We start from the raw sequence: 269,801 nt of genomic DNA, 5'->3' as shown, positions 1-269,801 counted from the left end.
TTCTGAGAAGTAAGATCTCCAAAAACGTAGGGTTAGGACACTACTTGTCTGTCCAATAAACAGTGATGCATCACAGGGACAGGCTGCAGATACAGGCTGGCAAAACGAAGCATGGCAGACCTGAAAATGCAGTCCATGGAGAATTTAGGAGATCAACTCATCCATCCTCCCACCTCGGGCAGGGATTATCCATCTGTTCCTGAGAGAAGACTATTCGTTGGTCTCAATTAACAGCTGGACTTGATGGTCTTAGAGGTCTTTTCCAACATAAACAATTCTATAATTCTAAAAAGATGGATGATCTTAAAATCCTCCAGTGGCAGAATTTCTCCCTCTACCCCCAACAACTTATTGCATCTGTTAACTAGCCTTAGTCCTGGAAAAGGTGTCCTGATGCCAACATAAATACTCCCTGATGCAGTGCAGATCTAGGGCACTCTGCCCAGGTCTCAGTGGCCATAAATTCAACCATCATCTTAAGCTTGAAGGAACTTGTATCTGTCCATCCCATTATTAAAAAAGATGAGACCCAAACATCCATCTGAATGCAGTATGATCCCAAAATTCATCCCCACGCCCAGAGGCAAAGAAAGTAAGCTGAAAGTGTGCTGCAATTTTTCTTTTACAGTTTGAGAAGAATGTTTAATTTTCAAGAAATTGACCTGAAAAGCAAATTTTGAGCCTTTCAAGCAGTTCTATTCTTATCTAAATAGTCACAAACCTGAGGATCATCTTGCCACCACAAGCTCATTTCAGGTCTAAAACTCTTGCACCTCACCCATGAGGGAACACTGATCTCAGATTATGCTTCCTGGCATTGCAGTATTACAAATAATAACTAAATGTTCTACCAAAATGAGACCACTCAGGTGATCTAGAGCAGCCTCTGGGTATGTTTAGATGCTTGTACTTCAGTTAGACACCCCATTTGGCTTTCTCCTGTCATCTGTTGGGGCACAGATATAGAGGATACTTCTTTTTGGTGGCAAAGCTGATTTAAGAAACCCCTGCCTCTTGCCCCAGCACGACACTGTAAATTTATGAACCCTCATAAATTGTGCCAGCTTAAACTTTTTAGGAGTTGCCCTATACACAAGATCAGCAAAGGGATCTGAGTCAAAAGGGCACCAAATCCTGTTGGTAGTTGCAGAGCTTCCCTTCCAGGACAGCTCCAAGCTGCTGCAATACAGAAGAAAATCAGGCCAAGCAAACCATCTGCTCTGGTGGTTCAAGTAAACTCATCTCAGTTGCAACTCTGATGGGCTAAATGTGATTGATGGGCTACAAAGTGTCCTCAAAATGTGAATCATAGAACCATAGAATGGTTTGGGTTAGAAGAGACCTTAAAGATCATCTAGTTCCAACACCCCGGCCATGCAGAGTGAGTGGGATGTGTTCAAAGGGCTGGTTTGCACAGCTGAGATGTTCTGAATGAGAGGAGGGGAAAAGGGAAGCTGAAACCTGCCTCCTTCTGCCTTTCAACACAGCTGGGCACAGACCTGAAAGCCACTGTCACCTGCCCCTCTGGCTTACACAGTCAGGGTGAGAAGGGCAAGTGATGTTTGAGCCTCAGCTCCAAGCCAAGCACAGCCAGCCAACAGTGCCACAGGCCCTGTAAAGTGGGAAAATATTTCCACTCATTCAGAGTGAGACATTGAAAATCTCATAATAACATAGCTAAAGCACTTATTGAAAATAGAAAAGGATTACCTGGACAATTACTCCTTGGAGTATTCTGCAATACAAAGTCCTGACTGATACAAAAATTGGTGTTGACTTCTTACTTATGAATATAATCTGGAACTGATTGTCAAATGTGCCAGGCCTTGTAAAAATGGGTAATTCAGCAAGAATAAGGTCTAGCTACTATTCAATCAGCAGGGATCATTGCTGCTGGCAGCATGAATAAAGTCTGTTCCAAGTATCAGTTAAAGAAGTTTTCTCAAGAGATCTTGTTTTCAGGAGCAATTTCTTCATCACCAGATGAGAAATAAAACCAGATGAATAATTTACATGAGCATCACCCTGGAAAGGGCAGTTTCATGTTCCCCCCCTCCACCTTAGCACAATAACCACCTGCAGACCTGCCACTGCCCTCTCCTCATCCCCACCATCATGCTGGGGGCCGCAGGGGTACAAAACCCCTGAGTGTTTTTGAGGCATGTGAGTTGAAGAAAACAATGTTGTGTTGCTATAAAAAAAATATATATATATATTCATGTTTTTGTGACTTTCTTTTTTTTCTGACATGGGCTGTGTCTGAACTTCCTGCAGCTGGAACAGACTTACTTCATCTCAGAGCTGCCCGGGATGGGTCAGGGGAAGATGTCCTGAAAGAGGCTATTTCTCTACACGGGCTATGAAAGCACCCAAGAGATATCTCAAAAGAGGACACCTAGAGCCAGGTGAGGTGGATCCCACCCAAGATTACCTTCTACAGAGATTGGATTTTTCATCCTATGATTGTACCAGAACTGCACCAAGGGCATCCAAGGCCATGGCTGATCCCGAGCCAGCAGCTTTTCACAGCTAAGTGCCCTTGAAGTGAGGAAGCCTTGAAAAACATGTCCTCCCCCAGGTCTATTTTGAAATCAGAGCCCAGCCATAGCACAGGCTGCTCAGTGTAAGCAGGTACCTGTGTTGCATGTCACACATCCCAGCTGGATGCACATGGGAAAGGGTTGATGTGCAGACAGCTGTCATTGCAATGGGCTGGACAATTCCCAGTGCTCCAAAACACTTTTTTTTTTTTTTTTTTTTGGGACAAAACCTGATTTGTGTTTTCGAGGCAGAACAATTGTAATTACTTTAATAACTTTTTATAACTGTACTGGAACAGTTTTGCCACAAACCCTGTTCCTCCTGTGACACCTGCAGGTTTTTCTGGGGTAAAAAATATCCCATTTCCCTTGTAATTCCTGTTTTCTCAAATACATGTCATTCTTCTTGCCTTTCTCCAGATTCCAGCATTTATACATCTTTGGGCAATACCCAAACAGGGCTGAACCCAGCAACTACTCCAAATTCTCTGTAAAACACTCCAGATCACATCCCAGAACAAGATGTGCTTCATTGCAACACCATTTTCCCCATCAACTCACATTTTGCCAGCAGTCCTTTTACATCTTCTGATTCTCTTTCCAGCCAGATATGCAACTTTCTGCCTCCCTTCTTCCCTACCACTCATTGCATCTCCTTCTGTTGACTTTAGAAACCTTCAGTTTAATTAAATAACTTCTAATTCTCATGAATGTTTGCAGACTCCTTTATCTTGATATCCCTGATCATCTCCTAAGGGTTAATTTAACTCACCTAACTTCAGATGCCACTGAACTGCTCCTGATGCAGCAGCAAACAGCTTTTGGAACAGCTGGTGGGGGTTTGTCTGGAGGTGGTGCTCCTGCAGAACTCGTGGGAGCTGTATATTCCCTTGTTATTTACTGGGGCAGCAAGACAAACCTTCCCCAACTCATAATACATCCACTCATCCTCTCAGAGTAGAATATAAAATTCTCTTGACATGATTTATTCTTGTCAAATTCACATTGGCTGTGTTTTATTACCTTATTATCCTTTATGTGCTTATAAACTGATAGTTTGATAATTTTTAACAGTATCTTCCTGGTTACCAGAATACTGTTGGGTCTCTGATTCCCTGTACTCTCATTCCTCTCCTTCTCACACCCAGGCACAGTGTTTGCCCTTTTCCAGTCCTCTTGTGACAATTCCTGAGGTGGCAGGCTTTACCCTTCCCACTTCACAGCTACTCCTGCTTAGGTTTCTTAAGGCCCTTAAAATACATCAGTCTTGATTCCTCTCACCTTTTAACCTGTTCTTGCTCTGCACTATCTCTGCTCCTTTAAAGTTAATTTCACTTGTTAATCCTTTTCTGAAGGGTGAAAAAAAGAAAGAGTAGGTATTCTGTGGTTTCCATTATTTGGTTTTCCATTCTATTTTAGATGGTGGAATATTATATTAGTCATATTATATTATATTGTATAGTATTATTCTTATAGAAAATTCATGGACTTAAATCCATCCTTCATTTTCCTCTTGCTTTCATGAATAGCCTGGATTGGTTTTTATATCCGTTATTGCTTGAAATCAATTTCACATCTTGGCTTTTCTGATTTTGGGCTTATGCACATGGACTAATATTTAAACTAATTTTTCTTAGGAACTTTTTTCTTTAATGATTCCTTTATTAAATTCTACTTCTTCCATAAGTGCTTACTTGGGCTTGTTTTTCTTATTTTGCTGGGTGTTTTTCAAACCACAGAAATATAGAATGGTTTGGGTTGGGAGAGATCTTGGAGATCATCTAGTTCCAACTCCCCCTGCCATGGGCAGGGACACCTTCCACTAGACCAGGTTGCTCCAAGCCCTGTCCAACCTGGAGTTGAACACTTCCAGGGATGGGGCAGCCACAGCTTCTCTGGGCAACTTGTACCAGGGCCTCACCACCCTCACAGGAAAAAATTTTTACCTAATATTCAATTTAATCCTGCTCTCTGTCAATTTGAAGCCATTCCCCCTTGCCCTGTCACTCCAGGTCCTTTTCTCAAGTCCCTCTCCAGCTCTCTTGGAGCCCCTTTAGGCCCTGGAAGGGGCTCTCAGGTCTCCCCAGAGCCTTCTCTTCTCCAGGTTGAACAACGTGCCCTCGCAGAGCTTGGGGGGCCTTACCCTGAACACATGAGGGAGCACATTCACTCCCTGAACTTTTCCTGCTTGGAAAACAGCTTTGCATCAACACAGGCTAAAATCCACAGCCCCAAAGGAAAATTTTCCTGAGGAAAATAATTCGGTGAGCTGCGGCAGGTGGGGGTACTGATGAAGAATGTGGGTTCAGCTGCCTGTGTGGCTGCAGTTCACTCTGTTCACAAACACTTTGGGCAGATAGCCACTTTTGAATATTTTTTGTACTGGATATAAACTGGATCCAGTGCCTTTCTGTGCACCTGAGAAGAGATGGAAAACCCTGGGGAAAAAAACAAAACACAACAGGGAGCCAGTTGTGGGGCATCTTAATTGCCAAATTAATACAGAAGAATTAGTGGCCAGAGCTTCCAGACTCCATCTCGGATACAGCTGAGCCTTAAGGACTTTTTTCATGGGTTCAGAAAATCCAAATATTTTGAAATGCAAATGGTGCTTTTGATAAAGCAAAGCTGTGGTTTCACGGGGCAGTGTGGAGCAGGATATCTCCCTCTTCCTGCATGGAGGGGTGAAATCAAGTGGGTTCTGTTTACTGCCCTCTTACAGCCTGAGTGTTTTCACACATGTGAGGCTCTGTAAACCTATCAGCACCTGGAAATAAGGCTTCAGATAACTTTGTCCTGCTGATAAAACAGCTGGGAGGAGTCACCATTAATTGAGCTGGAAGAAAGGGAAGGGGGACCACTGGCTCAGAGGGAGCCTTTGGAAAACTGTTCTTTTGGGCAAGTCTCTAATGCATCATAGCATCTCTTACAGATAATTTGCTGGTTATTCATAGAAACTGAAATTTTGTTTAAAAACTATCAGTCTTGTTTAAATGTCCTTTTTTTTTCACCTTTATTTTCACCAATTGCTGTGCTGTTCCTGGGAAATAGAGTCCAAGGCAGTTCCCAAGAGAAAAATTATCATCCAGTAATTCTTGAAAATGGTTCTTTAGCAGCAGCCTAGGAAATCTGAGAAAATGCAAAAAGTTAGAGCCTGAGTAAATCTGTGTTAAGATGTGTATTTGCTTAATAGATACTTCCACATACAGTGTGTTCAACTGGCTTATATAAGAGTATCAACTTTAATATTTGATTTAGAGTTTAATATAAAGGCAACTGAGTGCAAAACACAATCAGATTTACTAACTCAGGGGAATGAACCTTTTTATGAAACTAACAATTACACATATAAAATCAGCTGAAAATGAGTTAGTGAGATGAAACTTCCACCTTCCTGACTGAACTCGTGATTAAACCATGATTAAAGTCAGTGAGCTAAATGAACATCTATCAACCCAAAATTCAATTCACACTTGAAAAAAAAAAAAAGGGAGGGACTGTTTTTCATGAAGGTTATTTCAGTGATGTGGAGTCGGCACATTGGTACCAGGGGATGTGGTGGCTCAGTTGAGGGGCTGGGGAAATTCAGTGCAGGCAGCTGGAGAAGGAACGAGCCTGGCACTAATGACCAACCCAGGACAGGAGATTCCTAAGCTCATGTATAGCACAATTCCCTCCTGTGTTGTAAACTGGACCTACTTGGGAAGCAGGCCAGCTCCCATGATTTTCTTGTCTCATTTACCACTGTTTTTAAGGCCATTGCTCAGAGTCATGTGCTATGATGAGATTTGCAGCCTCTTTAGTTTTGTAACTAAAGACAAGCTCCCACTCTTCAAAATCAGGGAAGAAAACTCCAGTGCATGACCTCAGTGCTCCCTAAAATGGCCTCAGGTACATTGTAAAGAGAGAAAAAATGAAACCTGTCCTCTGGGGAGGGAGCTGTAAAGAGGGGTGGGAGCCACAACACACAGAATAGTAAAAAAAACCCAGGTTTAAGGCTGCAGTTTGAGAACCTGACCCCATCAGCAGACCCAAAATCCCACTGGGACTCCCCCAAACTCAGCACTCAAAACCCTGCTGGGACCCTCTCCAGTCTGGTGACCCAAACCTCACCAGGACCTCTGTACCCCAAATCCACTGTGACTTCCCAAACTCAACACACTCATCCCTGCCAGAACTCCTCAACTTGACACCCCAATCTTGACCATGATCCTCATCAACCCTCCCCAGCCAAGCATTCCAAACCTTGCCAGGACCTCTCCAGCCAGGGCAACCCAAACCCTGCTGGGACTTGCCCATCTTGGCACCCAAAACACTTCTGGGACTCCCTCAGCCCAGAATCTCAAACCCCGTCAGGATCCCTATCCACCCTTCCCTGTCCAACACTCCTTTCCTCACCAGGACTTCTCTAACCCAGCACTCTAAACCTCAGCACAATTTCCCCAACCCAGCACCCTAGTCTCCAACAGAACCCTCATCCCCATTCTCATCTCCATGTACATCCCCACCTCTGTCTCCATCTTCATCCCCATCCCCATCTCTGTCCTCATCCTCATTCACATTCACAACTCTGTCCCCTTCAACATCTCTGTCTTTGCCTCTGTTTCCATCCTGATTCCCACCTTCACCTCCATCCCACCTCCAACCTCATCTACATCCACATCCCCATCGCTGTTTCCACCTCCATCTCTGTCCCCATCCTCATCCCTATCCCATCCCCATGCCTGTCTGTCTCCATCTCTGTTCCCCATGCAACCCCATCTCCAACTCCTTTCATGTCTGTATCCTTATCCCCATCTTCAACCCCATTTCTGTCTCCATCCCCATTTCTATTCCCATCCCCATCTCTTCATTCTCACTCCCATCCCTATCTCTGTCTACATCTGTCCCCACTGCATCCTCACCTCCAACCCCTCCACATATCCATCCTTATCCCCATCTTGATACCTGTTCCCGTCTCCATCCCCAACCCCATCTCCATCTGTCTTCTTCTCCATCCTCACGCCCGGAGGCATCCCCATCCCTAGCTCCATCTCCATCTCTGTCCCCATCGCATCCCCACCTCCAACCCCTTCAACATCCCCATCCTTATCCCTGTCTTCATGCCTGTTCCCATCTCCAACCTCATCCTCGTCCCCGTCCCCCTCTCCAACTCCGTTCCCGTTCCCAACTCGTTCCCAACTCGCTCCCAGCTCCGCTCCCATCCTATCCCATCCCCATTCCAGTTCCCCTCCCCGCCCCGCCCCGAGTGCTGCCGACGGGGCGGTCCAGGGGGCGGGGGCGGCTCGGGGCCGCCTTTGTGCGCGGCGGGGCCGGAGTCGGGACAGTTCCGCTCTGCTCCGCTCCGCTCCGTCCCATTCCATCCCGCCCCATCCCGCTCCATCCCACCCCACCGTACCATGGCCGCCCCCCGCCCGGCGCACGGCTGCGGCAGCGGGGCTCTGCTGGGGCGCTTCGGGGTGCTGCTGCAGGCGCTGCTGGCTCTCTGCGCCTTCAGCACCCTCATGTGTGAGTACCGGGGGGCTCGGGGGCACCCCCTGCCCGCGGGGGGACCGGGGAGGGGACCCGCGGTGCCTCGGCGATGCTCGGGGGGTGGGCGCCCGTTCGCTTAAAAACACCCAAGTTTTGTGTGTTAGCTCCCCGTGGGATTGCGGGTGGATGTTCCCGAGCCGGCAGTTGCAGCGCCAGATGCTCCGTCTTAAAAAAACTCCCGTCCCCAGCCCTAATCTGATGGTAATGAAGCACCGCGAGCGCGCGGCGATAATCTGCTAAAATTGGCCGCGCTTGTGCGAGCCAGTGCTCAGTCACTTAGAAAATTTTAATGAAGGGTAAAAAACTATTGGTGTAACCGCGGGAGTTGCTGGGGAGGGGCTGACAAAAACGGGGCGGGTGTCCCGTACGGCGCTGCTGGGTGACGGTGATTTAATTGCGTTGCGATGCTGTTCTGTTGAGTTTTGCTTCAGCTGCAAAGTTTCCGGGCTTGAGAGGCTGGGGAGGGAGTTTACGGAGAGAACGTGTTTTGCTGGTTACTGCGAGGCAGGGTAGTGAGAGAAAGCAGCTGAGGAGGGAGAAAAATGACGCGGGTTGTGATTTCCAGGAGCAGAGGGGACGGCCTCAAGTTTCACTAGAGAAGATTTAAGTTGGATGTTAGGAAAAACTTCTTCCCCGAAAGGGGAATTGGAACACTCTGCCCAGGGCAGTGGGGGAGTCACCGTCCCTGGTGAGATTTAAAAGGCATGTGGATGTGGCACTTAAGGATGTGGTTCACTGGTGGACTTAGCAGTGCTGGGTTAATGATTGGACTCGATGATCTTGGAGGTCTTTTCCAACATCAGTGATTCTGTGATCCTGTGAAAAGGGGGGGAACACTAGTGCTGAAAGAGCTGAGAAAATTTACTCTTGTTTTGTGCTGCAGCTGCGTTTTGCTCAGAGCGATGTGTGTGTTGCTACTTCTAAGGGTTAAGTGGTTTAACACAAGTTGAAAAACACGCCAGAACTCGATCTGTTTTTCTTGTTTGAAAGCCTGTGGTGACAGGGAACTGAAACTTTCAACTTTTCTGGCTAAGTAGCTGCAGATTTTGAGGTTCTCTTGCCCTTCTCTGCCTTCTGGAAACCACTTTCAAAGGCTCCAGCACTGCGGTTAACGCTGGGCTGCCAGAGAAAACTGCAACATGTTCTTCCCAGCGATAACTGATACCGTTCTCCAGCTGGAGAAGCCCAGTTGCAACATGTCAGTGCTTGTGTTTCACCAAATATTGACAGTAATAACAGATTGATCTCTTTTTCTGTTCCTTTTCCCCTTGGTGATACGTGCATATGGGTTAATTGTCCTGTAAACTCCATGGGGTGTTTCATAAAATCAAGGACACCGGTAAATCATGTCAAAATACCTCTGTGGGTGAGGCTACATAACCCCTTCTAGCAAATCATCAACCCTGGGCTAACTGCTGTCCTCCCCTTGGTGCAAGGGCTGATATTTCCTTGAACATTAACAACATCTTGGTTAATGAGGAGAAACCGAAAGCTGATTCTGCGGTTTTGTTGTGAATCAGCTCAGTGCCTAAAGCTGTGGAGGAACTACTGGCTGGGACCTCAAAAGCAGATGTGTTTACAACGCTGGGATCCCAACCACAGCACCTCCTCTGGCTGCAGCTGGGCTGGTGGTCCCTAATCCACCCCAGCTGGGTCTAATCTGTGCCCCTCCCAGCCGGAGGCTTGCTTGGGTCTGCTCTTGGGCTGTTTCTGTGCTGACTCCTAACCCATGATGGTTGTGCTGGGCTTCCCAATGGCTTTATGTTAGGCAACAACTTGCAGCTTTTGGGCTATTCCTGTGGCTCCTTCAGCTGGCAGCCTTCTGGGAAGGAGAAGGCTTCAGTCTTAGGGAGGTATAGAAGCATCTTGAGCCGAGTGAAAGGGTTCCTGGGAACTCGATTGCATCTGCACTGCATCCAGCCCAGCATCAAGTCAGGCAGTCCCAGCTGGATGACTGCATCATCCAGAACTTGGGATGCTGCTGTCACTGGGGTCAGCCCTTCTTTGGTACTGCTTCCTTCAGTACTGTGACATTCCTGGGTGTGTGTTTCTGTTGTGTTTATGACTGATTTCTGCTTTACTGGCATGTTACAGGCCTGTTTGCTCACACCTACAGGTCAGTGAGTGGAAACAAGGTCAATGAGGGTGGGAAGGCATTGGAACAGGTTGCCCAGAGAAGCTGTGGCTGCCCCCATCCCTGGAAGTGTTTAAGGCCAGGTAGGATGGGGCTTGGAGCAATCTGGACTAGTGGAAGGCTGGAATTAAATGGTCTTCAAAGTCCCTTCCCAGGCAAACCATGCTATGAAATTCCTGTCCAAACCCAAGCCAATGCCTTTTCCATTCCTTCTATGTTAAAGCAGCAGCTCAGCTATAGGAGGACCTGAATTTGAATAACTAAGACTTCCAAATTCTGTGGCTACTATTCAGAGCACTTGGAAACACCTAGAAAAACTCAGACTAAAAATAAATGTGGTACTCTGCAAAGTTTTGCAGGTGTTTGTGCAGGGAGTGTGCTCAGAGTACTCATGATGTGGGTCCCAAGCATGGCCACTGCAGGAAGGATAAATTTTTATGTTTTTTGCCAGAAGAGTTTGTGTCCTTGAATTTGTTTCTTGGAGCTGTGGACAGGGTTTTCTCCTGCCAACTTGATAGGAAAACCTAACAAAGGAGGAAGTTAGACTTGAGTGATTGAATGAGTGGGGTGGCTGCAATGGGGTATGTGAAATGGGTCCTTTATGTGGTGAAAACAGAACCCAGAAATAAATCCTAGGGAGTCAGGAAAGCTATTTAGTAGGTTTATATCAGTCTGTCAACTACCATGAGCAGTAGTGATGACAGAGTTCATTTCAACCTATAAACACACTCTTGCTTTTCCAGCAAGAAGATCTTTAAGGTTATAGTCAAGCCTAATTCCAGTGTGGTCCAAGGCTTGCTCTGGTTGCAGCTTTGCTGCATTTGGTAATCAAATGGCAATGAGGTGTTATCCTTCCCACCTGCCTGGGTTGGCTTTGGAGGCCCTTTGGCTGTAAGGACACTTGCTGGGAGGACTGAGACACCACCACTTGAAAGAAGAGGCAGCGAAGTTCAGCAGCTGCATAGCTGTGGCAATCTGGATTTCTGTGCAAGAGCTTCCCCTTGGGGAGGTCATGGCACTGAGGAGTGTGGATAGTTGTGCAATCCCATCTGAAGTAGTTTGTAATGCTTTGCCCTGAGCATCGCTCAGCTGAGTGGAGGAAGCAGCGTTGCAGTTACCTCAGCTGCAGAGGCTGGGTGTGATTTTTGAGGGCTGAGTTCCTACAGTTGCTGCTATTTGTTTAGAATTTTATTTAGGAAGGGGCTGTACACTAGCAAAAGTTGTCCAGGTTTGCACACTGGACAGCAAAATCCTTTGAAATGAGAGGAGATATTTTGCATGAATTATAACCTTTTTTGTGAATTAGTTGGAGTGCACAAGAAACAGATTTTGGGAATTCCAATTCACAATTCTATTGTGAATTGAAAAAGTTTTCTTTGGAGCTGGTATACTAACTTTCAACCCCACCACAAACAGTGTGCAGGACATGTAAGAACATTTATTTTTCTTCCAAATATCTGTCTTCCTGAAACTGTCTTGGCAACCCTCTGAGCTCCAGAATGAGGTATAGTAGAACTTGTGCTGCAGGTGTGAAAATAGACTTAGTTCTGGGAGAGTGTTTATGCTGCCAGGCGAGGAGAGCTGCAATGTACTGAGCTCCACAGTCCACTTCTCACAGCAAAATTTGATTTTCAGCATGTCCTTTGAAAATTTCTTGATCCTGCCTCATGTGACAGCAATGTCCCTCTATCTCCTCCTGCACATCATGGCTGGGTAAACTCTTAGTCTAAACAGTCAGAGCTGTTGGCAGTAGGGACCCTTGTGCTGAGCCCCCAGGCAGGACTTGGTGATGGAGATGCTCTGTTAATGCCTGGGATGGTGTTTTATCCAAGTACCTTGTCCTGAGACAGGACCACAGAATAGCAGTTTACCAGACTTCCTGTGAAAGGAGGAGTGGCTCTGTGGTAGAAAACAGAAGTATCCCCTTGCTCTGTGGTCTGTGTTTCCCTGGTCTCTGTGGACTGACCAACTAACCTTTCAGTGCATTTTCCTCCTGTATGATGGGGAATTGGTTAGTGAAAATGGAAGACAGCATCCTTGGGTATGGAAGTGTCTGAAATTTGAGTAGAAGCTGTGGTACTCATTTCCACCAGATTCTTAATTCACCTCTTGAGACTTTTAGTAGGCCCTGTAGTGATAAGATGAGGGGTAATGGTTTTAAACTAGAAGAAGATAGATTTAGAGTAAATATAGTAGGAATTTTTTTACAGTGGGAGCGTTGAAACAGAGGAACAGGTTGCCCAGTGAGGTGTTGGATGCCTCATCCCTGGAAACATTCACGTGGTCAGGTTGGAAGGGGCTCTTAGCAAGTTGATGTAGTGGAAAGTGTACCCGCCCATGGCAGGGGGGTTGGACTAGATGACCGTTAAAGGACCCTTCCAACCCAAACCGTTCTGTGATCCTGCCCCAGTGCTAAGTTCAGGCTTGTTGTTGCACATAGCTTGAATTGCTGCACTGTTTCTGTGCTACAAAAGTATCCTGAGTGCTTTCTGGTTTGTGTTTTGATTTTACACTGAAAATATAACTGTGAGTGGAAGTGTGAGCCCGTGTCAGAAAAGAGGAGAAACAAATGATAGAACACTTGATCTGTCCAGATTCCCATTCTGTTTTGAAATAAATCTGCTCAGGACACAAGAGCACTACAGGCTTGTTGTGCTCAAGACAGGCTCTGCTGACTTTGCTTCCTCTTAGACAAACATGTAATTGTGTGTGATTTTGGTTATTCTCACACATACGTATTTAAATTCCAGCTTCATTCCTGTAAGTGCTTTTCCCTCTTGGGAAGAGCAAAACCCCAGAGGTTAACTGTGTCTCTGGCAGAGCTTTGCTGCCTGTAGTAGCCAATTTACATGTAGGTTTATGGGTTAAGCACCAAGCTGCACATGGCAGGACTCTCAGTACGTTTTTCTTCTGCTTCAGTACATCTGAAAACTGGCTGAGCTTGAAAACACGTGTTGTGCTTTGTAGGCTGGAAGGTCTGTGCAGCCCTCCATGTGCTTCATTAAGCTGCACACAGCTTTCCACAGGGCTTTTGAATTTCAGCTGTTGATTACACTGACCCCTTCCTGGCCGTCACCTTTTGAACAGCTAAACCCTGGGGCTGAGCAGGGGCTGGGAGGTTCCTGGTTCCTGAAGGAACAAGTGGGTTGGGTGAGCTGAGAAATGAGCTGGCAGAGTGGAGCTGTGTGAGAAATTCTCTCTAATCCACGGGCAGTGGAGCACCTTGCTAAGTTGGTTCTGTGGTGAGCAGTTGATGTTTTTGGGTGACTTAACTCTACAAGGAACTTTACAGGGAAACTAGTCTTCTGTAGCTAAGAGATGTAGCAAGTAAAGCTTTAAGGAGTCTGTTAAATTTCCAGCTGTTTTTTTTTTAACAGCATTTGTTAGAAAACTGTATGGCAGGTAGATTTTAATGATTTAAGTTGGGGTTGGATAAAATGGTATCTTGAACATTAAAAAGGTGTTGAAACTAGGTCACTTCCAACCCAAACCATCCATGATTCTATGATAACTAACTGTCCAGTTGCATCACTTCATTCTTCAGGTGTTTTCTCGTAATGGTCTTGGATCTTCTGGTCTTAACTTTATTCTTTCCTTGTCTTAACTGCATTTTTCAAGGGACTGATTTGGAATGTAGTGATACTTTATAGGAGAGAGAGTCACTACTGCCTCCCCCAGGGCATTCTGCATTGAGTTGGACTCCATCCCCAGTCCAGGTCTCCTACAAGATCTACTGTGTCATCAAATAACATGCTCTGTTAGTAATAATAATTAGTCTGCAAAACATGACTAATGTTTGTTATCTCACAGCTTTGGTTTGTGACACCTGGCAACTGGTTGTAACGACAGCTCTAAAGATCTGCATAGAAATAAGGCACAAAGGGTAGAACTTAAAACTGAGAACCACACCAGAGTACTCTGTGGCCTTCATTTGGACAGTTGGACCCTCCAGAAGGATGAGTGTTTCAGCTGAGGCTTCTGAGCAACCTGGTCTAGTGGAAGGTGTCCCTGCCCATGGCAGGTGTGGTTGGAACTAGATGGTCTTTAAGGACCGTTCCAATCCCAACCATTCGATGATTCCATGAAACATAACCTCCATTTCTGTTCCTTCCCAAGAGTATCCCCTCTGCCAGTTTTGCTACAGGTTCTCATGTTCTTGTAGCACTGGTACAAGGGTATTTGGGAGGGAATGACTGAATGTAAGTCAGTAGCAGTCAATCTCCTTAAACCACTGTGAGGTGTTTTGAGGAGGAGAACCAGGACTTTTGCTACTGCCTGAATTGATGGGAGAGTGCCTGTTTCACACTTATCTGGGCAGCAGCACCTTGGCTGCTCTCAGCAAACAGTGGCTGCTGCTTCCTCCCATTGTGTCTCGGGTCGAGCTGTCTGAGGAGCTGCAGACTCAGCCTAAGAATAGTGCAGACCCCAGGGTTTTGGCTCTGCATCCTGCATGTTGGCTTCTTTCCTGCCTGGCGCTGGAAAAAGCCTGGGAAAGGGTGTGTCCCGCAAAATGGGTTAAAATGTGTTGTTGGAGACTGTACTGCCTATAAATAACACAGAGGTGGGGCAGGGGAAGAGCTTCTGTTTCCTCCCTGGTACAGTAGCTCCGAGTACTCTTCTGCACAGGCCACAAATAAAGTCCTGACCCTCTTGTTACTGGGATGTGGCCCTGGACATGGGCTTTACAACAGGCAATTTAGCTAATCCCTGTCTTAAAGCATCTTAAATGCCACTTCTGGGCATTTCAGCCTTTATTTTTGTTGGATCTTTCACAATTTAAGTCTCTTAACGCTTCTAACTACTTCTAGTATCAAGTTGACTTTTGGTATCCATCCCCTGGGGCCTGTTGCTGAGCTTTGTGGGGTCAGGCCTGCATCCCTGTAAATCAGATCCCAAAAGCTTGGTCTGTTGAGTCAACATCTCCCTTCCAAACCTCAGCTTTTGAATCCTGTGGTTGATTGTAGTAAGATTTACCAAGGAGGTGGTCTGACTCTCAGCCAAGCATGTCTAACCACCTCCTAAGGAAGTAAGTTTTCCCTTATAATTTTGTAGAAACCTGATTTGGTAGTCTGTTTTACTAATCCACAGCTGGTTGATTCTGCAGTTAACTGCCTAAATTAGGGTTTTTATTTCCAATAGGGATAAAAGGCACCTGTGCTGATGCACGAATCAGCAGCAGGTCTGCCTGAATGCATTGTGGGGTCAGTGGGAGATGCAGGGGTGATGCTCCACCATGAATGGGGTGAGGAACAGCACAAGGAAATTGGATGGTTGTTGCTGTCCTTGTCTTAGTTATAATTGGAGAATTTGTGTTTAAAACCAAAAGTAAACTGTGGGACATTGGTTGCTGCAAGCTCAGGCAATTTCAGGGTAGTTTTATGTGTCTAGGGCAGGCAAAGCTCTCTGTTCCCTTTCTACTACATCTAGAGAATACCATAATAAATGTTTACTTCTATATTACCCTGGAAAAGGAGTGAGAATAGCTGTCACTGAGCTTTTATCTTCTAGTTTTCTAACTGTTTACAGATCTATATTGAAGACTCCTCCCAAATTTTTTTGACATTTCACTGGTTCTTACTGAGTTGTCAGCTTCCACCCAGCCCGGTGGTTCTGAGGGGACTTCAAGCCTGTATGATCTTTATTGTCCTTGACTGAAGAGGAAGGGCTGGGGAGTATTTTGTTTCCTGCCCTACCCTTTCTCAGCTGTGGGCAGGGTATGTCTCTCAAATTGTCACTCATCTTCCTTCCCTTTTGGTTCAACTTCACAGCTTTTTGTCTGCAGTGACTGGAGCCAAGGAGGGGTGGAGTGGTAACTTGTGAGGACAGACCCTAAAGACAGCAGGTTTTCATCTCAGTGGTGATGGAAGCTGTTTAATGTCTGAGTGGCTCCTGTTCAATGGGATAGACCTGGGTCCTCTTCTCCTGACTCTTAGAGAATTTTGGAATCACAGAATGGTTGGAAGGGACCTTAAAAGTCATCCATTTCTAACCTTACTGCCATGGGAAGGGACACCTTCTGCTAGACCAGGTTGCTCAGTCCCATCCAACCTGGCTTTCAGCACCTCCAGGGATGGGGTCTCTGCAGCTTCTCTGGACAACCTGTTCCAGTGCCTCATCACCCTCATAATGAAGAATTTCTTCCCAAGATGTGCAGTAATGTTGCTTCCTTGCATGAGCCAGCTTGCTTTGCACATGGACAAAGCTGAGAAGGGAAGCAGAGTTAAAATAATCTGTGCAGTTGCTGGGAGCACTGTTGGAAAGACAAATTTCTCCTCTCTTCTGTAGTACACACTATTCTCATTTTCAGTTGAATTGCGTGGGGGTTCTCTCCCATCCTGTGCAGGTCTATGTGCACTAAACTCAATTTTTAATTGGTTTAAAGTGGTTTAAAAATTTTAGTTGGTTGTGGGTACTAAAATTTAAATATCACATATGTCTTGCTTGCTTGATGTGGGCACAATTTTTTTAGATCAATCCACCCTTAAGGTTTATTTTATCTGAGCCATGGTACCAAACCCATGCCTACAGCTGGTAGAAAACTGAGTTGACCCCAGTGAGTGGGTATGTGTTTTTGAAGAGCAAAGGAAACTTCAGCCTTTTTCCAGTGTCAGTCAGCTGAGCCTGTGTCTGTGCCTGCCACGGCTTGGCTCCCTGCAGGCCTTGGAAGAGGAGTGGGATGCCTTGCAGTCACTGCTCAGCTCCAGAACCTTTCTGTGCTCCCTCATCTCCTTGAGTTTTCTAAGACCTGGTGCTGCTTTAGTGTGGATTTAACATCATCCCTGACCACTGGGTCACAGCTACCAAATGACTCTGCTCCCTGTTAAGCTCTGGTAATCTTGGCTGGATTTCTGGTTTAATTTGGAGGCAGCCTGCTTCAGCTCTGCACAGTAAATGCCCTATTAAGCAGTTAATTATTTCCCTATAATACTAGCTTTTATCTTTAATACAACAGTTTTACTGTCTCTGATAATTACACAGTCTCAGATAACTCTCTTAAATCTAATGAGGCATGACAAGCTGTGTTCAACAAGGCACCACACCATTAACTTCTTACCTCTTACTTGTCATCTTATCACACTGAATTACTGTATTTTGAGCCTGAGTGGCTGTGGATACATAACATGTCACTTCTCATTAAGAAAATAATGAAAATCATCCCTGGTGCTCTCGTGGCCAGGTTAGTGGTCAGCTGGTGGTCTGAAGACCCTTCCAACACCTACTCTGCAGCATCATGGTCTTTGCCCGTGAACTGAGGGTTGGTTTAAGTACTTCAAACAGCTTGGTTGGTGCATGGGTCTCATGGTTGGGGTAGAAATTCAAGAGGCCCTTTGAAGGGCACTGGAGATGGTAGACCTTGTCTATGCTGATGGAAGTCATTGCTACAGGGATATCTTGTGGTAGGATTCAGCTGGATGAGGGAAAACAGGCTTTTTTTTCTGGACAGGAGTAGGACACAGATTGCTGCAGCAATGCCTGGTATAACTTAATTGGTGCCTTGTTACCCATTAATGGCAATAACTGATCATGTCATTGGAATGCTGGTTTTCTGTGGATTTGAGAGTGGCACCAAAACCCCTGCATGTGCTTGACTGAAATGCTGGGGTTAGGGAGATCACAGAATCATGGAATGGTTTGGTTTGGAAGGGACCTTAAAGATCATCTAGTTCCAAACCCCTGGCATGGGCAGGGACACCTTCAACTAGGCCAGTTTGTACCAAGCCCTGTCCAACCTGGCCTTGAACACTTCCAGGGATGGGGCAGATACAGCTTCCCTGGGCAACCTGTGCCAGTGCCTCACCACCCTCACAGTACAGAACTTTGTCCTAATATCTAGTCTAAATATCTCTTCTTTTAGTTTAAAACAGTTCCCCATTGTCCTATTACTATCATCTTTTTGTATATTACCCTACCACCTTGCCAGGAAAGGCAGTACAAAGCTGCCCTTTTGAAATGTCAAGGCTCCTGTCAGGGAAGTCCCTGCATCCTCCCAGATTGGACCAGGAAGCCATTTCTCAGGGGATTGAGCCCAGGCTGTCCCTTGGGGCAGGTAGTGGGGCTTCAGCCAGCAGCTTGAGTGCTCCAATACAGCTGGAGTCAACAGAGCGATAACCTGACCTTGTGTGTTTTCAAAGGAGGAAGAGTTACTTCAGATATCTCATTCAGAGCCTGTGGTTGGTGGTACTGGAGCCATGTGTCTCAGACTGCTGCTCCACAGTGGTAGCCAGTGGGCATGCAAAGTATTGTGTACTTGAAGTATTATTTTACTACTAGCTGGCACAAGCTTGGAGCTGTACAGGCTCACAGGTTTTGGGGGCTGGCACATCATGCTGGAGATGTGTGGGAGGTTGTGATTCCTCAGAGATCCTCTGGTCCTGTTAACTGCAAGGAAGAGATTGCTTTAGTGCACTGCTGAGACTCAAAAGCTTGCCAAATTTTTGGACTATGTCATTTCACCATCACTATCATGATTTTGAGTTGTCTGGAAAAATTATTAAGGCTGGTAGGTAGTGGTGAACCCTCTCTAGCTTCCCTTAGGTCGCTGCCCATGACATGGGAATGCTGTTGCTGAGGGATGCCAGAAGCACACACTGATCTTCAAACACCTCTGCTGTTCATCCTCCTGACCCGTGGGTGCATGTCTTGCCTCTGGTTGGTTTGCATCAAGCCACAGAATGTAATCATTAAGGTTGGAAGAGCCTTCCAAGGTTGAGTCCATCCATTAACCCAGCACTGCCAGGTCCACCACTGAACCATGTCTCTTAAGCACCACATCTGCTTTCGAGCACTTGCAGGGACAGTGATTCCTCCAATACCCTGGGAAGGTCCTTTGGCTTTTCTCAGCTTTAGACTGGCAAATGCTGAGGGTCCTTTAGGATTTTTTTGACTGCTATTGCAGTGAAGGTTGCACATGTGTATCAGCCCAGCTCTGCTGGTTAATGGAACCTCTCTAATTCTCTTTGCAGTAAAACGATTTAAGGAACCAAAGGCAGAGAGGCGACCCTGGAGGATATGGTGAGATTCTTCATTTGAAGCTTGAAAAGACCATATATATAATATTATTTTCTCTTACACTAACAATCTTCTAGGCCTCTTTTGTATCCTGCTTGACACTTAGTTGTAAAATTAAATGTTCTGCTGCTGCTTCCCAGGGAAATCTCCATAAAGTAGCTGGTGCTCCCTAGAAATAAAATTCCCTGCCCAGCTCTTTCAGAAAAGCTTGTTTTACTGTAGGTGACTGAACCAAGGGTTTTGGTCCCCTCCAGTCTGCTGGCACACCTGCACCTGGGCTGTCTCCCAGACTGGGTCAGATTTTGTTCTTAAATTCAGTTAATCCCTTTGGTGTCCCCTGCCCCAACTCAGACATGGACCAGCAGCAGGTTTGGCTGTGTGCTGATGTGGGGTAGCTGGGAATTGCTGTTGGCTTCAGACACCTCTACAAAGCACCTCTGTATCACAGGATTTAGGGGCTACTGAGAGGTGTGGGTGGGATCAGCACATGGTCAGGCTGGCTTGGCAGCAGGAGCTACCAGCCAATGTGATGAGAAACCTGCCAGTTGCCTCAGTTTGGTTCTGTATCTAAAATAATTTCAGAATTCAATCCAGTTCTCTGTGTACAGGTGCAAAACTTGTAAGTAGCTGAACACCTTCCTGCACCTACTGGTGGCTGGAAAAGCTGAGGCTGAGCTGGAGGGTGAACTCCCCTTTGCTGCAGGGTAAAGCTCAGCAGCAGATCTGCAAGGCTGAACTGCTGTGTGCTGATTTATTTTTTAAGTATTTGGAGTTGGCCAAACAGCTGCTTTTACAGCACATATAACCTCTTGGGCATCAGGAATGCATCTAGGAGGAAAGCAGATCCGTGTGGGCCCTTCACTGTGTGACTGCTCTGCTGCTGGTGCTTCAGATCTCTTTGCCTTTTTGTTTTCTCCAGGTTTTATGATACCTCCAAGCAAGCAATAGGTGCCCTCTTCATCCACTTTGCCAATGTTTTCCTGTCAGATCTCACTGAAGAGGACCCTTGCTCTCTGTAAGTACACAAGGCACTTGCATTCATGCCCTACATCTGTCAAAGGAAGAAGAAGCATGTTGGGAAGGATCATACACGGTGGAAACCTTGGGATAAACCCTGCTGAGCTTATTTTTGGGGTCTGGGTTGTCTGTTTTGCAGTCTGCTGGTCCTGCTTGGGGGATTTCTAAGCCAGACTTCAGACTTAAAGTAGAAGTGTCACCTTTACTTCAACCACTTTGCAGCTATAAATTTCATTTCAGATTTAACCTCATCTCATTTTGAGGAACTCCTCTAGGCTTCAAAATGCTGCTGAAAACCTTCTGGTCTGTCTCCTTTTTATGTATTAAAGTACTGCACCTTGATGTGTTTCTTTAAGCAGACACAAGTTTGGCTGGGGCTACATAAAAGCTCTAAAATGATGTATTGTTGTTTTTTTAAACAGACACTTTTAAAAGAAACCCTTTCATGCTTATGCTGTGCCCTTTGGGTGTGTTGTTTATTTTTAATGTGTGTTTTATGTTTCCCTGTGCTGCCTGACTTGTCATCCTGAACCAGGCAGCTTAAAAGCCTTCATTCCTGTCCCTGAGCTTTGAGGCTTATACACTACATGTCCTGCCCACTATAAACCACCAGAGCTTCATGTTTGTATTGAATACTCTGATTTCAGCAGCTGGAAACTGTAAAAAGCTAGTCTGAGCCTTTGGATGTAGAAAAACTTAATGTTATGTGCTCAAAGTGCATATCAAAAGCAGATTGTTGTTTTCAGTTTCTTGATTCAGAGGCAGTATTGAGTTCTGGAAAAGGAAATGTTCATTCCTGTAGCTCTGTGCTTGGCATTTTCTTCATGCTGCAGAAATATGGCAGAAAATATTGCAATAATGGAAAACTGCACAAAAAACATTAACCTCAGATTTATTTATTTTTTCCCTCTGGTGTTCATTAAAATACCAAGTGCTGGATTAGATCTTGAACCCTCCAAATCCCCAAAAGGTCCATATGGGTCTCCTGCCTCTGGTGCTCTGTCCAGTGTTGCTTAAACAACCAAAGCTGCCAAGCAAACCTGTCGAGCCCAAATACCCTGGTAGGAATGGGTTCAGCACCTGGATCTGCAGTGGGGACCCTGAATTCAAGGTTTTTGGGGACCTCAGGATGGCTGCTGCTGAGCCAGGGCTCATCACCTCTCCCAAAACCTGCCTCTGTCTGTGTCTCTGCTTGTAGGAGCCTCTTGCAGCTGCTCAGTAAAATGGACATTTTACCTCTTCTGCTGCTCGGTTTGTAGAACAGCTGTGGTATCCAAAAAGCTGCCATTTTCTTGTATGAAATTCCAGAACAGTTTTGTTTCCCCTGAACCTTGGGATTTTGTCCTAATAAGAAAAAAAAGATGCTGCAAATGGATAGTGTCCTATTTTGAGGGTAACTTTTAAACAGGTATAGCCCAGGAAGTAATTAATGCTATATGAATAAATGAGGAATGCCAGAGAGCTGGTGGAGCCTGCTCCCTTCTCTCCTAAACAGGTTTTTAAACTAAAAAATTGCTGGTAAGGCTGTAGGAGAAATTCAATAAAAGAGAAAGGAAGGAAGGTAGGACAGTTAAGTGCACTTATTGAAACTCTTGGGGGTTTTTATTGATTCCCATATTGAAATTAAATATTTTGAATAAGACTTGAGAACACAACTGAAACCTGAATTTCTTTCTGCTTTTAGCTACCTTATTAATTTCATCCTTGATGCCACGCTGGGGATGCTGCTGATCTGGCTGGGTGTGAAAGTTGTCTCCTGGATTGTGCAGAACAAGAAATACACCTACTTGGTCTTTGGAGAGTATGGTGGGTGTCAGCTGCTCCACACAAAGGTGACTGGGTTGTGTTCCCAGCTGGGAATGGGGAGAAGAAAATGGCAGGAACTACATTTTGGGGCTAAAACATGTGAGTCTTTTGTTACCCCTTCTCCAAGGAGCTCCTAGAGTGTGGTGTTAATTGCTGGGACATCACTAGGTCGTGAGTAACTCTTGCCTTGCCAAGCACACTTTTGAGTGTAGCAGGTTGGTGGTGAAAGGCTGAACGTTTCCTAGAGTGGATAATATATCCCAGGACATACATAGGATAAATTAAGATGTTTGGGGGTAGTAGTGGTGACTTCTGTGGGATTCTTTCATGATTTTTTCCCCTACCTCTCCTTTCAAAACATGGAGTTGTCCTTGCATTTCCCTTGAGCTGTAATAGGCATCAGCCAGGCACAGTGTGGCTCCAAAACTGAGTTCCCGAGTCTGGCCTCTCTCTTCTTAAATTCCTGCCTTGAGATGGAGAAGTATCAGAAAAGCTCCTCTCAGTCAGCCCCACTAGAGGGTAGCAGTTCCCTTCTGAAAGAGCAGAGCCAGCTTCCAGGAAAGCATATCTTCTCTGGCTTCAGGAAAGAAAAAAATTAACCCTTTGTAACTGTTTTACATTACGCCTAATATACAAATGAATTCAGTCTTGTATGAATAAGATGTATTTTCTCATGTAAATTGCATTCTCGTCTTAATAATTGAGTCTGTTCTGAAGTTAGTCTTGTTCCTTTGTATTTTTAGTAGCTGGTCTGATAACTGAGCTGGTGAAACTTGGATCAAACTAGGATTAGGTTGGAGGCCCCACTAACCTGTGAACTTGAGACTCACAGTCAGCACATGTAAATGGATCATGGCAGAGGGTGAAGGGAATGGTTGGGTTTGTGAGGTAGCAGAAGCAGTTACAGACTGGGAACGAGATGACAAGTGAGTTGAAATGATGGGATGTGGCAGGCCAGTTCTCCTCAAACCTGAGAGTGGCTTTAAATGCTTCATTGATCTCCAGAGCAGGTTCAACATCCTCACAACAGGCATTTCATGGGGACTATTTTTTTTTATTTTCCCTAATGGCTCCTCCTTTATAATAAGGTCACTCAGATGAGGCAGCAGAAGAGTCCAGATATTCTCAGTTCAGGGACTGGCATTTTCCCTCTTTTGAGCAACAAGGGCTGGAAACCCAACCACAGCCATCCCAGGGCACAGCTCGAGCTCCACGTGCCACGTCTGCAGTTGAGCAGCCACAAGGAAACACTAAAAGTGTATTGGCAGAGCAATGATGAACTTCTGTTGAGCTGCAGCTGGCCCCTCATTAGGGCTGGCTTAGACTACAGAAACTGCTCGTTCCTCTGAGAAAATCTTGCTTTCATTAGTAAAAAATAAGTTTCTGCTGTTGCTTGAATTTGGTTCTTGAAGTGGGGGATTAAATGTCTCATCCACCAAATGGAGTTTTTGGTGCAGGTCTCTGGCCAGAGTGACCACAATGGAAAAGTTAGGTAGGAGCCAAGTGGCATATCCAGGGCAGTCCTGTTGCAGGGCTGGGGAAGCAGAACACTGCTATTCTCATCTCGGGTGTTAAGTAACTTCCAAACCAGTTTGGAAGATCCTTGTAAACTTTGTACACTTTGATTCAGGCTCCAGGAACATGATTCATTTTCTGGCCTAATTGCTGTACCAGACTCGACGTTGCTTCCTCAGTTCCCCTGAGAAGCAAAAGTGTCTCTTGCAGTCCTGCAGAGGAGGAAGGGCAGAAAGCCAGGGAAGCACCAAATCCATGTTGCAAACACCAGTCAGTGCCATTGCTGTAAACATCAGGAGAGAAGGGTTGTGTCTTTGGCTGGTACAGCCAGGGCCCATCTTCCTGCATCAGCTTGGAGCCAGAAAAAGAATCTGTTGTAGCTGCGTCCTTCCAGCTTGTAGCTGCATCCCTGCAGCTGATGCAGACCACTGCAGATATCCTGAGGTTTGGGCTCCAGTAGCCCCTCCTGCTCTGTTTGGTTGGTACACCTGCCTCCACAGCCCCAGGAGGTTCTCCCTGTGTGACTGCAAGAGCTTAATGGAGAAGCAAAAAAAAATGGGGAGGGAAAGCACCCAAATCCACGCTGCTATTTTAAGCATCCAACTGCCCAGAATTGTTTAGAAAAATCAATTGCTTCCATATTTTCAAAAACCCAGAAACAGTCATTTTGAGATCAGCCTCTCTTGTGCTTGAACTTGTGGCCAAACACTGCTGCAACCAGGAATGACCTGTTTTATAGCTAGTGCAGTCAAAGGCTCCTGTATGTTTGTGTTCTTCCATCTTTGCCCAAAAGCTCTTCATTACTCTCTGAGCTGCTTCTAAGCACAGGAAATTGCATTTTAAAAGGTGCTGCGTCCTCTAAGGTTGCTTGGCTCCTAAGATTGGAGAGGTGTATTCTTGGTAGAAGTGAACTTTGGGAGATGGTGGTTGCCTTACATATACTCAAAGCTACAAAGTCCCATCCCTGGAAGCATTCAAGGCCAGGTTGGATGGGGCTCTGAGCAACCTGGTCTAGTGGAAGGTGTCCCTGCCTGTGGCAGGGGGATTGGAACTGGATGATATTTTTAAGGTTCTTTCCAACCCAGACAATTCTATGATGATTCTGTGGAACTCCACAAATACTCTGTGTACCATTGCTGTAGCAGGTCATGGCTGTAGGTGCTCTCCCTGTAGGGAACCTCTGCAGGGAGGAGAACAAAGCAGAGTTTAAGCTTCAGAGGACATGAGAAGTGGATACCAAAGGTCTTGGAGCTGCTACTGGGCCTATACAGACTGAGCAGGGGAGGTGCTGGCTGTAGTCAGTGTGCAGATCAAGCCTGATTCAGTTTTCTGCCTCGCCTCCGACCTGTTTCAGCCCTCTCCTTCCCCTATTCCCATGGCAGTGAGCAGCTTCCTAGAGGGAACCTCTGGATGGCTGCAGTGTCCTGGTGTTTTGGTTGTCTAATAACTCTCAAGCATTACTTTAAAAATACTCCAGTATTTTTTTTAAGTAAGTAAATGCTGTGAATTTGCATTGAGAGATAGTTTTTGCGATGTGCAAGTAAATTTTTCTAGAGGAACATTAAGAAATGAGGGGAATAAAAAGAGAATGTTCTCTCTGGATGCCCATCTGGATGTTGACTTGTGTGGGACTGTGGTTGTGGTCACTTAGCTGAACCTGATGCTTTGTGCTCATTCAGAGTCTGGAAATGGAAAGGCATGTTGCTTGGAGGCCTTTAAAGTCTGTTTAGTGGCTCGTTGAACTCTGCTGGTCAAACTTAGCTCTAGGAGAATATGCTCTGTGCCAGCTGCTGAGTTTAACTGAGGACCTGTGTAGGCCGCTTTTGGCCCTGTGGTGATGTTGTACAAAATTTCCATAACACATATTCCCACGTCCTGGAGCAGCCAAGGGAGCTGGCTGCTAATGCTTGAGGAAATACAGCTGAAAATAGCTCTAACCTGAGAGGCTGTCCTGTCCTCAGCCTGCTTGGCCTTTCCACCCCTAAGACCGGGAGTGGAAAAGTAAGGAAAGCCCTGAGGATCATCCTCAAATGGTAGAGTGTGTGGTCAGGTCCCTTTCTCTGAGCAGGGGTGCAAAGCTTTGGAACTCCTGGATTTTGATGGCAGCAGCAGTGTTTACCCTGCTGAAGCAACAGTATCTCTACAGACCAGTGATTCCACTGGTGTGACACTGCAAACTGGGAACAGATTCCAACTATTCACTTACTTTTTTCCAGTTCAGCGCTGCAGCAGGTTGCCCAGAGGAGTTGTGGATGCCCAGTCCCTGGAAGTGCTGAAAGCCAGGCTGGATGGGGCTCTGAGCAACCTGGTCTAGTGGAAGGTGTCCCTGCCCATGGGGTGCCTTCCAACCCACACCATTCTATGATTCAGTCGTTTTGGTTCAGATGCAAAACTTGCCAGAGAGGGTCTGCGGTGCCCACCAGACCTGTCTGGGTGTTCTGGTGCATCAGGTGCCCATCTCTGAAAGTCTGTTCTCGCCCTCCAAGTGGGCACTTCATGCAATTCAGATATTTCCTGCTATTTCTTACTTGCCTCTGTACTTGGCACTGAGAATTAGATCCCTTGGTTTTGGAGGTACTATTTGAGTATCTCTTTAAAAGTTTTTACTGACTTCTTCTGTCCCCACCTTGCCACCCAGTACAACTTTCAGTGCTTTTAAATGTTTGCCTTTCCTCAAAACCCCTGAACCCTCTGCTTTGGCTGTGGTTAAGCTTTTTGCTACCTGCTCCATGCACACACAGTCCCCAAAAGACTGTAAATAAAGCTGTCTGGCAGTAACATGTGGGCTGTGCTGACAGCTTGGTGCATTAGGCAGCTGGATTAAAACTAATCCTGTTGTGTGGTAACAGCTCAAATACCTCAAGCAGTGCTGCTTTTACTCTGCCAGCAGTTGGGCTCCCACGCACAAGTGGAATATATGAAACATGTCTGTGTGAGGTTCCTGCAGGCTCCAGTGGTCCTTGGGCTGCTCCAAGAAAGTCTTGCTGATGGTGGGGAGCACCAGCAAGGTTCTGGAGGAGGACAGTCAAAATTCAACGTGTACATCCTTTGGGATGAAGGTGAAGGAGGATATTAATTTCTCTCAGGGTGGGAGATGGTTGTAAGGAGGTTTTAGCAAAGGGTGTTCATTAAGCTAAAAGGAGAGGCTTGTGATAGACTCAGTGTCTATCCATGGTCCTACCTTCCAGCTAGGACCAGGGACAAGAAACTGAGAGGACTCAAAGAGAGTGTGATACATAAAATCTCCTAACAGGTATGATGTTGAGCCTGCAAAGATGCTTTGGACCAGTTCCCCACTCTAGTACAAGGAAAAGGAAACTCTGAACATAGCGAGAAGGAAGACATCTATTTTATTTTAATTTATTTTTTAGCCTCCAGGTAGCAGACTCGTTTTTGCTGGCTGGCAGCGTGGTTTGGCAGAAAGTCTTGTACAAAGAATCCTTTCCCATCCATGGAGCAGGGCGCTTCTGGACAACGCTTCATCCATTAAAGACGTCAAGTTGTATCTGAGGATGCCCCTGACTACCTTGCTGTAGGAAGCCAGCCCCTACATGAGGTGTGTGGTCAGCTGGGATCAGCTCAGCTCTTCCAGCCTTGCTTCTTCACTGTGGAAGGTGTGTCCGTGTGTCTTGTGGGCTTGTCCAGGGACCACACCAAAGGCTCCATTTTCCCTGAGGAGATGCCAGAAAATATTAACTTTCGTGTTCCTGGCATCGTTCAGAGTTAGATGCACTAGTGGTGAGTTAGGCCTGGATGATGGACTTTGAGGTGGATCAATGGTTCTGGGATGACTCCAAACCTGCTGTGGTAAGAAGGAGACATTTCATTCCAGGGTGAAAACAACCCACTGTCTCTTTATAGCTAAAATTCTTGCAGCACTTGGGCCGTGCTCCTGTTTCATTTTCATCTTTGCCTTGAGTTAGCTTGGTACAGAGCAGCCTCCTGTCCTTGGAAGACCAAGATGTAGTAAAAACTTTGGAGGCACTCTCTCATCTCCCTGTCAAGGGTGGAATTTAAGTCCTGTCTAAATCTGTTCTCCAGGATGAGTTGCTCTGTGGAAGTCTCTCATCCCATAGTCCAAAACCAAAGCTCAGAATTGAAAAGGAGAAGGAAGAGTTGGATTTGGTGATCTTAGAGGTCTTTTTCAACCTAAATGATTCTATGACTGTAGGACAAGGTTGCAAAACAGTGACAATTTTGAGCTGCTTAAGGTGATAGAGCAGGTGGCCAAATCTGGCCTCTGTGTGGCTCTGTGGTTCTCTTTCCATATCCTTCCACTGGACATGTAAGCAGTGCTGATGTCCAACTGTGGAGAAGATTCACAGCATCTTCTAGAGGTGATGCAGAAAAGGCCAGAGCGAGAAATATGAATACTTGAAGCTCTGGAAGGATGGATGTAGCTTTGACAGGGTGGGATGTGGTGGGTAAGGGGTGCAGACCTGTTCTGTTTGATAGTGCAGGCTCACTGTACCAGTTACACTTGGCCAGTAAAGCTGGCCTAACTGGGGCAGACCTTTGGTCCTGGAGAACTGGGGTTTGCATGGAGGGATCTTGCACAGTATAAACAGTTATTCAGCAAAGAAGATTTTCTGAAGGAAACCTCAAGAAAACTCACGAGCAATTTGGTGGCTTTCTTGTGAACTGAAAATGAAGGGAAAGGGAAAGTTTTTGGGGTGAGAGCCTGTTTAATCTTAACTACACAGGCAGGTCCATTCCTAGAGTGAGTTAAGGAGCAGGTTGTCTTTTGTAGTGCCTGTGTATCAACCTGCTTAGCCAAAACCTGCCTCAGGCTGTCTAGTGCACAGTATGCAAACCTAAGAACCACAGTCCACTGTTGGGATGATGGATGGTAGTGGCCTCCTATCCCCAAAAGGGTGTGAGGTGGGCAGGTATTTGGGGAGATCTCAAACTCACTGCTGCTTTTTAGGCAAACTCAGGTGACAGAGGGAGCTGTTCCACAAGTGCCAGTGCAGAAGAGCAGACTTGCAAAGGCTGCTGTGGCTGTTAGTCCTGTCCCCCCACAGGGGACAGAGCACAGCTGACAACACAGAGCAAAAGGGAAAGAGTTCAAATGCAGGAAGGACACAATGGATGTGCTTGTTTTCCTGATTTGTTTGTACTTGGAACTCTAGTGGGTGATGGCAGTGTGGGGGTTTGTGGGAGAATTGGTTGGCCTTGGGGTATGGGGCAAAAAGGTTCACTGTACCTGTGCCAAAGGCAGCCAGGCACCCAGGTCTGTCAGGAGAGGATTTCAGGAGGATCAGAGCCTCTCTCACATGAGCCCTTGGCTGCCAGCTGCCTGTAACACTGCTCCCATCTCCTCACAGACCACCCATTAAGCTGTTGTCGGCCAGGGAGCGGAGATGTGTGCTTTCCAAAATCCTCTGTGGGCTCTGCTGGTTGTCCTTGCACGTAACCTTCCTATCTCCCTCTTCCTGCCCTCCCTCTGTGCAGTTGCCTGCTGGTTTGGCTCTCTCTGCTTGCTGTCCTCATCTCTGCACCCTTGGTCTCCCAGTCCTTCCCTCTGCTCTCCTTTGCTTCCTTCTCAATCGTGGCTTGAGCAGTTAAAAAGTTGAGGTGTGAAGTGATCCTTTGGAGATCTCTGGCACAGAGGTGCTACCTGGAGGACTTTGCTTTCTGGCTGTAACTTTGCAACCAGGCAGATATTTTGGTACATTGCTAACAAATGACAAAATATACATGTAAACCTGTTTTGCACTTGCTGGGAAGCAGATCCCCATAGAGCTGGTACTTGGTTGGATGCCAGCTCTTACTAAATCCTGATATGTGCTGCTGGTTTTTATAGCCAGAGATTTGCATAGTGGTGTGGATAAATGCAACGTGCTGGTGTGGTCTTCCCCTGCCACATCTCAAAGAGAGTTGTGCTGTAGAAAAGTGGGGCAGAGCTCCCAGCCTGCTGCCATCTGACCACGTTGAGCGTTGGCATCTCGGTGCCAACTGCACGGGTTCCTTTGAGCAGATGGAATTCCAAATTCCGGCCTGATTATGCTGGAAACAAGTGTTGCCAGGGGTTATCTTTATTTTTAAGTGGTAAGAGGAAATGCTGCAGGTTTCCTAAGGCAGATACTGTGGCTCAGTTTTGCAGACCTGAGATATTCTGAGGAGCCTGGGAAGATGATAAGCTGCTGGCAGAGCTCTTACAGGGAGCTGAAGCAAGCACATGTAATAGATATGGTACCATTATTGTTGTTAACAATACAAATATGCTTTTCCTTATTACTTAGTGAGTACCCCATTGGAAACATTCATATTTAATTAGCATTGATTCTTTTTGAGTGAGTTGCTTTAAAACCTGGGGCGATGGAGCCCCTGTCTCTTGCTCAGACAGTATCACATAACCAGCCCTTCACTTCATCAGCAAAATAAAATAATTCTGTTCAGGACTGAAAAATTATGCTTCTTGTAGTGAAAATGGTGACCTGAAACTTTCAAGCTATTCCTGGTGACTCTGTGGGTAAGGCTTGGCTGGGAGCAAATTGCAGGTGATGTCTTTAATGATTTATTTCATTTTTACTTTATTTTATAGAGGAGTGTACGGATTACTGACTGGTCCTTGTAGAGGGGAGAGTCAGTCCACCAATGGCTTGTCTTGGGGATTTCTGTTGGGATTAGCTTTAATTCAGAAGGGTTTATCAATCTGCCATTCTGCTCAAAATGTTGCAGGATTTTGTGAGCTACTCCCATGTGGTTCTTATCCACTGGAAGGGTGAGGGAAGAGTCAGGGAGACCCAACTCTGTGGACTTTTCTAGACTTGTTGATATGAAGATAAAGGAAATCTTTGTTCCTTGTGAAAGGGAAGCAAGGAAAGGGGCAAAGCAAATTACTAATACCCCAAGGCAGCACATGCTTCTAAAGAACAATTTGAATAGGATGCTGATTTTTCTGAGCTTTCAGACTTTCCCTGTATAAAGGGTCTAGGTGGTCTGTGCTTTGAGGAGATGCAAAGCAGGCCTTCTGCCCCTCAGATCTCTGTATCCATCCAGATAAACACCATGGGGAGAATATTGGGAATGCCCATCAGTGGCTGAAGGAGAGGAAAAAACCATGCATCTCCAAGGCTGTGAAGGAGATAATATTTTTTTATCCAAATCAAGATACATAAAAGTTGATTCAGTTGTCTTAGAGTTACCAGGAATGGCTTTTCCATTAAGCACTTATGGAAAACCCACACTGTGGCCGTTGAGACCCAGGAGGGTCTGCAAGTAATGTAGTTTCTGGATAAACACAGAGAATTTCTGGTGTTCAGGCAGAGCCAGAGCTGCATTTCTCTCCTTTTACAGAAACTTCTCTTTTAGGATACATGTAGGGCTCTTGCTCCAGCAAAACCATTGATCTGGGAAGGACAGGGAATGGGAGAGGAGATGCAAGGCAAGGGTTTTTGGTGGTGGCTTTCTCCTCTTAGTGGATTTCGGAGGCATGTTGGTGGAAAGGAGAGCAGGACAGGAGACAGATAAATACATGTATTATTAGAATCTTCTGGGTATGTAGGTAGGACTTTTTGAGGCATGTCTGAAATTTGACACTTACTTGCCGTTCAGACTAACCAGAGGTCTGGTTAATTGTCATCTCCATTTCTGAATCAGCCCTAAAAGGGGTAGAAAAAGAGAATCAGCCTCTAGAGCAGAAGGCTGGTGGTGGTAGTGGTACATGTTGTGTCTTGTGATGGAGATCTCTCTTGCTTACAGTCAAGTTTGCTAAATTTTCTCTAATACAAATCAGATTTACCTTTTTTTTTTTTTTTCCCCAACAACTAGAAAGATTTGAACTTGTATCTTGGTATGTTTTGGTCTTCAGTGGAGTAGTGGCTTGTAGACCCATCAGTGACACCAAACCCTTCTACCCCAGGCATGTGCTTCTACAACTATGGGTAGAAATTCTCTCTGCTGATTTTAAATTTGATATTGACTATTTGTCTTCCTGCAGTATGGAAACACTTCCCTATCCCTAAAATCAGCTCAGGTGTCAAGGATGAGACAACTTTTCTGCAAGGCTGTCTCCTCCTGTCCTCTGATGCAGATTTAATGTGTTGTTTTTCCAGGTGACCCTCCACAGGCTGCTGCCTGGATTGGCCAGTGTATCCTCTACTTGCTGATAATGGTTTTTGAGAAGACTGTGATTAGCCTTGTCCTGCTTATCCCTGGTTGGACAAAGGTAAGCTGTATTTTTCTAGCCCCAGCTGTTGTGGTTTGCCTCTTGTCAGCTTTGCCTGATTCCCATTATCATAGGCCTTTAATCCTTAGGACTTGTTGACAACCCTCTGTAATAATTAGCTATTACTTAAGTTTTGGGAAACATGACTTTCATAATTGTTTGGCTTGTGGTACATTCTCTTGCTAGTCAAAAGCTTGTGGAATAAGATGATGCTTTAATTTTCTTTTCCCTTCTTGGAAGGATGGAGTGGGCTGGGCTGGCAGCTGAGCTACTTCAGTTCTGCCAGAGGATTTATACATTATCCTGTCAAGTCAGTCCATGTTGGTGTTTTGTGATCCTGTACCTAAACTAAGGGAACTCTTAGAGACTGATTTGTAAAGAAGTCTCCACGTAACATGTTGTGCTTCTGCCTTCAGCTACTCCCATGTGGTAGTTGATGCAATGGTAATTGTGTTGATCATGAGTTTCTCTTTTAAAAAAATGATAGGCTGTGGCAAGTAGGTGTGATGGATGTAAAACCCAATTCTGGGAGTCAGTGAGTAACTCCAGTTTGGAGTACACTTACACATAATGCCTGGTACCTCACAGGCTGATGTGACTTGACTGAAGAGTTACAGCAATCTGGGAACACTTATCTGTTCCAGTTCAGGGCTTGTCCTTCAAACCCAGTAGCCTACAGTGCTCACACTTGGATGTGAACATGTTCAGTAGCACACACTGCTGGATCCAGAGATGCTGCTGGAATCCTCTCCATGATTATCTTATGTGGCTGGTGTCCTTGTTCTGCTGCTAGGCTCCAAAGAGCCAAGGGAAGTCCCACCAGTTGTCCTGGATAGTTACACTGAAAGACTCACAGTACTTATTTCTGTACAAAATCATGTGTTTGGCAGCTGGGCTAAGGGAATATCCCATGGAGTCTTTCTAAGAGCAGCACTGGAGCTAAAGTTGCAGAACCCTGGCTGGGAGACTGCTGGTGGAAGAAAGCAGTCAATATAATGTTCAAATAATGCTTCTAAATTGTTTTCTCCTCTGCAGCTCCAGCAGATCCTCCTGGGTTACATCCCAAACCCCCAGCTGGAGCTCGTCCTGGTGATGCTTGTTGTGCCCTTCATAGTCAATGTAAGTGGTGCCCCTGCAAGCACTGGGTGGGCTGGTTTGGAAATCAGGGTCCCCCCCCAAGGGGAGTGTGCACAGGAACTGGCTTGGGGGCAGCCTTGAAGGGACTGGGACGGGGTGGATGGGAGTGGAAACAAGTATATCTGTCACTACTGCCCTACCATGGTCTCTGTTCCCAGTTTCTGTCCCTCTCTCTAACCTGCTGGGTGGCCGATTCTTCACCTCTTTGAATAAGACTGGAGCTTGTTAGCTGAAGGCTCATCTCATTAGCAAACTACAGGCACAGGGATGCCCCCAAACCCTTTAAGCTCCTTGTGACCTGGGTAACCTGCCAATCCATCCACTTGGCTGGACTTCAGCTTGTGTTACAGCAAGGCAAAGTGTTCGGGTTACACCGAACTTTTATTCTTCTCAGAACTAGTTTGGCAAAACCTCTTGAAAGCTCAACTGTTTCGTGGTTCCCCTGACTATGGGTAATCATTGATGTTAGACAGTTCCTGCTAAGATGGGAAATGAGAACAAGGTATTAACACTCAGATGCTCCCTGGACAGGTAGTGACTCAGACTCTGAGCTCATACAATGAACATTGCAATGTATGCACCATTGAAAAAGTTGGGACTTCCAGCCTCTCTCCAGCACTCCAGGCTTCATTTCCTGATTTGAAAGCAGATTGTGTTTTTCAAAGAACTGATGAGGGACTGGTACAGGCAGATGAACCTTGAATGAAACTTGGTTCAGTGGTTATTTTCTGGTGGAAACTTGGCCTATCGTGGTCCTTTTTCTTCTGGGTCTTCAACAACTATGGAATCAATAGGACTTGTATGAGAAGAGACCTTGGGAATTTGACTCATTCAACCCCCATGGACCCAATTGATGCAGTGTTGATTTAGATATGAGGTTGATCAAGGCTGGATATCTGGAGAAACCAAAAGGGGAAGAAATATCTGTGATTGAATGACTCTGTATTTTGGTCTTTGCAATCTATTCACGTAACTTCTTTCTCCCCAAGGCCATTATGTTCTGGGTTGTGGACAGCTTGATCATGAGGAAACATAAGCAGAAGGACACCCTAGACATCAATGGATCCATAGAAACTCCTCGGGTTAGGAGGACAGAGGAATCTCAGGTAAGAGCAAGGATGCAAACCTGTGTTTGAGACCAAACTGCAAACTTGTGGGATGGTCTGTGTGCTTTACAGAGATAGTACAATGTACCATCATGTTCTCCAGACCTGGGGTGGTGCTTCATGAATGAGGGTGATGACCCTGTGAAGTCAAATGAACTCTTATCTAACCATCAGCAATGTCACAGCCCATGAAGTTTTGCTGAAATATTGCCCTGAATGATGACAGTATCTTGGGGGGTGAATGAGCTGACTCTTACACTGACCTCTGTGGGCTGACTGAAACTGGTGTGTATCTCTGCACTGTCACTCTCAACTTCCCCATATTTAGTTGTAATCAATCTTGGCTGAGAAGGGCTTGCTTTCCTCACTGTAATTGATAGCATCCTTTTTTTTAGAGGACAAGGCCTAGCCAGGAATCCTGTTTTTGTCAGCATCTGGTATTTCTTCAGCCAGATGGTGGTCCATTAGCTGGAGGAAGCTGTATTTTGTGTAGTCTGAGCTTGATACTTCAAAGTTGTGGTGGGGGAGGAAATGCTGCAGTTCCAGCAGACTTTGCTCTTGTTGATGATGTGTGGTTTGGTGGGTAGGTGGTGTCTGCTTCTTACTGACTTTTGGACAGAGACCGCTGTGTTAGTCCCTGGCATGAATTCCCTTCCTTCCCCTGGCACCCAGACCTGGTTTCAGTCTGTTCTGTGCATGACTCCTGATATCCTGCAGCTCGCTGGCGAGACTTATGGAGATAAGATAATTCCTGGCAATCTCAGACTGGCTCCTGGAGTAGCTTCTGCAGAGGAATTTAGGATGAACAGAAATAGCTCTTGCTCTCTGAGAGCTCTTTCATAAAGAGTACCTCAGCTCTTGTGCTGATGGGTGGGTGGGACAGTTACTGGTGACAATGCAACACACACAGAGGTAATAATGTTTTCACAGTGTGCTTGACAGAGCCTGCACAACAGCAAAGGCTTCTCTGTCCCAAGGGTGTAGTGGGGAAGTGGCCACTGCTCATGAGGATGCAGTGTCAGAGGAATCCTCCCTCTGGCAGGGAGGGCAGGCAGATGTGAGCAGCTGTTGAGACAAGTGAGTCACTTCTCCTGGCCCTGCCTCCAGATAAACAGTTACAGCCTGGTGAGGTCACTGTTGGTAAAGACCTGCTGTGCTGCCTGGATGTGCTGGTGTGTTCCTGAAGGTTTAAGATCAGTTAAAATCACACCAGCTCAGAAGCAAAGGTAAGGAGGTGACATCTCTAGTTGAGACACCAACATCCTTTCCTGCCTTTCAAACCTAAACTTGCTGCATTTAGTCCCATTTAGTGGCTGCTGTGGATACACAGAGAGTGTTGCAATTACTAGTCCTTCATGGAAATTGAGCTGGATCTCTGCCTTGTTCCACGGGGGCGGGGGGAGAGTGTTTTGTGACCTCCAGCTCAGTTTTGGATAACCCAAAGGGGAGATCCTGTTTATTTCCAGAAGCTAGGAAAGACTCTTCTGACAGCTCAGCCGAGACAGGTTGTTTCAAGTTGACAGAAACAGTTCTGACTTTCTTTCAAAGGCTTTTACTATCTTCTGAGTACATGACTACTTTTGTCAGGCAAATTTTTGCTGAGATCTTCAATGTCCAGGTTATTTGTCCATCCTGAAACCCTCTGATCCGTCACTGCAGTGGAGCTGCCAAGGGGACCATTTTTTACCTGAGGCAGTCTGCAGGGATTGCTTCCTGTCTGCTCAGGCATGTTCCTATGCCTCTGGCCCGACAAATAGTTTGGGTAGAGGAGGAAGTTAATGAAGAAATACAGCAGTGGGTGACCTGTTTTCCAGCTCTTTCTTGGCACTGGGCCTTGAGGTATAGCCATAGACTCGTGCTTCATGTGTCAGCTTCTTAAGCTGTGAATTAAAGATCATGTTGGCTGGCTGAGCCCTGCACCTGGATCGACTGGAATTTAGGCTTGAAAGCAGAAAATGAGCATTTGCTGGCCTTGTTGCTGCTAATAACCTGTTTCAGTGGGGGAATTTCTCCTCTCCCTGCTACCCAGTGGAGGAGGAAGGGGGGCTGAGCGGTGTCTGTGTGTGGGGCAGGGCTGGCTGAGGGTCATGTGTCCCATGGTTTATCAGGGTTCATCAGAGCTGTCTCTCAGCAGGCGCCACCAGCTCCCCATCACGCTGCAGGCTTGAATTTCAGCCCTCTACCTGTCTCACCAATGGAGTGTCATTATTTTCACTCCAACCAGCAGTTTGTGTTTGCAAAAGGAGGGGTGGGGAGATAGGAAGGAGAATGGAAAGTGGGGGCTGAAGTTAACCTGTTAAAAACCCACACTGAGTATTTCCTGTAGGGAGAGCAGGAAAACTCAGCTTTGTCCTTGGCTTGGTTGACTAGCTGGGCAGCAGGAAGAAACCCACCAACCAGCAATCCTACCTCTGGTGTCACTTACTGACTCTGTGGCTGCAGAGCAGACCAGAGAAGTGGCAGCCTCTGCTGGGCTTTGAGGCTGCTCTGGTGAGCCAGAAAATGGGCTCTTGCTTATAATGGAGCAAATGCTGAGCTTTTTTTTTGCGCTGAAACCCTGAAAGGGACAAATTCCCTCCTATGGTTGGAAGAGTTTCATCTTCCTTTCCTTTCTTCCTTCCATGTCAGTCTTAAGCTTTGCGTTGTTTCAGACTTTTGCCCTGCCTTGTAAATGTTCATGTAGTCCTTCTTTTGCCTTCTTGTGGGATAGAAAAATATCTTTCTTGAGTGCCAGTCTGCATCCAGTGCTGTTCAGGCTGAGGAAATGCATTCATCTGCAAGGCCGTTGTTTCTGCTTTGTATGTGTCCTGCCCTTGACCTAAGTCTCTTTTCCCTTGCCCTTGCAAGTCCCAATAAACTTTAGATCTTATCAGTGATTTCTTTGTTTCCTCAACTCAGGAAAACAAGTCAGTTTTAATAATATTTCATTTGATCTCTTTTGAGTTTGTTTTTTTTTTTCCTTGTTGTTGGTTCTTTTTTTTTCCCCAAGGGAGGTGGATGAGTTTCTGTTCCTTTCCTGAAGGCTTACATTTTCAGAGAGCCTTAAAGCAAAAGTCTAATACTTTAAGTCTGGGAGGAAAGCTAATACTAATACATGGGGAGCTGCCTTTGGTCAGCATGGAGCTCAGCACCTGTCCTGATTGCCTTCATTGGAGCTGTGACTTCTGGTATTCACTAGACTGAAGATGCTGATAAATGCCAATACAATACTGCTTGCTTATAAGTATTGAAGAATATTCCAAGAGCAAGTTTGATTTGGCTGTTGCTCAGCTGAGCTGATTTTTAATTAGCTCAGACTCGTGGTGAACTGAGGTACCTGATCCTTACAGGGAAGATAAATAAAGGTGGGCATAGAGTTGCCTTTGGAAGGAAACCATCCCACCTGTCAGTCCTGCTGAGTTGTAGCAACTCACCTAAGCTCAGATCCTCTAAAGAGGATGGTGGGATGGATGGTCCCTACTCTGGGCATTGGAATAGACTGCCCAGGGAAGTGGTGGAGTCACCATCTCCGTAGGTGTTCAGAAGGCTGGTGGGTGTGGCACTTGGGGATATGGTTTAGTGGTAGACTTGGCAGTGCTGGGTTAATGGTTGGGTCTTTTCCAACTCTAATAGTTCTGTGATTCTACACCAGACTGGTAGAGCTTTGGGCAAACAGGTTTCCATGGTTAGTGGGGAAGTGGTCCCAGAGCTGCTTTGTTTTACTGCCTGTGCCACAGTTCCTCTCTTCTTCTACCACTGTGGTTTGGTTTTCCAAAAGGATGGAGAACTAAACCAGTAGCATACTGGTATGCAGTACTGAACCAGTGGGCAGCATCTTCTCCTGGCCAGGAGGGATTGGCAGCATGTGTGGGCAGCCCTGTTTCAGTAGTGTGACCCATGTTTTGGGAGCTGCTGGGTGCCTGGTGTGGGAAGAAATGTGGGAGGTATTTGGGGACTGCTGAGTGAGACAGCAGCACATTGTCCCGGGACTGGGACACCACAGCCCATTCCCAGCTGTGCCATGGACCCGCTGTGATCCTGACCTGGACACATCTGCAGGGGAAGAGCCTCATAAAAGTTGTGCTGAAGACTCCCAAATTGGATTTAGGCTTGAAAATTACATCTGAGGGGATGTCCTGTGACTGTCACAGCAATGAGGTGCCGTCTTGATGCTTTCCCAGGGAATTGTGGAAAGGTTACTGGAGACTGTTGGGTCGTGCAGCTTCCTGCAAGTGTACAGTGGGCAGGTGGCAGCCTGAAGGGGTCTGAATGCACAACGCTCCATCTCCATCCATGCTTGGCTGCAAGGGGATTTGAGTTTTCCACTGAAACCCACCCAAATCACCAGTTCACTAGGCCCCACAACCAGCCTGTTGCAGCCTGTCAGTTCAGTGAGCTTATGATGCTGTGTGTGACTAATTACCCACCCATTTTCTCAGGTTCAACAGCACCACAGTATTAATACGATAAACAGAGGAAGTCTTCACGTGAGAGAGATGGAAACTTTCCAGTGTGTGTGTCTTGAACTAAAAAACAATTCCTTGAGACCAGTGGAGGGGGACGTACAACAAGAGAGCTTAATCCTGTCTACTGCTGTCCTTTGAGTGCCTGACTGTGAGGATAACAACATGGGATGGAGGGGCTGGAGTGTGCGTGAGGGTGGGGAGGAGGAAACCTTCCCCTGCGGCTCTTCTGCTCCTTTGAAGTCACTGACTCATTGGAGTTTTGTGTTTCCTGTTTAGTGGTTTTGTTGCTGTGGTGACTGGTCCTGTGGTGCTGCCTGAGTGCTGAGGAGTGGAGGGCACGTGAATTCACAGCTGTGCATGGGGATAGACAGAGATAAGAGTAATTCCCCCGTGCTCCTGGTTTTGCCCCAGGAATACTGGGCTCTGGGAGTGGTTGAGCCGTTGGGGATGTTCTGTGTGTGTGCACTGGGCTGAAAGCCCATTTACCTTCCCTTGTGCCTTTGAGCTGGAAAGCTGTTCAGTCAGGCACAGGGAGACTTCATAGTGACAGTACAGCTTCTCTTGCCCAAACTTGAGTGTTTGAGGGAAGGAGAAAGGGGTAAGATAGGGTTGAGCAAACGGTCTGGTCTGGAGCATGAGTATGATGAGGAGAAGCTGAAGGAACTGGAGGTGGTGTAGCCTGGAGTAAAGGAGGCTCAGGGGTGCCCTTATTCCTCTCTATAACAACCCTAAAAGAGGTTGTATCCAGGTGAGGGTCAGTCTCTTATCCCATGAAACAAGTGATAGGACAAGAAGGAACAGCCTCAAATTGCACCAGAGGAGGTTTAGATTGGATATTAGGGAAAATTTCTTTACTGAAAGGATGGTCAGGCACTGGAACAGGCTGCCCAGGAAAGTGGTGGAGTCACCATCCCTGGAAGTGTTCAGAAAACGTGTAGATGTGATGCTCAGGGCCTGTATTCAGTGCTAGTGAGGCCACACCTCAAGTGCTGTGTCCAGTTCTGGGCCCTCAGTTCAGGAAGGACATTGAGGTCCTGGAGCAGGTCCAGAGAAGAGCAACGAGGCTGATGAAGGGACTCAAGCACAAGTCCTATGAGGAGAGGCTGAGGGAGCTGGAGCTGTTTAGCCTGGAGAAGAGGAGGCTCAGGGGAGACCTCATCACTCTCTACAACTCCCTGGCAGGAGGTTGTAGCCAGATGGGGGTTGGTCTCTTCTCCCAGGCAACGATCAACAAGACAAGACGGCTGGGTCTTAAACTGTGCCAGGGGAGGTTTAGGTTAAATATTAGGAAGAAATTCTTTACAGAGAGGGTTATCAGGCATTGGAATGGACTGCCCAGGGAAGTGGTGGATTCTCCGTCCCTGGAGGTTTTTAAGATGAGACTGGATGTGGCACTTAGTGCCATGGTTTAGTAACCATGGTGGTAGTGGATCAAGGGTTGGACTTGATGATCTCAGAGGTCCCTTCCAACACAACTGATTCTGTGGTTTAGTGGTGGACTCAGCAGTCCTGGGTTAAGGGTTGGACTCAGTCTTTGAGGTCTTTTTCAACCTTGGTGATTCAATGATTCTAAGCAGTCAAGCCATGAATGTTACCCTTGCAAACTGCTGGCTGGTGTTGGGTTTCAGCTCTTCTGCAGTCAGTGCAGCCACTGCCTGAGTAAAATCCAGCCTTTCTCCTCTCCCAGATGATGTGGCTGGAGGATACCTGCACATGGCTCCATCTGCATTGTGCAGACACTCTGGGCTGGTGGCAGTTCGCTCAAAACAGCCCGTGGTAGCTTCAAGTGTGGAATTGGCTCCTGAGAGTGAGGTGTCCCTGGGGGCAAAGGGCAGCCTTCTGGCCCTGCAGCAAACTGAGCTTTCTTACCTGGAGAGGTACCTGTGAGAGGTGTCAGTGCTCTGTTTTGGCTCTCACAGTCCAGGTTGGGCCAGGAGCCTCTGAGCCAGGTAGAAATAAGGTGCTACCAGGTTTAGGACATCACTTCTAAGCTTGCTGGCCATGGCTGAAGCTAACCCTGTAGCTCTGCTTGCTCTTCTGGCTGAGCTCTGGAGATGACAAGCAGCTGGGGGCCTGGGAAAAGGTCTACATATGGTACAGCTGTTCACAAAATATGTGGCCTTGGTTTTTTACATCTCCACTGAGGCTGTAGCCTGGCCTGAACATCCGGGTCTATGTGTGAGTCCTGTCCCATAGGGAACAGAGCCTTTAACTGCCTGTTCTGCTGTTCAGGAGGGGGTTGGGTCACCACATCATCATGGTGTCTGTGCCCAGATCTTTTTGTCTGTTGTTGGAAAGATGGTCTGGATGACCCTGAGACCTTACCCATCTGCCAGAGAGGAGTGGATCTGGCAGCAGACCCGTCCAGGGGTGCTTGATCCCTTCAGCAAGCAGCACTGAGAAGATCTGAGAACTTTTGCTCCATCAACATCTGTCTGTTCTCCTTTCTAGGTGTTGCTCTCTCCAGACATGGATTTTGATCAGTCTGAAAGCGACCAGGACACTTCAGGACTCCATGGAATCAACCAGAAGATGAAGCAGCCCAGCTATCAAGTGGTCATCTGACAACACCGGGACAAGGGAGGTGGAGGAAGGAGCAGCACTGTGATCCTTGGGCTGGCCAAGGAAGGGCAGGGTAGGGAATGCTAGTTGATCCCTATGGATCTGCAGAGATCCTTTTGCCTGCCTCATCTAGATCTGTCCTGCAGTTGTTTTTGGGATGTTATCCGTGCATCCTGTACAGGCTTGAGCAGTATCTGCTTTCCCTGTGTTCCCCTAATCTATACACACGCAGGCATGTTGAGGTTGGGGTATGAGTATGTACTTTTCCTGGCTGGCCAGCTGGGTGTGACTTTTTTTTGTCAAGGCTAGAGAAAGAAATCAAGATTGTTTGCTTTTTTTATAGAAAAAGAAAAAAAGACTATTCTCTGCTACCTGAACTGTGACACTTTTTATATGCACAATACTCAAAAAAATTGGTTTGCAATATGTATTTAAATGTCTTGAATTGGGAAGATTGTCTCAGTGGATCTGATTATTTTTTACTGTTTTATAAGGAATACAATAAATATTTGACCTAAAATTGCCTCATAAATGAAATTACTTCGTGTGCTCAATATTCTCTGCAAAACCCTAATGCTGTGAAGAGGAGGAAGTTGGGGCTGTTGAAATCTTTCCTGACCAGGGAGAATTGTCTTTCTGTAGCAGGGCTGTCCTAGTAAAGCTGCAGATGAAGAGCTGAGCCACAGTGCTTGGTTCCTGTAGATGAGTTGTGTGAGCTGCTTCAGTGGAAAGACCTGGTGCATCAACAGTCCCAGAGATGAATCCCAGTTGCCACCTTACAAGTGAGTGTTTACTGAAAGTTGACTCCTTTTTACCTGGTGTAAAATAAACATGTGAAGTCTCTGCAGGACCCTACTCAAAGTGGATGTGCACTGTTAGCTGAAGCCCCATTAACCAGCCCTGGTTTTCGGGGGGTAAGGGAATGGCCTTGGATAGGACTGCTGCAGGAGAAGACCCTGGGTCATCCCAGGTCTGGCACTTTTTGTTTCAAGTGTGAAGTGCAGGGCTTTGCCCTTCCTCTCCTGTTAACGTACTGTATTTGTCTGTAAAAACACAAAAATGCAAAACACTTTGCAGCTGTCCTGGGGAGGGAGTGAGCACAGAGCAGCTGCATAAGCCACCCCCAGGCTGGGTGCAGATACACAGCTGGGGTGAGACCCACTCAGAGTCTGAAGGGTGGATATTCCTCGGAGCAGGGCCTGACCCAGGATCCACTGAACTGAACTGGTATCCCTAGCTGAGCCATAGACAGCTTTGCTTATTGCAAGGCCGTCCCCATAAAGGATGGGTGGGATTGATCTTTTATTTTCTCTTCTTCCTTTGCATTTGTCCAAGAAAACACTCCTTATTAAGGAGTAGAAATGAAAGGATTTGGGTTTTCTAACTTAGATGGATTTAGACTTTTAAAGGCTGAACTCAAGCGTGTGAAGATATTTGGTGGGGATTTTTTGGGGTTTGGTTTGTTGGTTTTTTTTCCTTAACTTCAAAGTAATTTAGAAGCCTTAGATGCAAATCAAAGGCTTGCATGCCCTTCAGTGAACTGGACACGCTTGGCTACACTTGCAGCTGTGCAGCTTTATACTGTTTTTCTGGAAATTAAGTTCTTTTTGTTTTTCTTTCTTAATGAAGGGTCAAAATCCTACTTTTGCTGACACATCAAAAGGTTTTTGGAACACATGGCACACAGCCCTCTGAATAGATCATTTATATTGCTTAGTGAAATTGGTTTCACAGTGCAACTTCTGCTTGTCTGGGGAGTTCTGCACTGCTAAGGGCTGGAGTAAGTCCTGTGCTGTGTCAGGTCTTGACTGGAAATAGATTAAAACAGCTTCCCTATTTGAAAGTTACTCTGTTTTGAGGTGTACTGGTATTTGGGGATTTGTTCTTGCTATAGGGCTGCACAGTGCAATGCTGCAGCACAGGGGGAGTGCAGATTTGGCCACAGCCAAGTCCTTGTCCTAAAACAGAGGTGAGCGACACGATCTTCATTTTAGCCCTTAGTTCAGGCTGCCTGAGAAAGTTCACAGTAGGCAATAGCAGGGCAAGGAAGATGAGAAAGGTTGTCCCTCTCAAGCATTGTGTAGTCACTGCTGTTTCAGCTACCCTATGTTCAGGAGTCCTGTTCCCTTCTCTGAAATGATGGTGTGGAGTTGTTTCCATTGCACTGCAAAGTCGTTGCTCAGCCTCATTCCTGAGCTGTCTGAGCAATGTGCAATCTGTGGCTGTGTCACTGCAAAACCAAGTGCTCTGTGACACTGTTGGAGATGAGAACAAATGCATGTCTGTATGTGCAGCGGGAGCACAAACTGTTTTCCCATGTCCTAGGCTACTGTATTTAAAGGCTGGATCAGTCTATGTGGTTAAATTCTTATTTTACTTCACCCAACATACTTGTTGCTTTCTGCCAAGTATATGGAGGCTGAAAAACATCATTGACCTCTAATTTTCCATTGGAATTACTTTGACTCCCAACCTATTGTGAGTGATTCTTTCAGCCATCTGGAAACACGAGCTTGTCCAGCAGCATAAAACATACATAACCTCAGCTTCAGAGTTCTTTTATCTTTGCCAAATGAAAGCATCACTGCAGCATTCACTGTAAAATATTTATTGTGAAATGGATAACTGGAGCCTTAATTAGAACTTGAGTATATTGCTCCAGGTGCTTCAGATTGCTGAGAAGTTGGACTTGATCATTGTTATCTTCAGGCCCTGAAAGAAATATGTTTCCTTGGCAGGAGGAGGAGGAAGAGGAGTAAAGATGCACCTGAATCATTAGCAATAAGTGTGTGTGTGTGTGTATATATTATATACATATCTATATACAGGAAAGGAGAGCCCAAGCCAACTGCTCCCCTTAGCAATATGATTGAACAGCAAAATGTGGGAGGAGAGGAAAGATTTCAAAGAAATCTCTTTTCAGTAAGGACAGTATGAAGACACCTGCTGAACCCTGGACTGTAAAGAAATTCATTACCACTATCCTGTTCCCCCCTGCCAATGAAATGGGAGGTTGTTTGGATATGGATAGGTGATCTTCCTGCTGTCTTCTTGGGTGGAGAAGTCAACTTCACAGATGTTCTTTCTCATCTCATTTCTGGCCCGTGAGCGCACTGCAGAGCATTAAACATCTTTCATTATTCCACACTCAGGACTGTGCTGAAGGTCTTGCCTTTGGTTCTCCCTTACAGGAGAGCTATTTCTCAAGATAGCAGGGCCCAAAGCAGTAGTTTTTTTTCCTTTATGTTTTGTTCCAAAGTACGAGCCTTGGCATGAGTTTTGTACTATAAGGATCTTCCAGAGTGCAATTAAATCTTGCTGGTTGCTTTTGGCTGTTTCCCTCTTCCAGGCAGGACATGGTGTGAATAAGAAACCATACTTGCCACCTGCTCTGCTGCCACGGTCTAGTAGCACTAACTAGTTGCTCAAGCAACTGGAAAATCACCACCCCACCCCCAGCAGCTGGATCTCCTACAGCAACACTATGATTTAATTGTTAAATATGCAAAAAATCAGTCAAGATTGAATCTATTTCTGCAGGTCTCTGTCAACTCTGTTTTCTCCTAACACATGGATATAATTTAATTTCTGGAGATGCTTCTAACACACTCCCTCCTTCCTTTCAGTTCTGGAAAGGCAGACCATACATAAGCTCAGTTTGGCCTTGCCATGTAAATGTCTTTGTGGTTGTCAAGTCCTCTTTGGATGAGTTCTCTACTAGAACGCCCCTGTGACTGATCTCTAGCATTGCTCAGTGATGCCTCACTTTAAAATAGACCACAGCCTTGCAGTTTGGGTCTGGAAGTTTCTTTGCAGAGTAGCACCACCTGCAGTGGGGGTGGCTGGCAGACCCTTCTGTAACCTCCTGCTGCCAAATTCCCGCTGCGTGCAAATTCCTGCAGCGTAAGGGAGGAGAAAGGAGCCAGGGATGAATTTTTTTTTTTACAATTTGGAATAAATAAAGACTTCCTCCCTGATTAGAAAAGCGGATAGAAACATCTAGTCTAAATTGAAGAGGCTGCTTTGTAGGCTCATAAGCTGTGGTGGGTTCTGGTTCATCATCCCTTGGAGAATTTAAATCTTTGCTAAACAGAAGTGATGAGATGCTCAAGGACGTGGCAGGTCTGTTGGAAGCTCGTGGTGGAACTTTGTTTCTCTCTGAGGGAGTCAAGACTCAAGAAATCACTAATCCTGCAATGATACTTAAACTGAATTACGTTGAATTAGCTGCTCCATGGAATGGGAGCCTGCACCACTCCTGTTGCTGCTGAAGACTGGAGGTGCTTTTTAAGCACTCAGGCTGTGTCCTGAGACAGCAATAAGCCACATGAAGGTTTTCACCACTGTCTTAAGAGTCTGTAGTGGTTCAGGGAAACTTATGTTCAGTGATAAATCCAGACCTCATCCCAATAACCAGGAAAGCAATACCCTCCTGTGGCCTGTTGATTTAAGACCTTGGTTTTGTTACCTGTTTGATGCTAGGGAGTCACTGCAGATGGATATCCACCCACCTCTTCTCTCTTCTTTCCCCATGGACCAAGGTTGGAGCAGCTGCTCCAAGTCACTTCTGTGCAAAGCATATCACCTCAATAGGCACTGTGCTGTATGACCTCTGCCTCTCATGGGGTGACTCACCAGCCTCTTGGGTGAATTGCACAGATCCCTGCATGGGTTTACTCAAAGGTCAGCAGCTCTCTGCTCTGTCCAATATGAGTGCTGGCCCATTTCTCCCTCCCTTCCCACTGGGAGATCACCAGTCATGCCTGTAACCATGTCCTCAATCCTCCCCCCCAACCTCCTTGTTCTTCAGGAATTTGATGAACAGTGTTCATCTAGCATGAAAGAGAGACAGCTGATTTCCAAGGGCAAAGTCCTTAGTTTCTTTGGCACCAAAAAGTAAAGAAATATTCATTAAGTGGCCTAGTAGAGGCATCAGAGGGGACCTGCTGTCACACATCCTGCTGCAATGCATTGTTAGGACTGGTCTTAAAGGCTGTTAATTGTCCCAAAGCTGGTCCCTGTGTCGAAAGGGTGAGAAGCCAAATAGTCCTTATAGCTCCCATCAATCAGTTTGTCCGCATTGTTTTTGGCAAACCAGCATTCAACCTCCTGCTGGCCATTGTAGATCCTCCTCTGCTTCCACACCACAGGAATGAGCCGTCCCTTCACCTTCAGGGTATTTGTAAGATTTGGCTTTAACGCTTCAGTGTGATTCTGACCAACCTGCTGATGACTTGTGTTTAGAGATTCCTGAAGAAGTTTAACTTCGTGGTTCAAGAACTGACCTGCAAGGCAAGATAAAATAAGAATCCATGACTACCTGATTTGTGCCTGTTGTGGTTTGGTGATTTGTTTTTTCAGTAGGCTGTGTTTGAGGATTCTCAGCAAATGGGGTTCTAAAGGGCTTCTCCACAACAGCAGGATGAATCTAGTTCCTGTAATTCTTTTCTAAATCCCACAAACATAGAGGTTAGAATAAAACCCTGTCTTTTTTTTTTTTCACTGGTCAAGATATATTGCCTGAGCTAAAGAGCTTTTTTAGCTGCTAGTAGTAAGTTCCCTTCTGTGGGATGTGGTTACTAGAGGTTAATAACCCACGCAGTGCCCATCAGCAAACAGGAATATCTAGACCTGAAACTCCAACTTCTCTTCCCTTGCCTGCTTGGGGGCAAGTTCTTTTAGGCCAAACAAGAGTATGGATTTAGAGGTTTGTGCATGAAAGTGGCCCGAATCCAAAACCTCACTCCTGAGGGATCATCTCCAACTTAACCTGGGGGGATCTGAGAGGCACAGAAACTGTGGCATCAGTCGTGGAGTTCTGTGCCTATACATGACCATAAACATCAATACATCTTGTTGGCTGAAAGAATCCAACCATCTGGTCATTCTCTGAGCCTACCTAAAGCCTAGTTCCTTTAAAATGTGGGGATGGCTCTTGTTTCCCTTACGTTTGAAAGAAAGGGGCCACAAGAAGTTCTTCTGGAATATTTGGTTTCTGTCTCTGTATTGGGAGCATCAAGCATGTGTGTTCTAAGAGTAGCTGTATCAAACAATCATAAAAAGAGCAGAAAAGTAAAAAACAGGCACAACCATATAGCTGGGATAGTGGGAGATAGATCATGCAGGAAAAGATGGGAGAAGAGCTGAGGATACCAAAATAGAGAAGCTGTTTGAGAGTGGATGTAAAAGTCTCACCTGGGAACTTAATCCCCACCTTGTTCACCTTGTTCCTTACCCTCTGTCTCTCTTTGGAAGGACCATTTTTGTCTGGTTTACAGCTCTGAACCTGAGAACCTGTTACCTACCCAGTAGCCCGTGGGAGTCAGAAGAGAGGCCTTTGCTGTTGGAGATGTAGAACCCCAGGTGGTTCCTCTGATACGGGGCCGGCTTCTTGTAGCGGTGGATGAGGATGACGAAGCTGATGGTGTCTCGTATCGTCACGGTGACGTTGGAGTTGGCAGAGATGGACAGCTCGAGGCTCCTGCTTCTCACAACGGCACTTCGAGCACAGGACAGGACAAGCCTTTCCCCATCGTCCAGGATGATCCTTTTGGGTGTGATCTCCAGGTAGGACCTCTCTGGCTTGTTGCTGAGGATGGTGATGGTGCTGAAGTAAGTCCGATGCTTCTTGTGGCCATTGGGTGGTGCAGGAGCTCCAATCAGTTGCCCATTCACGGTGACACCTTGCAGGAAAATAATCAATAAATGAGAGCTGGAACCAAAATAGGTCTGATGTCTCAAAACAAAAGCCCTGAGACCAAGAACATGCAGATTCACCACCTCACGCTCAGTTATTTCACTTACCAGTATTCAGAAGAGCATAACCAGTCTGTTATAAAATTATTACCACATGCAGAGCACATAAATTTACCCAAGCTCAGAAATACTGGCCTTCCCTGGAGACAGGTGCCCCCAGGCCCATTAATCCTAGTGCTACCAGAAGAACCACTCTTGAGCGACCCAAGGTGCAGATGCCACCAAGTCAAATAAAGCCTTGATGTCCACAGGAAGATTCCCAACCATGATTTTTTTGATTTGCTGTCCATCAGATAGTGTCTCACTTCCCACAGGCCTCTGAACAGCTACTGGACAGTAACAATAAAGGAGGAGGCTTGTTGCTAACCCAAGCCAAACCCAACCCATCAACACTGAGATATCTCTCCATATCCCCTCATTCCTGGTGGGATCTCTCATTTCTGTCTTCAAAGATTCAACTTGCAAGTGCTACAGGGTCTGTTTTCCTCAAGCTCATTCTGCATTTGAGCCACAGAATCATTCAAGCAGTAGCATAAACAATCTGCAAAAGAAGATGAAGGGAAACATTGCCAAGAACTGGATCTTGCTCACTAAGGCAGGCATGGACACAGAAATATGGAGGTTAGACCACTGCCACACAGAATAGAATTCTTATAACTTTGTTGTGGTGTTTTGTAAAACAAGTCTGTGAATTGTCTCTGGTTTTGACACCCCTTTCTCCCACTGTTGCCCTGCTCAGGACATAATCTGATTATTAGCTGCCCTGCTTAGAATTCCAGATCGGATCAGACCACATTTTGGGCCCCTGAGGATCAGACTGGCTTGGGCAAAGCAGATCCTGAATCATGTGTGTTTTCTCAAGGCTGTCATGACTCAGTAACCAGTTTGGTCATTTCTTTACTGAAGCAGCCTCAGTGCTCGGTGAGCCTGTTTAGGTACTTTGCTCTGTCCTACACCAAGCAGTACCGTAAAGAGCAAACTTTCAATAACAGAGCAATTTTGGTGAATCCAAGTCTTTTATTTGCATGTTGTGACTTTGTAACTAGAGGACTGATGAAGCTGCACCAAAGAGACTTTTCCTGATTTCCTGTCCCTTTCTTGCCCGTGGAGCACCTTGGTGCTTAGTCTTACTGCTGGAGAGCTGGCCTTGCACTTCAGTTTTCCCCCCACAGGCAACTGCTGGACTTGGCTGCTCACCAGATTCCTTGTGATCAGAGACCAGCCGGAGAATGTCCCCTGGTTCTCCGTCAATATTGAAGCAGACAGAGAACTTGCTGGAGGGAAAGTCAATGACAAAGTGAGGGTCTCCATCCGCTGAGAAAGACATGGAAAAAATGTGAGAGGCTTACACAAAACTGCAACATCCAAGATCGTAACAAGACTGCTTTTTCAAGTGTGTTTGTCCCTGTTTTTTTCCAAGACCTCCTGGTTTGTTGTTTTTAGAGGGTCAGATGGAGTTTGCCAGGAAATGCCAAGTTTCGCTTTGTTGTTCCCAAAGATTGTTTTGTTTTGTTTCTCACAGAAGAGGTTAGTTTTTAAATGAAAAACCCCAAAACAATCTGGATGAAAATAAGGATACTTTCTTCCTGGAATATAATTTCAGTGATTTATGGGAGTTATCATGCAGGTGTTTTAAACTCCTCTTCTCTATATTTTCTTGGCAGGCTACATCCCCCACAGCATGAAAATTTTCTAGCCAAAGACTGATGGGTGCACCTCACACTGAACCCTTCCAGCCCTCAATATCAGATTAGAGCAGTCAACAGCAGATATTGATCCCACAGTCTTAATTTTTCAACAATCCTTCACCCCTCATCAACTACCATATGGGTGTCATTAATAAAGCAAGACAAAAAGCTTATTTTTTATACTAAATTTGACCTTTTCAAGTGAAATTCAAGTAAAAATTCTTGATCTGGACTTCTTCTTCAATGTTTAATGTATGAAAAGAATGTAAAGTAGAGGTGCAGAACCAAGAGGAAAATAGTAATTTACTATAGAATATTTTTTTTTCCCCTTCAGCAACATTTTTTATGTCTCAGCAACATTACTTTATAAAATGTTTTTGACTAGATCTAGTACAAAGGGAATGTGTTTCCTGTTCTCCCCTAATCTACAGAAGTCTCAGACATGAGGATCAATTGTTGCAGATCATCTGCCTTGCTATGTTTGCTCGGTCTCCTTCTCATTACTGATCCTCTCTGTATTTTGTTTTTTGTTTTCATTTTCCTCCCTGCCCTGTTGGTCTAGCAAACAGTATTTTGGCTGTTCCTTGGGATGGTTATACTACAGTGAAATGCATCTGAGGTTTCCATAAGTCAACCACTATTATTTTGCACTATTAAAGGCATGGAAACAAGCACTGACCTGAAGTTTTGGAAATTTTAATTCTTTGTTTATCTTGTACTTGTTTATCTTGCTCTCTGCGTATACCTAGAAGTGGGGGAAGGAAGGTTGTTATGATTATTTTTTCAGCAGCAGAAAGAGTCATAGTATAAAAGTGTTTTTAAAATATTAAATCAGGGACATTATGGGGCATTTAAGCTTCATTTAGGACACCAATTTTTCTTCAATAGTTTCTAGAGCAGCAAGTGCTTCAAGGGGGTGAGTCAGATGCCTAAAAGGTTTACTTGATATCAATTAGCAAAATTGATATGAAAATCTCAGCTTTACCCCTCAGTTCATTGGTGAGGATCATCCCTGTGCCAAAGTCAGCCATGAGACATCACCTATGCAAAAAGACTTCTTACCAGCAGAAGGGTGTTTTTCTCTCGTACCTGGTGGTGCTCTGTGTCCCTGCAAGCTCTGCAGCTTCTCCCCGATTCCATCAGTAGAAGGCCTGATAAACTCCTCCTGAGGTGGTTCTGAATGGAGCCCAGCCTCTCTCATCTTCAGCACGGTGAAGGGAGTAACAAAATTGTAAGCCAGGGCCATGGACTTGGCTTTCTCCATCAAATGGTCTTTTTCCTGACTGTCATCACTCTTCAACCGGGAGTTAAGCAATTCCTTGATGGTGAGATAACTCCACGCCCTCTCAATGTAATTTTTATCACCCTTGCCATCTTCCAGGCCGGGGACACCTCTGATGTCATTCCTGCTCAGCAGGTCAATGGCCACGTCTGTTTTGAGGAGGATGTACTTCTTGGAGTTGCTGGCAGTCACCTCCACGTGCAGCTTGTCCGAGGTGCGGTTGATGAGTTTGCCGGCGATTATAATCTCAGAGCCATTGAAGTAGTTGGGGAAGAAGTTCTGGGTGACCTGCTCCACATCATCTTCAGGGTAATCAACACGGATGTCAGAGAGTAGGGGTGTTCCTATTTCGTCATAGAACCTTAAACCAAGACACATTTCTCACTGTCAGTACCGTTCATCCAAGTGTATAAACACCCTCCTGTACATGGCTGAGGATGCAGTCAGGTTATCTACTATGGCTCCTAAGACACTCAGGGGCAGTTAGAGCTACCAGACATCAAATTTAACTACCATATCCACTGTAACTGGGCCCAGAGAAACAGGGGAGTCTCCACCCGTAGAGATTTTCGAAAATCTTTGTCTGAGTGGACAAAGCCCTGAGAAACCTCACCTAAATTTGAGGTTAACTCTCCTCTGAGCAGGAGGTTGGATTACAGGATATCCAGAGGTTCCTTTCGACCAAAATTATTCTCTGCCTCATTTTAGTTTTCAGTGTTCCTTAGGCATCTAAACAGAGTCTCCTAAGTATGCTCAGAAGGATCTCAGCATGGCCTGGCAGTCACCTCCCTTCCGCTATGATTCCAGATCTCTGCAAAGAGGTATTTGTGACCACTTCAGTTTGCTTAAGAAGACTTGCCCATTCAAAGTAAATTCTTGGCCTCTGAGGCTCACAGAAAGCACCCCAGTTATTAAAAACTGTACTTTGAAGAAATGCTGTTACCCACAATTTTTTAGTGATATTATATTTGATATGCCAGAGCCAGAAACTGTAAAACCAAAATTTTAAGTCCCCCAAAGCTGGAGAGAATCCAAACCAAAGCTTCTGTATCTCTGGAAGACCCCACTAATGTCATATTTCCCATTTAAGCACCAGACTGCTCATCTCTTGGCAAGTCATTTGAGTTTAATTTGGTAAATAAACAAAGAATTGGCCCTTTTTTTAGTTCAAGCTGCATTTATTTTACACATCTGGTTAAACAGATTGTCTGGAAGCTAAAGTCACACTTTGTGCTTTATTCTCTCTCCGAGGGAATCCAGAGCCTGAATTGCTTGACTTTGTTTTAAAGTCTGTCTGAGAACTCAGTGCCTTTCATGCAGAGACCTCACCAGATTTAAAAACACAAGCAAATTAAACCTGAGAACTCTCTGAGAGGTATCTTCCGGGTTGTAACAAATGGTGGAGAGACAAACTGTCTCACAGTAAAATTCAAGGAAGTATCTGTATAAAAATACAATTCACTGGCCACAAAAATCAGAAATTACATTGGCACCCATGGAGGTTTTCCCTCCAACAGAGGTTTGAATTGGCCTCCAGCAGTGACTGTGCTTTTCTGTATAAATTTGGCACCTGATGCCAAGTGGATTTGCCATCACTGAGCTTAATAAACAGTGAGCTGTTTATCAGATAGAAGTGTTTGAACAAGTACCTTCTATACTGGGTTACCACAGCCCAATCAATCAGAAACTCCTTTCTTTGCCAGGGAATGCCACTTGGTATCCAAAATACGTGTTCTGAGGAGGAAATCACAGGGGTGGAGTGGCAGATGGATCTACAAAATTTGATTTAAAACAAACCCTTGTCCACACATAACCACCAGAGAAAGCAAAGCTCTAGTGGAAGCTGCATGGTCTCATTGCTCCAGATAAATTAGGCACGAGATAGGACAGAGATCTCTACTCAGTGTCTGGGTTTGGTTTCTGAGGTTCAAAACACTAACAGTTTGGGAGTGAAAGTCAAACATTTTTGTTTGGAAATGCTGGTACACTGCCTGACATTTTAGTCAGAGCTGTGGTTCAGGGATCATTTTGCTGTTCCTCACAGGGGTCTCCCCTTGGACTACAGCTCCCTGATCACAGAAGTGGAGCATGATCTCTGGTCCTACTGGATAATGAGGATTACAGGAAACTTACAAGGAGTTGGGTCATAAAGAATGAGGGAATTATGTGACTTTATGATCATCCCAGGAATGACCTTTATGTGTTGTTCAAAGCTGAATACTTTGGAGTTTGGGCAAAAGGTTATAATTTTCAAATAATGAAGAAATAATTTTCTACCCCAAGTTGGGTTCTTCATTCCTGGTCTACTTCATGCTGTTTATGTTATCAATTTGAAGCGAGCAATGCAACCTTTCCTCTAACCATCTACCTGTGGAGAATTGGCCCTCATACCTCTCATCTCTCCAGGTTTACATACCCAAAACAACAGTCTGAATTAAGGAAACAAATGCCTTGTTCTCAGGGGCTGGGAAGCTTCAGTACAACTGAGGGGATGTGCTAGGAAGGAGACAATTTCTCAGTAGGAATCCTCAGTATCTGAGCATAATCAGCCTCTCCCTAACAGACTTGAACCTGAGGGAAACTCTCATTTCTTGCTATGTCTCCTAAGGGGATTTTCCATCCCAAAACCCTTGCCAGAGGACCCAATGCAGATATAAGCTCAGAGAGAGCACAACAAACCCTTTGAGGTGGCTGGCTGCATCCTCATCCTCCTGGAAATGCCTCGTCATGCCGCAGTTCTCCAGTGCCATCCTCTCCAGCAGCTTGTGGTCCACGTCATTGCCAATGCCGATGGTGAAGAGGCAGAATTTATCACGGACGGCATCCTTGGTGTTGCTGAGGATTTTGGATGACTGTGTTTCCCCAACAGTTGGCCTCCCATCAGTGAGGAAGATGATCAGAGAGACGCTCCTGGCGTCAATGTCGTTCTGAGCAATGTAATCATTGAGCAGCTTTGCACCAGTCTGGAGAGCTCCATTAATATTAGTCCCTAGGAAGGCACCAAAATGATTAGGTCATTTCTCCTTCTAAGAGTGGTAAGAATAATTTCCCTAAGCTCCCTTTATTGTGGTGACAGCATCTCTGTACATCAGGATGTTTCTCTTCTCCACATGAGTTTACACTACCCCTTTAATTCAGCTCAGCTCTGTTACTCAGCACCAGTTTGGAACAGTTGTTTATGGTGTTATGAATTGAAATATGAATTTCAGTTCATCATGTGAAATCACTGTATCCTTGAATGCTCAGTGTACAGAAACCAGCCATGGTAAACAGAGTCACAGCACATCCCCTACCTGGCTGGTACAAACAAATATGGTTAAACTTAATTATGGGATTCTCCCAGATGACATCTCAACTAGGAAAACAAGTTCTTCTTACTTTGTCTGAAGGGCACAATATTTGGAGACAGGGAAAATGCCTTCAAAGGGGAAAAAAAGTGGTTGGGTTTGTTCTTCACACCCCAGGGGATACAAAGTTTAAAGGGAATAGAAATGGCTTGGTTAACTGAGGAGTGTGTTTGCACAAAACAACTGGCTAGCGAAGAATAGAGCTGCCTGAAGTGGGGAGGGAGGGACAAAACAGAAAGTAAAGGAGGGAACAGATGTATATTAGAAGAATAGCCAGGAAAATGATCCAAACCTACTGTGTGTTCAAAAAAAAGCAGGAAAAATGAGTACAGAGTCCCTTTGCTTCATGCATTTCTTGTGTGAGTCAAAGCACAAAGGGATTGATTGTGGAAGCTTTGCAGGTGAAATGGGTTAAAAGCCAAAAACCAACAGACTCCTGGGAGTCCAGAAGGGGAGATCTAGAAAGGTTATTAGCAAGGCTATGCCAGCAGGTCTGACCATGCAAGACATACCTGGAAACTTAGTGTGCACAGCCCTAGTGACTGCAGAAACGGGAAAGGGGCAAAGACTTCTGAAAAGTCCTCCAAATTCTGACTGTGTCTTTTGCAAAATGGTTTTGAAGCAAAAACCTGCACCTGAGTATCCTAACACTCTCTCAGTCCCCATCCAGATCCAAAATTTCAGAAAGAATTTTTTCCCCAAACCAAAACAATTCCATGTAGCAGAGTGTGTCATTTCAAACTCAGTCATATCACAGAGCTATCAAGCACTGAAAACTGCCTTTTGCCACACGATCAGGTATTTAGCAGCAGTATTTTCCCCCCATTTCTCTGGTGCATGAGTACACAAGAGTGTAACCACACCACGTTCATTCTATGAGTGTGATCCGTGAGCTCGAGTGTGTTCATGTTCACTGGGAGATACTCGAGCAACAGCACCTTTATAGAGAAAATGCAGAGTTAGCCAAAACTAAAGTACCACTGGCCTGTGGTGGAGAATCACTGCACCTTCCTGTTGAATCAGAGTTAATCATTTCCCTTTACTTTTGTTCTCTGGCAGGTTCGTGGGCAAACTCAGCTGGTTCCTGCACAGCTCTTCTGGCACTTCAGGAGTAAAAGGCTTTGTTCTCTGAGTTTAGTCCCACTCTTGGTAATTGTTTAACTGGGCAGGTCCCTTGACCGCTTCCTAAACTCTTCCTCTCACAACACAAACAGCACGGCCAACCATCCTGTTTGCCACGTTTTTCCATCAGAGGGTTTCCTTTGCTAGGAGTGGTCACTGCTCAGGGTCAGCCATCAGAAGGCCCTGCCTGACCTCCAGCCAGGTGGGACTGCTGGCACAGGGGAGGGTTGTTTGATTACAAACCTCATTATAGTTTTTTTACACTACTGTCCATAGCCTCACAAGAGACCTCTGAGTCAAATTAAAAATCATGCCTGCACTCTGCCACTGTTCTGGGGTCTTCTCCTCTTCCCTCACAGCAACAAGACGCAAGCAAAATGAGACAAGAAATTCTTAAACGTCATTTTGGCTGCTCCTTGGTAGAGACAAGAGGACAGTACTAGCTAAGACACCAAGTATTGCAGAAGGCAATTCCACAGTCCCTACTGGGTACTCCGTCCCTGGAGTTTCCAGCCCAGACAAAACCACGTGCCTGATTTTACATAGGCTTTCAGAAACTGCACAAGTACTGCCCCTGTGTATCCTTCACCAGGATATGGGGTTTTTTTCCTGTGTCCTCAAGAGATAACCTTGGAAGCTTTCCCACTTCAAGGGTCTCATCAGATAAAAAAAGAGAATGGAGTCCACTTGGCTTTAATAAGTATATAGAATCATAGAATAATTTGGGTTGGAAGGTCATTTAGTCCCACACCCCTGCAGTGGCAGGATCTGAGGAAACCTTCCCATCATGTGCATTAATAAAGAGCACATAACCTCTGTCACATAACCCTGAGTGGAGGTGCAGGAGGGACCCCCTTGTCCTATGACCTAAACCCCAATGTCTATTTATTGCTCCATGCTGCAGGACCACACTGACCATTCTCTGTTCTCTTATAGTTAATTGGATAACAACATTAATCCTGTTCCTATTTGGATCTTACCTCCAGTAGGTGACATGTTATGAATGTACTTTTTGGCATCTCTGATGTTGTTTGGAGTAACCGGCACCAGCCGGTCCTGCTGCCACACCTTTATCCGGTTGGAAAAGCCAATGATGTTGAAGTGGTCTTCAGGCCTTAAGTCCTGGAGGATTGTGAAGAGAGCTTCTTTGGTCTAGAAAGAGAAAGAAAAGAGACCAGTAGACACAACTGTCAGTGTTTTAGTGGGCAAGAAGTGAATTTTAAGACGTTTACTGAACTTACAGATATTTCTACACTGCCAGTTGAATGGTGAAGGAAACTGGGATGTCCTTCCTTGTCTCAAGGCCTGGTATCTGTGGTGCCAGATGCTAGGCCAACATGAGATGAAAGAACAACCCTTGCCCAAAAGGTCTTGCAAAGCTGTGAGGCACATCTAGACCTAACTAAGCTTTAAAATCACACACAACAATTAGGATAAAAGCTCCCAGTGACTGGGAGAACCACGTTCTGTATTAAGGGATAGTGACTAATAATGACTAATAAAAAAAACTCATTAGAGCTTGTCTAAAGCCCTCTAGACTTGCAGTAAGCTGTAAGTGGCATATAGTCAAAACAGGTTGCTTATAAGTTGAAATATCTCTAAATATGTCAAGAATACACATGATCTGTTCATAATTAGGGTACTGATTGCTATATACGTACTCTAATGAATAGTTTCAGCAATTAATAAATGTTTACGGTAATATATTCAGATGAATTAGATAGAAAAAGAAGCCCTGACTAGTCATTGCAGATTCTACCTAACCCAAGAGGAAGAGTGCAGAGCTGTCCAGTTCTCCCCAGTGTGACCAGCTTTGATTCAGCAGCCATGCAGCTGTGTTGACATGGAGACAGACCTCAGCTTAGTAAGACTGAGAGAAGATGCCCAAAAGCAGCCTCTGTCCATGCAAATATACCCTGTATTTGGGTGCAAAACACATGGGAGGAGTATGAGGCGATATCTGTAAGTAGAGGGATCAGCAGATTCTTGGCTCAGGCCCTTCTTGGCCACCATTAAGCCTTTTGAATTCCAAGGAAAGCTCTGCAGGAAATAATATGGTGGGCTCACCAGCATTTAAAGTTTTCTCTTATGCCTGTCAGGAAAATATGTGAAGGGCTTGTCCAGAAAAAATAGAATACTAATCAGCAGTGCTGGGAATCACATATTTCTAGGCCTGATGTTTCTATGTAAAGACAGTTTGGAAAGGAACTCAAAGGTCCGATCAGGCTGTGTCATCAGCATCCCTCTGGATTCTGCATGGAAGATGATGATGCAATGATGCAACTGCAAACAAACCTAATCCTCACAGCTGGTGACTTGGCTTCCAGTCCCTCTGAAGGGGAATATTTCCCATAGCTTCAAACATTCTGGAGCCAGGTCTGGAGTCCCTACCTGCCTGTTTCTGTCCTCCGTACAAACCATTTTCCTCTGTAGGGATCTAAGGATTCATCCCTCCATTTGCTTAGCTGGAGCATCCCTCCACATCCCACTGTCCTTTCACAGATCAGGATACTGAAGCAAATGCTGATGGAAGTGGCTCCTTCAAAGAGAAGGAGAAAAGCCCACTAGATTCACATCATGAGGTGCACCAAACAAACCTTCACAAAGATGAATACCTGCCCCAAAAATGGGTGCTGTCTCCAGTCTAACAGTCCAGAGAGCTGGCTAAGATGGGCTAAATAGCAGTTATTTGAAAAAGAAGGGAAAGTTTTATGCCCTCTCACCTCCTCTCTTACAAAACCCTTTGTGTTGTAAAAGTGCATCAGATAATACACGACATCACCTTTCAGAGGGACCCTCAAACACTCACAGTCTCATTTTACAAAGAGAAAGGCAAAGCAGCAATCACACAGTGGAGGAAAGGACTCTTGGATTTATTCCATGATAACAAGTTTAGGCCATGCATTTGTCCCTCAAAAAATGGATTAAAGCAGAGAGTGAAAATGGAGAACCTTCTATCTTGTGTGAGTGTGATCAGGCCTCCATGCCAACTTCTGCTGAAGGAAATTTGAGCGGGGTGTTAAGGCAAGGAACAATGAGACCACAACAGCTCCCTAAGTAAAACAACCCCCCTCTTCTCCCACCAAGGGAGGCAAAGGAGAGAAACAGAGGTGCCTGGAAGCAATGATTTAGAGGAAAACCCCCCAAATCTCATTATCTATATTACAGCTCTGATTCTAATTAACACTGCTTGACCTTTCCCCATTACAAAAACCCTCTTTTCTGCTTTTTTTGCAATTCTGTCAAATTGCACTTTTCTCAAAGGGATTTATTGAGCCCAAAAAGCTCTGCTGTTTATGAGAACAAGGCAAGAAGAAAAATAATCTTGCTTTGGCCTACTTGTAGAGAGGCTGCATCTCACTTCCCTGGTGCTCACAAATTCCTTTTGACATGTTTGCCTGTGTTCAGCCAAAAGAAAATGAAAAGAAATGGTGAAACAACACAGAGCAGCAGCATAGTTTGATGTACACAGCATCTAAGATAGAATTGCAAACAGGATCAGGAGGGAACTGTAGCAGACATTCCTAGAAACCCCAGCACTTCCACATACCCTCATACAGGGGCCAAATGTGGGGCTGGGACCACTTCTCTCTCCCCTTCTTTCATTCTCTCTTTCCTTTTTGTCTCATTTTTGTCACAGTTAAGTCATCTCCATAGAGTTTGTGTCAGTTTTTCCCTGGAAAAACTTCTGTCATATTTCAATGGACATGCACTGACAGCCTGGATTCTGGCATCTCTATCCTCTGCTTGCCTCAGCAACTTCAATAGAAAAATCTTTAAATTTATGTAATATACACACAAACATATGTACAAGTGTGTGTGTGCACACATGGTTTTGCTCCAAAGCAAACAGAGTGAGGGAGGCCATATGGTTCATTCTTCTGTAGTTTTTACCTCATCCCCAGTAAAAATAAAGGGTGGGATTCAGCTTTCCCAACTCAGCCATCAGAAAGCTGGGCATCACATCTAATCCTGCTGTAGGCAGGGGAATTCACCTCCAGAGAATAATCCATCCCATCTGTTTTGGACAGGTTTTAGGATGGGCTGAGTCACTGTCTGGAAGTGTCAGTCTCCCAGCATTGCCTCCAAGAGCCTGAGTGGCTCAACACAGAGAAGGTGGGACTCGCCTCAAGACCTAATCCTGCCCACTCCTGAGCATATTGCTCATTGGACCCAAAAGGAGCTGAACTGGCTCTCCACCTCTCTCAGAGTGCTTTGAATTCCCTGGCTCCTCCTGTTTCCATCTCTCCTCCTAGCCCATAAGGATTCCCAGGTATATCCTAAAGACTGCAGTCCTCACAGGGTGGCAACAACACACTTTGCTACCAATATTGTTCACCCACAGATGGTTTATGAGAGAGACGTGACTTCCCTCAGGAGTGCTGCATATGATTCAGGAGCTGGCAGGCAAAACTGACTTTTAATAAGGAGAATATCTTGGTAAAAGTGCACTGCTTGAAATCCTTAAGTTTGCAGCCGTGACTGATTGCAGTGTCCAGCCCTCTCCTCCTGCCTCCCCCAGACCCCAGACTAGGATTTGCAAAGCTCTTCGTGCAGAGTGTGCCTGGCAGCAGCTTCAGTCAGGACACGGCAGCAGGTTTCTCATTCTGGCCTTGTAAGGCCACAGCTGGAATTTCTCCTGGCTCCGACGAGGCAAGGGCTGAGGCTGCCCTGGGATTCCCAAGCTGCTCTGCTGCCAATGGGGTCCTTGCACTTCCACTCCCCCCTGGCCCCAGTGAGTCATCTCACTGAAACTCCCGCCAAAGAGGCAGAAAATTAACCATTTCTTCCCTGTTGTGGGCCAGGTTGTTCTTCCACGGCTGTGCATATGACACTGGTTCATTTTGGAGATAAGCTGGGCACAGATCCACCCCAAGTACGCTGAGGAAAACAAGTTTAGGGGTCTAGTGCCCTTGTGCCAGGTGCTGCAAGGGAAAATACTTCTCCAAACGTGTTTGCTTGCAGGGATTAAAAAAAGAGGATGGCAAAAAGTAACAATACAAAATTGCTGAATAAAAATCCATTTTTAGCAGTTGGAAATGGTTTGTAGCGGTCAGAGTCAAGTTTTAAATGAGGATTTAAGAGAGGATGACTTGATGGGGCAAGATTCCTCTGTTTCCCTCAAATTAGCACAGATGAAATTGAGCTGAGAGGTGGAGACTGAGTTGCTGCTGCATTTGAGTTGAGAAATCATGCTGGTGAATGAGCTGTCAGCTCAGCTGGGATCTAGGGAGAGAAACAACCACCTCCAGGGCTACAAAATATCATCCCAAAACCTGGAGCAGAACAACCCTGCTCCCCCAGCCCCTGAGGACAGGTGATGATCACAGTTCATGTCTGTGCTTCATGGATGAAGAGAAGCTGAAGATGAGCTCACACTACCTAAACAACTGATGTGCAAACAGTGTCTACTCAAGCCTACAAGGTCAGAGACAAGCCAGCTCCCAGTCACCATGCTGGGCTTTGCTGTCACCTCCACACCAACACCTGGACATGGAACACAACTGCTGCTTTTCTGGTTCAGGCTTGCTAAGGGCCCCGCATCACAGCCAAGAAGATTTGGGACTGTACAACCCCCAACAAGAGCAGGAAGAGCAGAACTCCCTCAGCTACACTCTGTTTTGTCTGTGATTTGTTGCATTTGTACCTGGCCCTCGGCGTTAGCTCTGACAGACCTCACTTTGCTTGAACAGAAAGCATGGGAAGTTACACACTGCCATGGGAGAGCTGAGAGCCTTCAGCCCTTTCTTGAGTCAAAGATCTGCCTCAGAGACATCTGGGATGATGTCAGACCATCTGGGCACCTTTTAGGAGGGATCTGAGTCCTGGTGACATTTCTCTCACAGTCTCTTGTTTGTTTGGGGAGCAGGGAGAGGGTGAAGCCTGGATACCCTGAAAGCTGTGCAGCTCAAAGGGAGACAATATGTGGTTGTTAGAGGCTGTGGTACTGCCAGACATTGGCCCTGCTACGAAGCAAGGGGAGGATTCAAACACCTCATTAAAATGCATATTCCAGGCCCACATATTCACACTTTCCATTGCCTGGGAGTACTTGTGAGTACTTCATCCATCCGCCCTCGCAACAGCTGGGCAGCAAGACATCAGCACCAGTGGCATAGCCCTTTCCAGCTTCAGACAGCACCAGGGAGCCACGAGGGCTTGAGATCAGCTAGCCTAAAGAGCATGGCCAGCAGAGAAGAAAGCATTCCCAGCTATAGCCTTTGGAGAACAGTACCCATCGACTCAAAGAGATACTTGAGCACAGCCTGCAGGTAGCAAACCTGGGACCTCCTGCATCCGTATGCTGAATGATCCACAACTAGAGGACAAAACTTCAGCAGCCTTTTCTTTGTGCTTCCAGATCCTCTGTGGGAGACCATATTTGACAAGAAAGGAGCTAAGGCACAAGATGTAAGCTCAAAGGGAATTAGGAATTCATAGATCTGTCCAGTTACTTGTCTGAGAGTGCAACAGTGCAGGGAAGGGCTGAGAAACAGGATCTCCTACAGCAAGAAGGAGAAGAGTACAAGCGAATATGTTGCTTGGCAAAACACTGCAAAGAAGCACAGGGAGAAAAAATAGAAGAGCTCCTTCCTCCCCTTCAAGATCCTTTGTGTTTTGGTTCATATCTTTCCCTTTCCAAACATGCACAGACATCTGATAGAGGTCCAGAGCTCTTTTTATCTAAGCTACAACAGCCATATTTCATAAAATCTTCCCCTGGTATGTCAGAGGGAGTAGTATTGTGGCTTAAGGAAAGGCAGGCATCACAGTCACACCTGAAATGGTGCTGCCATGGTCAGACTAGGTACTGCTGTAGATTTGGTTTGGGTCCAGAGCCGAGGGGAAGGCAGTGGGAGCACCAGTGCCATGTTACAGGGAGCAGGCAAGGTACAGAGGGAGCAAAGGTTTGAGCAGCGTCATTCCTGCTGAGGTTTGAAGTCACATTGTGTGAATTTTGCTTTCCTCTATGTCCCACTTTCCTTTCTGCCCACACGATGCAGGTCACATGTCAATTGCCAGCAACAGGGACTTTTGTACCCAAAAGGGGGTGTAATGCAGAAGCATATCCTCAGATTGTTTTACCTTCCCTCATCCCACTCTCAGAGAGGACAGTTTGCCCTTTCTTCCTCTACAGGGAAGGTTGTGCAGTTCAGGGAACTGCAACTACCCCTCTCCCTGTCAATGTATCTTTGTGCTTTCTCCCTGGAAGACACAAATAGCGTAACCAAGGAAAACTCCTTCGCAATTCTGGACAACAAGCATTTTGTTTTACACTGAAACTGGTCTGTGATGGGAGAGAGCTTGAATGTAGAACTCTGGACAATAAAGATCTGTCTCCAGTCCACGGCCCAGTCTCTCATGCCTGAACATCACAGATCCCTTGCTAATAACCTGAACATTGCTGATTCCCTATACGGCCTTAGAAAAAGTTGCTTTGTAGTTTCCCAGTCTGCAAAAGAAATACTCCACCATTTAGAAGAATGTTTCTCTTGCCTTTTCTGAAAGAGATTTTCCAATTAACATTGAGTAAAACAGCTCCACATTTGTCCAGAACACTTAAGCACTGAATTTCTGCTCAGTGGAACATAGAAGTGTCTTTAAGGATGTGATCAGCTGGAGTAACTCACTTCTCTAGCACCTACCAGCAGGGTGAGGATAATACATGAAAAACTGATCTGATGGTCAAAAGTTGATCTGATTTCTCAGAAACTGAGTTCCATGAGCCTGGAGGGCAGAGTAGATGCTCAGTCTTTGCAATCTCACTACAGCACTGAGTGTTGTATAAAATATATGCCAACACAAAGATTTAATGAGGTATGTTCTAATCAGCAAAAAACATTGTTACTTCAAGTCCCTATCAGCAGTGCAGTATGGATTACAGTTGGAGCAGTAAACATTGCTGTACACCAAATAAGTCAAAGGGAAAAGCCTAAGGGCTGTCCCAGAGTGCTATACTGAAATAACCCCACTGGAAACAATGGGGCTGCCCAGGCAGACAGCCAGCCTGACACAGCAGTGTCTGAAGGCCACATTCTTGTCTTGTGCTGTGCTTTTAAGTGGAATCAGATCCCATATTATGCCAGTCGGACACTCAAACCCCCACCCCATCAACATGACAAAAAATTTCCATGGAGCCAGCAGCAAGAAGGTCAGCACCAAGAGAAAAATGCCCCATGCTCTCAATGCAGAGCTTGACATCTCTCCCCCTGCCCATCCTCAGAAGATGGAGTTAGTCCCAGGGCACAGAAACTGTTCCAGCAACTGGGGAGTTTCATTCTCTGTCACACAAATCAGCCCCAACACAGTGCTAGGAAGAGTTGACATGCCCAAGAGCTGTCCACAGCACATCCCCTCAGTTTCAACAATCACTGACTGCTGTGTTACACAGCAGGAAATGAGCTGAGACACAGGTCACTGTGCTCTTTACATTAATTACCCTCCATTCCTCATCACGTACCCACTCTCACAGAGTGGGTGTCTCAGCAGCCAAAAACCTGGAAAGGTTGGAAAGCTTCCAAAAGGTTGGAAGCTTTCTAGCCCCTACTTTTACAAGAGCATCCTGGTAATGGGACAAAGGAGAATGACTTTAAACTGAAAGAGATCAGGGTTAGATTGGACATAAGGAATAAATTCTTTCCTGTGAGGGTGGTGAGGTTGCCTAGACAAGCTGTGGCTGCCCCATCCCTGGAAGTGTTCAAGACCAGGTGAATGGGGCTTGGAGCAACCTTGTCTAGTGGAAGGTGTCCCTGCCCATGGCAGGGGGTTCAGGGGGGTTGAAATTAAATGGTCTTTAAGGTCCCTTCCAATCAAACCATTCTAGGATTCTAAGACCTCTGGTGAATGGGGGATGGTGATGATGGTTTGTTGCTTGGAGCAAAGACCCAGCACTTTTGCTCAGGTTTAACATTAAGCAATGCAAGAGCACTAAGTTGTTCCTTTAAAAAACAAATTTGCTCTCACAGTCCTCCAACACCTGCTCCCCTTCCAGTTTTCCTCATTTCCAAACCCCCTGAGCATCTCCACTCCCTTCTGCACATCTCTGCCTCCAACACTTCCCCTGCCCACTTTCATCCTAAGCCACTGCCTCAGGCATGAGAAGAATCCTATTCTTTGTCCAAAACCCTGCATAGAAGAGAGCAGATGTTTTGGAGATGACGTCACTACATCAGGGGTAACTATCCAAGCAAAAGCTCTCTCCTCATGACACAATATCCCTCATTCCTGAGGGACCTTGAATTACATCACGTGGACCTCAGAGTCAGAAGTGCCTGTGAACACTGTTTGATGGCTTCATACAGCAATATATCATGGAAGACCTCACTCCAGCAGGCTTCTACACAAGGTCCCACAAGCTCTTCTGAGCTTCAGCTGCTCTCCACAGTCAGAAACAGACTGTCCCAGCTGAGCAATATGTAGGACACACCCTGCTTTGGGGTGAAGGGGTATTTACTTGGAAATAGCAGTGTTGCTGCAAGCAGTGCTAATCTAATAGTTTAAGTCTTGGCAAAGATCTGGTGTCTTTTAGACTTGGGGGATCTTTGTACAGCTGTAAGTCCAGACATGAGCTTGCCAGCTAAGGAGACAAGACTCTGCAAAGAGACAAGCACAGACAAAGAAAATAACCTACCTAAATTCAAATAACAGATCCATGATGAAAACACAAATACCAGCCAGGTCTGGCTTCCAGGTGTTGCACCAGCAACTGGAAAAAAAAAACTAATTCCAACTTGGAGAGGACTACTGAAGAAAGATCTTTCACTTCACAGACTTTTATGCATTTGCCAGAGCCTCGAGGATACCAACAGGCTTTAATGGCTCTGCCCAGCCCCACCTGGGACCTCCACTCACACTCCTGCCCGTTTAAGCTCCAGCCTGAGCCCTCAGTCTCTCTGAGTCTGAGACCAAGAGCTGTGCTGTAGCTGTCTCTAGCTGTTACAGCTTTGCCTGCCCATAGACCTCAATAATCCTGACCCATGGACTGACTTCCCAGCTTGATTTAGCCCCTTACCTGTCTGATTGTCACTTGGCTGTGTGTGACACTTCCATAGCATCTGTTTTCAGTTCACCCTTTGATGAACTCAGCAAAGGTCCAATTGAAACCTTTGGGAGAGCTCTCAGTGGCTTCATGGGTTTACAGTTCAAGACTTAGCAGAATTTCCACTCTAACTTCTTCACTTGCCCTTTGCAGCCTATTTGCTCTGAACCCAATTAAAGAACTTGCTATTTATAGGTGGGCTGGGGTCTTTCTGGGAAATTCTGTCTCTCCTTTTACTGCCTCAGCCTGGAGCAGATCAGCTGGGGCATGTTGGCTGTTAGTCCTGAAACCAGAAGCAGGTGCTCCTTGTCCTGAATACCCAAGGGAATCTTGCTCTCAAGGTTACTGGTTTCTCTGTATGACCCTGTCATTATTTAATAGTTTTAGGATCAGACAGATTATTTTGCTGCATGACAAGTACTTACTCTTCTCTGGGATTTTGAGCAATTAAAGTCTATATGGATCTGACATCTTATTTACTGTAGTAGTTCTTACATTCCATATTCACATCTCCAGAGAGGACTGATATAATGCTGCTGTCGTGTATTCCTAAGTAGGAAGCAGCTATATGGAGTTGGTGCTGGAAACACTTTGCATTCTCTCAGGTTGTTACTCTCCAACAGAAATAGAAAAGCTGACAAAACTTTCCCCTTCACAGTAGCTTTAAACTCTCTAAAGGTTGTAATTAGAATTAGCATTTTTTCCGAAGTTCCCTGGTGATTTAAGGTAGTTCTCCTGGGCAGCAGTCATTATTTGGGCTGATAGTCAACAGCCAGCTTTGCAGCAACCAGCACAAGTCAGTGGAGTGAGTTTGGAAAGAAAACACCGAGTGTTCATGTGCTTGTCTGCTCCCTCACCACCCTGAGAGTATTTGGGGGGAGTCAGTGTGCTGAGACACAGAGGTTTGGGGATATGTGTTTATAAGACACCTGGACACTCAGAATGGCTCAGGCACGGTGGGTGATTCAAGGTACAGTGTCCCTTGGATGGACACAGGCAAATAAAGTGAAGCACATGCAAATCCCCAGCAGGTCCCAGTTTCAGCTGAGTTCCTCCCCAAGCAATTAACCTCAGAGAAAATTACAGTCTGGCAAGGCACCATTGACAAGTTGCCAGGCTTGAGGTGTAGCCAACTGCTCAACTGAGTGTGTGGCATTTATTGCCTGTGGGAAAGGTGAAGTGAAATGAATCCGTGGTTGAAACCACTGTGTGTTACTATATGCCTGCAAAGTACCTGCAAATCCATCCTCTTGTGGACACATTCATAGCTTGGAACATGCTAGTTTTATAATACTGTATTGCAGGTGAAAAAGGTCCTTTTTCACCATGTTTAGTAAAGCTGGGCATAGTCATGGTAATCACAAGGTGGTGAACCTATAACTGGCCCCTTTTCTCCTGGTTTTACCAGTGTAAAAATGCTATGTCCTCTTCTGCCTGGCCAAATGTACCATAAAATCAGCAGGGCAGACTGCTCAAAGGGCAAATCATTTTGCTTCCCAGTAAACCCTGCAGATATAACCTGTTCCCCAGGCTCCCCTGGCTGTTGAAAGCAACTATTCCACACAGAGCTTGTTGTCTCTTTGCAAATGAGGGAACAAAGCTCACGGGGATAAAACCAGTATTTTCCTTGACAGTGGGACAGCTGTTATGATGTACAAAGCCTTGAACATGTGAAGAATGTTTTTATCATCAAGCTCAGGAGTTTTCTCTTCCTGAACTTTATTCCCTGCCAGTGCTAGAAGGTGACTGTTACAAGGGCCCAGATTCTCAGTGGAGTTTGACTGCTGCAACACCCCTGAGTCTGCTGGACATCACCAGATTTCAGAGGCTGTGAAACCAAGGAGAAAAATCTTCCCCTAAAAGCTGATATATCAGTGATGTGAGTGGGATGCCTCAAGGGTCTTAATCATAGAACCACAGAACCCTTAAGGTTGGAAACAACCTCTAAGATCATCAGGTACAAACATTAATCCAGCACTGCCAAGTTCAGCACTAAACCATGTCCCCAGGTGCCACATCCACGTGCTTTTTGAACACTTCCAATGATTTGATTCAAGTTGATCAACTAGACTCACTGTATGTGTTTGCAGGTAGGTCTGGACATCTGATGCTTCAAACACTGATATATCTTAGGGAGAAAGGGATGGCACAAACAGGCAAAAATTCATGTTGGAAAAGGAAAAATCTTGAGAGAGGAAATGAGAAATGACTCACAATTAGATTGTGGGAACTGCAGGATGCCTGAAATCCTGGCCACACTTGAGTCACTTTGCCATTTATTTCGTGAAGGCAGGTGACAGAGGAGTACAAAATCTCCTCAAGTTACTACAGAACAGGGTGCCAAGCAGAAGTTTCTTATCCTTGCTTATACAACCCTAAAAACTGTCCTTTGCCATAGTCACTGCAGCTGACCTGAAGGAGCAGTTGTTACAATTACTGACTGTATTTTTAGCTGATCTTGCATGTGACTCAGTAGAGAGAAATGAGGAAAGACAGTCCCATGGGAATTCCCAGCTCTTCACACACCACCATAGATCACCACAGCTGTGAGAGTCCAAGAGAAAAGACAAAAAGGAGGCATTTCCTCTGCTCAGATGTATCCTGCCACCAGGGAATGTTTCTGTAATTTAATAAACATCTTAATAACAACAAAAATAGGGTAAAAAGAACACTGAGCAGACACAGAGCATGGTTGTAACTAACTGTGCTTTCCTAGAGTACCAAAAGAGCTTTATTTTTCAGCCAGTCCTCCATTTTGGTCTTTTCTTGATTAATCTGTGTGAGGTTTTTATGATTTGGGTCATAATTCCATAAAGTTCTATTTTTTTGGAGCAGTTGGAACCAGAAGAATGTAAGTACTTCCTGCACCATAATGTGCTACTAGTTCTCCATAAAAAGTGTATACTGAAAAAACAGGCAAGAAGTTGGATACATCCTCAAAAAGGTTCTGGATAGACACTTCTGGCTCAAGAGGAGCCTCTTTGTAGCTAACCCATGCATGCTTAGCAGTAGGAGATGGCTGAGCTCCCAAGTAGACCTTCAAGGGTTAATGGCCATGTTGTTTCTAGTAGGTGTAATGAAAAGAAATACTAATATGCTCAGGAGAAGAATAAAAGCTTTCACAGTGCAAGGATAATCTGCTGACCCAAGGCACTACTTGTGTTGCTCACAAAAGCACCAAAGCCCTTTGGAGTCTTAATCTCCCTGGTTCAACTCTGGATCACTGACTGCTTTCAGCATGAAGGACTGGGTGCATTTGTGCAAGTGTCTGTCTATTCTGAGAGGCAAAGTGGACATTTTGCAGCAGAAGGATAACAAAAAGCCAAGAGACAGGCTCCGTCCACGGGACTTTGTACAGATTCAAAGGCATCTTGATTCAAGACCTCACTCAGCAGAAGACCAGGTATGTTTAACAACTCTCTGCTACTCCAGTCACTCCAAAAGACAATTAGGATCCACAGAATCCATATTCTATTTTATCTCACAGTGGAGATAATTTGATTTAATAGGGGACACATTTTTTAAATTAAGATTTGTGATCACCAGTGAAAACAGATAGTAAAGTTTTTAGCAGAGATAGAAAGGCATATGTACCCCAATGTCCTGTTCAAAGGCAAAGAAGTGTCAGAGATTGACCATGGTCTGTGTTTGTCAGACATTTGTGCTAGTGTTGGTGGCCAAAATAACCCAACAAACAAAGTTCACAAATAACCACAGTTACCAGAAATATCACCATGTTCCAGGGGGGCAACCAAGGAACCTCCCATATCTGGAGGTGCTCAAGACAGTCTGGATGGGGCTCTGAACAGTCTGGGCTAGTGGAAGGTGTCCCTGCCCATGGCAGGGGATTGGAACTGGATGATCTTTAAGGTCCCTTCCAACCCAAACCATTCTGTGATTCTGTGATTCTATGAACCTTAATGGACAATTAGAGCTCCTTAACTGGTCAAGATACAAGTACAAACCCTTGATCTTCAGTTATTTTTAGAGTTACAACATCACACTGTCCAAACAAGCTGAAACTGCCCCATATTGGAGTCAACCTGTGCGGAAAGTGTCACTTTCCACTGTCATCAATTAGGTGATACAAGAAAGAAGAAGATAAAAATGTGACCATCCAACAGAGAGAAGACCACTAACTTCTCCTTATCTCATGCCTGTGGGACAAGTCTTCAAATTGAAGGAAATAATATTAACCCCACCAGGACTTTTCTCCTTTTCTGCACAGATACTCAAGATGGAAACTGGAGTAACCTCTGAAGGTGAGTGCAGCCCTGAGATACACCTGTCCATTCAGAAATGGAACTGAACCACTAATTCATCTCTGCTTCTGTTTTACAGTGATAATACTGTGTTGAGAGACAGATAGTATATTCCCCCAGGCATGGTGCCATTCCAAGCCAACTACCTGGCTCCTGAAACTGGAGATTCTTTTCGTCTGTCCAACTCAAAGAACTGAAGAAACAAAAACATGGAGGCACCAGCCTGAAACCTCCACGCTAAAGATCAGTTTTAAGCATTGGTGATGAGCCCTTCAGCTCTGTGTGTTGGCTCATGTTCAGATCTGTGCCCTGCAATAATATCTGAGATCTGTGCTGGAAGAGTCAGATTCTCAAGGACAAATTCACTTTTCTTTCAGCAGAAACCATTGAGTTGTACATTGCTAAGGGTTTTGCCAAGGTCATTTGAAGACAGAAATGTCTACTCTCTGCTGTTAGACTGGATAATAAATAGTCTACTAAATGCACTTTGCTGGGAATTCTCACTAACCTGCATCTCCTCCATCTGCTCAGAACAGAAGGTTGCCCAGGACAACCTGTAGCATCCTAGCTCAGTTTTGTCAGCACTGACCTTTAAGAGTGATTAAATCTTCTGCACTTCTTGTTCCCATCCCATTCCCTCTACCATGATCATTTCCCATTGCAGGCAAATCATCTCACCTCGAGGTACCTATTCAGAGCCACCTCTCACCTCAGACACAGCAAACATTTTGCAGAAGGAAAACAGTGAGACAAAGTCTGAACTAACTTTTATAACCTCACAGCCAACCAGTTCATAATAAACACAAGGACCTCACCTGTTTCAGCTTTGTTCCCACCATGGAAGCACTGCTGTCGAGCACAAACACAACATTCTTGGGCAGAGGAGGGAGATCTGTGGGGGCGAAGTAGTGCACGAAATACCCATTAAGAATCTGTGGAAGAGCAAGGAAGTCAGGAATCAAAGGCAGATCATGATGCAATGTTCCACACGCATCATTATGGGATATTTGACTGGGCACATCCTGCTTTGGAGGATCTGAGTGCTCCTCGTTATCCCTATTAATTCTGGTCCCCTGATTATCCAGCCTACTGGAGCACTCCACTTTTCTTTCCATGGTGGATGTAGGGGTTTCCTTCCAAATACAATAAGGATATAACATACGTGTGCAGAGGTCAGAACCACAACATGCACCTGGGGAACTGGTCTTGTATTCAGACATATACAGCCAGTATTTTGAGAAACTGAGAAGCAGATACAAAAAAGAAACTCGATTAAATAGATACCTGTGATTTTTTAAATCCATCTTGTGGCTGCCAATTGACTGGTTTTATTTTGAATAGTTCTTACAAGACGGAGAAGTAGCCTTCACTTGGAAAACATTTTCTAGGAATTTGGAGCATGCAAGACAATTGGACTATCTCAGGTATAGTTAATAAAACAGAAAAGATGATTCTTGTATACAGTACCTGAACATCCCCAACACTCAGCTCCCTGTTGACATCATATCTAATTATGAAGTCTCCCAAAATTCCATTTCGGGCAATCCTGGTTTGTTCGACAACACTGGGATTGAAAGTAACTTTAGCTAAAGTTTTGGTGTGTCCAATTACAGTAGAAGGAGGAGGAGACACATCACCTGTTGAGATAAAATTACAATATTAAAGATTTTCCTGTTGTCTTATAGATGTCAAAGCACAGTACACATGGTATTGCCATGGAGTCAGGTCAACCAGCAGAGTTTCATACTGAGATTAAAGGTTCAGCTCACCAGTGAGAAAATAAGAATTTAATAATATCTCTTCTCTAATTCTAAACTGAAAACAGAATTGCAGTGCTATCAGAGGTATGAATGTTTAGGCAAAATTCCTGTGCTCAGTTCTGTTTGGAGGTCACTGAACTCAAGGGCCAGACATTTTCTATATGGCTGTTCATGCCTTTCTGTAAATAATGAACACACAGCTTCAGACACGTACGTGCTATTTGTTCCAGCTAGCTCCAGACATCCAGAATGCAGGTCCTACAACTGAGATCCTGCCAGTCAGTGCAAGTATGATTCATTTGACCTGTTTAAACATTTCCTCCAGGATTAGATTAATCACGCAGCAGATTTCTCCCTATTGATTATAAAGAGTTCTTGAGGTGGCATGTTCAGATGTACTGTGGGCATGTGAGGTGGGATTGATCTGACTGATCCCTTATGTGTAATGTCTACATTTTAACAATCATTTTAGCTGCCTTTATGTTCAACAAAAGTTATCATTATAGTTGCTGCAATTCCTCAGATTGAGATAAAATCCAGCACTTGCCAGTGCAGTCACCCAAACTGCATCCCTGGGATGTAACTGTCCCTAATCTCCAAAAACCCTTCCTGAGCCAATGAAAAGGGATGTGCCTGGCAGAGGGTGTCTCAGATGAAGACAATAATTTAGGTCTGAGTGACCCTGCAGGAAACCTCTCCTTGTCTTGTTAGATGTGTTCATTTTCTAAAGCTGAGGGATGTGGAGACTCCTTGTTGTCTCTCTGTGCAGGCAAAATCTCTCTCTTTTTCGGTGTGCCAACCCTCTGAACTCCATTGGGACCCTTATATGACACTGGCCAAAAGTCAGATTTGGCCCTGAACTTCCCCAGATTTTGAGTTTTTCCCCCTTAACCCAATTAGGAATTGAAAGCACCAAAATAGATTCTCAGCTGATGTTGTTCTTGGGTGCTTCAGCTCTCACAGTGATTATTCCAACAGTCCTCTGAGGCACAGAAATTCTATTATATCTGCTCATGTGTTGGTTAGAATTGGTGGGAATGAGCTGCTTAGTTGTGAGGGGAGGTCTCAAATCTTTGCCAAAGGGGGTCCAGGAGGTCTGTGGTAAGGCAGGGAAAATAAGGGATGGGTGAGATTCAGTTCCAGTTTAGGTGTTCACAATGCAAATACCTACATCTAAGCTCATTTTCTAGGCTCCCACTACGCAAGTAAAGATCAGGTCAAGAGTGTCAGAGATTAGGGTATGATACATCTGGCCAGACACATACATCTGCTTTAGGATAATTTTAATTATGTGCTATACCTCATTAACAATAGTGATCCCAATGACAAGGTACAGCTCCTCTCCAGGGGTTTCTATAATTCTGTTTATGTAATGAGAAGTGCCCTTTGTAAAGGGCTTTGAGCAACATTCGAGAAAGGCAATGTGACATCTGTATGCAACACTGACACAACCTCACATCCAGATCCCCACAGTGATTTACAAAATCAGAAATGTGTGATTATGATTGTTTAATAAGTAGAAAAATGAGGCATGGAGTGGTTACCTAACTCACCAGACTTCCCAAACATCAAAGGCCGTGGAAATGCCAGGACTAGAGTTCTTGAGGGTTTATTAAATGATTAGTCAAATCTGTGACTTTAAAGTTCTGTATACAATCTGGGCTCCTCTGGGCAAAGGAATGAAAGCAAGATTCATAAATCAATAGCACTCTAGGATGTTACTGCAATTATGACTTATCTTTACTTTATGGCTGTCCTGTGAGTGCATTTGAATAGACAAAGCACAAGACTGTACCAGTGAGACAGGGAAGGGTTTTATCATAGACCCAATTTTACACAAATAAATTGTAGTTGGAGCACCTGGAACATGAAACAAACTCCTCAACAAAAGACTTGACCAAGGAGACTGAATGACAGATATTACTTAATTTCAGTAAAGTTAAGAATTGACTCTGCACCATTTCTCTTACTGTGCCAATTCCAATCCATCCATCCGGACAGAAACAGAGAGAGATACCCATCCAATACATTGAAATCATTTAAGGACACTAGTGTTGGATCTTAAAGGGGGCTTATAAAATGATTACCCAGAGCTCTGACATTTTTTCTAAAATCTGTGTCCAGCTCAGATTCCTCCTGGAGAAGAAAAGTCAGAAATCAATATCTCTATAAGATTTCACCTCTGTCTTGATTTGGTTTTACTTTTATAGCTGCCCTTTGATCTCATAAATCAAGAGATACAATACGTTTTTAATACACAGTGCATCAGATTTGCTCATGGATTTTCCATCTGTCTCCTACCGCTTCCAAAATTCCCTTTAACTGCCAGTGTGTGAGAAATGCCCAGACTTCATATAAATGGCTTAACAGCTCATTTATATTTTCTGATCTGAGGGTTTCACGTTATTTCTCCTCAGCTGCTGAAAGGAAAACTTTGTTGTGGGTTAGGCTGCTTGGCTGTATCACGATGGGGTCAGTGAGAGTCAGTCCCATGCTGGAAACAGAAGCTCCCTTCTTATTCCTACTGCAAACACACATCTGTGGCCTTTGGACAGCTCTTCTGTGTTTCTCTGCCACAAGTACAATGGTGGGTGAGGACAATTTTCTGTGCCACAACAGCATGAGTTACAGTCCTACTATTTCTGCGGACCATCAGAAATTAGATGAGTTTGGTAGCAACTCCATGGCTCAGTTTCCCCTCTGTTAAATGGGTGTAATCACATTTATCCAGTAATCACAATTATGATCACATGTATCCAGTTTTGTAAAGCAATGTGGAATCTGGATGGATCATGTGGATCACATTGCACCCTTCTATTACTCCTTGAAACACTCCGTGGAGGTGATAAATACCATCCCTTGTAATACAGGCAGTGCTTTAGGAATCTTTGGAGAGGAATTTTCCAAGGCTGCCTCATTTAACCATTGTAAGTGACAAGACTTGCTGAGGAATCTCTCCCATCTTCTCTTCATATCCACTCATCTCCACCCCCAGGAGAGAGATCAAAAAACAAAAAATTGTATGCTAGAAAAAGTCCAAAATACATTTATACATATATATATATATATATACATACATATGTGTATATATACATACATATGTGTATATATATATATGTACACACATACACACACACACATATATATAACTAATTTTTTTTCCCATGTAATAACAGAAATCAGGTCTGGAAGGTAAGTTATCTAATTCATCCCGTGTTCCCAGACTGAATCCCTTCCTACTTAGTTTTATGTCATGGTCAGGAAACACTCCAGACCTCCCGTAATGGAAACTCAGTACCTGCCCTTGCCAGTCCATTCCAGAGCTTCACTTTGTTCACTGTTAGACATTTTCAATGTCTAACTTACATTTTTCCTTCTGGATTATAAACCCATGACTTCTTACTGACATAGAAAGCACAATAACCTTTTCCTCCTCGCAACAGCCTTTTATATATTCGAATAGAGTTCTTATGTCTTCCCCCAGGTTTCTTTTTTAGGCAGCACTTGATAGCTGGATCAAAAATACTCTCCTCTGTTTATTGGCCTTGTTCTTCTTAAACAAGTGACAGAGAGAGGAAAATTATGAGATATTTCAGAGTCCAGAGCATGGATGAGCTCCAAAGACTTGAGCTGGTCTGTGCTCACGCTGAAGTAGTTAGTAGGGCCTTTGGACAAACTTTCCACCAAATTCAGCTAAAGAAGTAAACAGAGCAGGAAAAAAACATTTTTCATAGGAAACAGTTGTCCTCACAGGATGAACAGTTAAACCTAAATTATTTTGGAGGCTGGCAGGATCAGGATTAGAACTCAAATGTAAAGTTCATTCTCTGCTAACACATGGAAATTTCCAGATAGCTGTGATAAGAAATAAAAACCTTTCTGAGACCTTTGACTTTGGAAAGAAACAGTCATTCTCGAGCAGCCCAGTGTCTCCTGCCCAAGTCCATGACTAGTTCTCCCACTGCTACACTGGAGGAAAAGGATGAGGACAGCATCCCTGAGAATGCTGAGTAGGACATCACTCAGAAAATGGCTCTGTTCTGAGATCACCAGAGAAGGTCAGGATCATTGGCCTCAATGTCTCCTGTTCTGGGGTTTGTATGTGACAGAAGACAACACCTGCAATATGCCAAAAGATCCCTTTCCAAAACTCACATGCCTAATACCTTCCTTTGGGAAAAATACAAATCCCAGATGGAGCCATGTGCGCATGAGTTTCTGTCAAAGGAAATATCCTAGAAAGACCTGTCATCACTTTGTTTTCTCTCCATATTCAGAGAGGACTTATGCAGGACTTTCCAAGAATCCCTGTTAAGACCAGAGCACAGCTTTACTTTTTGTATATCCCTGGAATTCTGTGAAGCCAATTGTTGTATCTTTTGCCCCTACAACCAAAACCAGACAGACTTGGGCTATTTTTTTCCACTATGCTGCCTGTATGGTGCATTGGCTCTGTGGATAGCTTGTGGAAAGCACCACAAATGTAAGAAGACTGGTCGATGAAATAAAGGCAGATCAGCCATTCCTCCACTTTTGGTCATCTAAACAATTGTTGTTACTTTTTCATTAGTTTTTCTAACAACACTTATGGCCACAAGAAGTTGTCATTTCAGTTATGAACATCCATGACTGCTGGTGCTCATAATTTGACGAGTCCAAAGCCAAACTTATTTGATTTTTAACTTAATTTGCCTACCCTACACTGGATCCTCAGGACCTGTACTCAGAACCAGTGTAATAAAAAGCATTTCTTACCCAGGTCAGTCAGAGTCAAATGTACCTAAATGACTTGTGAAGCTACATCCCATCCTGAATGGTGGCTTCACATTGGTTTGAACATATTATTCAAAATGCCATTTAACTAATGGCTGATGGCTCAATACATTTTTCACCCAGTACTCTCAAGGTAATTTATTAATACTTATCAAAATCTCATATTTTATCATTAACTATGAGATAAGAGAGACATGTTTGTAGACATAGGAAATTGAGGAAGAGAGTTTTCATGACATATTCAGACTCAAACCATTCAGGCAGTACCATTTTCCAATGTTCAGGCCTCCATTCGTTATTTGCTCTTTTTTTTTTTTAAGTCACAACCTCTAAATTTGGGCACCACAGGTAACACAGTATAGCAGCTTTTGATGTGGCATCCTTTGCTGGCCACTTACTTATTAGGTTGCTTCCATGCTCTCCAATCAAGGGGCACAGAATAGTTTTAGGCCACAGGAATCCAAGAGACCAGACGATGTCTTTTTCCTCATTTACTAGCAGTTTGCAGCCTGTCTGACAAGCAGCCACTCTTTAAATGTAAGACCTGCAGTTCACCTTTATGCAAGTTGTCTTTCCCTTCAGAACCCACAGCCTTCCCTTGAGGTCTCACTGGATGAGCAGATCTTATACTCTTGGGTCTTTAGGTGCCACAGGAGCAAGAAGGATCCAATGGAGGATCCAATGACTCAGGTGGTTTGGTTTCTGGATCCAGCTTGAGAGATGACAGCTGGTTGGAATACAGTGGACTTCCAAGTAAAATGCTTCTTGCCTTGGCCTTGCCCTCCCTAAGTGTGTTCTTGTGGTTTCCATCTGTGTTCAGAAAGAAAGGAAGTTCCTGTTGTCTGCTCCAAGTGCGATTGAGCTTGTTGGCCAGAAGACATCACAAGCAATAAATCCCTCCTATCCAAAACAATCTATCCTTCTCTGTGACCTATACAAGACCCTTCTGATATCCTCTGCCAATTTTTTTTTCCGTGTGGCTGCTGGTAGTGCCCTCTTCTCCTCCTCATGTATTCTTAAATCATACAGAAGCTCAGCCAACCTGCCAAATCCATTAACCCTGTACACTCTGAGTGGCACTCCCTGAGCACTGGTGAAGGCTTGAGCTGGCAGACACACAACCCACTCCTGACTGCCCATGGTGGATCCCAAAAAAATGCTTTTAGCATTTCAGTGGCTTCCATAGCAGTGATTTCACCAACAGCTCAGGGTGATTCCAGACAGAAAGGACCTGTAATTGAAATCTGAGCATCGACAAAGCACAGGGAATCTCAGCTTCAGCTGCATTGCCCATCCTGCAATGGGACATCTATTTTACACACATTTTGCTGGCTAGGGAGAATCCTAGAGCTTGGACCTATTTTTATATGAGCTGTTTGAAATCTGAAGCATGGTGCCAAGAAGGATCAGTGCTCCCAGATTGCCATTTGGACAGCAGGTTACGTGAGTTTTCCCTGTATGTCATTTCCATACAGCACTGGACCAACAGTGTGTCTGCTCTGCTTAGTTCTGTCTCTAACCTTGATCAATGCCAGATGTTTTGCAGGAAACCACATTCCACTGTGCAGTCTGATATTCCCTGATAGGTGAAAAAGGCTCCCTGTCCCTCCTGATGAGGAGCAGAGCACATTTATCACATGGCACGTGGATGTACGACACAGAGGTTAATTGAGGCTTGACCTGAAGTTAGTCCAAGTCACTGAGAGCCTTGATTTCAATGTGATTTGGATTAAATCAGTAGGTTCCCACTGAGCAGCCAGTTTAACTCCAGTTCACATGCTTTAGAATCCTCACCTGGCAGACATGAACAGCTCCTCTGATTTTGTTGGTGCTGCATCACTTGGAGTAACTAAGGATCAAGGCCAACAACACTCTACATCCTGCTTCCAGACTCACTCTCTTTTTTTGGTGTTTTTTTGTCAACATGTAGCAATCACAGTATCCTGTGTCCCTCACTGTTGGTTTACACCAGAAAAATTACCTTTACACTGTCTGAACAGTGAGCAAGGACAGTTGGGGGTAAGAGGAGATACTCAGATCACACTGAGTGCTTTGGCAAAACATGGATTTTCCTCTTGGAACTTCCCATGTTCTAAAGTGCAGGATTTCCTATCTGCCTTGGCATGGATGGATGGAAAAAACAATTCACTTAAAATAAACAGTTCCCAGGAGATGTGGAGCCAGAGAAGGGACTGCCCCAATGCTGAGCACAAGGCCTGAAGGCCTAGTTCAAAGCTCTTAAAAGACAATAGCAAAAAAAAAAAGTCCTATTGAGATGAATGGGATCAGCCCTGTATTCATCAAGCTTCAAAGTTCTCACATGCTTGTGCACAGATACCACACAGACACAATCATCTACAGAAAATAGATTCAACTCTGCCAGGCCGCTCCTTGAGAAGTGATTAAGGCCCCACAAGTAACCAAACTGTGGGTTATAAAATCCCTCCTTACCTTCAGCTTTCCCATTGCCTTTCTGCTTGCTGTTTCGGAGGGGAGGCACTTCCAGTGAAACTATTCCTGAGTTCTCCAGGATATTCACCTCCACTCGCAACCTCCCCACCAGCTGCTGGGGCCGGATGCTCACCGTGTACTCGTATTTTCCCAGTCTTCTTTGCAAAAGTTCTTCATAGTGCAGTACAAACCTGGCCTGCATCTTGCGAGGAATGAAGACAGAAGCTCTGAATGTCTCGTAGCCATTCTCCCTGGAAGGAAAATCCAAAGACACCTTCACAGCCCATACACGTGACACATTACCTCCTCCAGGGAATGATGAATCTGGACTTTGTTGGTTCAATAAAAGTATTTCCTCTCAGTGAACATGTGAAACCACCAAGAAAGAAAACATTGTAATGCTTCAAAAAGATTTGGGCACATAGGAGGCTTCCACAGATGGAAAGGTCTAACTAACTTCATGGTATTGAAGTTGTAACTCAGGGAATTTCTGTGTGCTCCCTCCTGCTTAAGCCATAACCACCAGTAGGGATTGTAATGGCTGCATCCAGCTTATTCTGGGTTTTGGGGGATGGATGGCAACAGGTTGGCAAGGGCTGCCTGGAACAGTGACTCAGACATCTTGCTGGAATGCAAATATGACTAACTTACTTTATAATTAGTGGGCAGCCCAGGGCCTGTTGAGCTCTCCTGAACACCAGGATCTCCGACCTGGGTGGGAGACACCTCCTAAGGTTACTCGTCAAGGCTGAGAATATCCTTGCTGCAACAGATTCTTGGTGATTGCATCCCAAACTTTGAAATCTTAAGTGCTGTAAAGGATTGATTGCACATTTATAATCCTTTAGATATAAATCACTGACCAAGTCTGGAACTAGGAGTGGATCCAGCCACACCTGGGCTCCTCTCTGAGAAGGAGTTCAGAAAGAAAAGGAGTTCTTTCTGAACTTCATGGTTCAATGGGAGGATCTCCCTGACAGTTCTGTCTGACCCTACTCTCTGTGCAGTAAATAATCAAGTGTAACTTGCCACTGAATCTTGTTGAGCCACCGTCACATTTATCATTGAACTTCGTTAACTTACTGCTTTATATAAATAAAGTGTATTGTTGCTTCTGTCTTGAAGCAAAGCGGATGACTCCATCCATGACAGCACCTTCATTTTCCTGCCTGCCATTCAGGAAGTAACAAGAAATCTTTTCCTCAGTAGAACATCCTGGAGCATCTTGGAGTTGAAAATGTTGTGTGACAGGGTGAGAAAAGGCCACATACAGTTTTACATGACTTGGAGTGTGGGAATGACGCCAGGCAGTGCAGATAACATTCTGTTTAGCTGCCTCTCCCTATAAATCCGTGCATGGGGATGCCAAAGCAGCCAAGACAGATGGTGGGAGAGTACATCACTTTTCAGAACACAGCCAAATGCACAACACTTACCTTCCATCTGTGGGGCTGGAAGGTTTCTTATCCCTTGTTTTGTCATCGCTGCTGTTTTTCTTTTCTTTCCCTGTGACCTCTCCATAGTAAGTCTTGTTGCCGATGCTCCTGGAGAGACCAGAGGTGTCAGCATGATCACTCTGCACCCATGTACAAGGACAGCTGTACAGATTGCTGTAAATGAGTTCACAGACTGTGCACAGTGAACAGTCTAAGTGTGCTGCTGTTGTAACTCTCCTGGAATCACTTGAGTCACTGAGTCAGAAGCTGATTTAGAAGTTCCCTGGCTGGTAACACCAGCACAGTACATTTTTAGCCCAGGAGTTTACCTCTCTAAAATGCCAGTCTGGTAGGTAATCTCTGAAGCATAAGGATGCAGCAGAAAGCAAAACAATTGCCAAGAATCCCAACTAGAACTTTTTTTGTCTGTTCTGGGATCCACCGTCTGTGTGAAGGCACATGGAGATATTCAGGATGGCTGCTTTCAAGAAGCTGCCTCCCTGACTAAGTATTTCTCCCTTGGAATTGAGTTACAGAGCAATACAGCCCACAAGGAAACAACCCTTAACATGTATTTTGTGTGGTCAATAGCAAAAGTCTGTTATTCCTCCTACTCAGTCTAAAAACCTCTCTAAAAGAAGCTACGGTCAGATCTGAAGCTGTGGCTTCGATATCTACCCACAGAGAGGATCTGAGCATGACCAAACCAAACACATTTTTGATACAAGAGCTTAATTTATTCCTTAATAAGTCATTTCAGTATGAACTTGGTTGCCCTCTACATGACTTATTATCCACAGAGAATTCCTGGCACCTCTAGCAGCCGATGAACCTGTTTGATGCTTGGAGTTGATTCCTGCTCCACTGACACTGTGGAGTAACAAGAACAACATGGAACAAGAAGCCTCTTAGACACCAGAGTCAGTCAGGCAAGATAAATATCATGTGCCAGTGTTGCTGAAACTTTAGCTTGAAAGGTTTCTGTGGTCTTGGAAAGATTTTTCTGGTTCAGATCAGAGACAGAGGAGGAGAAGGAAGTTGTTAAAAGACACTCAGATGGGAAATTGAATAGTTTCCTTTCACATTTACACTGAGGACTTGAATTTAGTATCCTGTAATCCGAGGGATTTACTCTGTGTTTTGGGGCCATGCCCAATCTCAGGTGGAGTATAAAGTGTGTGTGTGTGTTTCTGTTTTCCCCAAAGAAATGCAAAAAGGCCTTGATACAGTCCTGCTGAAGACTGACTGGCTTTGGAAATCCCAGAGGATCTGTGGGATGGGAGAACCATTGCCCACCCAGCTGCCAGCATTACTTACTCACATGGTAAAGTTGGAGATGAAGGCTGCAGCTGGGATCTGCATCTCAAACACAGCTTCCCGTGCCTCGGATCCGCTGTTCACCATCGTGCAGGACACCGTGGTGAAGGCATAGCGGGAAATGATTGTGGATCTCACGTTGAACTCAGACATCCGAGGCCTGGTTTCCTGTGGGGATCAAAAGGTTAACACTGGCAGCTGGATAACACACCCCTTCAGCGTTTCAATGGATTTAATGCTTACCATGCTCAAGCAAATTCCCACCCTATGAGTATTAGACACCTCTGTGAAAACCAGTTGACAACAGGCAAGGTGGGCTTGCCCTTAACATTTCAGATGAGCTTTAAAAGGTAAACCAGGGACATGGCACTGCCTTTGTTCATTCACAGAGGCCACAGTCATTCTCCAATGCTTGGGAAGATTCTGAGAGCTCTGATTATGCCAGCCTGTATGTTGTGAAACACACTGATAAAATCCATCTGTGTCCTAAACTGCAGCCTTCAACTCTGACTGTGTGAGAGGAATAGGATTAGTCCCTCACGGCCTGGGAAGAAAAGACCAAAATATATTCCCATGGGGTCCAGAACTGTGTCACAGAACCTGGCCTCTGTACTATGCACAAGAGCAGATGGAAAGTTTCCTGAAAGGCTGAGGTCACTGTGTGTGAAGCAGCATCTTCAAATTCATATGGTCAGATCCATAAGTTATGTAAACAGTAAAACTGCTGTCAGTGGAGTCAAAAGAGTACTCTGCTGAGAATCCATGCTGGAAGTCTCAGCCAATAGATGGAAGAGACTTAATAAAAAACACTGACACTGTGACATCTCAAGCAAAGTATTTTAAGCTTTTTAGCCCACACTGGATTCCTTCCAGCAGAGAAGCAGCAGAGACAGCAATGAATGACATACGATGTAGCAATGGAAGCTAAAAGCCAATTTCTGCTTCTTGGGAATGTGTTTTCGTGCACAAGTCTAGAGTTGGAGCATTTCTCCAGTCTAATGTGTTTTTTCTGACAGCAACATCTCCATGGAGCTCAAATGTTTTCTTCCTGGAAGACTTCAGTGTATTTAACTGTAAGAAGTCCTTATGAAAAAAAACCCTGTATGTTGACTTAAACAATCAAAGACCGAGTCTCCAAAAGCAGAAGGGAGCTAAAGGGTAAAATAGACTGCAAATACAGAGGAACTTCACTTAGCCAAATACAGAGAGACTGTTCCTACTGAGGTTGATAAAAAGTCATAGTTACATAAGACTTGTGAGGACAAGAACGTGCTCTTCAGCTGCATGGCCAGACCTTTTTTCAGAACAAAAATAATTTTGGCAGATGGCTCAAGAAAGGGAGCAAGTGTTTGTATGAATATGAAACAAGCACATTTCTTCAGTAGCTGATGGCATCAGAAATGATTGAGCATCCAATTAACCAAGCTGCCGGGCTAGTGAATTCCAGGCAAATGGAAGAATGAGGATCCACTGGAAATAAACACAAAACTGCCAGCAGACTTGGCATAAAGCCCCTCCTGCCTACACTTTCAAGGCTTGGAAAGACTGAAAAACGTGTCTCAGATGAACCCAATCATGATGGATATCTTTAACAGCTGGAGAATGTGTGATGAGCTCTGTGTCCACAATCATCCTGCTCAGCTCACATGGAGCACATCGACAAGAGATTAGAACTTCCAGGGTGGGATTTGTCTCACTGATTTCAGGCAGCTCAGTGTGATGCATCTAGATTAGAACACCCCTGCTCAGATTTAATGTCCCACCCTCAGGCCATTGGTGGCTTTTACTCAATTGCTGATGATTAGAACTAGATCCTGCTGTTCTTAGGACATTCCCTGATGTACAGGCATGACTTTCCACCCTCATTATCCTGAAGCTGGAGAGGATGGGGAGTTTTGATTGGAAGTAGGCTTGTAGGAATGTTTTCACATACGAGGTGATGCTTCATTCAGTCTTCTACACCCCTAATTGCCTGTGGCATAGCAAGAGATACAGAGGATTTAATAACAGTAGAAATAGGAAGAATCTGAAAGCACAGCAAATTCTTTGGTTTCAGACCTTCTGCATCCACTCCTGTGTGCTGCAGTCAATCATAAGCCGTGGGTTCAGGCATGGACCACAGCTCAGCAGGAAAAGAAGATCAAGACCTTTGCCTTTCACTTGAGATACAAGGGATTCTGCAGTGACATGTTTGACACTGTGAATGCACTTAAACTGCAGAAAGTCTTTTGAATGTGGCAGAGAACATGAACTTGCCCTTTTTATGACAACAACATGAGAATGGTTCTGTTGGGTGAGAACAAAAGCAGTTCTAACCCTGTAGCCTGTCACTGGCAGAGACCAACAGTATGTGCTTAGAGTATAAAATCAGCTCAACCTGCACTAATTCTACTCAGAAATATTCTCTCTGTTTTCAGTAGTCTGTGACTGAAGGAACTCCTGAGTCAAGGGTGATATTTTTGTGCTTTGTAAACCTTTGTGGATTTTTTTTCTATTACTTTACACAGCTGCTTTTTCAATTCATGTAAAATTTTAGCATCTGCAACATCTTGTAGCAAGGAGTTCCGCAGCTTAAGAATATTTTATATGAAAACCCACATCATTTAGGGGTTTTTTTGCTAAATCTACTCTTTACTGGCTTCAGCTGATCTCTGTCATAGAATCACAGAATGGTTAGAGTTGGAAGGGACCTCAAAGACCATCTTGTTCCAACCCCCCTGCCATGGGCATGGGCACCTTCCACTAGAGCAGGCTGCTCAAAGCCTCATCCAGCCTGGCCTTGAACTCTTCCAGGGATGGGGTATGTCTCTATCCCACTGAACAACTCCAGTTCTGACACCCTCACAGACTGAGGAATGGCAAAAACAAATGAAATGAACACCTTCCCTTTTTCTGGTGGATAGGAGTTGCTGTTAGAGGGATCAAACACTGAATAAGGGCATCACATACAACTGAGGACGAGAGATCTGGTTCATCTTCCCATCCCTGGAAGGGATCTGCTATTCCTTGTATATAGAGAATATAAACGGTGGGGGCAGAGGCAGCTTCCAAACAGGTTGCTCAGTCAGGCTTGGCGGGCAGCCCAAATTCTTCTCTGTGATTCCTGTGCATTCCCTGGAGCTCTTGCACAATCCATCAGTGCCTGATGCTCTGACTTACAGCTGTGCAAATGCCTGTTTGTTTTCTGCCCTTTTTATCAAGGCCTTCAGAAGATGAGAGGCAGTACAAAGGAAAAAAAAAAGCAAAACAAACCATTTGTTTAATATTATTATTACTGTGATTTATCATCCCTATTAAAAACAAAGTGAGGGAATGCCAAGGCAGGTTGGCTGGATGCTTTATGGAGGTGTCCTGGTTATGATGATGAACTGGGAGCTGAAATATTTTTGCCAAACAAATTGTTTTATGCTTGTTTACATCAAATGTTTGGAAAGACAGAAAAGAGCTGAAGATAAATGAAACTCATTCCATAATTTTGCCTTTATCAGTTGCTTTCATCAAAACAAACTTCCTGTGTCTTAGATTAGAAGTAATAAACTGGTAATAAGTCTGAGAGGTGTTCTCCTCTAGGCTGCTGATTCTAATCTGTCAAAGATCAAAGGGACTAGAAGCTATTATGGTGATGGTTGTTCAGTGCGAAATGAGTTTCACCAGTTCTCAACTGGGAGGTCCCCAGAAAAGCCAGAAAAATAACTGGCTGTGAACAGCAATTCCACTGACTGCCTAACTACAGCTAACTCTTAGATTCCCATGCTGAAAGAAGGATATTGGCTTGCTTGTTTTCTTCCTTTCCTCAAGAGATTTTGACAAACAGCAGAGATCTCCACATTTCAAAGCAAACTCTGCCTTTCTCTTCAAATTCAGTGAGATTTCATCAGGCTTTTGTTGACTGTGTGGTTGGGGTTTGTAACATTAGATGTTCTTTCTCCACGTCTGGGGGTGAGAAGATGGATTGGGAAGCATTAGAAGAACCTGTACCTGTTGCATTGATCAAAATGAAAATAGTTTTTCTGCCTCTCAGAATCTCATTCTACCGATTCTACCATCACCCGCTGACATCCTGGGCACAGGGATGTACACACAGACACACAGAGGGAAAGTGTGATTCCCAGGAGGTAAAATAAAGACAGGGTGTGATACATACCAGCCTCTGTAGGAATTTGGCCTGTCTGGGGACACGGCGAGTGACCTGCAAAGAGTTAAGGGAGTTAGTGGAGCCTTCTCAGCTTACAGCAGACATGGCACTTGTTTGAACCCAGACACGGGTGTGTGCAACTGATCACCCATGGCCAGGTTCAAATGCTCCTCTGGTTAAAATTAAAACCTGAACCTCTTCCACATTAACAGACCCATTGATCAAAGCTCAAGTAGTGGAATGCAGCTCTCTCAGGGAAGGAGGTACGGGGTATTTTGAAAATGGTACTTGGCAAGAGACCTCCTATATGTGATGATGGGAACCTCAGCCTTTAGCCCTGGCCCTGGGTGATGTGTCTCAGCTCTGGAAGTGTATTCCCTTATGGCTTCCTAGGGAGTCACACAAAGCCTCTCTGTCTTTGCCCCACTGCATGGTATATGGCACAGTTCCATCCCTGGAAGTATTGAAGGCCAGTCTGGATGGGGCTCTGAGCAACCTGCTTCAGGAGAAGGTGTCCCTGCCCAGGGCAAGGGTTTGGAACTAGATGATCTTTAAGGTCCCTTCCAACCCAAATCATTCCATGATTCTATGATTAGTTTAAATTAATGTTAAAGCTTCAGCTGCATTAATATTACCTCAAGAGCAGATCTGTTGCCTTAATACTCTCCACAGGTGCTGTGGATATATCATGCAGTGACAGAAAAGCACTCTTTACGTGCAAAAAGGGAATAAAGATATTTAAACTGAGACACAGACCTTATTATAAAATGAAGTACTTCACTTATGACAGTACAATCATACTCACTGTGTCACCCTTCACAACTCCTCTGACTTCCCTACACATGGTGTCTCAGCTCAGCAACATCTCCAAATCAAGTCTCTCCCCAAAGCAGAGAGTACAAGTCTCTTGTCAACAAGGGAAGCCAAGTGCCTTCTTAAAATGTCAGTGGAACTCCAGAGAGCAGAGGAATGCGATGATATCTTTTTACCTGATTTGCCCTTTCTGTTGATTTACACTGAAATAACATCAGCCCTTGCCAAAGAGATGATTTTATGTCTGTTTATATCATGCCTTGAAAAGCTCAGGAAAGCCCAATGGGGAAATTAAAGTCTCATCCACTAGAACCCTTATTATTTCCTGCTGCATTATTTAAGCCAACATCTTGTAAAATTAGAACCAAGGGAAAACAGCTCCCTTGGGAAATTGTCAATGGAGAGGAGAATTATCTCCACTTTAAATTTTGTAAGAAACCTTCTGTCTGGGTCTGTTACATCAGGGAAGTGAAGCCCCTCAGGAGCCTGCTGTGACAGCCTGCAGAGTCTCCATCACTGTAAGTTCTTCAGAACAAGCCAGATTAATGTCTGTGAAGTTGGTCCTGCTTGGAGCAGGGGCAGGGATGAAGAGCCAATAGTCCTCAGTACTCTTTTACTAAAAGTTTACCTTTGGAAACAAATCCACCTTTTTCTGCATGGCATGGTCACAGTAATACTTAATTGGTGAAACTGGAACCTTGGTTACTGGTTTTATCTTTGCCCACCACACACTCATTTTGTTTGCTTGCTTATTTGCACAAGAAGGCTTTGTATAACTTGGCCCCTTCAAGGGGTACCTTCTAAAGTCTTGGGGATAACAAATGGACATCAGTGAGGAGCTAAGGAGCCCCAAATAGCAGTATCCTGTTTGGATAGGGCTTCATAACAACCGCCAAAGCACTGGTGCAGGGTTTATGGTCAGTCCATTGGACTGTGCTAATCAGGCAGCTTCACTAACATCATTTAACTGGAGCAATTTCCGAATTACCATCAACCTTTAGCTTTACAGCCTTCCAAAACAGCCATTAAAGACAAGTAATTGCTGGTAGTGACCCCATAACTTGTTGCCATCTGCTTGTCCTAGCATGTAATACAGGCTGTGCAGTGGATTTGTTTATAGTGTAGTATCTTGACCTAGGGGAGTACCTGCCTGTTCTTAACCTGGCTCAGGTGTTGAGTGGAGACAGACAGATGCCTTCTTCTAGACCTGGCTGTCCCAGGGCACTAGATCACCACTATCACTGCTGTTCTGGTGGGAGTTACTGCTACCCTTGCTCTGCCAGCAACATACCTCCTGTGAAAACAAGGAGCCTCAAGCAGCATCAGCCACATTATTTCAACAGTGTGAGCCAGTTGTTGAGCTTTGCAACTGATTTTCCCCCTAAAGCAGGTATGTGAGTATTTCCAGGTCCCACTCCACTGGCAGCACACTGGTGGAGATATTCTCTCCCACTTGGATGGGTGGGTCTATAAGACAATGTTGTTTTGTGGCTGAATTCCCCAAAAAGGAATATGTGTTCATGGTAATCAGGATTTACAACAAAGTTGCTCAGGTACCTGTAGTGGAGAGAGGTGAACATTTCTGGGGAGAGATTCTTCCCATTCCAGGTGGGACGAGCAACTGAATGACCAGCTCTGAGACAGGGACAGGTATATATATGGAAAGTCTCACTCTTCCCACTTTTCCCTACTGCATGGCAGAAGATACCAAACACAGGGAAATACTGACACTTGAAACACACTGGAGTATCCCACCTGACCTCCAGTAAGACACAGGTATTCCACAGCATGTATCTGTCAGACCCACATGGTGTCTCAGATACTACAGAACTTCTCTCAGATCTGATCAAATTTAGATAACAGATTGATGCCTTAAGTGACCCAGAGTCACGAGTGGTATCTGTTACAGACCTGAAAGATATGAACACAGACCTGAAGCTCAGCATTTTATAGAATCATAGAATGGTTTGTATTGGAAGGGACCTTAAATGTCATCTAGTTCCAAGCCACCTACTATGGGCAGGGACACCTTCCACTAGAAATGGACCACAGCCTCCCAAACCACCACCCAAACTCTCTTGCTAACTTGCAAAAGGTTTGTTGCCCTTTCAGCACCATTTCCTCAGAAAATCTAAGCCACAGAATAACACAATATAACAGCCCTCACTTGTAGAATAATGGATTTGTTTTCATTGTCAATAAGCATTTTAGAAGCTGAAATTTGTAGGATTTGTTTCACCCAGCGCGAGTTAAAAATCCAGTACAGTAAAACCATAGGCAGAAAAACTTTCCTTCGAGCCTGAAATACTCTGAATTACTCAGACTGGCGTGTGGCCAGGACATTGCGTTAACTCCCTTGTCCCTGTGAAGTGCCTCGTTAGCACAGCCGTGGGGATGTCGGAGTGAGCCCATCCCCTGGCTGTGGCACCCACCGCGGGAGGGTGATCTCCTGGCTTAGCACCTCCAGCACCTCCGACAACTTCCATGTTCGTTAAGAGCAGCCTCCCACGGAACTGACCCACAGGGACAGGTGGAATAAATGTGTTTTTATCAGATTGCCCTGCACGTCGGTGCTGATGGTTAAGAAGGGACAAGCCAAGCCCTGGCCACCTGCTGCTCCCGAGTAACCACAGCCTTAAAACCTACCTGCTCCACGATGCTGGAGTCTGCCAGCAGCTGCTCCTCCAGGTACCTGGCCATCAGCTCCGAGTCGGGCTGCCCCGCCGAGGTGGGAAAGCCCCAGCAGAGCCACAGCCAAAGGATCATGTTGGAGGGGAGCGCCGGGGGGCTCCTGCCCCGCAGGTGAGAGGAGAAGCCCCGCTGCTGCCGCTGCTGAGCTGCCGGACCGGCTGCGGGGAGGCTGACAGGACACAACGACCCACCCTCTTCTCCTCCTTCCCGGCTCGGGACCGGCCCCTTTTCCACTTAGGGCGCTACAAGGAATCCTTTAAGGGCTTCTATCCCTCAGCCAGGGGTCCCGTGGGCAGGAGGCACCACCGTGCCCCTCTCGATGCCGCTCTCACCCATCTTGCCCCATGCAGCAGAAAGGGGAGATGCTGGGGCTCTCTGAGGTGCTGCCACTTGTCATTTTAGCACCAGCAGCACCCCGTGGTGGCCCTCAGCAAGGGGAAAGCTGAGGGGACATTTCCTGCACCTGGCTGGGTGCTGAGGAAGGAACAAGGTGGTGCCCAGTGCCTCCAACCCACCCCCTTAGGGAGCACAACCCCAGGATGTGCTTCAAGGCTGGGGCTTTCCCAAGGATTGGCAAAATTCTCTATGAAGGAAAAGCTTCTCCTACTCCCCGTCTGGAGAGCTCTGGTTGGTTCATGAAAGCTGCTCCAAGGGCAGGGTAGAGCCCTCTCCACACCCTCACCTTGGCACCCTACTGGGTATCCAGGTGCCTCCCCTTGGGGAAGATGGCCAAGAGCCCTATGTTCACCCCTCTTTCTTTCTTATACGAATTCAATTTCTCAGCTGAGCAAAGCTGGGCTGCTTTTTCAGGTCCTGCTGTTCTTCTCTCCATTTCCCAGAGCCTTCTTCTCCCAGACCAACCCTGGGGTGAAGGTGGAACCTGCAGGGCAGGCTGGGTTCCACCTGGCAGCTGCCAGGGACATTCCTGCCAGCTGGCACTGACTGGGCACTGTGTCATCCCCAGGCATTTAGAAACTTGTATCTGCAGCATCCACCTCACCCTAAATTTGCTACTTTGTTTATCTGTGCCAGTAGTAACTTCTCAAATCCAGCAGAACCAAATTTCCTCTCTTTTGGTTTGCTTGTTTTTTGGGGTTTTTTTTGTTTGTTTTTTTTTTTTTTTTTTTATATATATTTGGCAGGTGCAAGGTGCTGCACACACAAACCTGGCATGACTTAACCACTGTATTTTCTTTTTCCTTTCCAGCTCTGACTCATCAGGGACTGAAGCTGTTGTGGTTCATCTCCCAGCCATGGCAGTGACAGTCCAATGAGTGGCTCAATGTCTCTCTGGCCTTGCTGTCCTCCAAATCTAGCATGTGTTTTGGAGGAGTAGGAATGTGCTTGCCCTCCTTGCAGAAGGGATGAGGGAAGCTGAAGATGGAGCAAAGGGAATGGCAGCATGGTCAACACCTTGAGAACTCCCTGTTAGCAAATTGATGGCTCAGACTTAGGCTGAGCCTAAGTGACACCATGTTCACACACAAGCCCCTTCTGGCATTGCCAATAGGAGGGAAACAGTCAAGGGCCTGGCCAGTCCCTTTCCCACTGGGACCAGTCCACCACTTGCAGGTACAAAGGCCTCTGGAGTAGCCACATCCCCAATGGGAGCTGCAAAGCTGGTCTGCACTGCAGAAATGATAAAGGACTGATGTGGCTGGAGAAGAGGAGATGGTGGGAGAAAGCCAGAGAGAGGCTGTGGCAGGATACTTCATGCCTCCAGAGACACCCTAAATGTTGCTCTATTGCCCTGATCCCTGCCAGGAGACAGCTGAGGCACCGTCTTCATCTCCTCACCATTTCAAAGTGAGATGGAAGAGGTCTCAACTGTCCTCTTGGGAATGAATGAAGACTCAAAGCAATGGTTCAGGCTGAGGCCTTGTTTAAGGACATGTAAAAAATGGTTTGAAGTATTTTTCATCTGGTTCCAGTTTGTTTCAGCTCCTGCACGTCTTGTCTGGCTCAGACACAGAAGAGCACTGGAAGAGCATGGCAAGTAGGGCTGCAGCCTCCTGTGCCCTCACTGATGACATTAGGTTGGGCTGCTCCTTAGCCTGCCTTGTCCATGTTTCACTACCTCTGGGACACAGATGAATAAGAGTCTTGCAGTGCATGCTTAGAAATGCTGGAAACAGGCATTTAAACCATGATTTTCCTACTGTTCTGGAAAACCTAGAGGAAACCAGGGCACCCCTGTAAGAGCAAGTCAAAACTAGCCCTAAAAGTAACAGTAGTTTCTGGCCAGTTTGAAATAACCATTGCACAGTCAAGAGGCATTTGGAATAACATCCAAATTTCACCAGCTGTTCCTCTTTGCCTCCTGACCAGCATTCAGTCACTCTGCTTCTCCTCCTGCAGGGGTGAGGAGCTGAGGGTCAGAGTGAACCAAAACAGTGAGACCACATGAAGATACTGTGATAGAGCTGATCCTGAGCACACCTGGGGAAAGGAGGATGTTCAAGCCAGAACAGGATCCTCAGGCAGGTACGGGATAACCAACAAGCATGAGAGAGTGAGCTGGGAAAGGCACTGCCCTTCCTGAAGGGATTAGGAGCAGCCAATACTGTTTATGTTCCCCTCAGCAAGGGCACATGAGGACACGGCAGGTAGCTAAGTAAGACTGAGGTGTGTTTTAATGTGAGTTTTGGTGAGTGAACATTCAGCCTGGGGTCTTGATTGTTCACATTATCCCCTCTTCTGCCTCCTTGGAATACAGCCTCCTGATTTCGGGGGCAAACATGGCAGGCACTGTGCTGGGGATGCCCCTGGAGTCCGGGACAAGCAGTTACTCAGGTGTGTTCACATCAGACATGTTTGAGGCTGACTTTTGCCGACTTAGCAGGATGAGCAGCTGTTCTTTGGATGGGGGGGGGGCTCAGCAAATTAAATTGCTTGGCAGGCCTGGGGCCAGCACGAGCAGAGACACCACGGAAAGGCATAATCCAACAGCTGGGCTTCCACACACATTTCCCCTGGAACAGATCATGTTAAATCAAGGAATCTCTCTGTGTTGACACACAAACACAGGTGATGCTGACCTCGTGCAGGGGCAGCTATGTTAAACACCCAACTAGAAATATCTGAACCATGAACTAAATCTACCCAAAGCACTAACAAACTGTACAGTTTTGTGGCATTCAAAGCCAGCAATTGGATCAAGAAATTTGCAAGAATCCCAAAGGGTTACACAGGTGCAATCTTAGATAAATGTCCACAGGTAAAATTAATTACTATGGAGTTCAGGGAATTGTATTCCATACTTTTCTTCAGGTCTGAATCTAAGCAATCTCCATGGAAACATCTGGATGGGACCTGATGGTCCCCAGTTCTGATACTACTGAGCGGTGCCTGTTCTTCTGAAAGAATCATAGAATGATTCAGGTTGGAAGAGTAAAGATTATCTACTTCCAACCCCCTTACCATAAGCAGGGATGCCACCCAGTAGATGAGGGTGCTCAGGACCCAATCCAGCCTGGACTTGTTCACTTTCAGGGATGGGGCATCCATAACTTCTCTGGACAACCTGTGCCAGTGCCTCACCACACTCTGCATAAAGAATGTCTTCCCAATATCTAATCTGAATCTCTCCTCTTTTAGTATAAAACCATTCCCCTTGTCCTGTCACTTTCTGCCCATGTAAAAAGTCAGTCTGCCTCTTTTTTATAAGCTCCCTCTAAATACTGAAATGCTGTAATAAGGTCTCCCCAGAGCCTTTTCTTCTCCAGGTTGAACATTCCCAGCTCTCCCAGCCTCTGTCCATAGCAGAGGGGCTCCAGCCCCTGCAGCATCTTTGTGGCCTCCTCTGGACTTGCTTCAACAGGTCTACATTTTCCTAGTGCTGAGGACTTTAAACTTGGATGTAGTACTCCAGGTAGGGTCCCACAAGGGCAGAGAAGAGTATAAAGTTATTTTCTGGAGTCCCAGTGGCTGCTGATCTCCCGTTGCCATTAATTGTGTGCACCTTGGCCCAGCAGAGCATTCCAGAACTTCCAAATCTGGTATTATTCTGGTGAAAAATTCCCAGAGTCTCTGACAAAGGTGCCTTGGTGATGGGGATGTCTGACTCTGTCTGGGGGACTGGTGTGAAACCCACCTTGAAGAGGTCACCAGAGCAGACAGGCAGGTTACTGAGTACCTGGTACATCTCTGATGAAGGGCAGTACAAAGAGAAGAAAGTTGAAACAACAAGAAACCCTTTTCTGTGTGTCCATATATCATTTCCCACACTGACTGCTGTGTGGTAGGATGAATGTCAGGGCAGTAGCACCCTGGATAAGTGTGTTGCCTTGCAGGTACTGCCTGTTCTTACCTGGATCACTGGAAATTTCCAGATATGAAATTTAAGATGGGAAAGGGAAGCTGGCTATCTCATAAGACACAGAAATGGTGACATTTCTCCTCGGGTGCAAGGCAAGTTAACACAATTTAATTATTATGAAGGACAGACATGCCCAGCAGTAACTCCAGGTGGTTCAGGGAGGACAGTGCATGAAAAATCCCAGAGGAATCCCAGTCATGAGAGGACAGTTCATGAAACAACCCAATGGATGCACAGCACGAAACATTCTACTGAGCTCCTGTTCTCCCCATCAGATTCTGAGGAGGTTCACAGAAACTGATGGTAAAGGCTCTGAGCATCCTCAATTCTTATATTTTCTGTACCTTCTTGGGAAATTTCATCTTTTTGGACTCTTTTGAACAGCATGTTTGAGCAGTTCGTGCCATCTAGTGGTCACACTGATTTACCAATCCTAATATTTTTACAGAAAAAAAAATAAAGCCACGTGGAGCGGTTGTGAGAGGACTGAAATAAAGGATTACAAAATCAATTTTTAAAACAAACTTTGTTCTAAAAGGACTTTTTCATCTCTTCAGAGCATCAGTGCTTTCATTCCCTGTCCAGGGACCCAGATAACTCCAGAACATCTTCAAGTTTCTGATGAGAATGGACTGGTCACTCTAAACTAAGGACACATGTGTGAACAGAACTCAGCTTATACAGGAAATTCAAGCAATACTAGATGCCATCAACACAACTGGGTGCTTGCTCCTGCAGCCCTGGAGAAACCCTTTCATAGCCAAAGCTCCCATGGCACTCATAGAGCTTTTTCCTGAGCTAGTTTTGAGGTGTTAACTTGATTGCTGCTGGATTGTGTCACAAATAGTGTGACCAGCAGGACCAGGGATTGTCTCCCTGTACTTGGCAGTGGTGAAGCCACAGCTTGAATCTTGTGTTAAGTCATTGAGGTGCTGGAGCAAGTCCAGAGTATGGAACAGGGCTAAGGAAGGGTCTGGAGCACAGGTATAATGAGGAGCAGCTGAGGGGGCTGGAGGGGCTCAGCCTGGAGAAAAGGAGGTTGAGAGAGGACCTTCTCACTCTCTACAACTCCCTGACAGGGAGTGGAGCCAGGTGGAGGTCTATCACTTCTCCCAAGTAAAAAGTGACAGGATGAGAGGAAATGGCTCCAAGTTGCACCAGAGGAGTTTTAGGCTGAATAATATGGAAAATTTCTTCACCAAAAGTGGGGTCAAGCACTGTAACAGGCTGCTCAGGAACCTCCCTGAAGGTAACTAAAAAATATGTAGATGTGGCAGCTGGGGACACAGTTTAGGGGTGGCCCTGGCAGTGCTGGATTGATGGTTGAACTCAATGACCTTAGAGGTCTTTTACAGCCTAATTGATTCTATGGTTCTAAAATGAGTGTCATTCAAAGGCTGTGTGGTAGTTTGAATTCAGCCTACAGGCTCCTAAGTCTCCTGGCAAAACTGGAGCTATGTCATCTCCAAGTTCAAGCTCCGGGATTGCCCAAATAAATTATGGGAGAGGGTAAATAAGGACTAATTATTCAATACCTCTTCCAGCATAACATCTGTGAAACAGTATATGGAGCTATCATAAATATAAAATAATAAAATTTTGTCTGCTGATTTGTCCCTGGGTTCACTTAGTAATTCAGTCTTTTCCTTTGAAGTTGCTCAGATGTCTGCAAATATCCTTTTTTCCCTGGAAGAATGGAAGAGATAGCCACGTCCTCTTGCCAGAAGCCTACTTCCTCCCTTCTTTCCCCCCTTTGCTTTGCTGTCTTATTTTGTCCCATCTCTTGAAGCACCTAAAGAGCCAGAGAGGCCAAAAACCGGTTTCAAAAATCATCCAGGGGCCTTGGCACGCCCAGGGTACAACGTGCATCTGAAAATATCATCAGATGTTTTCACATGCTAATTTTGAAAAACTAGAACTGTTCCATCAGCAGCCACGATGCTTTCCCAGCAAAATGGAAAAAAAAGGTGTTTGTGTGGGTCGGGATCCAACCCAAAGGTCCCTGCCAACCCCTGTGGGTTGGCTGGGTGGGAGGGCCCCTGGAGAAGCACAGCGTTGCTGCCTCCGTCGTGCTGAGAACCAGTCTGCACCTCGCTTACCACAAACAAACAAGCCAAGAGAGACTCCTTGCTGAGATCTTTTGAAGTTTTGGATGCCCCAAGGTCTGTGCCTAGCAGGAAGTTAGTCAAACATCACGGGAAGCTACAAAAGCAAGGAGTGAGCCTATCCAGGCCGGAGCTGTTATCGAGGGCAGGGGCGAGTGAAGACACTATTTGGATAACCCTTGCTCAGGCACCACAACTCGGACTTGCGTTGCAAGGCAAATATTTACCTATGGCCTAAACAAAGTCAGAACTTTGTTCAAAATTCTGCATAACTTGAGCTGTTTCCTTGAACTTGTCTCAGAGAAGGGAAGGACTTGTGTCTGGTACCTGCACGGGCCGTCCTTAGGAGACAAGCTGGAGGAAAATGAAGGATCTGATCTGCTTCCTGGTTTTGTTCCTCGTTTCTGGAGTAGGAACCTTTGATCTTGTCATCGACGAAATCCCAGATGTGAGTATTCAAAGGCAGGGCCTAGGTCTCCCTTCCTTGCTGAAATCCAGATGGAAGCCGCAGTGGGAGCAGAAGTCACTGCTTTGCCTCTCTGCTTGTGCCTTATGAATTCTCCTCTACTTTTATTTGTAACTGGGATTGTTCTGATAATTGGTTTTACCTGTCATTCATAGTGTTGCTTTTTTAATATTACTGAAGTGTATGAGCATAACTCCAACTTTCTTTTCAAGTGGGTTTCATATTTTTACTCCAATGTTGCCTTTTCTGGTGGTTTTAACCTTTAAACATGCAACTGCGCTCCTATAAGCAGACCTTCAGCATATTTTATATCCTGTTTCCATGGAATAAGCAGAAATAAAACACCTAGACATCTTTGTGGACGGAATGTCCTGTATGGACCACTACGAACTTCAGCAAAGGTTCATATGGGTTTTTGCTAACAGTTATTCAAATATGAAGACCTTATTGACTGTACTTTCCTTAGCAGAGGGATGAGATAGTTTATAGAAGAGCTTAATTGGGTTAATACAATGATGAACAGAAGTAGTCATTAGCTTTGACTCTGAAACTGAGTCCAAATCTAAACCCCTGGACTCAAGTGAACTTAGATTTGGGTATCTACACCAATTTCCACGTTGCTGTGTTACATTATTTCTGTGAAGTCAGCAGGGATGATGTGAAGCTTTCTTTTCCTTTGCAGGACTAATAAAAATCCCTAGTGAGCTGGGGTATATTATTTTTCTTTCTTCTTACAGCACTTTTCATGACACAGCAACATTTTTTTTCGGAGTTTTTAATTCTGAGGAAAAATATTCCAGACCTGCAGTACTTTCTAACCATAGATGCCATAACATCAGTTTAACATCAATGTGCTTAGATAGTTTAAGTTAATTTTGTGGAAACCTTTGTGAGTATATTATCATGTAAGTTGGAAAGGAACTCATGTACTTGAACTTCTTTATTGCCATAAATTAAACTCACAACAAAATTTAATTAAGAGTATTGCTGTGGTATAAGACCTACACTTCTAATTGAATCAGAGCAGCTTTGCATTTGGAAAAGACCTGATGTTCTTTTGCTGTCAACAGGATAAGTTTGGTTCTTAGGTGTATTAGTATAAAACCAGAGACGATTTCTACTGGTCTGAGCAGAAATTCTCAGAAGTCCTCTGAACTTGCTGATTTAAACTAGATCAGAGTCTGAAACGCTGTAGTCACCATGGCTAGACCCATCCTAATGATAATCATCTGCCTCTTGCTCTTTATGGTCATTTCATGTTAAATATTACTTCTTGTTTTAGAAGGAAAGGCCATAAAATGATGGTAAAGGTCATGATCTCATCAGAATTTATAGAGCTGGTTGGCCTCTGAGGGAAATTGAATGTGTGAGGTTGAAGGATTTTGTCTGAGATGCTTTGTGCATCTGCTCCTCACTTGCACCAAGGGGAGGTAAATTCCCTTTGGAACTCTACTATAATATCTATAATAAATCAAGTGATAAATCAAACACCAAGGCTGCAGCAACAACTTTTTCTTTCTTCTTCTTTTTTCCTTTAGGAAGTGGAAAACTTGATTGACCTAGAAATTGATGGATTTCCTTCAAGCTCCAAGACGAGAAATGGCAGGTACCAGGTACAGTACTCAGAAATGCTTCCAGAAAAGAGAATGAAGAATACCTGAGAGCTCCTTCCAGGAGGCTTGTTCCATGTCAAGGGTTGTGAGTGTGCAATCAGGTGGGACCTGCAGGTCCTTATAGGCATTGAGACTTCCATAGCTCTTGTTGGGATAAGAATTGCTACTATTCTTTAAGTGCAGCAAGGCTTTGTTTCATACCTGCTCCTAAGGAACACAGTTCAGACAATAAGCAGTGGAGATGCTTGTCTAACTTCATGTGTGGTGAAAATCCCATTGATACTGGTGAGGCTTTTCCATGAGAAAACAGAGAAGGACTTTAGATACTGGCAGCAGGGACTGAAACCTTTCAGTCCCGTGGGTACTAAAGTTCATTCCTATTTAACTCTGGTAAAAAATGTGACACTGTGCTCCAGTGCAACATAGTGTCACCTGGGTGATGAGCTGGTGGAGTCTGAGACCAGGAAAGAAAATTTGTTTCCAGCCCACTGATGGGATGCAGATTATTATAGTCTGTCAGTTTGGGAAACAGAAAGATTTGAAACAGCATTGCAGGACTTTTCCCGTGTATAACACAGTAGAAATTAATGATAATAATAATGAAATCAGTTGTTTGAAGGTATTAACTTTTATTACACTGCATGAAAGAAATGATGATCAGAGTGGACCTTGTCCTCCACCAACCTGTGGTGCTGCCTTTCTTGAGCTTGTTCAATATAGGGAAAACAGAAGATCCTCTTGAGCTGAAGTTGAATTTCCCAGAATCTTTGAAGTTACGCAGAGGCAAACCTGATTCTTCTTTATCCTGAGGCTTTTCCAAAGGAGCCTCCCACAGAGGGTAAATGGAACTTATTGACACCTGAATACCCCAACTATAGTGGCAGAAAGTGGCAGACTTTAACATGAATGTGAGTCAAGCCCACTCGCATTCACCGGGCCAGTATTTAAGTAGTTTAATCATGATCCAGGGAGAAATCCTCTCTATCTGCACTTCTTCAGGGCATCATCTCTTCCCAACATGTCTGTATTATACATTATGTTGCCTCTTTTACCAAAAATTCCAGATACACACAGGTATAGACATATGCATGCAGTAATTTGCAATTCTATTAGTGGTTTTATTACACCAGTTATTGCTTATATTCCCATATATTATTTCCCATCCTTTACCTATCAAATGAATCTTTGCAAACCAGTAAAACTAAGATCTCATCTACCTTTCTATTAGTTGAGTCACAATAAAATATAATCAATGAGATTAAACTGAACTGTGCAAAATATCTTGAGGCATCAGCTCTTGACCAGCAGCAGGCACACAGTTATTTACTGTTTAACACTAGAAGAAGGTTGTCTCCCAAATTTTTGTTTCAGACTTATGTTTTTCTACAATGAGGTAGACCCAGCAAAGTCACTAGCCCGTGGGTAACAGGACAAGAGAGCTCCTCTGCAGACCCTATTGATTATCTCTAAATAGACAAAATTAGTTTTTAGGTCCAGATCAGGTATTCTGGTAAAAAATATTTGTTCCTGAGTAATTCCAAAAATGCCGTGTCTCAGGTATGTGGATGGTCCTCATGACCACAGCAGCAGAGTGTCCCATAGGCTGGATGCAGGTGACCTTGTGAACCTCTGTCTGGTGGTGCAGAGGTGTTATCTCTGTTTTAGAGATAGATAATGGAGTTTGTGTCTAGACTGTGAGGCTGGATGTTCCTCCTCTGTGTTGGTCCTGATAACTGCCTGTTGAGAGCCGGGTGAAATCACACTTATTTCCTCAGTGCTCTGCCTGCCTGGTTTCCTCTGTAAGAGAACCAGCATAGGAAGGAAAAATGGAGAGAGAGGTTGGAATTATAGAATGGTTTGGGTTGGAAGGGGCCTTAAAAACCATCTAATTCCAAGTCCTCTGCCATAGGCAGGGACACCCTCCACTATACCAAATTGCTCAGAGTCCCAACCAGCCTGACCTTGAACACTTCCAGATCTCATCTTCCTTTTAGTTTCTCAAGTTAATTTCTGTCGAATGCAGCAGAATAGCTCTGAATCTGCTTTCCTGATTTTACCAAGTAGCTGAAACATCCATGCACAGTGATTTGAACAAAGATCAGTGTGAGGGGCTAAATACCCATAAGCCCGCACAGGTGTCAGGAGAAGACAGCTCCCAGTACCTGAAGACAGGGTATCTGTCAGACCAGATCCTTCAGACAGTTCCCAAGGAACTTGTTGTCTCCATCCTAATTAGCAATTTGAGACACATTAGATATGGCACAGGATCCTCTTTCTGTGCAGTGCCATTATCAGCAGGTCTGGATGTGGTTTAAATGATCAGCCATGAATCCTCACACCAGAAGTAGCACGAATTTCATGTGCCACAGAGGCCCATGTTCTCAGAAACCACATCAGCACCCAGACCTGAAGTGTTGATATCTTCAAGGCCAGGTTGGATGGGGCTTGGGGCAACCTGGTCTAGTGAAAGGTGTCCCTCTCTTCCAACCCACATTATTCTGTGACTCTGTGTTTCTATGATTCTAGGATTCAGGGACCTGAAGATATAGGGTACAACTCTGTCCTCCTGACCTGTTGGAGTGGCTTCCCTCTGCAGCCTCTAAGATCCTAAGGGGTATGGTTGGCCCACCCCATGTCTGATCTCTAACAACAGCTGTGGGATTCACCATGTGTGCAAGCGATAGGCTCCTGTCTCCATCAGCACCTCCCTCTTCTCTTCCACCCATCAAAAACAATCAGGAAGGAAACCTGGACATCTTGAAAGCTTTAAGCACCATTCCTAAAGAGGGTCAGGAACCCTAAGCTGAGAACTAGAAAGATACCCCAACAAATAAAATCCTCTCTGTACTAAGGTCTTAACCTTCATCTTTTCAAAATTAAATTTGTTTCAGTTAAGGTTGGTTTAATCTTAATTTGTATTCCAGGTGGTGATGCTCCCTATTCCAAGAGTATGTGTGGGGACATACATACCATGAGCAGTCACTCTTCGTGGTCTGGTTCTTTATCAGATGTGAAGGTCCATCACACTGTACAGGGAAGTTTATGGGGTGTTAGGATGGACTGAGCAAGGATCAGTCCACTGGGCTTGCAGAGGGTTTGAGAGCCATAAAATTCCAGATCTTGAAATCCCAGTCTGAATGGTTCAGGTAGAGCTTGTATAGCTAAAAAATAAAAACCTGCATTTGTTCTCAGGCAGGTGGAAGTAATGTCTCTCTATCTGGCTTTAAGGGATCCTTAAAATCTTCTCCTTAAAATGATCTTATTATGACATCATCATTTCTTATACAGCAGAAGATTTATTAATTAACATCAGGTGAACTTAATAACTGTAGGTCAAGTTTATGTGTACCATGTGACTAATACCATTTTCATGAGCATCTTCTCTGGTTTTGTGTCCTCTTGGATTCAGGTGCTACTGAAACTTCGGTTGAGATCTGTATATTTTGGTATGTTTTATAATTTAGCCATAGACACCTGAACTAGTCTCCCTAAGCTTTTGTTGCAATCTGTGGAGCTGAATGGCTCAGCTCAGTTGCCTGCAGGTGTGGATCTGTGTCCAAGACACCTTGCTGGGTGTCAGATATCATGGAAAACCTACAGGAGCCCTGTGATCTGCTGGATCTCAAGATGACAGCCAGGGTGGTGTCCTCGGGCACTGCCAGCAGCACTGGGTGCCCACTCCTCTAATCCCTACAGCCAGCATGGTTGGGGGTAGGACTCATTCAATCAAACCAGGGCATTTATCTTCAGATGAAGGATATCACACCATTGACCTTGAAAAGCTGAGCTTGCCTAATTGTGATGATAACACCAACGTAGATCTCTACATCAAACACTTGCATCTACTCCTAGAACTCGGTGAGCCAAATCCCTTCCCAGATTTGTTTGTGCGAAGTTTTTTTAGGGAATTAAACAGAATTATTCAAATGGCCACAAGATGTCACCACCTCTTCATAGAAATTTCCAAATGGAACGATTCATGAGGCAGGGGGAAAGAACACAACCATTATTGGGCAGTTTCAGATCTTCCAAGCAGTGCATAGATAACTAACTTTCATATATACAAGAACATAAATGTAATATCAATTATACAATAAGTTTTGTTATACACACACGTTGCATATAATACATAAATAAATATTCTATAATATAAGCGAAAATGAATTAAAATGATGACTTTCTGCCAGTATGTTTTGCTTTCAGGAAGAATGTATTTGTTCTTTGTTTTCTATTAAAAAAAATAAAATAAAAGACAGAGGAAGAGAGATGTCCTGGTTTTGAGAGGCTCTGAGTCACAGCTGTGAGATTGCATGTTCCAGCATCTCATGTATAAATGCATAAAATAAGACAAAAGGAATATTGACACTAAGTCAGAGAACTCAAACTAATTCTCATTCAGAGAAGAGCAATGAAACTGGGGCGGGGTCTGGAGCACAGGTTGGATGAGGAGCAGCTGAGGCAGTTGGGGGTGTTCAGCCTGGAGAAAAGGAGGCTCAGGAGGGACCTTCTGACTCTCTACAACTCCCTGACAGGAGCTTGTGGCCAGATGGGGGTCAGTCCCTTCTCCCAGGTAATAAGTGGCAGGACAAGAGGAAACGGACTCAAGTTGCACCAAGGGAGGATTAGATTGGATATTAAAGAAAATTTCTTCACTGAAAGGGTTGTCAAGCACTGGAACAGGCTTCTCATGGAAGTGGTGGGATAAATATCTCTGGAAGTATTCAAAAAAGCGTGCAGATATGGTGCTTAGAGACGTGGTTTGTTGGTGGACCTGGGAGTGTTTGGTTAATGGTTGGACTCGCTGATCTCAGAGGTCTTTTTCAGCCTTAACGATTCTCTGATTCTCTGTGATTCTGCAATTCATATTCTTAGAAAACAGCTTTTAGACACACTGATCCCTGTTTTGAAACAGCCAGTCTGTGTTCTCAGCTTTGCTAAAATACCTCCTCCATCTTTTCCTTTTCCAGAGAAGCACATCTGACTGGGGGTACGTTGGAGATCTGGTGAGTATTTTTCTTCCTCTGCAGAAAATAATACAGAACAAAGTGATTTTCTAGTTAACCATTTTTTGGAAATCAATCCTTCTGTTTGTTCAGTTCCTTGTTTTTACTGCCAGTTGAGTATTAACCTATTTTCTTTAAACAGAGCACTGTTTGCACAATGCTGTTGATACATCTGCTGTTGGAGGGAGAAGGGTATGGTAAATATGAAGAAATAAGCATCAAAAGTGATTAGACAATGTCTTAATAGACCAGTTTAATACTGTTCTCCCACTGCTGTGGTTTAACCATTTACAGCACTAGGTCAGTAACCAATGCTTCAGGTATCCTTTATTTAGGACTTTTGTTGAAAATGTGAGCTCTCTCCTTCTCAGTATATGATGTTGAGGATTACTGCATAGCTTTCCTTGCTACATTGCATCAATAGAATGATTCCAAGGACTGGGTGCACGGCAAAAAGTGAGGAAAACATTCCCTCTTTCAGCTGAAGTGTTATAATGAACTCTATTCACATGAGTATCCTGCCACAGTTGCCTGGTAAAATATGGAGATGTCTGGAACTTGAGCTCATGTCCCACCTAGCTGCCATTTTTAACAGCAGTCAAAAAATAGGTACTGAGACTATAGTAAAAAAAGGTTGATATTGCCCTCAAGGGCATTTTTTCTATTGACGTCCTAAATTTATAGAGTAATTTTGTCAATTGCAGGTGGAGGACGATGACAAGATAGGTCTGTACAGCTACAAAGTTCAATCCACCATAACATCTCGGCTGGCCAACACAATGATCCAAGCCAAAATGGTGAATAATGCAAAACGGCCCCAGCCCATAGTGTTTGATGTGCAAGTCCCCAAAGGAGCTTTCATTGACAACTTTACTATGTAAGTAGTGGGCAGGTATCAGCCTTGTGCTCTGGCAGTGTTCAGTGGGGTGGGAAGGAAGTATTTACAAAAGCAAAACACTTCACTATTTTACTGGTTCATTGTAATATTAGCAGGCTTTCTCAAAGAAAAAAGGGTCATGTCATCAGTCTGTTTGTCTGTCCAGCTCTTCCTCCCCAGTAATTGTTGGGCCTTTGGGCAATATCAATAAAATTAGACAAGAAGTCTCAAATGGAATAAGCTTCCACATATCTTGTCCAAGCTGGCACCAGATCAAATGAGAGACTCCCAAATTAGAGCCTTCACTGAACAGAAACTCTCCTGGTTCACTATCAATTCAGAGAGGCAGCAGCCAGCTTGCTGGTCAGGAGATGTGTCCTGATCCATGTTCCAAACCAGCCATGGCACCAGTAGCTTCCTGCCCTGCCCAAAGCATGGGGAAAGTGTGAAGGAGGTGGAGGAGAACAGATCCTCCTCAGAGCACAATAGTGCTCTGAAATTAAAAAAAAGCAGGTAGGGAAAAAGATAGAGATCTATTGAAAATCAGATTTCATTGCTTTGAGGTTAAATAAGAACCTTCTTATTTCATTTCCCACCCGCTTAGATTTCACTGATGTGAAGTGAAGAAACAGTCATTGTAAAGTTGTTTTTTTTCAATCTGACTGTGCTTCTCTCTCCTAGGGATATCAATGGGATAACATTTACCAGCCATATTCGAGAAAAATCTGAAGCCAGAAGAATGTACTCCCAAGCAAAAGCCAAAGGCAAAGCTGCTGGAATAGTCAGGTATAAACACTTTGGCATATGGATTTTGTACTGGACTTGTTCACAGGAGAACTGAGGTGACCCATCCCAGGAGGAGATAGATGAGAGGGAATCCTGGGAAGGAAAATTCTTACTTAGAGCAGCTCTGATATTTAATTGTCATGGAATTAAACTGTCTGCTTCCTTCTTGCTAAAACATACCTTGCTAAGAGACCACTGCAGCTCCCTGATATAGGCTACAGTTAGAATCAGACTCAGTAAATGCATCAGTCTAAACCAAAATGCAGAGAAGCTTTTTTTCTCCTTGTATTTCCTCGAAATAACCCCACAGCTGACTTTTCAGGAGCAATGCCTTGGATATGGAAAACTTCCAAACCGAAGTGAATGTGCCCCCTGGAATGAAGATCCAGTTCCAGCTTCACTATCATGAAATGATTCGAAGGAGACTAAGCTCCTACGAGCACCTCATCTCTGTGAAGCCAGGACGCCTGGCCAAGCACATGGAGGTAAAGCAGAGCTGGTGTGTGAAGGCAGAGCCTCACAGGTGAATCCTTACTGAGAAAGAAGCCATGGCTCCTACGAGCCCCATAGCAGGACACTCCCGTAGATCAGGGAGATGTCCCTCTCCGTGGCAGAGGGGTTGGAACTAAATGATCTTTAAGGTCCCTTCCAACCCAATTCTATGATTCTATGACTCTAAGAGAAATCATCTTCTGGTCGTGGAGGGACAGTTTTTCAGAGATCATCAGCTGTCATAGGACAACATCTCATGAAGTTGGGATTATCGTGAAAAGCACAGTTCCAAATAAATATCAATATTGTTTGTTTTCCTTCAGTCAAGGCAAATTCACACAAGCACATATATATGTCAAAGCTTGTTTGCAAGTGGTTCTAATGTGAGTCAGTCACGATTCAGGAGATGCCCAACTGTGCTAGTAGGAGAGGAGGTAGGACACATTTGCTCCTCTCTAGACCAGGCTGCCCAAAGCCCCATCCAATCTGGCCTTGAACACTCCCAGGGATGGGGCATCCACAACATCCCTGGGCAATATGTTCCAGTATCTCACTACCTTCAGAGCAAAGAATTTCTTTTATGTAACTAACCTAAATTTCCCCTCTTTCAGTTTGAACACATTACTCCTTGTTCTACCACTACAGTTCCTAATGGGGAATCTCTCTTCGACTTCCCTGTAGCCCCTTCAGATTCTGGAAGATTGTTGTGAGGTCTCCACAAAACCTTCTCTTCTGCAGGCTGAACAGCCCCAACTTTTTCAGCCTGTCTTTGTAGGGCAGGTGCTCCAGTCTCATTAGCAACTTCATGGCCCTCCTTTGGACTTACTCCAACAGCTCCATGTCCTTCTTGTGTTGGGGGCACCAGAACTATGTGCAGTATTGTTACTTATTCTTATGCAGTCTTAATTTTACCCTCTTTCTTACACTCATGCAGAGGTCTCCTCTGTCTTCCATCAACAGACACAAGATACAGGGCTTGTTGCACATTTCCATCTGACCATTCTTTGTTCCCATTTCACAAATGTTTTCTTCAGCTTTTCATGGTTTCAGCACAAACTGTATATGAAAGTTTGCTGCTCACATTTCCTTGGTGCAGGCTGTGATCTGCTTCAAGCTGTCCAAAGGCCTGAGTTAGTCCTGCTGAAAAGGATGTGTTCTGCCTCCTAGTTGTTTTATTAACTATTCAGAAACACAATCAGAAAAAAAGGCCTTATCTCAGGCTGACAGGATAAAAAAATTTATTTTCCAAATCACCTTGGCCATCCAAACAAAAGCAAAAGTACTCTCTGTACTGTCAATAGCGTGAGTAGAGGGGGAGAGAACTCATAACAGAGTGTTCCTACTAGCTTCCTAACCCAAAGCAGCACTGAGACAGAACCACTTTGTGCTTCCTTTGTGCCTTTTCCCCCAGATTCTTTCTATTCTTTGGACACTTTCGTTTTACCTTTCCTTCATGATCAATTTTAAGCATTGCGTGGATCCCCGCCATGAATGGGGTTGGCCCTACTGGAACATTCTCAAGGGGAATCCACCCCCTTGCTGGAGTCTGTGGAGAATTCCCAAGATCCTGGTTCCACACTGGCACTGCTCCATGCTGAATGTCCTCCTTTCCTGCCTTTAGGTGGACGTTCGCATTATTGAGCCGCAGGGTCTTCGTTATGTGCACGTTCCCAATTCACTTGGAGATCATTTTGATGGAATCACCACCATCTCCAAGGGAGAGAAAAAGGTAACAAGCCACAGACTGGAAATAGCATGAAAGCTTCACTTTTTCCACTTGACCCTATGCAGTCCTGGCATTTTGTTTTTGTACCTGCTGAGAGGATGCAAAAATATGGCAAAAGTCTGTATTTACTTCCATGATTATCTTCCAGGCAGTATTGTTTCTTGGTATACAGGCTCAAATTTATGTCTCTTTCACCCACATTCCCAGTTTAGCAAATTATTTCAGATGTACTATGGGGCTGTATTATGTCTTATCTTCTCAGGAAATTTCAAGTTATCCAGTTAAAACAGAGGAAAAAAACCATAAAGTCTGAGTGACTAAAACACGTGACTAATTAAAATGTTTCCTAGTGCTCAATTTACAGACAAAAGAGCTCCTGGGTTTTTTTGGGAAAAAATCTATTAAAAGCAGTTAAAATCTATTAAAAATATTGATAAAATGACGGATAGTTTCAACCAGGAAAATTTTAAATAAGTCGATGCGTTACCTACTAGAAATGGTTTGCACTGCTCTAATTGAAATATTTGCTGCTCTAGATGGGTCATGTTATTTGCATCGCAGTTGCTACTACTGAATCAACATGTCCAGGTAAACCTTGGTGCTGTTTTTCTTTGGAGTCCATTTTCCACTTAAACTGAGAGTGCAAATAATGAAAACAGAAAAGCATTCAGCAAAATTCAGGTGTTTCATGAAGAGTTGGACTCTGCATTTTCGATCATCCATCTTTCACACATCACCTGATTGACTGATGATCTCTTCTCGTTTCAAGGCTCATGTTTCCTTCAAGCCAACGATGGCCCAACAACGAAAATGCCCCACGTGCTCCTCCACAGCAGTGGACGGAAACTTTGTGGTGCAATACGATGTGAACAGAGAAACCACGGGTGGGGAACTGGAAGTGAGTGTTGCTGTTCCACTGGGGAGAGAGATCTGGGAATACAAGAATTGCTGCCATTAAGCAAATTGTGCTAAACTTCATCCTTCAGGAGAATAAGCACGAGAACAAGCTCTGTATCCAATTGAGAGAACAGAGAGATTTTAAGTGGGTAGAATGGATTTACTTAATTTATGACTAAGACATGGGTTTACATATAGTCAGGAGCAGACTCCTGTCGTGTCCAAAATCCAATGTCTTTATACCTAACAGCACTCTGGTGATTTAATATTGAATCAGAGTCATTGGATGTTGTACCAATACATCACAAGGAGACAACCAGAACATCACTATTTTTATGTTAACATGAAGCTGAGTTATGAGGCTGAATTATTACAGGCAGAACAGTCTTTTTTTAAAAATGTTTTTCATTTCTCCCTGTGCTAGTGCATGGCAGTTGTCTGAGAATCAGACTTTAATTCATGATAAGTAAAGACTGTGGAGTATAAATGGTGTAAAGCTGCAGAGACCTGCAGAGCTGAAAGTTAGAATTGGCCAATAAAGAAGAATAGTAAAAGAAAATAGGGAAAAATAATTGGCTCATTAAGAAAATAAGAATTTTCTACTCTCCTGCTGTCTTGAGTTTTCTGAAATGTTTTCTATAGTTCACTTCACTGTGATATTTTTATTTTATTTTGCAGATTTTTAATGGATATTTCATTCACTTCTTTGCTCCAGAAAATCTTGATCCACTGCCCAAAAACATTTTATTTGTGATAGATGTCAGTGGCTCGATGTGGGGACTGAAAATGAAACAAGTAAGTGTTTGACCTCTATTGCAAAATGAGCCTCCTGCCAACTTTTCCCATGTGCTTTACCGTGCAATCCTGTAACACACTGGCACACAAAATACCAGCTTAATTCTTTACTGTTTACTCCACTGAAAATCTCAGTGAATCTGGAGAATATTTGGTGAATCAAAGACTCCACAATTTTACTCTTTATTTGTAGTACACCTTCTATGTTGCAAGGAAGAGGTGGTGCCATCATAATACACATTTTAGCTCCAAATTAAAATTTTAATTGACATCACAAAACATTTTGCAAAGGTTCTGACCCCTTTTTCTCTAATCTTCCCTATTGAACCTTGGGAAAGTCTCAATGGGGGTACTACATCCCTGCTTTCAAAATGTGGACAAGTTGTTGACAGCCCTCTGAAGAGCAGTAAGAATTCTTTAAACAACATAACCCATAGAGGGGGAAAGAAATATGAAAAATAAGAACCTTACTTGGAGAGACATAATCAGCCTCCAAACATGCAAACAATTGTTCTAAAAGGAAAAATCATCAACTGACAATCATGCCCACCCAGGGTAGAATAAGATGGAATCAGATGAATTTACAGCAGGAGAGATTTATATTATATATTAGGAAAAACCCTGTAGTTCTGAAAGGGGAGTTCAGGAGAATGCATATCATGTGTCACTGAAGGGTTTTAAGGAGTGACCAGACAAACATTAGCCAGGGATGATCCAGGTATATTTGAATTTGCTTTGGAGCACGATAGTGAGTCTTGGCAGATTGCTTCCATGGGGAAATCAGTGCTGCAAAACTGGGAGACAGGCTAATTGTCACTTGTTTAAATCACACATCTTCAAAAAGATGTTACCCAGCCTGAAACAACTGCATTGCAGACAGAGCTAAAACTCCTGAGCTGATCTGAGCAGTTGCTCTCTCCTGAACCGCCGATGCTGTTCCCTCTCACTTCACTCAGGGTTACCAGAAGTTTAGCAAGGCTGAGTTGAGTCACATGAGCCTAATCTTCCCAATTGCATTTTTCCTGTGTTTCTTTGGTGGAAAGTCCAACTTTATGCAAGAAGTGTAAAAAAAGGGAGATATTTGGACAGCAAATTCCATTTTGGATTTCAGTGCTCACACGGCTATTCCTCAGAGGCAACCATTTGCCTGCAGTCACGAGTTAAGAAGATGCTTTTAGGAACAGGAAATATAAGCTTACCTTCTCTCAAATTTCTCCTCAGACCATCGAGGCCATGAAGGCAATCCTGAGTGAGCTCCGTGCTGCTGATCAGTTCTCCCTCATCGACTTCAACCACAACGTCCGATGCTGGAGAGACAATCTGGTCTCAGCCACCCCAGCGCAGGTTGAAGACGCCAAGAAGTACATCCAGACAATCCATCCCAACGGGGGTATGAGGTTTTGATTGCAAGGTGCTCGTGGAAGTTAGAGATCACAGGAGTGGGTACCTCAGGCAGCCTTCAGATTGGCAGAGTATTCCTAACAAAAAGTCTGATTCTCAAGGTAGGAAAAGCATGCCTTGGGATTAAATGAGAGCAAGAATTGCATTTTATTGTGCTAGGGGATGGGATGGCATTTCCTTTTACTGAAAGAGGTAGGGCAGATAGACCACAGACCATAGAACAACTGCCTTTAATCATCAGGTCCTACCTCCAGCCTCATAGATCCCAAAGTCCTTTGAAAGGTCAAGTCCATCCCATGCCTTTGTAAAGCACATCATAAGTAGCCCAACTCAAGGTTCCCCACTGGCTCTAAATTGTAGACTAGACCCTGACTGATGGAGATCCACATAGCAGCAAAGAAACAAAGGGTGATTGATATATTAGAAACCACAGAAGCACCTGAGAATGGTCATGTGGGAATTAGGGCTTCTCCCCCCAAAATGGTATGATCAGTAGCCCAACTAAAGTGAACCTCAGTTTGGTAACCAACAGGAGTAGTTGGAAGTTTTTACTGGCAACATCAAGTTACAGACTTGTCCAAAATCATGTCCGTGCTGGGAACAGAAAACCATGTTGTCTGACTTTGTTACCCCATAAGAATCAAGAGGTAAGCTTAGACACCTGCTCCCATCCGGAAAAGCCAGTTTCCATACAGCATTTTATTGTCTTGTCTCTGGATTCACTGATTTTTTTCTTTCTTGACAAAGAAAATACCTATTCTCTGACTGCTCAGCAGTCAGATTCCTGTTACCCTCACACTGATTTCTTCCTCTGCCCCTTCCGTGCCACAAATCAAACCTTTAGATAAACTCGGCAAACATACACTTCTTCTTGTCCAAGGAATGGGCTGATGGCCAGAAAAGAAAGTTTCTTCATGCTCTCATTCAATCACCTGCCTGCAAACCCACTAACTCTTCCCACAGCAAATACTTTCCAACACCTCAAATGATCCCACTGGAATTAGTGAGGGGGAATGGGAGGGCCCACATGAAGATGACAGCCTGGGATGATACAGGGAGCCAGAGTGCAGGCAGGTGTACCAGAAGCATTACAGAGGAGGGGTTTTGCTGCCTCGATCTCAGGTCTTGTCCGTGTTAATTCCACTATAATCTTAGAACTGATCTGGACTCAGCAAGAATCAAACTCGTTTTCTTCACTCTGACAGGCACAAATATCAATGAAGCTCTTCTCCGAGCCACTTTCATCCTGAATGAGGCCCAAAATTTAGGCATGTTGGACCCTAACTCAGTCTCCATGATCGTTTTGGTGTCTGATGGAGACCCGACAGTAGGTAAGGATCCTGCTTTGGATGGGAAGAAAGGCTGGTGGGATTAGCCTGAGAAAATGCATCAGGTACCAAAAAAGAGTCCAAACAAATTGTCTTCAGTGAAAACAATTTGTTGATCTCCATCCAGGAGAAGCTCAAATGTTGCTGCAGGCACTGCAAAATGGAAATTTGGCATTGTTGTCTAGATTTCCCTAATATTAAGAGACAGCCAGAGACACTGGAAGAGCACGAATGTGCTCACCTTGAAGGAGACTCCTCTGTTGCTCAGGGGAATGTCCCCCTCTCTGTGTCTCCAAGGTGAGCTGAAGCTGACTACGATCCAGAAGAATGTGAAGCAGAGCATAAAGGATGAATTCTCTCTCTTCTGCCTCGGGATTGGGTTTGATGTGGATTACGATTTCCTGCAGAGAATCGCAACAGACAACCGTGGCATGGCCCAGAGGATTTTTGGAAATCAGGAGACTTCTGCCCAAATGAAGGTGTGTTTCTGACCCACTGCCTCTGAAACTCCCCTGTCCTGTTCACAGCTGTGGAGCTGGGTAATTTCTCTGTAAAGAGGGTCACAAAAAGCATAATTTCTCCTGGAGAGTCCTGCAATTGTATTTCAGTTTAAATGTTCCTAGTTACAGTTATTGTAGTATCTATAGTACATCCTTTACTTCCCTTTGTAGGATTAATATTCTATAAAACAACTATAAAAAAAAATTTTTCTGAATTAAAATTAAGGCCTGGATTTTACATTAGGCCATTTCAGCACTAATAAAAGGCCTGGATATAAACACAAGATGACAATCCAGACCTTGCCAGTGTAAGAAAAAGCTCAATTCAAGGAGGCTCTGGTTCCAAGTCTGTGAGCAACAACTGCTGCTGACCAAACTGACATACTTATACTGTCACTATCCAATGATTTCAACATGTATACAGGCTTCTCATACTTCCTTCCCACACAGGTGTGTCAGGACACACTACCTGGTGTTCTGCCAAACAGAACACCCCTGAGAACACATCCCCTGTGTATGAGACAGCCCCCATGCACAGTACTGCATGGGTACCTCTTTTCCCTCTCTGGTCCCATATGCTAAGCCCAGATGTGCTCACATCCCAGTCCACATCAGCCAGGTACAACAGAGTCAGAAAGGGGTACACAGTCTACAGCACAGAATTGAGTAAAAAGGAGATATAGGTCTATATTTTGACAAGAATTAGATGGGAAGCAACTGTGTGTCTAACATGAGAGCTGACCAACCTGAGTGTGGATTCAGGCCCATACACACCTGTGCTCAAGCCTTTTAGGTCTAGGAAAAGCACAGCCCATGAGCTTCTGATCATCCTTTGACTTTCACAAGACTTGGACCAGATATTCTTGCTGTACCCCCTTACAAGTGTACTAAGGTGTAAGTATGAAGAAGTCCAATCTCTGAGACAAGGAGAGTCCCTCTTGCTCATTAGGGCTCCAGGTTTTGTCACCTGCTGTCCTTTCAGTAAGAATGGCACGCGTGGGAGGGTCACTTTAGGTACAACAAACTCACTTCTCTGTCTCCTTCCATCTCAGAATTTCTACAACCAGGTCTCCACCCCACTCCTGAAGAAGGTTCAGTTCAACTACCCCCAGGAGTCAGTGTCAGACGTCACCCAGAGCAGCTTCCACAACTACTTTGGTGGCTCAGAGATTGTAGTGGCTGGGAAGGTGGACTCAGAAAACCTGCAGCACTTGGAGAGCGTCGTCACAGCGACTGCAGTGAGTGAAGGTGTCCCTGGGATACCTGCTCTGAGAATTTGGGGTGGTTCACTCGTTCATGTGTACAGGTTCTCTGCTGAAGGTTATTGCCAGTGGAGTGGGTTTTTCCACTTAGGTTTTGAGTGGAAGTGTGAGAAGACTCATGGGGGGTTTGTCCAGCAGTGTTTCACAAAAACTTCAGGTACAGCCAGGAACAGTCAGGACCTGCTAGAGGAACTTCCTTCTGATTTTTGTACCAACAAGATTCAAGTCAGACTAAGACTTTGGATTTTCCTTTATGCTTTGTGAAGATGCAAGGAAGATCCCCTAAGGCAACTCCTTTCATGCCTGACCCTCCCACTACTGGGGAGTTCAAGCTGGTGGATCTACAAATGTCTGAAGTCCTAGCACTGCCCTTTGGTGTTCTGCCTTGTGGCATGTCTGATGAGACTTTCCCCATGTTTTCAGGGATGCTCATCCAGGCGGACTGGGATGGGGTGGGAATTCTGCTATATCCAGATTCTTCTTTCTGAAGAGGAGCTGAAATATCTGCACTCATACAAAGCTTAGGAGTTGTCATTTGTTAGTTGCAGGGAAAAAAAATCAAGCATCTTCAACATTCTTTCCTGCCAAAACACAGTGCAGTCCAAGGGTCTGTGGGAGAAAACAGAGTTTGGTTCCTGTTCCTCAGTGGAACTGGATGTGAAAAAGCCTGAGGGGAGGATTACAAGGCTCTGTTTAGAGCCTCTACTTTTGGCATGTGGTAGTACGCTCTTTGGATACTCTTAACAGCTTCCTAAACTACTTAATCTACTGTCACAAAAGTGTCTTTAAGAGAAGACTGTTGTGTTACATCTCTCCCCCCCCAGTGGCAGCCAAGCCAACGGCACTGGGACTTTCTCACCTAGAAGTGTCCATGGGCAGAGCCCGAGTGGGTCCTTAACCCCAACCATGCTAAGAGGGGAGCTCAAAAGCACTTCTGGCTCACCTGCCCTTACCTTTGTCTCTCACTGGCTGCGTAGGCAAACGCAGAGCTGGTCATGGAAACCCTGAAAGATGTTGAGGAACTGGATGGATTCATGAAGAAAGACAGATACGCCGATCCCGACTTCACCAGGAAGCTGTGGGCCTATCTGACTGTCAACCAGATGATGGCAGAGAGGTGAGGTGTGGTCAAACAGAGCTGGCTGTGGGGCTGAGGGATTCATTACAGAGCCTGAGTGAAAGCCACAAAGCAGTTCAGTATCAATCCCCTCTGAAGCAGAAACAAGTCTCCTACTGAGACCAGCAGATGGACTGGGCTTCTTTGAGTCCAAGCCAAAGCCCACAGAAGCCAAAAACAATCTCCTTATGCAGAGTGTATTCACACAAGCCCTCAGCCTTTCTCTCTCTCAACACCTCCTGGTTTGGTTCTATGACCACTCCATGGTGGAATTGCCATAGCAGCTGCCCTCTGGAGCTGCTAACCATGCCTTCTGCTTCTTTTTCCACCCAGAAATGCAGCTCCCACAGCAGCTTTGAAGAGGAACATCACCAAATCCATCCTACAGATGTCTCTGGACCATCATATCGTCACTCCCTTCACAGCCATGTTGATAGAGAATGCTGAAAAGGATGAGATAATGCTGGCGGACCAGCCCAAAGACCCCAGGAAGGGCTGCTGCTCAGGTCAGTGTCTCACTCTGCACATTACTGCATTGCTCATTTTGGCTTTGTTCTCCTTGTGTTGGAAGAACAGCTGTGTTTATTGTTCACACCAGGTGTTTCCACTTAAAGGATGAGCTGTGTTTTCAGTGAAAGCTGACCAAATCTTCAGCCACTTTGAGAGCATCTTGCTATATAGGTGCTCCTTGGAGCCACTGGCTTCAGTGAGGACTGACTGTGCAGTGATGATTTTTCCAATAAGTGCACAATTTCACAGATTGAACATCTTCTCACTGTGACAGACACCTCTAGTTCCCTGCCCTGAAGCTGTAGAATTGACTTAACCATATTTTATCACCACTTTTAAACTTTGGAAGCTTCCTAAATTGTTTTCAATCAGTCACAGGCTGTCATGGAATCTGAGTTGCTTTAAAAACTGAGTCCCTCATTAATTAAACTTCTGGATTTAAATACATTATTTCAATACATGTTCCAAAGACCTTGTTATTTACAGCAACCTTACATCCAGACAAATGATGTGGAGCTGGCTTGTTCTAGTATTATACACCAGAGTCAATCTCAAAGCAGTAGCTCTTGACATCCCTGGATGTCCAGTGCATCCATAGTCATCCCTGCACAGCCACATGCTTCCAGTGAAATTTAACAGCAGCTGTTTTGCACCTTCATCAGTCAGGGATTTGGAAAAGCACAACTGTGGCTGTCAGGAAAACACCACCAGTGTTACAGAACCACTGAGAGTAGAAGATTAACCCCTTGAACAACTGATTCTGTTGATTTAAAACCTATTCATAAATGTGAGAATTCATAGTTGGTTGTGAAGGAAGGAAATAACCCACATTACACCAACAGACAGCATCATCCATCTGGCATTTCACACTGGACGGGATTGTCACTGAAATTCCGAGCACATGTCCTGCATGCTCAGCTCTCGTGCTTCTGGATAACTATAAAAATGTTCTGGCTCAATTAGATGGGGTTCTTACTTCTGTCAATTGTTATATTTAGATTCATTTACTGTTCTTGTCTACAGCTGAGACCAAAAGAGAAATTAAGTGTTACTTATACTGCCTACTCCAGCTGACAGCCACCAAACAGTCCAGCCCAGAAATAGCATGTATTCCATTCACATGTAACCAACTCATTATACACGGCACCAGCTAAATAATTCAGACCATAATTATCTTGATTTAGATGATACAGGGGATTTAAGTGATTTTAATAGGAGATCTCGTGTCTCTGTGTTTAATGGAATAGTCAAAACTTCACAGCACTGAAATCAGGGTCAAGGCATTCATGGATTTCAGAAACAGTGGGACAAGACTCTTGAACCTTAGCAGAGGGCAGAGCTTGTAAAAATAATATCAAAGTAAATCTGTGCTAAGGATTGTGCAACACATGGGCTGTACCAGAAAGCTGACATGTGTAAGGCAGGGAATGGGTAATCTGAAATAGAATTTGCTGTCTGTCATTATACAACTCCAACCAGAGCTGCACTGTGTATCTTCACGGACAGAGACTGTGTTTTACAGTGAAATCTCTCACTTTTCAAAGGATTGACAAGACAGACTTGTTGCAAAACTGAACTGTCCATGGGACAGCTTCTCCACACATAAGAATCTGTAAAATTAATATGACCTGGGAACTCAGAAGTTTTTTGTCCACTTTTTCATTCCTGTCCTATCTGGATTGACTTCACACATAACTGCCTATGTAAAAGCAGCCTCTGGTCTGAATTAGGGATACAAGGAAGAAGATGCTGACAGAGATTTAGAAGACTGAGCTGTGCACTTTTTTGTCCTTCTGTTGTCCCTCAACTCTTGTTTCCCCTTATTCCTCTTCACAGCAGTCAATATCAGCCAAGACGTCAAAACAAATTGAGTTTCACGGATCATTTAAGATCGTGTTGCTTTATGAACTAAGTGGGAGAGACAGGACACTTTCTTCTGCTTCCATCACGGCAAAGGGAGATGATAGAGTTCAAATAGAAGGGAAGTAGAAAGGATGTTACATTAAATCCTTACACTTCTTTGCAACCTTTATGTATGTGGGACATCCCAGGGTATGCAGGAAGAGTCCTACTTTTTGTCAGGCACCTCAGGACCCAAGCCAGCAAAGCTTTTACCACATGTTAAATTTTTAAAAGTCAGCTTTTTATTTGGCAAAACCCTTAGGCCCTTACACTAGGGGCTTTGCTAAAGGGAGGGCTGCTCACATAAATAAGGATTAAAAAGTCAGGCTCCATTTTTCACCGATAGTTTATGGTTTGTTCAGCTGCCCTGGTAAGTCATAATCCACTGGTGGAGATACTGGAGTAAATCCATCTTGGCTTCATTACACAAATCTATTTGTTGTAAATGGTGTGGAAACCTGCTTTACCTTGATATAAAGACATCAGGCTCTGATCTACTGCAGTGTTCTAAAAATTACGCTATTAATATGTCAGCACTTACAGAACCCTAATTATGGCTGTCATCTAACAGGTACTCTAGGATTAACTCCAAATGCACCTAATAACAACAAAGGTATCCCAGCCTGGGCCAATGTCACAGCTGTGCCAGTCAGCTACATGCCTGAGCAAAGGAGTCCTCCTGTGTCCTCTCTGAGCATCAACAGAGGTAAATATACAATATTTCTCCTCAAAGAAACACCAGACAGCAACACCCATCACCTAACAACTCATCACCATCACAGAAAGTGTTCCAGGCCACATTGGACAATGATTTGAGCAACCTGGTCTAGTGGAAGGTGTTTCTGCCCCTGGCAGGCAGGTCTTTCAGGTCTCTTCCAAACCAAGCTTTTTCTTTATAAAATCAAGTTTTTTCTCTATAAAATATGCAGAAATTTTGGCTTTGAATAGATGAACCTGTTAAAAATACTCTGTAAGTTGCAAGGATGAAACTGTTTTGGATCCTAATAGGATCCAAAACATCTCAGTGACCCCACGTGCTGCTTTGTGTCTCCCTGAGGCTGGGGCTGCTCCCTCAGCTTAACTTCAGCTTCTCTGCAGTAGCAAAGCCAGCGCACAGTTACCGCCACTGTAAAATGACAGATGAAAGCTATTGTAAAGTTACTGCTGTTGTAAATGACAGATGAGTGTGCTGTGTTAGATAAAAATCTCCAAGTGCACTGATGACTGATGGATCCTGTTAATTCTTGGGCCTTTGCCACAGTTTAGTGCCTACTTAAACAAGCCAGCTGTGAGAACCACTGCCTATAAACACAGTGTAACTGCAGTAAATCTGTGTGAAATGTATGTATTTAGGTAGTGATCAAACAAAGAGCTCTCAAACTCCTTCTCAGCACAGCTCAAGGGTTAAACTGAGAGTTTAGAAAGTGAAGAAAGTGCTTGGAAAAGAAGATGAGCAAGATAACATTACCTGTCCAACTTATATGAGCACTTTGCACTGGGAGTTCTTTTTGTTCCTTGAAATGTTGATCAGAACAGGCCTTGGCATCAAGTTGAGGAAGATCAAGCAGTTGGTGAGAATAAGGAAAAATGCTTGAGGGCTTTATTCAAGAGACTCTCTATATTCAAAATATTCAAGATATTCAAAAGCTCCTTGGAGGGTACCTACTCCACTGCTTCCTGTGAAGACATTCCTGGTCAAGGGCCTGGGATCTGTTTAGTCCACTAGGAAGAGTTAAATACTTCCAAAAGATGAGGAAAACCAGTAAATCAAAGGAAACTGGCCTGTTTCACTATGTCTCTGAGTGGTGACAGGGAGATGTAGGTAGGTAGTGTTTATCTTTACCCAGCATCAAAATGATGGTGTGGATTTGTAACATGTCTAAGAGCTTCTTAATTTGAGAAATGGATATCTTGGGAGCATGTCATTTCTGGAAACAGGTTGGTCATGGGGGGACTGGATATTAGTTTTGAACAGAGCTGTCACCCAAAACCTGCCTTTTGTGCCCTAGCTCCTATCCCAGACCTAGACCTCAAAGATATGTGCCTGTCTGGTGTCTAATTGGGTCCTTGGTCCCACCTGGAGGCTGGCTTCCATCATGGAGAAATAAAATTCTGCTTCTAAAACTCCAGGTTGAGCCTTCCCTTAAACAGGGAAAATATATGAGGAGGAAATGTCTGAGGGGCTTTTGTGAGGAGCATCTGAGACCTTCCTTAGCTACTTTAGGAGTGGAAAGATCCTTTGTCCTCCTGTGAGGAATCCCAAAAAGCACTTCAAAATCCCCTGAGCAAAGTGTCTCAGCCTCTGTGTCCCTCCCCTGGCCAGGTGCTGACCTGCTTCTCACACTTGTTTGCTTTCTGTGTTTCAGTTGACAACGACCCACATTTTATCATCCACCTGCCCAAGAGCCAAAGGAACATCTGTTTCAATATCAACTCAGAGCCTGGGAAGATCCTAAACTTGGTTTCTGATCCTGGTACCGGTAAGGGAGTAAAACATATTTTATTTTACCGCACAGATCTCTTGTCTTGGGTCTGAAAGATGTTCAGAGGGAGTAGGGGAATTGTCTGTAGGGAGGGCTGTGCTGACAGGAGTGTGGTCAGAGGCTGAGGTTATTTTCTTCCATATCTGGAGTTTGAGCTTTGCAGCACAAGAAAGATGTTGACAAACTGGTGGCAACCAAGGTGACTATAGGACTGGAGCAGAAGACACAGAGGGAGAGGCTGAGAAAGCTGAGTTTGATCAAGCTTGGGAAAAGAAGAGCCATGGGGAGTCTTGTTGCTGTTCTCAACCACCTGATCAGAAGGTGGAGCATGGTGCATCTCCAAGATGCTAAAGGACAAGAGGCTACAGAAATGAGCTGCAACAGGTGAAATTCAGCATCGGAGTGAGGATGGCCAAACACTGGGAAAGGAGCCAAGATCATAGAATCATTTAGTTTGGAACAGCCCATAAAGATCATTGAGTCTAACCATTAACCCAGTACTGTCATGTTCATCACTAAACCGTGTTCCCAAGTGCCACACGCACAAGTTTTTTGAACATTTCCAGGGATGGTGACTCCAATATTTCCCTGGGAAACCTCTTCCAATACCTGATCACCCTTTCAGTGAAGAAATTTTTTCTAATATCCGATTTAAACCTTCCCTGGCACAACTTTAACCTGTTTGCTCTTGTCCTATATGAAAAGCAATGAGCATTTGGGGGCAGGTGAAGCGAGGCTGGATTTTAGTACCATTTCTTCACTGCCCTTTCTGCTCCATGCTTTTCATGTGAGTGAGGGACTGAAGGGCTTCTGAATCAGCTCATACTCCCAGCAAAACCTAACAGCAATTCCCACCAGATTATTTTGCTAAGGTGTGAACAGTAGCATCGGGAGGCAGTTTAGTAAATAATTCTCTTAGCTGGTAAAATGAGAAAAACATGGAGTCAGAGGAGTTCCTGTTTCTGTTGATCCCATGGTGCTTCCTCTTGAGATCAGAACTCCAAGTCTCTAGGCAGTGCTCCAAGATTCAAGCAACAATTCCTTCTCTTCTCTTCACAGGAGTTGTGGTCAATGGGCAGCTAGTCGGGGCCAAGAAAATGGAGAATAAGAAACTCAACACATACTTTGGCAAAATCGGTTTTTATTTCAAAAACAAAGGACTGAAAGTGGAGATCACCACAGAAACGATAACGCTGAAAGATGGATCTCATGCCATCACACTGACCTGGTCTGACACGGGGCACATCATTAGGAAACAGTAAGTTGAGTAGCAGTTTTCACCTGCTCCCACAAGCACATAATGCTATTTGAGATACCTTCGGGGTTCCTGCCATGACATGACTCACAACACCAGGAGACCTTCACCTGCAGATTAACAGTGTTGGACATGTTGGACACCCTACAACACTGTTTAGGTGACGGGATCACTTCCAAAATCTCCATTCATTGTAGCAAGAGCTTAAATTTGTAGGGCAAGGTTTGGTTGCTTAAACATGGACATGAAGTGTCTGTCCTATTAGACACTGTCCTGCCAGACCTCTGGGTACCACTCTCAAGGCTCTGATGGATCCTCTGGTGTATCTGCCACCTCTGTGTGGGTGTTCTGGATACCTGAGATCATCTCAAGGGGTCTGAGAGCCTTTGTTTGAGCAGCTAAACTGAGCCTGTCCTTCGGTTCCTCTCTGCCAGGCTTCTCGTTTCTGTGAAGAAGGAAAGCAACGTTACCATCACCGTGGGGCAGGAGATGTCCTTCATGGTTCTGCTGCACCGTGTGTGGAAGAAACACCCAGTGAATGTTGACTTCCTGGGAATCTACATTCCCCCTGAAAACCAGTTCTCTTCTTCAGCCCATGGGCTGATAGGTAAGAGCTGCGGGTTGGGTAATGGGAGAAGTAGGGCACTAGGACGGGGTTTTTCTAGGTCTTTGAGTGGATTTCAAAATCCTGAGTTGGAAGGGACCCACAAGGATAATCGAGTCCAGCTCTTGAACAGGACAAACCCAAGAATCACACCATGTGCCTGACAGCATTGTCCAAATGCACGCTTGGTGCCATACCCCTTCCTTGGGAAGCCTATTCCAGTGCCCAGCCACCCTCTGCATGAAGAACCTTTTCCTAATATCCAAACTAAACCTCTCCTGGCACACCTTCATGCCATTAGTTTGTTAGTGTCTGCATCCCAATGGGGAAGATGTGAAAATTATTCAGGAATAGAATGGGGAAAATTGCAATGTCCTGAAACACCCAAGGACACTGTAGAACATTAGGGACCAGGAGATTATTCTTTGTCCCAGGTGGAGAGGATGTTTTCAGAACAGACCTAACTAGACTTGGTGACACTGTGACAGGGCTTTCCCCATCTGGCTAAACTGCTGCAAGCTGAAAATAAAAAGACCTAAACAAACCCCTCAAACCTTCCTTCTGAGAAGATTTCTGTGCAAACACCTGTAATTCAGCTCTCCCCTGAATGACAGCCCTTTCTGGCAGTGGCATAAAACAAAAGCATAGGCTCAGTTCATAGGGAAAATCAGCCCTATAAGCCATGGACCCACTCAAGGCTCCTTTTAAGCTGTGGGAATCCTGAGGAGCAGAGGTTGTTTTCCTAAATAGTCTTTGCAGCTCCAGTCTGCTTTCTTAGAACAAGTGTGCTGGCTCAGCAGCACAACTCTTTCTTTTCCTGGTGTGGGTGATCCCATAGCACTGGAGACGCAGTGCCCTGTGATCCATGAGAGGTTTTCCTGCTGGAACTGATCTGACTTTCCAAAAAGGCCCAGCAGCAGCTGACATGGAGCCTCAAAGATCTCAAAGAAAAAAGGTCCTAAAACCTTAAAAGATCAGGATGCACAAAGAGCTTCAAACCTCTCTCTGACCAGGTCAGTTTGCCTCTGAACCAGAAGTGTCCATCCACCACCAAACACCTGGGCAACCTCCGGAGAAACCACAAGCCATCATGGAAGTGAAGGGCAACAAGTTCACTGTCACCAGGTAGGAATCACGTGCTTTATTGCTCTCTAAATCTGCTTTTTAAGGATGTCAGTCTGCAGGCTTATTGAGTCTCAAGGATCTTGGGGGAAAAATCTCTGTTTTCTCTCTGCTAATAATCTGGGTTTAGCCACTGTTAAAACACTTGAAACAAGTTGGTTCTTTCGTATTTCACAGAATCATTAAGATTGGAAAAGCCCTCTAAGATCGTCAAGTCCAACTGTTAACCCAACACAGGTCTGCCACTAAAATCATGTCTCTAAGCACCACACCTACATGTTGTTTTGAACACTTCCTTCTGCAGCCTGTTCCAATGATTGACAACGCTTTCAGTGAAGAAATTTTTCCTAATAGCTGGTCTAAACCTCCCCTGGTGCAGTTTGAGACCGTTTCCTCTTGTCCTATTGCTTATTACGTGGGAGAAGAGCCTGATCCCCACCTGGCTCCACCCTCCTGTCAGGGAGTTGTAGAGATCAGGAGAGTCCCCCTGAGCCTCCTGTTCTCCAGGTTGAGCCCCCCCCCACCTCTCTCAGCTGCTCCTCACAGGACCCTTCCCCAGCTCCATTGCCCTTCTCTGGACATGCTCCAGCATCAAAATGTCTTTCTTGGAGTGAGGGGCCCAAAACTGAACATAAGATTTGAGCATGAACTGTTCTGTCCTTAGAGCTGCCCAGCACCTGACTTTGGACAGTCTATCTGTGTGTAAGTGCCTGGAACCCCCACAAGGCCCACGAGGTCATAGAACTGTAAAATTAATTGCCTTCTGTGCTTGTTTCCACTTTTTGCTGGGGGAAGACACACAATTCACCACTTAGGCTGAACAGTGTCATGACTGAGCAGGATTATCAATGTCTTCTTGTCTCCTTGCCATGCTGTGACTCTCATTTTGGGTGTCCTCTCCCTCCCAGGGGTGTGCAGAAGGACTACAGGACAGACCGTGTGCTCGGGACTGACGTGCCGTGCTGGTTTGTGCACAACAGTGGGAAAGGGTTCATAGATGGCCACTACAGAGATTACCTCGTCCCCCATCTCTACAGCTTCATGAAGAGACCCTGAATGCTCCACCACAAAGCCAGTTTAGCACAAAAAAAGCCTTATCTGCTCCTTCATGCCCAAACAACTCCTCTGAACAGCAGCTGTCAGCCTGTCACGCCACATCGACTGGAGGTGACTCCACCACTGTTTGCTTTGTAACTGCTCAGTGTTTCAAAGCCCTGTAACTCCCTTTTCTGCTAAGAAATGAAATCTGTAATAAAGTGACATGCTGGGTTGTAGGAGGTGTCTTGCTCTTGGCGTTGTATGATTTAATGGGTTGTAAACTCCACCAAAAATTTCAAGTGTTTTGTAAAATCCGTTTCCTAGCAGAGCTGTAACAGTGTTGTGGCTCCTGGAGTGTGGGTAACACTCAACCAGGTTTAATAGTTATTTAATACTTTAACTTAAGCAGGTTTAATACACCTTTGTGTTTTCAGACTGCTGGGAAAATATAACTTCATACCATGCTAGACTAGGCAAAAAGGAGGTGCATGAAGTAAAGGAAATTAAAAAGAAAAGGAACATGGGTTCTAGAATGGGTATCATGAGGAGGCTCCTGGATTTAAGGATGGGTTAACCAGTGGTGAAGGATGCCCTTGAAAAAACTGATGCTGCTATATTGCAGAAAAATTATTTAGACCAGTTAGACAACCTCCAGCCTGTTTTTTGTGAGAATTTCAAGATCAGAACAGAGTTCATGCACAGATACAAATCCATGAAAGTAGGAAATGTTCAGACTATAAAAATAATCATCAATACTAAAAGTTTTCCTTCTGGTGGAAGGCTGGCTCCCAAAGGATCACTTGCTCTTCAGGAGCATTCAGCAATGAATGAGATCAGCAGTGGAACAAATATGCCTGTCTGTGTACCAAGAGCTGGATTTAAAACTCTGCTTTCTGGTAACCTTAGAAAAAAACATTGGCCATATCCTTTTCAGCAGCCCTAATCCAGGAAAGGGACTCAAGCAGTCTCCTTGCCCTTCTGAACTTTGGTTTCCTTCACTTAGGCACTCTAAGCTGTCATGGGATCTTTGTTGCAGCTGTGTCAGGAGTCAGAGGACCAATATGGTTTTAAAGTGTCTCTTCAAAGTTACTCTCAGAACTGTCAGCAACTTCTTACAAACCATTTATCACTTCTTTGAACTCATCCATCAGCTTTGGCCTCTTCAACATCCCATAGCAGCCAGTGCCCCAGTTTAACAAGGCTCTAGGTGAGGAGAGGAAAAACCCCTGAGTGTGTTTTTAAATCCCAAAATCAGTAATTCCACCATTTCCTAGCCTGTATGTGAACACAAACAGTGAGTAACCATTCTCTGGTCTTCTCCACACAATTTATGACTTGTCTACAATATTCACTCTAATTTGTCAGGTTCCAGAATGCCAAGTGTAATTATTTTCAGTGATACAGAAGCTCTTCTGTTCATCATTCCCCTACACATCTCCTCTCCCTCAGTACCTGTCTTTTGAGAAAGGGCAGAGCTGTTCACACAGTCCAGGTTGTACAAAGAGCCCAAATTTACAGACAAGTGTATTTTCTGCCTCCAGTTCTCATAACTCTCCATTCTTCATGCCCAGGAACCCTGAAAAGCCACCTGATGTCCTGTGTGAGGTTGGTTTGGGCTACTTCAGACAGCAGCTGTTTCCTTAAACCTCTGTAGACTTCCAGTTTCCTGTAGGGTCCCCTGGAAACCACAAACCAACAAGACAGTGACCTTCCAAGGCAAGGAAAGGGAAGAGGTTCCAGAGTCACAGAACCTTCAGACTGGACCTTCAGGTGATGGGTTTTATTTTGTTCAGGACAACCTGCATCTTTTTTTCACCCAAATAATGTGGTGCACCAACCAAGCACTTCACTGTGCTCCTTGGTGGATTTAAACCAAGAGCTGCCTCATGCATTTGAAAGGCTGATAAGAAAGACACTGGCCTAAGAAAAGGTTTATGTTTATTCCTGAAGTGCCTTAGAAATTAAACATTGTATAAAATGTGACTTTTTTAAAAAAATAAAACAAGTAATGTTGTATCATTTAGCACAAGTAATGTTACTCATGTAGCAGAGCAACAACAGAAGCATGAACAAAGGAAAAGGCTCTGGAAAACCAGGAGAGCAACCATCAGCTCCTACATGCACACGCTTTACGTGGCATCCTAGAAACCCCACAAGCAACATCCATGGAGTAACTCCATACAGAGTCCATATGGAGATAAACTGCATATTAATATTATCAGGAACCCTGACAAACATATTGGAGCAATGACTTGCATTCTACTACCACCTGTGTGCTACTCAAAAATAAACTGGTGACAGCACTTAATAAACCAGACCATTCTCAGAGCATCCAGGGAATAATCTCCTGCAGCACTGGTACCTTCCTGCTATTCCCCCAATCCCTTCCCTTGTTCCTACAGCCAGAGCTCCGTTTTCACTGTGGATTGAGAAGGGTGTTGTTTAAACTCCACTGGCTCTGACACACTCTGCCTACCTGTAGCTAATTCTCTCTTCTGGACCTGCTCACTGACTTCAGTAAATAAAATACTCCAGCTTGCAGCTCTCTCCTATATTTTACAACAGGAAATTGAAGCAAATATTATAACTTCGATATAGAATCAGACGAAAAATCTCCACTGATAATATTTCCACAAACATTTCATGTAACAAATCCACCGCTATCTTTAAATAGATCAAGTTTGCTTCTGTTAATTTCTATATACATTATAAATACACACACAATTAAAACCCTGACATGGTAGAGTCTTGTGTCTGCCTGAAAGATGTCAGAAAGATGGTTTTGGGAACCAAAATCTTCTCTGATCCACGATTAGCACCTCAGGCGAGTTTGGAAACATCCTCATACTGGATGTCTTCGACCCGGCGTCCTTTTAAAGGTCCCTGGAGAATGACAGAGTAGAAGAAATAAGGTCACATTATAAAATTATTTGATTCTTGAATTCTCAATGGGGAATTTATAGTAAGAGAGTTAAAGGGAATCTGTTCATGACACAATATTCCCCGTTCCATTATTTTCAACCTGACCAGAGAATGTGACAGGGCCTTGACACTGTCCCAGAAATCCTTTCACTTTCAGGACAGTTTTTGTGTCAGTTAAAGTCCTTGTAATTTTGGGGCAAACATAATCAGTTGTTTTGAATTAATTCACTGCTGTGAATTTATAAGTAGTAAAAGATTTACTTTTGAATACAAACTTATATATAAAGAAACCTAAAAAACTGTTCTCCCTACAATCAGTGAGAAAATCCTCACAGACTTCATTGGTTTCCAGGAGTAGTTTCACTCATTTTTAATTTACATTTCAGAGTTCATGAAGGAAGAGGAAACATCAACACCTACAAGCATCAGAGCTACAGAAAAATAACCTTTGCTTTCTGAGACCAACATTAACATGATCCTTAGGTCCAATCAAAGCTCCTTCTATCTTTGGGGCATCTGCACAGTCTTTTCCCAAGCAAATTCTCCAGAATCCAATCTGGGCTGAGTTTCTGCAGCCCTTCTTTGAATGGGATCTAACAGGGTCTCCCTCTTGCAAGGTATGTGTAAGAAATTTGACTTTTGAGCCTCTCTGCTTTATCAATGAGTTTAAACATTGGTTTTGCAGAGGGGAACAAAGAAGGAGCCACACAGACATGATCACATGGCCTGATTTTAGCTCAGAGAAAAGTGATATATAAAAACCCCAAACAAACCAACAAGCCTGAAACAAAAAAACCCAAACATAATTGCTAACCCTGAACAAGACAACAACTCATGCTCAGGCTGAAAAAGGCAGGAGAAAATTCACCTCCTCCGAGCATATTTCACATTTTTTACCTTCCCACAAAATAGTACAACAGCCATGTTCAAAATAAACATACAAAATATTTTCCAAGTCTCTTTCAAGTTCAAAACTTGCTAAAACCAGCATCCTGGCGTCTTTTTAAAGGCAAACAGCAGAGAATTAGTCTGTGATGGGGGATATGTGGCTGTTTTCCCACTGGTTGGGAATAGGTGGGGGGTGACCACAGCACTTTGCACACCATAAATCCCACCTGTAAGACAGGATTAAGGATAACATGGTTCTTTGTAAAAGCTCTCCATGTACAGATGGAAAGATCTACACAAATGAGAGCTTGCAGTGCTTGATACTTACAGAGTCAATGGTTATTGTCACTGAGAACCTCTTTTCATTGATGGATTCCAAGATGCCTTCATTTCCCCTGTACCCACCATTTAATACCATCACTTTCTTGCCTGAAATAAAAATAGGAAAAGAGTTACACAACTTCTTCTACGTGTTGTCTCCAACTCCACTGACAGCTGAGAGAGAGGTTTCTCCCAGCAGCTCCAGGAAGCAGCACCAGCTTTGTCTCACAGCCTCCCCATTTCCAAAGGGCACCTCAGTGTGAATCCCCAAATCCTACATCCTGTTTCCCTGTATGCTGACAGTGCTCTGCTTACTGCTGCCCTCAGATGCTCCACACAAACATTAGTGTTGTACCAGCCGAAGAAACACCAGTGACCCAGACAGGAGGTGAGGTCAGCTTTGCTAAGTATCCACTGTTATTCCAGGCATGACTTTGGAGGGAAGTTACAGGATAAACATGACCAAGGGCTCTGCAGGGTTCCCAGATGTTCTTCCTGGCAGCTGAAGAGAGATGCTTTCGTCTCTTCAACTGAACTGCTGGTCTTCTCAGAGAAGACTCCAATTCTCACAGAAAAGGACTGTGAAGACTGGAAGTGATCTTTAAAGGCTGTCTACTCCAACTCCTCTGCAATGATCAGGGACATCTTCAACGAGACCAGGCTGCTCAGAGCCCCCTCCAACCTGGCCTTCAATGTCTCCAGGGATGGGGCATCCATAGCTTCCCTGGGTAACCTGTTGCAGGACTTCACCACCCTCATCTTAAAAAATTTCATCCTTATACCTAGCCTAAATCTACCCTCTTTTAGTTTAAAGCCATTACCAATTGGCCACTGTCCTGTTGCTACAGGCCCTGCAAAAAAGTTTGTTCCCATCTTTCTTATAATGTCCCTTTAAGTACTGGAAGGGCCTCTAAGGTCTTCCCAGAGCCTCCTCTTTTCCAGGTTGAACAACCCCAGCTCTCTCAGCCTGTCTTCTCAGGAGAGGTGATGGTACTTTCAGGTGGAGGGATTATGATTAGGCCGAGAACACAAGCAAACAGCTGTACCTGGTGCAGGTATTACAGTTTCTAGATGTGTCTGATCAAGCTTCAGTTTGTCTCCAGAGTCAATCACCTTCACGACCGCTGTGTATTTGTCAATCACTTCCTGTTGGGAAAGCCAGAGGCCAGTCAGAGAAATAAAACATTTTTCTCTAAATTTACATTTCAAAGTTAACAAACTCGGCATCATGAGTCTGCAATTCTACATTGTCAACAGCAGCAGGGCCTTCTGGGCAGTGCCAAAAGCCTCCAGCTTCCACAAACTGCTGACTGGTCCCACCCTGAAGTCAAGGCCAGATTAAAAGGGCTCCTCTTGAGCATCAATGCCTGGTCTAATTCATCACTAATTCTGTAAGGCCTCTCTGAAGGTTTTATCAACCTTTGGATCAGCTACCTCAGCTAGTCTCTTAAAGATGGAGAGTAAAATAGAGGCTTCTTCTCCCCATGGGAGGCTAAGCTGGCTTGAAACTACACTGGGATCCTACTTCTTAATGAGGCAAAACGTTACTGATCATCCCCATGCCTGGCATAAACCTTGTTCCACTTCTCCTATCCAGAGCTCAGTGGAAGTCAAGCCATTGGGAGACACAAGTCCTCCCAGATGTCCACCCAAAAAGCTGTAATTTTCAGCTCTGTGCACTCTTGTCAATCATTCAAAACACATCTGGGTGTCATTTTTGTGGCTCTTGCCAGAGACTGTTGAGCCTTGGACCACCTAATATACATCATTTCACTGGCAGTGGCTAAAAGCAAGGCAAGATTTCCAGCCTGGAGATTTTGCATGCAAATGAGATCCTGCAGCTTAAATATCAGTGCAAAAGTGACTAGTTTCAGCCTAAAATCCAACTGCACTGCTCTTGGTTGGATGTGTCAATAGGGACAAACCACACAGGACAAAACAGCACTTAAGAAAGGATCTCTGAGAAAATGACATTAAACCAATTCAGGGGTTCCCTCCCTGGCCAGAATAAGTCCCAATACAGGTAAGGTGACATTTCAGCCCCTAACAGTGTTGACTTCAGGTTGAACAATCTGCACAATGAAACAAAATTTCCGAAGTTACCTCAAAGCAGAAAAGCCAAACTATCTTACCTTAACAACTGCCTTCTTCTTGTGATACTTCTCTCCAAGCTTTTTCGTTACAATTTTTACAATGATTTCCTGAGACATTTGAAAGGAGAGAAAAAATAAAATTAAATGCCAAAATATACAAACAACTCCACAATCTAAACTAATTGTAAGTTCTGGTTGCTCTGAGTTCAAGCCCAGACTGAGTAGCTCAGTGTAGGAAGCAGGGTTAGTAACAATGTGGCTTTCAGGAATCTGTCTTTATTCTCAAATTATTGTCTCAAAGTCACATCTTTCAAGACTTTTTTGGGTTTTTTTACAATTACAATTACACTTGAATTCAGGATATAAAGTGACAGACCACAATGGGTCAAGAGCAGGAAAGGGAAAAGAAGAGTGATTTTAGTTTGGAATCTGCTTTTGGATCTCTACACAAATCAACAGTGGCTTTAGAGATGCAGAATTGACTGTATTTGCTCTAATAATAATTTTTAAGACACTTACAGGCTGCAACCAGTAGTCTCTTCGAGCTGTTCTTTTCTTCTCCTCTTCAAGCTACAGAACAACAACAAATAATCACCATTTACTTCCTCCTTCCACTGCAGCTTTCCCGTGCCTTTCAAAAGCTGAACCAATTCTCCAGCCCTACATCAAGTGGAGAATAAAAAAAATCCCCAAACCCTAAATAAGGGTAAGTTAGTTTGTACTTGCTGCATAAAAATCAATCTCATGACATCCAGAAACCTGTGATTCATATTTTTTTTTTGGTCAAGTGTTTCTAGATATTTTCTTCTCTTGCAAAATCTGTATTCTTTTACTTCCAATACCTCAGTCATCTGGGGAACAGGCACAGCTGAGCAGCAGAAACCAATTCTCACGGGGAAATGAAATTATTTTGCCTGGTAAGATGTGAAAGTCTGATTTCCACATGCACTGAAGGGCTGAGGTCACTTCAAAGGGACGCCCTGGGAGAGTGGACACTGCCATAGGCATAGGGACACACAGACACAGATCCTACATGGTTATTACCTCCATGATCTCATCCAGTGCAGATTTCTTCTTCTTCTCTTTGGGTTGACTAGAGCTATGAGCTGATTCCTTTCTTTTAACTGCCCCCTCCACCATCTTCAGTGCATTCTGTCCAAGGACACTGCTGGAAGAGTAAGATGGTGTTTTCACAGCAGATCTTACAATCTTTCCTCTACCAAGACACATTTGAAGAACTGGCTGTGTAAAAAGGCCTAATCTGCCTAATTTCATTTGTGCCAGTCACCTTCCAGACCCTGCATGATCAGCTCCTCTAGAACTGATCTCCCTGGGGTGCAAACTCCATGTCCACTCAGGGTTAATGCTGGCAGTCCAGCAGAATGGACACAACTTAATGATCAGTTCACCACTGCACAAGCAAAGAGTTGATTGAGAAGTTGAGTTCAATGGAGAAGACAAAAGCCAGTCTGTAAATCAGGTTTTCAAATTTGAAAGGACAAGTGTGTGGCTTTAGAGAAGCCACCTGGACAGAGGAACTCTGAGACGTGGCAGATGTCTAGAACTCCCTTCAGACAGAGATACTGAACCCATCTGGCAATGGGAGAAAACACATGGGAATCTGTAGAAACAAATGTTACCTTCAGCATCATATTCCAAATAGGCAAACAGCCTAAAAGCTAGGAAAGAAAAGAACAACCAACACAAGAAGTTACATATCAGGGAACATCCAGGTAAAGTGAGAACTGCCTACATGCAGCTTGAGTTCAGCCATTTTTGTAAAAGAAATTTGAATGCAGTAAAAAAAATTAGGTGTTATGCTGAAAGATGAAGGTGGTTGTTGTGAGGTGACAGTAATGCAATATTTCTATGGCCTTAGGACAAAATTGCATGTTCTGCCTGTGGTGAGGATGTTGGATGTACTACCAAGGGAAGATACCCAGTGGGAATGAAGACACAGAAATCGCAGTAGAAGCAACTTTGAGAGAAAAATTGTATTTCAGAGCAAGTCTGGATAAACATAGCAGAGTTTGAGAAGAAACAGCACATTAAATTACAAACCAAATAGCAAGTACTTAAAATAACATCTCATAAAGGGTAACATACAATTAAAACTTAACAGCTGCAGTGCCTATATTTAAGAAGACAAACATATCTTGCTATGAGGTTACTAAGGGATTCCTGGGTGTAAATAGTAAAACAAATCTTATATAATGTATTTATTAAGGATCCTGGGACAAAGAGTCAAGAGACCAAACAACGTTTTGGTGTTTGGGTGTGTCAACAATATGGAGGACTCAAGGAAGAATTTGACACCAAAAGGAATTGGTTTATCTTGAAAACCATGTTTTGAAAACCACAGCATTCAACAGCACATTATGTAAGCTCAGGTACTTTGGAAAAGTTTACTCTGATTGCCTTCTCTCTATTGGGAGCTGTTAAGAACAACAAAAGCAGAAAGGGGTCTGGCTACAAGCACAGGTGACAGTTACTAGTGTGGAGCAGCCACGAAAGAGTCAAATGTCAAGACAGCCAAGCATCAGTGCCTGGAATAAGCCATGGTGATGTTCCCTTGGCTGTATGCACAAATTCAGTCAGATCTCCTGTTCAAGATCTGCTGAAACTGGAAGAAGGACAAGGAAGGGATATTCAGGGGGTGAGGGGAATGGGGAGATGAGCAGTGTGCAGGCCTGGTTGTACACTACAGTGAAGGCTGACAGGCCAAAACTTTTCTCTACAAATACACTGACAAACCAAACACCAGAGAGAAAAAGAACTATTCATTTTAAAGGCACATATCAACATGACAGCACCTGGTATGAACTGACCATGAACATTTACCTGGGAACATTTACCTGGGAACTTACAAACAAGGTGCAAACTACCAGAGCAAACAGCTTCTGAAAGATCCTCCCCTGGGACTGCAGGGCTGGGGAGATCCCAGCTGTGTACAGTGGAGGCTGCTCAGTGTGCTGACATTGGTACACTTGCAGTGCTGCAGACAGGAGTCAGTGACCTTGACAGTGGCTTCTGCTCGTTCTTAAATTAGAATTACTTCTAATCTCACTTGTCCAATGGGTGAGTTAAGCAGGGATTTGAGGATGTAAGTTACTGAGGGAACAAAGAAAGCCCAGGGCTCCCAGTCTGCTGAAGGGCAGTGGGCATCAGGAGCCGTACCCACAGTGGCAGTGGAAACTCCCAGCTTCTTGTCAGCCACAGGGACAAGGGAAGAAACGTCTCCCCCCTCACTCCCCTCCTCAGAAAGGCTCCAACCCCACCCAACTACCTGTATCCTCATGCTCTCCAAACTCCACCACCCACCAACTATGATCTCCTGGTCCCATTTCTGCACCACACTCAGGAAATACAAGTGCCAGGTTTCCACAGCTTGTGCTGTGAGCACAGAAGGTGGGAAGCAGGGAAGTCCTCCTGCACACTATGCTGGGGATATCAGGCTGACCTCCACTGCTCCTCAGGAACAGCCAACAGCTGCAGAACACTCCTGTACACTGACACAGGGAAGCAGCTTCCATACATGACTCTAAAGTGATGCCTGAATCACCACTTTGCCATGAAGTGCTTATCCTAATTTTGCTTCCACACTACCATTACAAAATTTACAGACAAGTATCTCTCGTATGCTATGAATAAATTAGACTACTTGATATGTGATTTCACATTCAGCCAAATTTTAGCTCACTGAAACTATTCAAGGGAGTGTTTGCATTAAGTTTCAGACTCACCTTAATCACAATTTAGTGCTTAGGGATAATTTACAAGTTTTCCTCAAAGCCAGAAATCTGGATCTATTATTGCAAAGAACTGCTTTACTGTCTCATTTTCTGCCTGGCACATATCCCATCAGATACCTTATCTAAGAGCTGAGTGTGATGAGAGGAAAGCTTTGCTTTTACCTGCAACACATTTAATTACAATATTGCCTCACATGAAAAGATGTATGATCATCCAACAGTTCCACAGACTGCTGTAAGCCAGTATTATTTGCATTATTGATCCCTTTTGTCCTGCATTGCTTGTGGTTATAGGATGACAATTAAATTCAAGAGCTTTAGAAAGATTTATTTCAGGTAGATTCAGCTGCTTAAACGATGACCAGAGGAAGAATTTTCTCCAATTAGACAAGGCAATCAAACCTTTCAGGAATCAAAATTAACAAGTCATGAATATCCATTCATAAAAGGCAGCTGGGACTAGGTGGCATCACTTCAAGTGCTTTGGCTGGATCCCTTTTCCATCCTCCCTTGGAGGAACCTGTACTTGCCTATTACTTTACAGGCATCTGCCACGAACCACAGGAATTCAAGAAGGCTCCTCACAGCACACATTTAAGATACATCAATTCACCCATTTTAAATACAGAAGGAACCATGAAGTCATTTACTATCCATTTCTGAATAACAAGGCAGGATGAGATTAGAATCCAAATATTTCAGGATGAGACACATCTTCCTGCCCACACAAATATCATTGTCATGGAAGTGCTTTGCAACAATAAGTGTTCCCTTAAATTCTTTTCTCACCTTGTTTTAGAAGATGCTGCGATTGAAGTACTTGCTCCTTTGTTTAAATTAAAAGTAACTAAAAAATAAAAAGACATTACTCTATTTCTATCTTTAAAAATAATTGCATTGAAGGATGTTACAATTTTTAATATCTGCAAATAGAAAAGATCATAAATTTGAAAATGTTTACTAATCTGTATAAATTAAAACTTATACAAAAGAATACTCTGCATTTCCAAGTTCCAGTTCTCTTTATAACTGATCTCAGAGTACTTTATTAGGCACTAAACAGGCCTCAAGCACTCATCTTTCTTGAATAACAAAATCACCTTTAGTAGGTTCTAGAAAATTACATCTATCAAAATCTGGTTACCTTTTTCTTCTTCATTTTCTCTGTTCAGTTCAGTATAGACAGGCATTTCCTACCAAAAAAATACAAAATGCATTTCAAGATTCAAACAGAAAACTGAGCCCAGATATAATTTCTGGTGATCATTGATTAGCTCAGTGTTAAAGATTACTGCAAGATTATCACAAATAACTGTAATATTCAATCTGGCTTGATTCATAAAAGATTATAAATTGAAACCATTACAGGCTCCTGTGCAAAATTCTCTAATTAACACCCCTACAGAGATGCTGCCTAAACTTGCTCAACTCCAGGATGAAAGGAAAGTGGCCTTGCTGTAGCAGTTTTCTCTATCTGAACCAGTATGATCTCCCTGGTTTCTGGATAGACTGATGACTCCAAGAAGGAAATTCTGATATCTTTCCAAATTTTTAGCACTGGAGGCTCAGACCATTTAAATTTCAATTAGTTTTAAATTAAGAAGCACATAATTGGATACAATTAAATGTGATTTAAATGTACCTATCAATACCTGGGATCAAATTTGAGGTTCCAGCCCTGGGCAACAATGTGTATGGAGGTCATGGAATGATGCCAAATAAACATCTCCCAAATAACCTCACCAGCACTATCAAAATAGAACTTTTCACTGTGTGAATTTGATTATGCCAGATTCCCCTGGTTGTTTATCTCAACCTCCCCAGTGTACAAGGTACTTGTTATCTGCAGCTCTCAAAGTTGTGAAATACCATAAATGAAAACACGTCATGCTGGTTACTGGAGTGTTTACTCTCCCTTCCTAAATTCAAGAGTGGCTTCTGAACCACTAATCATGTGAAGAACAGTAATTATTACTCCTTTAGTACTAAAGCAAGCTGGGTACAAAGTAACTCCAAGTCAGGAAGCAAAGAAAATACCAGAGGAAGGATCCCAGCAGCACCAAATTCCCCATTAACTTAACCATGAGGAGTTTTGAGCAGAAGGTTCACGCACGGTGCAATTTTCCTTACCAGTTCTTTCCCCTCCAAACCTCTTCTAACTTGTTGTTCAATGAACTTAGCAGTTTTTTCTTCATCATCAAGGTCCTGTTTCTTCTTCCTCTCTTGTTCTTGTTGCCTACGAATAGTCTCAGGGTCCCTGTCGATGTACTGAATGTACCAGCCTTTGGGAGTCTCATCAACCTTGCAAAGACCTAGAAAGTCAACACAAGATAAAACAAGATTAATTCCTACAATATCAAGATCATTTCAGTCCATGTTCACCGTAACAATGCAGATACTTTACCAGAGACAGTAAACCCCTTACTGGACTGCAAAAATTGAATTATCTGCACTATGTGTTTCTGCCCTCCAGCTACCCAGATCTATTTGGAAATAAGCCAGAGCTGTCATAAAGTGGATGAAGTGTTTTACAATACTTTCCTTATTGAAGAAAATATTTCCTGCCCACTGAAAACACAAATCTCACACGTATAAACAACACACACTAATAGCATCATACTAAAGGAAATGTTCCAGTGCTGCATTATTGTTACTGACTCTGGTTAGACTGACTTTCCAAACACTCCATGACCCGTGGATGTATCCTGTAGGACAGGGGCAACCAGAGCCAAAATAAACTTTCTGTCACCCCACAGTGCCATTTAATCTCCCTTCCTTCCACTGAGCACAGAACTGCAGAGCTCAAGCTTTAACCCTTCCGTGAGGCCAGCAATGAAAATGACTGCTTGCTTCTTGTCACCTCAAATATGGAAGGATTCTGAAGTCATGAGGAGTGTTTTAGGTTTTCTTTCTAAATGGCAAATGTTGGAAGTTGATTTAGAATTTAGCAGTACCTCCAGCAAATACTGACCAGCAGATGAAACAAGGAAAGGCTCACAACTGACGTACTTATCAACATGGTTAGCAAAGAAAAACATTTGGAAATCTGTTAATGTATATACAGGAGCAGAGAGGAAGAAAAAAAATGAAACAGAACTAATATAAATATTTACTGATCAATTATCAGCAATTCAATTACCCAATAATTTTAAGACTTCCCAGCCCCACTCACCTTCTCTCCCAAGCCATTTTGTGAAGTCAGTCAGTGTCTCCCACTGTGTGGCATTCATGTGGATGTGTTCTCGGTGGCTGATGTATTCATTGTACACAATATTATTGTGGACTCTCTTTGTTCCTGAAATATGGAATTATCGTTATTAAATACAAGTGTGGAACCCAGGACAAACCAACCAAAATGTCTTGCACTGAAACAACAAAAGACATTGAAAACAAACAAAGAGCAAAATATTTACCAAATCGCCTCCTGAGCAGTTCTAGGAAATCATTTCGGAACTCCCTTGGGGGGATAAAAAGAAAGGATTTCAGCAAAACTTTAACAATTATGAAGCAATTTTCTGTTGTCATTAACAAATAAACATGTGCATTATAAACCTGACTATTCTTTTGATCTGAGCATGATGAAATTTAGCCACATTTTCCTTTTTCAATAAAGCAGCATTAAATGCAGGATGTGTGCACAGAGAAACACAATATGGTACATTCACACACACGAAATCTCCAAGAGGATAACAGCTTCCCAAAGGGATAAAAACAGAGCAAAGGAATCTCTACACTTCCTACTAATTGCCAGTATTTCATTACCAGGTGTCTTCCCAGGCTGACTGACATGGAACACAGGGCAGGAGAAAGGGCAGATGGGGCGGAGGGATCACTCATCTCCCTGCTAATTTTCCAGGGCTGGAACACAAAGCCTCACTTCAGGCTCGTGCTGAAGGCAGCTCCAGTCATCCCAGCTGTCATGCAGGTCAGCTGGACAAAGGACTGGGAGAAGCTGTGGGATGTCAGTCACACCCCTGACTTGCTGTCTCTCTGTTATGGCTCCTTTAGCTCATGTTTAGTGTGGCAGTCACTCAGCTGGGGCACAAAGGTGACGTATTTGTAACACAGAGCAACTTTAAACAGGATTCAGACACGAGATAAAACTGTCAAATATGATTAAACACCATGGCTCCCTGAAATCTCTTACCTAAGTTCAAAAGTGGCATTCTCTAAATTTTCAAATTGCCATTAAAAAAAGAGCTGACACTAAAATATATCACAATAGAGTGTCTCCAATGGGACATTATTGGGCCTTAGAATTGTAGCTGTGCAGATTTGACACAGGAACAAAGACCTGGCTAAGAATATACAGAAAACTTACTCAGAGAAGTAGTCCATGAACTGCTGAGGATTTTCAGAAGCCAGCAGCAATTGCCTCTGGTGGGACTCAGACATGCAATGACATTTGAAGCCATTCTATAAAGCAAAAATAAATCCTTTGCATGTCTTTGTCTCAATTTGCAACACAGCTGAAGAAAATATTAAAAATAATGTTTTATGAGCGAAATTTCTTGGAGGGTCCACAGAAAACACCTCAGCCTAGTGTGGGGTGGTTATTCCTCCCAACCAGACAAGCCCTTACAAAAATATCAGCTTGTAAAGTAGTGAAGCTTTTTTTTTTTGCTTGTAGTCAATGGGAAGACAACAGGATTTGAGATTTTTGAGTAAAAGGGAGAGAGTACAGAAATAGGTGAAGAATGATAGAATTAAACATCTGTAGGATGCTCTACCTTCCTATGGCACATTAAAGAGGCTACTTATGGAGAATGGAAAACTTAAATGCAATCCTCAAAGATGGGTCAGGGCCAACAGGCTTTCTCCAAAGTGGATGAGGACTTCTCCCACTGGGGATCCCAATAGGATCGTCCCATGACCAGCAAGTGGGAACTCGCCAGGTCCCACCAATCTGCCCCCAAGGGACTGTGATCCATACAAGAGGGATTGGGGTCCCCCAAAGGAGAATAAGGGCCCTCTCCAGTGCTCCCCCAAAGTGCATCAGGGCTCCCTGTGCCCCCAGAAAGGGAAGCCAGGATGCTCCCTAGGAGGATCACACACCACAGATGGGATCAAAGCACCCACAAGGCAACTGGGGACATTTCCAAAGGGAACCTGAGCCAGCCCTGTACCCCCCTCACTCCACTGGGAAACAAGGGAACCCACGCCAAGGTCATGAGGTCCCAAAATTCCTGAGGGAACTGCAGCCCCCAGAAGGGGATCAGGAACTCCTACAAGGACAATCGCAGCCCTCCCAGTGTCCTCAACAGCATTAGGGACACTTACAAGGGAGATTGACAGGACAAGGGGGAATGGCTTTAAACTGAGAGAGGGCGGGGTTAGATCGGATATTAAGAAGAAATTCCTCCCTGTGAGGGTGGTGAGGCCCTGGCACTGGTTGCCCAGAGGAGCTGTGGATGCCCCATCCTTGGAAGTGGTCAAGGCGAGGGTGGACGGGACTTAGAGCAACCTGGTCTAGTGGGAGGTGTCCCTGCCCATGGCAAGGAGTGGAACGAGATGATCTTTAAAGTCCTTTCCAACCCAAAGCATCCTGTGATTCCATGAGATCGCAGCCACCACGAGGGCTGGAGGACCCCAACCGAGGGGTATCCCCTGTGTGTATTCCCAGAAGAACCGCTCCCCTCAAGGGGAGTGGGGGTCCCTATTAAGGAGCCGGAGCCGCCCGTACCCCTCACGAAGGAGCGGCGCACCCGCAGTTACCTCATCGCGGCACTGCTTCTGGCACATCTGGCAGTACCAGCGCAGCTTCTGCAGCCCCTTGGACTTGATGCGGTTGGCGATCGCCTTGGGGCTGAGGAAATCCGACTTCCCCATGATGCCGACCCCGGTCCCGGCCCCTCTCCCTCTCCCGATCCCACCGCCCCGGAAATGGCGGCGGTGCCCTGGAAGCGGATCGCGGCGGGGCGGCGCAGGCGCGGTGCGGGCGCGCTGACCTTCAGCGGGGCTGTGGTGGAGGCGCCGCCATGTTCGCCCGGGGCGCCGCGGTCGTGCTGTTCCAGCCACAATGGTACCGGGACGGGCTGGTTCGGGCGCGGTGGGCACGGGGGGGCTCGTCCCGCTGGTCGGGGAGGCTCTGAGGGGTGAGGGGGTGACGGCCCTCTCGGCTGTGGGGCGCCCTGGGACGGCGGGGTCGCGGCCCTGGGCAGCCCGTGAGGGGCTGTGGGCTCTGGGTGGGGGTGGCAGAGCTGGGACCGGGAGATGAGTGCAGGGATGGAGGATGAGATTCAGGGATGGAGGGTCCGTCCGCCGTGGGTGGGGGACGAGGGGGAGCTCGGCGGGGGTGGGTACTTGGGACAGGCAAGAGTTAAAGGACGGGTCTGTGCACGGCAGGAGACCCAGCTCTGCTCAAGGAATGGTGCAGCCTCCTCCGCTTCGTTTCAGTCGTTTTGAAAAACTAGTTTCGCTATTGGAAGCTTTTTCTTTTTTTTTTTTTTTTTTTTTTTAATTTGCCCTTCCGATGCCCCCGTTTGCCTCCTGTCATTACCCAAGGGGATGGATAATTAATTAATTAAATCTCCTCCTGTGCTGGCCACAAGTGAGGCCACCCCTTGAGGGCTGTGTCCAGTTCGGGGCCCCTCAGTTCAGGAAGGACACTGAGGTGCTGGAGCGAGTCCAGAGAAGGGCAGTGGAGCTGGGGGAGGGTCTGGAGCACACGTCGGATGAGGAGCAGCCGGAGGGAACTGGGGCTGCTTAACCTGGATAAAGGAGTCTCAGGGGTGACCTTATCACTCTTTACAACTCCCTGACAGGAGGGTGCAACCAGGTGGGGGTTGGTCTCTTCTCCCAAGGAACAAGTGACAGGATGAGAGGACATAGTCTTAACCTGCACCAGGGGAGGCTCAGTTTGGACATTGGGAGGAATTGCTTCACAGAAAGGGTGATTAAACCTTGGAATGGACTGCCCAGGGAGGTGGTGGACTCTCCATCCCTGGAGGTGTTTAAGGAAAGACTGGACGTGGCATTCAGAGCCGTGATCTATTTGACCTGATGTTGTTCAGTCACAGGTTGGGCTTGATGATCTTGGAGGTCTTTTCCAACCTAATTGATTCTGTGATTCTGTGAAATTGTATAGATGGGGGAAGGAGGAAGGTGGGCATACAAACCACAGGTCAGAATGGCTTGTCCCAGCCACAGATGCTTTTTAAGAGACAGAATATCTTGACTTTACAGCTCTGTGAAAGGGACCTGCCCTTGACAGGTGTTGGCTTGCAGGAGAACTAGTGAATTACCCTAATTTCTCCTGCATTCCTTTTTAGGGGCCAAGTCAGGAATATGGCAACGCTAAAAGACAGTAAGTACAGGTTTTGTTTGCTTTTCAGAGGGGGAAAGTGTTGCAGGAAAATCATATGTTAAAACACAATTTTGATTAGCTTCTCTTGGGTAAACTGACTGTGATACACCAAAACATTGGTATGTGGCCTCCAGCCCTTCTTCTGCTGAACAAGTGTCCTTCAGAAAAGGCATTGCTTAAGGTGGTTTTGGCACTAATTTAGGTGTCATTTCATAGTTTTACTCGAACATATTTTAAAAATAATTTTATCATATGTGCTAAATCAGATTTTTTCTCACCTCTGAGAATTAATTTAGTTTCTTTTATGCTTATTTCCTCGTGCTTTTATGCAGCATTTGGGGAAAAAAGGTTGGCTGAATGGTTTAGTTTGATAATGGCTTTCGTAAACCATTGCTCACAGATTCTTATACAGGGATATTGCCTTGGAATTGTGCTTGTCTGTAGGATAACCTGTTTTGTTTTCTTTTTACATCAGTGTTTTTGTGAATCTTATTTTGCCACAGCCTAAACAGGGAAGGAAATTAACTCTGTGCCTTCATACTACGGGGTCTGCTTTTTGTTTGTTCCTTCCCCTTGTCATCTGGGAAAGATGACAATATACCTCAAATGATGTATTTGTGAAACAGGTAGATGTGGAAGCAAAGAGATAGTAAATAGACTTTATGCTGGGCTAAATATTAAATAAATGCTGTGTCTAGAGGAAAAAAAAATCTCTATTATAAAGATGAATTTGTGTTAGCCACATTCCTCCTCTTACTGCTTTCTCACTGTAAATACTGAGGGCTTTGGTGAGGTTTGTTTGTGCACTGTTTGTTTATTTATTTTGTCTTTGAGGAACATGGTGAAATATTTTTGGATGGCTGTTGCTGGCATTTTATTGTTTGTTTTTGAGTCATTATGCCCAGAACAGCCCCTGACCTTCCACTCTTAACTTTGTAGTCACCAGGCGTTTGAAGTCCATCAAGAACATCCAGAAAATCACCAAGTCCATGAAGATGGTTTCTGCAGCCAAATATGCACGAGCTGAGAGGGAGCTGAAGCCTGCAAGGGTCTATGGAACAGGAGCTCTGGGTGAGAGAAAGCTCTTGCACTGTGGGATGTGGGAGCAGAAAAAGAGGTTTTCATGGTGGTGATAAAATGCTGAGACTTTTTAACCTTCCAGTCATCATGGCTGGGCTTCGCGAACGAAGATTTGGGAAGGCTTTATCCACATTTGTTACAGTATGTAATAACCTCCCAGTAGTTTATTTCCAAAAGAATTTGCATCTCTAGGCCACCTTTAGTATTCCATAAAAGTAGTTTATGGAAAGTGGTTCAATTTTAAGAGTTCTAATCTGAAATTCATCATGATTTCTGATTGCTTTTTTAACTTTGTGTGGTGGCGTGGTTGTTTTTATGAGTCATAAAAGCACCACAGCTCAGAACTGAATCTGTCTGTTAATGGAATTGTGTCAAATCTCTGTAGCACCTACAGCTACTGCCGCACCCTCTTGTGAACTCTTGTGCTGCACTTGGCTCTGGGGCAGAACTGTGAACTTCACTGTGTGATGACATTGATTGTGTGACATCTGGTCAGAGAAGGGGCTGGCTTTGAGTTGTTTCTTGCTCACCTCTGGTCTGATCATGTGCAAATTTGAATAATTGTGAGGGAGGTAAAATTTATCTATCTAAGATTTGCAGCCCCTTTAGAGCTGGTTTTGATTAGAATAATGCAGAGGTGTTTTTTGAGATTTATTTGCTTCTTGGCACTCTTGAAAAACTTGACCATCCTTTTTTTTTGGTTTTTTTTCTAGCTCTTTATGAGAAAGCAGAAATAAAGGCACCTGAGGACAAGAAGAAGCACCTCCTTATTGGTGTGTCCTCTGACCGAGGGCTGTGTGGTGCTATCCATACATCCATTGCTAAAACCTTGAAAAATGAGATTACCAACCTCTCAAATGCTGGGAAGGAAGTTATGGTGGTTGGAGTAGGTGACAAGATCAGAGGCCTGCTTCAGAGGTAAAAACTGAAACCATAGAAGGGTTTATTCTGGGGTTTTGATTTTTTTCTGTGGTAGAAGTTTCAAGACTGCTTAGAAAACTGTGTTGGCATTGGCAGGAAATTGCATTTTTGGGATGTGTACTAAATTCAAGTTCTTTTAAAAGAAATCTGCAAATATCCTAAAAGGGGTTTAGATCGTCTGGATATTTGTGAAAATGCTGCACAGCACTATTATATTTTTGAAATAAATGTCTGGCAACTGGCACTGTTACAGGTGTGTGTTTTAATAAGCTATCATAATTTAACTGAAAAATGGCAAAATGTCTCTCAGGCCCTAATTCAATAAAATATTTAGTTCTGAACATTCCTAATTTACAGCAGTAAGTCAGACTTGCTGCCTTGTTGTACTTTGGAGCATCCACATCTGTTCTAACACAGATCTGTTGTTGTTGCAGGACACATGCCAACTATTTCCTGCTGACATTCAAAGAAGTGGGACGGAGACCTCCAAGCTTTGGAGATGCTTCAGTCATTGCTTTAGAGCTGTTGAACTCTGGGTATGAGTTTGATGAAGGCTCTGTCATCTACAATCGCTTCAGGTGAGATTGTCCTGAAACTGCACTGGAACAATAGTGGGTTGAAAGCTTCAAACAGCACATTGGCCCAGTGAAGTGATATGAAAACTGACTGTGACTTGTCATCTTCACTTCTTGATTTTGTTGTGTGTGATGAACTGTTGGTTTCCTTTTTTTTTTCCTAGTAGCTGTAGTTGGAATTCCCTTTTGACTTGTGTAGTGGGTGCTGTTATATTTACAGTCAGCATGTCTTTATATCCGTGTCACATCCAAGATCTCTTCATGAGGATTATCACAGAATTTTGGGGCGTTGGAAGACCAGAAGTTGTCTATTCCAGTTTGATTTTAAGCACTCAATTTAGAGTTTGTTGAACTGAAGCCAGCTATGCTGTTTTTGGGCAGGTCTGTCATCTCCTACAAGACCGATGAAAAACCAATCTTCTCCTTTGAAACTGTTGCTGGTTCTGGTAAGTAGGGAGCTAGAAACCACCAGTTATGTGCAGTGATTAATCACAGAAAAAGTGCTCTGAACATGGGAATATGGTATTAAAACACCTTATTTCGGTGCATGTATCATATTTTTAACAGATGGTTTTATCTTGGCCAAGATCAGTCCGAGGCTGACTTACCAAGGTGCTGCAGGACAGAGAGGTTAAAAAGAAAGGTGATATGAATTCTGCTTTGAAATTCTGTCTCAAGCAAGAATTGTGCATATGCAAACTCCATCAGTTCCAATATTTTCAACACTGAACAACCCAAGTATGGAGTGACTTTGCATCACTCAGTAAAAATACCCCAGAATGTTTCTGCAGCATTGTGTGGGAAGATTGAACATAATACGGCAATAATGTATTTTATCCTGGCCAGAATCTGACCTTCCTAATGTTAAATAGAATTAAAACACATAAAATACTTAGCAAAATTATAAGTAGCAGAGAGATTGTGAAAATACACATAATATGTGGAGAAGATCCCTCTGTGCTGCCCTAAATATTGAAACAGCCCAGCCTCGTAGTCTTCCCCATGACAGTGTGTTATTTTGCTGGAAGTAGACTGGATTTCTCTGAGTCTGCTCTTTCATCATTTGCAGAAAGCCTAAGTATCTATGATGACATTGATGCTGATGTGCTGAGGAACTACCAGGAATTCACACTAGCAAACATCCTCTACTACTCCCTGAAGGAATCCACCACCAGCGAGCAGAGCGCCAGGATGACCGCGATGGACAACGCCAGCAAGAATGCCTGTAAGTCACTCCCTGGGTTTCCCAGGACTTCAGTAGTGCAGCAGGAAAGTACTGCCTTCCCTTTCTGTAACTCCTTGCTTTCAAAATGCTAATTCTTAATTCTATTTTGAGTCTTGGTTTCTTGAGCCAGTTCGACTGGGATTCTTTTCTGAATGCGTGAACTGTATTTAGTCCCTGGAAAGAGGGATTGCTGTCAATTATATGAGAAACAAGCCTGGGTAACTGGAAGTGAAATAACAGATCATTTAATAGGAATATAAAATACTAAACTAATCTTGTAATGGCCAGATATTCTTTGTGCTCCTCTCATGTGGCTGCTCTGAGGATTTCCTGAATTTTTATAAACCTGTAACTACTTGTGAGCCAATGTAATTCATACTGCACCTATTTAAGGGTGAGGAAATGGAAACAATGGTTAAATACTTTACCACCTGTCATGCAGCAAATTGAGAATATACAAGCATTCCTTGGCAGGGTACTGGTGGCTGAGTGAAGCTGATGTGATGTGCCATTGGGCTACCTGGAACTGTAGGTATGGCTCTCTGCTGACTGCCTTAGCTTGAGAGAAAGAGGTGATTACTTCTGTGCTTAAAAATAATTGGAAAAAAAAAATAATTGAGAAAAATCTGTCTCCTTTTGCAGAACAACAGTAACTTGAAAGAAATACCAATGGAGTTAATTGACTGTGAAATCTAATTTCAAAGCAAATGATGCATGTTTATGTTACGTTACAATGAGCTGTGTCATACCCTGGTATTTACGAGTCTCCCAGCTGTTCTGCAGATGTTGGACTCTGGTGCCTCAAGCCAAGTTCTCAGGTTACTAGACTGTCTACAGGTAGTGTTACCTGTAGGGGAAAAATGTCAAGTGCACTAAGCCCCTTGATCATTTGCAAGGGTTTACAAGACTATTTGATATTCTGTTCATACAGCTTCTCTTTATCCGTGTTTGAATACTTATTACGTGTTTAAATTCCAATCCTAATCTTTTCTAGCCGAGATGATTGACAAACTGACCTTGACGTTCAACCGCACCCGTCAAGCCGTCATCACCAAGGAGCTTATTGAGATCATCTCTGGTGCTGCTGCTCTGTGAGTACCTGTGTGGATGTGAAACTGGAGCTCCTGCAGTCATGTGGTGCTTGTGTGCCAGAAAATAGGGTGGGTTATAGGGCAAGTAGGTCCTGAAACCGAAGGGAAGGCATTCCATGGCATGGCTCCCAAACTTTTCAGCTTGCGCAGCTCTACTAACAAGAGCGAAGTCTGGCAGTTTTTTTCTGAACAGGTAGAGTTAAAAAGCTGGTGAGATAGATCTTCAGCCTCAACACACATCCTTGTCTGGGTTTTCTTCCTTTTTTTTCCCCCCTCCTCACTTCTACCTGAATGTTTCCTACTTTGCCTGCTCAAACAGCCCAGTAGTGTTGGGTGGGGGAGAGCAACTGAAATGCTTTTGGATAAATCAAGTGTTCAGAAGCTGAGAGTTTGGAGGGTGGGTTTGGAAAGAGGAGGGAATTTCTGGAGTCTTTTGCTTCCGAATGCGTATTTTACTTGAAGTTCAATGTTTTGCTTATCTCCCTGAAACTGAAATTTTGTGGGGGTGTGTGCTATGGGTTGCAAACCGGTGGGTTTAAACCACGGTTTGTAACTGCATGTAGCTGATGTGCGTTACTGCAACAGTTAAAAGTTGGTGCTCTGTATGGAAATACCTGGGTCAATATCCTGTGTGTTTGCAGAATGTCTGGAATATGTATCATGTAGCAGTTACATGCTGTATTGTGCTCCTCACAATACATTTGTGGTCATAAAGCCGTGCATAGTTTTGCCTGAATTTGCATGAGTTGCTTCCTAACCTGCCTGTTCTGTTTTTTCTCGTAACACCATAACCAGGGATTAATCGGAAAAAGCGGTTCAGCCAAATCCAAGAGGTAAAGTTATGACATGGAAACTGGGTTGTGTCTTAAAATTAAGAATTAACACAGAAAATCTGAAGTCAAGTGAGGAAATCGAAGTTCAGTGGTGTGGGTCAGAAACTTTTCTTCTTGAAGAGCTGAGAAACTGCACATTTCTAGTTTGAATCTGTCTGGATAAAGAGTTCTTCATTTTCAATAATTTTAAGGAAAATATGTCCATGCACCCACATTTGATATAATTTTCTGTGGGGTTTTTTTTTTGGATTATTTGACTCATTTGCAATTACTGTTTGAATTTTTATGTAGTGCCCTGACCTTAGGCAATGACTTAAAAATATCCATATGTAAGATGTTCCTAAAGAGGTTTATGTAGCAAAATGAACATATTATATTCAAAATTTAAAATGGAAGGAAAAATATATTTGTTAAACAGTTTGGGAGGGAGTTAAGGCATATTAATGAGTTGAAGTATTCAAATTGGAGGAGATTAACAGTTTTAAATACATGAATAAATAAATGAAAGGGTTTTAATTGGCTTCAATTTTCCTTACAGGTGAGGAGGAGCTCTTCTGAGCCTGTGGTTTAACCTGCCTGTGTCTGTGTTAACAAGACTGCTTTGTTAACTTGTGAAGAAGTGGTAAAGCTCCAGAAATCTGTAAATTCTTACAATAAACGAACTCCATGAAACAGATCCTCTTGGTTGTCTGTGGAGCAAATGCTCTTGGTGTCTGAATATCTGGGTTGGATTTCAGTTTTGGAAGGTTGTGCTCTACATCTTGTAATGTATCTGGCATGCAGAACATATAACTGGCTGTTCCTCTGGAAGAGTGGAAGAGATTTCCTGTCTCCACCGTGTGTTGGAATGTGCTGGTTTGTCATTGTAGTGTGGGCTGAAGGAGGAGACTGGAATAACCTCTGCATTGCACAGTTGGAACAGATCTCTCTCACTGAATGCTGTGTTCCTGCTATTTCTAGATGGTAATGTTCTAAAATGAACTGATCTGATTAGGTGAATCATTTCAGGGGTTACTTGGAATGCACACTGTATATTCATGGTCAGTGTGTGTATAGAAATAAATATATCTCAGAAGATTGGAGCACCTCTGCTCTGGAGACAGACTGAGAGACTTGAGGTTGTTCAACCTGGAGAAGAAAAGGCTCTGAGGAGACCTTAGAGCCCCTTCCAGTACCTGAGGGGGTTCCAAGAGAGCTGGAGAGGGACTTTGGACAAGGGGAAATGGCTTTAAATTGACAGAGGGCAGGGCTAGATTTTATACTGGGAAGAAATTCTTGACTGTAAGAGTGGTGATGCACTGGCACAGGTTGCCCAGAGAGGCTGGTACTGGTCTCAGGATGGATCCTTAAGGGACACCAGTCAACTGATGCCCATCAGGACATGGAACTGTTGACCAAACCATGAGCTTCAGGCATTTGTTCCTGGTCCAGCTCCTGCTCTTTTGGCTGCAGATGTGACATGTGACTGACACAACAGACCGGGCTCTTCGCTGACTGATCAACACGCTACTAATGGTCTAATAAATGAGAGTTAATTTGTGAACAAATCTACTTCTAATACTACACTGCTATTATTTACAGTTTTGTCCTGCACACTGATTAGTTACACACAATTACTGAGTTAGAGTTGAGCACTTGTGCTATTTGTATCTACACAATCACCACTAAGAAACAGTTCTGCTGCTCCTCATTGCACCTCCCACACCACTCAGTTACTGTTACTTTTGTTTCGGGATGCTTTTTGCCACCATAGATTCATCCTTTCTCATCTTATTTATTTATTTTTTTTTTATCCCAATTAAATAACTCACCCAGAAACACCTTTTCCTCATTGCTACCAATTTGGTCACATCTGTTCCCAAACCTGATGTTTCTACTGCCCAGGCAATCTTGGCCTTAAATGTAGTTCTTACATACCTGTCTGCATACATGCAAACCCCTTTCAAGTCTCTCTGGAGCCTTTCCTTCTCCAGGCTCAACAATCCTAGCCCTCCTGGCCTGTTTCTGTAGCAGAGGTGCTCCAGCCCTCGAGGCATCTTTGTGGCCTCCTCTGGACTGAGTCCAACAGGTCCATGTCCTTCCAGTGCTCAGGATCCCAGAGCTGGATGCAGGACTGCAGGTGGGGTCAGAGGGCAAAGCAGAGGAGGAGAATCACCTCCCTTGACCTACTGTCTGGTTATTTAATTAAAAGTTTTCACCAGAATCCTTAGGGTTGGGAGGGACCTCTGGAGATCATCCAGTTCAGCTGCCCCTGTCAAGCCAGGGTCACCTGGAGCAGGAGACACAGGAACACGTCCAGGTGGGTTTGGAAAGTCTCCAGAGAGGGAGACTCCACGACCTCCCTGGGCAGCTGTTCTGATGCTCTGCCACTCTCAATGTAGGGAAATCCTTCCTTATGTTCTGGTGGAATTTCTTGTGTTTTGGCTCATGGCTGTTGCTCCTCCTGGGCACCACTGAGAAGAGTCTGGCACCGACCTCTTGACACTTGACCCTCAGATATTTAGGAGATATGGAGATATTTATATTTGTAGAAATTATATATTATATTTATTATATATTGTATTTATATTTATATTCACATATATTTATGATAAATATATTTTTATATTTATATTCACTTTAGATTAATTATAGATATCATAGAATCGAAGAATGGTTTGGGTTGGAAGGGACCTTTAAAGCTCGTCCAGTTCCAACCCCGTGCCATGGGCAGGGACATCTTCTACTGTCCCACGTTGCTCCAAGCCCCGTCCAACACTTCCAGGGATGAGGCATCCACAACCTCCCTGGGCAACCTGTGCCAGTGCCTCCCCACCCTCACAGTAAAGACTTTTTTCCTAATACCCAATCTAAACCTACTCTCAGTTTGAAGCCATTCCCCCTTGCCCTGTCAGTACATGCTCTTGTAAACTTGTCCCATCTTTCCTGTAAGCTCCCTTAGGGAAGATTAAATTTAGAGCTATTGAGATATTTATATACTCACACATTCATATTATCCCGCCACCAGCTCGCCCCCTCAGCGCCGATTTTCGGGATTCCTTGGAGGCGTTTCCCGGCCGCGGCCCCGCCCCGCTCGATGCGCTCGGCGCTGGAGCGGCGCTGCCTGGCGGGCGCCAAGATGGCGGCGGCGGCGGCCGCGATGGCGGGCGGTGCGTGAGGAGCTCCCGCGGCCCCCGGCCCCGGCGGGATGTGCGAGACCTACTCCCGCTGGCTGCTGCGGGTGTCGGTGGCGCAGATCTGCCAGGCCCTCGGCTGGGACTCGGTGCAGGTCTCGGCCTGCGACCTCCTCACCGACGTGCTGCAGCGGTACCTGCAGGGGCTGGGCCGGGGCTGCCACCGCTACTGCGAGCTCTGTGAGTGCGGGACGGGGCAGGGGATGGGTAGGGAGGGGGGATGCGGCCGGACACGGCCCTGGGAGGACACTGGGGGTGGCCCTACTTGAGCGGAGTCCGGACTGAGTGGGCTCCGTGAGCTCCTGCCAGCCCCGGCCATCCCGCCAAGGGAGCAGCGCTGGGGCTGCGGGACAGGACAGGAGCACGGGGGGATTTGGGATTGGGGCAGGGCGAGGGGGCTCGGGGAGATGGGATTAGGGCGGTGCTGGGGGACAGGGCAGGAGGGCACCGGGAGGTGAGATTGGGGCAGCGCTGAGGGCTGGGGGACACGGCAGGAGAAGGTGGGTTTGGGCAGGACAGGAGAATGTGAGATGGTGGGAATTAGCCAGGACAGGAGGGCACGGGAAGGTGGGATTTGGGCAGGACAGGAGGGTGTGGGGTGGTGGGTTTGGGCAGGGTAGGAGAGCTCAGGGATGTGGGCTATGGGCAGGGCAGGAGGACGCGGAGAGGTGGGATTTAGGCAGGACAGGACCATGTGGCATAGTGGGATTTGGGCAGGGCAGGAGGGCACGGGAAGGTGGGATTTGGGCAGGACAGGAGCATGTGGAGTGGTGGGATTTGGGCAGGGCAGGAGGGCACGGGAAGGTGGTTTTGGGCAGCCCTGGGGCCCGTGGGGAGGGGGTCTGTGGGGGAAGGCCGTGGGGTCTCAGTAGGGAGGTCAGGGAAGGTGGCTGTGGGGTGTCAGACAGTGCCAGGGGCTGGGGGTGCTTGGCAGGGGAAGGTCAGGGAGATGGGGGCTGTGGGGAGTTCAGGAGGGCATGGGGAGCTTTGATTTGGGCAGGTCTGCAGGGAGAGACATGGGGAAGTGGTCTGTGGCAGAGAGGAGTGGGCCTGGGGGAGATCAGGCTGCAGGGATAGTGCAGGGATCAGGCTGTGGGGCTGTGTAGGGAAGGTGGGCTGTGGGTCAGCAGGTTCGAGATGTGGTTATGGGGGAGATTAACCTGTGGGTCAGTGCTGAGGGCTGGGGGGAAGATGAAGGGGCTCTGGGCTGTGGAACAGTGTAGAGGACTGAGAGGATGGGGGGAAAGCCGTGGAGCAGTGCTGGTGCATGAGGTCCTTGCTGCCAATGAGGGCTGTGGAGCAGTGGGTCTGGGCATGGGCAAGGATTGTGGGGCTGGAGTTGGAGGAAACAAAGCTCAGTGGCAGTGGGTCTGGGCTGTTGGGACATGAGGCTGCTGCCCCTCTCTCTCTGGCTGCAGCATGCAGGGTGTTGGGGTGCAGTGTATGGGAGGGGGAGATAGGGTTGTTGTCCCTACTGTTGGGGCTGTAGTGTTCTGGATTTAGAGGGAAGAAGGGGCAACCAGTCCCTTTGCCATGAAGGATATGTGCATGGGAGGATATGGTGCTACTGCTGTGTTGTCCTGGCTCATCTTTGGGTCAGGGTCTGTGCCCTGGGGGCAATGCTGAGGAGGCTGTGGGGGCCCACTGCAGATGGGGATCTGTGTAGGGTTCATGGTTCTGGCACAAAGGGAAGTGCTGAGGCTGGAGGGCACAGGGTTTGGACTTCCTAGTGCATGGGGAGGGAGAGATGTGGCTGGAAAGCCCTATTGCTGGGGCTGGAGTGCTCTAGGTTGGGAATATGTGTGAGAGGAGGGAGTTTGTGGGGCTGGAGGTGCACCTGTGCAAGGGGAGGTGTGAAGGTGTAGGGCTGGGGATGCACAGGTACTGTGCTGTGTAGGGTCAGGGATGACACAGAGCTGTGGTCCCTGATGTCAGGAATGCACGTGTATGGAAGTGGGCAGGGATTGACATGTAGCAGGGCAGCGTGGGCCCAGATACCTGAGGCTGGGGATGTGCCTGTACAGGGGGGAAACGATGGTACTGTGGCTCTGGGAACTTGTGTATGGGGATGTAGGAAGGCAGGGATGCACTGAGGTGTTTTTGGGGGAAATGGAGGTGTAGTGCACAGGATGTGGGAGCGTGACAGGGCTGCATGTGGGAGGTGTGGAGTATGTGTGTACAGAGGGGGAGGTATGGGGCTGGGGATCATTTAGTGCACGTGGCATGAGATGTGAATGCTCTCAGGTGGGTGTAGTGGAAGAGGTTTGGCTGGGTATGTGGGGGACTGGATTTAGCCAATGCTGCCATTGGGAAGGAGCTGGAAGGGATGGTGGGGGGCAGGATGCCCAGGGCTTCACTGGATTTGGGGTGGAAGCATGGAAGGGATGAGTTTACACCAAGTGGGAGTAGAGAAAGAAGAGAGGTCTGGGAGTTGGTGTGAGGACTGCTGGCTGAGACACACAAGAGTGTTTGTGGATAGGATGGAAAAGGGGCAGTGAGTACCACTGCTGGGTCTGGGAGTGCAACAGAGAGTGCAGTTGTGTGTCCATTGGGTTTTTATGTGTACTTGCAGAGCAGTGGACATATTGAGGGGCAGGATGTCCTGCTGGTACCTGCAGAACATGGGCTGGGGGAGGATGGGATGTCCAGTTGCTTGTTGGGTCAGTAATGCTGCCAGTGGGAATGAGAGGGTGGTAGGGATGTGCTGGGTGTGGGAATGCCAGGAAGGGGATGCTGATGGGTCAGGGAGGGGCTGGGAGGGAACAGTCTGTGGGGAGAGGGAGGCTGTCAGAGTCATTGTCAGGTCTGAACAGAGGGAATGTTGTGGGGAATGCAGAGCAAGGCTGAGGCTGTCGGTGGGGTTGGAGGGTCACTGGTCTGTGTGTGTGGAGACCTTTGTTACCCTACATGTGGGGCAGGGAGGGTGTAACATGGCAGTGATGTATTTGCAGAGATGGGGCTGCCAGAGCTCCTACTGGATCTGTAAGTACTGAGGGGGAGGTGAAGGAGGATCCCTGTAGTGGAGGGACTGGATGAACAAGGGTCCCTGGAGAGGTGGACATGGAGGGACAGGGCTGCTTGTGTCTCCTGTGCCCAGAGGGACGTGTTCCCCCTTCCTTTGGCATCCTGGGGTGCTGTGGGGTTGTGGGCTGCTGCTGCTCCACGTGTCATGGGTGGAGGGGGAAGTCCTGGGGAGCCTCTGGGGCAGAGTTTGGAGCTGCTGCAGTTGGGTCTGGCAGTGGGAAAGGTGTTTAGAGAAATCAGGAATTGGAGCTGGGATAGATAATTTATTGCTCACCTCAAGTGCTGGCTGAGGAAAAGGTGACTCACTGATGGTAGATTTGGGGCTACCATGGCCACCACCAGTTCTGAGAACGTGCTGGGGGCAGCTGGAGGTTATGGGAGAGGTAACAAGGATATGGCAGCCCTGGAATGCACCAGTGGGAAAGTTTACCAGCACTTCTGTCCCAGCTGTGGGAGTCGTGCTAAGGAGGTGTCACAGCTGTGGGTGGGAGGAGTATCACAGGCATGTTTCTGTGCAAGAGTGAGTTTGGAAAGTGTGTGGAGCCAAGCTTGGTCAGGAGAGGAGCAGCCATGGCCTGAAGGTGCTGCTGCCTGTGGTCAGGTTCCTTCTCTGGAGCATAAGTTCTTGCTGCTCCAGGGATCCCTGGAAAAGCAAAGTGATGAGCTGAGTGTACTGGTACCTGCTCCTGCCTCTGCTTCTGCATTTCAGGAATAATTGAGATCAAGTCTGGCACTGCCAGTGTAACCAAGCTTAGGGGGGACTTAGTAACAGTGCTGCAAACTGTTTGGATTTCAATTCTAGGTTGAATAGGTTTCCTTGTACAAGCTTTCCCCAAATTTGAGAGCTTGTTAGTCTGGAAATGGTACTGTGCAATATTGACCCGTGTCCTCCAGCAGCACAAATGTAGCTGCTGCACCTCTGTAGTTTGTATCTCAGTCCAAACAGAAATGCTCTGTAAAGTGATTAAAGGAGGCAACAGAGAGGGTTTGGGAGAACTGAGTTATGGGGTAAAAAAGGAGCTCACCTAGGCTTGGTCAGAGCTGTCCTTTGATAGGGTTAGTACAGATGTTGAGGAAGATGCTTGTGGAAGAGATGAGTTGTTGGGCAGCGTTTCCCCTGAGCTCAGCTGCCTCTGCCACAGGTGCTGCAGTGTTTCTAAGATTGGGAGGGAAAGATGAAGAGATGGTGAAAATGTCACTTTTTCCTTTTGGTGCTTAAGGATTGGAAGTGCACAGAGCTCGGTTATCCCTCTCTTGCTTTGGGTTTGCTTACTGAAAGTGGGGAAAGGCATTTTTTTCCCCTTTATGAATGGAGAAAAGTACAACAAGTATTACAGTCTTTTATTTGTTGTATTTTTGTTGGGGGTTTTTTTGGAGGAGAAGGGGAATATGCTGTTGTCATGCCAGTGATGTGGTATTTTTTGTATTACCTCTCTCAAAATGATCCCTGTATTTCTTTCTTTAAAAAGGTTTGTAAAAAGACATCTTAATACTCAGTTGACATCTCTCTGCTTTTCTCAGAATTGTTTCCTTTTGCTCCTAAAATAAGTTACCGCACAAACCCAGCTCTGGATGAATGAGTTGAATTTTGCCACGGTTTTGCATAAGTAGAATTAATTAAATTCCAATTGTAGCATCTTTATTGTCAGTGTGTTATCTCGGAGTCAGACCAGTGGGGTTTGAGTTAGCAGGGTTGTCAGCTGAGGGACATAATCTTTGTGTTCCAAACTGACTGGATTTACTCTGACGTAGCTGAGGCTCTGTGGTATCGCTCTGAGGAGCGTGTCATCGCTGCTCACGTGTTTTCTCAGTTTGCAGAAGAAAATGATGGCTCTCCCAGCTGTGTTAGATCTTTGTTCCAGCTGTTACATCCCATTAGGAGAGCTGCATTCAAGATTTTCATTACTTTTCTGCTGTTGTTTCTTTGCATTTGCAGTAGCTGTGGTTGATGGGAGCTTCTGTGGCTGCAAAAGGGAGGCGAAAGGATTTGCAAAGCGGGTTTTGAGATGTGTTTGATGCCGTGAAATGCTTCTGAATACTCCGTGGGGGGTGGAGGAGAGGGTGAACTTACAGCGAGAAAATCAGGGTTTTCCTCTTAAACTACACCATATTATGCTGCTCAAATTTGTGGAAAGCTTGTAAGAGAAAGCCTGTTCAATATGCTGTAGGCTTCACACATGTTTTTTTATCCTAAAATTTAAGTAAAATATCTGAAAACCAGTGTTGGAGTATGTAATTAAGTTATTGGGTTACAAAACAAAGTATCTTGGTGTGGTTTCTAAGAGTTCAAATTGTTATCGTTGGGGTTTTTTTAAGCAGAGGTGAAAAGGGAAAAGTTCCCTGTTATGTGCCACTTGGTTTTGCACTTAAATTCCACGTGTTTTGATTGAGGTGGTGGCAGAGCTGGTGCTTTGGGTTATCTCCTCTGGATTTTCTCGTGTATGTTGGGGTTTTTCATGCTGGGGAGCTGTCCAGTGAAGACAGACCAGTGTCTGCCTTGTTTACTCTAAATTTAGCTGATGCAGCTTGGCAGTGGGGTGGGGGGTTATGGACATGCAGAACATGTTGTGTTTTACCTCCTAACACATCCAGTGAGGGAGTTTGGTTCCCAGTGCGTTTATGTGAGTGCAGTTCATGGGGGTGATGAGGAGGGCAGTCATGGTTTATGCCCCCAAAACCTGATTTTTCTATTGCATTGCTCTAAAAACCAGCCAGATAGAAGCTGCTTCGCTTCACTGAGGGCACCTGGGCATATTCAAGCAGCACAGATTTAGATTATCTGGTGCTAAAACTAGATAATTAACTTTTTTGGATCTAGAAGTGGGGTTTCCAATACTCTTTCCTTCAGCTTTCAGTCTTGAGCCTGTGTTTGGATATACTGTGGTTTTATTTTTGTATTTTCTGCTGAAATTTGCTGACAGTGAGGAAATAAAGTTTGAAAGTTGGTCTTTGGCTTCTTATTGCTTGACTACTTTTTTTAAGATTATTTTTATGTAACCATAGAATCACAGAATATCTCATGTTGGAAGGGACCCATAAGGATCATTGAGTCCAACTTCCTGCTCCTTGCAGGACTAAATACTAATTATGTAGACATATATACATAATATAGATAATATTACTATATTGAAATTAATATTAATAATACAACCATGCATTTGTATTTAAAGACAAGTTCTGATCTGGTGAGCACAACATTATAACTAGAGGGAAAAATTACATATCTTGCAAAATGTTTTGCCAAGATAAAACTGGCTCCAAACCTGCTCCAATGTCACTGCACAGCCTCCTGTAAAGGAAAACTTTACTTAATTATAGCAAATTTCTTGGGAGAATGCAAACAGCAGACCAATGTTTTCATTAGGAATCACCACAAGGGAGAGAATTGACCTGGCATTGGCCAAATTTTTACTTCTTTCTAATTAAATGTCAAATTTACCTCATATCATTTTTTCATTTCTGTTCTTTTTTTTTTTTTTAGTCGTTTCACTCTTAGCACTCTACAATAACAATCTCTATCAAAGAGATTTTTGATTCCCTCTGCTGGTGCTGAATGACTTTGTTTCTCTCTCAGGCCCATAACATTTGTTATAACAACTGTACTTCTTTATGTCCTAATAGCCTTAAATGTTGATGTTTTTAAACTAATTAACTTCTTGCTGGCCACTGATAAAGAGGGTGAACATGTTTTTTTTGCTTGACATTTATGAGGTTACTGGGAGAAGGAGCAGGCTCTGAGCAGCAATAGCAAGAAGATGCTTTTGCCTGACCGGTAACTACATTAATAGCACTGTTTTTCCCACTTAAGTGCACTCAAGTAAGACATGTATACTTATTAAATAACCCACTGTGTATGCTCCTGGCTGTTTTTGTGGATGCTGGATGGAAGCAGTGTGTTGTCTCCCTGAAACAGTTATCCTGGAGTGACTGCCGGGTGTAGATACACGTGGAGTTAATGTGTGGCAGGGTTGTGTGATGTGCTGGAGCACAAGGAATCTGTGATAGAGCCTGTAATTAAAATGCCAAGGAGCTCTACCTAATAATTTGCTGGTTAAAATAAAATGTTTTAAAATCTGTTTTATAGCAGCCATGAGGGGGAATGCTGAGCTATTTATAACCCGTGTACACATTGCTTGGGTGGTGACTCATTAATTTTTCTCACTATATTTGTTACAGAACTGTAGTTGCTTCCTTTGAGAAACCTGGCATGAAACTAAAAAGCTCTTCTGCTCTGTGCTTACTCGCTCGTTAAATTTTCACTGATTCATGTGAACTTTGGGCCAGGAAGGAGGAGGTGATGGGAGTGAGTTTGACAAAAGGAAATCAGCTGTTCCTGAGACTGAATGAATTTAAGGAAAGTAAGATAGTTCCCACACCCCCTCACAGTGCCTTTGGATGTTGTAAGCACTGGCCAGCTTGTTTGGTGGAGGAATTCTCCTGACTTCTGCAAAAATAACTAAATTTTAGTAGCTTCAAAAAATTTCTTTTCCCCAGAACCCAAAACCTCACCTGAAGGGGAGTTTCGTGCACCATCCTTGTTGTGTTTGATTTGTTTTTCCTTGTGGGCAGGTAGGTTCATCTGCAGGTGATGGTGAGCAGGGTTGAGGGCTGCATGACTTTCCACCCCAATACTCAGCTCTGCCTGGTACTGGAAGTGGTGCTGGACTTCTTTGGGATCCCTTTTCTCACCCAGAGTTCATTCTTGTGCTCAGGAAAGCTGACAGTATGGGAGCTGCAGGGGTGTTCCTACAGCTCTCTGGTGAGCTCTTTTGAGACCAAATGGTCTTAATTTAGCTCTGCTGTTGCCACAGCTCTACCAACTATGGAGCACAGTTCCCATTCAGGGAGATAGAGCAGCTTGGAAACTTGTGAGAGAGGTGTTTTCTTAGTTCCCTGTTTGCAGGGGAAGGAAGAGAGTTGTAACTGGCTTGATGAGCTATTCCTGTGTCCTTCCACCTCTTCCCAGTCCTGAACAACAGATAGTGTTTAAAGTCTTGTGGTCTAAGGAACAGCAAGAGACTGGAAACCAAAGCTCTGAGGCTTTTTGTGATCTGACACTGACTTGCTGTGTGACACTGGATTAATTATTTCATTGGGAGGCCTCAGCATCTGAATTTTTAAACTGATATTTGAAGAATATTGAGATAAGTTCAGTATGCACAGATTAAAGGTTTTTTTAGGCACCATTTACCTTCAGAAAAAAGCCCAAGACTGAATGAAACACCAGGAGAGAGTGTGTTACATGTTTGTCAGCATTCCCTTTCGTGTGTCTGGCTTCTGCTATTGTAGTGATTTTTTTTTTTTTTAAATTAAACTGGAGAGAGAAGAGGAATGCTAAACTGTTCAAATAAAAGTGTAAAGCCTTTATTTGATGAATCACCTGGCATTACATTTAATGCATTTTTGTACTGTGTATATTTCCAATTGATTTTAAATTAAGTTTGATTTTTAAATACAGGTATGGATACAGACCTGAAACTTTTTTCGAACAGTTTTATCACCGAGGACACTCTGTCTGTGGTTAATTACTCCATCTTTTCATCCCTCTGACAGTTGCAGGTTTAAACATTTATTTTTTTTTTAGCTTTTAATCAGTCTTATGACTTGGCATTGTCTCTTTGGAGGCAAATGTCAAAGCTGTGGGAAAACTGAATCTTTTTCTTTTTTTTTTTTTTGTTACCTTTTGAACCCCTTTTCTAACACATGTAATTGTTTCTTGATACAGTTGTGAAATATTTCCATGCTTCAGCTACACTTAGTAGTTGCTTCTCTGCCATGTGTTCTTAAAAAGCACTTGTAGAAAGAAGTCCTTTATAGCATTTATCAGTTGCTAGTCACGTCAGTACCCTGTTCTGGAGGTTGAAAAGATCACGTGCAGATCTAGGAAAAAACCTTTGAAAAGGTTTTCCCCAAGTTTTTCTTTTTACCTATTTGTCAAACTTTTATCTGTTGAGTCTTGACACCTTTAAAATGGTTCAGTAGGTTTGCAGGGATCTTCGTAGCCTGAAGAGCATCTAAAAGTGACCACGCAAAATTTCTTCTCTGTGTCAATTATATAAATTTAATTTTTAAAGAGTAAAGCAGTCTTCTGTTTGCCTAATAACTATAGGAATCTCATAACTCCTCCAGAGGGGTAATATCCTCCTGTAATTATGAGTATGCAAGTCTCCACATTTCTCTGTCCCTGGAGTGCAGAGGAAACTGGTGTTGCACTTGTAACAAATATTACACAAACTCTGAGATCGTTCTGGTCATGCAGAGTTCACATTCTAAATACAGACAGGGATAACTTGCTCTGATCTTCCTTTTAGCTGTGGAAAGAATTAAAACACAAGCAACTTGCCCAGAGTCACACAAGAGGCCAGTGTTGGAGAGCTGAGAATCGAGCCCATAATCTGAGTATTATCCTTATCTTCACTGCGAGACTAAGAAGGGAAATTCTAGAACGAAATTCTTATTCTCTAAATGTACCTGCAGGCGGGAGTTGGCCGGGAGTTTGAATTCATCCAGTGATGTGAGAACCAGCCTGCTCAGCTTCGAGATAAACCAAGAAGAGATTAGGTTAAAGGAGAAACAAAAGAGCATCCCCCCCGTTCTCCAAAGCTGGGGCTCCACAATAGTTATTGTGTTCCTTCAATAGGCACGGGCTGCTTTGCCGTAATTACTTTTTAAAGTAAATCGCAGCTTATCATCATGTAGGGATGTAATATCTTCATAAGCCAACTCTGCAGAATTGTAATCATTCAGTATCATTTTGTGGAATTAAAAATCATGTTTGGGGTTTAAGGCATCTCTTTTTTGTGTGTGTATTGTTGTTACTGTGTAAAGTTAGGATGAGACTTGAAGCAGTGCCTTGGCTGCCAAAGCAAAAGGTGTCCAGTTCTCCCTCCTGAGGCCTTCAGAGGGATTTTCCTCTCTCAGGTCAGGGAAACTTGGGTACTTGGAGATCATATGAAATAAAGATCCCAACTACCTGGCAACTAAGGCTTTGCTGTGTGTTTTGTAAGGAAAAGAAGAATTTTTTTGCTGTAGAGTCAAACTTAAGTTGCACCCCAGGAACTTAATCCCTAAAGTTTAGTATAAAATATTGTTTCCTCATCAGACCAGTACTTAATATACCTCTTTTATCCAGGAGGTATATCTAACAAATAGGTAAAGTGGGTCATAATTTATAGAAGCCTGTAGATTTCATCTGGTGGAAAGATACTATATGAAGTATTCTTGTTATCAAGAGATACACAACACCTTTTTTTTCCCCCTTTGTAAACCACAGTCAGTTCAACAAAATGAGATTTTTTTGTTTTGTAGGTTGAAAAATGACATTTGATCTGTCACACAGTGATAAAGGGGCATTTTCTGCATATTAAGGGATTGTTTTGTTAATTTGAATTTACATTAAGAAATTGAAAACTGTTCTAAGTGGTATTGCACGGTGTTAGTTGGCTGTTGCCAGGTAAAGCTGCCTGTTGCTACTCCCTCATTTTTGCTTGATTTGCTCCCTGAGGTGGAGTCCTTTAGTGGTATGATTTGAAACAAAGTCATACGGGTCAAAACCAAACACTTCTGAAAGTAAACCTGGTAGAACTGTTGGGCAGTAATTTATGTCCCTTACTGATGTTGAGCCATGGGACTGTAACCTCTAAGCGCAGATCAATTTTTTTTTAATCTGAATTTTTGCAAAAAATGTTGTTCTTCTGCTGGTTTTTTTCGTTCCAGATGGTCGCACGGATCCAATTTTGGATGACGTAGGTGATGCCTTCAAGCTTATGGGGGTTAACCTGCACGAGCTGGAAGATTACATCCACAACATCGAACCTGTCACTTTTGCACATCAAATCCCTTCGTTTCCCGTCAGCAAGAACAATGTCCTGCAGTTTCCGCAGCCGGGAAGTAAGGATGCAGAGGAGAGGAAGGAGTACATCCCTGATTACCTGCCACCCATTGTCTCCTCTCAAGAAGGTGCGAAATTAATCCTTTGCTTTAAGTTTTGGGCCCTGAGTTTACATATTTCTGGGCATCCTCAAGCAGTGGCCCAGGAGGGACCCACGGGGTGTTTCACATGCATGGTTGCAAAGCAGGTGGCAGTGCTGTGGCAAGTTCCTGTTCCACTCTTTTACTTTCCTTCTAGATCACCTCATGTCAAAAATTCACCGTGTTAATACCTGTTTCTATAATGCATTTAAATTTTTTCAGGTGACAGTAGAAATGAATGCTTTGCTTTACCTTTTCTGTGTCAGCCGCCCTCTCACACAAACTGCAAGAGCTTCTGTGATTTGGTAAAGGTAGAAGAAGGAATGCAGCCTTCTCTGCATTCTCTGCTCCTGACAGCTATTTGTTCTTCCTTGGAACAAATTTCACCAAAAAACCCCAAACCAAACAAACGGGAAAAACCTCATTTTCCTGTTAAATTCATCTTTGAATACAGAAGTAGGAGTTGTTTGGAAGCGTTGTGCTTGCTCTTAATTCTCTTTGCTAACATTGATTAGGGTTTCATCATCACTGTTCCAGCTGCTCCTTCCCTTTCTTTACCCACAGAAGCAAGGCTTGAGGAAACAGTGAAACCAACTATACATAAGGTCTGAGCTGCAATTTGCCTGAGAATTTTAACTGTGGCAGTGGAAAAAGCAAAAAGGTTTTCTCTATTTTTCAGCTACGTGAAACTTGATTGCTAATAAGATAAAGCTTTAAGAAACATGACCTAGTCTAACTTCCCCTTTGAACAGTGAACAGCACGCAACTGTACTTTGTATGGAAATAAATATATGTAAGGTTGTGGATTTCGTAGGAAAAAATTCCAAAAGAATATAATATGTTTTCCAAAAGAGTGTAAAGAACAGGTCCAATCTGCTTAAGTTATTTAATTTATAATTTTGTGGGGACAGAATGGATATCATGCTCTATTATGCATATTATTCTTTTTTAAGAACTAAGGTCTCAAAGTCTGCACATTGAAATAGGTGTAAAAACTCTGCCCAAAGTAAAGATGAACATAAGTGACAACACCTTATTGGGTAAGAAAATCCACTGCTGTGCTGCTACAGGGATTGCATGGGGCAGCATTCCAGGGATTTATTGAGCTGTAGGAAGTGTGTGTTCAGGCTTTCAAGCATCCTCTTCATCTGGATGGATGCAGTTGCTGTGTGCTGCAGTTAGACTAAGTGGAATTGTAGTCAGGAACAGGTATCTGAGGTATAAAGGCTGTCAGGTACAGTGGGTTTAGTGAACAAATTTACTCATTCCATAACAATGTGAGGACTTACTCATGCTGGTGAGTATTTCTGAGGCTCTGTAGAACCTTACTTTTCTGTTTCCTTTAGCTATGTTTTATAGGTCAATAGTCAGTGCCTCTTAATACAACCCAGGAAATGGAACTGCTGTTCAAAACAGAAATGTTTCCTTAAATTGTGAAGGAGATCCTAAAGGCTCCCCCATGTGAAGTTTGTTCAGTGGACTGTTTTAAAATCTAATGATGAACTCTCTTAAACCAGGAAGAGGCAAACAAAATATAAATATCATATATGTAGACAACATTTATAAGAGAGGAGTACAGAGGAAGAAGACATTGAGAAGTGAATAGGGATTTTAGCACCCTGTTCTGGCTTCTTTCTTTAGCCTGATTTTTTGGGAGATAAACAAACACCATTCTATCAGAGAAATCCAGCATCTTTGAAATGTAACAAGTTGCCCAGCAGTGTTCCAGTTGGGGTGGTTGTTTTTCTTTTCATACTCTCAAATATGCAAGAAAAGTCAAATCTAGCAAGGCTCAAAGCAGCTGTAGAGAAATATCTGAACATGGGGAGGGAGAGATGAGTGTTCCAGACTCAACCTGGCAATACACTACACACAGAGAGAGGCTAAAAATTGAAATGGGGACAGTTGTGCTTTTCTTTTTTTTTTTTTTTTTTTTTGGTGTATGTAACTTTTTATACTCTTTCTCTTGCAAGTTAGATCCAGGAGTTAGATTTTAGCAGTCCTTATAAATAATGTATGAATCCTTTTAACACCTGAAGCAAGAAGATATTATTTCCAAAGTTGGATGAGAACCAGGAAAACTTCTGATGCCTTAGGCTAGTGTATCAGAGGACCTATAGACACAACTTCAAAAAATGAATACAATATTTTTTTAAATGAAAATTTAAAGCAAGCATTAAATACAACTGCTAAATGCAAATTTGTTGTAGATTTAAAATACTCACAGTTGAGGACATTTTAATTTTGAATTAAGTGTTTTCTGAAAACGCCGTTTGTATTTTGTGCCCTACTGTTTGTTTTTGAAAGGAGTGAGACCAATCAAGAAACTCTGTTGTTTACATTTTATTTTATGTTATTCCAAGTAAAATTTTGAAGAAAAACTTACTTTTTCAGGTTAAAGGAATGCATTTGAAAAATAAGAATTGCAGCAGCTGTTTAAACACTTTGCAGTACTTCAGAGAGTAGGAAGAAAACCATGCTGCTGCTCATATTGTGCAGTCCATAACATTGGAGTTGCTTTGAGTAGGCAATAATTAGCAATGAAGGAAGGCTGTGCACATCAGGGTGTGTAAAGTAAATCTTTCAGTCACTTAAAGGAATAGTCAGGAAGACTTGTTATGTCCCGTTTTGTATCAAAGCCTAGAACTCAGCTCATGTTGTGAATTTATTGATATTAATATTAGATTAATTTATTAATTTATTGATAGGATTCAGAAATCACTAGTGCTGATATATTTTAGCAGCAATGCAGCCATGACTTTAGTAAGAAAACGCGTTTTAATTTAAAAACCAAACCAAAGCAGTGTTCAGTCTGCACTGTGGCCAGTAGGTGTTGCTGCCCTCCTTCCCAAAAGTCCTTTAGTTCTGCACATGTAACCAGCTTCCTATTTCCACTTACTCTGGAACTGGTGGTGGTTCAGAGTATTCAGACTCTGCCCAGCAGCCCAAGCAATGCCTTAATTATCTTTGCCAGAGAATCCCTAAGAGCAAAAGGTCCTTCCAGCCCAAGAGGAGCCGTTTCCTTCACATGTACTCAGTCGTAAGAAATGCTGAAAGAGCTTGGAGTGATTCCTGAAGTTGCGGGAAAGGGAGGAAGGCAAAGTTTTCAAGATGTGTAATTTCTGTCGGTCGGAAGTTCAGTTCAGTGGTACGAGTTTTGTTCCAAGAAGGCAGAAAATGTTCTTGCTTAAATATGGAGTGCAAGCCCTAACCAAATGCTTGCACTGTGAGGATCTGCATATATAATTCTGTATATTATGAAACAATCTGACTCAGTATTGCCATGGAAAATGTTGGGGTTTTAGCAGTATTTTTACAAAGGACACTGAAGGGATAATTTTATGCCAATGTATCATGATGTTTGCTGTCTGCCTATTTTTAATTAGTCTCTTTTTGTTTTTTGAGTTAGTTTAGCACTGTTGTCACTAAAATGTCATGGTAAACTTGTAAGACAGATTAAAAAAGGAGAAAAAAATAAATTAGTTGCAAAACATGATGGTCATGCTTTATTTCTTGTGCTTTAATGCAAGGGAACATACATTTTGCAATAATAAATCAACTTCTTAGAATTTGTTGATTGCATTTGAAGCAAAACAGTACGTGCTGAAACTAGGCCAGCTGAGAAAGCCCAGATACTTTTCCATAGCTAATAATAATTGCTGTTACATTTTGTGATAATGTTGAGAGCCCTGATGCCTTAAGAATATGTATCGTTTTCCATGATTAAAACAAAGAAAGAGGAGGTATAAATCCTACCTGTGCCGTGGTGACCTTATTTTTAAGCTTCCTGGGATGAATTTCTGCCTGTGCTTGCTACCTCTTGTTATTTCTTCATTTTAAATAATAATAATAATAATGATTTATATTTTTTTAAAATAACCACACTGTGTCAACTGCTCTCTTTTTCTGACTTTTTGAAATCACAGGCAGCACACCCCTGCTTTTCTGACTGGGAAACTGAAGAGACAAAACATCTTTGTTTTGTGCAATACTGATCACAGCCTGTGGTATTTGCATTAGAACCTTATTTCTCTCTTACACTGTAATTGTGCTGCAGCACATTAGCAGGATTTGAGGGAGAAGGCATGAGACTCTCTTCACACTAGTTTAGATATTTTGGGGGGAAAAGGGGTAGCTGTTAGGGAGTCACACTTCCTCTTCAGTTCCAGCTTCATTTTTTTCTGTCCTGTGCTTCCTACCACTTCACTCTCACTTCCTAGAGGTTCAGCTTCTTTCCCTCAAAGATGATCTGGAAACAAATGTCATTTTTACCAGGCATGAAATGTTGTTGTCTTTCATTCCTGGTAATGTGGGCTCAAGCACTGCCGTTGTATTTCTGATCGTTGAGTCGGGACAAGTTCTTGGCACGGTTTACAAATTCAGATTTATTTGTAGCCTTTTCTGTCAGAGCATTTTATTTCCCTGTCAGATCAAAGCATAAAATTGCTGATCTTCTTACAGTCCTGCCTTTTCCCCTCTTTGCTGTTGATGTGATGTTAGGACCTGTTTCCTACAAAAACCTGATGCTTCCAGCCACCTGGAAGCGTGGAAACCCAGCTGTCAAATTACACATCATCTGAACACATCTCTAGTTTTTTCATGCTGAAAATCACATTTGAATTGATGAAAATTGGGGGGGGGGGGGGGAAGCAAGGTGCTAATCAAAGCAACAGATTTTGTGTCTAGGATCTACTAGTGCTAGAACTGTAGTTGTATAAAGCCTTAAGCATCAGGGTGACATAAAGCATTAGTGTCAAGCTCCAGTGGGAGATAGATCAGGTTTTAAAATTGCCACTGCCCCCTCAGTCTCGCAGTGCTTTCTGTGGCTGTGGTCCAGAACTGAATGTAGCAAGTCTTGGATCTCAGACCAATCTTGGTTTGACAAAGCCAATCCTCCTTTGTAAATCAGTGTTTGATGGGCTTTAGAAGGATCCTGAGATATCCACTTTCCCATTTCGGTAACGCAGGTCTCGCTGTTGTCGTTTTTAAGCCTTTCTGCCTTTCCCCAGATCTAGTTTAACCTCACAGACCAACTACTCCTCGTTCCAGTAGCTGCACTGATGATTTAAAAGCAGCAATGATCTTTTCAACGGAGCTTTTCCAGCACACTTGGTTAGGAAACCACCCCTCCTCAACAAACAGGTACCGTGTAGTCACCAGTTTTGGAGAGTTAAAGCCCTGCCAGACTGTGGAGGTTTTGCTCCTGACTGCTCACTCTGCCTGGTTGCTGATATTCATAGGCATCCTTTAGCTGTCTTTGCAGTGTGCTCCGAGTTAGACTCTGATTGCTTTTGTGAGAATGAGCCTTCACATCTGCAGCAGCTCAGCAAGGGAGAGGCAACAGGAGAAACGGACAAAATGAGAAAAGCAGCCAAGCTTGAGATGCAGCCAGAAGAAAGGCATTGGGAAAGAGCCAATAGGAGAGGCAGGTTTCAAAGAAAAAAAGGAAAATAGGAGACAGGAACAAAAAAAAGTGCACAGAAAATGTGCCTGGTTTAAATCTTGCCATTAGACAGAAAAATAACTTTTCTCGAAGGCGTGCTGATAAAGCTGTAATTGGGAAGACAACTGTATCTTTACCTTTTCTGAAGAAGTTGTATCATAATCAAAACCATAATTTCCAGTGAAATCCTGCAAGAAAGGATTTAATGAGGAAGTTGTTTTTTTTTTTAAATGGGAAGTTAAATAGACTTTCACTGAAGAGCTTCATTTAATTTGCAGCACTTGGGGGAAAAAAAAAAAATGAATGTAATGATGTGCCGTAGTAAAACTTTATTCGTGGCAGAAACCAAATCACATAGCTGGGATCCAGAGACTATGGAAACAGAGGAGACACTATTTTATCTTCTCTAGGAGACTAGTACCTAACTTCTAATAATAATTCACGTCTTTGGGAAAAGAAACCCCTCAACTCTTGCTATTTTTTAAGAAACTTAATGGCAACTGGAAGGGGGGAATGGAGGAAAAGGATTAAATATGTTTGTTTTGATTTTTAGGAGAGGGCTTGTGATAGACTTTCATGGTTTTGTTTGTTGAGGTCTTTTTAAGTGTTGTATCCTTTAAAATAAATAAACCAGCTGGAACCTGGCTGTACCTGAAGAAGCAAATCTGAAAATAAGTTTTACAAAGATGCTGCCTCCAGTTTCTTTGCAAGTAATAGTGAGGAGTTAGTAAAACTAACTATAAAAATTCAGCATTGTGAAAATGTATTGCTTTAGCTTCTTTAGCTATCTGGCTTTATTTGCTGCATATAGCAAATGAAATGAAGGCAGCATGACTTCAAGGGGATCTCGTCCTTCTAAAACCTTCTCACAAAGATGTTTCTGGTTTTCAGACCTGTTTAGATAACTTACAAGTTGTTAGTGATTCTTAAGGATTCAAAAATAAAAACTGCAAAATGCAGAAGTTGACTGATAAAAGCCAGCCTTTTGCAGTAAATTATTTACATGGAATGGGAATGAAAGTCATGGATCCTTTCGCTGCATTGTGATGTGCAAATTGCAATTTTGGTTAGAATAAAACCGGAGGAGAAAATGGGACTTTGTGATAAAAGGATTCTATTGTCTTGTGTATTTTGAACAGAAATGCTGTCATGATTTTAATTTCCTACTGATCCTTTTTCAGCAAAACTTTTGTCACTTGTCTTGACTCGTCACGTCAGATCAGTTTTTTCCCTTTTCTGACAATGTGTGACTTTGTTTAGCGCCTGCGTCGCTTCCTGCACTGTCTCCTGCTCCTGTGCTCGAGGATTTTATTTCAGCTGGATCATCAGACACCTTTGTGCCTTTGAAAGCATAAGTTTCAAATTAGGTTATCGTCTGATACCTGGTTGTTACTGTTCTCAGGCCTCTCAGACTTTCCCTGACTGCCCTGAGTATTTTTGGGGACTTAAGGGAGGGAGGGGGAAATGGAAAGTCTGGCCACTGCTTAAAGCAGGAATAAAGAGAAGCACAATTGGCCTATTTTAAGGGCTGACCTTGTAACTTTATTATTTTTCAGTGTTTTCTTCATGCTGGAGCCTTTCCTGTTTTTCTTAATTCAAATGGTTTTATTTCTTTCTCTGACTTCTGCCACCAAGGATTCTTTAACTTCATGAAAATGTCAGTGATTACTAACAATTCCTGGCACTTAAAAAACAAATTAAAATTATTTTAGCTACTGGGATCAAAGCCACAAATTTGATTGTTACCCTCCTGCACAGGAATTTGTGCCAGACTTTCAGAGAAACGTCTTCTAATTCAAGCAGTCCTTAATTTTGTACTGTATTTGAGAGGATTATTTGGGAAGGACGTGGAAATAGAACATATTAGTTGAGACCTCTGATTTTGAGTCATGTGGCCTTAAGTTTCTCCAGCAAGGCAAGCATCTTCCTGCTGCTGATTAGCAGCTGTGACATTTTCATGGACACATGGAGTGGTCCACACCTGAAATTCAGGAGCTGGCCCTCCAAGCAGTTGTTCTGAATAACAAAACTGCCCAGAGAAGAGTTACTTGCGGGGTAACTTTTTTCATTTAAACCCTTCCGAAGTGTCTGAAACATTTCTTTCCTCCTGTGAAAAATACCTGTGCTTGGAGCTATTTGGGAATAGATATTGCATGGTGTTTATTTGCACATTTTCAAGCCTAACCTTGATCTCAGCATCAGAACAAGCAGTTGTCTAGACAAAGATCCCGGGTGGATTATGGGACCCCATATCTCTCTCTTGCATTAATCAGGTGAATGACTCATTGCAAACTTCTGCAGACAAGCAATGCGGTAGAGTGCGGGTTAAGACCAAGGAATTCTGCCTTCTAATTTTTAAAATCATGACTAAGAAAGCTCATTTGAATTATTTGTCTTTTGCCACACACAGATAAGCACTATAACTTTACCGTACACCTCTTGACTACAGCGTCTTCTTAGAATGGTTGAGGTTGGAAGGGACCTTAGAGATCATCTTCTTCCAGTCTTCACCTTTGGTACACGTTCCTGTTTTCTCCAACTGTCAGCTAAAGGGAATATTAGTGAGTGGGTAAGTCATTAGGAAGGGATAACTTACTTTTGTGTGTAGGCAGTTCCATTTCATTCTGAAAGACTCTGAGAAATGTAAGGTTGGGTGGATAACAGAGTTCAAATGAGAAGGCATTTGGAGACATGACCCCGGTTCATGTAGCCAGACGCTTGGATAATTAAAGTTCATCTGTAACTGTGTTTCTTTGGAATCTTTCATTTTTGTAATTGCACTCATTTAGAAACATTAATGGTTTTCTGATGACTTGACAAGACGGTATTTTTATGATTTTCTCTAGTTTGGATTCTGCTTCTTTGAACAACTGTGTATGGCGTGACTGGGTAAAATGTAACCCTGTGTGCATGTTGTGTATAAATGTGCATTGTTTGGGTCGGTTAAGCAAGGCCTACCAGAGCATACCTGTGTTTTTGAGGAGCAATGTCAAACTTGAGCAGGGCTGGATCTGGCTTGCACTTAGCCCAAGGCTGGAAAACAGTGGGTCTTCAGGTGGTAATGCAGTAAGTCACAAATTTCTCTGACTTGGTTGGAGATTAATGTTTCAATCATGGTTATAAGCAATGATGCCACGCTGCCAGGGGTGGTATTTTATATGGAGAGATAAATTTGAAGTTCAGCTCTGCGTGTGTGTGCTTAAAACAGGTCGATAACAACTTAAATGGCCTTTATTCTGGCCACTTTACAATCTGCAACATTAGGCTTAATTTATTTTCTTTGGTGAACTTGTTTGCCCTCTGCATTCACACTGTTGATGTCTACTGCTTTCCCATTCCAGAGTTGTTTTAAAGGAAGACTCTGTGTTTCATGTGTATTCCTACCGTTGGGATGGAGCATACTTTTCTTCAAACGTTATGAGCTCTTTTCCCTGAGGGGAGGAGGATGGTACTGATCCTGTGTGTCTGAGAGGTACAGCTTAACAGATTGGCCAAATAATCCATCCTGAATTGGAGAGTGAATAATTTTAATACCCCTTATCTCACATAGATTTTTGTGGATATTCATCTCAGCAAACGAACTTTGCATTTCTAAATATTTAGAGCAGCATGTTCGTTCAGGTACAGCATACTTGAATCTTAATATTCTCCAAGTTTCTCCACGTTTCTCCAGCTTTCTGTGCATGTGGGACTTTGGTTCCAGGCTTATTTAAACAAACATTTAGCACTTGTGTGCAGACAACACTAATTGCGTCTGACAGTCACAACTGGGAATAACATGGAGGAAATAATAGTTCTTGACCAATCGCTAAAACACAGGAAGTCCTGGTGCCATAGGAAGGGGGAGAAACTCACTTTTCATTTCCTTTCGAGTCCAGTGTGTTCAGATTAACTTTAAAGGGAGCTGAGGTGCAGCTCTGAGGATTTAGGCTTCAGTCGTGTGGTGCCTTCGTGTGGAGCCCGGCTCAGCAGGCAGCGCGGCACCAGCCAGGGGAGCTCTCACAGCTCAGCTGCTGGGGATCCTATTGCAAATTAAATATGAAACAAGGATGCATTTGGTTTTGCATTGGAAACTTTTAGCACAGTCATTCAAGAGGCTTTCTCGGTGTTCTGAGTATTTTAAATCACAATACAGATGGAGGTGGTAGCTCATCTCCGAGCTTTCAGAAATAACTCATTTCTTTTGCTGTTTTAAAGAGAATTGGTGGATTTTTACCATTCTCATGTGCAATAGTTTTAATTTTCTGTATTACAGGCTTTACATTTTCAGTTCAGCAAAGTTTACTGTTATTCAGTTATCTTTTCTTGGGGGGTGTATAAAATATCCTACAAACAAATATTTTCAGTGTGCTCAAAACATGTTCATATATTCTCTGGGTCTTTTTAAGATAAAAGGTACAGTTAAAATCACGTAACCTTGTCCGGGGAAGTTGAGTTGGGATGTCTGGAGGTTTTTTAAGGACCTTTAGAATTACAAGTGAAAATCTATTCAGATTTTAGTGAGATTTAGCCATCCAAATATCCTCCTGTAGCATGAGACTTTAACTTTTTTTGGCCAGAGTCCTTAAAACCATGATATAAAATCACAGTGGTTGTGATGAGCTGGAAAAACAATGTTGAATTTTGTTGTGATGGTGTTGTTGTATAGCTCACTTACACTTACAAACTAGAGCATGTGAAGGGTTTATCACAACATTGCATATATTCACACAATTCAGTATTTTTTTAGCACTCTTGGGGAAAGTAAACTTTGTGTGAATTAAAAAGTGGTAAGTATCTTAGTGCTGGTGTTGCAGGTAACAAGCTTCCCTTGGATGAGCTGATTTTCACAGAGTACAGCTCATGCATAGTATCTATTTAAAATTTGAGGTGATTCAGGCTGAAACACTGAATTTGTTCAAAATCTCAGGGTAAACTTCATTTTTATAAAGGGCCCTCAATTTAAGGAGTTTTTCCTTCCCGTATATGTCCCTTCAGTGAGCTCACTGAGCTGAGCTCCTTGCAGGTATATTTGGTCCATCTCTGGTGAGGTGAACTCCCATCACATCTCGTAGATCCCACACTATAACGTCACACAGATGGCATGCCAGGGTACAGCTGTGGTCCTAAAAACTAGCCCTGCTGCTTGGTCAAAGGCAAAATGCCCCCACTGGGGCATTTTGGGAATGGGAAGTGAAGATTATCAGATGAAATTGGAGGTTAAATTTTGGATTATCAATTATCCACATGTCGTGCATGTGGGATATGTGTCCTGTGCCCTGCTGTGGCAGGCTAAGATTTTCCCGGGTCACAGGCTCAACCAAGCAGGGTTGCTGCAGGACTTCTCACAGGAGGCATCCCAGGCAATTCAATGAAGCAGGCAACAGTGTTGATGAGGAGGTGATATTTTACGAGAAGCTCCGTTTGCTGTTGAGCCTGGCATATTTCAAATGAGATGAAAAATTAAGTCCTTGCCGCTTGTGGTGATTAAAGCCCCGGTGGCTCACTTTTCAAGAGCGGCACGTTAGCCCTGCTGGCGTGGATCCAGTTGGGTTATAGAGTTCTGCCAGCCTAAATGCCCCAAGCAGTTTCAAATTCGTGGAGGGGAAGCTGCTGGGCACTGTTCTGTGCCGCCAAATAGTCACCACAGCCTCCCACCACAGGTCCTGCATTTCAGCAGCAATGGAAGCAATGCTGAACTGAGCCCAGGTCCCGTTCCTGAAAGCATCCAACACGCACAGCTTTTTCTCTTTTAAGGGTAAATCCACCAGTGCATGTGTGTTTCCTAGGTTAGCATTAGACCTGTATGTGTGAATGATGGTAAATAAGTGCAGGGTTGTTATGCTCTCCCAGGACAGGGAGTAGAGCCCAACCTGGTATCACATCTGTGTTTGCAGAGAAGAGAACCGTGTTTGATCCAAAGCTGCTGCCAGCACACTGAAGAATCTGAAGCAAATAGAAATGTCAATTCTTTTTATCTAGATAGTTTTCCTCCTTTCCCATGCGTGTGAGGGCTGCTTTTGTTCATAATACAGAGAATAATTTCCATGTGACATTTTTAGCAGTCAAGGTATAGAAAAGGTGGTGGACTTTTGGAGTGGTTAAATGCAAAGAGCCAAGCAGAGGGACAACTGGTTTTAATCTGCTGTGAGAGAGAGGTGTGGGATGTGGGAAGGTGCTGCTGGCAGTGCCACCAGGAGAATGGATGTTGGGGTTAAATAACTTACAGTAGGATTTCTGTAAAATGGAATCGTTCTTATCAGCCCTGGTGGAACGGCCAACGCTTGTGCTGCTCTCAGACTCCAGTGTTACACATGTGCTTGTGCTGTAGCTCCGGCCTTATCTAAATGGAAAACCCCTTCCAGCTTGAGAACAACTTAGCAACTTTTCAATATCAAAAAGAGCACATTATACACAACACATGTACAGGACTCAAAGGAACATGTATGCTGCCTAAAGTTTTTGGAGCCAGCCTGTGTGTGTGTGCTAATCTCCTGAGGGTTCATTGCTCCGAGCTTTTATCGGGAGCAAAGGGAGGCAGAGCCGGAGACTTCTGTGCACACTGAAAGAACCATCTGAAAGAACCAGCTCCTTTTTCCTTAGTTCAAGGCAATGCTCCCAGAAGTGTGTGTACATCATTCCTATCAATACAGTCACAGGACTCTGACTTTCTTTTTAAGTGAAAATAAATGAAAATGTTTCCATTCCCTATTGTTAAGCAGCGGAGGAGGTTTCTGCTACAGTCTCATTGTCTTAGATCTGTTTCTTAGTGCAGCACATCTTTGCATTAAACTGTTTTTACCTTTTAGTGTCATTTAGAAGAGATGAAATTTATTGGTAGTATCTCAGGGGAAAGATTCTAGATGCTGGTTTTCTGAGGAAAAGCTTAGATATGAATTAAAAACCTGGTTGCTTCTGCTTGTCACAAGCTGACTGCAGGTCAGACTCCTCAGAGTTACTGCAGCCTCTACATGTCCAGTTTTGCAGTTTCTTTGCTACCTTAATTGGTGTAAGTTTTGCCCTCCCAGATGATCTTTTCTGAAAGGGCAGGGAGATGAGGGAACAGGCAAGCTCCAGAGGGAGAGATCCCAGCAATAAGTCGTGTCCACTTAGTATCACATTAACAGGGAGAGAACACACCAGCGATCAGGTAACACCTAAACACTGTTCTCCAGAATTAGGTGGCTTTGTTTCCTTACCTGCATTTAGTGTCTCAGCACCCCACAAAGGTCGGGGTTACTTTTTGAACAGCTGCATTAGTACCATTCTTCCTCTGAATAGTTGTTCATTTCTTTCTGTAGCGTTAAAAAGGAGCTGTAACCTTGTCATATTAATGAGCCAAAGCTTTGTTAAACCTGGAACCTCTCCTGGTCAGAGGTGGCGTGGTACATGAGCATATTTAAGGCAACTCAATTTCTGTAAGAAACAGTGTGTGCAAGGAGAAGTCTTGCTTCCTCATGCAAAGAGCTGGATTCCTAATTACAATGGAGTTGACGAAGAGTGACATTTGGCAAAAATCCAGAGCAATACTCAGCCTTGTTGCCTCCTGCTGCAGAGTGAGACACCTGAGCTGTCCTGTCATCACACCTGCTGATGTAATATAAAGTTGTATAAATACGAGTGGAGATTTTAAAGATTCTTTTTTTTTCCTCACTCCTTTACTTGAGAGCATATTATTGCTATACTTATCAAGGATTTAAATTTCTTTAGTGTTAGCTCTCTATATTGAGTTATATCACACCTACCTTCACTGTGCTGATGCAGTATCAAGGCTAAAACTATTTATTCTGCAAACCCAAGTCACTTCTCTCCAGTTTTTGTTTTTCCTTTCATGTGTATGTCTCATTTACAGCATACATAGCAAAATATGTGTTCTTTAAATAACAGCGTGACCTGGTTACATATGGCAAAGGAAATAATACAGAGGAAAGATCTAGAATTTCCCTAATCTGAGTCCATATAGCATCTTATGTTGCTATGTGTTATGTGGTTATAAAATGTAAAATGCATGACACAAGTGGAATATTTTAAGTTGTTTTATATATATATATACATATATATAAAATATATAAATTAGTAGCAAATTTTTAAAGTTTAGCATCACTAGAAGTCTAGTATTAATATTTACTGCCTTTTAATTAAAACTAATTAGATGTGTTCATTTCTAAGTTTACTTCAAGTTGCTTCCTAGCTCTTCTCACTATCACTGTCTTTTCTCACCCAAAAAAAAAAAACAAAGGAACACATATCCAGAGAGAGGGATTGCTTGCACATCACACACAGGCTCTAGAATGGAAACTTCAGGAGGGAAGCCGAGAGGAGCCAGACGAGCACATGCAAGGAAAATTAAATGTTTCAGGACAATCTGAGCAGTGGGGATCAGATAACTACAGATACAGTGGTGTATCTCCTTGGAGGTTGGATTAGTAGTTACTCTGCATTAATCTCTAGTAAAGAACAGGAGCTTAGTGTGTGATACACCTGGCACAGTTTGGAGCATGAGGTCCAGAGGTTTGCTGCTGGAAATCCTTGAGAGACAAAAAAAGGAGAGACGCCACAGTGCAGCCACAAGGTGACTGCTACAGGTGCTGGAGTTTGGGGGAAATGGAAAATAACTAAAACACTAATCCACAGTGTTGAGTTGAACCAGAGCCGTCAGGGCACACCAAACTGTTGGCAATGTCAGCTTGGACTTCTGTATTCAGAGGCTACATTTTTTTTTTTGCTTGATTTTCCTTTCTGGATCACCTAAGGAAGAGCAGGAATCTCTGCTGAGAAGCAGAATACATCAGTCCAGGTGACCTGCCATGTTAAAGGACTATACCAGGCTGCCATCTGAGCAAGGATTTGGGATACCTGAACACCACTGTCAGTTTAAACTGGTTTGCAGATGTCCTTTGTCCCTGCAAAACAAGGGGATTTGGTCAGTGTTTAGGAGTCTGTTAATGAGACAATTGTACAGAAAATCTATGTTCCACTGGTTTTTCACTTCATTGATCTTCTAGATATCCTGGAAAATTAGATATTTTCCTCTTTCCTCTTCAAACTTGATGTTTTCCAAAAAAACCCCGTGTTTTCCAAAAACACAGCTGTGGTTTTCCACCATAGTTATCATATCTCATTTGCTGCTTAATGCAAATTCAATAATCATATTGGTTCAGACTTATGCACTGACTGCATCGATGTTTTAACAGTAATATTTTACAAATCACAGCAGAAGTGCGTGGGCTGCACACCATTTTCAGAGGAATTTCCAGCTTGAAAGCATGGTGTTGTACTTTATATTAGCTAGAAAATCCCGAGGTGTAAAAGCCCAAAAGGTCTGTATCACTCTTCTCCCTTCAGATACCACACGTGCAAAAATTCTACAGCATCATTCCAAGCCTCGAGTTGAGAGAAGTTATGACTTAAGGCTATTGGACATGTAGTTTTCAGACAGCTGCAAGTTCTGCTATTTTTAAACACTTCTTCACATGCAACAAAAGCTCTAGTTATTATGCACAATAATGTATTCAATAAACTTTTGTTTAAAACATTTTTGATATTTTAGCTGCGTTTTGCTCATAAGAAAAGGATTGTGGAAGGAAATATTATGTGAACTCAAATACCTGAAGTCTTTCGGCAACTTTCTCGCAGGAATTCAGCTCCTAAGTGGAATCCAGACATAAGATGTTGTATTTCTAATAGATACAGTTGGTTTTCGTTTTTTTTCCCCCTGAGAAACACAAATGTTTGGGGCATGATTTAAAATGGAAATAACCTCGTAGCCTTCACTGTGGTGTCACTGTGTAATCTGCTGTAGTTAAACCATTCAGGGAGATAAAGTAGATTCAGTGCAGCTATCAGACAGGATCTCACAGTCTTTCTATTTAAATGTGCTTCAGTCTTAATGCAAAGGGAGCACATATATGTATATGCCTGTGATGTTACTGAAAGGGACTAAAGAGTCTAAATACTGTTGGTGCTCAGTGACTTTTGGTTTCTCTGTTAACTATGTTTTTGCAAACCTTGTATACTCTTTCCCCCATCTCAACTATTACATGTATTACTTTGCCAAACTGACATGTTTAGGGATGGGGGTTTTTTCCTCCCTTTAAGTTCTATTTTTCCAGCATTTTAATTTTTCCTAAGCCCCTTCGAATTCGTGTGCCATTCTCCCAGCTGCAAGTGGAATCTGATTTTTACAAACAGTTCTATGCTGTTTCCATGCAGTGTTGTGGGTTTCCTAATTGTAAGACTGCCCTAAATGCTAAATACCAAGACTGTCAAATGTGCTCCACCTTTTCTCTGTCCTGCTCCTAAGTATTCCATGCTTCTCTACCTAATTAACAAGTTTCTTAAAATGCATTAAATATGTTTTTCCTGCATGCCAAGCAGCTTACATTGTTTTAAGCATAAGAGTTTATTTATGCATCTGTTTCTCAGAGCTGAACCTTTGTGCCGCACTTTTGGTGTTAACACTTTCTGACAAGTTCCATTCAGTGGGATCACCCTTGTTTTTGGAATATGCCACAATAAGAGAATACCTGAATTATGTTCTTTTGGTTCCTTCCTAGCCAGCTCTTTCCAGTTCTTCATTACCACTTGGCTGCATTCTTTTCAGCATGTTTAATTTTTTGTCCAAGACTTTTCAAGTAAGATTCTGTGATACTGTCAGATGTCGAACTTTAAAGCTTCTATTATAGTTTCCAGTTATCTATTATTTTTGTAGTTCTTTCAGAAGAATCTGAAAATTGATCAAGTTATCTTTTTTTTCCCTGTCTAATCTTGTAGTGGGTTTTTTTTCCTTAATACATCCTAATTCTGTTGTGGGTGAAAGTGGTAGTTGTTCAGGTCATTCTTTTGAAGTGTGCTTATATTCTGGACTTACTGATAATATTAATTAGATACATGTAATAACAAGCAGCTTTAGTAATTAGTGAACTCCTGATAGAGACAGCACAATAGTTTGAGACATGAATTGTCTCAAGCAGCAAGACAAAATGATCCAAATGCTCTTCATTTCAGTGTCTAAGCAATGTTTCCTGCTATGTACATATTTCTCAGCTTTGGGATACAGACTGTGTGGTACCAACTGGCTGTTCATAATTCTGGAACTTGGTAGTGAGGGTTAAAAACTGAGGCTACTCACAGTGAAAAAAAGGCAAAGCAAAAATACAATATGATGGATTTCCATCACTGAACAAGCTTTTCTTTTCTGCAATTTTTATTGCAGAAATGTGAAGTTATTATTAAGTGAGCAGAAGCAGCCAAAAATGGAAGCTGTTCGAGAAGTTCCAAAAAGTCAGCATAAAGTGCAGAGACAGAGAGGGGCTTTAAGTGTTTGCATTTTGTATTTCCATCCCTGTTCTCCATCCTGGAAGCTTGCCCTGGGTTTGTACTGTGGACCAGCTGCACGTGGTAGCTGACACAGGGATGTGGCTGTAACCCATGGCTGCCCTTACAGGGAAATATTTTTCTCTAGAGTTCTTGCTAAAGAATAAAAACCAAATAATTTTCAGTCTTTTCTCACTGGAGTTTAATTTTATTTCCCTAGTTTGTGTTTCTCTGAAAATGCAAAAAGGTTTTCCTTGCAGAGCTGGACAGTGTAGGAGTCTTTGTTAGTTTTTCTGGCTGGTTTTACGTCCAAACTTGACAGCTGCTGTGGCCCAGATTTCTTAGAGGTTTAAATGTTTATGTCTCCTTAATATGAAAAAAGTTTTGATATGTATGTTGACACTGTTGCATCAGTGCTAACTACATTTTTTTTTACATCAAATAACAGATTTACTCTTATATCCAATTATTTCCCCCCATTAAACCTACTTGTCTTGGCTTACTTACCCCTTATCCTAATTTTCAGTAAGAGTCATCAGTTTCTTTAGAGGTGAAGTCTGGTGTGAGATACTGAGGGTACGAGGAACAGAAATAACAAGGAAGAATGGCTGAAAATGCTTAAAGTTCATTTTTACTGAGAATAAAATGTTAGGGCAGCAGATAGTTTTATTGTTTGGTTTTTTTAATGAACAGCTGGCTTAATTTTTATAACAAACTTTTGTGCAGGTGGGTAAAAGGACAGCAAAATGTGATTATTTTTCCAGTGGAGCAGAATTTTAATCACCTCAATCAGATCCATTCAATGAGCTTTCTGAAGCTCGGGTAGTGAGAATGCAGAAAGGATGTGGCCATCAAAGGTTGGTTTGACCAGCAGTGCTCAGGATCTCCCTGGACATCTTCTCTTGCTGCTTTTGCAGCACCGAGCAGAGTGTGTTGTTAACAGTGATTGTTGCTGTTGTGTGTAAATCTAAAAGAACAAGTATAATATTAAGGTACCAAAAAGGTAAGATGTTCCCTCTAAGTGTCTCTTAGCAAAAGTTCCCACAGTCACGTTTAGCTTCCCCTCTTCAAGTTACTTCTTTGTATTTTTTGGTGATTCTTCTCTGTTTTCTCAACTTTCAGATTTTGTTCTGAATCTTTTAGAAATCTTTCAGAGGAGAATGATGCAGTTTGGATTTGTTTGATAACCATCACTGTTTGGCAAGAGACTTCTACCTACATGCAAATTATTTACACTCTGAAAAGAGCATTTTTTGAGTTACATTTTTTCCTGAGTTTAGCTAGCAATTTAATTTGAAAATAATATGCTCCTCTTGTTCCTTTTCATTAGATGTCCTTTTTTAGGTTTGAGTTTTTTTGGAGGGAGGAGAGGTGAGATTTCAGTACATTTCAATAATTTTAAAATCCTCCAATTTATAGCATCTCCTTGTGCTAAAATAATATTCATAGAGAAAACTTTATTTCCCTTACTGACCAAAGTTTAAATGTGCTGACTCCATTAACTTTTACAGGAGTAATCCATGGGTAAAAGGTTCTCCATGTAGTGCTTAGTTAGTGATACACTGTTTTAGAAGATGTTTCTTGAATTTCTTTACTGAATTGTAATTACAAAAGTCTGTCTGTAAAGGTCAAATCTAACATTCTATCACTGATTTTCATTTTGTAGAAAATGCAAGTGTAAAGAAATAGTTTGAGGCAATACATAAATTTACGGTCAAAGCATACATTTCCTCTTGGAAAAAATCTACTTTGCATATTTAAACCTGAATTCACCACCATAATAAATATTAATAACAAAAACTGCAACTGTACATTCCAGCTATTGGGATAGCTTAGCACACAGAAATGAAGGCATTCTTCCTCATTTTCATTGAGCAGAGAGCTAAATATCCTGACCAAATTCTAAAGAAACACTTTTAGGGCAGGAGGCAAGATTTCTGTGATTTGGGGAGGGCTGATTTGTAAAGTGCCTGTTGAGTGCTGTGAAATCTGTGCTGTAGATACAATAAAGTGTGGGGGGCACATGGGGGAAGGTGGGTTTATACTCTCAAGTTTTAGCTTGCTTTGACATCTGCACATCCACTCTGCCTTTCCATAGGAATCCGTGGACAGATTGCTTCCTAGTAAAATATGGTTTCAGGTTTTTTCTCCCTGATTCAAAAAAAAAAAGGAAAAAAAAAGTGTGTTTGTTGAGGGGAAAAAAGAAAAAAACTTGCTCCTGGAATGGGCTTACTCATTCTATAAACAAATGGAATTTTCACAGGCAGTTTTCCAGTTTGTACAGGCAGCACTGATCATCTGGAGGGTGCCAGGCACTCCTGCTTCCCATTTCCTCCCTTCTGACAACTCCAGCCTTCCTTTTCTCCTAATTGTAGTGAGTGGCAGCAGATATTAGGGAAGAGAGAGAGAGCTGGAAACCTGGTGTCTCCTGAGATGAGTCTCAGAGATCAGAGGAGACTTTGGAAATTTATCGGCACTTAAACCCCGGGTGTCAAATTAACTTGGGTACCTGATGTGTCCTTCTGTGGCATCTGAATTGAGAATTCCTGAAAATCTGGAATTCCGGATCAGTGAGCAGTAAGTTAGGGATATATAGATTCATGTTCTCTTTGATTATTTGTTTGCTGTTTTGATTCCACTAACCTGCTTCAAATCTCTGTAGGAAAAGCAGGTGGTCTGATCCTCCCATTTTTAGCTTAAAAAAAATCCTCAATTTAACACTTAGAGGAAGAAAATGCTTTTTGACTTCATTGCTTGCTGGATCTCTAGCATTTTGCACACTGAACTGTCAAAGCTCTCACAATTCTTCATTATTGTGATTATTCAGAAGACTGTGCAATCATCTCCCAAGTTTTGTTTGCAAGGAGATGAGCTTATTCCAGGGAATTTTTGTGAATCACAGCATGTTGGATTTTCTTAGAAATGCACACTGAATTTAAAAGTCTTCCTTTGGGGAACTAGAAGGAATAACTTATTGCAGTTAATCACTCCTGGCACCACCTCTCTAAAACAACTGCAAGGCAATGGATTGAGATTTTAGATTGTACAACTGTCCTGCAAAATTAACATTCCTTTTAGAAAGCCAAAACCAAGCCACCTACAAGCAGGATATTGCTTTAAGGCTACAGATTGAAACAGGCAGCAAGTGGACCTTTAGGGTCCAACAGTAGCAGTAAATCTTCCATCATTTGCATTGTATTTTAAGTAAGCAAATTCCTAAACATTTTTGTCTAGCCTGAAAGCTTGAACTCGTGGTAATATTACACATCCTTAATATTGCATTATTAATATGTGCTTTTTTATTTTTGTTATTGCACTGATGTGGCTTAAAGCAATTTTATCACCTCCATTTAACCTTTGGTGTGCATTACTGTAAGTATATATATTGATATGTAAGTATACATATACTGTAAGTATATATACTTATATATACACACACTAGTATATATACTTATATATAATTAAATACATGGAGTGAGTGGGAACTCACCTGCTGTGATCTTTGCAGGGTCTCTCTTGAGAGGGGGGAAGGTAGATTTGTAAAAATGAGGCTCACAACACAGATTTGAAAGGGAAGCAGTGTGTGAGGACGGGTGCCTGACTCCTCATCAAGACACACATTTGGTCTCAGCCCTTTCTATACTGCTGTGTTTAAGCAACTAATTTTTCAACACGGTTAAACAAAATATTCCAGCCTTGCTGACATAAAACAGAGGCTACAGGGAGGTAGAGCTGGGTGGAGAAAGCCCAGGGTTTGTCACAGCATGTGGTAAATAAGAAGGTTGTCAGGGCTGCAAAGAACTCATGTATTTCTTTGAAATTAGCAGCACCTTTGGTAGTTTTGGTACTCTGAGCCCTGAAGGTTTATACTGAGTTTTAGCACCCTGATTTCAAGCCTTCGTGCTCAGTAAATATTGTGGAAATGGGTGTTTGTATCAAAGGCTGAACGAACATCCCGCTCTCGTCCTCCAGCATCTCCAACTAGATGAGTGTCTGATCGTTTACCACCTCTCAGGAGGCTTGTGAGGTGGTGGAAAAGTTGCTGTGATCTTCAGTATGTGCAAAAAAACCTCACCTCAGGACTGCCAGCCTGCGTTTGTGTTTTACACTGTTGTTCTCTGTCCTTTGAAACCACTTAAATTTAAGATTTCTCGAGAACGGGGGAGTTTTTTTAAATTCCTGCTTTTAAAATGAAAGCAGGAAGATCCCCCAGTTTTATAAAAGGTATCACTGAGGTAGAAAGATGTGAGTTTTAGCTGAGTCTGTGTTGGCCTCTCGCTCCTCTGAGTACCGAGAGAACGCAGAGTCTGCAGGGAAGAGGAGCCGAGTTTCAGGGAGCTGCTGGTAGGAAATAGGCTTCTACAATTCATGGCCATTTTGGCATCATGGGCTTCCTGCAGCCGTAAAATTATCTAAATTCTATGGCTACAGTCTAATCTGAAATATCTGTGTGCTTGTGGCTGCAGGTTTTTTTCAGGTGATAAACCATTTGCTGGTTAATCATTAGAGCTATTGAATAGCTCCTGAATTTGGGGAAAAGGCAAGGCTCAGACTTTCAGAACTGTGGTTCATTTGTGTTAGTGGAAAATCTTAAAACTTTGGTCAAAAGGAAAAAAAACCTCATATTAAAGTGGAAGCAAATAGCTCTTCTCTCTTTTCATTGTCCCAGATTAAGGTAGGAAAGCCGAGGGGTGATTTAAGAGTAAAACAACTGTGTTTTCTTAAGAAAAAAGCAACAGTGAGGAAGCTGCCAGGAATTTCTATGCTACACTTTTCAGTTGTGCTTAGATCCTTTGCCTCCCGTTTCTGTTTCCCCTTTCCCTTTTCCACTTGGCCATCTGAAACTGGAATTTTGAAAAATATCACTCCATCTCCCCTCTGTGCTTGGATGGCATTTAGTTTGCTGGTTTGTTGTCAGGAGCCAGACAGCAGTATTTTGGGATGTAGTTACCATCCAGAAAAAATTCCTAATGAAGTGTATCGAATAATGAAACCAATTTTTTTAATTTGCTTTAGATTATTTCGAAGCCTGTTTACTTTCAAAGGTGTTTTCAGTATCATACAGTTGTATCTGTCGGAATGCAAAAGCAAACTAAATTGAATCTTGGGAGCAGCAGTGCTTTAATACAGTTCCTAAACAGTTTAGTCTTTGGGAATATCCTTGTTAGATGGATCTTGTGAGCGAGACAGAAGCGATTCAGACCTAAGACATTTCTTTTTGAATGTCTTTGAAATACGACTGTCTTTGAAATCATTAGTTGCAATATCCTTGTAAAACCTTCTCTGAATGCAGCGCTGCACTGGATATTTGACACAGTCATCCTGCAGAAAGTTGGCTTAATTGGTTTTTGTGAGGTGCCTAATTTTAAGTAGAAACGATCCCGAAATAGCGATGCCTGGTTGTGTGTCCTGGGTGGTGTTGGGATCACTAATCCCGCACTATTTCGGTGCCTCGGCAGAGGGCACTGTTGGAACATTAAAGGCGCTTGAAAGGCTCATCTCCAGCTTTTCTTGATTTTTTTTTTTTTTTTTTGGAAAGTGTTTAATGTTCTCCATGTAATTAAATTCAGTTCCCTGTATAATTAGCAATGGAGCCTTATTCTTTGTGCCACTGCTGTGGATAGTATTATTTTTGTCTCTATTTGCCTTTAGTCAATGCAAAATACTGTTGCCTATCAAGAAGGTAGAAAGTTTTATTGCTGTCTCTCAAAACTAAGTGATATTTAAAGGTGGAAATAGAAAACTGTGGAGTTAGTTTCATTTAGTTGCTGAGAGTAAATTGGAAACCTCTAAAATTCCTGCTCATGGCTCAGGAAGGAGCAGAGTAAATGTGCCATGATAATTTTACCTTTGTATCTGAATGTGTATTATAGTATTTTTTAATTGTCAGTACTTCCAGGTTGTTAAAAATATATGTGAAAACACATAATATTTAATTATGTGTGAAACCTATTGAATTTATTTGTCAATTTTTTTTTCCTCTTTCATTTGTTTTCTTTTGTATCTTTACAAGAACTTGTCCTGCATTGGTGCTGTTTAGCATATTGAAATATTAATTAGAGTGATCAACCATGGTTATTTTTCATTAATTGCAAACGCAAAGTAATTACTGTGACCTAGAAATAGTTTCCTTGTCCAAATTCCTGTAAACATCCTATTTTTTTTATAATCTATGATGACCAGCTACAAAACATTGTGTTACAAAGAAATAATTTTCTGAGATACTGGAGGACTTAACGCTGACGTTGCATTAGAATGCTCCTACTGCTTGTGAAGGGAAGGTAGTTGGAAGATGGAGGTCTATTAATATTCTGATGTGTTTGGCTCTTAAATTGGCAAATACATGGAGAATTAATTACAAAAAGCATGTTGTAGTTTTCTTTCAGGAAGTGCCTCTTTGTCCGTAACTGGTTGAGTTACACGAACAACCTGGAGAAGTTTGCGTTAGAGATCGAGGGATACGCTCTGCCGCCGACTGGCAGGATCCTCCTGCCTTCATTTCAGAATCAACCACACAAGACATCTTTTCCAAAAATCTCTGTTGCCTTAGAAATAGTGGGGAATATTTTTTTTTTCCCCCCTTAGTAGAAAATGTTAATTAAGTTATCGGCAGCCGAGCACAGGCGGATCGTGAGGAAAGGAGCACCAAAGAGTTTGAAACGAAAGCGTTTGGTGCAGATCCCTGTGGCTCTTTGCTTCCAGGGCTTCCACGGGAAATCCCAGGGTTGGAGCCTGATCCTGACCTTGCTCCTGCTGTGGACGCTGAGCCTTGGTGGTGGTGCAGTGTCCGTAGGGACAGAGCCGGCAGTCCCGGGTCTGTGGCAGGGTCTGTCCCTGCCTGCAGCAGGGTGGGTTCATGTCTCAAGGCCAAGCCGCTGTCTGCAGCCACCGCTGGGATTGCAGCTGGAAACAGCAACTTGAAATAACAAAGGGAAAAGTTGGTTGGGTTCCTTCTTAGCACAGCTTTGACTTTCAAAAACAGAGGCAATTGCCTCCAAATAAAAAGCTACTCAGTAATATTGCTGTGCAGCCCACCTCTGTCGTATATTTTCTAAGGGGATTAATACAGTGCCCAAGAAGACTCTAATTAAATATACATACTTGTTTTTTAAAGCTTTCATATGGGTTCTTATTTATTAGTGTCTCTTTACATCAGCTTGGTAGGGTAATACTCAGGCAAATTCCTGTTTTGTCTGGAGCATTAATACTGATGTTCTGCTCCTGTATCATCCCTGTAGCTGTTATCTGTTGTATGTTTTCCCCACGAGAGGCTATCGCAGGTTTTTAGTCCAGACTGTTTGTATTCGACAAGGTCAAGATAAGTTTTATCTCTATAGATAAGTCAAGTGCATTAGGATCGATACAGTTACAGTAAAATACATTGGCAATATTTATTGCCAAGATCCTAATGAATTTTTAAAGCTTGGAAGACTCTCTTAGTGGGGTGAGGATGCCCTAAATCGTTGTTTGTGAAAGGTCCTATGCAATTCTACAGTTAGGTACTTTTTGAAAATAAAATTTGTACAACTTTATGTTTTTTGACAGGATGGAGAAAGCTCCACCTCCCCCAGATCCCAACAGATTCTTAGGACACAGTCAAAATAAGTATTTATTTTCCATTCACGTGGGTGTCTATTTAGGGATTTATGAGGCTTATGCACAAGTTACCTGTTATGATTATAAAATTGCTCTATTTTTAGTACACTAACAGTTGGGTTTTTTTAATTTTACCTTCTGCTTTTTATTGACAAGATAATTGTCTTTGTTTTGGCTTTGACAGAGTGGCTTTGGCCAGTTTCATTCGTGATATAAATTTCCCTAGGTACATATTTATGCAGTTAAATCAATAAGTATTTCATAATCTCTCTAAATACTTATGTAACTTAATAATTCCAGCCATTATGATGCATCTACTTAAATGTGTATTTTATGTAGGGCCATTTAAAAATGCAAATTATAGGGATTATTTTCCTTCAGGCTTTGTATTTTTCTGTTGCATCAGATAGAGAGTAAGAAAATTAACCCACAAAAAAATCCTGCTAAAGTAATAATGAAGATCTGCCTTCTATCTGGTAAAGATAATTTGTTGATAAGACCCCATGGCTCGCTTGAACTCATTTTACTTTCTCTGTTTTCTGTGGTTGATCTTTTAAGCCACACGACACAGCCATGCTAAGGCCTAAGTTAAGCAGAAAGTTTTCACCTTTGCCACAGTCACCTACTTCTGGACCTTTTATTAATTTGTCATCTTTTGTAGGTCTGTTTTCTACCCCTCCTGGCTCCAGAGCACCCGAAGATTGAGTCTTTATATTGTTAATACTTTGAAATTCAAAATCGGGATGATAATACTGTGTTGGGGAGCTGCTGCGTAGCTTCTCCTCGTCTTTACCACGGAGGTTTGATACCTGACACTTTTAATTTAATTTAATTAGGGAGGCAGAACCCCATCTTGGTGTTCATTAAGGGGATTATTCATCAAAGTTATTGCTTCCTTGATGGAGAATAACAATATCACTCGCAATGGCTGCTGTTGCTCTCATAACTGTATTACTTTCTACTATTTTTCTCTCCAGGGCTTTGTACTTAGTCTCTTTATTTGAAAATTTTAAATTGAGGGAAGCGTAAACTTCTGGTATAGCAAATTCACCAGGGTCACATTTATTTTAGTGTAGTAGCTTTATGTCATGTAAATGCTTCGTGGAATTATTTTTTTTTCTGCTTTTTATTGGTTCTCTGCGCTGTCTTTAAATATTTGTATTTCTTTCAAGCTCAGCTGCACTTCGACTCGGGGCCTGAGGTTTCTGGCTGCCTGTTTGCTGATGTAGCTGAACTCTGCCGTGCCGAAATCCTGCAGAGATCGCTGCAGGGAGGGAGCCTCTCTGGAGCAGGGAGTCACCGTGGGCTTTGCTGGAACAGAGTGGAAATCTAATGTAAAATTAATAAGGGGAGGGTGGGGGAGAGCAGACTGTTTGCAAAAGTTATCTTTTGTAACGCAGCCCTAATCAAATATTCAGAAAATGGCAGCTTTAAAAAATAGAACAATTGTCCTTTTAAAACATGACTAGTTTGGTTAATTTACCCCCAAGTATCCGGTGTCTGTGACTCTGAAAAACCCTTATCTACTAAGGGGGGAAAAAAGAGCATTGCAGAAAAGGTGACAAGTTTTCACCTCTTTCCTCAGAGAACATTTTAATTCCACTTTAATCAGCCTGCCAATAAAAGAGTACTTGGCTTTCAAGGGGAAACAAATCAAAATATGCATTTATCAGTCACGAGGCAGAATTCAATCGCTCACAACTGATGAACTCCAAAAGGAATGAAACTAGTACTATCACGCTGCCTTGGTGGTTTGCTTTGTACTATCAAAGAACTGGTACTATCTTTTCCTGCCACATCCACTGTTTGTCTGTCATCCCTAATTATGGCCTTTCAAAAGCAACGCTTCATAATTGCTGTTAATGATTAAAATTAAAAAAAAATTTCGCATCTAGATAACCAAACTAGTGTTCTGCAGTGTGCAGATTTGTGTGTTCTGCAGCTGCCAAAATAACTTAAAAATAATGCAAAAAAACAAAAAAATTAGCCAAGAGATGAGGCAGAGGAAAGAGAAAGAGGTTGCCAAGTGGTGCTGTCGGCTTTATCGTACAGGGCTCCTACAAGGGCACATCACAGGCCTGTCTTATTAAAATAAAACTTTATTTTCCACTAGGAGAGGAGACTCGAGGTTCACGTTGCGCTGCACAGGTGGGCTCTCATTTCAGACTCCTCTCTGCCGCTCTGCTCCTGTTAAGAAAGAAGAGCCTGAAGTGGAAAGAAGGGTTTTTTTGTATCAAAGCTAACTTGGATGCTGTTTCACGTATGGGTGTTTCTGGGTTGCTGGAATTGGTTGCTCTGGGTTTTCTGCTCGTTTAGCGTGAGGCGAACACATTGCTCACTTTATTGATATTAAACAGAGTCGTCCTGATGGTTACAGTAGTTAGACTACAGCATTATACACAAAGCTGAATCTTTCTGCTGAGAGAAACTGCATTCTTCGGGCTTATCTTGCTCCCTGCGCTGGAATTTACATGCGTAACTACCGGTGCATCAAGATGAGTTTTTCGCCTTTGTGTGGTTTGCATCTCAATGAGGGTGGAGAGGTGCGGGCTGTTTAGCTTTCCTTCTCCCTGCCCTGAAAAATGGTTAAAACTCACCTCCTGCTTTATTTATGCTTTGTTCCATCCGACTTCTCTTCTGCTGCTGAGGATTTATGAGGCCAGAAAGCAAGAACCAAACTGCTCTTGTGTTTCGTTTCCTCCGTTCTTGCCCTTGTTTGATTTCTTGCTGATTTTTTTGCTCCCTGACTATGGACTCCTTTAGGGCCAGATCCTCAGCTCCCCTAACACAGCCCCATGCCTTGTTCAAATCCCTGCCTTGACTCCGGTGTCCTGGGATTGCAGCCTGAAATTGGTAGCGCAAAATACCAGTTTGATGTGCAAAAACACCAGGATCTGACCTCTAGTCTCTCCTTTTCCCCTTCCTGTGGCTCCACAGTATCTCACTTGTGTAGCCCGGGTCTGGGGAGCTCTCTGCTCTCCTCCATCCCACTGAGCTCCATCCTCTCTTCAGATCTCACCTCCTGACCTCCTTTTTTTTCCCCGGGAGTCGATTAGACAAAGGAGGTACGTTGTCATGTGGATGGGACATACAAATAAATTGCATTGTATTTTCTCTCTTTTGCCTTTGATTTTAATCTTGTGTTTCAAAAGCATGTTGGGAGCAGTTGCAGGTAAAAGGAAGATGAAGTAGAATTGTTGAAGTGCCTGTTTGGGTCATGAATTTGTGAAAATGAATGTGTTGCTTGAATAGACAGGACGACTTGTGACACTCTAAAATTAAAAAGCAGGGAGAAACAAGGTAGGAATGTTAAGGTGTGGAGAGACTTTCATCTCTTCTTCATTCAGCAGTGGTTACATCAGTCATAGTGTAGTAGGAGTAAAGGGGTTCCTGTGCTCAGCTATTCATTGCTGGGCTGCTTGTATTTAACTGGCATGAAACCAAGTGTGTTTGATTTAAAATGTATGTTGCACTGGAAATGAAGTTTAAGAAAACCAAGTAGAACTGTAAATAATAATAAGTTTATAAAAATACTGTAATGGCTGCAGATAAATGATTTGGGATTATAACTTGCTGTTGCTTAAATAAACAACTGACTTTACAAACAACAGACAGTACAGAAACCCCAAAGCTTTCAAAATAATCTTTATGTTCAAGTGAGAGCAAAGGAGAATTGTGAAGCTTTGCATGGAGCTTCTTACATTTCACACATGCATCATGGTTTTGTCAGAAAGACCTTCACAGTCTTCACACTCATACATGTTGCTTGAATTCTTGCCCCTGTTACCCAATTTCCCAATAATGTACTGCACTCAGGAAATATTTATATATTCACTCATTATTTCTCTGTCAGATTAATTTGCTCTAGGAGTAATCTGCTAAAGGTGGGAGTATATTATAACTTGGAATATTATATGTTCAGGCTACTAAATTCTTAAAATGTTCATACTGCTGTGTGTAAATATAGATAGTTCTGTTTTCTGGAGAGCTGATGAGAAAAATGATAAACCCTTAGACAGCACTAGGGCAGGAGTGTTAGATGAAGGTGGGAGGAGGAGGTAAAGGGTGAGTCAGAAGCCAGAAAGTTCTTCAGAATTTGGTAACTAACATAAGTGAAAATAGGAGTCAGGAGGAGCTGGAACAACAAAAACCTCTAACTGCTTTTAAGAATCCAGTTGTAATATTGTGTCTGTATCCTGGTAGAGGATTTGGTTTGTTATCCTGTGTGTGATGGGTAAATTCCAAGTGTATCACAGAAAAGTATGAAATGTCCTTTGGAGGGCAGCTAGAGTATCCTATCCTCAAAAAAGTATTTTCCCTTACCTCTCCCTGTAAGGCTTGTGTGCTAAATGATAAGGACTTAGAAATTTTCTTCTTATTAGAGCTTTGACTGGTCTTATTAAGTATTTCAAATTATGTCTAAGTTTTTAACGAACTTCAGAGGTTTTTGGCAATACATTTACTGGTACACTTTTGTGAGGGGGGAAGCTGAAGATGCATTTTTATATTATTGTCTTTGGGAATCAAACACCTAATTTAGCTTTATCTTCTCTATATCTCTACCTATGCAATCTTTCTTTTGTCCTTTTCTCTTTTAAGTAAGCATGTAAGATGACCAGATGCTCATGTCACAACTTTGGCCAGTGAGTTCTGCTCTTGCAGGTCTAATTAGCTGCCCTGTTTTATTGCCATATTATCTTGTTTGTCATGTAACAGCCACCTATTATTTTTTTTTTTCCTGACCCTCCCATAAAGGAAAACCACAATAACTGAAGTGGCCTCTGATTTTGTAACCTTTTTGCTGGGTGTGTTTGTGTATGTTACTTTAGTATTTTCGAGCAATTTTTGTGACACTTCTCATGGCCAAATGTTGTTCTCTGTAAGATTAGTAAGAAATACCCCCCTTATTTCTTTGGGGGCAGATCCTGCTACTGTGCAAATTTATAACTTCAAAGACAGCAATAAATAGCTGGTCCTAGACATTGGAGCAAAACCCACTTGGGGTGAAAGGTCAGAAAGATGTGGCAGTGCTAAGAAATGTCTCGGAATGTCAGAATCAATTAAAATATTACTTTATTTAAATTACTGATTTCATGGCATTATTCTAATTCATGGAGCCTTTTAGAGCCATGAATCGTATTTGGAAATATTAGCACTGAAAAGCATTGGGTGCCTGAAAGCTGCGGGTTTGGGGGGTTTTATTACTGGTTTTTTTAGGAGATGAGTAACTTGGAGTCCGTCTACTTTATGAAAGCAAAGATGTAAGGCACTAAGGGGAGGTTCAAGACCCTTTCCTTGCTGCTTTTTAATCTGCTGCAATTACTGTATGTTCTTAACCCTGTAAGTAAAAGAAGTTGGAAACTCAGCTATCCCTGAAAAAAAGAAAAAAATCCAACAACTTTGATGCCTTGGGTTTCAGCGAGAGACGCCCCCGGCATCGCCCGCGGTGTGGTGGTAACCTGGGGGTCAGGCGAACTTGAACTGCAGCTTTAGGGCTGGTCTTAACGTCTGTCAGTCTTTTCCTGTGAGCTGGTGCTCCCCGTGCTGCTCCCCGGGGCTCACACGATGCTGCTGCTGCTGCTGAGTTTTCCAGGCAGCTCCTTCCTGGTGCATTTGGCACAAAAGAGAAGAGGGATACATGTCATCCGCTGGCTTCGCCTTCTCCGGGCGGAAGGAGCTTTTGCCTTCCCGTTTCACACTGCTGAGAACTTTTCCTGAGCTTTTGTGGTGAAAGTAAGGCCATTTAAAGCGAAAGGTGTTTTGGCAACGCCACATTTGTCTTACAATAGGAGTTGGTAAGGATCTCATGTAGCTTGCTTTGACCACGGACTGAAAAACTTGATGCAACATTTCACATTTTATTTGATCCAGCAAACGCGCTTTTTTTGTGCTCACTTTACAGTTTTTCACAAGTAACTACCAGCTCTTAGCCTCATTTTACAGGTCGTGGTGCTCTGTACTGCTTTAAAATATGATCTAGTCTTTGCAGGAATGGCTCTGTTATACCATTCATTTACTAAACACATCCTTGGTTCAAAAAGTACTTTAAAAACTTGCTGACCTGAGGGCAGACAAATTGTCTTTTTAAGAATTTCCCCCAGTATTGCTATTTGGGTTTACTTAAAACTTATATTAGAGAAGAAGACCAATAAAAAAATCAGAGTTTTGTGAAATAGGAGCTTCTGGGTTTGAGCATTACAAACCCAAGGAGCCATTTACACTTTGGATTTTAAAGTTGTGTTGATGCACGAGGTGATTCAACCAGACTGAACCTGCAGTCATTATTCATAGGGTTGGCTTTTTTAAGCCAGAGGAATCACTAAAACATTTACTTCAGCGTTCAGTATAACAGGCAGTAGATTTTTGTATGGAGCCCAGGGTGTTTGGAATTTTCAATCTTGTTTTCCCCTCTAATATTGCCTGGGTGCATCTCCTGCTTTCCCTGGCAGAGCACACTAAAGAGCACTTACTGATAAGGAAAAGTGACAATGAACTTCAAAAAAACCAAAACAACAGCAACAAACTCCCCTCAAAAAAACCCCAAACCCTAAAACACACAGTGTTTGGAAGCCTGACCTCTGCTAACCTGACCCTCTGTTTCAGGGCATTTTGTTTGGTTTCAATGCCAAGGGGTGACTTGGGGTCTGTAGCAACACTAAATGAGCACCAAACCCCCTAAGTGAAAACTCCTCAGGGATTAAATCTTGATTATTGGAACAACTTGATTGTAGTCATGATTATTTTGTTCATCTTGATTTTTGAAACTTCTGGTGTGCTTAGAGCACGTTACATTGATAACCATGAGAACTAGAAAGTGTTTGTAGTAACAGTCCGCATCACTTATGCAGTCTCACAGACCTGCACATAAAGTTCAGGGAGAAATGCAAAATTCCTTTAAAAAAAAAAAAAGTAAAATTTAGAAAACTTCTAATATGCTTTTCTCTTTTTGTTTCTCCTCTGGTATTTTCCTTAGCTTCTTTGATTAGGAAATTTAGGTAGGAGAACTATATACAGTTTGTATTTTAAATATTCTCCTGGACCATTCGTGCCCTTCCAGGGATTTCTCAGAAGTAACGAGGGGACCCCCTCTGCATGGACAAAGCATTTAGTTATTTTTGGAGAAATTTCTCATTCCCAACAGGTGGAGCAGGAACAAGACATTGACTTTCTGTTTCTTGCTTCCTTTTTGCTTGGAGGGGTGGGGAAGGACCAAGAAGGAGAGGGAGAGGAAGTAGCTGATGGCTTAGGTGGTGGAAACAGGGAGTGAGGGTGTTTTATGCAACAGTTTGTTTAAATGAAAAGGAGAGAAACATCTGTGTCAAACTGGAGGAGCAGGAGTGCGAGGCAGCAGGACGTGAGAGTAGAAATCGCCTGTCTAAGGGCAGCAGGTAAAGGAAGTGCTGGGGTTGCAGGGCTGCTTAACATGCCAGAGATGTCAGGGAAATGCCAGTTGTGTTTGGACTGGTGTTTGTGTGTTTATTCCCTGCATTGTCAGATGCCTCTGCGGCTGAAGGAGTGCTGCTGCTGCAGGAGCTTCAGAGAGGTATGAGAAACATTCCTTCTAAAAATACTGGGAAGCTCCCTCCGCCCCCATTGTTTATTGGAAACTTTTCCTCGTCTTAAGATATTTGATTATGGTGTAATACAGCTAATTTAAGCATCTGTTTATCACTGCCTGGCTAGACTGAATGTGAAATTTCAATTGAATTACCTCCCAAGAGAGCTTTGAGCTCTGAGGGTAAAACAAATCATTTTCTCTCCATTCCCCTGGGATTGTCAATAAAAAGAATTAATCTAAATAGTTTACATGCATTTTGAAATGTTGCATCTACTAGACTTGGGTTTGTTGTTAGTGGAAAATTGCCAGTGTGAGTGGAATATGAGCTTTAACTCGACTATGGCAATGTTATAACATGGTGGTGCAGGGCCTGGAAAGGTTACAGCTGGGAAGGCATTTGCATTCAGTTCATATTTGATCAATAAATGCTTGTGTTTTATTTTAGAACAGAAGATAGCACATAAACCCGAGCTTACCACAGCCTCAGGCACAAGATGCCACCAGCCCAGCAGCTTAAAATCCTAGAATCATAGAATATCCTGACTTGGAAGGGACCTATCAGGATCATCAAGTCCAACTCCTGGCCCTGCACAGGACAGCCCCAGGAATCCCACCATGTGCCTGAGAGTGTTGTCCAAATGCTTCTTGAACTCAGACAGGCTTGGTGCTGTGACCACTGCCCTGGGGAGCCTGTTCCAGCGCCCAACCAATTTCTGGGTGACAAACCTTTTCCTGATATCCAGCCTAAATCTCCCCTGACACAGCTTTATGCCATTCCCTCGGGTCCTAAGAGCTTCTCCAGCTCTTCCATTTGATGTGTTACCATAAAGTGAATTATTGCTGTGGGCTGCTGGTGGGACACAGTGAGCCCCTCATCACCACCACAGCTTTATGTTCTCCTAAACATTTGTGTGTGCACACACTATTCAACATATTTCCACTTCCACAAGAAACAGTAGGTTTTCTGGTTTTAGTTGTCGTCATGTCAACAAAGATCTGGGAGAGGGCAGAGTGCAGGTTTTTCTTGCTCTGCAGACACCCTGGTTACTCACTTTACATCTTCTCTGTCATTTTGGTAGCGTGAAGAGAGGAAATTTTCTTTCTAGTTTCCTTTACTGGATTGGAAGTGAAATCTGCTGCCATCTGCCTGTGGGAGACCTGCAGATCTGATCCCTGGATGCTTTTACCCTGGGCTGGTGGTAAAAGCAGGTGGGCAGGTGCTGCCTTCAGTCCACTTGGGATGTGTGGACACGTCCATGAGCTGCAGGCAGCAGTCCATGTGCTCGTGGTGCCCCATTGTCACCACACTGCTTTCCCTGGAGGACAAACAAGTTCTCAGCTGATTTAGCTGGCTGGGAAATAGCCTTAGACTGTCTTAGCAGAAGTAACTGTGGGCTACATTTCTAGATGCAAACAAGGCTTCCTTATGGGAATATCCATAGTAGCCTTTGTGCCCATCACCTGAATCTCACCAGTGGAACATCACTGTACCTTTCAGATCAGGTCTTCTGGCTTAGTTGGAGCTGCAGTATCCAGGTTGAGAGTAATTAGATATAAGGAAGGAATTCTTCACTGTGAGAGTGGTGGGGCACTGGAACAGGTTGTCCAGAGAAGCTGTGGCTGCCCCATCCCTGGAAGTGTTCCAGGCCAGGTTGAACAGGGCTTGGAGCAATCTGGTCTAGTGGAGGTTGAAACTAGATGATCCCTTCCAACCCAAACCATTCTGTGATTCTGTAAATTTAATTCAAACAAGAAAACCACAATCCCAAGAGTTATAAAATTGGAATGTGTCATGGCAGTGTGAATACTTGTAGCCCAGCTATTGTATCCCACACCAGTGCACAGGTAACCTGCACAGTGAGCAGAGTGAGGGGAGGTGGATGGCAGAATTTGTTTTGCTGGCTCCTCTTCTATTGCCAGCAATTCCAGCTGAGAGTTGGAAGGTCCAGCTAGCAGTAGAGAGGTGCTTCACAGCAAACACCTTTACACCAAGTTGCCTTTTATGATACGGACATTATAAAATTTGCTTTTCTTTTTTAAAGAAAAACTTTAAATATGTTATAGTAGTGATGGCAGTGAGAAATCAGGTACCTGTGCAGAGTGAATGCCTGTTGATTCTTTTGGAATGGAAATGTGTTCAGACCTGTAAGAGCCAGCCCAGGTGACCAGCTTAAACCATGTCATCACCCTGTCACTCTTTCAGACTCTTCTCCTGGTTCTGATTTTATTGATGATGAAAAGCATCTCTTTATGTTAACCGAGATAATTTTAGATGCATTTGGGATGATAGTAAAAAATCAGAGTCCAAAAACCACACTAACAGATGAAAGTTTAAAGAAATTTTAGAGTTCACTTGTTCATGAGTTTGGTGTTTCTGTGGTCTTTCTGATAGTTGGTCATGTTTAATGGCAAAACCCAAGGAAGTTAAATGCCACGTGCAGAGCCAGTATATTTTCCTGATAACTATAATCAGCAGTAATTCCTGCAATTGTCACAGGGAGGGTTTGAAGAGAGGGGCACCATATTACTTGTTTACTTGTCAATATTTTCTTTAGTGTGGGGGATTGGCTGTTTAAAAACCTCGTTTGCAGAAGCAATAAAAGTTCCTCACAGATGGCAATGTCCTGGGAATGATTAGAGTTTTAACTTCCATCGGCGCTCATCATAAACAGCAAAAGCATAATCGTGGTAAAAATAATTCTGGATTTTTATTCCAAAACAGTAGTAGACCAAAAGTCTGTGAGTAAGTTGAAGCTTTGGCCTGTGTTGTGAGATGCTAATAGTCCGTATTTCCTTTCTGGCTCTAAATATGGAACTGTTTTGACAGTTTAAGTATACTCTAAAGCGATTAATCCTGACAGGGTTGATAGTAACTTAAGAAAAAAATTTTTAAACCCCAAAACTGAAGTTTATCTTAATGAGTAACTCACACTGTCAACAGCAAAGCCCTGTTACTGTGTGTAATAGGGTTTAGAGACTATCACGACGAGAAAGGACAGGTCTTATAATTTGAAAGTACATGACTAGAAGTAGGGGTAGTCCCTTCTAGGGAGCCTCCAGCCCAAGGTGCTTCACCTGTGCCTCCCTCACCCTGTTTGTAAACGATATTTAGAACAAATTTATGTTTGAGATCCTTGAACTAAAATGATCATCTTTTTGGGAGAGGTGTGCAAAGGTACCAGCTGCTTAAGATAAAATAGATACAAGAATTTGTGTAATGTTAAAAGCAGGCACCTACATGAGAACAATCTTGGAGGGTTTCCAGTTACAAATAAGCCCTGTGTCACAGAAAGTCAGAAGTCTCCCTTGAATGAAGATCATTACCCTCGGGGTGCGTGTTGGTCACTCTTTAAAATTCTTATAAAAACAAAGAAATTAATTATCCAGTATAAAAACGAGGCATACATCTCCTGGCAAACATTCAATTAACTTTTTAGTGCTTGGTCCTTAATGTTGTGTTTGACCACTGGAGCGTTGAGAACGACTTTCCTTTGAAAGGGAGCTGGGGTGGAACGTGGCGTTGGGCTGGAGCTCTGCTCCAGTGGCCAGTTGGGGCTGACCATCAACATTTTTCCCATGATCGTTGAGTGTGGAGCTGGTTATATTTTACTTATGCATGTGAGATGTAATTTGCTTTGGGACAGAGTTGTTTGGTTTTTTTGTTGGGTTTTTTTGTTGGTTTTTTTCTTTTTTTGTAGGCTGGATGATGTTTTATTGAGAATATAATTTAGCTAGTTTTGCAATCATAGACTGGTTTGCAGTGGTTGAGCATGAACTACCAATTAAAAACAACTGTATAATACTTCTAATTCCCATGACTAATGGGCTGAAAATATGGAGCTCTTTGACCTGGATCCAGTCCAAGCCAAAGATGAATTATGCCACATAGATCACATTCTCTACTGTTAAAATACCCAACAGTGCAAGTGTAAACCCCAAACTTTAGAAATACTGACTTCTGAACGATGAGCTGACATGATGACGAATATATTTTGAGAATAACATTTGAGAATAACACATGAGAAGAATTGAATAATTATGCTTTTGCTGAACTTTTAGCTATTTCTGTGTACATTGATATAATTTATAATCTCCTTTCATCATTAATTTCCTGCTGCTTTACCAGCAAGTGATTATGTACTGAAACAATCAGAAGGAAAAGGTTCTCTGGGACTTTTATTGAGTATCTAGTGTCCTTTAGATTGTCAGTAAAAATCACGCTGCTACAAGATATAAGTTTTTTTAACTGCATCCTGTAGAGATTCTCAAATTGGTCTTTGATTGCCGTATATGAATTACTGTTTTTTCTCAAAAGGATCACTAAAACTGTGAAATTTGGGGTTAAATCCACTAATCTGGGTAGTTCAGTTTTATTGCTCCTGTAGCAGAACAAAATTAAGTATCTCTGGGCTAAACTTAAGGCCAGTTGGGCTGCTGAGGGCTGTATAAATATGCAAGGGCCAGAGCTGATGTGAAGGAAAGTGCTCTGCTCGTCAAAGGAGGGAGTGATTGCGTGGCAGGGCAGTAGGAGTTCTCTTGGAAACAGGGGAAATTGTCAGCCTACCAGGACAGAATGCAAAGGTCGATCTGCTGAATACAAATAAAGTATTGAGCACCAGGTTCTGCCTCATGGAGCTGGCGCTTTTGGAACCGCTGTGATAAATGCACTGATAAATTCGAGGGAATGAGTGCTATTGCAAAAGCCTGATGAAGGCTAGAAAGTGTCCAGCTAGTAGGAATTGCATTGCTTGGTCAGGCACAATGAAATTAAATAGAATTTGCTTTAGTGAAATTGCATCAAGGATGATTAAAGGTGCTGCTGGGAGAAGGTGGTGATCACCTTCCACTGAAGCCACTTCAGTGACTCCGTCGTTTACTCCTTACGTGTTTTGGGTTTTTTCTCATTTTTTGTGCATTTCCTCTGACTTCAAGGCTCCTCTCCCTCTCCTGGTCCTTTCCACCATTGTGTTGTGCCCCTGCTCCAAGCCTGGAGGTAACACCAGGCTGCTCCAGAGAGCAGGGAGCTCATCAGCACCATTCCTTGGGTCCACGGGTTTGCCCAAACACACCAAGTCCTGCACTCCCCCTTGCCGATACACAACCTTCTTCATTCCCCTGTTCTTTGATATTTATGGTTTGGCTCAAGATTTGGCCTTTTAGCTCCAGAAAGCTGATGTTCCCTCCTCACCTGGGTGAGATGGAGCCTTCCAGGTGGGAGCTGCTCCCTGCTCCAGCCACAGCTCCGCTGTCCAGATCTGCAGTCGAGATTCCCATCTGTGCCTCATTCCCAGCTAAATCCCCCACCAGTCTGATCCCGAGCTGCTAAAACCACCCCGGTGTTGTGTCACAGGCATCTCACCTCAGTGGCTAAACTGCACCTTGGATGTTCCCCTGATGCAGAGTCTGCCCAAGAGTCTGAGTCTAACTCCCCTTGGTTTTGCTTTGATATTTTTGCGTTTTGCATCACTGTTTAGGGGCCTTTGGCCTCGTGGGTGTTGAACAATGAATTGTAAGAGAATTCACATCTTTCCTCAAGTACGATGGCAGAGCAGAGTCCAGTGGCTGCAGGCAGCACCAAGGTCTTGCTGTGCCCCACTGTGTTTGCTGAGAAACCCAGTGTGAAGTTTGAGTGACTTGAACTGGGTTTTGCCCCAGGTGGGCTGACAGTGTAACCAGTCTTTTAAGGTAAAACAAAACACATATGCACACAGAAATGCACACATATCTATATAACCACATGTCACATCCCTGTGTTACCAAGATGAGACAATCTTATGACTGTTTTGTTTCCGTTTGACATTTAAACGATCCTCTGGCAGTGGGACCAGAGTTCTGTACTCTAAATAAGAGACACCTTTGAATTCATATAAGAACACTTTGGCACTCTAAGTGGAACCTATTTCCTCAGTGTATGTATTTTCTTGAAAAATTTGTCATTTTACCTCTTCTGCTACTGGTTAATACTGGGCTAAGAAGTGTGAGGAATATTTTTCCTGATTGCAGTTGTTGGAGCAGTGCGTGTGCACAGCTGTGTTCGGTCATTTATTCCCTCTTCATTTCTGTAGCAATTGTAGCATGAACTAATTATTTTCTCAGCTTGAGATGTGTTGGAGTTGCATTTGATAACTGTTTATTTTCCACAAGAAGCTTTCATGAAGGAGTGACCCGAGTTTGGATGTGGGGTCCTCTGCTCTTGCTTCCTTCAAAGGCAGAGGGAAGATTTGCCAGGGGGGAGAAAAGGTTGGACAGGAAATCTGTGCACCTCCTTTATGCATGTATGAATACCCAGGTGTAAAGTTAATGCTGTCACTAATGGGATTATCTTCCTCTCCATGTTGGCATGTCCCTTGGATTGCCCAGACAACATCAGGGGTAGCCAAATGGAGCCACATGGTTTGGGGGAGGTGTGGGGAGAGAGAAGCAGAGGTGTTTTAGCAAAGAAATCGGCATCCCATTCAGTTTAAACCATTTGTCTTTGCCTATCCCAGGAGCTGGGGCCACCAAAATTCCACCTTCTCTCTGCCACTGACTCTCTTCCAAAGGATTTGCTGTTGGCTGGTACAAAGGGACCTTAAATACACCACGGAGCTCGAAACTTGTGCCAAAATGAAGCTGTATTAATAATAATGATAATAAAAGAGTTCCAGTTTCCTGCAGATTGAAATTGGCTCAGTAAATTTGACACCACATTGAGCTTCTGAGGTGATAATGCATCAGATTACACCGTGTGGTTATTTTTCATGGCATGTCAGTAAAATAGAAACTAATATTCTCTATTGGCATTTCGGAAGGTGTTTCTTCAGAGGGCGAAGCTTTCAGTGAGAATTGAAAGACTGTTACTGTAAATGTGACCATTCTGTGTATTTTTCATTTCAGGCAGCTGACTTCTATTATAGACAAAATGTTAACAGCTTAATATTTTGGTGTAGAGTTATAGATGGTAGAGTTTTAGAACGTAAATAGATGTTTTGTGTGGCAAAAAAATGTGAAATAGCCCTTGAAAGAGTTCATTATCTTCACATTTCCATAACTTTATGAGTTCTCTAACTTAGTGCTCCAGCAGTGTTTGCTGGGTACTTTGTGTCCACACAAAGGGGCAGTCTTGGGGCATCAGATGTAGGATCTGATAATGCAGGAAGCAGTAAACAGTGACCAGTTCTGAACAGTTTTAACTGTAACAGCTGGTTAAAAAACTTTGCAAGCTATTCTTGAACAGCAGATGAGGTTCTCAATTGCACTAATACTTTCCTTGAAAGGGATTTTGCTTTCTGTATAGAACTGCCCTTTTGTGGTAAACCAGAAAATGTGGTTTTTTTCTTGTAGGGAAGAGTTTTTGCAGAAACCCATTTTCTGACCAACTTTAAAATAGCATCAGTCCTAAGGAAACTAAATGCTAAACTATCAACATTATGTGGGGTTTACTGAAAGCAGGAAAGGTCCTTGCCCCAGAAGAGGAAGAAAATGAAATAAAATATAAGTACCAGGGTATTTCTGAGTCCAAAGCTGTTACTGACAGCTTTAGCTGCTTCAGTGCTTTCCTGCCCTCTCTCTGGAACTGTGCTTGCTGGTCCCACCTGCAGCAGCAACCTAAAATGTGGGATGAGAGGAGGAGAAACAGGAGGAGATGATATTGGGTTTTCCCTGGAAAATGTGAGTTTTGCCAAACATGGATACAGCAAAAGCTTTTCATGGGAGAAAGCAGAGTTTCCATTTGGAAATGCTGCTGTAATGCTGCATGAAAGGCATTGCTGGGTCAACTCCTGTGCCTTCCCTTCCTGTCAGTGCTGTGAGAGGGTTGTGGTGGCTCCACTGGGTTTTCATCTTGTAGACAAAATCCAACCTCGTGAGTCCACATGGTTCCGTGGTCCCTTTACACTTCCTTGAGCATATGTGCAACATCAGCATTTATTTATCTTAAAGCAGAACAATGTCAGAAGGTGTTTTGTTAATATAACAATGGGCCTCTTTACATTGCCCTATAAATGCTACCTCAGTACCAGGTATCATTCATCACATTTGCTGCTGCAATTCCAGGTATCATTCCCAGATGCTGCAGGAGAAACTTAGGTCATTTTGTGTAACAAATCAGTGGCCAGACTGGTATTAGCACCTAAGATTTCTTCATTCCTTTCCTCTTACCTAACCTTAAAGAGCAGGATAATTTGAAATAATTGGTGTTTTCTTAGGGTTTTTAATTTAAAAAAAAGATTGCATATTTTTCATTTTGGCAGTCACCTGGTCAGAGCTCTCAGTCCAAACAAGCAAAATCCGAGTCATAATTGATGAATAAACAACTTTGTTGATGTTTTAGTTATTGGGAATTTGCCCACTTCTATAGCAATGGGGTGCCATAGGTTGCCCTCTAATGGCTCTGGTATGTGGCTGTTCACCACATCAGTCAGATCAGAGCTGTGTCCTGCCCAGGAATGGAGATGGGAAAAATATCTTAACGACACATACACCATAAAATTGGGTTTTCATGGTACTTGAAATGGTGAGAGTTATATGTCTGTGTGGTTGGGGCTTTTTTTCCTGTAGTGGTAGAAAGCATCAGTCAATTCCCAGAAGTTTGGGTTTGGGGATAACTCCAAGTGAGGTAATTTTTTTGTTATAGCATCCCCGTGCTTGTCTGGCTCGTGCCAAAGCAACTGTGTCACTGTGGTGGAGGAATCCTGTTTCACAATGTATTTTTAATTCAGTAAAACTTTATTTGAAGGGCAGAAAGAGAACACTGGAATGCACTTCCTTATTATTAACCTCAAAGTCTCAGCTCTGTGAGCATTTTGATGGCGTGGAATGGTTCTTTCTGGCTCCAGAACAGTGGCTTTTCCCAGGTTTTAACCAGTTTTTAACTAATTCTAAATTCTGAATTTGCAGGCTGCTTGTGGTGCTTATTTCCCTCTTCACCAAACGACAACTTTTCATGTAACCTTCCAGACCTTCATCTCTAGTATAATGGGAATGCGTTTTTGGAGCTCTCAGTGCATCAAAATTTACCCCAGCTGTGTTTATTCCAGTGTGGGGTTCTGTCCACGTGTGAGGACGTTCAGACATAGCTGGTGCCTTCATTCCAATCTCACGTTACCCATTCAGATAAACTGTGTCTGATCAATAGCAGGTCGGTCCCTTCCTTAGACAGGAGGAAATCCAATGGAAAAATTGATTATTAACAGGATGCAGTAGAAATACAGAGACAGAAACGGCAGAAAATCAGCCTTGAATTTTATTTGACTGCATAGTTCATAAAATGTCCAGAAATTAAGTTATGTGCTTTGGTTGTAACATGAATATGGATTTTGGTACACTGAACTCTGGAAATCTGATTTTGGCTGTGGAAGAGCTGTGCACAGGGCACAAAATATTGGGGATGGATAGAAGGGGATGTGCTGCCAGTATGGAGCACATATGAGTATATATGTTGCAATATATACTCAAAAATTAACCCAGAACAGAGTAATTTCTGCTACAAAGTGTATTTTCAGACCTTCGTGTGGTTGCTTGACTATAATCTCATTAACCTTTTTAATTTATATGAAGGCAGACTTAAACTCTTACATTTAGGTCTATATATTAAAAAAAAATAAAATCAAAATTGCTCCTGTTGAGGAGTTTCTTTCAGCATCCACTTTAAATACGTATCAGAATATTTACACTGGCTAACACAGATACAGAAGTTGTTTGGCGAGTGATTAGAAATAGGAATCAAAGATCCCTGTAAATCCTTTGAGCAGACAGACAGACATCTCCAGGAAGATGATTCAAAATGCTGGATGTCTAAACTGCATGTCTAAAGGCAATTATATAAATACCTTAGATTCTCTCCTCTTTTCCTCCCCACCGTGTTCTTCCAACAGACATTTATACCAATCCATTAGGAGGAAAAAAAAGGCTGTTTCCTCCTTTGTTTCGCAGATGGTTTTGGCCTTAAACACAGCACGATCTACAAAAATGCAATTATTTAAGTTTTCGTGTTTAATGTGGCTCATCATTGCTAAATTGAAGAACCCAGGATTAAAAAAGAGCACGTAATGTGAATTAAATGGTGGTGGTGGCCAGCGAGTGTTTGTGTTACAGCAATAGTATCACAGGTTCATTTCCTTTGTATATCTTACTCTGGTTTTGCAAACTAGGATGGGGTTTTTCCAGCTTTTTCTGTATACTTTTTCAGAGCCTTTTGTTTCCAAAGATGTAAATTGAAAGAGATGCCATTTCCACGCAAAGAGATAAAATGTTTATTTTAAGAACACACAAGGACCCAGTTACGATATAACTTGTTGAATCCTCAGTGCCAGACTGACTTTCCTTGGAAGATGAATGGGAATTTGGAAAGGACCCTGTCAAAGGATTTGGGCTTTCCAGTCACTCCTGATAGCCAAAGCTTTACTTCACGCTGCTGTTTTGTCTTTGAAGCATGCAGTAGCAACAGTTAAGAAATAAAAAGTTTGCAGCATTGGTGCCTGTGGCGGGATATTTTCATGGCTGATGCACCATTTCAAAACCTTCCCCTCCCCAAAACAAGGGAACAAGCACCCAAAACCCTCAATACAAACAGAGAGAAGCAAAATGAGCAAAACCTCAGACGAGTTTTGGTTGGAGTTTTATTTTTTTTTTGTCCCCGTGCTGATGTTGGAGCTAAGTTTTAGCTGGAGCAACCTGTGGCTGTGGGGACGTGTGCCGAGTTCCTGGTGGGTTTACAGATGGAGATGGGATGCTGTGGATCATGGCTGTGTGTCCCCAGCTGGGCTTTCCATCCCCAGGCACAGCAGAGATCGGCACCAGCTTGGTTGCACTTTCAGCTTGTGTAGAGGAGGGAACTGGTTGTTTAGAACAGGCTGCCGTGATTTTGTGGTGCCCTCATTCTCTGCCAAAGTTGTACAGAAGCAGGGAGTGAGGATATCCTCTGAAAATGCCTTTCCAGAGGCATTTTTTTACCTGCACGTCAGTGTAAATTGGAAGAGCAGTAAAACAAGGGGAAGGAGCAGTGTGAGGATCAGCTGAGCTACAGCAGCGACTTCTGAGGGTGCTTAACCTTGTGCATTTTACTTTCTTTTTGTCTGACTGTTGTATACATACCTGCAGACAGTGTACTCTTAATAAAATTGAAAGTGGGAATTAAATGTTGTAATACAGGGTGATGTGGCAAAGCTGAGAGTTTCTCGTGCAACTTTGCTTTCCTCTGATCTTTTATTCAGCGCTTAGAGGTGGAAGATCTGCAGTCCTTTTGCTGGCATATTTTTTAATCCTGGTATGCTTCTTGCACTCTGCTCTCCTGTTTGGATTTCTGTACTTCTAAATGTTATGTGTACGGGCAAGGGTTCATAAATATATATGTTCCCTGACGGTTTCAGTTCCTGCATGCGTTAATGAATATATATCCCTCGATGGAGTTTCAGTTCTGCAGCAGACGCGATGGATTTCTCCCTCTTTATCAGTGGCACCATTAGTAGAGATAGAAATGGAAACTTTTTCAACTAAAACCAGCTGGGATATCACTGATCAAGATACAGTCTAACCCAGGAAAGTGGGGTGTAAGTAGTAATTGGAGCTGTAATGCAGTTGAAATGATGTTTTTCTTGCAGTTTGTTTTTAGGATATTTCATGACCTATTCATTCATTCATTCATTCATTCTCTGTCTGTCTTTTCTCTTAAAAATATAAATTTCTCAAAGCTGAAGATAAAGAGGGGTTTAGGGCTACTGAAACAACAGATAGAAATAGCAGAAATATAATTTTCTTCTTTCAAAAAATATTTAAAAATATATTACAGGTTTGTAGAAGGGGAAATATGACACTCTAAGGAATTTTCAAACCCATGACATTTTTTTTCCTTTAATGTGTTATACTTAGCATTGCTGTTTAAAAGAATGGAACAAGACTTCACAGGTTTGTGGTTTTTTTTTTAAAGAAAAGCAACACCCTTCCCAAGACACTGGATTTACATTTTAAAAAGAAAACACTTTACAAAGACCCTGCCTTTAACTGTGCAGAAATGAGCATTTGATGATGAGTTCCAAAAGGAAGCAGATTAAGTGGTTCCCGAGTACTGTGGCGTTTGGCACGTGTGTGGATTCACGCAGCAAGTCAAAAAGACACAGGGAAAATATTGTCAGGGAACCGGCTTTGTTGAGTCTGTTTTGATGACAAAGATCTGATTTTGAATTAAATTAGAAATTCAGTTTACACCAGCAAATATCTTTCCTTTAAATTTAGAGTTCCTTCTCCTTTTCAGTACTTGTTCTCCGTAACTAAGTTCTGGACTCAGCTACGGAAACTAATTTACTTCCCTTTTAAAAACGTGTTTTAAAGACAAAACCTAAACTGTATTAAATATTTACATGTAACCAGGCACTGTAATTACCATGGTGGTTACATTATGTTTGTGAGAGGGAGGGGGGTGGTCATGCAACATCAAGAGGCAGCTGATATTTAGGAGACAACTTCTATCATAGCGTGATCGCCGCGAGGATACTTTGAAACAAGGAAATACTCTTTCCAATCAAATGCATTTTATTAGAAGATTCAGTCCTTGATCCTGCCTTGAAGTCCTCTTTTCTCAGTTGGCTGCATTGATGTCACTGGTTTTCACCACAGGTTAGCCCAGATATGACTCAGATTTTCCCAGTTTTTACCCTCTGTGGTTCTTTCCATTCTCTCCTTCGTCCCAAGTAATTCTTCCCAGCATAAACCAGTCATTTTTATACTGTTTGTGAGAAGGTGACATTAACACAATGTTATAGCAGCCCCTAGTAAATGTGGAGTCCATGTGTATTGATTACATGGGATTAGTGAGATTAGTGATTGTGGATGTGTAGACACACAAAAATAGTTGTTGTACATCTCTGGCCAGTTGACCTCACTGCTGACCAGTCTCCCTTTGGATTTTTAGTGTTAAAAGTACCATAACGAATTCAGAAAATTACTTTTTTATTAATCAGTATTCTGGAAAGAGAGGAAAGGTTCTCACCTTTTTTACTTAGTTTTTGAGAGACCTTCTGCAGTTCCTCCTGTGTGACACACCAAAGCCACATCATTCCTAGAGCAGTGTTTAAGCTCAGTGTATTGTGACAGTGTATTACCCCAGCTGTTTGAAGGGGTGTGGAGCACCAAATTTGAGCTTGTGTAGTTCCTAATATATCAAACAATGCTGCTGTACAAAAAAGCTCTTTTCTTTAAAATGACAAAAAATTATAGCAATCCAGAAAGTGTTTCTGCCCTTTAGAAGTTTGAAAGTAACACTTGGCTGTGAACAGCTAGAAGAGATTTTAAAAGGTCTGAATCATTATTTCTTAAAACTGAACTATAATCTTTATTTCTAAATGCACACACACAGCATCACAGTTGTGCTCCAGCTTTTAGTTTCACCTGAAAAAAAAATGCATTCATCTCCCATCAGACCAGGAAAACTGTTGCACAGGTATTTTGTATGTGCTCATTTGCAGACATAAACCATGCACACATATCTTGTTTTCGTGCCAGGGGAATCCCAAAGCATCTGAAAAGTCACAGCTGCACATGGCTACATAAAGACACAGTAGACTCATCCCTTGTGAAAGGTAACAGGTAGATGATTCACAGCCCTTGGCCTAAACTTTGTTCTCCCACACAATGGCAGGAGGAACTTTGTCTCACACACCCCAGCGCTATGAAAATGGCAATAACAAATTTCACATCTGAGCAGAGTAAGAAAACTTGTTTATTAGTCCCTTCACTCCTACACAGATGCATCAAACCCCACAGCATTTATCTTAAAAGAATGAAAAGCAGGTTGGAAATCCCTTTAGGATTCCACATGAGGGTCTCTGAGCACTCCACAGCTGCAAGAAAATTAAACTTTTCAGCCCATCCCTTAGGATTGTGGAGGCAGCACCGCTCCTGGTGGAGAGAGGCGCTGGCACCGTGAGCTGCTGTTCCACCTACTCTGGTGAGAAGAAACCAGAGATTTTTTTTGGCCACAGGACACACAGAACCATGAGACCAAATAATTGGCATTTAAAAGTATTGCCAGGATCCTGTAAAATGGTGTTTTATTTTCTCATCGTTCAGGGGAGTTGTTTATTTAATTCTTTTCGGCGGTGGCAGTGCTAAACGTGCTAGTGTTACAAAAAGGGTAATAATACCTTGTTTTCATGGGGAAACGGAGCTCCAGAGGAAATGATGGTTTGATTTTGTGCATATTTTCTGCAGTAAACATTTTTGGCATTCCTTTTTTTTTTTTTTTTCTTTTTTAATACTTTATTTTTCCTGCTTGCTTTAATGCAGCATAACCTCCTCTAAATTTAGTGGGAAGTGTAAATGTATGTAATGCTTTTTCTGTGGTTAGAAAATACATGTAGCATTAAGTTATTAAAGCCTGACTTTAAACTATGTCTTGGGCTAATGATTTTACAGTATAATTGCTTTAGTTAATTTGAAGGCAGGTATACATACAGCTTATTCCATTTTGGCACTATAAAGTTTGCCATTGGTATTATACCTCATTTTTTATATGATTTACATAATTTGTGAAACAGATTTAATACTTTGTGTGTGAGCTAATTAGTTTCTGGTTTAGAGCCTTATTGTATGTTCATTGGGTTCTGAACACCTTTTACAGTAGCACAGAAGGTCATTGTTGGATCTAAATTCTTTGTAGAGCAATCAATCCCCTTTTAATAAAATAAGTTGCATAATTTTTAATGTAATTAAATTGGGTTACGCAGAATTGTTTTCAGCTGTAAATTTGTTGAATTGGAAGAAATGTGGTGGTGATGTGTTAATTACTGAGTCGTGCTCTTTCCCTTATTATGGTATACTTTGAGATTAGTGGACTATACATGAGTGCAATTTTATATTCACCTCTGAGGAGCTTACGGGGTGTCCAGCGTTTCCTGGTAGAGGAGGAAAAAAAGAAAAGGAACATTTCTAATAGAATTTTAAAAACTTTCTGCATAACTTTCAGAAGATTCCATGTTAATATATCCCTAATATTTATTACTAATTGCCAGATGGCAGCAGTGCCAGTGCTTGCCAAGCACTGAACTCTTGGGCAGGTGACGAGGACGAGGTGTGGTGGCCGAAATAAATGTCCCTTTTCCAGGGAAATTGAGCCTCTCCGTGCACAATAAGCATCTTACAGTCACATCACACACCAGCCCAAAGAAGTTCTTTTCCTCTGGTATGTGATTTTTACATGAGGGCACATGCTGGCTGTTTTCCTCTCCAAGGAATTGTTTTCTTGGCTGCCGCCATCCCGTGTTTAACAGCACTGTGCAGCTTTAACGGCTCCCGGATTATTAGGAGTCTAAACAGTCTCCTGTATCCTTTGTGTCAAAATGAGTGAAGGCTTTGGAAATCATTTTGGGATTCACTGAGCAGGAAAAGGAGTTGCTTGAAAGAGTCAGACCCTGCAGAAAGACCGACTTCCCAAGTTAAAAGTGGACAGTAGAAATTCCCTTCCAAAAGTTTTCTGCATCCGTTCCCTGTGCTAACTCAGACTCTTTAACTTAATCGAATTATTTCTGTACACAGATTATTTCTGATTTGGGTTTTACTTGTCTGTTCCTACTTCTCTTTTCCCCTGGGTAGCTCTCACATGCGTGCTCAGGCTTTTTAACTTCGTAAAATAGTTGCACTTAGTACAGAGATAAATTAAAGTTAATGAGACAGAACCAGAACACGGCACAGATATTTCCCTTCCCTCTGTTTGTGTGCTGCTAGGAACTGGTTCTGAGATTTTTGTACTCTGTGTATAACCCTGATCTATTAAACATGTTTTGTGGGAGAAGCAAATATTACCAGTTGCCTCCGTGCTCTTCACTGGGGCGCATCTGATTTCATTTAGCAGCACACGTGAAGTCTTTTACGCAGACACCACCATCGAGGGGGTTTGATTATTTATAGGAACCTCTAACCAAGGCTGTGTTTTTCTGGTGTGTTTACATGTATACATAGATATAAAAAATAAAGAACAGGCAAAACTGACTTTTTATTGTTGTATTTGCAACCATTCTCGCTCAGCACGGAGCTGTCAGACCTTTGCAATTACAGTTATACCAGTGGAAGCCTTTAAGGCATTTATTTCCGAGCGGGAATACTGTTTCTCCTACTTTAAACAATTAGGTGAAGTGTAATCTCACTTTCTTCCTGTGGAATGCCACACTTTTATTGCTATCATTTATCAGTAGCAAGATGTAAATAAGACGTAAGCTTAGGAGCCTGGCTCAAACAAAACCAGATTGTATTGATTCCTGTGTGGTACAGAATGAAACAGAAAATCATCTGACAGCCACTCAGTGCTCATCAAAGCAATTTTTAAAGAATAAAGGCTGAATATGTACAATATAAATTCCTTATCTTGTTTACTTGATGTACACATGCAGTTCCAAAGTCAGAAACCTGATAGAAATCGTGGCTAATTGCGTGAGATAGTGCCCCTTATTTTCATTATGGGTTTAAAACATGAGATGTCGTGGCTTAGGCTAAAAGCAGCTTCAGACTATGCAGAAACTTTGGAAATCATAGAATATCCTGAGTTGAAAGGGACCCACAGAGATCATCGAGTCCCTGCACAGGACAGCCCCAAAAATCACACCGCGTGTCAACAATTTCTTGATGGACACCTGAAGATGGAGGGGAAAAAAATAACAACCCCCCAAAACTTTCACATCACTGACAGCAGATGTAACGGAGTGAAAAACGGAGGTTTTGTCCATGTAGCAAGTTAATGATTTTCTTTTTTTTTTTTTAGTTTTTAAAAAAGAGTTTCCCCATCCCCCTGCACCGCTCAGGAGACAAGACGGCTGCTGATTTCTTAAAGCCTTAAAGTTAGCTGACCTCCTCGCTGAACCCGACTTTAATGTAAACATTTTCTTGAGATGGTTCGTGGCAGGGCCAGCAAATCTGGAGAATATTAGTGGCGCTGTGTTTGCGGGAAGCAGGAATCCCTTGGTAATTCTCGGGAGCTCTTTTCCAGGCCAACGCAGCCTAAGACACAGTTGTGTTTTCAGTTTTGCAGGGTTCGTTGGTAGTGCCCTGTGTATCTTTTTAAAATGTAATTAGTAAAACACATAATTAGTTTTTGCTTTGAAGTTGAGTTTCTCTTCCTTGCTTTCGCTCCACTGAAACTCTTCATCTTCCCCCACCGTAGGTAAATAATTTGATAGCCTAATATTGGCGTCCATTTAGTCGTCGGTGCTTTGGCATTGGTGTAGGAATCTAAACAGAAGAGGGAAATTAGAGCAGGGCTTCCTCCAGATCACCTCTTTGCAGGAATATTAAGTTCCATTTAATGCTTAAGCAAAATGTGTGGCTGCTGTCTCGACCCCAGTATTTTGAAGAAAAGTTTTATGCTCCCTTTGGGTGTTTGTTTGCACTTCTTCTGTACAGTAGAAATTGGTTACGTCTCCGTCGTCATGTCAGGCATTTTGCAGGTAGAAACCTGGAGCTGAATTTCTAAATTTCCCTTACCTGTGTGCCTTTTTTTTTCCCCCAAAGATATATTGCAGTTATCATAAGCTTGATCAGCTGCTGAAATAGGATATAAAACTTAGCACTTACTTCTTGCTTTTCAGCTTCACAGCACTTTTCACGCATTAACTGATCTCTCCAGTGTCCCAGTCTGCCCAGTACAACGTGCCCAGAGTAAGTGCACTGGTGGGCAGGAGCCTGATGGATATCAGTCACTTGTCCTTATTACTCCCTAGCGCATGTTATATTACACTAACTAGAAAAATCTTAATTTTACTTGGACAAGGAAAGCTTATTTGCCCATAAGAAACCTGTACCTATACAGACAGTCTCTTTGATGTCACCGCGTGTTGTGTGTTAATCTGTTAATTGGCCTCAGTCTGTTTACCCATTTGGTGAAAAACTTGAGAGATTGGTGGGGAGAAGCTCTGTGTGTAGTTGATTCTTTTTTTTTGTGGAAAAAAAAAAACAGCAAAAATTGTCTTTCCGTTTTGAAAGGAAACCTTACAATTCAGCTATTGAAGTGTCTGAAATCCAGCTTTCACTTTCAGCGCAGGGCACACAGATGCAAGATTAGATCTTTCATTTAAATTATTGAGCAAACTTGCAGAAAGGAGATGGGAAGAGGGCAAAAAGCGGAAAACTACTTTTTTCCACTTTTATTATTTTTATTTTAATTTCAGCGGTATTTAAAAACTCCCATGAGCAGCACGAAACTGGTGCTTTCGTAGAGGTAGAGCAGAACCCAGGCAGAACATCACCAATATTGGCTGGTTTTCTGAGATCAACTGCATCAATTAGTTGTTCTCTCACCCTTCTGTGCCAACTTTCTCTAGTCATGGAATGTGCTGTGCATTTTCTGGAGCGAGGATTCTCTTCATTTATCTTTTTTGGAGGTTGTGGGGTACATTGAGCACACTGGACACTCTTTGGAGCACTCTTCTGAACTATAAATAATAATGTAAAGGGTTTATGTTATTACATAATAATTTGACTGACATTTCTCTAAGCTTGTTATTTCCAGGTTTTGATCACAGATATGCTTAATTGGTGTTAAAATTGGCTGTTGTGTCTGTTGGTTGTCGTGGCTTGTTTAATACCTCCTGCTTGCAGTTGTCCTAGTTTTACCGTCTTGAAAGATGGTTTCTATTTGGTTCCCTTAATGTTTGCCACAGTTTGTTTTAAAACCCACAAATTTAGCTGAAGTGTTTGTTTTTTTACTTAAGAATGTTAACTTTAGAAATAAAAGATTTCCTGTTTATCAGCAAAAGTGTTTCTTCCCACTTGCTGGCATGATTTCGGAGATGGATTTTTTTATTTCCTTCTCTTACGCTGCTTTTCTTTCTTGTGCTAAACATATTAAACCCTGAGCTATGATAAAGCTTATTTAACCCAAGTATACCTGCCTCACCTCAAATAAATGCAAAATAAATTGGGCAAAAGAAAGAGATAATATTTTTGAATCAGGACACAAACATCACTCTCTGTAAGATATTCATTGTACTGCAATAAATGGAGAAAATATATTGAATTTATGCACACATGATTGACTTTTCATACAGTGAACCCAGGTTAAACATCTTGAATATGGAATATGAATAGAGCTAACATTTTCATATGAAGCAATAATGAAAATTAACAGAGCTCTATTTCGACCGATAGCAAAGAACATTTGATACTCCAAGGCATAAAATGTGTTTAGTACTTGGGTTTTGTTAAGCTTGACAGAAGGCAGGAAACGGGACGGTACAACTGCTGCATAAAGGCTGCTTCTGTACCCGATGACAGGCTGGAGGACGGAGCTGGGGGAGAACAATAAGGGCACCCGCCCGCCCCTCATTCCCTACAGTAAGAGGAGAAGGCATTCATGGCATCGTCTCTGGCAGGATCCGTCGGTGGGACGCGGGTTTTGTTCCCTGGCGCCAGGCTGCAGGCAGAGGAGGGGAGAGCAAAACTCCTTCCTGTGGGTTTTACGGGGCCAATGCGCGTGGGTTTATTTTTTTTATCTCGTTTTGTTCTGTAACAGCCCTGAGTGAAGTGGGGTTTATTCCAGGTAACAGGAAGGATATCCTGGTGCTTTCCTGTTTCACTGAGGTGCGGGGCTTGCGAGCAGCTGCAACTGAAGAGTTACCAGCATTGCCTGCTGTGGATTCCTAACCATGGTGGTCCGTCCTTCTCCCTCATGTCAGCGTCTTCCAGTCAAGCTGCTCTGACACAGGATAACAAGCCTGTATTTCGAGGACTTTTTTCCTGCAGTGATTTCAATCCCTGATGAGTGTTACTTGTTGAGTCTGTGTGTGTGTTACTGTTTGATAGGCAGAAAAATCAGAAGTCAAAATACACAGGTCAGGCAAGAACTACCTGAAACTTTCTTTATATTCCCTTCCCCCCCCCCCCCCATTTCTTTTACTTCTAGCAGAAGCTCAAGTTGCTTTTCTCTTGCAGCCCTATAAATGCACTTGTTTCCTTAGTTGTAACCCTGTAAATGCTCTTGTTTAACGTGGACCGCGTTTGAAGAGTTGACCTCTTATTTGGTTTTAGTGCTTTAAATTAAAAGTTTAGGGGTACCTGAAAATCGGCTTAAAAAAAAACTTGGCCTAGCAATTGAGGTTTGACATCTGAGTCTCTCAGCTCCTGTGTACACACAAGGAAAAACTTCCCTGAAGACTCACACAAGGCAGAAAATCGTCTGGTCAGTGAATACACAGCCCACAGAGCTCTGAAGGAAAGTTTGGCTCCCACTCAATTAAAATAGGTTCTTAATTAATCCTGTGCTAACCCAGAATGGGAGCTTTTTGCTTTCTTTCAGGGAGATGGAGACAAAAATAAGTGAACAAGGACACCTATCAGCTTCCAGGCTCCAAGTGTTTTCAGACAATGTCTGTTGGAAGGGCTTCGTGATGCTTATGGTTGAAGTATCCCAATGATGCTTTACAGTAGCAACTTAAATATATAGAACTGTCCACTGAAACCATAACTAAACTTCTAGTTAAATTCGTTAGGACTGACCTAGAACATCTTGGAATTGTGTCTTTTAAATACAAATTTTGTATTAGTGTTCAGGAGAGTTAAAGAGCCACCAACCTAAAAGTGACCTGTTTTACTGCTCTTCAGCAGCTTCAGCCAGTGTAAGTTGAAGGTCTCGGAACACTTACCTTTGCAGTGACTTTTCTGTTGTGTGGATCCTGTTAAATGAATTTTAAACAGGTTTCTCTGCACATCTTGCAAGTTTTATTATTGTGAATAGTCTTACTTCAAGAGCTCCTTGAATTTATGTCAAACCTTCAGCTGATCCAGCAAACAGGCTTCTCGTATCGTTTAATCTCGGTTTGTTCACCTGTGAAATGGGTATTTTAACAGCTTAGTGTGATGTAATACTTTATAAAAATACTCTTAGTACACCAGTATATACTGCAAATAAATAGAACATTATGTATAGAGGACTTACTGTTGGGTGGTAGGACGGTGGTATATGCTAAATTTTCTGAACATGGCTGGTGTAGAAGGGACAGTGTAGTTGTGGTTTTCAGCATTGTGTTGTAGTCTACAAGAAGGATAATGGACCTCATTTAAAAAGTCCTTTTGAGATCCTGCACAGACTATTGGAACTGTGCTTTCCTTGCTGTGCCAGCTCCTCACCTCAGGAGGAAGGTGAAGAACAGTTTTGCAATTAGTGGACTGGGATTTGGGAGACCAGGGTCAGGCTTGCTTTGTGACCTTAGGTAGGTCACTTCCTTCATAAATCAGTATTATTACAGTAATATTTCCTGTCCTTCAGCTTAGGTATGTCTTCCATATTTGATTTGTAAACTGTTCTGACTGAGGTCTTTTCAGGTTAAGTCTGGACAGCATCTACCACAACAGAATTCTGTTGTTAGCTGAGGTCTCCAAGATGCTTCTTTAATAAAAGCAATCATAAATTCAGTGCTACTACTATATTACATCCTTCTTTTAAACATTGAGACATATGAGGTTGCACTTGTTAAGCTCAGAAAAATTCAGGTGAGGTTGGACATAGAATGTTCAAGTGTCATTGCATGACAGTGTTACCATCACAATTTATTTTTTCAAGTACGCCGTATCATTAAAACAGGAAAGGATGGAGCATGAGGTTGTGCACTCAGAGCAGTGATTTGCTGGAGCTCCATTTGGCAAATCTGGAGCTACAAAACTATAATATAGTAGTTTTGCTTGATATTTACATCCTAATAATTAATTTAGTCATTGATGTATAGTTTTATAGATACTCGTCGTTGTGTATGTATGAGATTCTTGTCTCCTTGAATTTTATTCGCTTGTCATATTATACTTTACATTTACATTGAATCTATATTTACATTGTACTTTACAGTCCAGAGGAGCATTTTAGAAGAACAGTAAGGTTTTAATCAGTGTATGTCATGTGAGTGAACCTAGGTTAGTTTTTCTCTTCTGGCAGCACATACACAACCAGCAGACCATCACTTGGGCCCATCCACAGTGTCAAAGCACTTCCAGTCTCTCAAGAGTTAGCACACATACCTGTCAATGTCTTGGGATGGTTTTGCATTAAGTTTGTTGGATGTTTAATATATATATATATATATATATGTATATGTATATACATATATATGTATGTATGTATGTATGATTAATTTTGGCTGCACAGTAGCAGATTGTCTGTTCTGTGCTGATCAGAGTTGTGCCTTTCATCAAACCTTGCACAAATGGGGAAAGGGTTTACTGCTGTAGCAAAGTCCATGAGTAGAAAGTTGAGGTCCAGAGAATGCTGCACCAGATCGTTTCTGCAGAGTCCAGTTTTGTCCATTTGTGCTTGATAAGGAGGGAGGCAAAGATCCAAAAGCCTTGACTTGTTTAAGTAAGAAACCTCATTTTGTGGAAGTGAGGCCGATTGGTTTGCTGAAATACCTGGTGTAAAACAGCTTTCACCAATGCCAGGCTGGATGGGGCTCTGAGCAGCCTGGGCTAGAGGAAGGTGCCCCTGGCAGGGGAGTTGGAATGAGATGATCTGGAAGACCCCTTCCAACCCATTCTAGGATTCTTGGACAATGGTGCCCCTCTATTTCACATTGCTTTGACAGCCACGTAAATTCTCATGTTATTTTATAATTTATTGAATAACAGGAGTGGGTTCAGTGATACCATACATAGTTTTCACCAAAAATCTCCGAAGCACCATTAAGAGAGAGTGCTCAAGTGTTTCCATCTCTATCACTGATGCAGTTACTTTCTTTTTGTTCTACTTTCCCATGATGGGAGCAGAAGTGAACAATGTGACCTAAACTTTTTTTTGCTTAAAGGCTGTGACAGGCCAGACCTGATAAATTTTAGCCTGATAGAGAGAGAAAACTATAACCTGCTGAAACTGGGGGTTATAATTAAAATGTGTAGGCACCCTGAATTACAGCTGTTGTGAGTGTTCCAGTTATCATAATAATTGAAGACCTTTTAATAATTTTATATGTTCTTTTCTAACTTGGCCTTGAGCTTAGGCAGGACTTCAGTTTCAAGATAATTTTCTTGTCCTCAAAAGTTAAATTGCTTTCTTTAATATAAAGCATGCAATAAGGAGTGCAATTGAAGAGCTGCATGCCTTCTGAACCTGCTCTTTCAGCATGAGACTCCACTTGTTTGAAGCAGATCTGGAGGAACAAACAGTCTTTTATTATTAGATGATAAATCCCTGATGCCGTATCACTGTTTTGGCTTTCAACCTTATTGAACTTTCAAGAGAAATGCCTCTGTTTATAACATGAACTGCCCAGTAGCATCCAAGTATCTGTCACTGCACTATGGACTTGAATTTTTATGCAGTAAATTGTACTGTGCTGTGCTGTTTGTGGCATGTCTGGTGCTACACAGCTAAAATCTGGCTCATACCCTGATGAAAAGCTGCAGAATGAGATGTGGGGGTTACAATTTTCATTATAGAATTTTGATTGCAAGTTAGAGCTTCTATTAATGTTTAATTAAGGGAGTTGGCAAATTAAGGTTGGTTCTTCTGAGTGCGTAAGAAATAAAAAATACTATTTTTGCTGAAAGTTGTTGGGATTCTTAATCTTAATTTACTGAAGTCTGTTGGGCTTTTTTGTAAAACACTGCAAAATGTAAGTAAAGGGGACTTACAAGAAGGCTAGAGAGGGACTTTTCATGAAGATATGGAGTGATAGGACAAGGGGGAAGGACCTTAAGCTGAAGGAGGGTAGATTTAGATTTGATATGAGGCAGAAATTCTTGGCTGTGAGGGTGGTGAGGCACTTGAACAGATTGCCCAGAGAGGTTATGGACTCCTCATCCATGGAAGTGTTCAGGGCCAGGCTGGACAGGACTTGGAGCAACCTGGTGTAGTGGAAGGTGTCCCTGCCCGTGGCAGGGTGTTGGAACTGGGTGATCTTTAAGGTCTCGTCCAACCCAAACCGTTTTGTAATTCTGTGATTCTAAGAAATGCTGTTGAGAATATGACCATGAGTTCAAAAATACCTGTGCTTAAGACAAACCACATGTGCTTTAGAAACTACTGTTTGCTCCTACATAGAAACCTCTCAGTGGTGATACCTCTCACATTTGACTTTGTTAAATGCAGAAAGACTCTTGAAAAGGAAAAGCAATTTGCATTTCTCTGTGTGTTTGGCAAATACGTGTTTGACTTTGAATTCACTGTTCTCAAGTAGCTTCTCCAGTCTCTAAAAATGGGGAAACTGAGGCAGGGCTCTGAATTTATTTTGCAGGCACCTTAGTTTAGAGGTAGCTGTAGTGAAGCAAAGATAATTGCAGAATTGCACTGGCTCCTGGATCAGTGTATTAGGCAGGGCTGCCTGTGTTTTTTGTTTCCAAATTTCCTTTGAGATACCCAGCACGTTGCTTCAGCAGGAATCTTTGCTTTTGACACAGCACTGGGATATTATGCCAAGAAACACTGGTATAGTTTCAGTATCTCAGCCTACAGCACTGTATTTGTTTAATATTTGGTAAGGTCTCAGCTGCAACAACTAACTACCAAAAATTTTCTTCTCATGGAAGCTTTCTACAGAATTGTAGCACATGGTCAAGATCTGGTGTTCTATAATGCCAAGAAGTGTCCTTAAAAGGCTTTATAAACCATGAGGCTTTAAGTGGTGTTTTCTGCTGCAGAGTATCAAATTGATAGTCAACCATAATTTGTTTTTTAAGTTTGTCTGTTGAAAGAGTCCCAATTTGTATAGGTAATATATTGTGTGTTCAAGTGAGTGCTCTGCTTTTGTACATTCCCTTCCATTAAGAAGATGAGACCTCGGATAACTCGGAGTTCCAGATAATGTGGAATCAAATATGTTAGTGAGTTGTACTGTAACAAATCCGCACAATGACTGTTTTATGTTTGAAGTGGAGGTGGTGTTTGGAGTGCCTGTAAATGCCTTGTTGGAAAAATCAATTCTGAGCATCCCCTTTCTCCACATTTTGCTTCATTTTCCCTGAATTGACACTGAAAGTTTCAGTCTCTCCACATGCAGAGATTTACTCACTTGACTTTTTTAAGCTTACTCCAGAGTTACACCGGGGTGACTGAAAACAACATGTGCTTTTGAAGGGCATGTTAACTAGTGCTTAATTACTTTATAGAATCATATGGTGTTAAGGTTTGAAAAGAACTTTAAGATCATCAAGTCCAACCATCATTCGACTGGTAAAACAACGTAAGAAAAGCATGCACAGGAGGCAGATGAAGAAGAAATTGAGCAACATATCACACTTTTTGCTTCCTCAAGTCATCTAACTAGACCTCAAACTCCATATTTTTGGGAGACTTGCACCATGTAGAGCAGCGCTGGTAGGATTGACAGAGCTTGTTTTATTTTGGGCAGGCACAGGAAAAAATAAGGCTTCTTGGTACACTCAGAGTGCTCAAGGCAATTGGGGGAAAATATCAATAATCCCCATTTGATAGAGGATGGGAGTCAGGCACGGAGCTGTGTCTTGTCAAGCACCACCGAGCCGGTCACTGGCAGAGCAGGGCCTTCAAATCTGCTTGAAATAGGAAAGTTGATGAGAGAGAGAGATATGGGAGGGCTCTTCCAACCCTCCGGGCCGAGGGAGAGGTTTTACAGAGAGATGTAACGTGTTCCTTAGTTTGATTTATTTTTCCTTGCTAAGAAGAGTCTGCAGTAGTCCATGTTTGATAGTCTTTGCCCTGGGTGCACCAAGCTTTTGCATTTTCTGAAGGGATATATTGGTAGTATTGTGAAAATGTAACTGTGACCTATTTAGGCGGGTTGGAGTGGGGTACAAATCTCTGCACTAGGAAGAAGTATCATTTTCCAGCTGGGCAGAAAATCGCATTTATTCTGTAATAGAACACAAGAGCTCATTGAACACCGGAGTGGAGTGGCTGAGCCGTTGGCGCTCCACCGGGGGAATGAAGTCTCCGCTTAAATATTCCATCAGATAGCAGAAATCCTGGGAGTCCGAAGAACAGAATTACTGGCTTCGGTAGATGACCAAAAAGTTGTTCTTTTTCTCAGGAGAGACTGCTCAGCTGCAGCAGGGGATTGTGTTCAGGGGAGCTTCAAGATGCTTTCTGTATGTGATCTCCTTGCTAGTTGTCAAGGGCTGGAAAATATTATATATAAATAGCCTGGTCTGGCAGGGAGGTGACGTTAGAGATCCCGGCACATTTAAATGAGGCTTTCTCAGAAACAGGAACTTTTTGGATCAAAGGCTTCTGTTTCTCAGAAAATTGACCATTTGACCTAAACACTCAAAAGTTGTAGGGGACTACCTGAAATTATTAGAGGTGGGCCAGTCTCCAGTATTGGTGTTAATGTTGCAGTCAGGATCAGACAGTTTGGAGGAGGAGGTGGGATCTCCTCTTAGATCAGTTGTTGTGGTCAGGAAAAAAGCAGAGGCACACAAGCCTCTGTCCTGGCAAATAGCTTGTGCATCCAAAACTACACCTTTTTTTGCCATCCCTCCTTACTAGTCTAATAGGAAATTGCTTCCCCTTATGAACCTAGAATTTGCCACTTTTCTTCAGGAAATACTCAAATATGAAGGATTTTTAAAATTTATTTAAAGAAGCTTCACAAATTCATTCTGTAATAAAAATATAACATGCAATACAGTGAATTTGGGCAATGTCACATCATTAGGTTTGTGCAGGTGCTCTGAGATGCTTCACAGTTATTAAATTTCACAAAGCGAGGTGGGCAAATCTTATCTCGGCCTCGTGCTGGTGACACAGCAGCCAACTTGTTGAATTCCCCTAAGTTATGGAAATATGTAGTGCAGGACCTAAACTCTGTATTACAAGTTTTGACACAACTCCTTTGCAACCAGTGGGGAACATATATTATTTTCTGCCCTTCAAAGCTGCTTTTCTGCAGAGATAACATTGGCAAGGATTGCTCCGAAGATAGCCGCTCACTCAGCGGAGGAACATTGCTGTATTACTCACAAAGATAAGGAGGTATTAAGAACTTCCATGGAGTTCTTACCAAAAATCAATTCTATCTTTTATAGTTCTCCAGAGATAATTCATCCCTCTCCCCATCCTAATCCGCACTGGTGGGGGGATGGAGGCGAGGAGAGGGATGTGGCACAAAAAGTGGAGGTTACAGTCTCACAGCTCTTTTGTGATTTATTTTGAAATTAAAAATTGTGCCTTTTCTAGATGGGCATCAGCCAAAAAGTGGTGGTCATTCCCAAATAATTCATAAGTGAATTGCAGGGAATTAAACTGCTCTGCCTGCCAGGGGAAACCAACAGTTTCATTGGCAGGCGGAGCTCGTCTCTCCTAAGGAGAGGTGCAGGATCATACTGCAGATGAACAAAGTATCTCCCCTAATCCAAGGGGTGAGAGATGGACTCTGTCCTTCTGACCATATTAAAAATATGTGATTAGCCAGATCACACCTGTTCTAAAGCAAAAGATGAACTGGTGGGTTCAGTGTTAGATTTCCAAACTCATCCTATAGTTTGAGTTTTCATCCCTGCCACCAATATTTTGCATGACACTGACTAGACTTAAGGAGTTTGTCATTTCTGAGCCCTGGTGGTTTTCATTTCTTTAGGATGAGACTCCTGATTTAGTAACCTGGTCTAGTGGAAGGTGTCCCTGCCCATGGCAAGTGGATTGGAGCAAGGTGATCTTTAAGGTCCCTTACAACCCAAACCATTCTATGATTCTGTGGTTTTGGTTGTCTGTGCAAATTCTTTACCATCTGTGGGTGAAGAGCCCGTAAAAATACGTAGCCTTGCCCTGAGCAGGTTATCCTGGAATATCTGGTCTTGGTAACAGAAAATTGCCCAAACAGTGGCTTGGCAAAAATCTTACTCCTGAGCAAGAATGAATTTAGACTTTTATTCTGAATTGAGTATCTTGTGCCTCTAAATACCTGCTATTCTTGAGCAGTCAGAGAGCTTGTTAATCATATTGCTTATGATAAATGACATTTTTTGCCACTCTGTCATTCAGCATGTCTGGTGTATGTCAAGGGTAATATTCTCTTGTGGTGGTGTAGAATATTGAAAATGGAATTAATATCTTTACAGTTCCTCAGGTGTCCAGACTAAAATTGTAACTTGTCTTTTCTCCTCCCAGTTCCTTATGCTTTTGACCATCACTGACTATTTTTTTTCCTTGTTAATTTGCAGAAGACGTAGATACAAGTCCTGACAACACCTTTCCTACTCAGGGGATTAAGAAAGTGTCCTTGTTCTTGCTCGCAGATTTATGGTTAGATTTCTTTCTCCCTGCAAGGCACCTAGATTTTTTAAACAGTTTTCTGTGCAGATAACTGAGTAAATCTTAGATTTTTGTAGGAAGCCTTTAATAGCCAGAGCACAAGATGTTTATCCTGTGGTAGCAGATGTAACTTAGAAACCCATAAAGAATTTGTGGCAAAAGGAAGCAAATAGTTATTGTATTAAAATTCCTAATGCTTTATTTTTCTTGTTACTTCATCCCACAGTTCTGGAGGTCATTTTGGCTGAACTTAATGAGTTCCTGGGTGTACACAGAGCACACCAACCTTATGTGTTTATTTCTCTAGCCCAGAAATAGTAGGGGAGGGGAAGAAGATCCAAAATAAAACAAAAATCTCATGTCTGCCAGGGTCTTATTGAGTGCATGAAACAAACTCAGATCTTTTTCTGGATCTGAAGTTCTTTATTAAAGGCTCTTTAGCTCCCTACAAAAGAAGTGGTGGCAGGTCCTTTTTCTACATTTCAGTGATATTTCTTTTTTGAGAGAGATTTTTAGAGATTATCAGAAGTTCTGCTGTCTGTCTGGCAACTGGGAGCAGTAACAGTTCTTGGTGGGAAAGGAGAGAGGAAAGGGTTTTCCTTTTCCCACTTTATTAGGGAATAATATGGTGTAAAAATAATCATAGGACCCACAAGGATCATTGAAGTCCAACTCCTGGAATAGAGGGAAAGAAAAAAATTAGAAAGTGAATTGAGGAGTGATCTTTGCTGAGTCAAAGATACCATTCAAGAAAAATAAATAAATCTCCTGCCCCAGCTGGAAAAAGAATCCTCTATCCTTCTGCAAAGTCAGAGATCTGAATAAGTCTTCTCTGGAACTTTCTCCATCTGCAACAAGAGGCTCAATTGGTACACAAGTGTCTGTGTCTGCCCTTGAGGGAAGATGAGGGAAGTCCCATCACACCTGAAACGATCCATAATTCTTCTGAAATACAAAAAGCAAAGTTAGCAACAGAAAGTGTATAGTTATAGTGTGATATACTGATCTTGAATGTTGTGTTTCCATCATGTGTGTTCTGTCAGGTCAGGAGGGCTGATCCCCTGGTGTCTGTCAGGCTGCTGGGGGGAAGGTTTCTCTGCTGCAGCTGTGGGACGCTGCCAGGAGGAGCAGGGTGTTCTCATCCCTTCTTGCTCCTTTCTCCCCCTCTCCTTTGAGCTGGTTAACAAGTTGATGAGGATAAATGTTGGGGTTTTTTGGGGAAGAAGGAGAGGAGAATTTGGCTTGTCCTTCAGCTCTCTGACCTGATCTGCCCTGTGGTTGTACAACCACTGGATGTTGTGGGACGAATGTGGACGAAGCCAGGGTAACGTGCAAAAACCATCTAAGAAACTCTAAACTGTCAGTGCCTCGTGTCCCAAGCTGTTGGTCATTGCAAGCAACTTCTTCCTCTCAGGCATTATATTAGAAGCCAGAAGACCCCAGGAGATCATAAGCTAATTCATCTTGGCTGCAATGTGCCAGACGGAATCATTCTCGTGGTTTGGCACAGTGACACTGAACTCACTATTTTAAGCAAGAGAATCTGTACCTTAGTGACCAAACTGGGATTGTTCAGCTATTCCTGCAAAGTTTTATATTTAAAAGTTAGATATCTAAGCCCCTTCTGAAAGTAATGAATGCTGCATGAGAATATGAAGTGTAATTACTTTTTAATAACTGAGCTACATCACATCTGAGCAGCTTCTTATCTGAGAGTATCCCGAGGCATTTTTTATTTTGCTGGATGTGCATAAGAAATGAAGCCGTGGTAGCTGCACCTGGTAGTGACAGGTGTGAGACAGAAGAACTCAGGAGTAAAAAGACTCTCCCTAAACAAGACCTCGAGGACCAAAACTTGCAAGATTGAGAATCATGTGATGGAAAAAACCCCAGCAACCAATTGCTGCCCATGCACAATCTGGCTTGTTCCACATCTCCTTTGACCATGTGTCCACAACATACTTGCTTGTCCCACCTTCCTTATTTTGCCCTGGAAATGCTTGTTCAGTGTGACTCCTCTTTATCTACTCTTGCTGCTCTTGCTGCTTCTTACAAGTCCCGTGTTTTATGGGTTTCCTGGGTCTTTTGTCCTTCACCCTTTGCTTCAGTCTGGCCTTTTGCCACCAGTCACCTGCATGAAAGTATTCCGAGTGACATGAAAAGCAAATGTATTCGTCCCTCATCTAGTTTTCATCTTCCTGCTAAATGCTAGACAAAAAGACAGCTCAGAGTGAGGGATAGGAAAAAGAAAAAATACCTGTAATACAGAAAAACTGGTATTTTCTGGATTTTGTAAGGGGCAGCTAATGAACTGTAGAATCACAGAATCATGGAATGGTTTGGGTTGGAAGAGACATTAAAGATTATCTGATTCCAATTCCCCTGCCTGGGCAGGGACACCTACAATGAAGAGGTGGAAAAGAGAAAAATAAAAGGTTGAAAGAAAACAGAAAATCAAAACAAAAAGAAAAAACAAAGAAATGTGGAAGAAAACCTTCAGTGTTGTTTCTGTTCCTGATTTATCCAGGCAGCAGTGGGGGTGAAAGGCATATTAACAAACCTAATTCAGGTCCCTATGGATTTACAGTTTGAATTGGGAGGTGAGAGAAATTAACGGGGAAAACCTCCCTCATTTCAATTTCTCTGTAATACACCCCAGAGCATGGTTCATTCTGGGGAGAGGAGGGAACAACAGGTTGTTGCTGCTAATAGGGTCAATTCATAGGTAAATATCTTCTCCACCCCACAAAACTCATGAAGACAGAGCTGGTAAAGGTCTGAGTTCATTCATCAGAGGTTTAGAAAGAGTGGCAACAAGAGGGGTCAGATGGATTAACTTTGCATCAGCTGTAAAGGCTTCTGCGACGTTTCATGACTAAGGAAGGTTTGGCATCTTGAGATAAAAAACTTCTCTTTAGTTTGTGGGTTTTTTGGGGTCTTTGGTGATCATCATCAGCTGGTGTCCCTGAGAATTTCAGTCCCCTCTCAGCGGGGAGTCACCTGGTAGTGAACCAGCCTGAGGTCTGTGGAACGGGAAGGTTGCATGGGAATCCAACAGCTCTGAAATGAAGGATTTTTATTTTTTTTGTGTCCGAGTGGAAAGTTAATGTTACGTAAAACTGCCTACTGAAGCCAATTCCTTCACTAAATTTGTTTTCATTTGGTTTTTTTCATTCCTCTCCTGTGTCCAAAAAAAATATTACTTAGCTAAAAGGCATTAATTCAGTTTAAATCAGAGTATCAAGCCCTCTGAGTCTAGGACTGATGTGTGCACAAGTTTCTTGTTTAAATTAAGCCTGCTGGTTGCTGGCTTGTTTGTTTCTCCTGCTTTCCCTATATTCAGGATGCTTATCTCATAAACTACTAGAAAAATAATGGCAGAGGACCATTTTTTTTAAATAATTTAGATGGAAAAGCAATATCCTGCAGAATTTCTATAATCAAGTATGTCCCCAATCCAGCTTGTGCGGAAACTTGATCAAAATAGATCCTTAACTCCTAGTTAAGCCTAATTAGGATACAGAGTTCAATACAAAGCCACTTCTCATTTTCCTTTGCAATCAGCACATCATTTTTGTTTTGTTAAAGGACACAAGTTGCATCCCTTAGATAAACAGCTTGGGCAGGCTCTGCAAAACAATTAGTGCATCTTTCACATGGTCTAAACTTGATTGAATAATTACTCAAATAATGGTCAGTAATGGAATACATAGGGTTATCTCCTGGCTAATCCTCAGGTAATGGAGTTGGTGTATCTCTGATTTTTCTCTTAGCTGTTCCCAGTGAACAGGAGACTGAGACAAAAGTGATTATGGGAAGTGGAGGGAGTCACTGGAGGCCAGCAAGGAAAAGGAGGCCTTATCTTAAGCAATTAATCAAGAAAACTCCTATTGTGGGACAATTATTCAAAGCTAATTCTAAAATAGCTTTAGAGCCTGAGGTCCTGAAGGTTTTTTAGTGTGGGTTTTTGTTTTTGTTTTGTTTTAAGAATTTTACCAAGGTCATTGGGAGCACTGGGGCAGCCCTTGCATCCAAATGAAGGCTGTGGCATAGGAAGAGAGTTGAGTGTAAAGTGCAGCTTCACACAACATGGGCCTTGAGGTCCTTGTCAAAGCTGTAAGGTTTTATTTTAAAAAATGGGTTGGAATGTTTCTAAACGGGGACAATTGCTTAATGCTTCCACAAAAATCATAGAATCACAGAATGGTTTGTGTTGGAAGGGTCCTTAAAGACCATCTTGTTCCACCCCCTGCCCTGTGCAGGGACACCTTCCACTAGACCAGGTTGTTCCAAGCCACATCCAACCTGACCTTGAACAGTTCCAGGGATGGGGCAGCCACAGCTTCTCTGGACAACCTGTGCCAGGGCCTCACCACGCTCAGAGTAAAGAATTTCTGCCTTATATCCATTTTAAACCTACTCTTGTCAGTTTGAAGTCATTCCCCCTTGTTCTGTCACTCTTGTAGAAGAGGATCCTCTCTTTGCATCCATTGCAAGTGATGCCAAGAGAAGTATTATCACAGTCATTTCACCTCCATGCTTAGCTCTCCTAGTGTACCTACAGGATTCTGATGTCTTTGAATCTCTCTTTTATTCTTTTCTGCTGATGTTTTTCACTGCTTTTTGCTTAACTTAATTGTCCTACAAAGTCTTACAGCAACCGCAGACATGTAGGATTGTTTTGTGGCTGTGGCTTTGCAAAAGACCACGAGGTCTTTCCAGTTGTGTCCCCAAAAAGCCCTTGTACAGTGAGAGCATCTAACAGACTCCCGTGCTCTGTTTTCAGCCTCTGAGCTCCCTTGGAAGTGAGATTTATTTGAAGATGTTGCCGTGATCCATGAGGTCCTACGGAAAGAAGCAATACATTTTAGCAGCTGTCCCTGAAAAATTATAAGGTCACCGGAAAAAAAAAAAAAAGCAGAGGTTTTAAATTGGATGCGGTTTAAATTTTCCTACGGCCTCCTGAATCGGGCTCCTTGCCGGGGAGGGAAGCTGCCCACAGAGTTATTGCTCAGCACAGTCACCCCGTGCTCCCGGAGCAGTGTTTTCCCAGCGGTGCTGACAGAGGCATTTTGAACCCACCGTGGCGTCTCAGGCCGTCCGATCCGGTGTCAGATGGCTCTGCGGTGCCGCCAGGGAAGTGCTGCTGGATGGGTGATTGCGCTGCCCTGATTAGTTTTCTCTCTGCCTATGGGCACCTTTAGCAGGGCAGGGTTACAGGGAGAGCCAGGACACACATGTGCTCCTGTACGGAATGAAGCAGAGAGGCTGGAAGACAAAGAGAGTCACTAATTGGATTTGTAGCTGTAAGAAAAAAAGCTCTTAAAGTAAACATTTTGCTCTCTTTAAGTCCTTCCTTGGCTTCTTTCGTGAAGGCCGCCTGAAAGTATCTGTTTCGGGGGTGAACCCTTCCCAGCAAATTTAATTTTGAGGCTTGTCAAGCTTTATTAAAACCTTATCATCAGTGATTTCCTTCTCTGCTAGATCAAGAAGATTGTATTTGTTATGGGATTCGTATTGTAGCTCAAAATTCATCCCAGCAAATGGGGGGGTTCATATATGTACCAGGACACACCAGTACCAGTTCAGACTGCTGAAATCCTGGGATGTGCGTGGTCAGCACATCCTCCTGAAGGCTTTGGATACTGTTCAGAGTCATCAGCTGGAACTGCATTTGCGTTTCTGAGTAGCAACTGTTAGAATAAACTCGTTGCTCTACATGGCAAAAGCATTCCTAATTGCTTCTCGTATCCTTAAACAAATGAGTGGATAGACCCATTCCCAAGAGCTGGAATATTTGGTAAACACTTCTGGGTATGGTGTGGCTACATATAGTAAGACAGAGGATGAACACATTTTTTTTTTACTTGGAAAATGTAGTAATTCCATTCTCATTAGTGAGAGTTTCCAGTCGATGGCAGGGATTTTTTATTTATTTTTTTAATTAAATTTCAGTGACTTGTCTTAATTTGTGCCACTGTGGCTTGACAGCACAGATCAGAGTTTCACCTAGCAGAGTAGAAAGGCTTTATCCAATTTAGTCTAGAGCACAGGACCTAGTTGACTTTTTTATACCTCTCAATTCATCTATTGGAAATAAACTTCTCACTCCCCAAATCTTCCTCATTTTTGTAAAATATTTTTTTAGTTGCTGGGAAAATACTTCATTTCCCTTTCTTACCTGATGAAGACAAAAAGATGGATGGAAGAGTCTCTAAATACGTGCCCTGTTTGTTGGGTTTGGGGTTTTTTTATAGTGCCAGGAGTAACCAAAGCACTTTGAAAAACACAGATACGGTTCTTGCCCTGAGCAGCTTTATCATTTGGATTCAAAAGTGCCCTTGCAATTGCAAGTGATGCACAAGAGGAGGAGGAGAGGAAAGGCAATTAATGACCAAATGAGTTGTTGAACTGAAAAGTTATTTGAAGGTGATACAAACACTCAGAGCCTTTTTTATGGCAGCAAAGTTGCATCTTTGTCCTGCATAACCAAAGTGATGAAGGTCTTTAAGCTGCACTGAGCCAGAACTTCCTTCTGGGAATTCATTTTTGCAGAAGCTCCCTCACGTGAACAAGAACGTAACAGATTAAGACCCAAAGTAGCCCAGGTTTCTTTTTGAGGAGTAAAGTGAGTCACAGGCGGACACAGGTAATTGTAGCTTATCCCAGACCTTGTCTGGCAGAGGAGTTCTCCCTCCATGTGGATTTTGTGCCACCCCTGGCACAGAGGTGTCAGTGTTTATCATCTGAACTTTGAGATGAGCTCATCTTTTGATAGGAGACCACTGTCTTCATATCCCCATTTCTTCCATGCCAGACATCTTCCCTGTACTGATCAGTATTGCCACATCCTCCCCTCCCACCTCCACTGCCTCTGCCACAAAACCAGTAATGAGTTGGGTCACTAATGATCTCTGGGCTGAAGGGCACATTAGCTATTTATAGCAGCAATATAAATAGAAATATGCTTATTAGTACAATCTAAAATACCCCACCGTGCCATCGTGTCTGTCTCTTACTTGCTGTCTGTGGGACTCCTGAGGATGAGAAATGTGACTCTTAAATTCTAGAACCTGGGCTCTAAACCACATTTCTGCTCTCACAGATGTGTTACACAGAAAGCAAAGCTTTTTTTGAGTTTAAATTCTGAACTTTTGGGGAGAAACAGTGAGGTCTGAAGTAATAGACTGAAATATGTGCTGTCTGTGGGACAGTTACACCTTCCTATTTCTGCTGTTCTTTAGCTCCATTGCAAAATAAGATATTAATTAAACAATCATTCTATTTTCTCACTGCTAAATCCAAGTACCCAGATGCACATGTAGGTTGAACATCAGTGGAGGACTAAAATTCTGCAATGCCAGGTAAAAATTTTTAGTATGGAAGAGGTACAGGTACCCCAGTGCAATAAATAACTAGTCTGTTCCTCTGCCAGGGGGTACAATAGTTGCTTCCTAAAATATTTGTAAAAGCCTGGGGGTTTTTAACCTAGGATTTTATTGAAGGTAGAAGAGTGTATTTTCTTATACAAGACCATAATATAGAAAAGGAAAAGCACTGTAAAATCCTTCCAGATGTTTATATGGGTTCAGTGTTTTTGTTTTTAGTAAGATTTGTGATACTTGAAAAGCTGGTTTGGAAAGCTCAGCCAGGAAGATTAGATACAGAGGTGCAAAGTGAAAAGGCTGATGGTCTGCTTTCCTTTTCTCAAGAAAAAATGCATATAAACCCCTCGTATTATATTTGGGAATTATTAGATACAGATAATACAATGTGGATTTTGAGTCTTTAGATCGTAAATTTGATCTTTGCAAGAGGAGCAGTGCAGAATCTGAGTTGTAACGGGAATTCTCATCCAGAAATACTCCTGGGAAGACTATTAAAATACTACAGGTGCTGACATCGGCTACGAAGATCTACATGTGCATATTTCTTTAAAGGGGGGGAAAAAACACCTTAATACACAGTATTACCATAGCCAGGCCCTATTATACTATTGTAATCATAGCTGAAGCAAGAACGGTGATTAACGATGGCAATTTATTGTATCTGACGAGGGGAGAAAATAGGAGATGTTGTCGTTATCATAAATCATATCATAAATAACCAAAGAGAAGCACTCAGAAAGCTTGTGTGGTGTCAGCAGCAAGCCCTTTCAGGCACGTTAGCCCAGGATGTAGCCATAGAAACCCCAAAGTCATATTGTTATCTTAGTCTTGCTGCAGTTATGTGATACAACAGTATTAACATATAGATTAGGCCATTTATAATACTAGGTGTCATTTCAGGTTGGCTTGCTTATATAGCAGTTTAGTTTTTTATTGTGCCGAATGTGAGGGAAACGCTGCATTTTTACAGGTCAGTATAGAGCCATTTATAACGTATGGGCTTCACACCTCTGTCAGTCTTGCTAATGTACTCTGTTATTGATTGGTTGTACTCTATGAATTGTCATTGCCTAATTACCTTGTCTTTGCTAATAATTTTATTTTTTAGAAGTCAAAATGCTCCTTTAAAGGGAAAACCTCTGTGCCTGCACGCGTGCTTCGGGATGAGTTCCCGGTTCTTTTTAAGGATCATACACCCCAGAGGGAGCAAAAAGTGAAATAAAAAGCATGGAGATTAATCCAAATTTTATTCCAGAGGTTTTCTGTCCCCGGCTCCATGTTTTGATCTAACAGTGGTGGTTTTCACATCACACTCTGCTCTGCAGATTTCAGGGGACAGACTCAGTCACGGATAGTTCAGAGCAACACCAAAGTGACTGAGGCAAGGCTGACAGGGAGCTGGTTGGTTCTCACACATCCTCTCACTCCATCACTTCCTACAGATGCTTCTGGAGTTGTTTCTCCTCTCCTTCCAGAGCTGCATCATCAGCCCAGCACTGCTGTGCATTCATGTGTGTGTGTGATCTACAAAAACTGTTGAGCCACTGTTAGAAAGTCAAAGCAAAAATAAATTCTCCCTCGTTGTACTTAGACAGAAACACCTTTTTGCTTGCTGTAGCAGCACAGATTCAGAACTAATTTTGTCAGGTCAGAGAGAGATGGTGAGTGTAGCAGATAACCATCTGCCAACACTGTTTTTCTGTCCCCAGCGGGGATCTGGCTGTGCCATTCTAAGAATCCTATGTAATTTGGCTTCGTAAAATTGCATTTTTTAAAAAATATTAGAATAGGACAGCCACTAGTTAAGTACTTAGAAGTGTTATTCTCATTGTATCCAGTATCCTAAAGCAGCACTGGAAGCCCAAGTTTCACATTATACCCTTAACCAAGATCTGATGCCCAGACTGATGCTCAGCACTTCTCTCCTCTTCTTTCCAACAGCCTTAGATTTGTGTGATCCTGAGGTGGGATTTTTACTTTGCCAACTGTACAGTAAAATACTTTGTCTTTGGTTTTTTTCTTCCACCCCTGGATATATTTCCACCTGAGTCAGCCCATTAAGTCACTGCACTATGGAGAGGGGGCAAGATGATGGTATAAGAAAGGAGCTGCAGGACTTTCCTCTGACTTGTTTTAGCCCAAATGTTTGAGTAGTATCATGACAGACCAGATTAGTGATTTGAGCTCAGACCAGTAGATAATCTTTCTTATTTTAGCCTTGTTTAGTTCCCCGTTCTCCTGCACAAATGCTTGAACCATGACAAATGAAAGAATTGGACTGTTTCTTTTTAAAGGAACAAGGTGATGTAGAACTGGAGCTTTAGGAGTTGTGGTTTGTTTCTGGCAAACTATCAATACCCTGTTCTCATACTCACTGGCAGTGTCAGTGGAAATATTTGAGACACATGGAAGATGAGCTCCTTTATGGTGGTCTCTTACCAGCTCTCTTCCCATAGAAAATACCAACTGGAAAATGCCAGGGTTTGGTGATTGCTTGGTTGATCTTATACAGTAAAAGAGAAATCTGTTGGTTTATCACCTGTTTGGTAAACAGGTCACATCAGCGATCAGTTGTTTTCATAGGGCAGAGAAATTACAATTATAAATATACATATATACACAAGTATCTGTATAAAATCCAGTATTTTAAGCTGCAAGTGTATTGCAGGTATCTTAGTGTCTTCATATTGCATTAGACCATCAGGATATTGGCCTGTAGGATATCAGGATTGAATTTTGTCCCTCTTCCATTAATTTCCTTTATGGACTACAAGCACACTTTCTGTTTGTTTTGGGAAAAGCCCATTGTTATTACAAGTTAAAGAGATAAAACATATAATGGCCTAAGAAAAAAACCTCTATTTTAAACAGAAATCAAAAGCCTTTGCTTATCAGGATATGATAGGGATGTAAGCTCTTGACTTAATGACTTAAAATTTCCAAAAAATTATCTTTGGCTTCATCCCATGCTTTAACTAGACCATAGGAAAATTATTCTGGAAGTCTGCAGGAAGTTTTTTTCCTTGTTTTTTTTTACTAAAAAGTTTCATATGTTGGGTGGGAACGATCTCTTCCTTCCTTGCATTTGAGAGGCTGAGCTGGCTGTGTATAAAACCCCCAGCTTGATATCCATGCGCTCCTAAGGAGTGTATGCTTGGAAAGAAAGATGAGTTGAAGATTTCAGTGCAGGCCTTTCCACATTACTTCCTTTCCTGAGTCCTAATTTTCCTTAAAAACCCTGACTCTCCCAATTCCATACTTAGGGACTTGGTACCATGCGGTGCAAAAGAGCAGCGAGACTGATATGAACAGAACTGTGTGTGAAAGAATTCCGAGATCTGTTGGCACACCTTGTTTGGCCACTTTGCATTCTGTTAGAACACAAAATGTTCAAGTCTAAAAAGAAAAGGGTTATGGAAGAAATTTAATTGTTGAAAATAGCCATGTATGAGTTGGGTGGAAACATCTGCTCTTTGTGAATTGTATCCTCAGCGGGTTTGCTCTGATAGCTGATACTTTTTATCTGCCATACTACAGTTAATACCAAATACCAAATGCCAAAATCTTGCATTATTATAATAACAAGAGTTGGCTTCCACAGGAACTGTTACCTCCCAGAGCTTTGTGTATTTAATATGTTAACTGTAGCATTGGAGGTAAGAGCTGCTGTTACTAAAATCAAATTATTCTTTCTGCAGCAAGTAGTGTCCAGCTTTAGGCCAGCGTGTCTGACTCTGCTTCACCTTGTACCAAAGAAATATTGGTTTATTCTTAAATCTACATGTCTTACCCGGATGGTTTTATCCTGTCACCACCCTGTGACGTAACAAAATATTAATCCAGTTTTCAGAAGAGAGACTGGAACTTTGCTTAAATTAAATATCAGCCAGCTGACAGGGTAGGTTTTTGGCAGGGCCAGGATCTGAGCAGAGATCTTGTCTTTCCCAGTCTGTGCCATGTTCTCTAGGACACCAACCGGCTCTAAGTGCTCATGGTGCTGTCTCTGAAGCTACCAGGTAAAAAGTCTGGTAATGACCAAGATGATGACAATTCTAATTTTATAGATGTATTTATATATAATAGGTTTTCTTGTTTGAAAAATGCCCACATGTAGGTGCCTCTCTCTTCAATCAGATGAGTTTTGCATCTGTTTTTCCTGCCTTCACTATCATCTGACCTGCTGTTGTAAGAGCAATGTGTGCTGCCTCTCTCAAGGCAACCAGGAGAGCATGACAGTGTGGTAAGGGTGATTGCACTTTTTTTCCTGCAATAAAGGCAGAATTTCTGCTCCTTTGTACCCTTGTATCAGTTTTAGGGACTTGATCATTGAGAATTTGGACGTTCATTACTGAAGTGTTGAGTATTGCTGTCCTGAAACTGAGCTGTGGCCAAATTAAGCAGGTATAAATTCAAAAAACCTTTGGTTTTGGAGTCCCTGCTGTGCTACTGGAACATGATGTACCAAGAAATGGAGTTTGAGCTTCTTTAATGTTTTTTACTTAAAAAAGGTGCAGAAGTTTCAGTTTCTTGACTGAACTGTTCAGCTTAAGAAATTTTCCAGCATTTGAAGTGGTGACAGATCCCCACGGTTTGCATTTGGGATTCTAATGCTTTCTGTTCAGAAATCCCAAGGAGCTACATATTTATCAAGTTCAGCTTTTACAGCACCTCTGCGAGATGGAATTATCATCGTTTGTCAGATGGGAAGGCAGCAGGATGTAGTGTAACCTGCCCAAAATCATGCTGCAGACCCGTGTCAAGAGAGGAGTGGCTTCCTTCCTCCCTTAACTTCAAAATCATCCTTTCATGGAAGTGAACTTGCCTTCTCACATAGACACAAATGACCATTATTACCTATTTAGGTTGGAAAAGCCCTCTAAGTTCCTAGAGTACAGCCATCAACCCAGCACTGCCAAGGCCACCAATAAACCAAGTGCCACATCTACATGGTTTTTGAACACTTCCAGGGATGGTGATTCCACCACTTCTCTGGCTTATCCTAGTATTCTCAAGTAAGAAAAGCTGTCTTGATTTCTCACAAACAGCATGCTAACAGCTCTCAGCTTCTTTCATTTCAGTGACAGACAAATCCAGTGCTGAAATCATCCCTCCTCTATCCCGTGCATGGTTTGATCCCAGGCTCTGCACAAGGGGCAGGCTGACATCATAAACAATTGCTCTCCATGGCTTTAGTAATGTGAGCATTAATATTGATCCAGCACTGACTCCTCTAACGACCAGAAAAAAAAATGTATCTGTTATCTTGAGAAACCTCCCAAACAGCTCTAGTCTTCTTTCATTACAGCAGAGAGTTATGAGGGCAGATGGCCGAGGTGATATCCATTTGACCTGTAGATGCTAACTGGGGTTGGATCATTAATAAGGTGGCCGGAGATAGGGAGAAATGGCAGTGAAGAGAGTTAAAAAGCAATCCCGTGCACAAAGGATGGCACGCCCAGAGGTGCCGGATAGGGAATGAGGTGGACAGAGGTGAGAAAGTGGCTCATCACCAAGTCAGGCAGATCACACTTCAAACCTGATGTTTTCCCATATTTGGTTCCTGCTCTGGTGTGAATCCTTCGGGAGGAAAAAGAGCCGTAGGTCTTGAACCCAAGATAAAAATTTCACTTTCTCTAATTACCAACCCCCCCCCCCCAAAAAAAAAAAAGAAAAAAAAGTGCTTCATTGTTTTCTTCCACGGCCGCAGCTGCGGTGGCTCAGGTTTGAAAGCTGCTGCCTGGCAGAAAACCAGTCCTTGCTGAGGATCAGACCGTGGCCTCGCTCCAAGAGAAATTTGGATTTCATTTGACCACGATAGGATTCCAGATTGTCATCTGAGCATGTCTGAAAAGTGGTGAATGTGTGTCAGTAGTTAAGTGCTCGTGAACTTCCTTAGTCCCTGGATTGTTCAGGACTGACCCAGGCAATTTTTTCCAGATGTTTTGGGAATCCAAGTCCATATAAAAGGGATGGTAATGCTTCTGCTTCCTTACTAAGTTGTCTTTGTGGCTTGCAGGAATGTGCATGAAAGCTGGAGCCAAGACACCCCGATTTCTAGTCTCACCTCTACAAACTGCACTTTAACCTTTCCTGCCCTTCCCTGGCACCTCCACACAAGATCACAGAAGCTTCGTGGGCCCGCTGCAAACTTTACTTGGCCTTATTAGAAAAAAAATAAGCATCGCTCTTTTTTTATTGTACAAAACTCCGGTCCCTGTTCTCCAAACCTCCTCTGAAATTGTTTTTTCGCCTTTGATCCAGCAGCTGCTGGTATCCTGCAATCCTGAGTAGGTAAAACATGAGAAGCACCTTGGGATGGGAAGAAGTTATAAAAATATGAAATATTTCAGTGCCCTTCCGTGAGACACGGTGTAACAGAGAGGCTGTTAAAACAGACACCAGGCAGAAATCTTTAGCAAATAAATGTTCTGATTTTTCTAGTAAATGTAATTTTTTTAATGCAGCAGTTTCTCTTCCACTTTATTGACTCTTTTTATCCCTGTGGTTTTTGTATTAAAATGGTATATGTTGCTATCTCTAAAGTCTGCATGATCAAACCCTATCTTCCCTAATATTTGAATCTGGCTACACTTTTCATCTTGTGACTGAGGCAGAAGATTTCTCTAAATCCCCGTTTTAAAGTACGGTGTTTGTTTTAAATTTTATCTCTCTTTTAAATGAAAACGAACTCTCAGTGGTGAACTGGGTGGAATGGGGTTGGGAGGAAACTGCTGGGTAGCAACCAGTGCTGTGTGACATCTGATGAATGCTGATTTTTCATCCCCAAAACGCTTCCGAGCAGGTGAAGGCAGCTGATTTCTGCAGCAGCTTAAACAGGGATTGAAATGACTTCCATGATGGGGAAGCAGGTTTTTTTTTTCCCCCATAGCAGGTGCAGTCTCAGTCCACAGTGATTTCTCAGTTATACTCTAACTTTGCAGTTTAAAAAATTTAATGTCAGTGCCCAGCCAGGCAAAACCTAACTCCCTAACATTTCTGTTTTTCACGGAAGGCTAAGGCTTTATCCTCAGGCAAAGTCTTCTCTCTGGGATGGCTGCTGTAAATCCTCTGGGCCCTGGCGAAAGCCAGACTTGCTAGCTCATTTTACTTAATTTGTGATGCTGGCAAGATTTGTGCTGCAGCCCAGGGCTCTTGACTCAACTCCTCTAAATCAGAGCATTGACACATTACAGTAGAGAAACACCAGCACAGAAAACCTGAAAATAAACTCCTTGAAAAGAGATATTTCAGAAAGATGCTGCCTTACAGAGCTTTAAACAGTGTTAGTGGAACGTTTCAAGTTTCTTGGGGTTTGCTTCTTTAAAACCACCTGTTCATTAAGAAGTTGGGCTTTAGCCACTGTCCTAATAAATGTTTTTTACTACATATTTCTTGTGAGAATCTTGGGGCACTTGATATCTTTCCTCAGAAACCCTTCTAGACAAAATGTCATGAGTTTTTGCAGCTGGGTAAACAGAGATGTGGGGTAAAGTGAAGTGAGGTTGTCTGTGCAGGAATGGTAACCAGCATAGGTGTAATGATGTAATTACTGCACATATAAATGTGTCAGGTTAATGCCTGTGTAGACATTCTTATTCCGGACTAAGAATCCTTTTTCCTGCTCGGGTAATTCCATTTTGAAAGTGAGGAAGTGTATCCAAGAGGATAAAGTGCTTGGCTGTGGTTGGGGAGATCAGAGTTTCTCTTCTTAAACCTGTTGTGGATTTGCTGGGAGATCTCTAGTGAATTTTCTCCTTTCTCTGCACCATAACGTCATGTGTGGGCCTGAAGACGGTGTTGTGTGTAGGGAAAAGAAAATAATTGCTATTAAACAAAAAAAACAGAGTAATCACACAAGTGGTGTCCGCACTGGCTTGGACCAGTTGGTGCCTGATGTCCACACTGTGCCACTTTCAGGTTTATCTTGTTTTCACAAGCTGGTTTTTTGTCTCACAGCCCGAAATCTCACTTGCTCTGGAGCACGTTAGGTGTATTCCTCTTTCATCTTGGTTTCACTACTGCAGGAAGCCAGCACACGCACTCCAGGGTTGCTCCATGATGCAAACAAAACAACAGTAAGGGGGTGGGGTGGGGAAATCCATTTCAAAGGCATGTTCCTGATCCAAACCAACACACACACACACACACAGGATGCTGGGGTATTCCCATACAGTCATAACTTATAATGTCCATATGCAGCAGCTCTTAAGATGGTATCAGAGACAGAACCTGGGAGGTTTAATGGGACTTTTAGTCCTCTGCTTTACCCTTTATACCGTACTGCTTCAGGAAAAACAAACCAGGTCCAGGAAGACATTTTCCTAGTGGTTAATCTGCAGTCAAAATTGTGAGATATATAGTCAAGACGGGCAATTCTGTTTAATTTTACTTTGATGCTTTGCAGTCCACTGTGTTACAGCAAAAAATGTTTCAGCCTCTCTCCCTTCATTTAAAAAGGAATGAGGAGATAATCATGGCGTTTTTGAGTAGAAGTGGCACTTTGGACCTGCTCCATGAGCTCTGCCACCATTGGTGAGCTCTACCTGTGCTCGTGGGTTTGATGTTGCACTGCCATGAGGGCACCTGCCAGTTCCAATGGTGGCTGATGTGAGACAGGAGATGCCACATGTTCCTTCCAGGCAGACTAGTAAGAAGCTCTTACATGGCCAGTTATCTCTTATGGGCTGAGATCCACGTGAACATTTACTCTGATGCTTGTTTGTCTCTGTAAACAAATTTTAATTATCCTAATACTTTTTAAAATGTTCTTTGTTACAGAAGAGGAAGAGGAACAGGTGCCCACCGATGGAGGTACATCTGCAGAGGCCATGCAGGTCCCACTGGAGGAAGAAGGAGATATGGAAGAGGATGAGGCAATTAATGATGAGAACTACTTGAGTAAGGGACCGTTAGAAAGTCCTGATGCCGAGGAATTCCCACCCGTGAAACGGCCAAAACTATCTGTTTCCAAAGGGGACACCTTGGACGTAACTCTGGAACCACGTGAGCCTCTCAGCTCAATAAATACTCAAAAAGTACCACCAATGCTCTCTCCAGTTCATGCTCAGGACAGTACAGACTTAGCCCCTCCTTCACCAGAACCACCAATGTTGGCTCCCATTGCAAAATCCCAAGTGCCAACCCCGAAAACTTTAGAGGCAAAGCCGTTTGTACCCAAAACAAAGTCCAAAACAAGTTCTCCAGGACAGAAGACAAAATCACCTAAAACTACACCCTCGCCAGTGGTAGCTGGAAGCCCCATACGTTCACCAAAAACTGGATCCAAAGAAAAGAAGTCACCAGGTCGCGCCAAGAGCCCAAAAAGTCCTAAAAGTCCAAAGGTTCCTGCTCATGTTCCACAACCACCGGTGAAGCCTGAAATACCTAGTAGAACCCCTCTGGCTGCATTAAGTGACAAGATTGGAAAGGAAAACATTCAAGTAAAACAAGTACAGGCACCACCTGAGCCTCCCCCCAAGCCAAATATTGACAACCAGGTGAAGAAAGCACCAGTAATGGACAAGACCATTGACGATTCCATCGATGCTGTGATTGCTCGTGCGTGTGCGGAACGAGAACCGGATCCCTTCGAGTTTTCCTCTGGCTCCGAATCAGAAGGGGAAATTTTTACCAGTCCTAAAAGACTTTCTATTTCAGAGACTACAACTCCTAAACCTTCTGTTTCTGCCAATAATGCAAACAAGGCAGGAGCAACTCCAATCCCTGCCTCAGGTGGGACTTCAAGTTCAGACATTTCATGGACAATGGATGACTCAATTGATGAGGTCATTCGGAAGGCAAATATGGGGACACCTTCTAATCCACCCACCAACTTCACTTATTTCTCCTCTCCTTCTGCGTCACCACCAACTCCAGAACCTCTTCTCAAAGTCTATGAGGAGAAAACCAAGTTGGCTTCATCGACAGAAGTGAAAAAGAAATTGAAAAAGGAGCTGAAAACAAAAATGAAGAAGAAAGAAAAACAAAAAGAAAAAGACAAAGAGAAGAACAAGGAGAAAAATAAGGAGAAAGAAAAGAACAAGGAGAAGGATAAAGACAAGGAGGGAAACAAGGAAGCAAAGTTTCAGTGGAAGGAATTACTCAAAGAGGATGATCCTGATCCCTATAAATTCAAACTAAAGGACTTTGAGGATGCTGACACAAAAGTAAAGTTGAAAGATGGCAATACCAAAAAAGAGAGAGAGAAACATAAAGATAAAAAGAAAGAGAAGGAGAAAGGCAAAAAAGACAAGGATAAAAAAGACAAAGAAAAACTCAAAGATAAGGGTAAGGAAGATAAGATAAAGATGCCATCAGCACCTCTTGTGTTACCTCCCAAAGAAATGTCTGTGCCCTTGTTCAGCACACCATCTGCCATGAGGCTTCCCAGCATGTTACCTTCCTTGTCTCCAATGCTTCCTGAAAAACTGTTTGAGGACAAAGAGAAACCAAAAGAGAAAAAGAAAGACAAAAAAGAGAAGAAGAAAAAGAAAGAAAGGGAGAAGGACAAAGAAAAGGAAAAGAAGGAGAAGGAAAAGGAGAGGAAAGAAAGAGAAAAGAAAGAGAAAGAGAAGGAGAAGCACAAACACGAAAAGGTAAGCTGGTTGGATGAGTTCAGATGGCACACTTGCTTGGAAAATCCACATGGATTCCTGTGTTTGCTGCTGAGCCTTGTCCAAGAGCTTTGAGGAGAAGTGGGATTACAGGTTTGGTGTCTTTTCAAAATAACAGCTCCAAGGAAGATGTCTGCCAAGAGTTTCAGGGATTGTCCCACCTCTTTGGAAAACAACGCAGGAGAATTTCAATTCTGTGAATTTGAAATGTGAGATTGTCCTTCTGGTTTTCCTCAGCTCACTTTTCACCTGGAAAAGCTGGGGCTCAGGCTCAACACCAGCACACACACAGCAAAGGGATGCGGTGCTGGGGTGCAGAAATTTTGTTCTGTAGACTTCCACTAGTAAGGCCAGCAACCCTGTACCTTTCATATAAACTTTAAGTTTTGTTCCTAAAAGTCTTATTTCAAAGCCTGGAAATTCCCAGGTGGACAGAAATGAGGAGCAGACTTCCTTCAAGTAGATGAGTTCCCCACTTAGGTGCTCAGAAGAGCTGCTGAGTCTCCTCTTAGCCAGTCTGCCCCGTTGTTGCTCCAGTTTGTTTGAAGTAAGAAAACTGTTTTCAAATTACGGTCTAAATGTTCAAATGTCACCTTTCGTTTTGAGCCTTGTGCTTGAGAGAGAGAAGGCAAGAGCTAATTTTCAAGGGGTTTGAGATCCTTTCACTCCTGGAACTCTTTACTGATTTACATCAGCCAAAGATAATTTCTTCTTTCCAATATCACCTAATCTTGAGAATATATTTAATATTTAAGAAATGAAACCAGCATATTTGCATGTTATCAGATTTGAAATCCCATTAGAAGCAGCTCCCCTAATTCAGGATTTGCTCTAATTTTTTGTCACTTCACCTTATAATACGTATTAAATTGTTAATATTGAAAAGAAAGAAGAAAAGAGAGAGATTGTCTTCATATGTGATAACCTTGGATGCAGGATTTCCTAAATCTCTATTCTGAGCATTAGAAAACACTGTGTAAGTTCTGGTTTTACCAAGATGCTCTTTACATCCTCTTTTGATTGTGATTCTTGGTTTGTACAAGCTCAGATTTGGGACATTTCCCACTCTCCTTTTTTGCCACTGTTATGTTTCCTGGTGGACTTGCAACAAAGTGCTGATTTCAAAACTTGATATATTTTAAGTTGACAAATGGTTTTTTCCATGCAGAATCTGGGTGATCTGGAGAATATTTGGGAGCTGTGGATGAGTGGGTGATCAACAGGGTGGTGGCCCAGTTGTGCATGATAATTTAACGTCTGGTTTTAGACTGCGACAGCACTTTCACAGATTCCCCCTTTTGTCTGTCTGTCTCTCATCACTGAGAGGTTTTGTCAGTATTTCACTGAGAATTTCTCCAGAGATTTCTTTTTAAGTTAAATATGGGTGAATATGAAATAGAGGCAGTGAGTTGCTTGTTTTCCATGCATTCAGTTTGGCATTTCTTCTGCAATTCTCTGTATCTAGTTTGCTTTGGAGCGATATAGCAGATACATAAACAAATACAAACTGGTAAAGCTTTGGTATAGACTGAACAGATATATATATGTAGGGAAAAGGAGTTCAACACTAATAAAAACTTGGACAAATTAAATTGACAAAGCTACCCATTACCCTGGCAAAAAGTCCCTGTCAAAAGATAAACTTTAAAGCTAGAATGCATGAAAGAGTCCCCAGATAGAATTAAAATTTAAACTGATTCTTGAGAGATAAGCTTTTTTTTAAATCCACCTCTTTGCTGCAAGTCAGGATTTTAAAAATAAATTTCCCCTTTAAATCTCTTGAGCGATTTTCATTTTTTGCAAGGCCGCACTGCTGGTGTCCTGGAAAAATGGAGAGTTAGAGCTTTATCAGTTGGTGCCCTGAGGTATGTGGCAAAGAAGCTAAATCCTTGAAGATTAGCAAAAAAAATGCAGCACATGGCAATAAGGGGCTTATATGACTACTAGTATTAGTTCAGGTGAAAGAAGTATTGCTTATACATAAAACTGGACAAATCCACTGACAATGTATTTTTAGTTAGCTACAAAGGAGTCTTATATTGCTGGACTTTACCTCTTTGGTGATTTGGGAAGCTTAGTAATCCACTGTAAATGCTCTTCTGCTGGCCCCAATTCCCAGTATTACTCCAGAATGCTGCTCTTTCGTTTTAACCCCTAAAAGTACATGTTTCCTTAATTTAGCTTTTAGATCACACAATGACTTATTTAGCCAGCAGTTGTGCTGCAAGAGCAAATGATCAAGTTACAGCTCGGACGTTTAATCTTCCATGGCGCGTCCGCTCCGGAGGCGTAAGCGCAACCTGGGAGATGAGTTTGTGGGCTCACTGCAGTTCCAGCTCGTGATGGCCAGTAGAAAATATCACATTCCTGTTTCTGATGTTGCTACACTTAAACAAAAGAGTGACTCAGCTGTAAGGTTCCCATTTTTGAGTCTTGGTATAGTTATTACCCAAGTGTGCATCCCATCCTGCTGGGGAGTTGAAGCTTTTTATCAAGTTTTTTTGCCCTGAGCTGCTGAAAGACACAGAACAGCAAACAGAACTCTGCAAAAGTGGCAGAAAGCAAAAGTTGAAGGCATCATACTGGGAGTGTTTGGTGGTGGCACGAGGAAGAGCAGCTTTGGCACAGGGCTTGCCTGCAGCTCTGTGCTCCACAGGAGTATTGGGAGCTGCCCTCGGAGCCAGAAAAGGAGACAGTGAGTTGGGGCACTGCCTTTCATGCTCTACCAAATTAAAAGCAAACAGTTGGAGCAGTTACACCCCACTTGTACTCCAGAGATTACCGGGAGTGCTGGAGGAGTGACTGAGCAGCTGCTGACCCAGTTTCAGCAAACCTTAATGCGCTGAGCTGGAAACTAAAGTAGTTGAGGAACTGCTTCGTGAGAAATGGAGCCATCCTTGCATCATAGCAGGTCTTGCCAGAGCTGCCCCAAAGTCAGCTTCCCTCGCTCCTGAGTCAAAATCCTGACATGGATGTAGAGGAAGACCAAGCTAGGCAGGATGTAACTGTGGATGCTCCTTAATTTGCTCTCTGCTTCAGTCATGCAAGCCCTACACACAAACCCACGTAGTAGAAAGATGCTTCCTATCCTCTTGCATCAAAGGATAAGATTTAGGATTGTGGTGGAGCCCTGTCTTCTACTCCCAGCAGATTGTGATGTTGGTATCTGAGCATAAAGAAGTGGTTTATGTGCTTTTCTTCTGCCACATGAGCTCATACCACCATTGTTTAGAACATCTTGGTAGTATATAAATAATAGTACCAAGGACCTTTATAGATGGCATGGGTGTCTCTCTGTGCTGTGTGCTGGAAGCTAAAGCAGTAGTGCCTGTCTTAGGAAGTTCTGTATTCCAAACAGGCACTACAGAAGGAGAAGAAACCTGTGGGAAAAGAGGTAAGATAGTCTGCACAAAGCCATGTGCCTGAGCCTCTGGTACCCAGGGTTCAGTTCCCTGTCTCTTTGGAGTGGACAATGCTACAGGTTAAAGATGCTGGGAAAGCAGAGAAGAGACTCACCTGTGGAGGGTGGCAGTGAAATTGTTGCAGGCATTAGAAGCTTCAGAGTAAAAAAGGTCTTGCAACACTCCAGGTGAATGACAAAAAATGTCAAAAAATGTGACAAAAAACTTGTGCTACATAAACAAAGGAGTAGAGAGGGGCCTGTGAAGTTGGCTAGTCCATATCCATGGAGAACTTTATTGGAGAGCAAGGTTAACTGGATCAAAGCAGGAATACCACTCATGCTGCAGCCCTTCTCTCTCTGGAGCAGGCATCTCCTAGGGAGCAGCTCCATTTCTTTGGGCAAGGTGCATGGCACAGGACTTTGTCATTACCTTCCTCAATGTAAGTCCCAGTTGACCCCTCCCACTCTGACCTGCTGTCTCCTGCACTGCTTTCTGTGCCTTGAATTGATTGTTTTACTCTCCCTTTCTTTATGAAACCAGATATTTCCTCATGTTTCCATAATGTTTGCGTGGTAGTTTTGTCTCCAAGTTCCTGGACCAGGCTCAGCTAAGTGGTTATTTTGTTAAATATGACACACATGCTCAAAACAAGATCAGTCTCTGTCTCTTTTGAGATATATATATATATATATATAAAATATATAATATATAAATATATATATATAGTGTGTATATACACTTGTCTTGTATAGATATAAGTTGAGCAACCTATGTATGGAGCATCATTACAGTGTCCACACAGGTTTTACAAAGCAGTAGCTCAGTGGGTGTTTGTAATTTTGGCACATACTGGTTCCAAGAGTTCAAGGACATATTCAAGTGATCTAAACTCCACCAGATACTGAGGTTGGAAACCAAGCCATTTGAAAAATAGTCATTAAAACACTTGGCCTAATTGCATTAAAAGGCAGTGGTTGTTATCCCTGTGTGGATAGACACTTTCTTAAAGTACTCACTGTTGGTGCTTGGGGTTTATTTGCTTGCTTCTTCCTCTGTGTCTCCTTTTCATTCAAGAAGGTCATGGGACATTTATGTGATGAACCTGGGAAATAATGGAATTTAAATCTCAGAAAAAAATTGCAAACACTGGTGGGTACCTGTCAAGCTTGAGTACTAAGGACAAAGCATTTCATACCATTGTTTAGAAACATACTGGGGGGTTTTGTGTCTCTAGAAAAGTACTATTGTTAACAAAGTGTATAAGCAGGTGCAAATGCAGCTAAATTTCAAGTTGATTTTTTAGTTTTGAATTTATATTTGTGATTTGCTATGTCTGGGACTCTCAACAAACTAAGACCATCCATGCCACAGCACGAAGAGTGAGAGAGCAGTATGTCGTAGTTTTGTCTCATTAAGCTGATATACTCTGTTTGGTTAACTCCATCAGTGCTTTCTTGTAATTAATATATTTTGGGAGTCTGCTTGCAGTCTTTGATTGATGATTGTGTTCCCTTGTGCAGATAAAGGTGGAACCAGTTGTTCCGGCTCCATCACCGGTTATTCCTCGGCTGACATTAAGAGTGGGAGCAGGCCAAGACAAGATGTAAGTACGAATAAATCCGTCTGTGAGGTGTGTGCTTACCACAGTTCATCCTCTGTCACTTGTGGGAGCTCTTATTTTCAGTGGGAAATGCTTAAAAATTAGTGGCAAAATACACTCTCCAAGTGGGACCCGTCACCTTCCATCCATCCCAGCGTGTGTCCCACTCCACGTCTTTCTAGGGCATGGATTACAAGACTCCATCTAGACTTGTACCATGCCTCCAGTGACATGTAGTGAGGTTTCTGTAATGGATGGTTATCCCTCATGTAACCTACAACTAAGTTTCACAATACTCTTCAGCCAACAGTTGCTTTATGCTTTAAGGAATAACAGTTGGAATTCCTTTATCCACGTCTGTTTTGTTATAACTGTTGATGATTATTCATGAGTGTACCTAACGCATTTCAAGTGTTGATTCATTAGCTCCCTAATTATTGGGTGCTGTTGTACAAATAATAGTTACTTTGTACTGGAGGAGTGTAAATAGGATGATCCCTATCCTGAGATCATCCAGCATAAACAGGTGGCTGGAGCAGCTGGGGAAACCGTGCGTCACCGGGCTTTTTAGGCTGGTCCTGTGTTGTATGTGAAGGGTTTCTTTTAGTCAGGTTTTTCATGTTGATTTAATGGTGCAGAGCACACTTTCATGTCTGATGGTAAACATGAGCACCAAACTGTTCTTTCCATTCCTCGTATTAAGGATTGCTAAGATTCTCTTACAGAGCCATTATGAACTACATCTCCAAATCATTCATTTTTCCGCTTTATGAAGTTAAATGGCATTTTTGTGATTATTCTCTTTTTCTCTGCTGTCCTACTCTTCTCCATTAGGTAACTGTGGCTTTTACTAGTTTGAAGCTGCTAAGAGACTTTAATCTTTCCTTGGTGTCTGTGGGACACCCACACCCCAAATATCAGGACTTTATCCTGTCTTCAACCATTTTTGCTTTCTTCCTTTCACAATATTTAAGTGTGATATAAAATTTCTGTGCCTCAGGTTGCTGTACAAAGCTCTAGCTTTCTCAGGCCCGTTGTCTGTCCTGCTGTACATGACTTGAATGTGCATGGCTGGACAAACTGTGCCTTTAAAAGTCCACCAGCCCATATTCCTCCTTGAGGAGCTATGGATACTTTTAAATTCTGCTTTTGCAAGGACTGTACAGTATTTATATGGGGGAAATTACCTCGTATTTTCAATGCAGAACTTCTAAATTAAAGTTCTGAAGCCATATTTAGCACCAAAAAGTTGACTTTGCTTCCCATCTTATCTCACCCCAGACCCACACACATTCTGACTTTGACTCCATCTGTTTTCTATAAATCATGTGGGTACATCATCATCAGGCCTGCCAGCCAATAGTGGGTCAGAGATGCTGATACCTTGTTTCATGACCTTTTGGGAAACTCCTTTCTATTCCAAATTCCTTTTTGCATCTTTAGTGGCACCTTGGTCCCTATCTCAGGACCTCAGGTGTTGTGATCCTTAACAAGTCACAGCCTAAAGTTTAAACCCAGATTTCAGTGTGGGAGGTACACAAAGCTGATTTAGCTCAAAGTCTCTAGACAAATTAGAGGAGAATTAAACACAAACCTGAGATCTTCAGGGGCACAAGATTCCTGGTAGCAAATGCAGAAAGTGGTTGTGCTGCAACTCTCAGCATAGAAGGGAAACTTCATCTTCTCCACATGACACTCGTCCTTGAGGTTGCTTTAGTCTGCATAACACCAAACAAGTTTTGAGTAATTAGTATTCCATCTCTACTTGCTTACTGTTTTCCCTTTTCTGCCTTCAATATCTCCTCATTGCCCACCATGCTGGTACACAAGTTGTTCTGATGTGGGTTGGAACTAGATGTCCCCTCCAACCCAAACCATTTTATGATTCCATGATTCTAGTGGCTGTGTCAGCCAGTTGCACCTTCTGGCTAGTGTCAAACTAGGACTTCCAGATCTTTTAGGATTTTTTGTAGTTTTCCAAGGCAAAATCCAGGAAGAAATTTGCTGTTACACAAGTAAAAACAGTTTGTTCACATGGCTCTAGGAAATGGTTTGTTTTGTGCGTCAATACAGCATCTATCACGACAGGGCTCACCATGGAGCTGTCCTGCTTTAAGAAATACTTGTGCTTTCATCCTCAACAATTACTATTCAGCCTGAACTCAGAGCATATTTTAATTGTCACATGTTGTGATCATTATGAAAAGGATGGTGTGGCTCTGAGGCAAAGCATTTACATAGCTGTGCATGCAGCTTGGACCTCTGAATACCAGAAGTCACTGCAATCTCTATTTAAAGTTATTCGTGGAAAAGACCATAGGATCATCATTCTCTTAAGTAACTCAGGCAGAAAGAAAAGCTTTTTGATGTGTTATGGTAAGGGAAAGTTAAACTTATGTATCATCTATGTTGGTGATGCAGTGTGGAATATCTGGTAATTATCGTGTAGAAATATTGTGTTTCCATTAACCTGTCTCTGGAGTTTACTGGCATGGAATTGTTTGAGGATACCCTGAATCACCATGGAAAGGTATAAGGAAAGTTTTTGGGGATTCATAGAATTTGATGAGTAGAAACTAGATGGAGAAATTAGCAATTTCAGTTATTTCAGTTTTCTCTGTTAAAGAGCCATTTGGAGGCTTTTGAAAGTACTTAATTACATGTTCAACTGGAAGTTGGTTGGTTTGGAGGAACTACATATAAAACATTGTCTTCAATGGAAGTACTTACAGATCTTGGTGAGGCCACAGAAGCTTTCAGGTGTCTGAAGAAAAAGTGTCATATTGATGGTGCATGGAGTGGAAATTCATGTCACACCACAAACACAACAGCAACACAAGTTGACTAAATAACACAGCAGTGGTGAGGAAAATGCCTTTGCAGTGTAGTGAGCTGTTGGGGCTGCTCAACCTGGAGAAGAAAAGACTCCAGAGATACCTTAGAACACCTCCCAGTGCCTGAAGGGCCTCCAAGAGAGCTGGAGAGGGACTTTGGACAAGGGCCTGGAGTGACAGGACAAGGGGGGGTGTCTTCAAACTGACAGAGAGCATGGATAGATTAAATTGTGGGAAGAAATTCTTTACTGTGAGGGTGTTGAGAAACTGGCACAGGTTGCCCGGAGGAATTATGGATACCTCATCCCTGGAATTGTTCAAGGCCAGGCTGGACAGGGCTTGGAGCAACCTGGTCTAGGGGAAGGTGTCCCTGCCCATGGCAGGGGGTTGGAACTGGGTGGGCTTTAAGGTCTCTTCCAACCCAAACCATTCTGTGATTCTGTGATTTCACTTCTTGGCTGCTCTGCTTGGACCAATATACAAAGCAGTGATGGCAGTGGCAGAGAAGTGTCTTCCTTTCTTGTTTCTGAACATGAAATACTAAAATACATATTTCTCCTAGATTCGAAGTGATACCTGCATTCGAGTTTGTCTGGAGTGCAAATGAGTTTGTCTGGAGTGCAAATGTTCTTATAACACACATCAGTTAAAAGAAACAGCTACTAATAATGTTGGGTTAATACATGAAAATGTACTATTGCTATAAGATGGATAAACCAATATTGGAAAAACTGTTCTGCTTAAGAGTTTTTTTGCAAGTGTTTTAACTGCACAGTAAACCAAGAAGAAAGTAGATTATTATCAAACCATTTCCATCTTAGTTGTAAACAATTACAGCAATACTTGCATGGATGCCACATTAGAAGAAATTTACTGGATTCCATTCTAATGCAATTAGAGCTAATTTTGTTCTTTAAATGAATAAAAGGTCAGCTAGTAAATCTAGTTTATCTCAAGTCCAGGCTTCAATAAATTGTTTTATTTAATTTGTTGTAAAAGATCTTATCCTTAATGGGCCTTGCTCTTATTGGTTTGCTAGGGTTCTAAAATATTTATGACCACCTTTTTAGATATGATTTGAATGATATGTTGGAAGGGGTTTTCACTGGGGTTTTTTTTGCCATTCCAGTGTTATCAAGGTAGATTGCTAACTGAGTTAGTATAGGAAGGAACTAGAGATGCTATCTTTTTTTCAAAACAAAACAAACAAAAAACACAGCTAGTATAGACTTTTAAATTTTAAATGAACTGCAAATGATGAATAGAATTTAATACTTTTATTCAACCGCATCATGGTTTCTTCTTGTCCAGTTATTTTTCCTAAGCACTATAATTTTTCATACACATAAGTTTTTTTTAAATCATATCTATTGATGAGGTGTTGACATTCCAGCTACTACTACAGCTGACCAAAGTCAGCCAAAGTTTAGGCTGTAATTTTTGGTACTTTAGATAAATTTATTCTACATTTAAATACATTTAAAAAAAAAAACAAAGCAAAACAAAAACATGGCTGCTGACACTAATGCGAGACCACAAAGCAAAGTGCTAATCACTGGAGGCTGTTTCAGTGTTTCTGTGCCTTAAAAGGAGGAAATATGGGGGTTTTTTGTGAAATCAGGTCTCCAGATTTACCTTAAAATTTCAGACTTTTGCTCCAGACTCGTATCATAGCTTTGTCATCAGCAGAAAACCTGGAAACAAGACAGGAGAGGAGGAAAGACAGGTATTTTAACAGTATTTAACTTGTAAACCTGACCTGCTGCTATAATGAAGTTGCCCCTTGTCTCCTATATTTTTAAATGAGCAGATATGTGACTTTCTCCAAAAGCAAATCACACACTGACTTTCTCCAAAAACAAATTGCACACATACTCAGATTCTATGGGTATGTACCTATAAAAATGTATATTAAATAACCTGTGGATTGTGAAATAAAATCCTAAAAGGATTAAGGGATAGAAAAAATTTTGTTATCCAGATATTTAATTGATTCCACTAAAGCTTTGTATTGCTTGGGTAGGATATTATCAGTCCAAGGCCAACTTATTTTCATGTGATACTCCCATGACAAAAGCCACCAGCACAGCCAACTGACAGGGAATCTCAAAACCAAGGGGCAAGGTAGAGAAATTATTCTGTGACCATAGAGGTGACCTCTCTGTGTGATGTCAGGGACCCAGAAGCATATGTTTGGGGCTAAGAGGACAGGGGGGCCTGGTTTATTACACCAAGTTTCTTGATTTTCCATCTAAACCAAAGATCTAAACAATAAGGTGCTCATAGCACATCATTTTTATAAGTTGTCAAGATAGCCTGTGTCTGAAAAAATGGAAGCCTGAAAGGAAATGCAGCTGGAGAACATCTCATTGAAGCTGTAATGCGCAGATGGACATGGTTTGGGTTTGGAAAGACAGAATCACATAATAGCTTGAGTTCAAAGGGTTCATAAAGACGTTCTTGTTCCACCCCCTGCCACGGGCAGGGACACCTTCCACTATCCCAGGTTGCTCCAAGCCCCATCCAGCTTGGCCTCAGACACTTCCAGGGATGGGGCAGCCACAGCTTCTCTGGGCAACCTGTGCCAGCATCTCACCACCTTCAAAGGGAAGAATTTCTTCCCCATATCCAACCTCACCCTGCCCTCTTTCGGTGCTATTTGCTCAAGAATTTGTTATTTTAGGCGCAGCACAGTTGGGCAACAGAATTGCAGTAAAACAGTTCTTCATATTTTTTGAAATCCTGTAAAATTTTATTATCTAACCTGCAGTATGCAGAGCCACCAAGTTGTATCACAGGGTAATGTTCTCCAAAAAACAGATGCCTTAATGGTGGATCTTCTGTTTGCAACAAGCTTAATCTACCAAAGAGTTGAGTTGCAAACTCTTCAGAGGTTGAATTTTTGTGGGAAAACTACACACACATATAACACAATCAGCCTTCAAAAAGGTCATGGCACCAAGGGTGGAAAAAAGAAGAAGGTATTAGCAAATACATCATTATATTTTTTTATTGATCTGGTTGAAGACAATAAATTAGGGAGGGACCTTTTTGTTGTTCCCCAAAGCTCACTGGGGATCTGTAGTTGCTGCTGTAATGTGAATATGTGCTTTTTTAAAAACAGCTCAAGCTCTGTGTGAGTTGTGGAGAAAAGCTGGATTCCCACGACTTCACTGCTAGTTTTAATTAAACTAGAATTCTGCCATGTGTAGTTTCCAAGAACGCATCTGATTTTTACCATATCATCTTCGGTGGATATTCAGGAGGTTTAATTTTTAATAGGGTTGTTCTCCTACAGGTAAATCGGAGGGTGTGAAGAAACTTCTGAACTTTGGGTGCTATTAAGTGCTACTCAGACTTTGACAATTTAGATTCCTGTCTTCATAGTGTTTGCCCACAACAGCTGAATAATGGGGTTCATTAGGCTCCCTGTGCTGGCACATCCAAACTGTTTGCCTCCAGCCTTGGCTCCCTGCATGTGGCTGGGGAGGGAAGGATTGGCTTTTTATTGACTTGTCAAGCCCTAGGTTTGCATTACCAGCCAAGTAGCTCGTGACCCATTCCATTTATTTCACTGTTTTGTGGTGGGGAAACAGGTAAAGGAATCCTGCTGGAAGCCCCTCCCTCTGCACGTTTCCATGAATAAAGGCAGTGTTTGGAGCAGTTAAGGCACCGTGACCAAATCCTTGGAAAGACGTAATGCAAGCACAGCATGGGGCCATTGTGGGACACAGCTGTGGGCGGTGTGTGTTACCCTGCTTATTCAACAGAGAGCTCTGGAGGAGAACTTACTGTGGAATTAAGGAGGAGGGAGGGGGGGAAAAAGTGATACTTCGGGGAGAAAAATGAAGAAGGGTAAACCACTGTTTGGGAGAATTAAACAATGGGGTCCGGGCAGTGGAAGTCTGTGTTTATTGCTGCGCTAATGGGCTTCCCAGTTATTTCAGCAGAGAAGGACCGTGTTAACTGTGTGTTGACAGAGCTAATGCTCTGGGTGTCAATCCAGGTTTCGTTGTAAAAGAGCGTGTAATGGTGAAATCATTTTTGATATGATCGACAGACCACCTAAGTGAGGAGGCAGAGTAATGAAAAATGATCGTGCTCCTCTCCAAGGTGTGCTGAAGGAATTCCAGTGATCTTTACAGCTTTCATCAATCTTTGTGTGTGTATTTATAGACATACCAGTGTTTTTCTGTTTTGTAGTCTTTTAAATTGTAGGAGCTGGAGGACTGATTTTCGATGCCTTTTTAAATGCTGAATGTATTTTAATGAAGATATTGTCTCGGGTATGATTCATATCCCTTTCCCAATTGTTCTTTTTTAGTGTAACATATTGGTTCAAATCCTGCAGTAAAATCCACATGTGTGGTCCTGTATCCATCCAAAAGGCTCTTTCACTTGGTAGAGGTTCCCCAGCCTCTCTCTTGCTGCTTTTACATGAAAAAAAGGTGAAGAATACCATATCCCTTTTACCAAACCAAGTAAATGATCATTTTTGTTTATATTTCTAGAGGTGATTTAGCAGAGCTTTTTCTTCCTTGAGTGTGAATTAAATTTACAGCTTCAGATGTAGTCCTTAGCTTTTTTCTTCCCCCCCTCCTTTTTTTTTTAATTACTGAAGCCATCCCAACTAATTATTCATCCTGTTTATGGTAGGTAGTAGGCTGTGGCAAGTTATTTTCATTTTGCTGCTGGCCACATTGGGTGATGACTCCAAAAGTGAATCCATAAAAAGGCTTGAGTCATTAGAAAACAAAACAACTTACTGTGAGATTCTTTGATTTTGCTGCTTATTGCTCAAGAGAAAAAAAAAAAAATTGTATACTGTATACCGCAATTTAAAAAAAATTACTTCAGGCAGGTTTAGACACATGAGGGAATTGCTTGTGTAAATGGCCATGGGCAACTGCCCTTCTGAAGCACAACAGAAACTGATCAAATATGTGTGAAAGATTAAAAAGGCAGATGGGTATTTGTTTAAAAAATAGACTTTCCATAGAAGAGGACTGCAAGACAAAGGTGCTGATTTGTTCTTCTCTTTCACAGAGGTACTTGGTTTTATTCACTCTTTTATTGAAGTTTTTCAGCAAAACTGAGGAAACTCTATAGACCCAAGGATTTGTGTTATAGTTTCTGGGAGCTGCACATGAACAAGAAGACCATAAAGAAGTAGCCACAAAAGAACAGCTGGTCCTACCTGAATTTAGTGAAGTTGTCCTGTGAGCAGTTGAGTACAGAGTTTCAAGTTCAGGACTGACCATCTTACTTGCTTCTTTCAAAAACATGTCTCAGTAACAAGCTGAAAATTCCAGCTTTAGAGACTTTCTAAACCCACGCTGGCATAATTTTCTGGTAATTAGGAAAATTCATATACTACCCCAGTTCCCTTCAGAGAGAGTAGATGTGGGTTTATGGGCAAGCTTCTAGATAGTGCATCCCATAACAGTTCCCAAAACAAATGACAATAAAGAGCAGTTTGCAGGGAACACATAAAAGAAAGTTTGCAAAGAGCACATTGACATAAACATGTTTTACCAGCTTCTGGTTTTGCTGCTGAGAGCTCAGCAGGAGGGGATGATGCCAGGTGGTTTTCACATTGAAGATGTTTGTTATTGATGATAAGAAAAAAAAAAAAAGAGATGAAAGATACTAAGACGCCACGCTACCAGCTCAGTTTTGTTTTGTCAGACTGGCAATGAACCATCCAGAGATGTAAGTCCAGAATGGTGAGAAAGAATGGGAGAGAGATTTAGGAGTCATCAGCAGAAGGGTGCTTGTGGTTGTTGGGAGAAATACTCTGGTGTAACAGATACAGAGGGTGGAGGCCAAGGGCAGAACTCTGTTTCACTTAAAGTAATGGGAAAATAAACAGTATAAAACCTGCAATTCAATTTCAAGAGTAAACCAAAGGAGATAGCTCGAAATGTCAGCTCGACTGAAGACCTAATGGATTCAAAAGTGGTGTTTTCTGCCTGTTGGAATGGGGCACTTGTAGCAAAATGACTACAGAGTGAATTGTATGAATAGCTCCTTCCAAAGGAATGTTGGGAATAAGCATCGTATCTCTATGAGAGGACTGTTAGCAAAGAATTTAATGTGTCCTAGACAGAAGATTGTGGAGATGAAGTCAAAGTGAATTAAATGTTGTGAAGGATATTGAGCAAACAGGAAAAGAAGGAAAGAAGGACCATGGAAATGAAGGCACAGAGAAGATCACCCTTCTTTTGGAAGGAGTTATTCATACAGGATACAACTGGTTTGATTTAATAATTTCATTTAAAATTTTGTCTCAGGAGAAGGTAGAACACTGATGCTTTTTGTTGGCAGTAAGGTTACAGGACCGTGTCGGTACAAATGAGGATCTGCTGATTGTCTGGAAAGAACTGGATCCCCTTGAATGGAAAAATTATATTTAATTCAGTAAACGAAAAATTGCAGTTAAGACTTTGCATTTGAAGTGTACTGATAAAAGCTTCAGCCAGAAGCAAAGAGCTGATTTGTGTGTCACTACAGTAGGTGTTTAGTGGGCGGGGGATCATTAGTTGGTCATAGAATGACAGAGTTGCCAACGTGATACAAGTGTGACAATGGGATGCATTGCAAGAGATTTTAGCAGAGATAGGGGAAGTGTCCTATGAGAACCTGTGGATACTTCTCCTGAGACAGTGTGTTCAGTTCTTTAAGGCAGCTTGTGTTCAGGAAGGATGAATTAGGCTGAAAGAGTTGGTCCTGTTCAGCCTTGAGAAGAAAGAGTTGAGATGGGACCTCATCAATGTCTGTCAGTATCCAAAGGGAGGTGTCAGAGGATGGATCCAGGCTCTGCTCAGTGGTGCCCAGCAGTAGGACAGGAGGCAACGGGCACAAACTGATGCCCAAGAAATTCCACTTGAACACGAGGAAGAACTTAGTTCCTGTGCAGTGACGGAGCACTGGAGCAGATTGCTCACAGAGGATGTGGAATCTCCCTCACTGGAGATATTCAAGAACTGTCTGGACACAATCCTGTGCCGTGTGCTCTGGGGTGACTCTGCTTGAGCAGGGAGGTTGGACCAGATGACCCACTGAGGTCTCCTCCAACCTGACCCACTCTGTGGTTGTGTGAACTAGGAAGAGCAGGTGCAGAGCAGGGCTGGGAGCACTGTTAGGGAGAACACAGTGGAGTCTGTGTTAGAAGAGGAGAGCAACTTTGTGTGTTTAGTCTGGCATGTGAAGAGGGGTTATGATTACTGGCTACAAATACCTCAGGCAAGTAAACATTTTGGAGGGTGAAAGCAATTTAAGCTGAAGAACGATATTGGCACAAAAGCAAATGGGACTTAATTGACTATGAATGTAGGCTGGAAATTAGAAAAGGTTGCTGTGACACCAGAGCAGTGAGAGCCTGGAACAGGGTGATGGTGGGGACAAAAAGATTAACTGGTTTTAAGATGAAGCTCAGCAAACTTGTGAATGGGATTAGGTGACACAATGCCTGTGAAATCACTAGACTCACCTGCCCAGGAAGAGGTGTTTGTGGGGCTTTGCCACAGTGATAGAACTGTAGAATCATAGAATAATATAGGTTATAAAAGACATCTAAGATCATCAAGTCCAACCATTAACCCAAGACTGCCAAGGCCACCACTAAACCTTGTCCCAAAGTGCCACATCTGCATGTCTTTTAAATCCCTGCAGGGAAGGTGACTCCACCACTTCCCCTGGGCAACCTGTTCCAGGGCTTCACAACCCTTTCCATGAAGAAATTTTCCCTGATATCCAATGTAAACCTTCCTTGGTGCAACTTGAGGCCATTTCTGCTTGTCCTTTCCCTTGTTACTTTGGAGAAGAGGCCAACGCCCACCTCACTACGAGCTCCTGTCAGGGAATTGTAGAGAGTGAGAAGGTCCCCCCTGACCTCCTTTTCTCCAGACTGAGAACCCCTCCAGCTCCACTGAAATGGAGAATGGGCTGTGGGGCTCCATATGCAGCACTGAAGGTCAACATGCTTACCTGGGGGAGACAGTGTCTACAAAAATGGGTGTTGGAATAAGTACTCAAAGTTAATTTTCCTTGACAGAGAAGAATATCGCGTGGCAGGTGATGTTTTAAGTGCTGAAGTCTTCACTTGCAGAATTGCTTGGGGCTCTGCTGGAGGTTTGGTGCTTTTTGGCACTCAGACTCATGAGTTGGTCAGAGCGTGTACTTGTGGAGCTTCTGTTTGCCAGCATGACTTGTTTGCACAGAGTAAAATATTCAGCAGGGCATAATACATAGCAACTAAATTTCCCTTTCTAAAAGTAATATGGGAATTAGCCTACATTACAGAGTTTAAATTACACTGATTCTCCTCCAGGGTTGGAATAAAATTTTCAAAATCACCTCTAATCTGTGAAGAATCTAAACCATATGGAAATCTTCCTAATTCCCTGAGGTGTTTTTGACACTCTTACCCATAGGTCTTAGAGTATTTAGGTTTTTTTCTGGTGCAACAATCTCAGTTCCAGATGTGAGATTTTTCAGTAATGAAATAGTTACACCACTTTCTAGCACCAAGGAATTTATATCAAGAAGGGAATATCAAAACTAATAGATAATATGATGATTAATAATCCAAGTGAATTGCACTAGTTTTAGTTACGTCAGTGGAGTTGATGGTGACATTTTCCTACTTACAAAGGCCCCTTTAGCTCCTGCTCCTTGCTTAAAAATGGGTCATGGGTTCAGAAAAGAATTAGGACTTTTCAAATATTTTTTTTTCCTTTGGGCAGAGAAACAGCTTCCCTGGAGCTCTGCCTCTGAGAAACAAAGATTACTGTGATTTTTTTACTACACTTTTCAGGATACTGATACAGCATTTTTTTGGAGCTGATCACCCATAGCAATCATTCAGCCCTGTGGCTCATATCTTTTTTTAAAAGCCATTTCCTTTCCGTGCACATGTATTTTCCCTGTGTTTCTGTGAAGCAGTCAGTGGGGCTTTCAGCCATAAGGATCAGAATGGAATCTAATAATAAATTACTTCCAAAGATAGGAAACCATTTCACACCTTGGAACTTCATTTTGCTCCAGATGTAGCATGTTACAGCTCATGCCACGTAGAGCCAGTTATAAACCAACTGACCTGTTGTGACACTTCAGACCTTGGTAGAATTTGCACTTTTCCTGCAAGCAGACACTTGAGTTTCATCCTGTTTGGGTTCAGATATGTAGCTGTAAATGGGGTGATTGCCCTGGAGTGATGACTAAAACGGGTTTTCATTCTCTCTACCATTATGAGTAGAGTTATTAGATTAAACTCTTGAAACAAATAAACTTCACTGAAGTTTGCTTTTCTTCCTTCTCCTCAATATAGTGTTGGGCACAGTTTTAAACCAGTAGATAAGCACTGATTCTGTACTCTCAAGGTTGATGAGGCACTGCCCAGAGAAGCTGTGGATGCCTCATCTCTGGAATTGTTCAAAGCCATGTTGGATGGGGTTTTGAGTGACCTGATCTAATGGAAGGTGTCCCTGCCCATGGCAGGGGGTTGGAACTGGGTGGTCTTTAAGGTCCCTTCCAACCCAAACCATTCTGTGATTCTCTGATCTGGCTCTTCAACTGAGACCTGGATATTTCACCTGTTTTGCATTGCCTTGGGCTTGGCCCAGCTCAGCCTTGATGTGTTTGAGCAGAACTGGCAATGAAAGATCATTAAGTTCTCATGTTGGCTTGAAATGCTGCTTGCACTGGAGCAGATTGGGAGGAATTAAAATATCTTGGAAATGCCATTGTCAGGAAGCTTCATGCTCTGCCCTTTAACAAAGGGTTTATAAAAAACCAACGCAGAAAAATAGTATTCTTCATTGTAATGATGGTATTTGAGGATTTTTCTGTCTTTCTGTCCTTCCACTTTAAATTTCATGTCCCTTAGGCTTTTCCCCTTTTTTTTATGTTTAGATATGTTTTCTTGGCTACTGCTGGGCACTGTGTGACAAATCAATATGTGCGTTCAGTGATCGATATGCTGAGGTTCTGTGAGCAGCACAGCTCCTGCTGGCATTTAAAAAGAAACCCAAAGTGAATTTAGGTTGGACACAACCAGATACAGATTACAATTAATGTAAACCAGTGTTTGCATTAATTCGGGGTTGCTAAAGGTTACCACCCCCTTTGAAAAAAAAAAAAAATCAACCCTTTTTTTTTCAAAGGGGGTGGTAACCTTTAGTTATGGTTTATGGAGTCTCTTATTACCACATGTATTCCAAAGGTTTTCTCACACCCCTTTATTCCAGAGGAACTATTTTGATTCAAAACTAACTTTTAATTGACTTTTTATCTCTCAGTGTAGACTGTGTTTGTGCTACATTGCCAGGCAAGCAGCCTGCAGAGAAGTGCTGTTCTTGTCTCAGGACTCTTGAGTGTGTTGTTGTTGGTTGATGTTCATTTGTGTTTGATTTCTACAAAAGATACTCACCCAGCCTCAGTTTTAGAGGTTTTGGGTTGGTGTGGGGAAGGAAGTGAAAGTTTGTCTTATATAGCATTGTACATGCAGACCTAGTGATGATTTTGGAAGCTTATGAAAACAATTTGGGAAAGAAGGCAACCATAAATGTATGGTGATGTCCCAAGGTAGAGTTTAAATCCTGCTAGGATTTAAACTCTCTAGGATGTACCCCACTAACAGGAGAAAGAGTTTAAATCCTAGCAGAGATTTAAAGTGGATTTAGGTACCAGGAGGATCACAGTGAGTGCCACCTACTTACAGTGTGCTCCATGCTTCAATTTTCCTGTCTGTAAAACGTAGCTCATAAATCTTGCCATCATTTACATAGTGTTTTGATATCAGGTTTCTCTCCAAGTCTGAAGTAACATTAATTATTAGTCGTGGGACTGCTATTTCCCTTTGATTTCTCCCCACCTCCATATTGCCATGTGTGCAGCCCCTTCTCCAGGACAGGCTAAACCACCCTCGCTGAGATTACTCCATCTCCTCTAATGGTGTAGCACAAAACCATTCATTTCTCCACTCTGGAGTCTGAAGTCTCTGAACTTCATTAGCCCAAGGGAGTGGTAGGCCCAAGCGTGCTCCGAAATGCCGATCTCCTGTTTTGATAACTGAGCTCTAAAATCAAGATAAACAAGCTGCCCTATATACTGAACATGTCCTAATTGCACACTCCGAGCAAACCAGCCAATCAATGAGTGTGTGTCGCTCCCTAATGAATATTTGTAGTTTTGGAAGATTTCATGTGGTATTCCTTGCAACTTCTGCAGTTATTAGCAGAGTGGCTTCGAAGACCCTGTGCAGGGAGAAGAACCTGGCTTTGGATCAAGAAACTCTGCAATTTAATTTCATATGTTAGCTGGGCATGGTCAGTCTTATTCAAATTGTATTAGCTAATACTTCTTTCAAACTGTTTACACTGTGTGCAAAGTTGTGTTTAAAATCCTATTAGCTAATACATTTCTTAGTCTAGACTTGGGGAGGGTTGACTCCCTGAAGAACTCATAGCAGGACTTTGTTTACTTGCAGGAGGTAGAAGAGGGAGGCAGGGAAAGAAGGGGTAATGATGTTTGAAACCATCCAAATGACTTTTGCTGTGCCAATATTTTGCTTTCCTCACTTTTATTATTGCTAAGAGTTTGTTTACTGAGAGGTGGCTCTCAAGCCATGAGGGTGACTTTGCAAACCATGGGAGTATTGGCACCAGCGAGGTCTTGGGCTTTCATACTGGGAGCCAGGGCTCTCTATGTGAGCAGTGGAAGGAGGAAGGCACAAAAGAAGTATCTGAGTTGGGGTGGCCAGTCTGGCAGGAGCCCAAGGAGCCACACACTGAGACTTTCACTGAACCAGAAACACATTGTGAGCCAAAGAGAAAACTTTCTTGGCAGGAGATGGGGGTTTTGGATATACCCCACCAACAGGAGAAAGAGTCTGGTTTTGATGTGTAGGTTGCTCCTGTGATGACCTGATATTAGGACTTCCTTCCTTCTGCAAGTCACAGAGAACATAAATTAGGAGTCCTGCACTGACTCACAGTCTAGCACCTTACTGACACATTATAAAGAGCCTGAGCTCCCACGTTAGGTACCTGAAACAATCAATGGGACATTGAGTGGTGTGAATGTCTTCAGTGTTGCTGATGGAAAATCATCTAATGCCGTTTAGATTCTGCTTCACTCTAAGTTTCTAAACTTCCTTGACTTTGGTTTTCTTCTCCTGGTCACTCCTAGTAGGTCTTGGAAGGTGGGTGTGATGCTGCAGCTGGAGGTTAGGCAGGAATACCAAACCCATTCCTCGGTTTCCTTTTCCTAAGTCTGTTTTTACTATAACTTCCCATAGTTCTGATTTTGTAGTGCAAGTGGCATATCTTGGGAGAAAAAGCACCATTATTTCAGCCAAGCATTAAAAACTGTATAATTCCAAGCCTTTCTCAAGTGATGGCTTGGATTATTGACTTAAAATGCAGACAATGTCTCCCGTTGTAGTTGGTGTTGTGATGCTGCCTTTGGAGTACCATAAGAGAGTTGCAATAAACTCTAAAGTTGAACGTAAAATTCCCATTGATGGTGGAGCTGGACATTCTTGGTTCTCAGGAGTTGTTGCAATTTGATTTTTGTCATGGTTTTTCTACTGATGTCTCCATTTTTTGCTTCCTTAGGCAATCCTTCTCTCAGGAATGCCTAACCTTTCTTTAAAACACCCTCTTCGTACTGTCCCATCACAAATCAATTGCACTCCCACAGTTACCATTCAAATATAAATAAATTAATTAAATGATTTACCAAAATGTGGTAAAACAAATAGACCTATCCTGTGTTTTGTTTGAGGGGGTTTTTTGGTTCTGTTTTCTAAAGCTTCCTTCTCTTTATGCTTCTAACCTAGAGCCTTATAGTAAGGGCTTTTTCTGGCTTGTCTGTTAAATTGCATGCACATCAATAACACTGTGTATCAACAGTCATTAATAAACGTTGGGTCCTCTATGTATCCCCCTTCCTGGGCAAGATTATTCTATACTGTGTATTTACTAGAGCTACATCCTGTCTACTTCAGCTACTCAAGTAAGTAGCAATATTTTATCTGCTGAGTATATAGTGTGCGTCATTTATTTGTCCTGACTAGATCCACTGCTGATTTCATAAACATTTGGGGAAAGAAATACCAAACTAGCAAATATTTGCAGAACCCCCTAATGCAGGATCTTAAGAGGATGATATCGTCTCTCAGTTTGAAGATTAAAATCAGTGCTGTTCACAGCTGATTAACTTTCCTTTCTAATATTTCCCACAAATTGGGCTAATGTAATAAAACTTAACGAAACAAGGTTTAGTAAAGCCACAGAGAATATTTATACGACAGTGAGGCGCAGAGTGGTTCAGGCTGTCCTGGCATTCACTTGGTCATGACTCTGTGCTTTGTCCTGTAAATGGATGGTGTAGCAATGACAGCAGTCCTTGTGTTGGGTTGAAACAGCCTCTTTGGTGACTCCAAGGTGATGTGAATTAGCTGCACTATATTTCCTTTCTGTCTAGTCGGTGATGGATCTTTGCTTTCTCACCCACCAACTCTAATGATCCTCATTTTTGGTCCCACAGCGTCATCAGCAAAGTGGTGCCAGCTCCAGAGGCCAAACCTTCCGCTCCCGTGACCCGGCCCAAAACGCCTCCGCCCGTGCCGTCACCGGTGCCAGCTCCCATGCACGTGACCCCTCCTCCAGCTCCAGCTCCTCCTCCTCCACAGACCACCGTCTCTCCAGTCCTGATCCCACCGCCCTCTCCCGCCGTGTCGGCGGCCGGAGGCTCCAAAGCTCCGGTTCGGAGCGTGGTGACCGAGACTGTCAGTACATACGTGGTAGGTAACACACACTGCCATCTTCTGTCCCAGTGGCAGGGACATTCACCTCTGGAATTGTTGAGCTCCTGGGTGACTCATCATCTCAAGCTCATGGTTCCTCAGCTTGTGATGTTGCTCTCTGTTTTGAGGGGTTAATAGCTTAACTAAAACACTACAGCTTGGCCTGACTTTTCATTTGTTCCTAGTTCCATATTTAAGTTTCTTCTAATGAGTCTACTTATATCCCACTTGGTATTTTCTGCTAACTGAGCTAGAGCACTTATTTTTGGATGAGGAAGTTTTTTATAGATGCTTTCAAAAGTGCTGAATTGAAACCTCAAATGTCAAACTCACCATAGATTTTGCTGTCAGTCAGGTAAAGTACAAAGCCCTCATACAACATCAAGAATTTGACTTAGCCCTCATTTGAAATGTGTAGAGTCCACTAATCTCTTTCCTGGTTTCCTCAACATACAGAAATTGCAAACGTTTGTGCATCTCAGAAGTCTATAGATAGTTCATTAGTCTACATTTCATTAATGTGTTTGACACATACTCTGTACTTGTCCTCAGTCTGGTGGCATTCTTCATTCTTTTGGAAAAGTCTCCCATCTAGCATGATGTAGGAGCTACATTCCCTAAAAGAATGTGGGTATGCCTCTGGGTAGGACTTGGATTGCTGTGCTGCTGTGAGTTTCTGCTTTAGATGGAAGGTAAAATGAAGTCTTGAGCATTCCTGGTCCTGGAAGAGCAGCAGTAACCATTCACAACTGTAGCAGTGTCACCCTCCAATGTCCTGGCAGAATTCCAGCTTGATTGGTGACACCTTGCTTAGCTTCAGTGGGTAGCAGTTTAAAAATCTCACCATTTAAAACACCTAAAACTTGTTTTCATTACAGCTGTCTGAGCTTTAATTGCAACTTATAGATGATTTTTTTTTTATTCCTGTTTTTATAGCAATTCCTAGTGTAAATCTACTCTGCTGGAAAAGGTGCTTTTCCCTGCTGGACTTAAACTGCTGTATCATGTTGCTGATCTCTATTTAAACAGCTGCTCCATTTCACTCCCGAGTTAGTTACAGCACTGGACAATGTCACATAGGCTGTGCATATCTTTAGGGTGCAGGATACAAATCCTCACCTTTGGTATCTCAGGTGTAAACCCAGTGTCACTCTTAAATATTACAGTAGTGCCCAGAAACTTGGAAATTTACTCTAAAAGAGAAACATTTCCTAAATACTTCACTACATCCCATTTTCTTCAGTAAGCATGAAAAGAAATAATTTAGGAGATTATGTTAAAGAAGGAAAACCTAGAACTTTGCCTGGGTACCTCTAGTGGTAACACTCTTAGCACCTTATGGAGAATTCAGAGGACATGGATGCTCCAGGTTATTTCTTTCTTTTGGTAGAACCGTGGAATCACAGAATGGTTTGGGTTGGAAGGGACCTTAAAGAACATCAAGTTCTAACACACCTGCCATGGGCAGGAACACCTTCCACTAGACCAGGTTGCTCAAAACCCCATCCAACCTGGCCTTGAACACTTCCAGGGATGGAAAATCCACAATGTCTCTAGGTAACCTATGCCAGTGCCTCACCACCCTCATAGTAAAGATTTTTTTCCTATTATTCAATCTAAACCTACTCACCTTCAACTTAAGACCATTTCCCCTTGTCTTATCACTACATGCCCTTGTGAAAAATAATGTTTTACAACATTATAGTTGAAACCAAGGCTTTTAGGATCCCATGATGTGCACAGGCAGAGACACACCTTGATGGGAGACATTTTTAGGTCAAAATGCTGAGGGAGACGTCGAAGAAGAAGAAAATAATAACGATTATCCTCCTGTATGAAGGGAACCCAGGACACAGAATGCTGACATGGTTTTCCCCAGGTCACACGGGAAAACTCTGTAGAGATAAGAGTGGAGCCAGTGTGACAGAAATGCACAACTCCCTTCTGCAGGGGAGGACAGGAGAGTGATTTTATAGTTTAAAAAAAAAAAAAAGGAAATGCTGTGGGATCTCTGTGTAGGATCAGTACGTGTGCTCTGCTCATGAGCTCTCAGGGGTTTGTACTGACACAGCCTTCAGCAATCCCATCCTGTCCCTCCTTCCACGACCCTTGGCTCATTAAGGAACGAGAAGTTATGCAATATTTTTAGTATCCTCGTTCAGCAGCCCAAGTTTTTGTTTAACAAACAGGCAGAGGTTTTGGTGATTATAGACCACCCTGCCCCTCTCCAGCCCCTGAGAGCCTGAGACAGGCATTCTGCAGGGGGAAAAAAGTACTGAAAAACTAAGTTTTGAAAAGTTAGGGTGTCTGTTTTCTAATGGGGCAACATCAAACAGCTCTGCCTACACCTGGCACAGCCAGTGCCTGAAACAGGCAGCACCAGAAATGGGGTGCCCATGCCTGGGGGATGATGTGGGTGCAGCCAGGTTGTTCAAGCAGGTTGTAAAAGGCTGTAGCCCTCAGCCCAACATCCCACAGCGCTCCTTCTCTGCAGGACCATGGCACAGCATCCCCTCCCTCGCCAGCGAGGTTATCCCACTAAAATACCTCTGGATCTCTTCACACCAAGCCCAGACACTTCACCTGAGGAGCAGATGCTTCTTTACCAACTTAAAATGACTTTGGAGATGTGAGATTAGATGGTAGATAGGAATGATTATTGCAATCAATCAGCTCAGAAATCGAGTTCGTTTTATGACGTTGCCTACTCCATATCGCTGTTGGGATGGGGATTGTTTCCTGCTTAGTATTCCTGGGCCTTGTATTTTCGAGTTTTAAACCACAAAAACATTCAGGGCTTTAAGAGGAGTCAGGGAAGAGTGATGTGTTGGTTGCAGCTCTGGTACATTCCTATTGATTTTTCAGGAAGTGGTGTAAGATGTACAGACCACCGTGTAGTGGCTTTTTTTTTTTTTTTTTTACCTAAGAACATTTGGAGCTTTTCATCTGCTACTTTTTAATATCACTTTTATAAGCTGTGCAGATAGGAAAAAGTTATTGCCTGAGATATGTGTAAATGCACAAAAGCTGAGAACAAAACAGTTTCTGTTTTTGAGATTCAGCGATAATGTGCAAATCTTCATAAAGGAATGATGGAGTCAGGGTAATACCCCAGACATTTTGTACTTTGTGTTGTTAATTGCACTCCTTTAGGTGGATTTTGTGACATTTTGCATGTATGTTTTTACCAAAGAGCTGTTCAAGAAACCACTGGAAGTTTAAAAACACAAACAATGGGGTCTAGTGGGATATAAACATTAAAAAAATGCATAAAGCTCCGAATATGATAAACCCGGTGAGCAGCTGCCTCGCACTGTAAATGATCTGCCTTTCTTGTTTCATTTACCCTTTAGTAAATTGTACTGTGACATAAATGTCATAAGGGGAATGGAAAGTTACTCAGTAACAACTTTTTTTATATCCTGATCTTATCAGCTCGTTGGAGTTGAAGACTTTGGCTAATAAGTAATGCAGCAATATATACACACGGCACTGTATATTTTACATGCATATAAGACTGTTGTTATCTTACGCAGGAGGCTGCCGTGGCTCCTGCTTGCCATTAACAGGGTCGAATTTTAAAAGTATAGACAGAGAAGGAATTGTGTCCTTAAGCCCTGACTGCTGTGTGTGAATGCCCATGCTTAGGTCGGGTGGTGTAACTGGCTTTACTGGTTTACAGGACAACACAGAAAAATACATGATTTTGTCGTCATGTGCAGTGCAGGAAAATCAATTACGACACAACGCCGAGCTCTCATGATCAGAGAACTCATAAATAGCAGCGCTGGCTGCTGAATGGCTTAGTCAGATAAGCAAGAAACCTTTTATTTTGTTATTTTAATGTCAATTTTCCTGCCTGCTTAGCCCTGAAAACCAGCTAACTTTGCTCTTTTCTTTGCACCAGATCCGAGACGAGTGGGGTAACCAGATCTGGATCTGTCCTGGCTGTAACAAGCCAGATGATGGCAGTCCAATGATAGGTTGTGATGACTGCGATGATTGGTATCACTGGTAAGTTCCTCTCATCCATCCTACTCTGCCAGTCCCTGGCAGATTGGGGCTATATTATTAAAAAACCTTTTTTTTTTTTTAATAGTTCATGACGTTGGGAATATTTAAATAGCTTTACTGTGTCCAATTTAATAATCTGGGAGATATTTTTATCTCTGTTGCTCTGAAATTTGAAAAAGCAGATTTTAAGCTGTGAAGGAGAGTTACTTTTTAATTAATGGGCATTGGTGATAAAGGTTGTTTTTGAAACTGCCAGGAAATATTGCTGATTCTGGTAATTTTGTGAGAACTACAGGATTATGAGCACAGTGTATACAGATAGACAGTTCAAATTATGAAGCATTGTATGAACGGTAATATAAATGTCAGCTCTTATAAAAGAGTTGGGGGGAATTAATCACTTTTTAGGCGTTTTTTTTTTTTAAAAACTACATAAAATCATAGGGGTTTTTGCAGATGTGTTAAAGAAACATTTTAAATTTTTTAAATCTAGTCTATTACACCTGAAAGTGCACGCATATTTTCTATTAAAATAACGTTTTTTATCTGAGTATCCTTTTGATTTTCTTATTTGTTTCAAAGCAAGAGTTTTTAGGTTTCTGTTAGATCATTACATTCATTAAGAGAATGGTAATATAACTGCTGTATTAATTTGAAGGCCTGTCTCCCACTGAAAAGTTGTATTTTTGAGGGGGTAAGAAACAGAAGTAACGTTACTCCACCGAGCTGATACAATATTCTACTGCCCACAGGCCTTGCGTTGGGCTGACTGCTGCACCCCCAGAAGAGATGCAATGGTTCTGCTCCAAGTGTGCCAACAAAAGGAAGGATAAAAAACACAAGAAGAGGAAGCACAGGGCGCACTGAGGACACCACAGGGGACTGAAGTCGTGCGGTCGCCGCGGCACCTCCTGCCCTGACTCGGCTGCAGGAGGGATCCATCCTGCTCGTGTCCCCCTCCGTCACCAGCTGTTGGGGTTGTGTCTCTGGAGCGAATCCGGGGCGAGGAGATGCCCTCGCTCAGGGGCTGTTGGGTTCCACAGACCATCCGAGCCCAGGGGATTGGATTTTGGCACATTCTCATGCTGTTGTTTCCCCTCCCAAGGGGAATTTGCACAGAGCGCTGTGAAGACTTGGGTGGTTCCTGGTGCCGCTCCCACTCCTGTGGCTCGGCAGCAACACGGATGAATGTTGTAAATACAGATATCTGTCCTATTCCTTCTCAATTTGTTATTAAGCCCTCTTGAACCTTTGCAGGAAGGTGCTGAGAGGAGGAGAAAATGTAAATTGCAGTAAGTTGTAAACTGAGACAACCTTCTGGAATGATTTCTGTAGTCTGGATACAGTTCAGCCTCGACTCCTGCTGAGCCAGATAATCATAATGTGGAAATAAAAAGTGGCTGGTAAATATTTTTGTGACGAGAATATATGAAGCTTTTTTCCTTGATTTTTAGTACTAACACGAAATAAACATGTTCAAGCTTTTGTGATATATCTTCTATTTTTAAAAAAAAAAAAGTTTCTATTGTGTCGATTTTTTTCTTCCGTGTGAATTTCTTTTGGTGGACCTGTAATATATTTTATACTTTGATTTTTGGTTGGTATTTTTTTGTTCGTTTTGGTTTTTTTCTTAGTCTTTGTCAACGTACCTTTTCATGGCTTGTACATTTCATCGGTGTGTAAAAACACTTCTCCCATTAAAAGATTTTCACATGTGTAAATACCTGATATTTATAAAGTAATTTTTTTTTTTTTAATTATTTTGTAGGGCTTGAGGAATTTTTTTTTTGTCGTTTGCCCCGAGAATACAAACCTAGCAGCTACTAAAAGCCCGTGTGACAGAGGCCCTGTCCTCATGGCTGGGAGGGATTGGCAAGCCCTGCCCCAGCAGTGCATGCACGAGGAGACGGCCAGCACCGTAATTAGGCCTCGATTCAGATACTTAAACATGTGGTAACTTCTTAAGAAGTGAGTAATCCTATTGCCTTCAAGGAGCCTGTTCCCACACTTGGTTATACATGTGCTTAAATGCCTTCTGAATTGGGAGCTTAGGCCAGGGGGGCTCTGCACTTCTGGTGGCAGCTACGGCGTGTTAATCTGTAGCTGGAACGGAGCTTTTTTTTTCTTTTTTTTCTCCTTTTTTTTTTTTTTAACAAATAGTAGTGAGTTTGCCGAAAGGATCCGGGATCGTGTTTAGGTGGGGGAGATGCAGATGTGTTCCTCTGCTCTGTGTATCCCCCTTGCAAAAGACCAATAAAGTGAATACAAGTCACATTCCCCTTTGAAAATATGGGGGGAAATTGCAGACAAAAAAAAAATAAAAGTCAGTATTATATAGTGTAGTGCAATGGATCTCAGAGCTAAATAGGAATGAATCTTGAAAAAAAAATGTAGGCCTTTTGTTTTCTAATCAATTTTAGATTTCGTTGCTTAATTTGGGGATATTTCTACTTTAAGCCATGCAGTGGGAACATCTGATGTTGGAGAATATAGCCCTTTAACCTGTTGTGCAGATATTAAGAGTTATTTTTTAAATGCATCCAAATTGATATTAATGAGAATGAATTAGTCATGTTTATAAAAGTACCAGTCCAGTTAGGGAAATGAGGCTTTGCTGATAGAACTGTTAAATTGCAAATCAGTGGAGATATGGATGAAATTGGTTTATTAAAAGTGCACTGTTACCTGCTTTGTTCAATTCCACCTCGTTTATATTCCGTCCCTGGTAATTACCAGTCAAGAAAGTTACTGGGTTTGATTTTTTATTTTGTTTTATTTTGAATTGTTGTTGGCTGTTGCAAACTTGATTTCTTGGTTTTTTTCCACATGTAAATGTGCAGACATACAAAATACACCGTCTTTGGTCATTTCTGGTTGCAATAATAAAGAATTAGCTTTTGGTAAGTTGTTTATCCGTTTCCTCCTCCTCTCCATGAATCAGAACTGCTCACATTTAGTCAACTGAATCACTCAGGATGCCATGGGAGGGCCGAACTTGGCTGTTTGGATGAGCTATTTCTGTGCATGCTCGGCCTTGCTGCCACTGGGCTGGTTTCTTACTCGGGGTTTTATGATTTTATAAATGACCCCTGTGGCAATAAAACCAAAGCATCATTTTCAGGAGGCTTGTGTGGCTGAGGGGATTAGTAACAGGAGAAGGGGCCCTTCACCTCCGGGTCACCGGTTTGAAGCCGGGCTTGGTGCTGAGCCTGCCTCCCCTTTCACTTGCGATGGTGTGTTTCGGGAATGAGGGGTATAAACGAATAATCAGCTTCCAAAAATAGTTACCCCCTGAGCAGCCGTGTGGCAGGGACCTTCTTTACAGCCCCAATGCTGAGCAAGCCCACCTCCTTCCCCAGACCTTCCTATTTGCTGCTGTAACTTCACAGGTTGGGTTTCTTCCATAAGCTTAGTTTATGGGGAGTTAGGGAGCAGTTAGGGCTGCTCCCTTGATTCACTGCTTGATTTTGTGGTTGGGATCTGTGTTCTTCGGAATCGTCTTATGATTTGGGGTTTGGACACTGCCGTCCATGGGAGCAGGGCATGGCAGGTGGGCTGCAGGTTGGCTTGCTCAGGGGATGTCATGGGAGAGCATCGGAGCCTCTGAGTGGTTTTCCTGCTTTGGAGTGCAGCTTCATCAAGAGGAACATCGGTTGGGAGCTCTGCCTCTGGAAAACATGCATTTCAGTGGGTGGTTGGAGCAGAACTGGTGTAAAGTTGAGAAAGTAAAGAATTAAAAGAGCTTTCAGTGAGGAGACAACTCACCATCTGCTGCAGTATAAACAGAAGGCAGGTACAATTTTCCCCCTTTACGGGTGCACCGGGCATAGTGGATTTAAGCAGGACAATGAGGACCGGTAGTAAATATTCCAGAAAAGAGCATAAAAATTATTCTGTGAGAAAATCTTGTTGATTCCTGCGGTTACTCTGGGGCCAGATTTTTATCTGGAGCCAGTTGGAGCTGTGTCAGTTTACAGCAGCCCAGGAGCTGCCCACTGGTGCAGCCGGCATTGGGGCTGGGGAGCAGCTCCATTTACTGTGAAACCAGGAGAGTTCCTTTATCCTTTTTATCCCATAAATCCTCCTTTAGGGCAGCCTGTGCCTGCGGGTCACTGGAGAAAGTGGCATTGCTGGGTGCTGGCTGTGAAGTGTGTTATTCATTAGGCAAAACTGCAACTTGTTAATGAATTTTACACCCAGGAAGAAAGCATGAAGTTGATATCAAGAGAGTAATCACAAAGCTCAGAAATGGAAGAAACCATCTTGACTACTGGTTTTTGTTGGAGGACAGAGATACAAATGCACAGCATCCATCCCCAGAGTAATGGGAATGCACTTTTCCCAAGATAATCTCCCTTCGAGGCTGTATGTCGTGCTCAAAGCATCATTTCTCTGCTTGACAAGGTGTTTCTCTTCTGAAGGTGTCCGCAGCTAAGTACAGTGAGGATCTTTATGCTCCGCAACTGATTTGTGATTCCAAATGTCCTGGAAGAGAAAGGGAATAAAAAAACCACCCTGAATCGGAGGGTATCAGAGCCTGCTGACTTTGTCTGGGCTTTCCAGAGATAAAATATAGTGTATTACTTCACTGTATCACCTAAACCTTCTTTGTTCTCCTTTCAATAGGACGATTAAACAAAGACCTACTAACCAAATTAAAGTATAAAATGAACGCTGAGATATGGAAACCTTGCCAGGAAGAATGTTAATGAATGAAGTTCACTAAAGGCATGCTGGCTAAGTTTTCAATACAAATAGTTTTATGGCCAATCTCTTTAGATCATAGCAGTTTTCTTTAGAAGTTTTAAGTCTCGAAAGTAGATGAGTTTCCTTCACTGGGGAATGAATTAGATAATGCTCTGAATAAACTCCCTCTTCGCCGTCTTGTCAGTCATGCTGCTTAGGAAACTCGCCCTTTCTTCTGGGGACTTTCGGATCAGCTGTAACCTCAAAAGTAGAAAGCTGCTATTAATCCATGTGTGCTGTACGGCAGAGGAGCCTGTAACGGGAGATTTACAGCCAGCAAACAGCTCGTACCTGGCTGATGGGAGCAGGAGCCATTAACTGTGAGCTGTGCCAGCTGATCCTGGAGTGCTTTCCCTCAAAGGTGTTGGTTCAGCCTGTTCAGGGTTTGCGCTTGGTGAAGGGGGTGGGGAGGTCAGGCTTTTTAGCAGGGAGTGTGGTGATAGGACAAGGGGTGATGGTTTTAACCTAAAGGAGAGTCAATTCAGACTAGATTTAAGGAAGAAGATTTTTACAGTGAGAGTGGTGAAACATTGGAACAGGTTGCCCAGAGAGATGGTAGATGTTCCACCCCTGGAAATATTCAAAGCCAGGTTGGACAGGGCTTTGAGCAACCTGGTCTAGTGGAGGGTGTCCCTGCCCACAACAGGAGTGTTGGACTAGATGATCTTTAACATCCCTTCAAACCCAAACCGTCCTAGGATTCTGTGACTCTAAGACACAACTCTTCATGCTTGTGAAGTGACCTTTTGCACCAGGACTTTAAATCCTGTGATATTCCTCACAAGGAGAGAGGAGGAGAACTGAGGGCTGCTGGATCACCATACCCCCTTCATCTGCTCCCCCTTGGCAGATGCCCCTTAATTTTCCTTCCAGTCCTTCTCTGCTCCAGAGAGCTGGACCCTTAGCTCAGGTGTCTGGTGGCCTGTGCCAGTGCCACTGCAGCTCAACAGTTGTTGGGTGCCTTGAGCAAGTGGGGACTTTCATTTCAACATGATGACTCCAAACATGTGCTGACAGTTGAGATTTGGCAGGATATTGCTTGGAAATAGATGGTCTTTAAGGTCCCTTCCAACCCAAACCATTCTGTGATTCAGTGATTGCTGCCTCAAGCTTTGACCAAGAAGGTCAATTTTTTTCACAAAACAAAATGTCAAAGCCAGGATAGATGGAAGATTTTCCAAGCATTTTGTAAAACACAAGCTGAAAGTCATTTGGTATGAACACAACTCCCTGTTATGTTCTCAATGTGAACACTCCCGAAATTACTTCAAAACAGCTTTACAAACCCAAACAGAAAATAATTACATGATTTTATTACCTAAATAAGAGGATGAAGGAGAAGGAGACTTAAAAAAACACATTTTCAAAAATTAAGATTTTGTCACCTGTCGTGAGCAGGAATTTGGTTTACAAATTCCAAAGTCTTGCCTGTCAATTCCTCCTTAAGCCAGCATGGGTTTAACAACTCACGGTGCCTGTCATTTGCCTACTGTGGGCCTAGTGACAAGTGTGATGGCATGTCACCAGCCCAACACCCTGGTGTCACCTGGGTCTCTGGGGCTGCTGTTGCTTCGCTGTGTGCAGGAGACCCTCAGTCTTCTTCCTTCAAGCTGGTCCCTCCCCAGGTGTAGGACTGGGCACTATTTGCTGTGGGTTTTGTTCTAATTTGGCATCCAAATTTGAAGAATACTGTATTTGTTTTCCTTTTA

The 269,801-nt window shown here is 43.1% G+C and overlaps 6 protein-coding genes across 8 annotated transcripts; 4 read left to right on the top strand and 2 right to left on the bottom strand.

The window, feature by feature from the left end:
- The first annotated feature begins 7,862 nt into the window (after positions 1-7,862).
- On the top strand, positions 7,863-41,508 carry LOC113945639 (store-operated calcium entry regulator STIMATE-like). Its single transcript, XM_027640039.1, has 8 exons — positions 7,863-8,048; positions 19,170-19,218; positions 20,135-20,230; positions 21,917-22,038; positions 31,614-31,726; positions 32,762-32,845; positions 33,853-33,969; positions 40,866-41,508. Exons 1-8 carry the CDS (start codon positions 7,940-7,942, stop codon positions 40,977-40,979), a joined length of 804 nt encoding a protein of 267 aa, XP_027495840.1. The 5' UTR covers positions 7,863-7,939; the 3' UTR covers positions 40,980-41,508.
- A 4,324-nt stretch (positions 41,509-45,832) lies between these two features.
- Positions 45,833-88,998, bottom strand: ITIH5 (inter-alpha-trypsin inhibitor heavy chain family member 5). The gene is made up of 14 exons (XM_027639927.1): positions 88,804-88,998; positions 85,354-85,398; positions 81,214-81,377; positions 79,893-80,000; positions 78,457-78,707; positions 70,940-71,109; positions 70,288-70,404; positions 56,152-56,323; positions 53,382-53,691; positions 50,510-51,063; positions 50,100-50,165; positions 48,930-49,046; positions 47,282-47,659; positions 45,833-46,261 (listed from the first exon to the last, which is right to left on the bottom strand). Exons 1-14 carry the CDS (start codon positions 88,921-88,923, stop codon positions 45,963-45,965), a joined length of 2,871 nt encoding a protein of 956 aa, XP_027495728.1. The 5' UTR covers positions 88,924-88,998; the 3' UTR covers positions 45,833-45,962.
- A 6,497-nt stretch (positions 88,999-95,495) lies between these two features.
- On the top strand, positions 95,496-122,684 carry ITIH2 (inter-alpha-trypsin inhibitor heavy chain 2). The gene is made up of 21 exons (XM_027639553.1): positions 95,496-95,719; positions 97,276-97,350; positions 102,318-102,353; positions 103,058-103,230; positions 103,912-104,016; positions 104,339-104,501; positions 106,130-106,237; positions 107,004-107,132; positions 107,810-107,926; positions 109,148-109,316; positions 110,533-110,658; positions 110,953-111,134; positions 112,208-112,393; positions 113,395-113,534; positions 113,868-114,040; positions 116,518-116,652; positions 118,313-118,426; positions 119,489-119,687; positions 120,119-120,291; positions 121,302-121,413; positions 122,319-122,684. The coding sequence occupies exons 1-21, from the start codon at positions 95,636-95,638 to the stop codon at positions 122,464-122,466; spliced, it is 2,847 nt and encodes a 948-aa protein (XP_027495354.1). The 5' UTR covers positions 95,496-95,635; the 3' UTR covers positions 122,467-122,684.
- Positions 122,685-123,264: 580 nt separating this feature from the next.
- KIN (Kin17 DNA and RNA binding protein) lies at positions 123,265-138,312 on the bottom strand. 2 transcript variants are annotated; one of them, XM_027639554.1, is made up of 13 exons: positions 138,140-138,312; positions 136,746-136,840; positions 135,838-135,881; positions 135,597-135,719; positions 134,555-134,736; positions 133,569-133,617; positions 133,214-133,271; positions 129,717-129,840; positions 129,192-129,242; positions 128,712-128,780; positions 127,626-127,725; positions 126,587-126,687; positions 123,265-125,331 (listed from the first exon to the last, which is right to left on the bottom strand). In XM_027639554.1, exons 1-13 carry the CDS (start codon positions 138,251-138,253, stop codon positions 125,269-125,271), a joined length of 1,173 nt encoding a protein of 390 aa, XP_027495355.1. In that variant the 5' UTR covers positions 138,254-138,312; the 3' UTR covers positions 123,265-125,268. The 2 variants fall into 2 exon arrangements, with proteins under 2 accessions (XP_027495355.1, XP_027495357.1); XM_027639556.1 differs by having other exon boundaries at positions 129,717-129,837.
- Positions 138,313-138,328: 16 nt separating this feature from the next.
- On the top strand, positions 138,329-146,131 carry ATP5F1C (ATP synthase F1 subunit gamma). 2 transcript variants are annotated; one of them, XM_027639557.1, is made up of 10 exons: positions 138,329-138,446; positions 139,696-139,730; positions 140,670-140,801; positions 141,524-141,728; positions 142,166-142,309; positions 142,688-142,752; positions 143,376-143,531; positions 144,526-144,622; positions 145,418-145,455; positions 145,994-146,131. In XM_027639557.1, exons 1-9 carry the CDS (start codon positions 138,403-138,405, stop codon positions 145,422-145,424), a joined length of 885 nt encoding a protein of 294 aa, XP_027495358.1. In that variant the 5' UTR covers positions 138,329-138,402; the 3' UTR covers positions 145,425-145,455; positions 145,994-146,131. The 2 variants fall into 2 exon arrangements, with proteins under 2 accessions (XP_027495358.1, XP_027495359.1); XM_027639558.1 differs by lacking the exon at positions 145,418-145,455.
- Positions 146,132-148,570: 2,439 nt separating this feature from the next.
- TAF3 (TATA-box binding protein associated factor 3) lies at positions 148,571-266,250 on the top strand. The gene is made up of 7 exons (XM_027639745.1): positions 148,571-148,808; positions 159,369-159,611; positions 235,847-237,663; positions 242,606-242,688; positions 259,074-259,329; positions 263,240-263,346; positions 264,099-266,250. Exons 1-7 carry the CDS (start codon positions 148,643-148,645, stop codon positions 264,211-264,213), a joined length of 2,787 nt encoding a protein of 928 aa, XP_027495546.1. The 5' UTR covers positions 148,571-148,642; the 3' UTR covers positions 264,214-266,250.
- Positions 266,251-269,801: the final 3,551 nt, after the last annotated feature.

The sequence above is a fragment of the Corapipo altera genome, unplaced genomic scaffold, assembly GCF_003945725.1.
Source record: "Corapipo altera isolate COAL_440 unplaced genomic scaffold, ASM394572v1 1b, whole genome shotgun sequence".
Taxonomy (NCBI): domain Eukaryota; kingdom Metazoa; phylum Chordata; class Aves; order Passeriformes; family Pipridae; genus Corapipo; species Corapipo altera.
This window is presented reverse-complemented; position numbering and strand designations above follow the sequence as displayed.

Coding starts and splice junctions, on each gene's coding strand:
- LOC113945639 (XM_027640039.1), top strand. CDS start 7,940: ATGGCCGCCCCCCGCCCGGCGCACGGCTGCGGCAGCGGGGCTCTGCTG. Junction 19,219..20,134: donor AGGCGACCCTGGAGGATATG/GTGAGATTCTTC, acceptor TGTTTTCTCCAG/GTTTTATGATACCTCCAAGC. Junction 33,970..40,865: donor GGAGGACAGAGGAATCTCAG/GTAAGAGCAAGG, acceptor TCTCCTTTCTAG/GTGTTGCTCTCTCCAGACAT.
- ITIH5 (XM_027639927.1), bottom strand. CDS start 88,923: ATGATCCTTTGGCTGTGGCTCTGCTGGGGCTTTCCCACCTCGGCGGGG. Junction 80,001..81,213: donor TTCATCTCCAACTTTACCAT/GTGAGTAAGTAA, acceptor TGGTCTCTCCAG/GAGCATCGGCAACAAGACTT. Junction 56,324..70,287: donor TGGGAACAAAGCTGAAACAG/GTGAGGTCCTTG, acceptor TTCTCTTTCTAG/ACCAAAGAAGCTCTCTTCAC.
- ITIH2 (XM_027639553.1), top strand. CDS start 95,636: ATGAAGGATCTGATCTGCTTCCTGGTTTTGTTCCTCGTTTCTGGAGTA. Junction 107,133..107,809: donor CCACGGGTGGGGAACTGGAA/GTGAGTGTTGCT, acceptor TTTATTTTGCAG/ATTTTTAATGGATATTTCAT. Junction 121,414..122,318: donor AACAAGTTCACTGTCACCAG/GTAGGAATCACG, acceptor TCTCCCTCCCAG/GGGTGTGCAGAAGGACTACA.
- KIN (XM_027639554.1), bottom strand. CDS start 138,253: ATGGGGAAGTCGGATTTCCTCAGCCCCAAGGCGATCGCCAACCGCATC. Junction 136,841..138,139: donor AGAAGCAGTGCCGCGATGAG/GTAACTGCGGGT, acceptor TTTGCTTTATAG/AATGGCTTCAAATGTCATTG. Junction 129,243..129,716: donor CACTGGATGAGATCATGGAG/GTAATAACCATG, acceptor GTTGTTCTGTAG/CTTGAAGAGGAGAAGAAAAG.
- ATP5F1C (XM_027639557.1), top strand. CDS start 138,403: ATGTTCGCCCGGGGCGCCGCGGTCGTGCTGTTCCAGCCACAATG. Junction 138,447..139,695: donor GTGCTGTTCCAGCCACAATG/GTACCGGGACGG, acceptor ATTCCTTTTTAG/GGGCCAAGTCAGGAATATGG. Junction 143,532..144,525: donor CAACGCCAGCAAGAATGCCT/GTAAGTCACTCC, acceptor AATCTTTTCTAG/CCGAGATGATTGACAAACTG.
- TAF3 (XM_027639745.1), top strand. CDS start 148,643: ATGTGCGAGACCTACTCCCGCTGGCTGCTGCGGGTGTCGGTGGCGCAG. Junction 148,809..159,368: donor CCACCGCTACTGCGAGCTCT/GTGAGTGCGGGA, acceptor TTTTCGTTCCAG/ATGGTCGCACGGATCCAATT. Junction 242,689..259,073: donor GGAGCAGGCCAAGACAAGAT/GTAAGTACGAAT, acceptor TTGGTCCCACAG/CGTCATCAGCAAAGTGGTGC.